The 266717-nt window shown below is 40.0% G+C and overlaps 4 protein-coding genes and 1 long non-coding RNA gene across 19 annotated transcripts; 3 read left to right on the forward strand and 2 right to left on the reverse strand.

Annotated features, from left to right (window-relative positions):
• Positions 1 to 19036: 19036 nt before the first annotated feature.
• LOC134861332 (plectin-like) lies at positions 19037 to 152291 on the reverse strand. Of its 15 annotated transcripts, none has more exons than XM_063878452.1 (36): positions 152104 to 152291; positions 149236 to 149432; positions 60832 to 60893; positions 57228 to 57242; positions 55701 to 55790; positions 53754 to 53831; positions 53564 to 53656; positions 51847 to 52013; positions 48991 to 49106; positions 48788 to 48891; positions 47207 to 47326; positions 45904 to 45999; positions 45681 to 45808; positions 44094 to 44187; positions 43584 to 43738; positions 42865 to 43186; positions 42694 to 42771; positions 42443 to 42604; positions 42171 to 42275; positions 41459 to 41554; positions 41244 to 41369; positions 40955 to 41107; positions 40698 to 40852; positions 39968 to 40094; positions 39355 to 39538; positions 37577 to 37734; positions 36236 to 36414; positions 36011 to 36149; positions 35447 to 35803; positions 35256 to 35339; positions 35043 to 35147; positions 34092 to 34190; positions 29071 to 32424; positions 20292 to 27325; positions 19968 to 20081; positions 19037 to 19824 (listed from the first exon to the last, which is right to left on the reverse strand). In XM_063878452.1, the coding sequence occupies exons 2-34, from the start codon at positions 149423 to 149425 to the stop codon at positions 21164 to 21166; spliced, it is 13653 nt and encodes a 4550-aa protein (XP_063734522.1). In that variant the 5' UTR covers positions 149426 to 149432; positions 152104 to 152291; the 3' UTR covers positions 19037 to 19824; positions 19968 to 20081; positions 20292 to 21163. The 15 variants fall into 15 exon arrangements, with proteins under 15 accessions (XP_063734522.1, XP_063734521.1, XP_063734525.1 ...); XM_063878451.1 differs by having other exon boundaries at positions 53552 to 53656; XM_063878455.1 differs by lacking the exon at positions 57228 to 57242.
• LOC134861336 (uncharacterized) lies at positions 83426 to 91550 on the forward strand. The gene is made up of 3 exons (XR_010165392.1): positions 83426 to 83540; positions 90216 to 90421; positions 90896 to 91550. It is a non-coding gene; the product is annotated as an uncharacterized LOC134861336 (long non-coding RNA).
• A 32875-nt stretch (positions 152292 to 185166) lies between the features above and the next one.
• Positions 185167 to 186020, forward strand: LOC134860960 (hepcidin-like). The gene is made up of 3 exons (XM_063877879.1): positions 185167 to 185368; positions 185474 to 185551; positions 185709 to 186020. The coding sequence occupies exons 1-3, from the start codon at positions 185282 to 185284 to the stop codon at positions 185811 to 185813; spliced, it is 270 nt and encodes an 89-aa protein (XP_063733949.1). The 5' UTR covers positions 185167 to 185281; the 3' UTR covers positions 185814 to 186020.
• Positions 186021 to 187697: 1677 nt separating this feature from the next.
• On the forward strand, positions 187698 to 188526 carry LOC134860965 (hepcidin-like). The gene is made up of 3 exons (XM_063877889.1): positions 187698 to 188117; positions 188210 to 188287; positions 188405 to 188526. Exons 1-3 carry the CDS (start codon positions 188037 to 188039, stop codon positions 188507 to 188509), a joined length of 264 nt encoding a protein of 87 aa, XP_063733959.1. The 5' UTR covers positions 187698 to 188036; the 3' UTR covers positions 188510 to 188526.
• A 21615-nt stretch (positions 188527 to 210141) lies between these two features.
• rspo2 (R-spondin 2) lies at positions 210142 to 263186 on the reverse strand. Its single transcript, XM_063878663.1, has 6 exons — positions 262792 to 263186; positions 262253 to 262585; positions 241853 to 242041; positions 233547 to 233690; positions 232883 to 233071; positions 210142 to 211569 (listed from the first exon to the last, which is right to left on the reverse strand). Exons 2-6 carry the CDS (start codon positions 262350 to 262352, stop codon positions 211454 to 211456), a joined length of 738 nt encoding a protein of 245 aa, XP_063734733.1. The 5' UTR covers positions 262353 to 262585; positions 262792 to 263186; the 3' UTR covers positions 210142 to 211453.
• Between the last annotated feature and the right edge of the window lie 3531 nt (positions 263187 to 266717).

Here is a 266717-nt window from a genome sequence, read left to right on the forward strand (position 1 = left end):
AATGAAAGTACTGTCTGCAAAAGATTCCAGGTAAAACTTGATTAACTTTAACGTTGAAAAGAGGGAAAACGATAAGGGGTAAAACATACCCTCCATCTATCCAGGCTGGAATCTTGGTCTGAGCTTGAGTGTCCATCACTTTGGAGCTACAAAATAAACACAGCATGTTCAGCATGTTGTTGAGATTCATAAAGTCACAGGAACCACCATGATGTCATAAATTCAATTTATTTTCGTCTAATGATAGAGTCTAGATGGGAAAAGGATAGAAAGTTCACATGAGAACGGGAAAGGATGATATGGAAGACAGATGAGATTTGTCTTGTTTGAAAGTTGGAGATGTTATCAACCTCTGCAAGTTCCTCTGCGACACCGTTCAGGACCCTAACAGTTCTGGTGACAATGGGGTCCCCTCCCTTATCTCCAGAGGGATATTCTACCACTTCCACAATTTCCGTAACGGTCGTCTCCACCACCTCTGTCACCTCTGTGACTTCACGTGATGCCCGAGCCTTCCAGGACCACGGGCTTCCTTCTCTAGAGTCTCTCCTCTGGAAGCTGGCCCTTCTCTCTGCAGAGTTTAAGTCTGGGTTAGCCAAGGGGGATCTGGTAAACTCTGGAGGCACTGTTATTCTTGTAAGAGTCCCATTTCGGGATGTTTTTATAGGAGAAGGGCTGTTGTGCCAGTCCAGTGTACTGGTGCTTCTGATTGTGGAGGCGGGGGAGCTGCGGAGGGGTTTGTCTGAAACGGGAGTATGAGTCCCCTCTTCCCTCTTATGATCAATGGTTTGTAACTCCTGTTCTCTCTCCACCTCTGCTTCCTTGTTTGCATCCTCCCTTGCTTTGTCTTTGACTTGTATTGACACTTCTGGTTTGACCTCGCCATGTTGCTCCTGGGGCTGCCACTCTCTTCGTCGTTGGTAACATTCCTTCAGGAAGGCCTCGTCTGACCTCACATGCTTGGATTTCTGGCCCAGGCAGCTGGGTCTGCTGATGAGGTTACCCATAATCCTTCAGCCCAGAGGCTAGTGAGGTAAAAGGTGAGGTAAGGCCCCTCGGCCATGCATACGGAAGATCCTTCAGCTACCTATAATAAGACAAGGGGGCTCTGGGTCATCATGCAGTGAACACATGTTCATTATGTAAATCAACAAAAATTATATAAAACAGACCTTTTTTTAAAAAAGCACAAATTCTTAGCTTTGAAGACGAAATGCACCAATACTGATGTTTAATATCAGTCCGATACTGATTCAACTAGCTGGTTTTTTTATTGGTGACAACGCCCCAATGTGGTATCAGATACAACTATTTTCCTCTTTTTACTATTCAGTTCACTTCATTTGTTTATAGAATCTGCTTATTAAAATGCTTTTAAATCAAACACTGGTATTGGATTTGTACCCAATGGTTTGATACCCATGTATCATTATTTTGGATGAAACCATTGCCTCCTAAAATCCCTTATAAGACAAAATGAAACCAGTCCCTCACATATTTAATTTGCTAAATCTCTGTGCCATTGTTGCCCTTTTTTTGGCACTGAAAGACCGGAGGAAACTACAGCAGAGACACTTGGCCTTGATATTCCTTGTCCCTTTGTCTGCCTTCCGACCACATACACACATGCCCCCCATCGAACTCACATCACCAACTGAAATATTCTGGGCTTGGAAATCGGTGTGACAGGCTTGTCGAGGATCCCACTATTGAGCCTGGCACGCAGAAGCGGTGGCAGACAGCCAGCTCTTTCTCTCACTCAGCCGGGACTAGGCCCTGGGAAACCCGCTAAGAATCTGATCAAATATGACAGCCATAAAAACGCAGACACAGCCTCATTTCTCAGGGGTGTTAATACGAAGGGAGAAGGATCAAACAGTGGCATGGGGGCAGTGGGGAGTAGTTAGGACAACCACAGCAATAGACAGTAAAGTGTGTGGTATTAAATGATGTTTTCATGGACAAAAAGGCTAAACTGAATGCTTTTCCATTATGATTCTCAAGTGTATATTATAGAATACAGGGCTTTTTTTTCCTACTACATTATTAAATGAGATTATTGAATCAAATAATGATGTCATCAACGTATTGTTTGACAAATATTAGTATATTTCTGAAAAGACTCAATGACAACTTCAAACTGTGTCTGCCCATCTGCTTCCCCCGTCAGCTCAGTGCTTTCATTGTTTTGACAGAAGGTTAAAGGTGAATGCAATTATCTTGGTCTAGAGGAGCTGAGGTGAGCCCATCAGGATAACACAGGGAGGGTTCCTATCAAAGTGGAATCCTCACTCTGAGGCAGGTTGGACTGGTCCACAATTATACAGGTCACCTTAGGTCATGCTTGGTGAATAAAGACCTGTGGGGGGGCCAATACGGGTCAATAATGGGGAAATTGGGAGGTTGGCTCCTTAAGCTAAGGGTTTTTTGGTGGTTTGAATAAGCAGAAGAGGCAGATGAACGCTGCTTTATGGGCACCAATGCATGTTAGTCCTGCTGTAGGCAGACACAAATAATGCTGAATGCAGTTCTCTTATCTTTGCCAGAGGTTAGACACAAAGACAGCCAGCAGCTAAGGAGAACTTTACTACTGTCAATATCAACAACATATTTGAATCAAATCTCATCATAATTTAGATATGCAGCTTTTAGGTAATTGAGAATGACCTAGTTTGATACGATGGCTCTATGTGCATTAGGCTAGTAATTACCTACATCATGCACGTCTCTGTAGAGTAGATGATGCAGTCAACGGATCCACAGGGGAGAACACTGTCAGATCAGAAAGTGGTGCCCAGACAAAGCCCCAGCCCCAAGATCAATGATTATTCAGTTAGCTCAGATCACTGCCCAGCGGTCTCCTGAGGAGGGCAGAGAGAGTGTCTGTGGCCGTGTTCGTATGGGTTAACAATTCAAGAGAGAGGGTGTGCCGTGTCTAGTTACTGCAGCGCATGTGTGGTCGTTTACTAAATTACACAGTGATCTCACAGCAATGTATGTGAGGATATGCTGAGTAGTATTATTAGAGAGCACATGGCGAACTACCAAGAATATGTCCTTCCCCAGGTCGTATCGAAATAAGTATGTTAGTATAATTTTTAGTCTACGAGACTGGGCCATTCAGATGCTGTACTCATATTTAGAGAAGGGTTTATTAATATCAAAGACATTTTAGCCATACTGTAGCCCACATACATTAAATGCCACTACCAAATAATTATCCTTCAATCAAAGTAAACCATCGAAACATTCACAAAATGTCTTAAGCCTAATATCTGATATGCACCACCACTTTCTAGCATGATGATACTAGAGGGCTAACCAAGAAACCACTCCACTTTTCAACTCGTATTGCTCGTGACCTGCCCATCCCATTACTTAACCTATTTTGAAATGGCCCTTAATTCAGACCAGCCCTTTCTCTGCTCTCAACACTGATTTATGATACGTAACCGCAGTCCATTCCCTGATAATTACAGTGGTATAGGGTCTTCTCCGTACAAAATAAATATGGAAAAAAATCATACTATAATCACAGGGCGATACTTGAATTCAATATTTTATTCATAACCTTATCTTGATTCCAATATGGGAGGCACAAGCATGCATTTTAAATGTTTTGATTCCGTTATATGTCATCATTCTAATGAAAAGCTCTAACGTCTTACGTATTGCATCAATTGACCTACTTAATATAGGAAGCGTAGTATGGGTGGGTTTTTAATTAGTAGCAGAACAATAATCATCAATCACAACAGTAGAGCCCCATAATGTTGTGTCGCTGCTGTGTGTCTGCCTCTGTTAAGGGAGGTCCTGAAGTAGTAATAATGGTAGTGGTCCCTAATCAAGGAAGGCAGCTGTGCATCCACCCATGAGACCCATAACATTTCAGGGTGGATATTGTACAAGGTCACACGTTTCTCTCTACGACAGGCTAAACTCAGGCAAAACAAAGCTACATTGTAGAATAAAATGTCAGCATGGTTTTGGGAAAAGAGTTGCTGAAAACGGCCTACTGAGGTATTTTGATCTAAATCTTTTTTTTAATCCAAGCAACTAGAAGACTATTGAAAACAAACTGTTGAACAGAATAAAATACTTACATCCAAATGATTTGTTCACTATTGTCAACTCTACTGGAACATTTCATTGATTTTCCACAATGTATGTTTAATATGGTTTTAAAAAAGTGAAGAAAATCCAATTCAAATCAGAACTCACATGGCTCCAAAGTCCAAAACCAGACTCTCTAGATCCAACCCTGTGTTAGTGGCAGTTTTGGCGGTTTGAAGCTTACGTGAACCACACTTACCCTGAAGCACAGTTGAGCCAAACAGCATGAGTAAAGGAATCCAGCCGGTCCTCAATCACCATTCAAAAAGGGGGATAAAGGGGTGAAAAAAAATCCAGCTTTGTTTGAGCATCCTTTGAACGGCCTCCCAGCTCCAACATCCCAAACATGAACGCTCCTCACACACACACATACTCTCCCAAACTCACACTCAATGAAGTCCACTCATTCATACATGCCCACATACAAACACACCTACTAAACACACTCACACATGCCCTGATAACTCATGCTTTTCCGTTGCCCACAGTCACAGGCAAACAATGTCCTCCTCTCCCCTCTCAGTGCACCCCTCCCCTCCCCTCACTTCAATTCTCCTCCCACCAGCTCTGCTCCTCTCCCTTTCTTCTTTGTTGTGGGAGCTGTGATAGAGGAATTCCTTCCTTGTTAACGCCGCCGATGGGATAGTGCGCCCAGATGGAGACAATGTATTCCAACGGCTCAGTTGAACTCCCACAGTTCCCAGCCAACAGCAGTTTTCATATAAAGGTCAGATTGAGCCGGTTCCATGTAACGACAAGGCGCCGGTGGCATTCTCACCGGCACTTCTGCTGCTCAGGTTGCTCCTGTACCAGGCAGCGAGGCGGCAAAGTGCCCCTTTTACCTTCCCCAGGCTTTTTCTCACTCTCTGTCCCCCTTCTCATCCAACAAAGCCCCTCCTCTGGGCCCAACTTCGGCTCAGAAACTCCATGCTGCTTCTGCTTGAAAAATGGGATGGGTGGGGGGCAAAAAAGGAGAGTTTTCTAAAGACCCCTGGGCCGCCCTTGGAACATTCACATGTTAAGTGACAGCTGCCTCGGTCCATTCCCTCTCACGATGGCGAGCGAGAGAAGTGCAGGCTACAAAAGAAGGGACCAACACCCACCCTGCCCTGCCACCCACCCACTCACACATTCAACCCCAACCCCCTTGCAGACCCCCCTTCCCCATTCAGAGTCAGTGCAGCAGTCTCCACAGCAGCAACAAAGACGCCTAATTACTGTAAAACATCTCAGATTACTTTTCAACTCAGTTCCAGCCATTGCTAGCCCGTCCCATAAACAAAGAGGCTGGAAGGAAACACACAAGAGAAAAAATAGAGAGCAACGGGAAGATAATACAGAGTGTTTTTGGCATGGGAAAGCAAAGGAAGGACCCCTATGGTGAAATTCTATCATGCCCCATTTCAATAAGTCACAACATTTGCCTTAGAAATGGAGAACACCAAGCATACTGTATGCAAACACAATTACAGCAGCGTTTTCTTGTAGTGTTTATTTCTGTTAAATGGTGTTTATTCAGATATGAACTACACCATATTTAATAGGTCAAACTTGCTTCATGTCTTTGCAAATGACGTAATGTGCAGGTGCACTGAGACCCAACAAAGGCATGCATACAGGTAAAAGTCTAACAAAGAGTGTTCACGCCCCAAATCCTGTCCTTTCCCTCTGTCTTTCTCCGGCCAACCAAATAATCAACCAATCGACTGATCCACCAAATATGGCATGCATGTACAGTACATAGACCCACCCACATACTGTAGACCAGTGCTATTCAACTTCATTAGCAAGTGGGCTAAATAGGAAAATCGCAGGGGGTTTGTGGACCACACAATACTTTGTCAAAGAATCACTACAAATAACTCTTACTTACAGTAGTGTTAATAGATACTAATACATTAAATTAACTACTACAACATGTGCATCCCTTTTTTTCACTTTAATTGTATCACCATAAATCATTGCAGAAAGCAACCAGTCCATAAAAAAGAAGTAGGAAAGCTATGGTTACAAGGCTCGACACAAAAGTGCACAATGTTGCATCTTTACAACTATCAACACATGAGGTTCCATGTCCACTAATGTACAAAACAAGGTGATCACAATAAAACGGTATTCATCACATTAACAGTAAGTAGCCCTGTTTATAATATCCTCAACACTTCCAAGCATACATAAGGTGCTTTGAAAACAACACAAATCCATAAAATGTAATGCTAAATGCAAATTGAACATAGGAAAACAATAGCCATCAGACTCACAATAACATTCATGTCTTGGAAACATTTTTACAGTTTGCAAAACAGTGAGTAGCTTGTTTGAATGACCATAACATGAATGACCATAAAAACAGATCCGCATACCACAGACTTCTGTCATGTTTAGCCTGCTTGAGTCAGTGAGAGAAATTACACTGCCTTGATTTAGCTATTTCAGCATAGTTTGGGTCATAAGTGGTAAGAGCAACCATGCAACTTCTCATTGGTCATGGAGCAACGTGCCCTTGTTTGATGGCATTCATATGAGAAAAGCTAGACTCACAAGTATAGGTACATCTAGGGGTGGGCGATATGAGGTACAATTCATATCACGATATTTTTCACTGTCCAGACGATATCGATATTATATCACGATGGGGGGAAATCTGAATCACATTTGAATAGCCCCTTAGTTAAATGACATTAGTTGAGGCAAAATATGTATTTTAACATCATAAATCGACTTGGCTTACTTCGCCGTAACTCTCTCCCGACATTCCAAGTAAAGTTGAGGCAGGCATTTCTGGCTGAAGTACTTGCGGCTCGGGATCTCATACCTTGGGTCCAGAGTTTGAAGTAACTTTTTGAAACCCACTTTCTCCACAGTTTGGATAGGTACCATGTCCTTCGCAATGTGATGGGTTTATAGCCTCCGTGATGTCTCTCCATTTCTTGCTTGTCCGCTCATAGCGAGTACCGGCAGCGAATGATGTTTGTAGTGATTGCTGAAGCGATTGAGTGGAAGTCTGGCTTGTCTTTGGTCGAGCTCCTGGGCTGATTGCTTCTCGCATTTTGATGCAATCTGCATATTCTCGTACATGCATCGTTTTAAGGTGATTTAATAAATTGGTGGTGTTTCCACCTTTCGCTAAAACAGCACGGCGACACAATTTACATAAGATATTTTTTTGTTCGAGGTCGGAGATCTTAAAACCGAACCAGTTCCACACGGCAGAGGTGCCCCCTTTCTTTTTCACCAATTCGTCATCCTGCACCTGGGTATTCTTTTCTGATTGTTGACTTATCTTTAATTTTCAATGTCTTCTTTTTCTTCAATGTCTTCTTCTTGTCGTCGTCGTCGTCGTCTCGTCTTCTTCTTCGTCGTCTTCGTCTTCTTCTTGTTTTGGATCCACTATTGCTAGCACTACTTCCGCGCAGCAAAAATGCTTGCAACGTCCGCTCATAAAAATAGGTCTACACCGTAAATCCTCAAATTGTGGCCAAGTGCTTTTATTTACTTAGGCTGCACATCGCCCTGGCCTTTATTTGGGGCAGGCTTGTATATGGACCAGGCCTTTATTTCTTGCTTACCTTCTGTTGTATTGTATTACTTAAATCAAATAATGGGCATAATTACAGTGGGCTAATATCATTCACTGCATATGCATTTAGCGTTGTGCGTCTCCTCACTGAAAAACCATTCCGCTCAAGCCAGCCCCTGCTTGCTAGGAGTTACGAAATCAGTCACGGGGGAAAAGATTTCCAAAACTTTGTTCTAAACACGCTATTATGCTTATCACGGACTAAACAATTCCGTTTCACATCTACATTCATGATTCTACTAGACATCGTGATGTCCTAAAATAATGTCATGATTTTGATCGTTTAAAGTTGCTTTCGCGTTGCCTGTGGAGTCTGGATTGTTCACACGTCTTGCATGCCCTTATAAGGAGCTCGTGGAGCGTTTTTGTATGGAAATTAGGTGCACGAGAACTCTGTGCACAGCTGTTTTAGGAACAGACAGGCTGTTTAGGAACACGTCCAGGCATTCATTAATCCAGCGGAGATCTGTTGTTAGGTTAATTTTCCGAAGCCCGTTTGAATATACTTCAGAAGACAAAGAATGTTCGACAATGCGACCCAATATGAACGCCAATTTATGAATACCGCGGTATCAACGATATCTCAAAATTCACATCATGGCGCAGCACAATACCAGTTTTTACTATCATACCGGTATATCGCCCACCCCTAGGTAGATCCAAACATTGTCAGTATAAACAAGGCCACCTTCCTCATTGTGGGGTACTGATACTGGCTAACATGTTTAGACCAAAAGTGTACCACACCCTCAGACTGCAGGAGCTGTTTTAAAGCAAAGGAGACTGCACATCAACCAGCTCCATCTGAAAGAGGCTCTCATCAATGCAAGACAGTACCTCTTTTACTTTTACACAGAAGTCTGCATTAAGCTTGATGCAAAATGGGTCACGAGCAAACTGCAATACTTGAATTGGAATGCCTTGGAATCTGTCAGTAAAGTTTTCAGTCAATTGTGTGATGAGGTCTGTCATGACTGGTGTTATGTTTGCCCAAATGCATGGAGTTGTGGGAAATGCAGCAGTTTTGTTGTCATTAGGTCTGTTTTGAAGATCGTTAGATTTGTGTTGAAGGCACAAAGTCTTTCAACCAAATCAGCGATAGACTTTTTGCGGCCCTGCAGTTCCCAATTCAAAGTGTTCAAGTGTCTAAAAATGTCACACAGAAGTCAATAACCACTTAATCAATGACAGCAACCATGCACTCGTTAACGGTCTCTGCGTCGGTAAAGGGCCTCTTCTATCTGGCTAGTGTCCAGGCTACTCACAGGGATGCTATCGTAGCTCTCTCTTGTTCCATGCAAAAGTGACTAAAAGCCACTTGACTCCGTTCAAACGATGCTAGCAGTCCCTGTACTTTCCTTCTCCGTTCCTCTGAGCCCGCGGGAAAACTGGCAGAAAACGAGCCGTGATTTGAGTTATAGTGTCGCTTTTGTATTCTTTCATCACGGATATACATTCGTTGCACAATAAACACAACGGTTTATTACTTGTTCCAGCTGGCAAAGTAAATAAATATTTGTCAGTCCATTCATTCTGGAATTGGCGATTCTCCGAATCAACTCTACGTTTCTTTGGCTTGGAGAGAGACATCTTGAAGCTGTTAGTTCAAGTACTGCCTCTGTGGCCCGCGAATCTTCCAGACGCATTTGATGAGGCCCGTTATTTTGCCCGCTGCGCTCTAAGCCGCAGGCAAAACAAGCTGAGTTTTGCATGAGGACTGTAATTTCAGAGCGCAGCAGGCAAAACAATGGGCCTGATTGAAATGAATGGAGAAACCTGCGTTTTCGCCGCATCGCCGGATCTAGTGTGATTCAAACATTAGTTCTATTTATGCTATTACACATATGCCATTTCGATTTGCAGGCAACCTCTTGTGGGTCAGAGAAAAGTTCAGAAGGGCCGGATTCGGCCCGCGAGCCGAGAGTTGAATAGGCCTGCTGTAGACTCTCTCACACAGTCTTGCCAATTTACACACGTGTGCAGAACCTGCCACTTAGACTCCACCCTAATCCATACATATATTTGTCTTTTTCTGTGTATAATCTCTCAGCCAGAGCAGTCACAGATGATAATATCTTCTATGGGAAGGAGTAATGTTCATGTGCCCTAGTGCTTGCATTCCCCTGTGCAAGTACATATATGACATCATAAAATATCACAAAATCAATAGCACTCGCTCCGGTTTAAAGTGCCTTCTGTGATATGTGAGGGGAAATGTCTTTAGAACCTGTCAATGCAAACTTGGTTTATTCAGTGTGAGATGTGTGCGGAGTCCTGATTTATTCAGTCTGGGCCACAGGATCATCCTGTTACTTCATACAACTAGACGACAAGTCTACGGCCATGCCAGTGGACCTGTGAGGCTCTTGTCGATCACAGTGGTGATTTGAGCTATGGTAAAATGCAGTTCTTCAGCATCTATTAAACTATGTTCACTCAGTCAACCCGTAGTAAGCATGCTACCTTTGTAGGTACTGAACGTTATTTGATACTAAACCAAGGCATTGGTAAAATTAGATTTTGGCTACATAAGGCATTAAAATATTTTCTGGAGAAACCTAAAATGCTCCTAGGCTATTGGTATTTTGTCCTCTGCATACAGGGCATAAAAAGACCATTCTCCCGAACTGCCATATTATTAGCATGTGCAAGAAGCCTATAAAGACAAATATTTACATTTATTTGCAAATGGTATCTCTAGTTAACCTAGTAATTATTATGAAACAACATTTCCAGTAATGCTGCAACTTTGCTAAAACAGTCTACCATGTTGTATGGTTAGGGCCCATTCATTCCGAAAACGTCAATGAAAAACAGGCTGTTTAGTTCTGCTTTGAAGCTGCTTCAGGTTAGCCCATTACATATCTGTCCCATTTATGACCCCACACTCTCCTCAAGCATTAATTTATGCAAAAAGTTATAAAAAAAATACAAAGGCGATGAGAAAAAAAAGAATGAAAATGCTGTCACTGTGGCCAACCTGTGAACAGAGAAAACTGAAAAGAATGCAGGGTCAAGTTATTTAACCCCAAAGTACTTTAGTGCTGATGAAAGAGTTCCCACTCTCTCCTGAATCTACCTCACATGTACAGTAGTTTAGAAAAACCGGTAATCATAATGAACACCACACTCACACATTGCTGCTTGGGTCACTTGGAGAGCTAATGTCTTAAGCTGTTTAATGAGCAAGTAAGGCCCACATCCCCCATCCCCTCTTTCTTAATCTGAAAGGAGCTGGCAGTGACGAGGCACCACTTTTCCAGGAAGACATTGTTGTCAAATCACGACACCTGATCCCAGCATTCAGCAGTCTCCAGTCCCCTCTGAACTAATTAAATGATTTAGCCAAAAACCTCTCTTCTCCATTTCACGGTAGGTGCACATAGAGCCTGCACACAGTTTCTTAAAATGTGAAGAGCTGATGTGGTTAAAGAGCAGCTGGCTCCCTAAGCTATGCAGTGAAGCAATAAGCCGCTACAGGCAAGAAGAAAAAATTTATATGGACACAGGTTGGGAGATGTAATAAAGTGAGTTTCCAAAATGAATGTGTTTTCCAAACCCAATTGGGACCTAAATTTGATAACATATCCTATGTACAAAAGGAAAAAATAGAGGCCTGTTTCCCCCTCCACTGTTATTTCAACCTCTCTGATGCTTTTAAATTAAATAAGACCTCAATGGCTCCTCTACAGAACATGGTAATTACCCCTCTTCGTGAGAAATGTAAAAAAAGAGGGGGTCTCTTAAAGGGTCAAACCAGAAGCACCATTCAGCACACACACTGTCATTTATCACCAAAAGAGGCTGCTTTAAGAAAAGTGGATGAAAGGTTCATGGGCTTCCCTACTGGGCTGCCTGGATGCTGGAAATCACAGTCATGTGTGTGACGAGGATTTAGCCGATTGGGGATAGAAAAGCTCAACTCATCCTTATCATCAGGTTTGATCCAACTGAGGATTTACAATTCACATTTTCAATTGCGCACAGGAAGGCCACGGCATTAAAGTTAGAGGCCCCACATGGCCATTAACCCTGATAAAGTGTGTGAATCAAATAATCTATTATAGGAAAAGTTACTTTAAGTACTATAGATGAAAATGTATTTGACACGGTAAGTTATGGAAAAACAATGGATGCAACATTTAATCTTAACGTCAGTCCATAGATTAAACATGTTTACTTCACTGCCATCATCAGTATATATTTGTCTCATAAGGGACTCACAGAGACTAAACCAAGCCCCCTTCTTCCCTAAAGGCTATGACAGCATCAGAGAGCAGTGGATGCTGTTTGCTGGCTGTCGGAAACATAGAGGAGAGCACAATAGGATGTCATCCCTCACCCCTCTTCCTGGGCCTGTTTGTAACTTGTGTGTACACAGAGTATATGGGATGCAGCGTTTGCCACAAACCCAGGGAGACCAGAGACCTTTAAGACACAGAGAGCCTTTATGAAGAAGAGCCTCACCAGCACGGGGGCAGGGAAGCAGGAAGGGAACTTTTGACCTCTACATGACAGTGACAGGGAAGAGATGTCATGTTTGACTTGTGAGTGTCTTGATTTTCTGATAAGACATCCATTTCTATGGAACTGGATACTATCCTAACCATTTTGGATGTCCCAGGAGAGGATAGTGCTCCACAGAGGACCTTAGATTGCAAACCTTTCAATTATATTAGCAATCGATTTTTGCTTAACATGGAAAAACCCAGTTATATTTCATGCTTAAGAGCTGCCATTCAGAATTTGACTTAAAGACGCCCTATTCTGCATTTTTCCCTTTCCTGTAGTATGCTATATAGATTTGTGTGCATGTACATGGTCTGCAAAGGCTAAAATCTCAAAGTTCATGCAAGAGGGAGTTTATCCCCACCCACTCACCCCCTACCTGAAATGTCTCCATTGTACACATTTGTTTACTTCCCTAACAAGTTGACATCACTATGTAATTCTGGCTGGCGCTCTGATAGCTTAGGGTCGGTATATCTCTAAGTGGTTGACCAATCATAACAGAGCCGGCCAGCTAACCAATCAGTTTCAGAGGGTGAAAGGAGGTGCTGCAGCACAGGCAGTATGAGAAAAAACAAAGACATTTTTAAATATTAAAACATGGAAACATGTCACAATAGAGGCACGAACTACACATATGAACCTGAAAATAATATGTCCTCTTTTTCGCTTAATACTTAAATGATGTATCCCTGCCTGGACTATATCTGCTGACTCTAAGCTTCCTCACTTACCATGAGCCCCCTGGGATACAAATACTGTACCTTCCTTTTTAATAATATATGATTATATACTATTTATGTGATAAGTTTAATTAACATACAGATTGCGTAATTAGCATTTTTCCCAGTGGAGCCATCGCCATGACAATAAATCTGGTACGGCATCTAAGAACACCCTCTAATAATTGAATTACACAATTTTGTCCACCACCGGTATTAATCTAATGATATTGCATCCATAAAGTAGGGATTAAAATCCTGGCATGGGAAACAGCAGTTGACAAAAGATTCTCACTACAAAGTCCATTCAGAAGCTTTTTTCAGGCTTTTGATTACATCACACGATCTTCCTTTACTAAGCACTTCTTTAAATAAATCCTTCAAGGGCAACTCCATCTGCTCAAGAGCTGCTACTGAATCGACCTTATTGAAGCCTTACTCTGATATCAGATTATACATATCATCCAAGCCTGATCAGATGTAGTGTATTTTAAAGTGTTGCTATTAAAATCTTACCTCATCGATTTGTGGCAAATTATGCAAACATGCACAATTATAATACTGATGATTTCTCGTTTGAGTCCTTGATCAATTAATATATTTGTTCCTGGTCCTTGTGGTACTAATTCACAAATGTCCTAGTATGAACTTTATAATAACTGTGCATGCTCGACAACGTCCAATTTGTGTCTCATTTTTATCCTTATGTTCATGGGAAAAACAGGTCAAGATGTGCCAGTGCATGCCTTGTTAAGGAGCAGGTGGATCTCTCTCCTGTGTATTGTAGAGGGGAAGGGTCTGTATATTGGGGGGGCTGCTGAAGGATTTCCTTATTCATGCAGCTAACTAACGAGTCCCTCAGGCCCAGACTGCAACCAGCAGTGCGGCAGACTAACAGCATTACCATGACAAAGGTCTGTGGTCGGATGCAGTATGATGAAGCCATGGTATGGAAAAAAAGGAACCCCCATTTCACACACTCTCACTGGGGGTGAGACTAAAGCTCTCCAAAGCATTTGAGCTTTCACACCAGGATAAGACATGCCTGTGCATCTTACATATATGTCCCCAGGGAGACAGCGGCTATATTCATACAGAGAAAAAACATGAAACATGGAGAAATTATTTAAAACCAAGAACAACGCCTCCTGTGGAAGAATGTTTTCCTAAATGGTAATCGGTAAGTTTTCTTCAAAGGTCAAACAGGTTCAAACACAGATTCTATTTGGTCTCTTGGCCCTTTCTAAGCATACAATCAGTTAATGGTTTGAAACATTCAGTCAGGACAATGGACCACAACTACTTGAATGCACTATATAACTAAATCAACCAAAACCAATGTTTACTACAACAATAAAAACTTCAAACTGCCTCAACCCTTTTGTGTAATTGATTCATAGCTCATTGAAGAAGGTGCACTCACCCCTCAGTAAGGATTTTTTAAATAAATGATTACATCACCATGTGTTTTCACTACAGAGCTGTAGCATGTTCATGTTTTATGTTAGAATCACTTTCAGTTGATGTTATATAAAATATGAAGCTTAAAGTTTCTAAACAAAGGCTGGATAACCATATCTAACAGAGCTGCTTTAAATCTGAACGTAATCTGATTGGTACAGTTGGACCTGATGACAGCAACCTTAGCACACCAGGTTTAATGGCAAATTAAAAAACGTATATAGTGTTAGCAATGACAACACAAACACCGCTAGTCGACACCAGTGCTAAGGTTAACTTGTTTGCTGACTTTTCCTTAATAAAAAAATATTATACATGTCTTACTATTAAGATTAATTTCTTTCTTTGCCTTTCAAACTTGTAATTTGAATGCCCGTTTGGTTAAAATTAGGCGTGAAAGCCCTGCCTAATTTTAACCAAACTGGAAACTAATTTTCTGGTACCAGCTTTGACTTCCTAATCTTTGTACACATATTGGTACATCTTGGTGACAACATGTACAGTTGGTGTTCAATAAATGCCTGCATAGTCAGACCTGAGTGCTCTTACCATACAGATTCTTTTTTCTGCCTCCTTGCCCCTTCCTCCCATCTGAGTCTAATGTCTTTTCAGGGTGTGCGCTCATGTGTGCGGAGGGCCCCCAGTGCCAAGCACTTCTTTAGCCTGTCCAGGCCAGGCACAATGGAGCCTGATTGCCCAGCTCCCCTGTCCCCCGATGGCCTAAAGAAGTCCCCCAGCAGGACCACCTCAGCGTCCATCTGAGTAAGTCTGTAACTTCCACAAGCATTTCCTCATTCTCGTAATGCTCAATTAACTTAGTTTACTCACTAGCAAGACTCTTTGGATCATTTTCCTCTTTTTTTGGTATCTACAAATTCTTTGATATAAATGACAGGTGCCAGTTTTACTACCGTCAGAATAAGATCTCGGGCGTTGCAGTAGATAATTAACATGTTATTACAGGGAATATGTGCGGCAAAAGCCATTTAAAGCCACCATTGAAATTCCTAATAGGCAGCATTTTCCTCATGATAATGGATTTCCCAAACATCTCTGTTACGCATGCTTGCCCTGCACCATGGGGACGGTGGATAAATGAAAGAGGCTGAACACAACTTACTGACTTTGTTTGAAGTCAGATTTCTCACAATCCACACAATTACTGTTAAACCATTATTTGGTAGTGCACGTTATTTTCTCTTTGCAAGATTCAAGCTCTTTTGAACTGAGTCGTTGTAACTTATAGAAGAGCTAAACACGCCATGAAAACTTTTGTTCCCTCTCACAACATAATGGGCTATTGTAATTCCTCTCATATTTTTGGCTAGCTTACCATTTGTAATATTGGTTGTTAGTCCACCACTTAGGTCCAAATGATAATATCTAAACAGCTAGAGGAGTATTTGCCTTGAAATTTGGTACAGATATCAACGGTCACTAGTGAATAAGCCCTTCAATTTCTGTGATCTCGTCTATCAATTTCCTCCACCAAGAGGTCTACATTTACAGTACAGAGAGCAATGTCTCAAACAACATAATGCCATGATAGACTGCAGAGTCACCTATATTCTGTAAAGGATAAACCTTTATTTCAGAATCATCTTTAAGTAAGGGTTTGGTTTATAATCAGATACCTACGAATCCAATTCTTGCAAACCATTCCCATCAGCTTCAGCTGTACTTCATATTTCAAGCTAACCACCAAATATAAGTATGCAAACCAAACCTCGATGTTGAACATAGTAGTCTGAAACAACACCGGCTTAGCATTAGCATGATAGTATAGTGTTTTGAAAGTATTAGCATGCTGAAGTTTTGCATTTAGTTTGAAGAACAGAGAAAGGAGAAGAGCGTTGATGCAATGTTGTTGCAATGTTCCCAGCGTGATGATCACATAGGGCCCCACAAGTGTATTTTTAGCCTTGAGAAGCAGTTGGCACACTAGACAATGAGGGACAGAGAAAGAGAAAGAGAAAGAGAAAGAGTGGGGACATGACAGATGGATTCTTTTCACTATACTTTGGCAGGATGCCCTCTGTATGAGAAGTTCTGTCAAATAAGTTAAAATGATAAAAACTGAAAAAAACAGATTGATTGTATATAACAGAGCACATGCTAAACTGTTTTTCTGATTTCTACGTGGGATATGAAGAGTGAAAAAGGTTGAAAGACAACAGAAGGCAGACAGGCAGTAAACCCAACCAACCCTTGGGTCCAGAGGAAGCAGCCTCATCTCCATGCTCTTCAGCCACTGTCTCAGTGCTATGATTTGACCCCTGAACTCGCATTGCCATTGACCCAAGTCCTCCATGTCTCTCCTAAAGCAGAAAGGAGAAATACACAGGGTAAGATAATATGTTTCAATTAAATATCTCAAACATCTGGAACCCATGCACTTAAAGGATTATTCAGATTAAGCTGAACAAATAACAATCACTTTATTATCAATTTGACATAGAAACACATTGGTAATATGTTATGGAATATCATTAACTTTTTTGTGCCGTCACAAGGTTTTGGTTGTTTTGTGTCATCATATAAAGAGCCAAATACATTTATACACAGTTCATTTGTGTAATAACTGTAAGGCTCAGAGTGCAATACATGCCTACATTTATTTGCTATGATTGGTAGAAGGCCGCATATTGGGAACATAGTCACAAAAGCTAAATTGTGACCTGGACTGAAGCAGAAAGAGCTACAAGGCCTTCAACAAGTATTATTCTGAACAAAAGATAATACAACCCAGGTTTAAAAAAATATCTCATTAGGGAGGCAGATGCTGTCTTTCTGTCTGTTGGACTAGAACCTCAGTTTTTCTGTTTCATTATTGTCCAATTAGATTTTTACACTGTGTCCTCACTTCCCAATTCAAAGCTCTGCCTTTGTGTCGTGGGCAGACTCACCGGTCTACATAGCTGATACAATTGAGCAACTGTGGACACAGGCCATGTGTTTTCTTTTGAACTTGACTGTTGGTGGCCACTTCAAATCAAGCAGGTTCGTACTTGGATCACAGTATTTGATCCAAATAAAAATCCATTTCAAAGGAACTACCTTGAGTCGTTATATTGAACACAATCTGAGACTCGTTTAACATTTTTTAACGAGTTGAGTGTCAAATAATCAAGGACACAGGTTGGGTCTCGAAGAACAAATAGCATTTTTATACATAAGCATACCCATATCTCTGATCCTGTGAGGTAGGTGTTGATGATTCAAATAAAGCACTTCCTTTATCCTGCAAAAGATCATTGGAAAAACAAAACAACAGAATAATCATTTCGATCTTCAGTTGTGATAACTTTTACAGTATTGGACTGATGACTTAGGTGTTTGAACATTATTTTTTTCTGCGTTCTTACCTCCCTGTCTCCAGCCTCTGATATAGGAAGAGCCGGGAGGGAAAAGGTCAGATCAGAGTAGTCAAGGGAACTGAGAGAAGAATTCTGGGAGGTGAATACCCCATTTCTTCTGTTGGCAGGGTCCTCCATCAAACCCAGCGACTAATGTTGGCACACAAAATATGTATACATCTGGTGTGAAGGAATGGGGATGTATATCCACATGCATACCAGTATGTCCAATGAGTGATTTCAAATGATGGGCTAAATGGTGATTCGGATATTTTAAAACCTATGCAGAACATTTTTCCGCGGATATTTTATGGGCAGCTAAAACTGGTAATATATAGGTCAGGCCATCAATAATCCTCCAAATCGTTATAACAGAGATGGACCTCGTGGGTTCATTACGTTATCACTTAAAGGATCAGGTGTTGGACTAAGCATGTGTTTAACCTGAGTTGCCCTCTTTCTTGGGGATGATTGTAGGGTAACACCGCCCTCTTGTGGCCAAATACTGGTTTCTGCAGATAAAAAATGAAGACAAAGAAAGCCACTAGGTTGACTTTGAATTATTTTATCAACAGAGACCTTTTCCCAGAACATTAATGCAACAGCACTTTGGTTTAATTTTGATCAAATTAAATTGACTCTCTGTGCAGTGGTATGGAAGGGTTAGAAGCGAAAAAGGCGAATAGAAGAAACCCTTAACTGTCACACAGAGGGGAACTTTACATTCTGCATTCGACCCATCCTAATGTTAGGAGCAGTGTGCTGCCATATGTATGGCGCCGAGAGAGCAGTTTCGGAACCTTGCTCAGGGACTCCTCGGTAGCAGTTGGTCTTTCGGGTTCCATACGGACTTCACCACCACCGCCCCAGGGGTTAGTATATTGCAGTTGCACCCTCTTAACACATATATCATTTTTGTTTAAATCTGTGTTAGCATAAAACTGGCTGCTTTATAATGGTTTTGCTCCAACAATGTTGTGCTTTAGGTATAAACCAAAGATATTATGTGAATTTCGCATTTAGTTTTCTAGTTTAGCATTAAGGGATGTCAAAATAATTCTTTGTAAATTAATATTTGCATCTCGTCTCTTTTTTTATAAAATATATTTGTGCTCAACATTTTAGGGAGGTGAAGAGAGATGGTACTAATATGATATCAACATTTAATTTTTTTAATCGCTATTGCTGTCAATATGTCACTTGAGACATAATTGAGGCAGCACCACAAAATATATTCTGCTCGTAATAAAAATTGCTTCCGATGCGTGGGTAGTGATGCATGAATGACAAAATGGTCTCTTCAGAGCATATTTATTTACAACAAAGTGTTAATGTTCAAAACTTACAACAGAATCCACTCACCACATCATTCAAATCAAAATATACCCCATAAGAAAAAAACAAACCAGTTAAATTGTTAAAGTGATATACTGTTAAAAGTTTCTAATCATGACAGTTAAATCTGCTGTTCTCCTTATTTTACATTAACATTTTTTCCCAAAAATCCTTTGTGAGGTTAATGAAACATGCAAGGCAAATTCATGATATATATCAAAACTTTTTGAAAACCAAATAAAAAGATTTACAAAGGCAAAACACTTCAGAGATACATAACAGAAATGCAGAAAACTAACAAAGCAAAATGAAGCAAAATGAATCTTGAAGCCCTTTGTTTTGTTTGCAAAGAACATATAAGGCAGAATGTCAACTGAAATAAGTACATTTAATATAATACATTCATTCATGCAATGTGGTGGTGTATCAACCATGTCAATTCTCCAAATATATCCTTTTAGCACTTTGGTAGGGCTGAATTTACAGAGAGATAATAAAAAAATATACCAAGAAGACATAAAATCCAAATTTAAGTACAATAATAAACATGCAGATGTGTTTATGATTTGGGAGTGTTCTCTAAAACATCAGTATATGACAGCAAATATATAACTATTAGTATTTAAGTAATAAATATCTGAAAAATGAAGGTGTTCCAAGAAAGTTATCCCAAGATGGTGTCAGGTTGCCTCAGCTTTCTTCAAATGTGATGTGCAATGGAGAAGAATGGACATACTCAATGGCAGATCTAGAATTTAAAAGAAAAAAAAAACTATGATATAACATAAACTGAATCATGCAGCGAGAAAAACAATATCACTTAAATCAAATTTGAAAACAAATGTTGATTGAACTTATGCAAATGAGATGATGTTAAAGAAAAAGTTGTACCTGTGTGACTGCATGAGGATGTGGATTCACAAATCCATCCAAGTTGATGGGATTGTATGCTTCGGCCAAATGAGTATCTGTGCTCCTATGTTGGATTCTGAGGGACTGAGGCAACTGTCACAAACAAGATGAAAAAAAAACATCAGTCAGAAGGAATGAGAATTTTCAAACAAAATAGTTCACTAGTTACATGTGAATAGTATGTGTGGGTTGGGAGAAATAGCATATATTAATGGGCTAATCTAGGCTCTGAAATGTGATCGAAATCAACTGAAAATATCAGACAACAACACCAACAAAAAGGAAAACAACAAATCAACTTACAAGGAAAAAAAACAACAGGATGCAGGTGTGTATGGGAGAGCAGGATCAACTCTGACATCATCTCGGGATTAACCAGGAACACTTGACTGATGGTACATATAAAGAAACTAAAACTTGGAGTGTTTAAAATAATGGTGTAATAAACAACAAGGTTGCAAAAGTCGACTAAATATAAGAGAATAAGTACAAAATAATCACATTTGTGAAACTTTTTTCTGAATGGCCTGCAATTTGTTTAATTCTGGAATCTTATAAGGGTTGTATTAGTTTAGTGTCTTATTTTGTAGTGTCTCATAGGTGTATTCTACTGGGTATATTCTTATATTACCCAGGTGACATTAAACATAACATCTATACAAACATTCAGAAATGTGAAGGCATCTAGGATTTCTTAGAATCTGTTTAAAACATTATAACTAAGTTGACAAGCAGTATCTCATAAAGTAGGACTGCCAAAAAAGATAAAAAATAGACAAATATCCTTGATTTTCAAAGGAAAACTGGAAAAATATTTCAGTTTGACATACAGTATATATTAGTTTCAAAAAGCACTAGTTTACAACTTTTTGTAGAAGTGTGTAAAATCAACTATACGGTCACTTAAAAATCTGGAACCTAAAAAATATAAACTGACTTGGTAATTGGTACTAGAGAAAAAATATATTTATATATCTAGCAATGCTTGGTAGTTTCTCAATATATGAGGCACATGTTTAGACATCGGTTGAATATGAAAAAATTAATAGCCTCTGCAATTCTTGTTGTGACCACATGCAGGGCAGAATAAATAAACTATATTTTCTTTGTTACTGTAACTATTTTTTTTCCTCTTTAAATGCATCTGTAAAGTGCATTACTACGGGTGGATCTTATCAGAATCTGCGGCTGTAGCCAGTTGAGGAGGATGTGTAGGAAGAAGATGAGAAGCTCATGCTGAGGCCAGAGCCAGCATCGATGCTGCCCCTCCTGGAGCCTGTTCGTGATCCGGTTCTTGAGCCAGTTCGGGAGCCATATGCTGATCCAGGGCCACTGGCATTGTAGGGACTGTAGAGGCCTTTGCTGGATTGTGAGGAGGCCTCCAGAAGTCTTAGGCTGGTTCCTTCCTCAATCATACTTTTGTCCATGGCATCTTTGAAGGATATTTTCAGTTTGGTTTTTGGACATGTTAGATATTTAGAATAAGTACCCACATCTCTCAGTTTCTGGGCAGTGCGGGCATCGATTGAGCCCTTCTTGAGGGATTCATCAAGTGATACTCTGCCCTCGACTTCAGGCTCAATAAGTCCACCAGTAAGATATTGGACTTCAAGGAAGCGCTGCCCAGCCTCATAATACAACCAGCCTTTCTTAAGAGCCTGGGAGGCAGACATCTTTACTTTAGTTCTGGGGTCTTCAAATCCATTGAACGCTTTTTGAGCCAGGTTGAGGCGATCAACCATGATTTTATCCACAAGGCCTTTTTCTGTAGCATCGGTGACTGAGAATCTCTCTCCAGTTGTTGGGTCAATTATTCCTCCTGTGCACGCTTGGGCTTCCAACAGTCTTTGGCCACTAATGTTGTCAAGCAGGCTTCTGTGTATGGCCTCAGTGATAGAGACCTTCTCCAGTGTGTCTATGTCCAATATTCCAGCTACGGGACAAGTCTCCTCTGATGGGTCATTCCATATGATTGCAGGTGGTTTAATTGAGGGTATGGGGCTCATGGGAGAAGAGTAGGTGGACCCAGAAGTGGAACCAAAGGAAGAAGAGCGTGAACGCATGCCTCCAATGTTTCCAGAAAGCATGTCAGCAAATTCTGTGATGGACAGGTTTCCAGATCGGTATGTTTCAAGGGCATTCTGGTCAATGAGGCCACGTGAAAGAGCATCTTCGACATCATACTGTCTCCCCGACCTCCTGTCAATGATAATGGACTTGACAGTACCATCAGAGGAGGTCATTGTGATCTCTTCCCATTCACACTCCTGCTCAGCAAGCTCCAGATAGGTTTGGTGGTCAATGAGCCCCTTCCTGTAGGCCTCATAAACAGTCATTTCTTTGCCAGTCTCAGGGTCTACAATGACAACTCTGCGTTTACGAACTGAAGATTTGGAAGAGGTCTTACTTTCCCGCTTCTTTTCCTTCAAGGGCAGGAGAACCAGGCCAGTGTCGGGATCAGTGACGCACCTCTCCATGAGCTGGAGGTAGGTTAGATTTTCCTCAGTGTTAGGATCAAAGAACCCTTTAGTGTCATCAGATGGATCTGTCAAGATCTCATTCATTTCCTCATCGAAGAAACCACGTTTGTATGCCACCTCAACTGGCAGACGATGACTTTTCTCTGGGTCAATGATTCCACCAGTGGCAATCTGGGCTTCCAGGAGACGGATACCGTGATCTTTCAAAATGAGCCCCTTTTTCATGGCCTGGAACAGGGAGATTGTCTTGCCTGAATAAGGATCTCTATATCCTGTCACTGCACGTTCAGCAGAGAGGAGTTTGTCTTTGAATTCAGGTCCTACAATCCCCATTCTCACTGCTTCAATGACAGTCAGTTTGAGGTTTTTGATTGGGTCAACGACATATCCTGTGGCTGCCTGTGCCTCAAGGAGTTCAAATGCTGTGCCTGGCCTAATCATGTTCTTTTTCATGGCCTGGTAAATTGATAGACGATCCTTTGAGGACTCCAAAAACACACCAGCAATACAGCTTGTGCCCACAAGGTACCTTGATAGTCTAGAGCTAACTTCTTCTACTGTAATCCTTCCTTCATTCAGTGCAGTGACCGTCTCCTCGTCAATGATTTCTGAGCGGATCAGCTCCTCAATTGTAATCTGTTGCCTTATACCACCCAACGTCAGCCTCTTGTCTCCCAGAGAAAGTAGGCGCAACCCACCATCCAACTTGCATCTCTTGAGCAGCTGACCATATGACAATTTTTCGTCAGTGACAGGGTCAACAAATCCTTTAACACTGTCAGTCAGTCTCTCGTTGGTTTCTCTGTTGATATAACCCCTTTGCATGGCAATGTCTGCTGGCAGGTGGAACTGGAATTCAGGGTCAATAATACCACCAGTGGCGGTTTGTGCCTCGAGCATTTTCATTGCATAATCCTCTGGAACAAGATCCTTTTTCATGGCCTGGAAAAGAGAAATGATTTTTCCACTGTACGGATCTTTGTATCCTGTCACTGCTCTCTCAGCTGACAGAAGTTTATCATGTAATTCAGGGCCAACAACACCCTTACGAACAGCTTCATCCACTGTAAGCGTTTCATTCTTAACTGGATCGACAATGAATCCTGTAGCTGCTTGTGCTTCTAGGAGGCTGAGGGCTAGTTCTGGTTTGAGGAATTCTCTCTTCATTGCTTGGTATAAACTTATCTTGGAGCTTGATTCAGTTGTGACACCAGCAACACACCCAGTGCCATACAGATACTGTTTGACATGTGTCAACTCCATTATGTCACGGATGTCCCTCTTACCCTGTTTCAGTAGATTGTATGTCTCTAAGTCAATGATGCGGGCATTGTAGAGCTCCTCAATCGTTATTCTTCGCCTTATTGTCTTGCAAGACAGTGGACCATCATTTCTGATGATCTCTCTCTGCTCCATGATTTCAATGATAATGATGATCATCCGCTCTTTAGTGATTTCACCAGAGCGATATTTATCCATGAGCTTCTGCTTTTCGCTCTCTGGAAGCAAATTTGAGTTCATGATTTCCCAGAGATTCATTGGTTTATCAGCAATACCCTCAATTGGAATGTCAATCTGCGTGCTGGTCAGGTCACTCTGTGTTTGTTCCTCTGTGTATAGGTATGTCTTCTCCACAACAGTAGGAGACTGAGGCTTGGAAAGTGGAAGAATGTTAAGGCCTGTCTCTGGATCTTTGCGGCACTTCTCTTTAAGCTGTCTGTAGGTAGCATTCTCATTGGTTTCTGGGTCTGTGAAAGCCTTGTTTTCTTCAGATGGTTCAGATAAAGTCTTTTCAATTTCTTTGCTGAAGATGTTCTTCTGATATGCAACATCAGTTGGGACACGGTGGCTGTTTACAGGGTCAATGATTCCTCCACTAACCATCTGTGCCTCTATCAGTGGCATGGAATGCTCTTTCGGGATGAGATCTTTTTGCACCGCTTCAAAGAGTGAGATCTTGTTGCCTGTGTATGGATCTTTATAGCCAGTAACAGCCTTTTCTGCAGAGAGAAGTTTTTCATGCAACTCCGGACCAACAAGACCAGCCTTTACTGCCTCATCAACAGTCAGGAACTGATTCTTTACGGGATCTACAATGAAACCAGTGGCAGCCTGGGCCTCAAGAAGAGAAAGACCTGTGTTTTGTCTGAGTAGCTTTTTCTTCATAGCCTGATAAATGCTTATTTTCTCCTGGGTTGGCTCAAGGTAGATTCCAGCAATGCTATCAGAGCCCTGGAGGTATTTATTGACATTGGGATTCTCACTGACTTTTTTAGGTGTGGTTTTGCCTTGTTGTAGGAGGTCAAAGGTTGGTTTGTCAAGGATTTTGGAGTCATACAGAGTGCTAGCTTGGACTGGAGCTCTGAGTCCCTTGAAGGTGGACTGTTCTTGTTTCTTGGACTCTTTCTGCTCTACAATTGTAATGACAATCTTGATTATCTTCTCAATTGTAAGCTTTCCTGACCTAAATTGTCTGAGCAGGTCAAGCCTTTGTTCCTCTGTGAGATATTCAGAGTGGATTATTTCCCAAATTGTCATCTTCCTGCCCTTAAATGGTCCATAATCAAGCTCCACAGTTGCCTGAGTCATAGCCTCCTTTGTCTGGGTATCAGTGTATGTCGACTCATCCTTTGCATTAATTGCTTCGTCAGAAAGAGGCAGAAGCTGGAAACCAGTTTTCTTGTCAGTGACACATCTCTTGAAGAGCTGTGAGTATGTGACATTTTCTTTTTTGTTGGGGTCAAAGAAGCACTTTGTTTCATCAGTAGGGCTGTTGAGAATTTGTTTCATTTCATCATCAAAATAATTTCTCTTGCAGGCCACATCATGAGGAATGTGATGGCTCTTTACTGGATCAATTATGCCACCGGTGGTCATTTGGGCATCGAGCAGTCTGATTCCTTGTTCTTTAGGAATTAAATCTTTTTTCATTGCTTGGAACAAAGATATAGTCTTGCCAGTATAAGGATCTTTGTAACCTGTAACAGCACGTTCAGCAGACAGGAGTTTTTCGTGCAGCTCCGGACCAACGACACCTGCTTTGACAGCTTCATCCACAGTGTACTTCTGATTATTCACAGGGTCAACTACATAGCCTGTTCCCGCTTGGGCTTCAAGCATATTCAAGGCAGGCCCTGCCCTCATCATGTCTTTCTTCATAGCTTGATAGAAGGACATTGTCTCCTTGGATGAGTCAATAACTACACCTGCAATGCAGTTTGTACCCTTCAGTGCTTTGTGGACGGGCTCCATTTCCGACACCTCTTTGACTGTTTTATTGCCCTTGTGCAACTTGTTGAAGAGGTCTTTATCAAGGATTTTAGAGTCCAGGAGATCAGTTGCAGGAACAGGTGCTCTCAGACCATCAAAGTTAATCTCATTCTTCTTCTCTTTTTCCTCTGCCACAGTAATCACAATCTTTATGATTTTTTCGATTGTGATTTTGCCTGTCTTGTACTGACGGAGAAGGTCCTTCTTCTGATCCTCAGTGAAGTACTCAGAATTGATAATTTCCCAAATGGTGACAGTCTTTCCCTTGAATCGACCAAATGGCATGGACACAGTTGTTTTGCTGAACATATCCTTGGTCTCCTCCTCAGTGTATATACTCGAGCATTGAGCAGCTTTGTCTGTGATTGGCAGGAATAGCAAACCGGTGTCAGGGTCAGTGGTGCATCTCGTCATCAGCTCAGAATATGTCAAAGGTTCCTGAGTGCTGGGGTCAAAGTATCCCTTTGTGTCATCTGAAGGATTTGCCATAATCTTGTTCATTTCATCATCATATTGTCCCTGTTTGTAGGCTGTTTGGTTGGGTACACGGTGACTATTTATAGGGTCGACAATGCCACCGGTTGCAAGCTGAGCCTCAAGGACTCTGATAGCATGATCATGTTCTAGCAAACCCTTCTTCATAGCTTCAAAGACAGAGATCTTTCCACCGGTGTATGGATCTTTGTAACCAACAACTGCCCTCTCAGCAGAAAGCATTTTGTTGTGCAGTTCAGGGCCAATCAACCCTTCCTTGACAGCCTCATTGACAGAAAGTTTCTGGTTCTTAATAGGGTCTAACATGTAGCCTGTGGCTGCTTGGGCTTCAAGAAGGATCATCGCTGTGCCTGGAGTAATCTTCTTCTCTTGTGATGCTTGATAGATGGACATTTTTTGATTAGATGGTGTCAGAACTCCGGCAATACAGTCCTTTCCTTTAAGAATTAGTTTGAGTTTTTCAGTCTGACCAAGCTCTTGCACAGTGGCTTTGCCTTTTTTTAGCTTGTCAAACTCCTTCTTGGATAAAAGTCCGACATCAAGAAGTCTGCTTGCAGGTACTTTATCACGGATGCCATCAAAAGACAGGGGATCTGGTTTCTTCTCCACACTGTCTACTACATCGCCTGCATTTTGGCCATTGTAAACATTCTTTGTTGTCACAACTGTTGTTGCACTGATGACTTCAGTGATTTTGTCTTTCTGTGCTTCCTCAAGCTGCTGCAGCTGGTCGCGCAATTTTTTGTTCTCTTCTGCAAGAATCTTTTCCTGCTCTAGTCTCTTCTTCTCCAGTTCTTGCATTTCTTTTTGCTTATTGAGCATCTCTCTTTCAGCCTCTTTTTGTTTACTGAGGGCCTCATCCATGGTAGCATGGAGTTTCTTCTTCTCCTCATCCATAAGTTTCCTCTGGCGTTCCTGTTCATCTTCAAGAGCTTTGGCCTTTTTGGCTTCTTCTTCATACTGGCTCTCCAGCCTCTTTTTCTCATCTTCAATAAGCTTCTCTTTCTTCAAAAGCATCTCCTTTTCTGTCAGGAATGTCTGCTGGAGCACTGTCTTCTCGTGTTCGATTTGTTTCTGCTGTGCATCAGCCATCTGATAAAATAAAAAGTAGAAAACACAAGTTACAACAGGTATATAGGTGAGACAAATATTCTGGTATATTTTCTTTACCTACATTTTTTATTATGTGTATGTAATTTGTAATGCATACAATATTACACTGCACTCTGCTTATGCATATTGAGATCAAAATAATTCCTGAGGGATGTAATATTTATGTTTTTTCTTCGGTTTTTCTATGGAATGTAGTCAAAATTAGATTGTGCTTTTTTCGGGTGTACTTTTCTCTTGCATCCTTGATTCTGGAAAATTAGGGATAAGCAATGTTGTTTCGGTTTTGTCTTTTTTGTATTAGGCAAACAATATGTAAATACATCTAAGAGAATGACTTTTTCCAACTAACTAACCAAAAATAAAGGGTCACAATCCATTTACTAAAAATCCCTTTGAATTGAATGGCTTGCCTATAATACAAAAAGTCTGCATGGACACCATTTGGAAATTATAAAAACCATGATTTAGTTGATTTGCTACTACTTGAAGTGGACATTGTAAAGTCTTTTAATGTATCTGCAAAAAGTATCTGTTCAAAATAATATTTTTCTATTTGTGTGTTGGTGGCCGTGGTTATCAAGAGGTCAAACTTGCTGAAATACATCAATGCAGTGCATATAAAAAGAAACAAGCAACGTATTCATTTATTTAGTTGAAACCATAATTTAAACAATTTGAGATGTATTATCGTCAATTTATTTTAATAGGCAGGCTAATAATAAGTTAAAGTCTAAAACTATGTTAGCATTAATAGCTACATCACACAATCACAAATTAGAATAACATTTAAAAAGATGTGAATGAATTTTAACTTGTTTTTAACCTCCACTGATGGATTGCCAACTTCAATAACTTCATAAGCCACCCCAAGTGTGTCCCAAGCACTTTTTAATGTCATACGTGAGTTTGGTGTTTTCTATATTTGGACTTTACTATATATATATTTTTTTGTTGGGAAAAAAGTGAACATTTGTTCCTAATATGCTTTTGTTAGCATATTAGGAATATCAATAATGCTATAGTTGTAGTATTAAAATATAAAAAAAAAAATATGAAAATATCTTTTAATTTTGGTAACAATGAATCTGCATTTGGCTGGTTCTCAACCTTTGGAATGTATTTGATTTGATTGATTTGATGTATTGCATCAGTATACATTTAGTTGCACTTGACGGCAAGTGAAAACTGCTAAAGGGTGTGTTTAAATGTTTTTCTTTTTAATTCAAGATTTGTCAACCATCTGTAATACATGCAGTTCAACATTCTTTCCAAACTCATCGATCACTGGCATAAATCTTCCTAGATGTCGGGGGGTTCTAGTAAATAGTTTGGTGTGTCTTTCAATGCAAGGCTAGCTTTAAAATCACGCTTCCGTAGACATTTTCTACTAAATTGTTCATGGGAAATCATAATTTTAGTCTTTACAATCTGACTTCAAATGTTCTCATTTATTTCGGAATTGGGTTTCGAAACTGAAAGTAATAACATGGAACATGTCTCAAAAAATGAGGAAACATGCCGGGATATGAGGGGACATTCAGAATGTGATTTGCATGAGCACAGTGCACTGTAAACAAATATAAATCATATTTATAATCAAAGGTTTCATGATTAGTATGATCGGAGAAAGGTATAGAGGAAATTAAAAGAAAGAAGTGTGTTAGTTTTAAGATAGAGTTAACAATGACATAAGCTGCTCTGTTATGCCATTTTTGACACAATACCTCTTTAGATTTATTTTGAAGTTCTTCTGCCTCCTTTTTCAGTCTAGCCTTCTCCGTCTCTAGGTTTGCGATTGCGTTGCGTAAATCGGCAGCCTCTTTGCTGGTATTAAGTCTCTCTACTTCGAGTTGTGCCACTACGGTCGTTTTGTCTTTGGTGGCTATCTCAGTCTCATGAAGACGAGTAGCAATGTTATCAGCTTGTTTCTTGAATTTCTTAGCCTCCTCTTCAGCTTTGGCCTGAGCTACGCTGAGCTGAGAAACCTGAAGTTTGAGTTTTTCGGCCTCTGCTACGATCTCCAGTTGCCGTTTTCTCTCTGCTTCAAGGGACTTCTGGTATTCCTCCATTTCCTCATCCAGACGCTTTTGCATGAGTTGCTTATCCTCCAGCAGCTTTTGTGCCTGCTCCTGAGCCAAGTCCTTTTGTCTTTGGAGCAGCTCTGCCTCAGCTTTAAGTCTAGATGCCTCCTGTATGGCCTGCATTTTCTCTTTGAGCATTTTATCGGCAAGAGCTCGTTGCTGAACAAGGTCCTCCTCTGCAACCTGTCTCAAGCGAGCAGCCTCTTGGGATTCTATGCTAAGCCTAGCAGCATCCTTTGCGAGCCTTTTCATATTTTCAGCCTCCTCGGCAAGTAATTGCTGTGCCTTATCTTTGTCTTTCTTGATGAGGAGTTGATTTTCCTTCTCTATCTTGAGTTTCACTTTGAGAAGCTCCTCCATCTGAACCTTGACTTTGAACAGCTCCTCCTCCACCTGGCCCCTTTGTTTGACGGCATCGTCAACCTCATCCTTCAAGCGCTGCAGCTCATCATCCAGGAGATCTTTCTGTTTGTCAGTATCGTCAAGCTTGAGTTTAACCTTTGTGAGCTCTTGCTCCACTTGGAACTTCTGTTTCAGTGTTTGCTCTGCAAGTTTTTTGTGCTTTGCCATTTCCGCATCGGCTTTCTTCTTCTGCTCAAGTGCTGAATTTTCAGCTTGTGCACGTTTCGCAGCTTCAAATTCAGCCTCCTTTCTTAACCTCTCTGCATCCTCTTGAGCTTTGGCTTGGATAGCAGCTTCTTTCTCAGCTGCTGCCTTTTGAGATTCTGCTTCCTCTGCTTGTTTGCGGAGGAGAGCTGCCTCCCTTTCTGCCTTCTCCTTAGCAGCCTCTGCCTCTTTGGCAAGCTTCTTGGCTTTTTCGTACTCTTCCTGGAGTTTCTTATGCATCATGCTATCCTCCTTCTGTTGGGCAAGGACACTTTGCACTTGTTGTTCAGCTGTACTGCATTTCAGTGCTGCTTGTTGGGCAGCAACAATCTGTATTTCAGCTTCAGAGTCGGCCTGGTCTTTCTGCTTTCTGGCTTCTTCAGCCTTCTTCTTCAGACGATCAAGCTCATCTTGGGCGATTTTGCGTTGTCGGGCAGCCTCTTCCTCTGCGGCTGTGATCTTCTTAACCTTTTCCTCCGCTTCCCTTCGCCGCTTCTCCTCTTCCATGGCAAGCTTCCTTTGTTTCTCTGCCTCCTCCTCTGCTCTTAGTTTGCTTTGTTGAGTTTCCTCTGCGATGTTCTTCAGTTTATTCAGTTCTAGTTCCAGATCAAGTTTTCCAGATGAAGCCTTCTCAAAATTGAGCTTGAGAATTCTGATTTCTTCTTCGACGATGCGTCTCTGTTTCAGTGTGTCATCCACCATTGCCTTTTGTCTTTCCATTTCAGCCTGAGATGATTTTTTGAGTTGGATGATCTTTTCTTCAATCTCTTTCTTGTGCTGGTTGGCCTCGTCTTCGAGAGCTTTCCTCTGGTAAGCCTCATCCTCAGCTGCCCGCCGGAGTCTCTCATTTTCTGCTTCCTTTTCTTTCAAGGCAATTTCAGCTTCCGTCTTCAAACGAGTGGCATCGCTGATTGCAGCAAGCTTCTCTTTGAGAATCCTCTCAGCCTCTGCTCTCTGACGGGCTGCCTCTTCCTCAGCAATTTGCCTCTGATGCTTGGCTTCTTCTGCAATGGCCCTTAGCTTGCCTGCTTCCTCAGCAACGTCCCTCATTTTGGAGGCTTCGGCATCAAGAAGTAACTTGCTCTTCTCCGTGTTGGACATGGTTTCCTTTTCAGCCTTGGACTTAAGCTGAATGAGTATTTCCATTTCACTCCTCATTTTGGCAAGTTCATCCTCCAGCTGTTTTCTTTGTTGTTGCGCTGCAATTACTTCATTCTTCAGGCGATAAAGTTCATCTTCAAGAAGCGATCTCTGCTGTTCTGCATTGTCAAATTCGGCCCTAAGGCGAATCAGTTCCTGTTCGGCAGTGAGTTTCTGCTGAGCTGTGCTGTCTGCAACCTTCCTCTGCCTCTCAAGCTCTTTCTCGGCCATCTCTTTTTGCTTAAGGGCTGATTCTTCAGCTTTGGCTCTCTTTTTTGCCTCACGTTCAGCCTCCTCCTTTTGTTTCTCAGCCTCTTCCTGAGCAAGGCTCTTTTTGTGAGCTTCTTCCTCAGCCTGCAGCCTTAGACGGAGGGCCTCGTTAGCTTTTTGCCTCCACTTATCAAGCTCTTTTTCTGCCTCTTCTCTGGCTTTTAATGCATCTTCCTGTTGTTTCTTGAGATGTGCCGCTTCTTGTTGCAGCATCAGGACAGCGCCATGCTCTTGTTTGAGCGATTCTTCCAGCTTCGAGGTCTTTTCCACAAAGGATTTTTGTGTGCTCTGGAGTTCTGCTGATGCACTCTTCTCCGCTGCCACGTGAGCAATCTTGATTTGTCTCTCTTTCTCAATCTGGGCTTGCTTCACTTTCCGTTCAGCCTCTTCTGCCTGCATCTTGAGGTTTTCAAGGTCTTCCAGAGCTTTTTGCTTTTGCTTAGCAGCTTCTTTTTCTGCCTCAGATTTGCGTTTGAGTTCTTCCTCTGCCGTGTGCTTTTTCTGCGTCTCTTCAATGACTTGTTTGTGGAGTTTCTCAGCTTCTTCCTGAGCAGCCTTTCTGAGTCTCTCAGCTTCGGCTGCTTTTTCACGAAGCTGCTTGAGCTCAGATTCTGCTGTAGACTTTTGTTTTACAGTTGTCTCAAGTTGAATCCTGATAATGTGGATTTCCTCCTCGATCTTGGTCCTGCTTTGAAGAGCATCATCCACAAGTTGACTTTTGTCCTTGATCTGCTGCTCTGAGAGGTTTTTCAGCTCAAGAAGTTCCAGCTCGATGTTTTTCTTTTGGTTTTCTGCATCTAAGGCAGCAACCTCTCTCTTGCTAACCTCTTGCTTCATCTGGTGCTTTAGTTCATCAGCTTCTTTCTCAGCTTTGGCAATGGCCTTTGCGTGAGCTTCGGCTAACTTCTTCTGTTTGTCTAACTCGGCCTGCAGATCGGCCATTTTTTTCTGCTCTTCCGCTTTGAGTTTCTTTGCAGCTTTCTGCATTAGTGGAAGCAAATGGTAAAGAAAGGATTACAATCAAGCATGACATGTTACAAGGTAGCACTTTACATTAACTAGCTCAAAGCAGTGTGGATTCAAGTTGTGATTAATACAGTAATCACAGCCTAATCACACTGGAATATGAGCAATTTAATGCACTGTATTACCCTGGCAATGTTAATGTTAATGTTAGCTCAAACATCATTCAAAGATCAATCAATAGAGTCAAATTAGATGCACATTCATCAAGGTAATGTTAAATTCACGATGCGATCAAAATAATTCATGACAAGACAATTTGGGAAAAGGATGGATGATGAGAATGATTCAATTAATGTATGGGAACAAAATATCACTTCACAACACAGCAAGAAAATCATATGGCATGCAACTGTAGCTGTAGCACTAACTTTGAATAACTGCCTCAAATTTGATATTCCAATAAAATCTTATATGTCTACAATTTACCTATAATATAATCAAACTGATTAAAGAAATATGTTTTTGTATATTCAAATATTCATCATTTAAGAGTCTCAAATAGTCTTATTTGTATGTTCACACATGTCCTGTATGAATCATGATCATCCCATGCACTGGGGGTTCTTTAAATCACTTTTACCATGAAAATGAATGGAAAAGAATGTGTAGGACAACAAGCTCAGGTGTCACTTTAAAGGGGAAACCAGAGGTGAAAGAAGCACAGTAAGGTGCGGTGAAGAGAATATGACTACATAGTTTAGGTAAGGAAGTGCATATTATAAAAGAAATGATTTATACTTTGCAGTGGAAGCAGAAATAACCAATACGACAAGAAAGCCAAAATGCAGTTTGAAAGAGACACAGAGGTTAGGATGAAAGGAAATGAAGACTACACGCTACGGTAGAAACACTTTGAATAATTTACCTTTTTAATGCTCAAACAACTTAAGCATTCATCATGGCAAAGCACTGGCAAGCAGTTAAGAGAAGCAAAAAAACAAACAATAACATTAGGGTTAGAAAGAAAGGTAAAACTTAAAACTTGTGTTAATTTGGAGGAAAAAGGAGAGCTGAAGGTCATGATAACCAGGCTGAAATATAGAGTCACTTTTATTCTAACTTCAGGAAATGAAGTAGCCAGAGGGAGAGGAAAAAGAGAAAAATGAAGTGAAAGAAATAACCCCTAATTTTAAATCTACAATTTAACAAAACACAATGAATGGAGATGCAGTATGAACTAGAAACACACAGTGTGCTGTAGATATTTTCTAGGTTTAGAATGTAATAGCTCCCAGTTGAATATGTTTTATATTGTTTTCACTTTAATGTAAACACACTCCAACCTTACGCTCAAACTTTTTTGCAGTTCATTTTTTAAACTAATTTCTTAACCCTTGGTTTTGATTTAACTTCTGAAGAAAAGAGTTCTTCTCTCGCCCTAGATCAGCTACAGTATGCCAATATTTCAAGCGTAACCAGTGCAAAGGAACCATTTGTCACCCGTACATCAATATCTTGTGTGTGTGTGGGTAATGTGTGCGCGTGACACACAGTGCGTGCATGCAGGCAGTACGGGTGATCGGCGGGTAATCGCGTTTGTCGGTTGGTTGATTATTTGTTTGGTTGGTTAGATTAATGTTAGAATTTAGTTTGTTTGGGATCCTCAGCCAGTTGTCACGCACCTCCTCATCCTCCAGGCGGCGCTGCGTGTCGGTGATGAACTTGATGTACTGACTAGTCAGCGTCATCAGCTCACTGTACCGGGTCCTCAGGGTTACATACTGATAGAGGGAGAAAATAAACAAAACGTTTACAATTTCAGGTCAATGCAAATGTCTTTCACAGTGAATTCAGTGCATAGCAAAGTTGCTCTTATCCGATGGTTTATTATTTTCCACCTAAAAACGTAGGTTGTTTTGGTACGGTTACCTCATCACTTCTTGGAAAGATTTACAAAAGTGTAACCTAAAAATGTCTTGTCCTCAAGATTAAACCTAAAATGTACCTAAAGCCTGATTGTAACCTCAGGAGGACTTTTTTTGTGGGATTTAGGAATATACATTTAAATCCTTACCCCTGCACATGTTGTAACCAAGGCTAGATTTCCCTGCAGATTTACTACCATATTGCTAAAAGGGATTGAGAATTACATGGACAAAATTATTTCTGATTAAAAGAATGGGGGGGGGGGTACTGTATTCTTATATCAGTGTATTATCTTCCAGCCCAAACTGGCTTACAAGGCAGACTATTGATTTTGGGCAAGACCAACTATAGAAGTTATACGGAAACATGAATAGTATATTCTGTATGCTTTTTTACTTGACATCCACTCAAACTGATTGATCATGTTTATGTGTATTATTCAACTAGTTTGCCGGATTTTTTAGCTTTAGAAATAAGCCTTAATTTTACCATTCAATCAAACTTCTGATCTCTTATCAAATCAAAATAGTTTGTGATGGTTTTTTCTGCACTTTCTACACGCTATCACATAGGCCTAAAGTAGCTAATAACTCATTTATTCAACATCTCCCAGGTCAAAGAACAAGCTCCCAGCAGGGACACTGCTACGTCCTACCACCTGAGGGACATACCAAGATGTATCCAACATTGGTTCTAAAGACACCAACCTCCTGAATGATGTTGTCAGAAGCAGAATCCATTTTGGTTTTCTTCAGGGGAGATGCATGGGGATCCGCTTGAGCATTGTAGGCGACCAGCTGGAGTTCATAGTCCTATTGGAACATTTTCCATACATCAGTTAGTCAACAAACACTATTTCAAATGCTCCAAATTAAAGTCTTTACAATATTTAATGCAAAATAGTGTTGTTCCAAGCTTACCTTAATAGAATTGATGTATGCTTTGGCATATTTCTGACACTCATCAACGTTTTCCTTGTTGTTCTCAATCTCCTCCAGCAGTTTCTGTGTTGAGTAAAAGTTTGTTTTGGAGTTCAGTTCCCTAGTTTCATAGTAAGAAAATACATAATAGTGCTAAAAAAAAAGGAACTCTTGTAATATCAAGCGGGTACCTTCTCCTGCGACAGTTGTTCTTTCAGAGTCTTGCTGTCGGTGATGGTCACAGCTTGGATCTTCTCCTGCCTTTCCTTGGCGTCAGTGATCCAGCGGATCAGCCAATCGTAGCTCTCGTGATAGTAGCCGACCTGGCGGCCGAGCAGCTCCAGCTCCCTCTGGCGAATTTCCATCTGGCTGAACACGGCCTTCCAGCGGTCCTGTAGACCAGACAGGTGCTGGCGGTAGTGATCCAGCTCGATGTCACGCTCGCTGTGCACACGAGACATCTTTTCGCTCACTGTGGTGGCCTTCTGCAGCTCTTCTTCCAGAGAGTCAAACACTGGCTGTTTGCCCTCAGCCTCAGTTCGCATTTTCTGCAGATTTCATACAAAAAAGAAAAGCGAGTCAGCAGTGAGCAACATTTAAAGCTTCATTTGAAAACCTCAATATCAAATGTGAAAAAATAAAATACTTTAGATACAGCCCTTGAAAATATACAATCACTGAAAGAAATGTCGGCCTCTTACAGATGTTGTATTTCTGAACCAAGAGAAATGGTAAAATAATAGTATGCTGTCTACCTTGAGCTTTGCTCTGTAACTCTCTACTTCCTTGACGTCGCTGGGCACGGTGTGGACCTCGCGCAGACAGTCCTCGTACGTCTTGAGCACTCCCTCAGCACCCTGCGTGTTACGGATCACCATTTCAACAGTCTTCAGCCTGGGGGAAAGAGACAATAAGTAAATAGTAGTAAGGCATAGTCTCTGGTGCATTCTCTGAAGAGAAGCTGGCTGGTGTGGACTCACTTCTCCAGATAAACGGAGGAGAGCATGTGGGCGTGATCCATCTTCTGCACGGTGAGGTCGAGCTCTGAGCGTAGGACGGGAGCTGAGGCAGACTTCTGAGGGGAGGCCAGCACCTCTTCTGTCTTCACTGAGACATTATCAAGGTCCTTCTTGAGGCTCTCGAGCTTCACCTGGCATTTCTGCACAACAGAAGACAACAAGAATTAGCAAGACCTAAAGTCTTCAAACACGTTAAACACCAACTGACAAAGAGAAAACAAAAAGCCTGTTATGAGGAATAGATTGTTTAAAAAAGCTGCTATTTGGCACCTATAAAATGTCCATCAAATTATGCTGGATTTCTCTTTGCAGGAGTTGGCCAGATGTGCTGCACAACATTTTAACTTTCTCAGATCAGCAGGGACCTGAGCAACTGTACAATCTCTCTGAACTACATACAAATAGTGTGCACTGTACCTAAGAAAGAGATTATGAACATCTTTTCTTCTTTCAACCAATGCTGCCTATTATTTCGCTCTATTATTATCATTGTACCATTTTACTTGACCTTAGTGTTGAAGATATTGGCCTATCAGACTTATATGAAAGTTAACGACGATGCAGAAATGACTGTGCTCACAAATTGTCATAAGGGTCAGGCATATAGGGACATTTGCTCCTGACAAATACCCATCATTCAGATATACTACTGTATGTTGAAATCTTTCTCTACACTAAGACTTGTGGAATTTTGTATAGAGGATAATACTATGCATTAGAGAAAAGTCAAACCAATGCTGAACTGCCTTAAACTTGCATTATTTCAAATGACCAGCAGGGGGCGACTCTACTGGTTGCAAAAAGAAGATAAGATTGTATTGAAGTCTACTCGAAAATGACCCAACTTATCACTTCATTTATACTTCACTGTAATGTTGCAGTCTTCTATTGTCTCCTAATGTCCTATTAATATGCTAATGTGGTGTAATGAAATTGGAACTTCTTTGCAGAGAACTATCCACATACTTCAAATGTGTCCTACTTCATTGAGAATAACTGTATGCATTATAGACAATGTAAAAAGCTGAAACAAATGCAAAGCTATTCTTTTAAACGACAAGCAGGGTTTGTCTCCACTGTTTGCAAAAATAAGTCCAATTGTATAGAAGTCTATGAGGAAAATACCCTAACTCTTACTTAGTTCATTGTCAACTGAGCAGTTGTAGTGGAAGTCTACAAAGAAATATTCCTAATTCTCACTAGATGTATTGCCCAGTTTACAGTCTCCTAACAGTCTGCTAGTCCTATTAATGAATATGTCATGCAGTGTGATGAATATGGTCACAACACTATATACAGTACCTTCTGGTCTGTTGTCTTCTGGTTACATTCCTTCAGAGGTTCCTTCTCCACAGGTTTACGTATGCGGGCCAAAGTGGAAGTCTCGCAGTCCTCTATACGCACCCGCAGATCCTTGATCTCAGAGATGTAGTTCTTGCACAGAGTCTCATTCTGCTGACCTGTGAAGCATCAGATGTGTTATTTCAGATCAGCAGTATAACGTTTGTAGTTCCAGTGTTGGACTCTAATGAAGTACTTAGGTACTTAGTAGTAGTAACTTAGGGAAGTTTGGTTCCTTTTATACTATTCTAAAGTTGTACTTCACTACATTTTGGAAGCTAAAATGTAACTTTTTACTTCACAACATTACATGACAGATTTAAAGAACGATAAGCTAGTAAAAAAAGTATAAATATACTAATAAATAGGATAAAATATTAAGCAGCAGTATACAAAGTAATTCAAATAGGCACTATCATTTCCATCTGTGGTTAACCTAATAATAGTATACTATATTTCTATCTGAAATAGCCCACTACACTTTACTTTAAATGTTGGTACTAGTAAATATTGTGATGCTAATCATGTTTGTACTTTGAATTAAGTTAAATTATGAATGCAGGACTTTTACTTGCAAAAAAGCATATTTAACATTTTTAAAAGTATGCGAATTTAGTTCTTCCAGCAGTTCTTAGACCACGTTTGCCTAAATGGCACAGTAAGATGTGGCATGTTTCTACCAAATATTAGCTGTGCACAGAAGCACAATCATACATGCAGCATTTAATGTGTTCTGAAATATAAACACTCCATATACACACCACAGTCATAGCATAAAGAATGTGCAATTATTTTGTGCCTACATTATCACACACAAGTGGATATATCTGTATATCAAAAAGCATAGGCAGCCTAAACATTAAGTTGTGCAGAGCTGCTGAAAGAAAAGGCAACGTGGGAACCCAAACAACATGCAGTCCATCAGAACTCTACTGGAACACTTATGGTAGTACTTCTACCTCTCATTCAAAGCATGTACACACACTAACTTGGTGAGTTTTGACCGAGGTTGATCACTCACCTTTGAGCTTAATAACCATTACTCCTAAAAGGTGAATGAAAATGATACACTGTAAAGCTGCTATTCAGTGAAGGTATATTACCTTTGTTAAACCATGGAAGCCTATAGAGGACTTCATTATAATGATACATTCATTTAATTAAAATACATCTTCAAACACTCGTAGGGGCATCCCAATCCCATCATATTAAAATGAATTTAATATTCAAAGTTGTATTTTATAGAGTGGACAATATTCAAATGTTCATTCAAATTAATATACAATTTTAACAATGTTATTTTCTAATCTGTGTGGTAAATATTTATGTAAAAGTTAGGAAACATAATTCACATTTCCAAGGCTGTTTTTTTGATTTGACAAATATATTGCATGCATACATTTAAATTCAGGTAACATTGTTCAAATTGCATTTTAGTAAAAAAATAAATAATAATAATAACATTTGCATATTGGACACTGTAGAGTGGGGCATGACTTTGAATAAATAAAAGCACAAATAGCTTTCCTATATTTTCTTTGCTGTGGTCATAGAGTACCCATAAGAGCATGTGCAAATTAAAAAGCTAATTGTACTTTTGCTACATATGTGGAAAATGATAATGCTATCAGGGCCCGACATTTCTATTTTTAAGTTTATACCATGTTTAATAAAATCCCCTTTGGGCTTCCATATATATAGATGAACATTGAACAAAATAAGAGAACATTTAATTTAACCTTTCTCCATGGAGCGCAGCAGGCTTTCGAAATGCTGGGTGGAGTTGGTGTAGTCTCCCTCCACCTGCATGCGGTCGTCGGGGCCGAAGAGCTGCGAGTCCTGGCTGTCGCGCATGTAGTCCTGGTAGTGGAGCTCCAGGTTCCTCATCATCAGACGGTACTCCTCAGGCTTCATGGACTTTAACTGCACAGGTGGAGAAGAAAAGGGGGGAGGGATTCTTGATGAAGCAAACTTCAGTAGAATTCTGGTGCATATTTAGTTTGGTTGAATTAAGTACTCTTAGTTTGGAGTCTGTTTTATTTCGTGGAGTAAAATACACAGAATCCTTAAAGCACAAACAGAACTGCTTTGTTGTTAATTGTATCACTATGCCACTTTTTTCAGACATGCCATAATTAAATGTGACTTCAAACAGCACTTCTTTTTAGTTAGAAGCCACAGTTTAACCTCCCTAAGCACATTTTACTGAAACATTTATATTTTTTGAAATCAAATACTATTTTTTTTGTGTTGTTCTTTCATTTTCCAACACCAACAACCAACATTTACGCTTATTTTGGAACATATCGCCTATCAAAGGCATTTTTTTGCATAAAGGTGGTTCATGCTCACCATGGTGATGTTCCAGGAGCGTATCAGTTTGAAGTCTCTCATCAGATACTGCCATGACAGCAAGCTCTTCATGTCTATGTGGAGCGTCTGCCACATGGTAACAATCTGCTGATAACCTGTATCCAGACTGGAGAGGAACAAAGAGAGTGCAGCAAATTAGGAAACATTTGGCACTTCTGAGGTGATACCTTGCCATTTATTTTGTGTGATATATCTAAGGAAAAAAAATGCAGAAATGACTGTCTTTAAAGGAATGTGTGACCCAACAGATTAATATTTGTATATCAATTGCTAAACCTGTGTTACCATGAAATCCACAATAAGAAAATATTAGAAATGTAGTGAGCCTGGATAAATTACACATTTGCTGTTGTAAATCTTTGCTTTGATCTACTTCAATGCATCAGAAATTGTATCCGTTTTTTCTCCTTCTTAATAGAGGAATGCGGGAAAAGCAACGTTATCATCATTAATTAAAAGGTAATACGTTGGTGAGTAACTGATCTACCAACAATGTCATTTTGTGGGTGAGGTATCCATTTAAATCAATTATCAGTTAAAGGTTATCTCTAGCGTTACATGTTTCCTAAAAAAGAAACACATTTTCCACAAACCCTGCTGTTTCAGGACTATACGAAACAAATAGTTTGAATGATGGTCACTATCTTCTTGTTGTATTACAAAAGCTACAGGGGAGTTCAAGGCTCTTTCTGTTTCGCTGTGTTCTCACCTGGACACGCTGTCCACCGCCTCCTTGTTGACCGGAGGCACCATGAAGCAGACGGAGGGCACCACCGCCTCGTCTCCTGAGCGGTTCAGCACCTTCCACTTGAAGGGCTGCGAGTTGTTGAGGAGCGCGCACTCGTCTCCTTTGTGCACAGTGATCTGAAACACACCCAACAATCGATACATTAAATGCAAAAATAGGACATGCTAAGGTTGTGTGATTAGTCTGAGGACTCTGCTGGGAAATAACACTTTACTGACCTCCTGTTGCTTGAAGTCACACACAGCCTGGATGGGCAGTTTGCCTTTGATGGAGGTGGTGGGGTTGCGTGGCTTCAGCTGGATGATGGACTTGGCTCTCTTGTTCAGACTGGTCGCAAGAGTCTTGTATTCATTCAGCTGTTCCTTCTCCTCCTGATGAAACACGGGTAAACAGGAAATAGATTAGGAAAAAATCTTTCTAGGTTTGCAATGGTTCCTGTAAAATCTTTTTAAGATCCGGCATCATCATGTGCATGTACAGCTTTTTAGAGCGTTCATCATCACTCACCACAGCATCCTGCAGCAGGTCCTCCAGGCGTGTGGCTGTGGTGGTGCGATCACAGCTGTACTTCTTCTTCATGTTCTCTTGCATCTTCTTCATCTTGTCCTGAGCCTCTTTCACATCGGTAAAGAACTGTGTGGAGAGAGGGGGACTAAACACTTGAATCTTTGCTCTGAGTGGAATTCGAGAGACTGATTTATAATAAAATCAGAGTTCCATACCTGGTAGTATGCTGTGTTTTCTTTGAGATGAGCCTCAATACAGCAGCACAACTGAAGGATCCAGCTCCACTGAGTCTGCAGGGCGGCGGTGAAGGCCTGCAAGAGACGTGAAGACAATGTATAAGTCAAGGCAGCCTTATTAAGGGAAGAAGCTTTTGTACAGCATGTGGAGTTTTAAAGGGGCCCTATTTTGCTAATTGCCATATTTGTATTGTGTGCCTCTACTGTGACATGGTAACATGCTCTAATGTTATAAATTATTATACTGCCTGTGCTGCAGCACTTCTTTTTGCCCTCTGTCTGAAACCAGAGCCCAGTCTGATCTGATTGGTTAGCTGGCCGGCTCTGTTGTGATTGGTCAACCACTTAGAGATTTCCTGCCCCTTAGCCTATCATGTAAAAAGTATTGGAACGCTAGCCAATAGAACCACAAGTGTCACATAGTGATGTCACTCTGTCACAGAAGTAATCAAAAGAGTCAAATGGGCGCGTTTCAGGCAGGGGGGGGGGGGGGGGAGTGTGTGGGAGAGAAACTCCCTCGGGAGGGACTTGAGGATTTTAGCCTTTGTGGACCATTTATATGCACACAAACCAATACAATACACTACAGGGAAGGGAAAATCCCCCAAAAAGAATAATAGGGCCTCTTTAATGTCCAAGTTGATCTATTATAACCCATTTATATACTAAGCCTTGTTATAACAGTAATTACCTCAACAGTCTGCTTGCCAGGATGTCGATCCCTGACAAGTCTCTCTCCAATGGCCTGCAGATCGTTGACTTTCTTCTCCCTTAGCTCCAGCTCTCGCATTAGACCCTGAACAATGAAAAATAAATCTGTAAATGATCGCAATCTTGGGGGAAAAATCATGTGGATTAATTGAAATAATTCATCCAAATATCTTCCACTGTCCACTTCAGTTTCTCCTGCGTTGGGAAAAATAAAATGTTTCTGATTCAAAAACAAACTCTTTGATAACACACCGAGTAGTTGTCTTTCTTGGCCGTCATATTAGGGTTCTTGTCGCTCCAGTCGAAGTTGACCTCCTCCTCTTCCTTGTCGTTCAACCACATCAGTTCTTTCGTGGAAGCGCTGATAAAGACGTGGAGCGAATCCAAGTTCCTCAGACGGGACTTGGAAGAGTTCTGAAAGAAAAATAAACAGCCTTCAGATACTAAGAACTACAACTTATAGCCTTTCCATTCAGTGCGGGTTGATACATGAAAATATTTACCTGAAGTTTGGCATACTGAAGATCCAGTTTACCCATGTACTCTCTGTATGCGCCCCTGCTGACTGGAGAAATCTGGCTCTGCAGAAGATAGAGGAATGGTTTACTTTAAAAATCAACAGCACAGCATCATCAGCATAACATCACAGTGATTAATCCCTTCCGATGAGCTACCTCGTCAGCCCTCGCCCGTTCAATCTTGGCGCGGAAGTCCTCTATGGTCTGGTGCAGGCCTCTGTGGCTGCCCAACTGGGACTCCACCGAGGGCAGATCAGTGCCCCACTCGGCCTCGTCGATGCGAATCTGGTTCTCCTCCACCCAGATCAGGAGGTCTTTGAGATAGTGAAGGGTCACATCGTCCTTATCAGGCCGCACCTTCAAGGGGATCTGCTTGACGGTATTGGGCTTGATGACCTGGGTAATGGTAGTGGAGGACTTCAGGCGGAGGTTGTAGTCGGTGCGCAAGTTCACCAGGCGCTCATGGATGCGGTAAACCCTGTGGAGACGAGAGAATTACATACTTTTCCTATTCCTGCGACTTACTTGATCAGTTTTGTCTATAGAGTGGTGCAGGAATAAGCCCTAAAACCCTGGAATGGTTTACCCTGGAAATATCATAAATATGTATTTTTCAAAGGTTGTGTTTTCTGCAATATTTCAAGAGTCAATGGAAACATCCCAATATAATTCTGGGGCAACCCTAAAAAAAATACCTCATCATTGTATGAATGTATTGCAATGTTTTATGTCTTTTGATTTGGGTTAAGTATCTGGCACAAGGACACTTTGACATGTTGGGATCAAACTGATGATCCTCTGATTTGCAGTTGCCTATTTTACCCCTCTGCGTATAATGTTAAAATGAATTTGAATGCAGCACATTTTGCACCCACCTGCGGTACATCGTCTCGGCCTGAGGGTGGCGCTCGTCCTTAAGAACCTGCACATCGTTGAAGAGAAGGTGGATCTGGTTCTCAGCCTTGTCCAGCTCCTTCTCTATCTCTGCTGTGTGCTGAGCTGGTTTCCCTGCATTCAGCAGACGGATGTCCTGAAGGGATAGAAGCAAGAAAGCAGAAAATCCATCTCCTTTATTCAAATGTCAACTAAATGAATTTAATAAATATTGTGACAGGGATTGACACATACACATTAGCCCATGTATTGCTTGGAGGATATAGAGATTCCATTTTTGTTTTTCATTTGGAGCTTGGCACTTCATATTTGACAAATAACCTTCATAAAGTTTAGGTTGAATATTTTCTGAAATATATGATTCAACAGAAATTAATAGTAAGTATGAAATAAACCAAAGCCACATTGGTTCAAATGATGTTATTCTGGATTATTTTCTCCTTGAACAAACATAGAAGTTGTGTATTTCTAATATTAGTCTAAGGACTCACCGTCTGCAGCAGGGCCTCCAAGTGGCTGAGTTGGGTATCGCAAGACCCTGACTCCATCTGGACTTTAGTGACAATCCTCTGCAGCCTCTCAAGTCTGGATATGATCAAAAAAACAAATTAGGATCAATACAACTAATTACATTTGTCCCTGTCCCAACTTCACAGTATTAATCCCCCCTTTGCAATTCTAGGACAAAATCCCAAATCAGACAACCATGTTGCATTCAGACTACCAGAAGCTAAAGATCACTTACGGCCATGAACGGTGCAGCAAATACTCCAGTTTATGAGGGTCACCCACAAATGCCATTCCTCAACGCTTTCATAAAGACTACAGTTCCAGCTCCGAGGACCTCAGTCCTTCTCACTCTCCTATTGTCTCTATTGGAAAAAACTCTGCTGCGTCTCTGTCTCTGTCTGCTTTCTGACAAAAACATTTAGTCTGCTCATTCCACATCTCTGAATCATACACAAGGCCACTAGCCTTCGAGATGACCGGGCAATCTTGTGAAACCAAACTATCCCATTTTCCAGGCATGAAGCAACGCTCCTCTAAATACACAAGAGCATTTATAATCTGTCTCATTCTATTATATTTCAATTTAATTATATATGTTTGGGTCCTATTATGCTGAACACATCTTCTTGTGTTGATAGAATCCAAATTGATAATGACAGGAATGTTTGGCAAAACATGTTTGGCAGGAAACTGATGCCATAAATCTGCGACTAAAACATATGTGATGGTGATAAGCATTCCTAGTTGTTTGTTCAAGACACAACTTTAGTCAAAAGTCAACCAAAATGTCCACCAGTCGCAGTTTATATCCATTTCTGTCAAAAGTGTCATTGCTACATAATTTTTTGTTATATTGCCATGATTAGCGAATGCTTCCTTGAGTAATAGCCAACATGCGTTTGTGAAGTCAGAGAGACTTTAGAGCACAACAATTTAATAATTTCATCTTTGAATCCCAGTAAATGAATCAATTTTGTGGCCAATGTGAACACCTTTACTGACTGCATAGTATGATAGTATTTCATCTGTTTGCATGTTTGTCTGTTCCTATTTATTGTTATGTTGTTGCAGTTGCTCTTGTCTTTTTGTGGTTATTTGAACATCTTGCCAAAGGACTACAGTTGAAAATTAGCCTGCTGGTTAATACTGGCAGGTTTACAGAAATGTTGATCAACGTGCACTGTCCTTTAAATAAATAAATAAATGAAAGTTAATTTTAAAGAAATACCCTTTAGGTGTTTCTTAGATATTGCGTTCACACAAAAAAGTGGACGAACAAAAGACGGACAGACAACCTTGACCACATTTTGATGGCACTGAGGACTACTAAATAAATAATTGGCAATGATATATTTTTGCTAAACCTTCTTGAGCATATCTTTGTTGATGTTGGAAGTGTTGCAGGATAGCTAGCTAGCTACTAGATGTCTTTTACTTAGCAGCTTAATATTAGATGTCTTATTTATAATAAAGTATGTGCTGTAAACACAACACTCCTTGCTTAGACAAGTAGAATACAAATGTCAATCATAAATATATAAATATAGGCTTGTATTGCATATGCTAACCTCTCAAACTCTATCCTGAGCAGCCGTTCTCTTTCCAGGATGGCCATGTGAAGTCGACCCCATTCTTTCTCCACATCAAGGGGATGGTAGCCTGGAGGGACCTTCACCTGACCAGCCTGCACGGCACTCTGTGGGCAAGTGGAAAGGAGAATGCATAAGCCATAACTCAAAAGAACAGTGTAAAACAAAACACACAAGAATAGAACATTATTGGTTAGCTTGCCTCAAAGGACTGGTAGATGTGTTTAGACCGGTTCTTGTCGGTCTCTTTCACTGGCAGCTCGGTCTCCTTGAACTTTGAAAACTGGCGCCAAAGAAGCTAAAGAAAACAAAGACACAAAAATAAAATTATAATTATGTTTCTAACATGGTAGTTAGGTTTTATTCATTTAAACAATTTACATTTTAGCCCCTCAAAAATGTGCTTTTGTTCCCGAACAAAAATACTCTTCCTTTTGAGAACAAATCCTGACACCTTGACTTAAATTGTGTTACATGACACAATGTTGTACTTGTGTGAAAATGACCTTGGAATCCTAATTTTGTAAACAGAATGATCACATTAACACATCACGCTACGGTGAGTTCACAGTGACTTGCTGTCCTCCATTTGTTCCTTCACATGACTGGTGTTAACTGAGTTTGAATTTGTAGTCAAATAACTTCAATATCTGTATTATTTAAGTAAAATGTTTCTTACTCTCTAACCAGACAGAACTGTGTTAAAGCAGGACAAAATCGCTACTTTTGAGATGCTTTGTGGAAGACTATTTGACTTCAAAAGAGAATCAAACCAAAGGGTTGCACTATGCTTTTATTTGCAGCAGACACAGGGAGTGGCACAGTTGTCATTCTCCTTGGGATTATGCTATTATCTGCCTTTTGGCTGCATTTTCCCAGCACTGCCCCACCCACTTTACGGCACAACAACTGCAAATACAGATGCCTTTATCTGCTTAGATAGACATTATATAAATGTGTTTTTTGATCTAACAATATAAATATATTATTTTTTACAATAATAACACATTCACTTCATTACTTTGATATAACTTTACATGACATACTTCACTTTAAGCAGCCAAACCCTTTTAAACTGTGCAATTCAGCATTAATATTGTAATATAAGTATTGCACAACTGTATATATTGTAATATACTGTACATGTTATACTGTAGGACAATGTTCACAATTTTACTTCTTTTGTTTATAAATATTAAACATGTTTGTTACTTCAACTTGTTATGCTTATATTATTATATGTACTTTTTATTTTTACTGCAGATTTTAACTTTAGCTTCAGTTTTTTTTCAGATTTTTTACTGGTTTCTTTTATTCATCTGTAAATGTATTCAAATCGAGCAACTGTCACAAAATCATATTTCCCCAGAATAAACAATACATTCTGATTCTGAAAGATTTTCACAAAGAGCATTAAGGAAATATATTTTGCTCTTCATTATTGGTTGACTACAAAAATAACCAAGACAAATCTCAAGCCGAGTAAAACCAGCATATCATCTCACCTCGATCTCCTCATAGCTGGCAGGGAACTTCCTCTCCCCGAAGATTGTGACATGGTGGCGGATCCACTGGAGCAGAACAGTCACCAGCTCGTAGTATTCCTGCCAGCGCAGCTCCAGCTCCTGCAGCCGACACAGCAGAAAAACACAGTTGGGGGGTTTAACAACAACAGACAGGAGGGAACTTATTCTCCTGCGTCGCCATGTTCGATCACTCTAGCTAAACTCAATTAGGTACGGAACAATCCATGTCTTGTGTGAGTGGAAAAGGAAGCAGATTCGTGGAGAAGGGGTTAATAAAAACAGGGACAGAGGTGGAGGAGACAATGCTGAGAGACAGACGGACAGCAGGATATTTATTCAGCTCTCCCAAAGTTCCAAAACTGTGTGCAGTAATGAGAAAAAATAAGAAAATTCAAGTTAAAAACATTTGTTTCGCTAAGAACATTTTGGGCTTTTAGATGTATTTATTGTTTTTGCTATTTTGTTGCACATTTTGGAATTTCTTTCAAACAAAATTTCCACTCAGCTGATATAATACGTAAATAATTACTGCATCTAAAATACAGATGCTCAGACACTTAAGACAGAGATGCAAATTACGTATTTTATAGTATTTCACTCTAAATCCTAAATTCAAAATTGTAGTTTTATTATTATTATTATTTTAAGATTTGTTATTTTTTTTAACAAAGAACAATGGCATTACATAAACAAAATATTTCAAGGGTTTAAAATTGTAAAAAGGCTGGTTATGAACAGAACTGGGAAAGTGGAAAATACTTTCATTATTTAACATTTTAATGGCGTCTTCTATTAAGCATTATTAGTTGATTAGATTTTTGGGAACATAGTAATACATACATTTTTAAAGGGAGGTAAGGGTTAAAATTAGGACTTGAAATCCAACAAGAAATGAAACGCCCCAGCATATCATTATCGGCGTGAATACACCACCACAGCCATAGTTTGTGTAAACAGATAATACGTGATATAGGAGCATAACCCCTTTGGCTTATGCAGTGTTAAAACCACAGGTTGCTAATTTACCATTTATACAATTTCACAACTCTACTCTATTTATATGTTTGCTTTTCTGGGAGCATTATAAAACAGGGCGAACAAAAGCTTTCTTATAAGCAGAGTCACAAGCCTCTTCAGGTTGGATTAAATCTGATCAAGCAATCAAAAGAAAAAAAATGATAGCAAACATTTTTGTATTTTAAACTTGCATTAAGTTTTTAGCTTAAAGGGACAGTTCGACCCAACATTTTACTACACCCATCAACAAGTAAAAAATAACCTTTCGCTACAATTAGATGCAGTTGGCGTATGTTGTTCAGTAGAAAGAATAAAGTCCTTACAGTACATGAACCGGCTCACAACGTGTTCTGTAAATTATCTTGCATAACAGGATTAGGATTTGTAGGAGATATTGCCCTTGAGTTTTTAAAATGCATGTTTTTGCTGTTTTGAGCGCAGAAAGCCAAGTGCCATATATGTTTTTATTTATTTCGAAGTGAATTTTCACTTTTTAAATTAGGCATAAACTATGACTCGCTGGATGGAATAAGTTTTGCTCACGCTAGATCTGGCGCCATCATGCACATCCATCCTAGGCATGACATCATACAGGGATGAAACGTAAGTGATGATGGACTTCTCGTCAGGGTGTGGGACATCCACGTCTGAAAGTAGAAAAAAAATGTCAGTATCTTAAAGTATTATCACAGCAGAGCACATCAATAACTGGTATTTCAGATGAATCGACTTTGGCCCAGTATTACCCTCTGGGTCCAGGAGGCGGGTCACTCCCAGGTCTCTCTCCGCCACACTAAAGGCTTGCTCCAGGTTCTCTTGGTTGGACTGTTGGTACACTCTGCCCATGTCAATGAGTCTGGGACTGTGGGAACACAACAATAAACAATTGATTACCAACTGGGTACATGAAGGTGTCTTCGTTATAGTTATATTCTAATATAGTTCCCATTGCAACAGTTCCATTGTAAATTTGATCGCATGTATAAGTGTTCAAGTCTGTGCATATGTAGTGTTGTATTTCGGCCTCAGAAATACAGATTTACTCTAGGGAAATGAAAAAACTGTCTTCTAAAAGGATACAATTCTGAAAAATTGGGACTGAAGATCTGGACTGAAGTTGGGCAAAAATATGAATACACAACATATTTTGATAGATTCTTTGACTTCAATTCATCTTTACTGGTGTACTTTCTCAAGGTAGGGTATGGTATAACACAAACAGCAGTGGCTATGCTTTTTAAGACCTTCTGCCAATGGTTGCATGCTATTTAAAAGCCCACTTATTATCTCTCTGATGGACCGGTACGAGCACCTCCCTTTTTTGCCTCTGGGTGTTTAAAATTCTCTGGCAGATGTCATCTAAAGGTCAAATGAAATGTAGAGAGAAGCTAACGTAATCATGATGACATATGTGAATTAGGTACTCGCCCACAATTTGAATGCGTGAACAGACAAAAGGTCACGCATTGCAGAAACTCATCTTTAAGGCATGCATATTTGTCTTGAACAGAGCTTTCATAAACATTATTAAATTCACAAATTCAAATATGCAATGCATATCCTGGCAGTACTGATTTTGCCATTTACTAAGCAAATACAATATGTTGACAAAAAAAGCTTCATACGCCTCTCTGATGCATAAAGTGGAACGTCCTGCATTACATCCATGAACCGGAGAAGCCTCCACATGGCGGGTTTCTCGGACAAAGTAATGCTTTGTTGGCCTAGAGGACAACTTCTGTCCCTCTTTTACATGAAAGCTGTTGGACCTCCATCCGTGGCCCAGTTTGTCGCTGCCAGAGCGGGCCTCAGAGCTTTGGAAGCCCAACCCTGAGTCCAAGGAGGATCCTTCTGACGGGATATCCTCACACAACATGACAACCCGGTTATCGACATGGCTGCCGGATCCTGACCTGCCCCCGATGAAGCCCAGCCTTCCCTTCTTCTTTTTAGACTTCTTTTTTAAACTGAGCATCGTAAAAATCTACCAGATGATCCAAGTAAATACGTTAGGGGTTGGCCTTTCAGCTTCAGCTAACTCATCCTTCTTGAATCTTGAATCTTGAATCTTTAAAGGCTTGATGGTTCCACGTAAATCGATCCAATGCGTAGTCAAAGGTGTCCATAGTAATTTGAAAATCCCCTTAATCCTTCTGAAACAGCCTCCTATGTGTACAACCTATTCCGAGTTTGCTACATGCGCTCTAAACTTAAATGTAGCTTTGGAAATCAGTATACCGTCGATCTTAAAACCCTCGACACTCATTTTCCGCACCAGGATGCCCTTAACTTTTCCTCAACACAAAGTAATGCCAGAGTTTGCATGCAGCAGCCACAGAGTGCTACAGTTACGCCCACACACCGCACCCATGACTGCTTTGAAATACAGCACTAATCCAGCCCCAGGTGTCTCCAAAAAGGGAAACAAGTTTCAGTTCAAGGAAACCTGCCCTTGCAGGCATCTCTTTCTTTAAATGCATAATGGGTCCAAATAATCATGCTCAGCATTTAACTTTCTCTTAATGCCACTTTGATTTCTGGACTCCTCTGCATGAATCCCAAACAATTATGTTGTGTTGACATATCTTCCTGAGAAAGAAATGCATATTGGTTTCCCAGGATGCTCCCACACAAAGCAATCCTTAACCACTAATTTAGCTATAAAGACACACAACAGTTTAAGTGGGATTATGATGGTTTGTTTTTTCAATAGCAAATAGCAAGCATATTTACTTTTTATTCCCAAACACTCGAACGAATCATGTTTAATAAAGGATTTATAATCTTAAAGTGGTACAGGATTACTCATCTCCAACGCCTAACTTTGGTATGTCTAGCCTAAATGCTAGTAATGTTTAGAGGTATTCAGTTTTTGGCTTTTATTAAAGCAGTAGTGCTGTCATGTACAGAAAAGTAAATACTAATTTGGCTAAAGCTAGCAAATGATTTTGACGAAACATTTTGATCTCGTGATTTAGATATCTGCTTTTTACTGTGGGCCTAGGATTAGCTTTTTTGCTAATTATATCATGATTAATGGGATCACACAAAACGTTTTAATAACTTCATAAGACACAAACTGCAACAAAACAAGCGTATCCCAGCCGTGTGCGTCACTTGACAGTGTCCACTGTCGTGTTACCTCCTTGTTTATATACCTGATTAAACAGACACGCATGCATGTTATTTATTGAAGTCCTAATGCAACAACATGGAGGTTATGCCTTTAATCTATACAGCAATACCTTTCCATTAAATGTAATCAGATACAAAACAGTGAAGAATCAGAGCAATGCGTTGGTTATCAGGTGTATAATTTAGACGTGAGCTCTTGTCAATAATGAGAGTGGAATTTAATTACAGAACTTGTGATTTTACTTTTTGAAGCGTGCCCAGATCTCACTCCTGCTTCACTGCACTCACCATTGAACAAAACCCATAGGTGGTAGCAAGTACAGACAACATGGAAATTGCTGTTGTAATACAAAAGCCCTGCACTTTGAAAAAATGTTTAAATTTGACATTTTACTGCTGACTATTATACTCTACATGCTACTACTAATTGCATTGCTGCTGATCCCGGAAATAAAGCCCCCACTCACTGGTGTTTGTGGATGACAGCGTTGAAGAGCTTGCCATCCCTCCAGCTGGTGGTGAAGTTGTCGCAGCGGATGTTCTGGTAGCCGTCCGTCATCCTCTGGGACCAGAGCAGCAGCTTCTCCTTGGCGGTCATGTCGTCTGACAGGCCATTGATCTGAATATCTGAGATCTAAAATAAATAGAGAAATACATTGTCAGGAGGGTGGATAACTTGTAAATAATCCATATTGGAGTAATGTGGAGGAAATTAGTCATTAGTGGAAACCATAAGAACATATTCACCAGACACCCATTGTTAATTTTCAACAATGTTAATGTCATCATTAGCCTGAATTTAAACCTGTATAAGATAACTTTATATTTGTAATTGCAAGTGTTAGGGTTAGGGGTAGGGTTTTTTATTATTAATTTGTATTTATTTATTTATCGCCATTCAAATTCTCCTCCTCCACACATATTTTTTTCAATTACGAATAATCTTTAAAAAAATATCTTAGTTAGCACTTTCTATGTAACCAAGTCTGTAACGCTTAATAAACATAGTTATATGTCATGTTAGTATTATTAGTGATGTATTATGCATAATAATGAGATCATTTTTATTATGTAGAAATGTCTAGTTTTTAGTAAAGTAAAAAAAAAGAGAGTAATTATTACACACTATGACAAAGGTCAGTATGTGATCAGCAGTTATGAATTATTATTACATTTGTGATAACATGCTTTATAATGGATGGCGATTATTGTTATAAAGCATCAAGAATATATATGACTACTTAGCTAAAATGACACATCACTATATGCTGATTATAACACATTAATATAACTTTTATAAGGAATAATAGAGAAGCGATTTAGAAAGTGCTATGTCATATATTCCTGAGGTTTTGTTTTTTTGTTTACCAGCATCAAAACGCATGTCAGCTATATACAATATGTCTACCAACTAAAAAGTATTAGAGTTACTCTTTCATTGCAAATCTTCCTTCACTTCTGTTTACCTCGGATCGTACTAAATCCTATCCTCTCTCTAAATTAAATTCTCTGAAGATAATCACATTTAAAACTACGTTGCAAGATAAAAGGGGAATTTTCCTCTCCCTTTTGATCTCTATGACTCACCATAGCCAACACCCAGCTATTTTCCTCTTGATTCTATCAACGGATAAAGACTCAGGGAACATTGTTCATAATGTAACACAATGGCACCTTCACCAAAGCATCCCTCACCACCCTCTTTCCACCAATGCCTATTTTATTTCCCATGATAAAGGCAATCAGAATCATCTGATATAATAAGGTGTGGTCCAGAGTATTATAGGCTGATGCCAGGGGAATACTGCTTGGCATACACAGGAAAAGGCCTGGTTATATGACATGGGTTTTGGATTACAGCATGAAATCAAGTACACTCCTGACACACCCTCCTCTCAGGATTTAGCAGAAAAGTGACTCATGCTAACACACCCTGATGGTGTTTTATTACTTTACACTGATGCCAATTTCCTGAATACTTGACTTATACTAGTTGTAAACGATTGGATAAACATGGTAATTATACTCTTTCGATTGGAGGATTTCACTTTTAAGAGAAATTTCGAAGAGCAGACTCCATTCTGATTGGTTCCCGGTAGATGAGGAAACAGCAGCTGACAGGCGTAGATCCCAGAGAGAGAGAGGGATAATAAAATAAAACACAACACTGACAGAAGAGGAGACCTGGAAGTGGAGAATGATGGTCCATATCAGGCCCAGGGTCAGCTTGGGGTTCCCATCTGCTATGTCGTCATTTCTGATGTTAACCAGCTTCACCTGAGAAAGGAAAAAACAAGGTGATACTCAAGTGAAAACATAATGAGTCGTCTTGTGACATGCTATTGGAAGTGTTTGGTCAATTTATGTGTCATACCTGTCTGTGTTTGAGGAAGTCCAATGCTATCTGTACATTCTGCAGTTTGTGGAATCGCATGCGGCCTTTTTCCCTGGGCTGACAGAAGAGACAAAATAATTGAATAGTTAGTCACATGAGTTTAACCACTTGGTTAAAGTAGAAATAAATGGGAAGGAAAACTGAAAATAAGATGGAAAGACATTTAACAGGAAGGATAAATGTAGTTACAATCAGTGAATCTTGGAAAATTCTTCTAAAAACCTCATTCTAGTGTGTCAAAGTTGTGATTTAATCAAACAATTATGCATTTTATTCTATTTGAACTGATATTGGGTTTAACAAAGATAGGGGAAAAACAAGTATAATGGACTTTTAAACCCTTTCGAAATATGTATTACAGTGGCATAATTACAGCTTCCACTGATTCATAGACATCTGACAATAAGCTTTTATTAGCTTTTTTTCCTTTGAACTTTGAATATAAATCAGGAAAGTAATGCTAGTTATCAGAGCAAAGTCCATAGACAAATACACACACATCAAATACTGCTAAGCAAAACAAAGTATTGTTTTTTATCCAGCTGCTACATGCTAAACCCAAGCCTGTGAATGACAGAAGGCAACAAAACAGTTGAATCGGCATGGAGGAGGTCCAGATATCATGCACAGCCAGATCACTGAGAAAGCGTGGATGAGTTTTAATAATAATAAGAAACAAACAGGATGTCTACTATAAGTTATCAACCCACTCACCAACCGAGCGCTCCTGCCCACGTCTTTCTCCCTCGGCTAGCCCCATCAAGAGCAGTGCAAAGAGAAGAGGCCAGGCGGCAAAGATCAGCGCACACAGAGGAAAGTTATAAGAAGGAAAAAAGGAAAGGAGGAAGAGAAGGAGTAGAGAAGGAGCATCAGATAGAAATATAGTTCACACACAAGCACAGGCCAAGGTGGAGTTAATATGTCAAGGTTATGGATGCGTTCAGAAGATGAGCAGAGGCGGTGGACGCAGCAATGATGACTTCAGCAAAGAAGCTTCGGTACAAATATGATCCCTAGGGTAATCAAATTAATAAAGTATCCAGTGAGACTTGTGTGTAAGTCTTAAGATTTTAGTCATGAACTCCCTTTCCACTGCATGGTACTTCTCAACTCAACTCAACTCAACTCAACTCAACTCACAATTTCTGGTTTTAAATAACCTAAAATTCTGATGTTAAATGGAATGCGGGAACACTAGATTGCAGATTTGTAACACTGCAGCCCACTGATTGGTCAGAAAGAGCAGTCATTATTGTGACATATCACATCTGCTAGCACCCGAATAAAAAGCAACCTCAATTTCTCTATTCATTGGAACCAAAGTATAAAATATAGCAGCAGGCAAAAAATATACCAGACAATTGATCAAGTGCAGACAGGTTTGGTCTGTTTGGTTGACAATGAAATGTGTCAGCGACCTGTTCAAGTACCGTTGAGGCATTGTAACAGCACATTCATGACATAACATTACATCAAAAAATGTATCATCCCACCTACAATGAAGGGTTCTATCAACAGTGGAAAACTACCATAAATGAAAAGAACCAGGTGCCAAAAATGTGTTGAGTCAAGTAGAGCTAAACCATGTAGTGTTAATGGAGCAATACAACTATTGGGTCAAACAACTGAACAGAAAATCTAACTGTTAAGGTAGACTCAAGAGCTGCTTTCAGTAAGGAAAGTCTTTGCTCTGGTGGGATCAGTTTGGGGTTAAGCCTTTGAGTGACAACTTGGCTGCGATTGGTTATAATTTGTTGCCACAGGGATGATATTCCAGGTTGGCTGCACACAGGTACTCTTTATGTAATTAGTCTGGATTAGGTGTTGCTTGGAGGATGGTTGAGGTTAAAGAAGCAGCCAAGCTTCAGTGTCTTTGTTGCTAATACTAGCCAAGGTCAAAATGCAGACATCATGGCGGATACTCACCAGCGTTTCCCCGGAGAGGACCTCCAACAGGGAGATCAGGTTATGTCCATCTCGAAGGTCTTCATACAGGTCCGTCACATGACGCTGCGACTGCAGGGAAAGTAAAACAAGTGTCACAAGGATTCAAGATGCAAACAATAAGAAATACCCGGATTACCCATATCGTTTAAAAGGGAAAGCTTTTCAGGAATACCAGCTGGTACAATTGTTTAAATACTGAATGGAGACAAACACAACATGAGCACTTCATTTATTTAGATGTTCTTCCATTGAATCAACATTCTGTTTTTTTTTACAAAGATAGTTGTTGATGGCCAAACGGAGAAAAAAGCTAATTTACTTTAAAGAATTAATGAATAAAAACACTTTTGGGGTAGTTTTTAGTGAGAGCTAATTAAGTGTCAAATAGAATGGAAGAAATACATTTAAAGTCTTACTTCATCCCGATAAAGACCATTATTGTATCTATACGTCACCCCTGGGTACCTTGAATTTGTCATTCCTCCCCGGTGAACGATGGTTAAAAACTGATTCTTGATGATTGAAGTAAGGGAACCCTACAATCCAATTCTCACTTATCAGATTTCATGCTAAATACTTCTAAAGTTTCCCTAAAACCAAACTTCCACATAAACACTTGGGCAAGCGCGCTACTTGTGCAAGTCTGTGCAGGTTTTGAATAGTAAGGTTTTAGTGGAAATTCATTTGTTTGGGAAAAAGGGAACATATGAAGAAAGAGTTGGTAAATTGATCATTTAAAGAGGTTTGCTGGTGTTAAACATCTGCCCCATTCAATTCAATTTTCAATTTTAATTCAATTCAAAGAGGCTTTATTGGAATGAAAGTTAAAAGGAACAATGTTGCCAAAGCATCAAAATACACACTAATTACACAACATTCACATACATTCCAAATTGTTACATATTAATTAATTAATTAATCAATCAATGTATCAAGTTTTGGGATTTATCCTTTACAGAGGAACCATGTGAGAAAATAACTTTTATTTTATTTAAGGAAACACAGGGTGAGTAATTGATACCAAATGATAATTTTGTGGATGCAGTTTTAAGTTGTTAACAATTTCAGATATAAGTGCTTTATATTGATTCTAAAAGGGTTACCCAGCTGTGTAATATAAGTTGTATGCAGTGCTCAGAGTGTTCTCTCCACTAGTACAGTTCTACACAGGTCAGGAATGCATAGCCCTGAGCAGCCAGTCCTGACTACTACTGCCAATGCTAAATGTCAGCCGTCATCCCTGAAAAGTGATTGATGGGTATGTGTAAAACATTGTTTTTTAAAGTGCACTGGTGGCAATCAAATCAACTTAAACACAAAGAAGACAACCAAAAATAATTCAATTATGCATTCACTGTTCATAGAACTAAGGTGTGGTGTACTTGCAACCAGAAAACTGATTTGAATAAAGGAGAGGCTTGGGAAAACATGTTAAGTTGGTCTCCATGCAAAGTCCCCATGATCAGACATATAAAACACTCCAGGCACAACCATGCCAGTACCTACCTCTGCCCTCTGATGCTTGGTGAAGAGGACAACAGATGGATGAGCAATGGAGAAAGGGACAGAATTGAAACAAAGGAGGAGAGAAAAGGAGAAGAAATAAATGACAATGAAATAACGAGCATTTGTTTGGAGGAAATGGGAATTTAGTTGATTAAGATGATGATATTAGACAGGAAAATGTATCACTTTGCATCAGTTCTACTGTACGACCAGATTGAGTTTGGCCTCTGTAATGCGGGTGCGCATGGTCATGTGCGCGAAGAAGGCGTCGGCGCTCAAATGGAATGAAAGCACATTTCTCATGCAAGTTTCAACAGTGTCTAATTTCTGTTGGCAACAGTTTCAACACAGTTATCCAAAACCTTACATATGCTCCTGCTTTTTGTGAAGGTAACCAACACTGCCACCACTAGGGTTCACTGTCTACACATTCAAAACATTCTCAAGATGCGGTTTGAGCCGCTTGAATACTGAACTGAAATAAAAATGTAAACTAATGTAAAGGTGTGTTCTTTACTAACTTTGTCAATGTATGCCTCCTCAATGTGGCACAAGTTAGCATCAGATAATGCATTATTTGAATATTTTGACATGGAATTTCAGAAAACTTGAACCACAAAACGTTGTCCTAATGGGGGTGTATACATGGGGACATTTCTTTCAGTTAAAGATGTTGACACTATTCACCAGTGTGCCGTGCAAAGTGGAATATAACAATACTTTTTCAAGGTGATACATATAAGTTCTATACGTGTTTTACTCTCTAGTGCCACCCCTTCATTGCCTCTATATAAACTGATCATTACCTTGTAGTGTACCTCCTTAGTGTGTGTACTCAAGAGTCATCTATCGTCACACCTCAATTACTTGAGCCCCTGCTCCATGTGACCCGCCCCACTGTTACAGCTGAAAAGAAGGTGTTGCGCTACAAATTGCCCTGTCATAGTCAAAATGAGCTGTCCTGTAAACTTCCTGATAATCATTAGCGTCATTGACGTCATCTTGTGCAACCCCTCTAAACTCTTCAAAATGATCCAATGAAAGCCAAGTACATGTTAGATTCTGTTTGAAAACCAAGTTTTGTTCTGCCACTGGTGTGACGTCACACAGTATAAACAGATTTACAGAGTAAGGGAAACCGCTCAATGGCCCTTTATGGCTGCACCCCACCTACAGTTATGCCCCTGTCAAGCCAACCATAAAGCCATTAAATCAGTTTAACCTCAGAGGAGCAGCGGTTCATGTTCAACCAAAGAGTTAACACTTTCCCAACCAAACATGAGCCTTTCTCCTGAAATGAAAGCGGTGATGTTCTTTTATGTTGATATCTGTTGCACTTCTTAGCAAAAAGCATGTTTGACAAGAATCTTGATGTGAAAAACCTTTGGAAAAACAAGCACTTGTCTGCTCATGTAATATGGATTATTATTATTTAAATGAAAGCAACAATATTGATTTTAATACTTGATCAACTTCCCTCGATCAATCAATAGAGCTGCAATGTTAACTTGAAATAATCACCAATTATTCTGAAGGAATAATGTTATTTTTATGCAAAAAAGGTAAAACATATGTTTCCAGTCTCTCAGCAATTACATTTCTTTTCCCCATCTAAAACTGAATGCATTTTAGTTTTGGATTTACATTTAAAGACATCACCTTGGACTTTGATAAACTTGTTTTGGCCTACTTTTTTTTTTTACTATTTTATGAATTGGCAAACTACTTTCAGCCCTATTTCCCACGCTTCAATGCATGTCTGCCATTTAAGGCCGGGCATTACGCAGGTAGCAAACCAGACACAGAAGTCTGCACAGCACATGTGCTACCGTTGGCCTTAACCACCACTGGCGCCGGGCCAAGACCAGAATTTGCCTTTACAGTAAAAGCTAAGTGGGTCCAGATGGCGGTGACTCACCCTCCAAAATTCACAGATAATAGAAAAAAAAGAGTGGAGTAACAACTACAGTGTGATCTCAAACTGGTAGCTGAACAAAAATAGCACTGCACACTCATGGAAAGGAAAACACTCTTTGTGATTATTTTTCCCTATTCAAAACAAATAATGAATGGCCCTGTGTCTGTAATACACAAATAATGTGGAAGCACTTAATGTCACAGGGCTGTTAATGCATTGCTGCCAACAGGAGTTTCCTGGACGAAAAGTGGCAAAAGTGGGGATATTTTTACTTCTCTGTGGGAGGGGTATTGTGTTACGGGGGGTAATTTTTCACTCCTAATGAGAAACCTCAGAGTGAGGAATACGGCCTGTTTGACTTTACCCCCATCCTGACCTGTTTACTTCCATGAAAGGTTGATGAATTGGAGGGCTTTCAGGTCTAGTTATAAACTACAGAGTGAGGTAGGTGAGAGTGGACGACCACTGATGGACGGTTTACACAGTTGGTCAGATGGTGACAGACTGGACTTCTGGTAAGCCTCCCCATCACAGCGCACTATAGAACCCTAGTGTGAGACGACATATGACTAGCTAATGTGTGTTGATGTGAGAGGTGGCTGAGGTGTTGGAAATAACTTCCACTGTTTTTTAAGATTTCAAGGTGAGAGATGGATTGCATTTTAGATAATTATGGCCTGTCACTTAATTTACACCACAACATAACATTGTATTCTGGTAATTGAATGAGACTCCTACGCTAGCCATCGGTGGTCAGTGACCGTGTTTTTTCCTTCTTTTTATTTTCTGTCTACCATTTTTCTACATCTGATTAAAATAGTTTTCTTTGCTGTGTTGATGACTTAAGAACAGGTGTTTGTCTGAAACATATTTTGCCAGGATCTTAATTTTAAATATATTCTTTTTGTTTGTGAAGCAGGTGGGAAACAAAGTTGTATATATAGAAATGCATCAGTTTTTCATAATAAAAAAAATCTGGTTAAATTCAACATATTTTGGCAAGGATATGTTGTATCTGTTTGTTGTTGTAATACTCATGTTGTCTATAGGAGTCTGAAGAGCACCACTACAACATGTTCAAAATAAGATTCAAATGATGTTTGTTAGTTTTACTTTATAAAAATGATTTATATAATGGGCGTTATCAAGAAATACAACATTGTTGTTATGTCTTCTTTTGGACACAAAAATAATGTTATATATATTTTTCTTCAGTTATCTTTGCTGAAAAAAGAGAATCGTTTTGCATTATTCTTCAACAAAAAACTTTTTTCACCTTTTTACCCAAGTTTAAACTCAATCATCCCAAAAAATAGATGTTGCCTATAATGACTTCTGACCACACCGATAACTGAAGTGATAAAAAGTAATTGGAAAAAAATGTTGTTCTTTTAGAGGTTATCAGGTCCTTTTACTGTACCAGAACTCTTGCCAATTTTGAAGGAATGTTGTTGGGCCAATGAAGAACCCAATGGGGAACATTTATGGGCGGATCTGAATCACAGAGCGTATAAGCTAAATGTTTCCCTTTTGGCAATATTGGAAGATACGGCATTTGTGGCGAAGGTCTACAGTACGTTTCCCTTCCTGTGTTGTGCTTAGTGTGACTTATCTGCGAATACACAACATGACATTGTAGGCCTTAACAAACCATAAGAAACAGTGAAAGTCAAGTACAGGTCTTACCTTTATCAAGTGCTTGTTGACCCATTTTGTGAAGGTCTTTTTCTGTACTCGATCTCGTTCATCTGCAAAATAGAGAGACCAGAGTTAATCATCAGACATTTTAAGAAAACATCTAAAAACATGTGGCTTTATTGAAACCAGAAGACAACTCATGTATTTGACATTGCATCAGCAAAGTAAATCCCCAGAATCCCAGACACGTTTGATAGCTCTAGGACAAAAGGATTCATCACTCGGTGAAAATATGTCTCCTGACTGTGCATGCCTGATACTGAGTCAGATTGCATCAAAGAACATTCATTGTGGGAAGATGAGCCACTATTGTCAAGAAAACCTCATAAGGGCGAGGTTGTGTCTCGCTTTATGAAACCACTACTGGCTGTGCTCTTGGGCCGAAAACTTCATTAAAGGATTCCATCGTATGGGCCAAAATGTTGAAGATGATGATCTCTGCACAATGATCACAAGACACGGCATAACTATTAGAGTGCAATTTTACAACAAGAAACAACAAGACCTTGGCAAGGAGCACACCTACTAAGAAAACAAACCTGCACACGCCCATGTTCCCATTGGAGATCAGTCCAAAACCACAAGGTGTGGCATCACTTATTATGAACATATTGGATGGCTTAATCTGTTTTCAGCCATGCAAACTCAATCTGCAATGGTTTAATAGACACATAATAATAAAATTCACCCTCTTTTCTGATAATCAATTAAAATTGGCAGAAATGCTGCTTTCAGCGTTTCAAACATTTTGATTTCCTGCTCTTTTTATGTTTTATTTATGAGTTTTGGATTCACAAAACAAGACATCAAATTGGACTGTCTAAACCTTGGACCAAATTTTTGACTACTTTCTGACATTCTGCAAACAGAACAATAAATCAATTATTCTGAAAGAGATTATCTGTTGCTTCCCTAATGTATTATTACTGATACATCCACCTTGTCACATAATTATTTCATCCACATCCGGCCATAAAAAGTATGGACGCCCACACAAAGTCCTCTGTCTTATCAGTCTTAAAGGAGTGATTTAACTCAGAGACACACCTTGCAATGAAAAGCAAAGAGCTGTGATTCAACCAAATCAGCGCCCAGAGGCTACGTTTGCTTTCTCAGGAGGGTGTTAGTAACAACTTCTGCAAATGTGTTATGGAACTACATTGCCATGGAAACCATACATAGACCTCGCAGACCTTTAACCTCCTCATTTATCATTCAAACCAATATGGGCGGGGGTGCTTCACTATGTGGTCCTACTTCCTGCCAAAGGGTAAAATGTTACCCAGACTGGAAGTGTGATGATTGGCAACACACACTACAAGCAGGCCGAAGACCAAGTGGTTTCCCAGAGGAGTTGCTCCTTGACCGGTTGCGTCCCTGCAGTCTGTTCACACCATGTTACCTAATCCTGTTCTGTTTGTGGACTTTTTGTAAGTGAAGGCTACACAAGGTTATAGAGGCCGGGTGATCTTTATGTATCAAATGTCACCACACACAAACAGGTTTCACTGAGGTGTGGGGTTTATATTCCAAACCAGCAAAAAAGGTCAACAGCAGTAGTGGAAAGTACTGTAACTTGGTACATTTATTAAAATACTGCACTGAAGAACAGTTTAAGGTACTTGGGTATTTCCATTTTATGCTACTATAATTATATTAAAGAGAATTATTTTTAAGAATTTTACTTTGTTTCAGTAACAAGGTACTTTGTGGATTAACATTTTATAAGTAAAATACAAGATTAACCTATAATACAATATGATCAAATATTAGCAATAACATAAAACAGTTATGCATTATTAATAGTATTTTAATAGTTGAGAATATAACACAACACATTTCCTCTGAACGACGATTACTATTAGATACATTTAGGGGATAATGCTTAATTCTTTTTAGTAAGGATTTGAATTATTGACTTCATAGCAAAGTATTCTTATATTGTTTACTTTTTACAAAAACCTGATTCCAGACCCTTTTAACCATTTGTCAAATGTATTTTTAGGCTCATTCTAAGTGTGTTGAAGACGGTATACAGTACCAATGCATGGTAAAACAAGACATTAATGGGGGAAAAAAAGAGGAACAGACAAACACGAAAAAAGGAAGATACCATTCAGTCTTAGACACCAGTCATCCTGGCTACATCAAAACTAGAGCAAATAGACTGTATAGCTTTGGTGACTCAATCAACCCAAAACACATGTACTGTATGCTACACAACAACAATTGTGAATGGGCATTGCTGACCAATCTGAAAAGAGGAAGCTGCTGATGCCTTAGAGAAGGGGAGTATCCTTAAGTCACAGAGTGGAGAAAGACTGGACAGTACAGTCCGATCAGAAAATAAACTCATGTCTGTCATGGTATGTTTTAGATTACTACAGAATATCTAAAACCATCCAAACACACTTGTGACATCACCAAACCAACCATTGCATTTCAAATCTGACCAATAGACTTAGTATACATTATAGACTGCATTATACAAATCAATAACCAATCAGAACTTATATTGAAGTCTTCAAGCTCTTCAAGCTTTTCCAACGCTTTAATTACATTAAACTCTCTTCATTCCTCTTTGTGGAAAACCCCTTAATTTGTGCCCAGCGGCATCCCGCACATCTATCAAATGAATCAGGATCAAGACTTTGAGTCAAGCTTTTTCCATTAACCACTATTACCTTTTCTGCCGTCCATTGCCTTCAGCATCCCCTGGTAATACCCTTCCTCTGAGGGCGTCCTCTCTCTGCCCATGCCATCAGAGGAGAAATTCCTGTACCTCTGCTGCTGAGAGTTCATTGTGACCGTTTGTCAGAATAAAAATCCCCAAAAATAAAAATATCCTTGGCGAAGTTTCCCCCCTTGATATCAACTTCTGCTTCTCTTGCGTCTATCTGTCCCTCTGGGTCGTCAGAGCAATCCTGTGGCCACAATCCACTCCCACAAACCTATGATTTCCCTCGCCTTCAAACTCCCCACTCCCTCTTTGGGTTTGCCAGTCTATTTCCTCCTTATGTTTTCTTTCTCCCTCCCTCTCCTCCTTTCTTTTCTCCCTCTCACTCTATTCCTTTCCTAGGATATGGTGCCTGTGGGCTATGAAGTCTGGGCCTGTCCTTGTGTGTGATGAGCGAGTGTGTATTTAGTGGCGCTAGTGTTCTGAGGACAGGGTGGGCGGGGCTCGGAACACACCCCTTCCTTTTGCAGTGCTTCGCAGAGAGGCGAGGTGTTGTAACCTGCATGTGCTATCACATAATCTCACCATTTGTGCAAGAAAATCCACACATAGGCTGGGATTGTAAAAAAAAACAAAACATTTGTGTGCTGATGTGTTCTCTACTTATATTACACTGAACTGAACTGTAATGAGCAATATACAATGTATGCCCAAAGGTAGATTCAAGATTCAAGATGCTTTATTTATCCCGAGGGAAATTAAGGAGGTTATAAAAGGTTTCGACCATTTATAGTAAAAAGCTCACAAACACACTTCCTGATAGTTTATTGTTACCTATTCACAGCATTCCTCTGACATTTCAAATTAGTTACTCACTGTGACGAAAACAGGAAGAGATAAAATAGGGAAGAGATAAATTGGGAAGGGCTGCTAGTGATGAATGACCACACCCTGGACACGAAGGATTTTCTGAGATATATATCAGTTTATAACTCTGTTTGAGCATGACCTTCTACAAAATCAACACACCCATTGAAGCACCCTGACTGTGATTCATTGTTACGATGCATTTCTCACTTTTCATTCAAGCATTATGTCTAGTTTATAAAATCAGTTGCCCTTTGATGACCGTTTTTGACCAACTTTAATTACCGTTTCGGTAACCATTTTTTTTCGAACTTCACTTCCTGGGTCTCTAATCCTACCAAATTGGAAAACATCAAGTGCATCACTTCCTGTTATCCATTAGATTTTGCCAAGAAAGTGCAAAGCAGATGGTGTTCAGAAAGACAAATACAACACAACACGCATTACTTATACACACAGATGCTTTCTCAATGAAAAAGCATATTTTTAAGATCACACCCTTGACACAATATTCCCACGAGTGAAATATTTGAATCAACAAGAAATACTGTAGAAGTTTTGACTACTTAATATGTTGTTGAATCCAAATGACAAGTAGGAATTTTGGCAGTTTCATCAGCCAATTTCTGTTGAAGCAACAAGTGTCTTTGTTAAACAGAGCATCTGTGGCAACAAGCTAAAAATGTAGCATATGAGAAGCACAAGTAAAACAGTATGTAAAATGACTCTAATTTAAAATCTAATTTAAGTTATCTTAAATTAGCTAAGATTTGCCACCAAAAGCTTAAAGCTCATGCAAGACTAAGAGTGGCTGTAATAGCATTGTACATTTTCATTGCTAATGACTTTAACTTGTCTTTTGTAAAAGAAGATTGTGTTATTTTAGAAGATATTCATCTACAGTACACTTTCGCAACAGTTTGGGGCCTATTTACGCTGAGTCTCTTCATAATGGTCCACTGTATGACTAGTATAGTATACTATGTTGACAGCTAGGCTTTAGGGCAAGGTGTGTTCTATCCCTGCCAAACACTGCCCCCCACCACTAGTGATATCATTTCACCTGGCATCCAAAACCATTTACTTCCAGTGGCTGGGTGTTGAACATTACCTGTATGAACATGAAGGTACTTAATGTGTCAGTGTAAGTGTGTCCGTGTGGGTGTATGAGAGTGTTGACTCATATCAAGCCACGTTCGCACATTTTGAAGACACACCTTTATAGTTCCATTCAATGTCTAGGCAAGCTAAGGAATTAAGGAGTGGTATGTGGGGAGGCAATTAATTCAGAGAAAGTCAGAGCAAATATAGAACATATTGTTAAGAAAAGGAAAGCTTCAATTTATCCCTACATCCTGAATTTATACATGGAGCAATTTGATCCAAAAAGTTGTAGCATATCAGGATATAAAGAATGAGAATGGTAAAAGGACTGAAGAGATTCTCTAACAAGTTGTTGATTACACAGTGTAAACAAGGCTATCGTGTAATTGAATCAAACAGAACACCAATGGTTCTCCAGGTTACCTGAAATGTAGAAGTAACAGTACACAGTAACTGAGAACTCAGTGACGTATGGGCGGTTGAACATGTACTTACACCTACAAGAGCTGGATTTCTAAACTTCATGGGAAACACTAGCAGGGGACCCAAGTTGGACGGATGCAGAAAGTGTGGAATATCTTAGTCATGAGATCTTTGCAGCCAAAAGGAGACATATCATTAAGGTCTCAACATGCTTATTACACTGCCCTCCTCATCTGGCTTCATCAAAACCAGATGGGGCTTTTTATATGAGCAGAAAGAGAGAGCTTAGTGAAAGTAAGAGGAAACCTTTTTTCATTTTTTTTCTTAATCACAAGTTCAAGCTTTGAACATATTTCATGATGGAAGTGAAAGGGACATTGGGTTTCTTGATTTTGCAATACTTTGTACACATGTTGACTGATACAATGAACTGCATTTGCACAAGTGCATTACTGCTAAATGGGAGTGTTCAGAGGAAGGTCGGGTTTGGGAACTTGTAGCGTCGTTTTATAAAGCCTTATTGTGCACATTTCCTATTCTATAGACAGCTTGGTTTGTCTGTTCATACTTGATGTCGGTTGGTTGCTAGATCAATCCAAGAGTCTAACAACTGTACATACTTTTTCTTTTAGTTTTCTTAAACTATATCAGTCCGATACTCTGGTTTAATACAGAATATATATACAAAGTGTATGCCTTGACTTCACCCATTTGTTTGTGGACTATGGGTATTTTTTTGCCAGAAAAAAAAAAAACACTAAGCAAAGAGGGTGGAGCAACCGGAAGCAGAACAAGAAAATGTTGTAAGGTTAACAAGATGTTGCAATAATTGTATGAACTTTAAAATAAACACTTTGTGAAAAAAAAGTTCTAAAAGGCCAAAACAATGGACAAAACACTAACTCGACAACACTGTGGTAGCATCTTGTAAATCACAAGGTAACCACACACTATGTTAGTCTATATGAAAGCATTATTTACAAACTTAACCTTGTGCTGTATTGAGGAGCAACTTAAATTAAGGATTGATTCCACAAAGTTGTCAGGAAAATGTTTACTAAGAAAATAAATCAAGGGAGAAGTAGGTTCATTTTCTCATAGACTTCCATACAATCAGAGTTCTTTTTGCAGTGGAATAGGAATCTGCTAACTTTTAGAGACAATTTCTAATACCTGCACAGCTAAAGACACTTACATCAGCTGTACTTACTGTTTACTAGCACATGCTAACACACTTAACTGACACTAAGATGCATGGTCGACAGAGCAAACCATGTGTTAGCATTCTGTTTGTGAGCATGTTATGTTAATGATGTTAGCATCCAACTCAGTGCACTCCTCTCTATAAACCCAACCTCACCAAGCCAGTAGCGTAGCTGTAGACATTTTAATCGTGTTACCAAACAAACACTGTATCATTGTTAGAATGGTTTGGTATAATTTCTATAAACAAATCTGACCACCAACATAATGGGTTGGTTCCATCCAACACCACCAGCACTTGTGGCTCAGAAAAACACATTCCCAATGAACACTTTTGCCTCCACCATTTTCTTTTTCTTTCAAACAGAGGATCTATACTAGTGTCTTAAATAAATCTGATACATTAAATGTGTATTTTTAATCACAAATTGTTGCTAATGACATGATTTCCACCAATTTGTTTATCACAATTATTCTATTAAAAGTACAGTAGAAGAAATCCCCTCTTTTACAAATCTAACATCAAATAGCTTTAACTCTTTAATTCTATCCTTTGGCATCAATGTGTTTAAAGCAAACCACAGCGGAAAAAAGCCCACTGAGATGTGCAACAGCATGCCGTTAATATCTACAAACACATGGTTGAGCTTGCAGCCATTTAGGGCTGGAACCACATGCATCTAGGCACTCGGGAGTCTATTCGCACACAAAGCAAACCGATTACAGGACAAAAGAATTCCGAGCATATGTCATTATGGTTTTTGAGAATGCTGAAATGAGACGCAATTTCAAGAGTTTACACAGAGGGAGGATGAACAACACCGCCCATTGTCGAGGATGATAAAGAATATTTGCTCTCCCCATCTTCTTCATTTTCCCATCCCTCTCTTAAACCCCTTAGTCTCTCAAATTTACTTCAGGTAGAAGTGGAAACATTTTACTGCAATAAGGAGCAGCCACACCCCACAAGGGGAAAGGAATGTTGATAATATCAGGAGCAGTTTCAACACACCCTGAATTTAAACTTTAGTGGTTCAGTAAAGTGAAGGAGGAGGAGATGGAGGGGGAGGAGAAGGAGGCAAGGCTGGATAGCTGCCACCTTCACGGCTTATGGAGGATCAGATTTCAGCTTAGCATACAAAGCCAGCCAAGCAAATAAAAACACAGCCTTAAAACATGTAGGGAGAGATCCTTGACTTGTACTTCTGAAGAAGATTACAAGTAGCATTATGTGCTCACTATATGACTTAAACATTGTGGCATGCCATGCACCAATCTTTAATCTTTGGGATGCACCAAATTATTTTGTCACGCCAAATTGCTATAACCGATAGGGAACATATTGTATCAATTCAATTGGACAAGCATGCTTATATGCTGTTGAAGTTTTTTAAATGTATAACTAACAATCATATTTTATAACCTCTTCATATGGTTGTTTGCACAAATCGTATTTTTTTTAATTAAGTACTAACTAAACCTGTCAGATAGATGTACAGTGGTGAAGTAAACGTGCATAAAATATGTAAACATGTTTTTCTCTGAAAGGTAGGGCAGAAATTACCTCAAAATAGTACTTAATTAAGTACTTTGTTGCATTCCACCACTGCTGTACCATTGATACTCTCATAACTTCAAAAAGTAGTTATTACAAAAGTCTGAAATGTAGATGTTTTAACTATTTCTCTTATCCTTTACATCTGATGTTAACATTTTTTAGATAAAACATGACACGATGATGATGTTTACATCCTGCGCTTGAAGTTGTTCATAAAGATAATGCCGCCCATAATGAACACGTAATATCTTCTTTAGTTACTCATTTACAAAGAGACAAAAACATGGGGTTAAAACTTCAAACTAACCGGTAGGTATCTGCTGCTCATGGCTGATAATAACAAATTGACTGCATTTTTTAAGTTACAACTACGTTTTAAACCTGTAGTTTTTGCACAACAGAGGTTAAGAAAGGTTAAGATGGAGAGAGAAAAGATGGATGATTCCTTATTCCATAGTTCTGACCAATTCAAGACTCACATTTTTCTGAAAACCCTGCTAAAAAAAACAGCGCTGACTATTCAAATGTCCAAGAATTTTCTTGCATAGTACATGAAAACAACTTTTTCAATACTAAAATTAAACCATCAAAGGCAATGCTATAACATATAATTGTGTTAAATTAGCCGTTAACTATGTTTAATAAACCAGATAAGTTCATCTTCTGAAGAGGGAAAAGAAGAACACTCTTGGTCATTTGCATCTGACATATTTATAATTCTAAAATGTTGATATTCAGGTTATTCATGTAGACGTATGCTTATCATGCTGACACAAAAGTCCCTAAACATCTATTCAAAGCAATGAGTGAGTCATATCTTTGCCATGATGCATGCTCCAGTTTTAATCCAAAATGATCTCCGGCCTGTCAGCAGACTTCAGATAATGTTGTCAGAATTAGATCCAATGATGAAGCTGCAGACCCAGTTTAACCTAGACTCAACAGGCCTCAGGATTAGATCCGCGGCAGCTGAGATTTAAAAATAGATGCGCTCTGAGCTTCAGAAAAGTCCGCGGAAAGCACATCTGTTATAGAGTCGTTGCTATTGTTTAAATTGGGGAATTCAGATGCAACAGGGCAATTGGGAAATAGCTGATGTGGTTGTAGTTTTAATGGCACAGAGGATACAATTAAAACGGCATGTAGCTCCCTCTGCAGGTCACTTGGGTTAAAACAGAGATTACAGTCAATTTCACTTTAATATGCCCAAAGGGGATAATGGGTGAGTCATTTGAAAGAGTAAACGTTTTTTGAGTAAGGGCAGAAGTTGTTACAAAATCGTAGCATTCACAAACTGGACTGCCTGAATAAAGTGTCAGTACGCAAATGGATGTTTTAAAACCATATCACAGTGAGTTTTCACAGTGAGATGATACAATAAATCAAATGCTACACTTCATAGTGAAAACTACAGACAAAACAATTAAAATATCAATGCTTAGTTGCTATCATCACTCTTTCCCTCCTCTACCCACAAGTAATAAGCCTCACCTTCATAAAAACAATACATATCCTTCATATATGAATGTTTTAGACTCAAAACAATGATCAAACTATTAACAATATAGTTGCAAAAACTGTAATTTACTCATCAATAACTCAAGGTTTCTAGCTCCAAACCAAACAAAATGAATCAATAATACAATTTATCATTGATTTATTGATTCATTTTGTGTGTCACTCAATGTTGACACTGATTTTAAGAAGATAAATAATCAGTTTTGTTTACAAGTGAACATTGTGCTGCTTCAAATCCTTTATAACTGATGGAGTGAATTGCCTCAAACAGGTAGAAAACACTATCAGTAATATAAACCCTTATGATTAACTGTTATTGTATGTTCCTCTTTTCTTCTATTAATCAGCAATTATGTCATGTGGTATTCCAAGTAACCATCTAAATGTGGAAAAAGAGGACCTTGAGGGATGTTTCCATGACAACCGCTTTAGAAACATTCAAAAGCATGTGCGGTGGTAGCTGTGACTGACTCTTACTCATGGCTGTATTTCTAGAACCGCAGACAGATGAGTCTCCCCATAACTGAGTGATTTGAGATGGAAAGGAAAACTCCGTCGTCCAGCCAACAGATCACTCTACCAATATCAGAAAGGAATACACGCTTCCACCACTAGATGGCATCCAATCATAACCACTCCCAAACTTGTTCCCTGTTACATTTCTGCAACTTTAGAGCTATAAAATATGAACAGATGCTCTATAAATAAAACTCATACATTGAAAATAAATATTAAAAAGTCAGGATATTCAGTTAAATGTACCTAAAGATACTCAATGCAGAAACATCTTCACATTGCATAAACTGGTAACATATTTAATACATTGAAATGGACAGTATGCTTTTGGGTGGTTTGATGAAATACACTTACATACGATTTGGTACATTATTTTGTACACAAACCCCTGTAAAGTAACTAATGACTAAAGCTGTCAGCTAAAATGAGTGGAGTAAAAATTACATCATTTTCATTCTGAAAATCTTTTTTAGTAAATTATTTAAATCTTGCAAACAAAGTAAAGTTATTGGTTACATTCCCCCACTGCTATTCCACTGATACTATCATGACTTAACATAGCTAGTTTTAACACACTGATATCAGTCTTTATGTAAACATTTTACAATTCTGACATACAGATGGTTTAATATTTCTCCTATCTTATCCCCATCCTAACATTTCTGAGATAAAACTGGCCACTCTCAGTGTTGACATCCTGCTTTTAAACTAGCCTAGTCCATAAAGACAATGCTGCTATTCAAGACCCTTACCTATCTGTTTTAGTTGTTCATTTACAACAAGACAAAAACACGAGGTTTGTCACGAAACTATGCAGTCTTGTAAGCATTAAACATCACAGCTGTATTGCAACCTGTAGATTATCTAAAGGAATGAATTCCTTGGGAAATACTCACACTTATTATTATCTCTTGACATGTTACCACTCCTCAGAGCTTGACAGTTCTGATAGTTATGTTGCCTCCCCCATCATAACTCAAGAGAACCAAAGTGCTAACTCATGGTTGTGATGGACGCATTGCATGATATTTTTCTTCACTTTCCTCTGATGTTACTGTGGAATGTTGTTTTTACAGCAGCAGCTTGAGGCACATTTCTTGTGCATTTCTTCTCTATTATAACACTTTCAAAGAACAAACGCCCTGTGGATCTTATTTTCACTTAAAATCCAACCACAAAAAACAGAACCCTCTATGTTATTCAGACATTTGTATAATATTGTGAAGGAAAAAAAAATCCCACATTGTTATAACATGGCAAATGATTTATACCGTGAGCCTTGCATAAAACAAAGCAGACATTTATTGCACATTCCTGCCCAGATATTTATTTTTATCAAAACAGATACATGTGATACTGTGCATATTTTGAAATGTATGTATATTTTTTCCTTGTCTATTTAATAGTACTTGTCTATGCATCAAAAGCAAATTCCTTATATGTGATTGCGATTTTGATGAGTTGCGTTTTATAGGAAATGAGCGCCTCCTTCGTGAATGCCAAACCCTGTAATTTGTGCAATTCAGCATTAATATCTTATTTATATTAATATACCACTGTGTTTATTGCAATATACATGTTATATTTTGTAGTATAATGTGCAAATGTTTAAAAAGCACATTAACTATATGTATTTATATGTGATGTTGAGTGTATTTAGTGTCTTCAGTCTTCTTTGTCACTGCCTTTCTTAATCAATGTCTTTAATAATAATTAGTTTACTGAAATACTAGAATAACATAAAGTACATTCACAAAAAAGCTGCTAAGTTTCTCTGTGCAGTTCTCTGGGAGTAAGCACCATTTGGTGTCCTTAAACTGATATATCAAGGTCAACCTTTATTAATCGAAATATCTGCTTCTTTCTCCATATGAGCCCATCTTGTACATATAATTCCCAATACTGCCATTGTGAGCAGGACCACCCAGTAGTCCCCTGTGATCGAAACATAGGCTACCGCTCCAGCTGGTGTGAGGGGAGTTAAAAAGGAAACAGGAAGCACTTTCTGAAAAATAACAGCCTTACTGGAGGCCCCTCTTTGACGGGCAAAACAAAAGAGAAAAGACAGTTTATTCAACATTATCTTCATGTCATATTTGCCTATATCCTCTTCCTGTTTCTACATTGCTTGTAAAAAAAATAAAAGGAATGTGTTTGAGTCCAATAAAACCACAAATTAATAAACCCTGCCTGTGTTAAGATCACCAAGTAATTATTTTATGTGTGGTCAAAGTAGCAGTGTTCTCGTGGTGGCACATTCTGTCGCCAGTCAACTTGAGCATGTGACAATTTACAACAGGGCACAGCTGAGCTCTTCGTCGGTCGCTTTTGAAAAAGAAAGTGACCTAAATATGATGTGGACACTGACCTTTGACATAGGACTGTATCGGATGCTCTCTGATCTTTTTGCATGTTGCAATGACCACCATCACTCACTGAGCAGCATTTTAAGATACAATTAAAAGAAGTAATAAATGACTACTTTGACATTTAGGAAATCAGGTATTTGCTTTTCTTTGGGAGAGCCAGATAAGAAGAGTGATAAGACTCTCTGTCCGGTCAATAGGAATCGACGGCCAGCAAGCTGTTAGCTTAAATGAGCTTAGCATAATACAGGGCATAACAGCTAGCCTTAACTCCCAAGTTAACAAAACCAGCATTTCTACAGCTCATATTTATTTAGAATCCATCCTGCGTTTTACAGAGGAACACGTGCAGGTACATTAATTGGCTAGGCACAAAAAATGCAAGCCACGTTTTTTCTTTTTTTTTATATGGAAAGAGCAAGGCTGGCTGTTTCAGCTTATTCCAGTCTGTATGCTAACCTAAGCTAACCTGCTGTAGCTTCATGTTGAACTGACAGATATGAGTGGTATAACACTTTTGTTATCTCCCTCTTAGCAAGAAAGTGAATCAGTACATTTCCCAAAATGTCAAACGATTGCTTTAACTTGAGATACATGTTTTTCAATGTTTGTACCACAACTCTACTGAAGTCAGAAATCTGTGCCAGGAATAACTGAACAGAAGTAACAAATTGTTCCTAAAGGAAAACTGAACAGAGGCAGAGCCTGAAGAAATACTGAGTCATGAACAATTACTGAGGAAACTTTAAACATGCAATCACACTTTGTTTATTTGACTATAACTAATTTTTTTCTGTACTACATTTATTACTATAACTGCAAACAGGGACCCCCGTCATAAAGTGTCAAAAAGATACATCAGCATCTTTAGGTAAACTAAATGATGCATGGAGAGCTGGGGAAGTCCCTGATTGAGGTCACAAGGGGTATAAATAAACTATACAGTCCCAATAATGCCGGTAAATAAAGCTCCAAATGAACGTCCCGTATGTGCTCCATGTGTCTTTTTGTCTCATCAGGGTCTGTTAACTACTCCCTTAGGACACATGACGTGTATCAACAGCCCCTTTGGGTTTCTACAAACCCCTGAGACATAAGGTCCCTGTTTATGTTATGACTCATGCCCACTCGTTCTCCAGCGGCAGTCACGCGCGTGCGCGCACGTGTGCGCACGTGTACACACACACACACACACACACACACACACACACACACACACACACACACACACACACACACACACACACACACACACACACACACACACACACACACACACACACACACACACACACTGGTGTTGCTCAATTGCTCCAGAGTAGGAGTTATGACTGTTTCCAGGAAGAATGCCTGCTTTTCCACAAACCAGGCCAATGGCAGTGGCAGAGCTCAACCACCACGGCCCACACAGCTCAGTGTGCCACTTACATTCATCTATACAATAGTTTGTTTGGCAATGTGATTGAATGGCACTTGTTCCCCAGCATGTCTTATATAACCTTACACTTAAAAAGCAATGTAACAAATGAGTTCACACCTTCTCAACCTTCAGCTCCTGTATAAGAGAAAATAAATGTGAGTCGACTTTAAACTACCGTGACATGTGGAAGATACTGGTAATGGCCTTTCATGCTTTTAATATATCAGGCCTTTCCTACACCAAGGACATGGTTGAACCATACACTCAAACATGTGCACATTGCCCTGCATCAGCCTACTACTCCCTCACGAGTGTGACCCAGGATGCGCCTCAAAAAAAAAAAAAAAAAACTTCTCACAACTTAGAAAGGTTTGGCTTAATTAAAGCAAATGCAGTAGACCTTAAAATGGTTTGTCTCATTAAAAGCTAATATACTTACAGGTCTTTCTGAGTTTTTATCATTATAGTTGAATGTACTTATTCTAACTCGCTTTGGAAAAAAGCATCAGGTAAAACAATCTGAATGTAATATAATGTGATTACAAATGTAAACAATGCTAGCATCCACTCCCTGATTCGTTTTTTCACAACATTCTGTTGGGCTGTTCATTGGTCCATGGTACAAATTCACCAAGTAGCATTGAGTCCGGGAAAATAGTTTTTAGTTTTTCTAATGACAAACAAACCAACCAACCAACCAAACGTCCTTGGCGGATGTGATAAATGAGTGACCTGTTCAAACCTGTTATGCTGAATACTGGTTATGAACAATTTCATCTGACTAATTATGCAAATCAGTGTGCCGCCCCATTAATAGCTTGGGAAGAGTCCTAAAGCATCCTTTCCTTAAGAAGTTAAGTCAGATAGGATGGCGCTGCAACACTACAATTTGCAAGTGTGACCTATGCTTTGGTATGTCCCACCGGCGCAGTCTGAGGATAGGAAAACAAACATATAGGAAGGGTCAAAGTTCGGCAAGTGAATGCCAAGTGTTGTACCTTGTGGTTGTAACAGTATTTACAGTCAACGTCAGCCATGCCCCCTTCCTCATGACCTGCCAGCTGACCTCATTCTAACATGGTCAGAGATGCCTGTTCCCACCTTTTGCACGCAAAGCACAGTGTGGGGGGCATCTGACGAGAAACTGAAGCAACACTAGGGTGGTAACAGCTAGCTAAACTGGGTAGCTAACTAGAGGACAGAGTTGTTTTAATCCAGCAGAATGGATGCCAATGAAAAAGGGGACAGTTAAGAACATAGAGCCCCATGACAAGCCTCCACTAAAAAACATGGATCATCAAAGACGGCAGCTGCATTTAAACCTTCAGTACTCAGGACGATTAAACATTTGCAGATAGAACATAATGTCAGGGTCATGCTAAAAACAGTAAATAAGCAAATTGGCTGATAGTGATAGGTCATTGGTATATCAAGAGGAATCAATATTGACATTTTAAGAAAACTGTATCACAACGCCATGTCAAAATGAATATATAGTAATAGCTTCCAATCCTTAATCAGCCCGGATCATATGATTGCCTTGACCTTTAACCGACAAACTGTCAAATAAGAATAGCTTCATTGTTGTTACTCCAACATTTTAACAAGATTGAAGCTGCGTTACACATCAACTATGTCCAGATTCCCCCTACTCTTATCATAGATAAGATTATACCAACACTTTATCTGGGTAGCACTCTCTCTCTTTTGATACAAGCGACTATAAATAAATGCTAACAGGTACAATGCTAATTCAAATAAAACACTCTAAAAATGTTAAAGCATAAACATATGCATATTTAACATCTAAGTTCAAGGTGATGGCATTTGCTAATTAGCAAAGAAAATGGATAAGAGCTAATGGAAATGTAATAACTCTAGCAGGATGACATGAGGAAAGATAAGGGGATCACCAACGTCGGTAGAATTCCTCCTCTTATGACCAAGACTGTCTGATAGTTATTAAGATGTATGAGTCAAGATCTGGCAGTAGAATGACCAGTAAACAGAGTAACAGCCACAATGCTAGCATGGCTAACCACTAAAAATGTGTCATTGAGTGGCTAAAGAGTGACACTTCAAACTATGTTGATAAAGTCATCAAAGTGCTATTGAACAGACACATTGATACATGTATTTTGCAAGAATGACAGTTCCATGGCGTGGAACCTCCAATTCTGGCTGAGCTTAATGAGGGCTATTTTCTTCGCAAGTAAGGACGGACAGAAAATAAGTAAGAGATTAATCAAACACTCCTCTACCATCCATCTACTTTGAGAATTTGATGTCATTCATCACATTTCAGACCTTCACAATACAACCTTGCTTTCGATAACTGCCTACTACAATTACCTTGCCTCTTGGGTTTTCTCAAGCGCCAGAATACAAAAAGGGTAACTAAGTGCACCAAAACCACCAAGGCGGGAAAAGTAGGTCCTGAGTGGCTTGAAAGCATTTTTTTGGGACAGATAGAGAGGGATAAGGTAGAGGGGGATGAGAGGACAGGCCCAGGCTGTGATGACAGGTGGGCCTATACTGGGAGGGGGCAGGGAGGAGAGAGTGTGCTGGGGCTGTATGGGTGTGGCAGAGACATCTAAAAAAGAAAGGACGCCCCAAGAAAGAATTTGTGCACCACCCTGAAGCTGTTACTGGTCTTCTTCTGTCTGCTCTGCTCCTGATTATTTCAGCTGCTGGGCTGACTGATGTATCTTAATAATCAGCTACTTGTCACACTCCCTGTATATATAGTTTGTCTACAGCTGTTATTCTATTTTTTTGTCTTGTTTTATTATTGCTTAATCCCTTTTTTTTCTTTGAGTCTCTGGTCTTTTAGTATTATTTTCACACCGTTAGGTCAATTAAGATCTGATCCTATCTTATCAAAAGAGCAAACTACCTTCTCCTAATTTCTCAATTTAAGTTTTGCTGTTAATTCATGTTATAGATATCTCAATCTATTTGATTTGACGCTAACCTGTTTCAAAGAAGGAAAATAACTAACCTATACTCCGCCACTCTTGCTTATCAGATGCACTTTTGTGGCCCAATTGATCTTAGTGATAGAATAACTTCATGCTATAACGCAGAATGGGCTTATCTGCATTCTTGGCAGATAACACATTTCAGTTGAAACTGTTAAACCCAGTGAAGCAATGCCAAGCAACAATATCCTTGAGTGAGTGACACTTGCTCAATAAAGAGTATTTTTGTTTAGGTTACATAAAAAAACACAACGTGATAGGTTACTCTTAAAAAGGCAGGAACTACAAATGTAACATACTTCTGTTGATGCATTGGGATCATCCAGTACAACAACAGGTGGACTTGTTTTTTAGAACAATCCGGGATAACCAGAAGAGCACAAATTTGTTTCTTACACGCAGACAAAAAGTTTCGGATATGGAAGTCTTCCCTGCTTGTTTACGTCCATCAGATGTCATGATTGACAGGATAGAAGTGGTGGGGGGTAGCATTTCTCTCCTCAACCCCTGCCCTCACACACGTCTATCGGCATACCAATCAAATAAAGGAAAATATTGAAGGCAGCCAACATTGCGCAAGAATCAAGTCAGTCACACTGTAGACAGGTTTAAATATGGAACACAATCCATAGCTGAAGGTTGTGTCTGTCGCGTTCGAGCACCCATCGGGAACACAACAAGACTTCACACGGTGCGATTGCCAGAAACTCAGTAGCTACACAGACACGCAGTTAGAAACAGACAGACAAACCTGTGGACCTACCAGGTATGATCTTCATCTAAGAGACGGTGTGGGGCAGGAAACGGAGGACGAGAGGTTTAGAGAGGGGGAATGAAGAGAACGGGAGAGGCTCCTATATGTTTGCTCTGAACTGCCTTGTTTCTCCCTTGTGTTCAATTTTGACAGGCTGTGCCTTCTGCTAGGATCTGTCAGCCTGCTCTCCCGTGGCCAGGGGAGGAGGGACAACGCGCCATGGTAGGGGAAGGGGGCAGGAGCGAGGGGACTGAGGGGGGTGGGTGGCCAGGGGGAGAGGGTTATAAATATCCTCCAGAGCCAAATGATCAGAGAGTGTCATAGTTAGAAACTGATGGAAGAGCTCAGGCAGGACACTTGGCTAAGCTCAACCCTAGCGACAACCTCCACAAACACAAGCCTCCCTGGCCCCTCCCTCCCTCCTACCTTTCCTAGTGCTCTCTTTGATGATGATCATGGCAGGTTTATTGTGTAATATAGAGTCACAGTGCTCAGCCAGAAAAACAAATGTCAACATAAGCTAGAGGCATCATTAGGATATTAAATTGTTGACACATACAAAAGTAGAGTCATCACTTTATACGACAAGAAGCATTTATGCCATAGATGGTTTACTTGATGATGATACGACTAAATATGATATGCAATGTGATACAGTAATAAACTCTAATAATTCCATTTATAATTATAAAGTAACTTTGGTGCTTACATTACTAATGATTGGTGATCAAGTTGTACTGTTTTTATCATGGTGCTTAACTTATGGAAAGAGTGTTTATTCAATGGTTGACATTTAAACTGGAAATGAGATGGGTTGCACTGGTTATTGTAAGTGCCACTTTGGGAAAAAGCACTGGCAATAACACAAAATGGATGGATATAGCCACAAAGCCAGAAAATATGAAAACTGAGAGCTAGGACTGATGGACTATTTATTTAATTTAGTCTGGTATCACCAACTGGCGTTGTTGTGTTTGTTATCATTCACATATTCAGATTTTAACATGTCATTTCATCAATATTAAATGGTCAAAGCAAGTGTTTCAAATGACGTAGTAAAGAGAAACGTAGAGAGGAGGACAGAGTGATTGGGTGGGTGAAACAAACCCATTACTTCTCCCCAATAGACTTCCATTGACCGAAAGTCAACTGTTAACTCATTATTTACAAAAAACAAATCTATTTTAGCCACATTACGTTCCCTTAAGCAAACCTTACTTAACATACTATATTAACCATGTGTTAGAAAACAGCATCTGTGTATCTTAGTCACGGTTTATTTGGTCTGCTTCACTTAAGTTTGAAACATAATATTAATTCCTTTTTAAACCTCACCATGTTTATTCGTACATGATGAGTTGATAATGTGAAAAGACGGCAAACGCTTTGACCTTTGTGGACATGTCACAAATGTCTTTAAGTTTCTGTGTTGTTGGCACCTTCCCAAGGGATCATGTTGTTAAATGATATAGCCACACACAGAGTTTAGGGATGGACAGTTCGTACGAGAGATTAGCTCTAGGCTTCATTCTCCATTGCTTTTGGGATTGCTGCAATGCACAACATTCTCTAAATATAGTTGCTTCTAATATATGCGAATGGCTTGGGCAATCACAGTGTTGACAACTGGCTCTATTTCTCCGTAAAAGCAATTCCAGCCAGTATCTGGAGAGCAGAGCTGGGATTGTGTCATGAAACGTGGACACTGTAGATGGAAGCCCTGTGTGAAAGGAAAACTATACTGAGAAACCATGTGGGGGCTTTACAAAGGATCGCAGGGAATTCCTGACTTCCTCATGTGCCTTCACAAACTGAGCCTCATGCTAATAGTACTCATGGTTAGACACATAGCCGAAAGGTATTCAAAGCTCTTGTCCAGAGGGAATACCTCGTATCTCAATCTTCACCAATATGCTGCGGGAGCTTCACTTTGTAAACTCTCTTAATTAAAAATCAATCTTGACCAGCCATGTAGTGAGTTTCTCTCCTGAGAAAATACTTCATAAAGTAAGGGTCAAAACAGAAAGGTCATATTTTACAAACGTGTGAAAGAAAAACCCTACAGAATACTGACACATGTAGAAGAAACACAACCTACAGCTTTTTCAAATGACTCACAGAACTGAACTAAGCCCCTGTCCAATATTCACCCTGGGAAATGACTAACGTCACAACCATCTTGGCCAAACCCTCAATATATTCCACATGTTATCAACCCCTCTGTTTTTGGGGTTTTGGTTCACAGTTAGCTAAATGTTTTATTGCTATAACAGATTTCTGATTCTGCATCACGACCCAGACTCTACCCATGATGTTGCAATGGGCTGGTGTTAGGTTTGACATTTGGTGTTTGCCAACGCGGTACTTTGAAATTCTCATGGGACAGTATTATGCTTTGGTTTCTCATTACACTGTTACGTCATTTCTGGCTGCCTTACATAATGTGCTTCTTCCAAAAAGTTTTAAACTATTTATATTACTATTACAGAGGTATTAACGTTTGATTCTTATTTTATATTTGAATTGAATAAATACAAATGATTCAGCAGCTTTGGAGGACTACTCGGATGCTCTGGTTTCATTCCGACTTCATATTTTAAACCTGGGACAGACTATGGTATCAACAGTATCTCTTCATTGTCAAAATTTTAGCTTGGGCTGCTTTGAGTATCAATTTTTATAAGGTTGGCTGATATGTTCTGACACTTATGAGTGCAGTAAAATATTCAAAATGATTTCACAGGTGGAGCAGTTAGACACGGCAGCTAAGGTCAATTACTTTGTTTTGAGCACAACATTGATGGTGGTCAACAGCAGCAGCAGATTTTACTTTAGCTGCCAACTCACAACACAGGCTTTGATAGATAGTGTGGGACTGAACAGTCATTTTGTCCCCCCACTTTCTTTTTTTTTCTAACTCGAAAAAGGTCAGGATAATAACTCAATCTTTCAGATTTGAGAAGAGGTCCGGGTGAGTCATAACATCAAAATCCTGTGCCACCATAATGAGAGGCACAAAACTGCAGCATGCTGTAGATCTTCATTTAAAGAATGCATTGGGCATGATTTCAGAGAGAGAGAAAAAAGCACGAAGGCCCTCAGTGCCATGTCTGGGATGTGATTTACACTAATTGCTCCTGGTGCCATGTGTGGGCAGAGTTTAAAACTGCCTCTCAAGCGTGTCCATTTCATACAAATCCCATACAGTGCCCTTCATTCAAAAAAATTCAAAGTGCTTCAAAAAATGCTTTCACTTGAAATCCAAACCAGCTTAAGAATCTGCTGTTTTGAAAGCAACATTTTTGTGGCATAAGTCAGTTTTTGCAAATATGTTCCTTCTTCCTGGTTTCACTGATTCAATACGGGAGAGAAAATGTTGAAAGACAACAGCACACATACCTTGCTGACACTAAATACTAGGGTGTAACTGAGTCTGCTGATAACTAAATCATCAGCTAACATACCAAGAATGCCATACTCTAGGAAAACAGTACTATAAACGTATCTGGGGTAAAAGCTGAAGGAAACTGCTTTTCAGTGCACTGAACTTGCTTGACAAACAAAGAGAAACAAAAAGGTGGTCCACACACATTTATTTCAGAAGACGATATGCTACTATGTCTATATTTGTAGCATTTGATCTATGTGACACATTAAAATGGTTGGTAATGGACAGCAGATGTCAGCAGTGGGTCACCAAACACTGTGGTCATCTGATAAAATGGCCCTGCTGTGTCCATATATGATGGTTTCAAAGAACTCAAGCACAAATCATTAATTACAATCACGACTTCTCAAACTATCAGTGCTGGAGTTCATTTTGTCAAAGGGTTAATGCAATGAATGTATTTTACTTCTGTTAATGATAAGTTGCATGTGTTGTTTAAATAACATTTTCTCATAACTCAAAAGGGACTTATTATCCAGATGAGTACCACAGATTGAATAAAAGATCCAGGCGGATAATTGAATCCAGATCTGGTGTCACGTGTGGAACCAAACAAACACACCCTGTGAGCAGTGAGCACACTATTCCAACTTCCTGACTCTTTTTGTCCGTTGCTCACACCCACAAAAGACAACGCCCATGTGAAGTCCTTACACACGCCCTATGATGGCTATACATTTTTGTCAAAATAGCACGTGAAATATTGTGAAATATTAGAAATCATGCCCAATCCAAAGTCACATGAATGTGCTTCAGCATTATGATTCATCAGTTTCACTTCAGCAGTACACACCACAGCTTCAAAGTCAAACAGGTATTTTTCCTCTTTTTCCAAATCCAGACAAAGAGGCCAACATATGGTACTGTTATCACGTTGCATACATAATTCCCACATCTTTTACACATACTATTACATGCAGGTATGCAAGGGGGCATACTTATCTCCTATACAAGACATGCTGAAAAGGGAGCTGAGAAACCAGAGGCAAGAACACAGTCTTACTGGAGCAAAGAGGAAAAAATGCTCCCAAAAGCACCACACCTCCCCTCTCTGGCTTTAACTCACGCACAACTGTCTCTGTGGGGAACAGGCGAGGCTGGATCTCAGCAAACAGCCCCACCTTGTTGGAATGACTGCAGGTCTGCATAATCTCATTTGGAAAACACTCAGATAGCTCCAGAGATTACATGTTCTCACTGACACATGTGCAGACTTCAATTTATCACCAAACAATGGAATTCCCCATCCGAAAAAACAGTGTGATAAGTAAGTCATAGGTAAAGTATACTTGAAGCATAGTGTTATTATTAAAGTACTACTTTCGTGTATTCTGTCTTGAATACAACACAGGGTGTGCTATGACAGTGTTACTGACACTAATCTATTTTAACACACAGATAATTAAATCACAGCCTCATCTCAACTGACTCTCACCAGCTCACTGAAACTATTCCTAAAGAGAGACTGTCTCTCGTCCACATCACAAGGAGAGGCTGGACTCTGTAATATGTCACTTTAAGCCATACACTGTAATGAAATCACCCTAAATAATACTTTGAAAGAGAAGCCAGAGACAGACAATTGCAGTATGGGAGTGTTTTTTTTTACTGAGGATTACTTTAAGTGCATGACAATGTGGAGGTTCATAAACAGAAAGACCTTGAAAAACCCTACCTAAGACCTCCCATGTTTCAAAAAAGAAAAAAGTGGGAGCCTAAATCCAGCAGCAATTACATCACATGCAGAGCGAGAGGGGATCGGAAGTAGAAGTTAATTGGCAGAGATTCAAACAAACCTTCGATGAAGTGAGGCCATGTCTTCTCCTCCGGCTCGTCCAACGAGTGGTCCCATTCTTCATCAGGTGAGGCTCCTTGAACGCTGGCCCCGGGTCCCCCTGCCAAAAGTGACCGCTTAATGGCGATTGCTTCCAGAACATCCAGGTCCAGTTCCTCCCCTTCCTCCACAGGTTGTACAGTTGGTGGCGGTGATTGATGCCCGCTTGCCTCAGGACTAACAACCTGTTTCACTTCAACTATCTCCTCAACTACTACAATTTTCCTCTTCATGTCGGCCTCTTCTGTTTCGGGGTTTTTAGGCTTGCAGGTGTCCCCCAGGTGAAGCTGGTCAGTTTGGGCAGCGGCGGGTGTGTCAATGGCAGAGGGTGTGTCCTCCTTTGAGTCAATCTTCTTCTCTTCCTCCTGCTTTAGGGCCTGAGAAGCAGAGAGCCTTTTCTCTGTGCAGCGCTCTGCTGCCTGACTGGCTGAATGTTGTGCAACTCTGGGAGGCTCCTCTTCCTTGTGGAGGGGGCTGGCCTGTGTAGGAGCTACAGCTGCCTGTGCTGTTACTGCTGGTGCTGCTGACGCTAATTCTCCGGCTTCGGGTGCTTCCTTCGCAGTGGAGGATGTTTTTGGTTTCGGAACCTCCCGCTTGACTTTTTCTGCAGAGAGCGGGACTGGCTCCACCTCCTCTTTGTCTGCCGGGGCCTCACACAGCACAGCTGCTGCCCGCCTGGTTTCCTCACTGCACATTCTTTCAGGAGTCATCTTTGAAGAAACATTTAGTTCTGTCAGTCCGGAGGTCATGACACGGCTGGCTGTAACTGTGCCCTTGGGCAATGATGTATTTTCAGTGGACGCCAATGTTTCTGCTTCAGGCAAAGAGACCTGTTTTGTGTTTGTGGAGTCAGATAGTGTTGCCTGAGCCTGCCTTTTCCCTTTCCCTTTCTTCTTTCCCTTTGAAGATTCCTCTGCAGCTTTTTCTGTGCTTATTAGGGATTTAGTCTCAACTGTGAGTTTTTGAGATTCTGGTGCAGGGTTATGACCTGCTTGTATAAGCTCCATTTGAGTTTTTTTCTGCACAGTCACTGTTTCCACTTTAGTGACAGTTAAATCCTCAGTTTTCATTGGCTCCATGTGGGGCAGGTTTGTATTTGCCTTGTCCTTGGAGTATAATGATTCATGTGTTATTTTGCTGACACTGCTTTTCTCAAATTTCTGTTTTTGTTGTGCATCGACTGAAAGCTCCACTGGGGGCACTGCTGGGATCTGATCTACTGGCAGTATTGCTGCTTTAGAAATACTCTGTACCACAGTTTGTTGCTTTTCATTAAGTTGTTTGGGAAGTTCCTTTATTTTCCCCTCATTGACACCTATTTTAGCCTGTGTATTATTTTCCTCTACAGATCCCTCAGTCTTGATGCTGGTACACACGGTCAGTGTTTCTGAGGTCATCATTGTTTCGGGTTTAAGGGTATTTTCAGTGACCACCTCAGGGGTTTTTTCCTTGTCCCACTTGGAGTCAGGAAGTTCCACAGCATCGAAACTCTTGGATTTCTCACCTGGAGATTTCTTTTTCTTTCTTTTTGATTTAGAGTTTCCTTCAACAACCTGTAGTGTTTCTATTGCAACTTCCATGGTAGCAACATTTTGACTGAGCTGAGGTGAACAAGAATCTTTTTTTCCTAATGTGACCCCCTTTACTGAGACTTGGAGTACTTCTTCTGGCACTATTTTTACATCTTTCTTGACCTTAGGAGTCTCTTTCACATCTGTGTTATCCTCTTTTGTGATAATCTCTGTTACTGTAGCATTTCCCTTGCCAGGTTTTGTAGCTTGAGGACTAGCAGTAGTTGAAGAGAGATTTATTGTATTTTTAACCTCATGTATTGACTTTGTCACAATAGTAGTTTGCTGGTGTGACTCCTCAGTCTTGGTCACTTTAGTATCAATGGGCTCTTGTATCACTTTAACTTTAGAGATCTCCTTCCCTGCACTTGCCGTAGTGTCCGGTGGGGGTTTGGCGGTCTCTTGAGTGACTGTAACTTTGGCAGATATCTTGGCCTTCTCTTGATCTGTTTTGCATTCAACTGCGGTCACTTCTGCAGGTTTGATTGGTTCCTTATCAACCTTTGCTCCCTTAGGCTTTTCTTTCTTGACATCTATATTGACAGGGGTGAGCTTGGAAGTTTCCTGAGCAGCAGACATTGTGATTACTACCTGGGCCTTTTTGTTATGAGTTGTTTGTTCAGCTGTAGCCTTGACATCTACAGGTTTAAGTGGTTCCACAAACACATTTTTGGTCTTTTTTTCCTTGACATCTGTATTGGCAGGTTTTGTGATGAAAGGAGGAGCAGTTTCAGTGAGATAACTGGTGGTTTCCTTAGTGTCAGCCATTGTATCAACGGCTTGGGGCTCTACTTCATCCTCGGCCATTTCAACTGTGGGCTTTACCTGTGCAGATTGAACTGGTTTCACAAACACCTTTTCGGTCTTCTCCTCTGTTTCTTGAAGTGTTGTGATAGCCCAACTGCTTGTCACCATTTTACTTGTCATCGTGGAAGCTTTTTCATCTGCAATCCTCTCTTTATTTGTTTTGGGATTAGATTCAGCTGGAAGCTTTGATGTTGCAGCACCTGTAGCCACAGCAACAGCAGCCACAGATAATGGCAGGGCTGGTTTGAAGGCTGCTGATGGCACAGTGGTCTCTGGCACATCCTGTTTCAAAACTGCTCTTTGATTCTGAATGAAAATTGGTGCCATCTTCTTTTCAGGCTCTCTTCTCTCCTGTGGTGTTGTTGCAACCTTCTCAATGCTCACATTAGCTTGTTGACGAGAGACTCTTTTTACCCTGCTCTCCTCCATCACTGCTTCCTCATTCCTGAAGCCGTCCCCCCTTCTATACAGAGGCTGAGGCTGGTCCTCCACTTCCCATGAGGCTTTAGGCCTGACCGGTTCTGCAGCCATTGGACGACCCCTAAACCTGGGGGTCCTATCAGAGTAGGTTTCTTTTTCTCCAGGACCCATCATCCTATGGCGGTAGCCTTGACGCTCAGATTGAGACTCTTGGCTCTCTACCTCACCCCTGCGTCCAGGCTTAGGGACATAAGATGTAGGACCTTCAACAGTTTGGACCCGTGCAGCCCGTTGAGTAAAGGCCATGGTGGCAGCCGGCTTCCTGATCCTCTGCAGGGATGCAGGAACAATCTCAGGGGGCAGGCGGAGGTAGTCACGCAGGTAAACAATGCCCTCATTGGTCAGGTACCAGTAAAAATGTCTCCAGGCAAATGTCTCCTTCACATAGCCCCGAGACTTAAGAGACCCCATTGCACGGATGACTTGTAGGTTACTAACACTTTCAATCTCAGGGTGTTTGATCTGAGGCCTCTTGTCCTTCTTGGCCACCATAACACCATCTTTAAACAGCACCTCATAGATGGCCCTCAGTTCCCGCAAGGGCATCAACATTCCAGCAACCATTGTGCTTTTGTGTCAGTATGCTCTTTCAAAGTAAAACTGAAAAATACAATATGAAAAGCAAGTTAAATAAGACAATATCACGTCTTGTTGTGTGAAAGAATCCAGTGGCAATACCGGCTGTCACGTGCTTCTCAATTCAATCAGAAAAAAATAGAAGTAGAAATCCTGGTAAACTTTTTTTCTTACTTTCTTTCCCTCTTGTTCTTGCTGATCCTTTAGATATCGTGAAGAAAAAGAGTATTCCAATGTGAAAAGTGAACTAAATAAAGTCAAAAGTGGGCTGTCCTCCCCTGCTTTTTTGCGAGGCTGGGAATGAACAGTCTCCGTACTGCCGAGATGGCAATGACAGAATGGAAGAGAGGCAGCGTGTGTGAGAGAGTTGCGCGAGAGAGGAAAGAGAGTGAGACACACTCCTCAGTCGGCTCCTCCTACCTTCTCTCTGTATTTCTTAGGAAAAAAATGGCATGGAAAAAAAGTTTCACTTAAGTAAATAGTAGAGCAGGAAGTAGGACAGCAAAGAAAAGAATAAACATATACGATCAATTGATCAAAATAAAGAAATGAATGGAGCCACACACGTATGGAGTGTGTTTGAGCACATGTTCTGTAGCTCTGAGTCTCTCCAGGAGACGCCCACCCACACACGAAAGCACATGCCTCCTATAATGTACACACACACCTACGCAAACTGCAACGGGCTGACACAAACCCTTTGGCGTGTCACACACACACTGGCTCAGCTAATGGGCTGTTCTAAACAGGGATTAGTTTAGAAGGAGAGTCAACCAGTTGGCATACATCTATCCTGCCCTGGGGATGTATGTGAGGTTATCTAGTACAAGGTGTCTAGTTTTACACATTTCCTGATCAAGTATCACTGAGGAGCCTTTACTTTAGGTGTGGCATTCAGATAAAATGTCACACAGTCTTTTGGATGTGAAAGGGTAATATTTGAAGGGAAACTGCCCACCAGAGGTAGAGACACATAAAGTTATATTCTATTTATGTCTGTGTTTGTTGGAGGGTAACCAAGTCACCCAATGAAGGAAATGACATCGAGTCATTAGTGTTTCCCATTGCAGCTCATTAAAGTGATGCAACAGGCTGTAAAGCACCCTAACATTGTGTTGCTGCTCCAGACCGCTACCATTCGGGCTGGTTTTAGCTTGCAACCAAGAGTCTGTCTTGCACAACTATATAAAGAACTGAGCATTATAGCTAACCTTTTCTGCACTCTCAGTAACATGAGATCAGATTTCTATCGCTTCTCCGCTTCTGTACATCTGTCTCCAGTTTGTCTCTCTGTGTCACTGAGTGTCCACTCATGACCAAGCCATACAGGAAAGAAAGCTGACCATTGTTGGATACAGCAGAGTATACCATATAAAAAAAGAAGGATTTATTGAAAAGCAGCGGAAGCCCAAGATACGGTGCTGGAGCACAGTGATCTAGTTGCGAAATAATAGTGGCGTAGAAATTATGCTTTCCTCCTGCTGTTTGAAACCACACAAACTGTTACACATCCAAACACTGTGGGAACACTGTTTTTATTTTATTTGCCATGGTAACAGTCAACTGAAGGGAGCCAGTTATGACAATGGAACATATCCATTTTCAGTGCTGAAGCAGAGCAGAAGGCTATACATCTGTTATTGTGGGAAGCTGGACTACACTGCCATTTATCAGAAGTGCGTTTGCAAAGTTACATAAACAATCAAGAACAATTCAAGAAGAAATTTGAGCACATACTGACACCCTTGGGTGAATAAAACCACAGACAAACTTTTAAAAGGAACATGTTAAAATAGTTTTTGGCATTTGTCTTTACCAATGCTGTCATGAAAACAATTACTGCCACACAACAGGTCTTTGACATCTAAAGTCAGACTAAGAGGTGATGCCCCAGGGCTTGTCTGAACTCCACCTATAGCAGAAACGCTTAAACCATTGCCTCACAAGTTAATGATTCACAATGAAGGCTGGGAGGAGATTTTTAAGTGAAGGAAGAAATAAATCCTAAATTCATTGTACAAGAAAGGCATTCCTCTATATTACGAAACAAATGTTTTATCTTTGACATGTTACAGTTTGCCTGACATTGATGGCAGTGGAAGGGTCAACTGGTTTAAACTGGTTGTTCAAGTGTGAAGCTGCAAGCATGGGCCTAAGGAAGTGCATATCGGCACATTTTTCAAATTTTCTGTCATTTATTATGCCTACGAGGGCTGCTTCTAAGGAGGTTAGGTGAGATGGTATAAATAATTAAAAATATAATTGATACATTTTTCTTATTGATGCTTTGAAAACAGATTTCTCTACGGTGATCAATATAGTAGGTTTGTCTTATCTTATCTTAAAGTCTGAGTAGAAAGGAGGTTGGGGGAGATGCATGGATAAAAAAACCAGACACGACAAAGAGTCTCTTGGGTGACATTCCTGTGTAAAGCTAAACGTTGTTGACGTTGCCTTGTTTTAATTTACTTATGTTACATGAAAAACATTGTGTAACCAAATCCACACTCTATTCCTAAACCTTACTATGAAGTCTGGTTGCCCCAGCATGCGAGCATATTATACACACCCTTTTCGAGGAGATGTTGTCTTGGCATATTATTGAATTTCTAGTGGTCAGCTAAGAGGACACAGTTAACCACCAATCGTAAAACTTTTGCAAACTTTTAAACATATAAACATTTATATTTTTAAAGTCAGCACCAATTACTCTATACACCAGTCAATAATGTGTTAAAATGTTGAGTTTGGAGCTATCTCATTTGGGGTAATTGGCATCGCCATGCATGGTGCTTTGCTCTGTTGGCCCCATATCAGTGTGATTTCATGCACTGTTTATGCACAACGTGTTCAGTGAACTTCAAACTTCCCTAGGTGACCCTAGACTTCGTCCCAGTCCCTTTTCAACCATCGGAATATGAAATATGCCTGCTTCAGGAGAAATACTCTATTGTCTTCGGGCAACCCTAACCCTAAGCCTTACAAACCCCTGGTTTTTACAGCAACTCAGTGGTTAAAATAGCTGCTCAAGGTTTGAGGAGGCAATCGAAAATGACCTAATGCTCAGAAATAAACTACCAGAGGGGAGTACTTACTATAGAAGTAATGGCGTCTAATGTCCTGTCTATAAACAGATACTGCAGCAGCACAAATCTGGAAATGGAAACATGATTTGATTGATTGAAGCAGATAAAGGAGTAACAAGACTTAAGGAGAGCGTATCTGAATAGTTTCCTGGTTATGAGTCCACTTCTGCTTCTGTGTTTCAGACCTCCGCAAGTCCCAGAATAGACTTGTCACCACCTGCTGATGGTGGCTGGCGACTGGCCCACTGCAAAGGGCTGCTCCGGGATCTCTTGGCCTGGCACACGTGCCCCAATTCTGATATCAGATCCAAGCCACTAGACACACTTCCAGAGAAAGCAAAGGTCAGATGAGCCTTCCTTACCACTAATGTATCTGGCCATTACAAGAAGTAAGTGTGAAGACAAATCTATGTTGAAACTACAGACATGTCAGTGTCATATTTAAAGTTATTGTAACAGTTCTGACAGTTGATACGTAGTACAACGCCATTTATTTTCTTAGAGAAAGCAATCTGATCAGATTTTAAATCAATACAATCATATGTTGAGTCAAATTAGGAAATAGCTGTGTAGTAAGCAGTAATATATGTCACTTTTTGAAAGGAATCCCATTCAGGAATATACTGTATACGAACACTAGCTTTTATTGAGCTCAACTCAACTGAGTGGATTGTTCTAACTAAAAACAGAAACGTTGATTTGTGATGTGATTTTAAGATCTTTATTGGAAGGCAAGGAGAAAGGGTGGTTCTTAGTCTAACCCCAATCAGGACTCGCACTGTTGTACCCTTTCGTACAAATCATTCTGCAAAGCATGAGAGCCCCAACTTTACCAACAACAATATGCTCATTTTCATTTGAAGGGATACCCCTGGATTGGTATACTTGGTGGGTGACCCCTCCGCAAGGACAGCTGTGCCCACTGACAGCTTTGCATGTTGGATCAGAAACACTTCTAACCCGGGAACCTGCTAAAGTTCAAGAGTTGTAAACAGCTTCATATGGAGGTTGGGCAGCCACTGCAGTAATTATAGTTTTCTAAGCAGTCAGTTTTAATAGATTAATGATTAATTATTTGAAGTTCACTGGTGCAATAAAAACTTGAGTAAATGAGGAGAGAAAAGGCTATGTGACTGAAAGAGCTCTATGGAAAATCTGCGTTTACATACATATACATGCACAACTCAAGTTGTTAAAACGAAAGTTGTATGACACACTGTAGCACTTTTCTGGAGCTGATATTATACCGGACAACACAATTATCATATTTGGACCATATTTGATGTGCATTCTGTAACATCTTTTTGAAATGTACACTACCTGAAATAGCAAAACAGATATTGTCTTTTTTTTAACCAGTGATATAGCGCCGGAAAAACATCAGGAAAACACTCCAATGTTTTCTTGACTCTCAATCTCTACATGTGTGGCAGCCATTCCAGTATGCTATGAATTCCAACACAGAGAAATGTTGTCAGTAGTTTATAGAATGCAATAAAAAATCATGTATCTCAGAGACATACCTACCAGAGAAACTGATAATGCTGCAGTGGTCTCTTAATTTTTTCTATAGCTGTATGTCATGGGTCATGGGTTTTGACCAGTTGGTTGTTCAGCCACTTTTGGTCCAAACTCAAATTTGTCAACAACAATTGTCTTGATTTTGTAAAGAAATGCATGGTCCTCTTTTGACTTCATTTTGTCTTTGGTGCTACCAGGACTTTTTGTCTATTGCCAACATAATTTCCCACCAGAGTCAGCTGCTGAAACACTAAATCCTTCACACAAGCAGTGCTGTAGATTATTAAATGCATGTCCAATCGAAACAGGCCAATCAACAGGACCTGTCTAATCTTCTTACAACCTTTTCACATTATGATTTTGTATTTATAGTTGTCCTAAAGATTTAAGGTGAAGCATTTTGTACAAATTCTAAAGCTCTCTGGGTCAGGTTTGCAATTTTGGGCTATATATAAACTTGACTTGTTGACTTTTGTACCATGCTGATTGAAAGCATGTGAGGCAATAATTCCACCCCTCAGACAACCTTGACTGATATTTGTATGAGACATCATGAACAACAGTGTCAATAAAGGGTTGCAGAGGGAGAAAGTAGCCTTTGGAATTCGAGACGGACGAAACTAAGAGGATTAACCCCTGGCACTAACTGGTCCCTGGCCATTCTGAGCCTAATTGGGGTGATCTAGTGGGGTTAAACATTGATGACTTGAAGGAAGCTGTCAATTCCATGTACAGCCAAAAGGACTAAAGATACTTTAAGGGGATGCCAATACAAAAAACTCTATATACTGTCCCACCAAACACAGACCCACAGAAGTGTGTTAAACCACGGAATGGTTTTAGACAAAGAAGTACTGTGTAAGGGGCTGGTGAGCAGGGTAGGAGACTGAGAGGTGTCTTTGGCATTCCTCCCACTGCTGCAAAAATAAATAATCAACTGTTCTTGAAAGACTGCGGTAAAAACAAAGAGGCAAATTACAGAAGAGGGAGGAACATTATTTGCCATGTTCAGAGCTAAGGGGCAAGAACAATAGACACAGAAATGGTCTGAAATCAATCGAGACTCTATAGGAACTGTTCCTGCTGCTCAGCCAAAACAAACCTATACATAGCTAGGCTATTAAAAGCAGCTGTGGAGTTAGAAGTCTTTGTTTTATAAAATAAAGCCTGTGTAACTGTTTTAGAAAAGTAAAAGTGAAAGAAAATGTCACTGCTACTTTTCTGGGCAGTCAAGCAACATAAAACCATATGTACGTCACAAGTAGAATAGCCTACTGTGAGGAGAGGATTTGGGTTTTTTTGTATCGCATAAATCCACATGGAAAATCTATAAACTCATGTGTGTTTGAGAAAAAAAAAAGAAAAAAAAAAAAGAAAAGACAGACCCTGCTTGTGTTCTCAATTCCACGTGTCACAAATCCCACCAACTTCTCCTTTTCCAGAGTGGAAAGAAGTGAAGTCACAGATTATGCTTCGCGTTACCGTCTTCACAGACCAAAAATAACCAGGAGCACCCAAAAAGCCTGCCAAGTCCCTTTCATTCTAACTCCCTCCAACAAGCTGTCTGTCATGTGTTAGTGGTGGGGTCTGTATGTGTCCAGCCTTACAACGCCCCCTGCAGCAACTTAGACTTGGACAAGAGCCCTCCCATGAGGGGGGGTAAACGAGGACGGATTGAAAGCAGGAGCAGTGACTTGACAGATTTGCCATGTCCATCTCTAGCAACAGCACTTACAATCGATATAAATGGATAATATCCCAATGTTCTATGCAAAGGGCGGCAAAGTATTTCTCACTTTGACATCTTACATGTTTTTTCTATTACATTGGGAAAGAGGTATATTCCAACTAGAGTGAAAGAAGTATAGTGTGTTTCCTGCAGTTCTGACATGAGCAATAGATATTAACTTTTGATGGGAATTATGACTACAAAAATACTTTTGTCTTGTAAACATGTTCCAGCAGTGAGATCTGGACAGATAATCTAAACCAGCCCTCGATTCTCTCTTGTTCTTTCTTCAATGAGAGCCAGCTCAGCTAAATTGTGGCCAGGGATCAGAATCAGCATGCATGAGATGTATTACACCATTCAGGAACAAGACAAGGCTTAACTAACGTTTCGCAAGAGGGATCCATGAAGTGCGCAAAATCCATATTCCAAATTGTGAAAATGACTATGTGGCCACACCTTTTTAGGACATAAACGTTCATCCAACCAATGCCGACAATCATCAAGCCTTGTTTTTCCTCATATTATATCCGATCTATGTTTGCCACTTACCTTTCTTGGGGCTGAGCCAGAACCGATCACCAAGAGGATCCCCTCTGTCCATGCTGCTTTGACCTGACATATCACACAGAGGCCTCAAAATGCACTCAACTACTTCTTTCTGCTTTTACCACCAAGACAAGACTACACTGCTACTCCTTCTTGTGGGACCCACTGCCCGTCCAGCGCAACAACATTACATGCAAGATGGGTCTAAAAGAGAGAAGGAATGGGAGTGGAGGGGTACATTCAGGGTAAGGGAGGGTGTTTGTGAGAAAAAGAACAAGGGAATCTTTTCATCTGTTGCCCATAAATGCAGAGGAACATCTACACCATAAATCTGAGGGCCTTGCCAGCTTGGACACATCCTCTCTGGTTCCCCGGATACCCTGCACCATGTCCCATACATCCCACACTTTATTCCTACAACAGCTAACTGGAAGATACACACAGGGTGCATTGTTCGAGAAACCTCGCAAATTGCCGCCACAGAGATTAAGATGAAGGAAGGAAAAAGGGTGGACAAGAAAACTAGATGGAGAAAGACAGAAGAGAAAGAACTGGTCTGCAAAAGGCACTACCAAGGCATCCAAAAGAAAGCCAACAACAACAACTCTGGCTTTGTATCTTGCATAGTTCTTCCTTGGTTTATAGCGAGCAATTAAGCTCTTTGTGAGTCGTTAAAGAAAAGTGAGTTAATCGTAGAACTGGAGACAAGTATATGAGAGTCAAAGAAAACAGTCCCACAAAAGAGCGCAATGCAAATTTCCATTCAATGTGCAACCGGTGCAACCATACTTAGAGAGCTGTGAGACTGAAGGTAAAACCATCAAGTTGTTATCAGTTCTGGCTTATTTCCAATGAGTGCTGATAACCCTGAAGGGTACGACAAAGAGATAAAGTTAACACGGACCTTTACAGCCATACACTGCAGTGCTTTGTTCAGACTTATTTGAAGGGAGCTTAACTTGTCAAAACATTATCCTCCTTTCAATACATTTTGATTGTCATGTCAAAATGACACGGTTGCCCGTTCGTTATCCTTGACTAAAGGAGTCTTGACATACATGACAAGATAATTAAGAGAGGATTTTCAACAAGGTGGCTTAACGTCACACATACCAATGTAAAGGAAACATTAAAGAAGACTTAATACAATACTTGCATGACAAATGAACATTAGGGTTAACAAGTTTGTAATTATTAAACCTTGTGTTCATCTTGGCCATAAAGAGATTAGTTTAATGTAATTCCCCAAAATTGTACTTTCTATTTTTACCCTGCAATGTCAATGCTTTCATCAACAGTTACTTACAGCTCCGGAAAAAATTAAGAGACCACTCCAAATTGTTCTTAAATCTTTATCTCTACATGTATGGCAGCCAGTCCAGTGTCTGTTGAATTCCAACAAAGATAAAAATTGTCAGTAGTTTATAGAATACAACAAAAATAATAATAATTTAACCGAAACACAGGTCTATAAATAATAAAATAAGAGAAAATGATAATGCTGAAGTAGTCTTTTATTTTTTGCCGCGGCTGTATTTCATTACTCAATCCCATTCACTGTCCAGGAGGTGGATACATTTTGCACTCAAAGACTTGGGATACAAACTTTATTTGTTTGACTTACTTGTTGTCCGTTTAATTTGCATAAAATGGAAATGTGTCTTTGGTTCCAGCATATATGACAGCAGTCACATTACAAAATACAGAAACTACAATGCATCGAATAAATAAAAAAATGGAAATAGTATTTTAGGCCAAGGACTTTTATTAAGAGATAAAACTAATCTTATTTTCATACAGGTAGACTAGTATTTTATTATTTTTTTAACAGGTACCTGTGATTGGATATCACACTTAAGGGAAAGTTGACTCTCACAAAATGGAGCTGGCGGGTGGTTAGTGAGGAGGGTATAAAATGGCTGGAGCAACAAGTCTGGCAGTGCCAACACAGATCAGCCTGTTTGTGCCACCCACAGACACAGACATATACCACAGGCTGATGGCAGGCTTTTTCATTCAAACACAACAGAGGAAGTATCTGTGTAAATACGAAAACATGTCCCAGACAATGCAACCACGTCCCATTTTAACAACTAAAGGACAAAAAAAAAGAATTTGAATATTTGCTTGATGAGTCAGTGTCTGCACACTACACATGGGTGTGGCCATGCTGGGCTTTTGTTGCTGTAGCAACGCAGCCCACAGGTTAGGCAAATACCATGTGCTCGTCCACGGTTGAGGTCTCGTGGCCTCACTCCTGCTGCTGCCACGGCAACCAGCTTTCAAACAACAAAACTTGACACAGGATACGGGCATGCTTTCCTGACTGGCTGCCACAATGTGCGGATTTGCATCGTAACCTGAAGAGCCTGTGCTTTATTTTTAGATAGGCCACCGGATCAGCCTCTAAAAGCATAAACACACACGCACACGCACACACACACACACACACACACACACACACACACACACACACACACACACACACACACACACACACACACACACACAGGTGATTTATTATTCTTTCTCTCATAAAACCCCACCTGCAGAGAAAGAGTTTGTTGCATTCTTCAGAGTAGAGAGAAAACAAAAATCTGCATGAGCTGCTTCTTTCACAAAAGAAAGACTTGTAGTAAACTTATTTAGTGTGTTTGTGGCTGAGGAAAGAGAAGGCCTATTCTCCCACAGCTGTAGAGTCCAGTTTCAGACAGCGATGACTCACTGAGTCATTATGATCTCTGGAACATTCAGCTTTCACCAAGAAACACCGCCCACAAGAGGGCCCTTGCAACTCCACTAATTCAGAGAGAAACACAACAGCCGTGGCATTTTAAATTAACCCTGACTTTTCTTTTAAAATGTAAGGTATTCTGTTTGCAACGAAGTATAAAGACTATAAAAGAAAATATTTACTTCACTTCCTGAAATCCTATCATGCCATGCCATGCCCTGGGGCGAGGACACAGCACCGCCCGAGCAGCATAGTAGACAGGTAGGAAGATAACAATAATGCCTGCATACAGACACATAAAGGAATGTGGCCAACAGTTCTGCAAAAATGACACTTGATAAGTTAATAAATGTCCTGTGTGTGATCTTATCTTAGAGCATGAAGTTCAGGAATGCTCTGGTTGTCAGAAACATGGCCCATGAGTATTAGAGTATAATTACAAGATCATTGAAAGCACTATAAAATGTACCCAATGTGTCCTTTCATGCAACGGTGTGATGAAAATATGCACAGCCTGTCATCTACAAAACAACTTATGTGGTGTGATTTTGAGTCTCTGCTTTGGAATCAACCACAATAACATCAGTTTATATTGCAGGTACAGAGCTTCACCCAGTGGGTGGAGTGGGATGGAATACTTCATTAATAAGGCCGTTTTTTTTCACACAACCTTGTCCTTGAGACTGGAGAAAGTTCGATGAACCAAGGCTAGGGAAAAATATGCCACACCTAGAGTTGTAAAAATAAAATATCAGAGGTTTATTGTCATTGTGCAGCTTCAAAGTACACTACACTGGAAGCCATAATAAAACATATACGCATTTTCAATGGACTTAGCATGTATATTATCAGTCTATCTTTTATAGTGTTGGTTATTTATGTGCCACATCCTACTTTTTTTAGTGTCCTTGCTGATGAAATAGATGGCATTCGACTTTCCTTTTCACTTTTTTTTTTCATCAGCAAAGCTGGACCGGCTTCACATCCTGTTTTTCCACTGTGATACCTATGACTACAACTCCTGCCTTACAGACAGAATAACAGTCTAAACAATGGGTCGCTTCCCTTTCCAGATTGTAATAAAAACCAGGCATGGCGAACCGTTCCAACTTTCAACAATACAGTGGAGCCATTTACCACCACTGGCACAAAACAAAGGAATGGAGAGGCTTTTTTAACAGTTTGTCCTTCAGGCTGTGTTGACCCCGTGGGGACTAAACAGCAGATCAAGTTACAACCCTTTCAACTCTGCTAAATGCTATATGTTTTACCAACCTTCCTCTTACATTCTGGAGTTTTTAAAGACTTTACACCGTAAAGTTTATGGTAACATATCCATGAATGAATGTACTGACAAAAGTTATGGAGCCAGCTGTGTTTCTGGCACACACATATACAATTGCACAACAGAAAGTGGCACTCTTGTGGCAATAATGAAGCCACTGGTTCCTTAAAATACATGCTGCAAAGGGATTAAATATGAATGAGTATCATATGAATTTAATAGTGGCAAGCCTTTGAAGTAAAAGCAAACCAGTTGGATGACTTTCAACAATGATATAGTATACCTCACTTTATAAAGCTCTCCCATGAGGTGTGACATGGCCACGGATGAGTAATTACTCTGCCTCAGGTAGAGAAATGAGAACCGGTGTGCACTGGAGGCCAAGAGAAGAATACTTTTGTACTGTGTGATATATTTCATTCAAATAGCCCAAAGCGACTGCCTAGACAAGATCAGATAAAAATAAGGTGAAATTTAGAGAAAGAAAAGAGTGTGTTTTTATAAGACGTAAGAGATGGGATGTTCCATAGTTAAGGGCCTTTTAAACAATGAGATGCACCAGATGTATTGCAGGACACACATATGAAGGAGCTAGATTATGAAAGGCATATAGATTTAAGCTACAGAATAGGGAGATTGATTGCTACTGTACTGACTTGCGCCACCTGCACACACACATATGTTCTTGGCATTTTTTGCTGTATGAGTAAAGTTCCGAGTAACTGAGATAGCATTGTCCGACCCCACCCCACCCTTCAATCACACACCCACACATTCATTTCATCTACATTTGATGGTAATGCACTTTCCACTAAGCAAATATGGACACCAACATCAATAGAGTCTCACTGACACTGACAGAAAACAAACTCTTCCATTCAATGGGGCAGCCACTGTTTCTCTAGAATTTCTACGAGTTTGGCACATAAAGCAAAACAGTGAAGTGACCTGCTTTTTTATTGGGGCCAGGTGACACATACGTGTTAAAACCCATCCTCTGGCTTATCAAACTTGGTGTGAAGAGTTCCAGATGTTCTTCTGAGGAAAACAATGACCTATGAGGGTAAGTCTTGACCCAACCCAACCTCTTCAGATTCCCAAGAACTCTTTCAACACAGCAACAAGTAGTGCTGAAAGAGTGCTTTAGTTGTGTAATACAGAATATCCATCACAAAAATAGTTATGCAACAAGGTGTCCAAGAACAATGTGAATCTCAAGCATCCATCATCTGCCTCTTTCATAAAGGTTTTAATTCATGCAGTACTTATTGGTTCAGATGATCAGGACAATCCTCTGACAACAATGAAACCACAGAAGAAGAGGGACTCACCTGAAAAAGAGACAGAAAGACAAAGCATTAGTCAAATACAAAATAAAAACAAAAAGAAGTGCTCATAGAAGATCAGCTCCATTTTAATCATCAGGGTTACATTACAGAGAACAACTAAATTGGTCTTCAAGTGTGTTGCATTAGCAGAGAAGACAGAATGAATAAGGGCCGCAAATATTTCAGTCAGATGCATGCATTTTTCTCCATATGCTGAAACACTCTTTGTTTAATAGCTTTGCTACGAAGAGCCGAGTTACAAATTCATCTTCTCGCCTTAACTTTCGATGAAGTGTATGTCAAACAAGGGAGGAGATATAGATTGTGTAAACCCTGTTGCACTGAGGATTAAGAAAGGTTATATTATTATATGTTCAGGAGGCAAATTCAAGTTACCTAGCTAATATCACCATCTACTGGAGAAAAAACCAAAAGGTGAGTTGGGGTTTCAAAGTATGATAGAAAAGTATTAATACTAAGAGGGTAATCCTTCACTTTAAGCTATTTCAAATCCCTCCCCACATATTAGGGTGGATACTACCAGTGAATAGGGAAACATTGAATTATCTAATATGCACCACCATGAGACTCCTCCAGGTTGTTTACTTACATATGTCCCTAAGTTCTGAAGTTGCTGCTCATCATTTTTTTAGCCATGGATGTGTACGTACTGCCCTATTTTATTCTAGTATAACTAATGTTTTTCTTCTATATACTTATATGTTAGCTTATTCTGTGTTATTGCATGCCTTGTTTTATGCTATAACAAATATTTCCCTGCTATGGGACCAATAAAGGATTCCTGATTCTGATTGTGATTCTTACATTAAGACCTTTGTTGTATTACAAGTTTTCTGAAATGCTGCACTACCAGAACAGAAATGTAAACATTAGATGAAGCAATGTTATTTTGTTTAGGTTTGTTGACATAGTTTGTAAAGGTTGATTCAAGCCTTTTTTGTAATGCTAATCATATTTATTAGGGTTCAGGAGAAACATGAAAAAATAAACTAATACTTATCAAACAACTATTCCCCGGGTTATTATTTTTTGCATTCAATTTTTTTCTGAAACTGTACAGGTAAATGGAAACGTTAGGAATTATCCTAATAAATATACAAACGTGCATACATTTCCAATACATTATTGAAATTGGAGAAAGCCATGTTCTTGATTCATTTTGTTAACATAATAGAATCAAAAGGAAATTGTTGAAATCTCTTTGTATAACTCCATTAATATGAAAAACAAAATATTCTATACTTATTTATCTCAGATCATGAATGATATCTCTTACCGTCTGATAAAACCTTCAATACATAGGAATGAAAATGAAAAATGTGGTGTGTGCAAGTGCTACTAAAGTGGAGACTGACTTTAAAGATCTGTTTTGTAATATTCCACTTTTTCTGGAGGTTACTACATGTGGATCATGAAGCAACATCTGATGCTAACTTAAAGAGAATTTAATAGAAAACTACAGACGCACTTAGACCAAAAAGAAAACAGTGCTAATAACACCAAATACGCATTTTGGAGTTTCTTTCCGCTAATCTGAAAGATATGTTTATGGAAGCAAAATAAAGCCCAATATTACAAGTAGATGAAAAACAATGCTGTGGCATGTTGTGTCAGGAAACATTCCTCCTGGATCACAACCTGTGAATGAATACATTCTAGAAGTTGCCATATTTGCTTTTCAATATACAGACAAGCTACACTTTTTTTTGGAACAATTCTCAATACCAAATAGAGCACTTGGCTTACACGGGGGTCATTCCCCTCTGCCCCCGGCCATTACCACCCACAGTGCCCTACTACTGTGTAGGACATACTCCACATACTGTTAACACTGGTACGGTTTCCTGTGCATGTGAGTCACATATGCCACCAACCATCAGGCCTGATAGTGTTTCTTATTGGTAACCAACACGGTGTTAAATCATCAGCTTGTGACATTGGTGAAATATCCTGATCTAAAAAAGGACCCCTGTAACAGCTGACTGTCCAAGAGTTTATGGTAAACACTTATGGCAAAATATGGTAGATCAATTAAAAGCTTACGGCCAGGATGAAGTTTTTAGCGGGGTGCTTGAGGTTTTATAGATTTACATTATTTGTTCCCACATTGACGAATAAATGGTCATGTCTCAGGGTTTTATAACTTAATAAACTAAAATCCTATTTCCAGTAAAAACAGTAAGAAAAAAAACAACATAAAAAAATGAAAAATAAAAATAGGGTATGAATATAGATATGTTTAAGACAAAATATAAAAGCTTTACATTATAGCCAATGAAAAGTATTTATCCAATAGTTTTATCAAAATAAATGTCTAAATTACCTATCAGGAGGCATCATTTCTAGGTCCTATTAAATTCTTGCCATTTGATGATAACTGACATGTGATGAAAAGTGCTGCCAGAATCACACGTCATCTTTAAATGTGTTAACTCATGAAATAAAATACCACTCAGCCGCTCCTCTGGTTCATCACATCGCCATTAATACTGGATGGACTGTCTGCTTCCGGATAGTGACAGCATTGAAACATTAGTATATCACAGACATCATCATTTCCTAAGGAAGCAATATTAAATTAAGAGAGGGACTGTCTAATAGCCAGAGATTTGTCATGGAGTTGCATCTGGCCAGTGTCAAAGTAAAAATTGATGTGTCATTCATAGAATTTAATATGATATGTTCTTAGGCCTTTTTCCATTTCAGAAGGAGACTATTGAGACTACTTCTCCATAAATCAGACAACATCTAATATCTCTAAACCGATATCCATATAAATGCAGAATTTGTGGGCAACAAAGGCAACGTTTTGATGTTAGAAGCGTTCTGGTATTTGTTGAGGGTCTATGCAGTATTGATCAGTCGTGTCGAGTGAACAGTCCTTGGAAAGCAACATAAATGCCTGCATTCCCCAAGATGCAATCTCGGAAAACATTGGATATCATCTGAAGTGAATGTGTGTTTTTGTGGTTTCCTTTAGTACATGTATGGTCTGGCACCTGGTTGCAACATTTTTGTAGAACCATGTAAATAAATGATCAAACCCTGCAAGTTGGTAAAGCAGGCCCCTTCTGTCCCACATATAAGAGAATGATAGCACCACTGTGGCAAACACAAATATGCATATGAACAACCATGAACCACTGATCACACCAAGTGAATGGGTTTTGAACTTTAAACTAGGGGGTAAAATTAAAAGAAAAGGTGAAATCAAGGCAGTGGGAGGGGTTTCTGCAGAGACAGGCAACGACACACATGACAGTGGCTTATATGTGATGATTCAGAGGAATGTTTTGAGAGGATACATTGTTCGGAAAATAAGCAATGAGAGCGAATCATAGCAAATCTTTTTTTGTTTTTGTCTTTTCATAGGAAATTATGGAGTGATGTTGGCACCTACTACACTCTGGTTGTCCACTAGGGGGTGGAGACTGCTACAGTATATGCCACTGTCAAACAACCTAATCTAACACACATTCCACCAGTGAATACAGACTCAAAAATCTGCCTTTGGCGTTTCCTCTCAGTTTTGCTGCAGTCAGCAACACTTGTCGCTGCCAGACAGACAAACGCCCCTCAGCCAGACACTTGGACAGTAACTCCTTGTACAGTAATTCTTCTCACCCTGTGGGAGGTCTTTGAATAGTGCTGCGGCCTGTTGGAAGCTCAGTAGGAAATTCTTCCACAGTAATCCCAGAGAGTGTGACAGCAAAAGTCCTTTTGAGTGATAGACAAATCCCTTCCCTTTGGGCTCTGGACTGAGAGTCAGCAGCATGGCACCGTCGCATTCAGCAGAGCGCACACAGGGTAATATACTGTACTGCTCAGGGTGCTGAAGCAGGGGCATAAACTGGCGTATTAGGGAGCCACTAGTGAAGAATAGACAGTAAATCTCTGTACGCCACAGTCAGCATCATTCCCCACCGAGTTCCACCTCCAAATGTTTAGTCCATCTTTTAAGTCGAATTATGAGATCAGAGGCTAATGCAGACCAGTATATTAAAAGGGCTGTGGTGCAGTATTTAGTACGAGACTGACAAAAGACCACTTATCCGTAAAACAGTAAATACTATAGCCTCATTGTGTTGATACTTTCTCATTTTCCATTCTCAAAAAGTCTAAAATAGATCAACCGTATTGTTTTTGTTGCGTATGGGACAGTTCAAACGATATACTGTATATACAGTATTATAGAGTATACAACTGTCTACATACTGGATAGGGTTTCAGAAAACCTGGTAACATAATAATGCATGTGTAAAAGTGTTTTTAGACACCTTAAAACGGGGCCTCTGAATGCTTTGTCTAGCTTTAGTTTAGCAACAATAGTGTATGGATTTCCTTGAGTCTACAAAGATACAAGACACTTGGAAAATGCTGCACAGGAATTCTGGAAAGTTGTTTGAATTGTTCTGCTGTCTTAGCTGAGGCTTTCGTCATAGTATGTTTACACTGATGACCATCATAATATAACTGGGACCATTGAGACCATAGTGAGGGGACTACTGCATATAAATAGTGTTTGTGGGTTACCTATATCTATAAGATTTGGTTTCTATACAACGTCACCTCTTCTCAAAATAGAACCACAAACCCCAGCGATTCCAGGAAAATAACATGTTGAGGTACAAGGGCAGTAAACCTACAATGTGCCATTCTCCAGCAAAAACAATCATTAGCAGCCTGAAAGCATGTTTTCTTGCGATCCCTACAGGTACAGACAGAGAAAAGCAAATAGTCCACAAAATATGGATGTCACACAGCAGCAGTGACAAACACAGAAGATAATGTTGTCCAGGCACAATGGAGAAAAGGTAGGTCGCTTCAAAATGAAATACACATGCTACTCCATTACCGTGGACCTAGAGCCAATAACTCTACAGTATTTCACTGCAATGGCTATTATATTGTTCTACTTTACCTTTTTTACCAATGATTTTGAAGGATCTACCCACCCATGTTGCACCCAGATAAGGTGTGAAGGTTTAGCTAAATGTGCACTACATTTACTGATTGATTGTTGGTGAATACAGTTGCATTAAGGATGCAAGTTACACTTATTTTTATTGTTATTTATTCATAATTTAATCATGTTTTTGTCAAACAATAAAAAAGGAAATGATTAGTTCCTAGAGCCCAAGATGAAATTGTTGTTTTATGCCAACAGTTTAAAGAACCATGTTATTCATTCATCACATTAAATACAATTAAACCAGCAAATCATTTCCCTTTATTCATACTTAAACAATTATTCCATAATTAACATAGTGGATGATAATCAAATATTCTTTTCAGCATTAACTAGACACGCTTTTAACAATTCTCGTTTTTACTGCCCCAGTATTCCATTAGACTGAACAGCAGAACACTTATAAGCATCCCCCCCAGGCTCGTCACTACTCAGCTGTATTATAATGCGTTCATTGTCCTATAATGTCAGAGCTGCTGGATGATTTACCATAACAGTAATAAATTGTAACATTCTCTCCAACAATATAAATCCCCCTCTGACAGTGACTGTCAATCATCAAATGGTCTACTGAAATATTCTCCATAACATGCACTGTACCATACAAATGTATTTTCCCCCTTTACGCTGTCATTCTTTACAGTTTATTTGTTTGTTTGTCTGCAATATTACAGCAAAACTACTGGTCAGACTTTTATGAATCTTGGTCGTCGTGGAGATCGGAATGGATCCAATTTACCAATTTAATTGCAAGATAGGACATTGCCTTAGCGGAGGTACACACCCTCAGATTGCTGTTCTAGTTATTCTAGTTATTTCTGACCTTTATAAACTGTATAAGTCATGTAAGCTCATATTATCAAAACACTGTAAATCAGGATATAGCACAGAAGTTTAATAAAGCATCAATGATAGATAAAACAACCAAATGGGCATGTCTGTTTTAGGTATGTCCGGAAACAATAATGCAAGACACGCGGTCAAGGTACTGCCCCAAATAAATCTGCACTGTATATCCAATGTTGCCATAAACCAGTCCAGCTTATTAATTTGCAACATGATATGGTTCAATACAACTAAATGGAGACATTTGAGGGTCTTCAATGGGTTACAGTTAGCAGAATAACTTCATATCGCCCAACCTAGGGTTAGGGGTAGGGTTAAGGTTTGACAGAATCAGACAGACACCTGTTATGTGTTTGCTGCCGCTTTAAAGTCGACCCATGTGTAGTCCCACCCACAGACCCAGAATTCTTTCACTGTCTGCTCTCCACCTGTATCACTTTACGTCCTGGCGTTGCTACCTGTCTCCTTTTCTTTTCCTATTATTCTTTTCCATACAGTACACACAACAGCAAGGCTTACCTTTGCTCGAGCAGAAGGACTCCATGCTGAACAGTTACAGTCAAGAACTTTGGAACTACAAGGGCTACTGCGCCAGCCCCCCCCCCCCTCGACAGCTTTCTTTCACAGCTAAATCCTTCAGTTCTTTTTGATCTTGGTGTGTCACACCGGATCTTTGACTTTCTCTCACTAACTATGTTCTTCCTCTGCTCACTCTTTCAAGCACTTCCCACTGTGTATATCAACAGAATGGGAGTCCCCCCCACCCCACCTCCTCCTTCACAGTTCAGAGCCGCCCTCCATAATAATACCTCTGTCCGTGTGTGTGTGTGTGTAGCACTGAGGTGTTTGAAAAAGAGCTAAAATTTCAGAGCTGTAACAAAGGCAAACAAGGGCGTAAAGTTCAACGGGGCAAAGAACATGAGTGAAAGAATGAAAATAAATCTGGCACAAGCACTGTGTTCCTGATGGACTAACAGATGTATAGTTCAATAATTACAGCGAAATTACGAGCTTTCAGGAGGATAAACACAAGGTTTCCATGCATCTTTGTTTTGGGACAAGAAGCATTTTCACCATCCAATGTATCGTGTCAAATTATCTTGCTTTGCAGTCATGCAGGGATAAAAGTTTCCTTTGTCATTAGAGGGACAACAGCGTTACAGATTACAGCAGACACAGGGGGCTGCAGAATCTAAATGCTCTGGACCAGTGCCACATACTGAAGACTCAGTGACATGGCTTTGAGCCAACACTGTACTGTACATGCATTGTGTAATATACTGTAAAGAAGGGGTGTGTCTGCATGAGGGTCAAAGTTATATATACTGTAGTATGTGTGTGCAACAGGCCATCTTACTAGGTCTACTTAAATTCAGGTGTGCCGTTTTATGCTAATGGAAACAAAAGATTTACTCAACCTTGAGGAAAAAACATTTCTTGCATACCTTCACAAAGAAAGGAAAATCCAAAAACAGATGACGAGTGTTAATGAATGCAAGTAAATAATGGCCTTGTTTTTTAGAGAATATGCATTCTAATCAGAATACTTTATTCATCCCGGAGGACGTTGGGTTTTGTGACAGTTTAGAATGCAATAAATAAAAAGGTACATTTAAAAACAATTGAGGAAATTATGTATATAAAAACAGAAGTTCAGGTAATCAGAAATGTATACAAACATTAATTATACAGCGGTTTGAATAGTGTTTTAAATTGTAAGTTTTTCAAACTTTTGTTTTACTTCAATTCATTTATGGAGTCTTTGTTCACCATGGAGGCATGCAGAGAGTCTTTTCAAGACTTCAAGCTAACACAGGGTGAGTAATTGATTTAGAAATAGTATTGTTGTGTGTGAAGTATTACTTTAAAGCTTTTGCAGGTGGATGCATAACGGTCACTGAAAGGTCAACAACACTAAAAGATTGTGTTCCTGCATGAAGTGTAAATAGCAGCCATAGGAGTAAATGGCTGTGTGGTCAAGCAGGTGTTAAATGGAATGTGTTCTCTGCACAGGGTTAATGATTAATGCGGATTATTAAATTGCAGCAAAGCACGACACACATTAACCCAACCTGGCAATATCAGAGAGAGAACTGTGAATGAAGCCTAAGGACAACGTTTCAGTTACTAGTGACAACTGAGTCTCTTTGGTCATAACAATACCTGGATTGATGTTTTTTTTCTCTTTTTAAAATGGTAGCTACTTTATTATTAGTTGTCTGGTCATTTCACATGAATGTTTAGTTCTGAAAGGATGAAGCCTGTCTTTGATCAGTTCCAGAGAAAACTTACAGAACAGAGTAATCCTCCACTGAAAGCATAAAGGTAATGAGTGCTGAGCCCTGTTCCTTGCAGGACACCAATGGCACCAAAGCTAAAACCCTCATTTCTAATGCCTTTTTCTTCAACATTAGTCATGTATATACACTAGTGTTACATGTTTGCTTGTTTTGTATTGCAAGGCCTGTTGCAAAGCAATTGAAACACATATGACATTAATCTTAGTTTGAATACGCGGAGTAAATGTTTATATCCATTTTACACATTAGCTCAAGGCCCTTAGGTTCAACACCATCAGGTGTCTTTTACATTCCTGCATGTTGGTCATTTAAATTGACTAGTTAAATGCTGACTGTCAAACCCATTGCCTCAGGTGAAAGCAAGAGTGTGTATGAAAACTACACCAAAGTGCAGACAGACCAAGTTAGCAACAAGCTTGAAACTAAAAGATAATGATAAAGAATTGTTATTACACCATCAGGTCCAGAGGAACATGACTAGACAGAACATTCAATTGTTGCTATGTATCGACTGGATAAGTAAAGGTAAAAGAAACAGCAATTTAACTATATATTCCAATTTAGCTTTACTGATAATGTGCTACAGGAAATTGTGTTTCCACACAACCCACTTGCATGTCCCGTAGCTAAAAGCTCACACACAGTTTTCACTTTTTCAGCGTTCCATAAGGGAGACACCAAGTCATAGCACAGCTGTTGTTCAGCATGACTGTACTATAAGGTCTTTCCCCTGGGTCTTCTTATCACCAAAAATAGCTCAACAACAGAGAGGGGAAACTACCCATGATGCATTTCCTAGCAGGGATGCAGGGATGTCAGGAATGTCTTTAATTGTGTAGAAAAATGGCTTTAGGGATTGAGGAGTGTGAAAGCAGAGTCAGTAGAGGATATAAGTATTTGATCCCCTGCCAATTTAGTTGAACCACTTACAAAGAAAAGAACAGTCTGTAATTGTTATGGTACGTTTATTGTTACATTGAGAGACAGAATATCAAAAAATGTAAATAAAAAAAAGATATAAATTGATTTGTATTTAATTGTGGGAAATAAGTATTTGATCCCCTTGAAACCAATCAAAATTCTGGCTCCCACGGACCGGTTAAACAAGTCCTCTCGCTTTAAGAAAGTACTCCTGATGTCAACTAGTTACCTGGATAACAGACACCTGTCCACAGTCAAAAAATCACAACCTCTCCACAATGGGAAGACCAAAGACATCTTGTGATCATGGTGGAACTAATGTCTAAGGACATCAGGGACCAGATTGTACACTTGCACAAGGCTGGAATAGAAGACAAGACCAGCAGCAAGCAGCTTTGTGAGAAAGAGACAACTGGTTTGATTATTAGAAAATGGAAGAAGCACAAAATGACCATCAATTGCCCTCAGTCTGGGGCTCCACAATCAATAGTCATGATAAAGGTGAGGGATCAGCCAAGAAGCTACACAGGAGGGACTTGTTAATGATCTGAAGGCAGCTGGGACCACAGTCACCAAGAAAACTATTGGTAACACACTGCGCCTTCAGAGAAGGCTTATGAGAAGGTGATGTGGTTGTATGAGGCCAACATTAAGATCTTAGGCATCAACTCCACATATCGTGTTTGGAGGAAGAGAAACGCTGCCTATGACCCCAAGACAACCATCCCCAGCGTCAAGCATGGAGGTGGAAACATTATGCTTTGGGGGGGGTTTCTCTGCTAAGGGGACAGGGCATTTCACCACATCGAGAGGCTGATGGAGGGGGCCATGTACCATAAAATATTGGCTGATAACCTCCTTCCCCTAAGGCATGTTTTGGGGGGATCAAATATATAAATAAATCAAATACTTATTTACTCCACTGTACATAAAGAGCCTCCAGGTAATAGAAGTTAGGATTACAATGTGGACATTATCCATTTAAAGGAATGTATCAGAATGTAACTCCTGGTACAGTTTCAGAACAAAGGGCTGTTTTAGCACAGCTGTAACGTGCTGGATAAAGCCTGACACATGGAAAACAGCAGAAGAATTTGATGCAATCCCATGGGGTGGACTACTAGGAAAGATTGGCAGAAGAACTATTCCACAAGTCAACAGTAACAGGATTCATACAATCCATTGTCCTGCCCTTAGAATATTGACCACACAGAAGCCACTGCAGTTTATAGTTGTAAAATGTTATACTTTACTCCCCTGTGTATGATGAATGGTGTATTCTCACTGGATATGTGTAAATATTTTGATGGGGTTGGGAAAAAGTTCAAATCAGTCAAAGTTTGCGTATTACATCCCAAACTTAATGACCACTTTCTTTGTACCAAAATGTTATTTTTCACAATATTGCTGCTGTAGAAACTAACCTTTGTTAATTAGGCTGTTACCATGTAAAATTCCTGTTTCATTTTTGATCATGTTTGTGTCGTTACAAAAATGTCCATTCCAGTTTCTTAAATTCAAAGGTTATGTCTTCAAATGTATTGTTTTTCTCAGTGCAAAACTAAAATGAGCAACCCAAGAAATATGTATCTTATTAAAGCATAATAACTTTACTTCAGAATGTGATCGGTCAGTATGAGTAACTCACTGGTGGTCAAAGCGGACAACAGATTTCATGTCATTTGTCATTTGTTGATTGTTTATTATTTTTGGTAAGGAAACTCAAATATATATGATATGATATATGACTCACTGAGATTGGTCAGCCAGTCATTTCCTGTCTGAACTAAAAGCTGGTTTAGTTTAAGACTTCTTGTCCTCTGCTACCAGCCAATCGTGGGAAAAACAAACACAAGGATGCACACTAAGGAAAAGCACACACCCACCCTTTATTATGACTTATCTCCACACTTAAAGTTCAAAGGGCATAGGTTGATCTTTCCTTTAAGTTCAGAGTCAAAGTGTCAAGTGTCCTCCCAAATTATTGTATTCTCATTTCCCTTCGTTTCATTCCATTCCTCTGACATGCAACTTTTGTCATACAGTTTGTTGCCTTTTTTGGTATTTTTGGCAGCTGGTTGTCTCTGTGATCAAACACTAAATGTCTTTGGCCATCATGTCTTACTTTAGAACTGCAGCCATGTCCTGACTACTGTAATACTGAATAAGCAAACATCAATTTCAACACAGATAAGAAAGAGCAGAAATTACAGAAGAGCATTTTATTAAGTTAGTATTAAGTATCTAAAGGTTTGCATTACTTAGTTAATTTATAAACTCAGACTGGTCATACAAACTTTAATCAATGAATATACTTTTATGCACCATGATGAAATAAACTACCCGGTATATTAACAAATTACTTCCACTCTTAACAGCTGCAACCGTAATGTACTCATTCTGAAAGGAACCATTCTGCACAATAAATACTTGATGATGCAAATACTTTTTTACTTTTACTAGTGAGTACTCTTTCACCACTGCAAAGGAGCACAGCTTCAGAGACAGGGCAAGTAAAACATTTTGAATCCTATCAACAGTCTCCATTCAAGGAGCTTCAACTTCCTGAGTCTTCAAAAGCCACTTACAACTTTTCTTCCTTTCTTTGTGCTTTCTTATTCTTCAGATCAATGTGGAGAAAGATCCAAAATAGCAACACTTATGAGTAACCATTTCTAGTAAAGCGAGTAAACTGAACACCAGATTTCACAACAGTAACAGTTAGCCTATTGGATCTCAATCTGAAGTGAGGCAAGAAACAGAACCATCAGACAATCATATGAAAAATAACAGCAGGCATTTACACAAACCCCCTGTCTCTCACACACAGACACAAACACACACCTGTCACGGTGCTATAAAAGGCCAAGGTGCAAGGTAAAATCACACAGAGAACATAGTGCCTCTCACTCTGTTGTCAAATCAGTACGCATTCATCATTATCCCATGCTGTGGCGCCTCCTCATGTCTGACAGTTAACACAGGCCTGAAACTGTTCTGAATGCAAACAGTGTTCTCTGTAATCAGCAAACCGGGGATAACGTGAGCGGCCAGTTTGTTACTGGAACTGCTTGTCGTTCTGACGGTGGCACAGAGAGGCACTTCAAAGAGTGTCCCCACAGACCAATAAATTCTTACACGACACCATGTGATTATGGGAAAAATCATATCATTAAAGTCCACTGATGACAACTTGTGTTCTGCGTTCCCTACAACATGTTTGTATTTTGAGGTAAACAACTAGAGGAAGGATTGTAGAACCCCCAATGCAAGTTGTGTTTATCAAGCTTAGCAGGGTGTTATCTGCAATGTTTCTACTGATACCTATGACAAGTAATACACCACTATTATTATGTAACCCATGTTATTCTGAGCCAGGACGTGAAGTGCCACCTCTTTGGAAGTCATTTCACCTAAACGTACACGTAGGGAAGCGGTCTGGGAGGGGGGAGAGTACATTTGACACTATGACTGTTTACTGGCCCAGTTTATAAGGCCTTAGCTTTGGGCTACCTATAGAACATACCGTCTTTTTATCTATCAGACATGACAGACGGTTCAGAGCATCACCTTTGCCTCAGATTGTTCTGGTCAGGAAACAGAGGTGCTGTAAAGTTTAACAGAATGAAACAGAGTCTACGTAAGCATGCCCTACAAATTGGAAATGGGGACGCAGTCTGCGAGGAAGGTCAGTGGCTGACATTTTTTTGGCACAGAAACGGGAAAGTAGATAGGAACTCGCCGAATGCCAGGTCAGGGAATTCCCTCTGCCTGATTAGTGTGTATAGTACAAAGAATGCTGAATGCCTACGATGGCAAAGAATTCCAGGAATACTCAAGGTCTTGCCAAATAATTATTTTCCTCAGGCCTCCATATCCTCTCAAAGGAATTCCTCAATGTTGGACTATGATGCGTTATTTTTACTATGCAAGCTGGTTTATTAGCATCAGCATGCTAAATGAAGTTTCATCACATACGCCAGCAAAAACTAAAGTTAGAGATGAGCAATATGTCAGTACCCTGCAGTAATAGAATCTTGTCCCCAGGTTAAAATAGCTTAACGCAAATGGTTTTCCAACGATAAAATATCAATGTTTAAAGTAAAATAAACTGTAAGCGTTTCTACAATTATATTCACGATGATTGGCCATATGGTACACTAAAGAGAAGATGTAGGAGCTTTAAAAACAGACCTGCTTTCCACATAAGGTCCTTGTCCATCTTTTGCACAGTAGTGAGATGTAATAAATAGTTTCCCATTAGCCTAGACGTGTGAGGATTCACACACAACGTCTAAGGAAGTGTCAGACAGTGACACGGCTGTAATAACATCACGATTTATTACGGGACACTTATGAGACCTCAGAAGCTTGCTTAACACAATCACTTGGGATGTTTTAATCACTCTCTGTCTTATTCCAAGGATAATTAATTATACATGTTGGGATTCAATATCAAAATTATATTGAGAACACATCCTAGATTAAATAAAACAAGTGAATGGGTGACAGCTGGGGTCTATGTGTTAAGTCAGCATTCATTTATCATCAGGAAATCAATATGACTCCTTCTGTCCTCCACCATTATTTCACCCCGATAGCCACCACCCTCACTACAGCTCTAAGGGCTGGGGAGTGGCATCATATCATCAGATCACATTACATAGCTTTGGATCCGATCGGTATATGCATTAAAACCTAAAAAATTTGGATCTTGCATACCCTAAAACATTTCTCAAATAAGACATTGGGAAATTATTTTTTTTAAAATGGCCTAAACTTTTTCTGCTCTTTTGTCATTTTTCCTCTCTCTGTCTGCCTTTTGCCGGCTTGTATCCACTACTTGTTACAATAGGCCTACCAGCAAATACAAGTTCCACCTCTGACACTATACTACGCCTTGCCTTCATTACCAATCCTATCTTATCTGTGTGGTCATCATGTTACCGATCACCCTTAGCATCAGTGTAACAAAGCACCATCCCATTCACAGTGTCGGTTAGTGATACAAAATTCTTAGCATTTCACTGTTAGACAAAGAGTGGAGCAAGACCGGGGCATAACTCGTTCTTAGAGCTAAAACCTGACGGGTCACATGTTAAAAAAATATGTTACCATGGTAACATGCAGAGTGATGAAGCAAGAAAAAGAGGCAAAAGTGCAAATATCCACTATCCCATGGTTCATGTAATGGTGAACAAAATACTACATCTCGCTGCTTTTTAACACACATGCTAACATAGACATACAAATGAGTAACAGCAAGGCTTTCAATTCATCAAGTGACATCCTCACTGCTAATTTTAGGTGAGGCAAGACAATGTTTAAATTTGCATGGCGGGTTTTGCATGGCAAATGTGAGTGTACGTCATCCATACGACAGCGTGTCTTTGATATTCGTCTGTTGACACTCTTCATTTTGTAACAGCAAAAAAGGTAGCCAACATAAACTAAACACACCAGGCTAACAAAGGCAAGAAAAGCCTATTGTCTTTTACTATATATCCTCACCTAAATTCAGTTTTCCTGCTTAAAAAATAAAAAAAAGCTGTCTGAGCTGGGGGGATATTACTGGCTTCCACCACCTTTCAAACAATGCCTGTGTCGGACACTCCTCCCTGTCTGCTTCCCTATAGAGAACAAATAAAATGTCCGTCTTATTCTCAGCAGTTAAGCATGTTGATTTTAGGTCAATCCCACAGCGAAATGTCTCATTCTGATGCGAAAAATGTAAATACCTTTGAGAGAATTTATCTCATTTTGGATAGACCTGGGGGTGGTCATTGTCACTTCTGTCTGGCCTCCTTGAGAAGAAAGGTGACAGGTAATGTTGATGTTGAAGCTTCAAAAAGATTTGCCTCCTTCCTTTCCAGCTGAAGAATGGCCGCCTTGTCTAAGTAGATTCCTGCGTCTCAAGTGTACTGCCAAGACTTTTCTGTCTCTCTTTGGCCACTTTCCTCCTCTGCTGCCAGGGGCTCTGCTCTGTTTTGGTTCCTGTGATACACCATGTGCACACACCCACACACACACAAACATTGTGTGTGTGCATACATCAGCACAGTGAAAAGCTCCTCCCTCTGCCCCTCCTACACCACCTCTTTCACCTAAAACTGGCCTTTCAGTCCAATACTGCAACACAAACACAGTCGCTCACTGAAGACAAACAGCTTCCTGCTTTGCCGCAAACCAGCCAATCATGAAATACAGTGGATGACCTAGGTATCACTAAACTCCATATAACAGGATGGCAATAGAACAAGAATCAGGCTTATGCTAAGTAGGTCTCATGTTCGGAGAAATTACTTCTGTGTACTGACACAAATATATACAAATACTATCAAATATTTACAATATATTAATCAAAGTTAATGCTGTATAAAAAAGAGGACCAAAATAAAAAAAAGATATAAAATATCAGTTTTAAACTGAAAGACTTAGAAGAACATTAAAATAAAGATATGAAAACAAATATTTGACTAATATAAAAAATAAATATGATAAAACATACTGTAATTAATTAAATTACAATACAAATATTATACACAACACTATATCGTACTTTTATATATATATATATATATATATATATATATATACAATATATCATAAGTAAAATTGCAAAACCTGTTCAGCTTTTTCAAAATGGTCATTTTTCTTAAATGCACAAATTGTCCAAGGAATGTGCAATGGTTCACATTATGAATTATCAAGTTGCTAAAAAGTTATGCTTAAACAATACAACAAAAGATACAGAATAGAATAATACAGTGCGAGTGCGAGTGTGTGTTGCCACACCCAGATCCCTGCAGGTAATATAAGCCAATGTACCAGTTACGCATCTGTTACTGACATAAGATTTACAATAACATTTGATATCGTTTTGTTCTGTCTCATTTTTTGACTATATTTTGGTTGCTGTACATTCTAATGTATTACAGATCCTAACATCTCTTTTGGGTACCACCTTTTGCACCAAAAACAGAAATAATTCAACAAAGAACATACAGTGGGGCAAAAAAGTATTTAGTCAGCCACCAATTGTGCAAGTTCTCCCATTTAAAAAGATGAGAGAGGCCTGTAATTTTTATCATAGGTATACTTCAACTATGAGAGACAGAATGAGAAAAAAAAATCCAGGAAATCACATTGTAGGATTTTTAATGAATTAATTGGTAAATTCCTCGGTAAAATAAGTATTTGGTCACCTACAAACAAGCAAGATTTCTGGCTCTCACAGACCTGTAACTTCTTCTTTAAGAGGCTCCTCTGTCCTCCACTCGTTACCTGTATTAATGGCACCTTTTTGAACTCGTTATCAGTATAAAAGACACCTGTCCACAACCTCAAACAGTCATACTCCAAACTCCACTATGGCCAAGACCAAAGAGCTGTCAAAGGAGACCAGAGACAAAATTGTAGACCTGCACCAGGCTGGGAAAACTGAATCTGCAATAGGTAAGCAGCTTGGTGTGAAGAAATCAACTGTGGGAGCAATTATTAGAAAATGGAAGACATACAAGACCACTGCTAATCTCCCTCGATCTGGGGCTCCACGCAAGATCTCACCCCGTGGGGTCAAAATGATCACCAGAACGGTGAGCAAAAATCCCAGAACCACACGGGGGGACCTAGTGAATGACCTGCAGAGAGCTGGGACCAAAGTAACAGAGGCTACCATCAGTAACACACTACGCCGCCAGGGACTTAAATCCTGCAGTTCCAGACGTGTCCCCCTGCTTAAGGCAGTACATGTCCAGGCCCGTCTGAAGTTTGCTAGAGGGCATTTGGATGATCCAGAAGAGGATTGGGAGAATGTCATATGGTCAGATGAAACCAAAATAGAACTTTTTGGTAAAAACTCAACTCGTCGTGTTCGGAGGAGAAAGAATGCAGAGTTGCATCCAAAGAACACCATACCTACTGTGAAGCATGGGGGTGGAAACATCATGCTTTGGGGCTGTTTTTCTGCAAAGGGACCAGGACGACTGATCCGTGTAAAGGAAAGAATGAATGGGGCCATGTATCGTGAGATTTTGAGTGAAAACCTCCTTCCATCAGCAAGGGCACTGAAGATGAAGCGTGGCTGGGTCTTTCAGCATGACAATGATCCCAAACACACCGCCAGTGCAACGAAGGAGTGGCTTCGTAAGAAGCATTTCAAGGTCCTGGAGTTGCCTAGCCAGTCTCCAGATCTCAACCCCATAGAAAATCTTTGGAGGGAGTTGAAGGTCCGTGTTGCCCAGTGACAGCCCCAAAACATCACTGCTTTAGAGGAGATCTGCATGGAGGAATGGGCCAAAATACCAGCAACAGTGTGTGAAAACCTTGTGAAGACTTACAGAAAACGTTTGACCTCTGTCATTGCCAACAAAGGGTATATAACAAAGTATTGAGATGAACTTTTGTTATTGACCAAATACTTATTTTCCACAATCATTTGAAAATAAATTCTTTAAAAATCCTACAATGTGATTTTCTGGATTTGTTTTCTCATTCTGTCTCTCATAGTTGAGGTATACCTATGATCAAAATTACAGGCCTCTCTCATCTTTTTAAATGGGAGAACTTGCACAATTGGTGGCTGACTAAATACTTTTTTGCCCCACTGTATATTGCTAACCTAATATTGTTCAAAGTAAATATGTTGGGATTTGTAAAGCTGAACCGTAGCAATTACCAAGTTCTATTATATACTGATACCTTTTCACTGTAAACTGTTTGTTGATAATCGGATACCATAAAACATAACTGTTGAATAAAGGAGAAGCTCATTCAATATATATACTAACCTGGCATTTCTGACTTGCTTGTTCAATAATACATAATACAAAGGCCTTTTGTGATCAATTCCTGGACCAAAGGACAGGACATGATAAAGGATTTGTTCATTTTCATATCTGCAGGTATGCTAAAAATGCATAAAAGAATGTATCGAATGGCCATTGCTGCATTCACATGCCCAATGGTAGGTATCATTTCTCGAGTTGGGGCCTCGTTCTTCTGATGTTGGTGCATTCATGAGCTTAGAGTCGTAATGTGTAAACAACATGCACTTTTATTTTTGATATTAAATCTTCATAAAAGTTTCAATCCTTTGCAGGCTTCTGATTTATTGTTCCATCATGAAATATTGTCTTAGTAAGAAAACTCAATTACACGCTAAGACGCTATATGAATGTAGCAAAAAGCTTATTTCTTTGGAAGTAAAAAGAAATGAGAAGCAATGCATCTACATAAATCTGATCGGCTTTTCAAAATGTATTGGGGTTTTCCTTGGCTCCTTCTACTCAAGTTTCATGAAAATTTAGCTAGTAGTTTTTCCTTAATTCTTTTTAGATGTAGGAAAAACAAAAGTAAATATGAGTTCCTTTGCGGAGGAATTCATATTACACCATTAGTCTTGGAGTAGTCCACCAATTGATTGTGTTCAAAGAGAAAATGAAAAAACACAGATGACCAGACGACTAAAAATCACTTCAATCTGAAGCTTGATGGCACAATTTCAAATCTACAGAGGTTCCAGGACTCATAATATGATTCACTGAAAGCATTAATTATTTCATAAAATCTGCGGGAAAGCTTTTAATGCCAGTGGAATTCCAATGAGAGAAAGACTTGGCTGTGTCAATAAACAATCTGTGCTTTTGTATTAAAAACACAAAAGTACGTCCTACTTAGTATCTCTGTTAACATTAGCATAAACCAATAATCATCACCAATGAAGCCCTGCATTCAAAGCTACAAGAAATTGATCAGATTGTCTTAAATCTAAATCAATCCATCCTCTAACAACGGGTTACTCTCAGCCTAAATTCAGACAGCAGGCAGCCTTGATGCAGAACTGTTTAATCTAGCTTAAATGGCCCCATGTACATAATAAATTTCATCTAGAGGAAAGGACTGACACATCTTTGGCAGCAGTGAAAATTAAAGTCTAGCTGTTCTGCACAGTCAAGGACAATTCTATCGTGTGAGCAAGCTTGTGGCAGCAGAGTCCTTCCTAAGGAGTTGTTACGTAACAGACATAGCTGTGCGTGTTTAACTGTTTGTCTGCTTGCTTTGGCTACATCAGCAGTACCTTTGCCCGTCTCTCTTTCAATGCCAAGCTCTTGTCAGTGTGACAAGTTGCATTAAAGACGGCCAGACAATGCAACCAAGCAAATGTATATTTAATCAGCTATTAATGATTGACATGACAGGCAATATATAAAAAAACTGCTCCGGGAAGCAGAACAAGTGGTAATCATGTTCCCTTTCTTAAAGCCAATTAAAACTGCTTGAAAATATAGACATTTCTAACGGGTTATCTTTCAAGTTATTTGGCTGAGTTTTCTGGTTATGGTGTTGTTTAGCTTGTCAGTGTGGCTAGATGTTGAATGGTAAATCGTACAAAAATCAAGGTTGTTTCAACATTCAACAAAGAAAATAGGCTTTTACATTAATCAAATCAAAATTTGCTCAAATTGAATAAAATATGAAGCAAACTAAACCTATCTAGCTAGTTACCATAAAAATTGTAATCTTTTTGACGTCTACAGCTTCAAGATCAACAAACCGGTCTCCATCACTGTTCGGAGCGCTGTTGACAGTCCTATAATTGTTTATGGTCTACAGAGGAGGTCACCACTAGGTGGCAATATTCTTTTGACAATTCATACACAAAATAATTGATCTACCATGTATAATGTAAACTAATGGAACATTTATTCTAAAATATAAAAAAGTGACTAATGAAAACTACACTGGTAGCCAACGTTTACTCGTATGGATGATAAAAAACTAAATGATAATAGGAAAACAATAATGGAAATATGAATCTAAAGTTAACCAGCTCTTGGAAGGAAGATGCAACAGCTTTAGATACTACATTTATTCACAATGCCACTGTGAATTAAACAAAAATGACACCAAAAACAATTCCTTAAAATTAGTGCCAATTGACACTGCATAGAATACAAATCTAAAACATATACATATATAATCAGCTCACAGCAGGTATTTTTGATACTGATAATCAGTAAACAAGTATGTAGATCTTTTATTCAAAAGCTTTACAATTTTCAACAAAAAAAGTCTGAAAGGGAAAAGACACTCTCTTATCGAATCAGGAAACATGAGTTTGTGTGTCTCACTTGCCGACATGTTTTGTGTGCATTCGTTTGGTAATTGAGTGATTCTGCCATGCCGTGGCAGACTTTCCAACAACATACTCATTTATTCATTGCACGCAGCTGGATATTCAATTACAGATAATACCTCTAATGGCAGGTGTAAATGGCAATAAAGGAAATCTAATAGTGTGATGCAATAAAAAAAACTCTGAGTAAGCTGTGTGTAGTGTAGAGCCAGAAGGAAGTGTGGTTACAGAATTTCCTCATATATCTTCGAATTCCCACATGTTTTGCATGTGTATTACATAATTTTTATAACAGACTTGTCTCAAGGAATTCTGAGTTTCAAATAACACTAAGCTAACTGATTCACTTTTACTAATATTGTTTATTATATAACATGTCCTTAAATGCCTGTGCTTGACATTTGTATTGTGCCGACACTGTCCTTTGTCATCCTTTCCGAATGTTTTACAGAGATGTAAACCACTGGCCTGCTTATGCTCACATAGCTACATACCGTAACAAACAAAGCGTACAATATCAAACATTGACTCCTCCGCCTGCTCAAGGTTACAGGCATGAATCTTTCATCCACTAGCGGTGTTTGGAGACTGGGTTTTGTGAGGAATGAGAGTTATGGGGAGCAGGAGCTTTTGTCATGCTAGCCCGGGCTTAGCTGTGTCTATTTGCTTCTGTGCAGTTTGTAAGTCCAGGGCAGACTTATAGAGGGAAACTGCCAATCTATACAGAAGTTTATGGGCAGCCTGTAAATTGCTAGGGTTTAATGTTTATGTTAAGCCCTGCTTTGGGAATCTTCTCTTACCCGCTCACTTACATTCAAAAGTTGGCGCACAGCAGCTAGGTTACTAGAATCCTGCCTGTGCTTCAATTTACTAGCATACGCAGAAGAGCCAGAGAAACAGAGCCAAAATGTGTGGAGATCTTGACTTCATGTTTTATATTTACCAGAAAATATATAACACTTACAGACAAAACAGACAGTTATACCATCGCCTGTTGTCATGTGCCTGAAAGTACGCACTTGAGTTTTGACCAATAGCAGAACTATAGAGCAATGTTTATTAGTGGCCATCTTTGCACACACACACACACACACACACACACACACACACACACACACACACACACACACACACACACACACACACACACACACACACACACACACACACACACACACACACACACACACACACACACACACACACACACACACACACACACACACACACACACACACACACACACTACATAGTCTTGCTAATGGTTTCACACTAATCCACTGATCAACAGTTGGTGGCAGTAAGGTGCCAAGAAATGCAACAAAGGCAATTAAGAATAGGACTGTAATTCTTTTGAGATAGATGTCATATCAGTATTGTGACAAAATGATATATTGTCATAGATTTTGGAATAAAATTAAAAAACATTATTAGAAATAAAATGCAATTTGCCGTTACTTTTTAAACCATTTTCTTGATGCTATTACTGTATGTAGCATTTGCTAAAAAAATGCCATTATTATTTAAGAGTACTATTTGTGCATTGATGTGAAACAGTTATGGTGGCGTCTTCACCAGTACTACTGTTCATAAAACATGCTCATAACAGTGACAAAACAATAGACTGATTCTAAATAAAACCCATATTTAAAGGTACACACATCATGGAGCATGAGAATCTTGATGTTCGTTGGACACCAACAGCTTGCTCAGTTTTTAAATCAGTAATTAGATTGCAACCTTGTGGCGGTGTAATTAAAACCAAATTGGTGATGACTCTAGCCAAAGAGCAAACACCTGGAAACACCTACTTAAAAAGTTTTGATTGATAATTACCAAATACGACATCAAACCCACATAAAGTAGACAAGTTTTGTTGTTCATTGTAGGGGTAAAGCAGTACTTCTCTTGTGAATGTGGATACAGAACGTATATAATTTTCTCTGTGGCAAATCTTTAACTTTTCATCCCACATTGGCAGTTTCTTGCTTACTAGCTTATATTTGCAAAAAGATACAAACTGGTTTAAATGGGTTTGAAACATTTCCAATGATTCTAGTTAACCATTTATTTAGATGTAAGGTACTATTTTTCTCCTAATTACTACAATACTAACCCTTTTATTTGACACTCTTCACCTACTAGTGTTTCATATTCCTGCTGGCTTACGAACCCTGCTCCGTCTACATCAGACTGGTAGCCCTGCTGTGGACATCCAGACAAAACATTCCATCTGACTGAGGTCACCCAGCCACTCAAATCTCCGGTCCAATGTTTAGCGGCTTACAGCCCTGGGCAGCAGTCAGCAGGAGACCGTCCTCCGTGCCGAGAGAGATAGCCTCTGTGAGCCCATGAAAGAATAATTAAGCCAAAGGATTGAATGCAGCAGATCACAGCTTGTCAATCGGGGACGTGGTTTACTGTGAGGGGAGAGTTCAGCAAAGTCATTGTTTTGGATAGAATTGAATGTACAAAAAAATATCTCAAAGTTTATTAAATAATTTATTTTCTGTCCAATTTGAGCTGTTCAATGTGGTGTGATAAAGAAGTGTCCGTATTGACAGGAAAACATGCAGCTGTTAAAACCTCGAAAGGATTTTCCTACCATGCTGATACACTGAAGACTGATGAGGAATTTGAGATTGAGGGTAAACAAGGCATGGAGCAAATGACCGCTGCAGGTTTCCTCCCATGCCCCACCCTTAAAGACCTAAGATCTGGTCCCATGGGGGCCTTGAAGTTGTGTGAGGTCCCTCCCTAAAAGAAGAGACTCCCCTGATGGCTAAATTACAACAGAGAGGCGGACACTGGAAGGTTCTGCTCTAAGTCATGTCCTATATGCAGAAGGGAGAGAAGAATGTTGTGATTTAGAGTGTTTTGCAGTGGAAAGGGAGCAAGCTAGGGTCCCAAAGGTCCCCCGCCCACACCCTGACTCATGGGCTAACCAGAATCAGTTGGTTGGAGCTGGATCAAGATGCACACGAGAGAGATACTGTCATGTCATCTTTATTTATACTCAGATACTGAGAAAATCAACATTTTGATTGAAAAATTATCACAAATCCCCCAAATTAAATAAAACCAACTTCAAAAGTTACATGGCAAAAGCGGAATATGATAGTCATCTAATTCAGCTCCCATTTTAGCAATCCATTTCCTTGAAATCATATCACAAATGTATATCCTCGAGGGTTTTCCTTAAAAGTCCATTCCTCTGCTTTTTTGATTGTCAGGTCTGTTGTTATGAGTAAAATGAACCACTAGGGGCTGTGCTTACCCTTTAAAGACCTAATAAGCTCAACAGGCATTAGGAGAAGTAGGACACAACATGTTAGGATCCTTTCTGTACTTTCCCAACATAGATTGGAGAAGATAATGTACAAAAATGCTTAATTATGTCTTATTTAAATTGCCTTACCCTAAAAAGCCAAAGGCAGGAGTAAGGGTAGTACACTTACAAAGGAAAATCCATCAATTATGAATAGTACATTAAGTAATATGCATATTTAATAAAAAGAGCACGCTTCCTTTAATCATACACTGTGTAAACCCGCAGTACTTCTGCATGGAGAGGTAGATCTCTCAAGAGAACTGAAAGCTGGATGCTGACATAAAGCTGGAAACACTGTCTTGCAAGTAAGGCCTCCCTTGGGCGAAAGAGAAAGTACATGGAGCTGGCTGTGTGTGTGTGTGTGTGTGTGTGTGTGTGTGTGTGTGTGTGTGTGTGTGTGTGTGTGTGTGTGTGTGTGTGTGTGTGTGTGTGTGTGTGTGTGTGTGTGTGTGTGTGTGTGTGTGTTAAACAAATCCAACAGTTGGTTGGAAAGTGTGACACTGCTGTGGGCTCTCATTACCATTCATATCAGTCAGATTTTACTGCTGGTGCACGCCACTTGTGTTTAGTTTACTGTTGTAAGCACAGCAGGGACAATTAACTCAGAGGCAGATATTTTAACTTGTCATTCCGTTGCTGGGAAGAAACCCAAATTAGGAGTTAAGAATGACATCTTTTATAAAATTGAAAGTGAATCAAATGATGGATAAAAGCAACGTTATTTTAATTGTATCAAACATTTTAATAAATAAAATTCTAACATTTTCAGATTCTAATTAAAGCAAATGAGTGATATGTTAGTTAAACCAAAGTGCGTATCTGACTTGTCTTACAGTTGACAGCTGCAACAATTAAATATATTAAAACACTGAAAGACCATTATGCTGCTTATCATATTTTTTCATTTTGTGCTTAAAAAATACATGGATTATAAATTGATGATCCAAATGATTAACAGCAGAGAATTGCCAACCATCTTCAAGAAGTCAAGGGGCAGAACAGGCCTCCCATCCCACCTTACACAATTCCCTCTAGTGAAACAAACTGCTGCTGAGCGTGAAATCAGCCACAAATCTGATCCCAATGGGTGATTCATTTTCCTTCATGCCCTGCTTTTTCTTCCTCTTAATTTCTGATTGGAATCTCTTACTACTTAGGGTTAGGGTCTGTCTCCCTACTTCCTGTCTTCCTTCTCTCCCACACTCTCTGAGTGCTTCATCATCTTTTTCTGTCCCTGCTATGCATGACGGGGAGTTTCTGTGGGAGGCGCCCCTCTGGCTACTGCTCAGTATGCTCTGCTCCCATGGATGGTGATGCCCTGACAGAGTTAAATTGATTCTTCCAGAGACCAACTTTCCCAGAATGGACACTGATGCGTCTCTCTATTTCAATTCTGACTCTTGCAGTCAACTGCCTCCTAACAGGGTATCAGTACTCAATACCAAAATCATGCAGTAACGAGTGGTACCAAAAACTCTCTAGCCAAAGATACCTGCACTTGATCTTTTCTGTACCCCTATTTGTATGATTTTGCAAGACAATCAAGGCAGTTCTTCGAGCAACAACACATAAAATCTGTGGTGAACTGAAGTAGAACCTGCACCACGCTCAAACAGAATACAACCATTTACACGTTATGTTCAGGTTATCGGGATAAAAGTTTAAAAAACAGATATTAAATGAAGAACTTTAACGACACCATACAGACACAAATGATAGCAAAAGGACAATGACATTGGTGGGACACCGATAATGGTGAGCGCTACAGATAGAAGGCTTATTTGCATTTAGTGATGGTGTCCGACTGTGTTATGTGGGTTGGGAGGGATTTCAAGAGTCTGGGAGCATTGCAACTGAAAGCACCCATACTGACGAAGTGTAAGATGGGGACTGTTAGCAGGCCAGTTAACAGAGTTGAGACACTGAATACATTTACTGTGTCTTTAAAAATCACTATAGTACTGTACATCCATCAGAACTTTCTGTAACATAACCTAGACTCACAGCTAGAGGACAAATAAAAAATTGTAACCGTCCCTTGGCTTAAGGTTTAGCAAGTCTGCCACTTTTTACTCGTTTAAACTACTGTTCAAACACATAAAATATGCTTTGTAATAAACTTTTCAAAGTATAAGTTATTAGCATGCATTCTTTGTATTTTAAGCTGTTTTGTCTACAAGGAAACTCTAGAATATTGCAAATCTCTATCTCCTACAAGCAACATATACTGTATAGTTGGAAATGATTGTAGTAGTTGTGAAGCATTGCAATACTGGCCTTGGTTCAACTTTTAGTCAAGCCTGCACAAAACTGAGAAAGTAGATGTACCATCATATTATATTCATGACCATCACTCCTGGCCTTCAGTTGAAAATTCATAGAATGAATGTTGAGCTTTAAAGATGAATGATGTATACGGGAGGTCATGGCATTCCATCCGCCCTCCTTAAAGCTTTCACGGTTCTGCTACACATCAAGTTCATATGTGCTGCCTTAACTGTGACAACAGCTGTAATAACTTAGTGAGAGAAAGGTAAAATATTACACACTGGTTTCATTCCTTGCAAATGCCCCTTTCAAACACAACACTGACCAGATGAAAGGTTGCTGGAGGGCGGTCCTGCTTTATTTCCTGACACAACAGAGTCAAAGTGCAGCTACAGCACTACAGGAAAAGCAGAATTAGCAGTGATTTGAACTTTGAGATAAGGAGACAAACACGCATTTATTTTTTTCCAGGGTTGTCATTTGACCTATAGTTGGAGCAGGAACCGGCACACCCCTCAGGGTCCCAGTGGTCAATTGACACACGAACACACAAGAGGTTCTGTTTCATTTTATCATCTCAGAAGCTTTTATGTACGAAACAAGCCCTTTTATGTAATGCCAAGCGAACCCCTTTTTGGCGAAGCCAGCCCAACCATTTAGGGTAGTTTTTACTAACCCCGTCTTCTGTCAAAGCCGAAGAGAATACATTCGTTGGAAGGTATTTAGGATCTGCTAACAAGCTTTACTCCTCCGTCTTTGGTATCTCAGACAGAAAGAGATTGGCTAACAGAGTAGAATGTACCAAGTTATTCCTCGGGCATGTTTGTAGTCCCAGAGGATAAGTGTGTGTGCGTGTGGAAAGAGTGGTGAGAAATTGATGTAGAATGTTTTTGCGTGTGTGCGCGTGGGGAACATTCCCCCTGTTGTCAGCTGTGTGGGTGACCTGCTGTGACATTCCCAGCCTGCGTGGTGACTGTCACACCGGCTCCAGTTGCCCTGAATACCAATGACCAGCAATAAACTCATTGCCATGTCACTGTCAGGAAAAACATCACTGCCTAAGAAATAGGCTGACACTCTCATACATCATTACCTGGTAATACACATAACCATGCATCTGATAATTTGCCAAGGGGCTTTCCATTATTACTCACTTTGAATGTAATAACCCTTAAGTCTATTTGTGTCCCATTGGCAATAAAACAGAAATGTTTCCACTTGCTCTGGCTTCCAGAATCTGGACAGTATTCAATGTGAATAAAATTACTCCAGCTATCAAAAACTTCTTGTCCTCCCTAAACAAAGTGCTCCTTCACGGTGGACACAGAGATTTCTATTAATTTGAGCCCCAGTGGAACAGATGGTACTTCAATTACCGTAAGTCTGTCAGCTTTCACAGAAATATTTCCCCATTAGTCTGCTTTCTCTCAAACTGTGAATGAAAATGAGTTGGTGTTTACAGCGGGGAGGCAATTTAACCTCTTTCTGTTTAAAAAATCTCACACGAATTCCTATATAAGGACATGGGTTAAAGCTAGACCCAAGTTTTCCTTTGAATAAATAAAATATTGGTAAATCAGCTTTTCTGTCAGTTCAAACCTGCCTCTACAATCCCCGTTTCAAAAATTCAACAGGGGCAGTCCCAGGAAAAAAGGCCAAACACCTGTCAGTGAGTGGTGAAAATAACACGTCCAGTGACTACTGTAGGTTCAATACATTCCAATATTTAAATTTAGAATTAAGGATTATTTTAGGTCTTTTTTGTAAAGACAAAACAGAACTATATGTATTGCTTGGGAAATTGCTGTAGCAGCAGTTGTGGTACAAAGTATTGGTACAAATAACCCATAAAAAAATCAAGAAGGTGCGAAAACCAAATGTACACAATGGCAGATATGAAGACAGGCACTTCAGTCCAGTTTAAGAGATAATTTGAGAGGGGAGGGTTGGGAAATGAGGGGGAGGGAATGCTCTCTAGGCTTTGGAGGTTATGAATCCCTAGCTTTTTGAAAGACGGTTCCATCTATAGTATGAGATACCAATGGTATGCATGTAAAATAGTGTGTGTGTGTGTGTGTGTGTGTGTGTGTGTGTGTGTGTGTGTGTGTGTGTGTGTGTGTGTGTGTGTGTGTGTGTCTGTCTGTTTCAGGGGATGTTTTTGCTTTCCTTATTAACTTTTTCATAGCTCATTGGAGTCCTTGAAGCTACAATTCCAGACAAACACTCGACTTAATAAAATAAACTACAAAGCAGTGGAGACACAGAGAGTCTTTGTGTGAGACACAACCCAGGTGTGAGAAGAACCTCAGTATTTTCCACACAAATGTGTTTTCCACCTTCTTTTTTTCCATCTCAGGACAGAAAGCCATGTGTTTCAGGCCTTGTTAATTCAGGGGAAACTCCACTGGGCTCCTGGTTTGTGTTAAAAAAGCAGCAAAAATGCTCAACGCAATTCCAACCCTAGCAAAGGGCTGATGCATGGGGGTAAAATGAACCCAATGCTGCCACTCAATCGGCTAGTTAAGCAGTTCTCTTGCAGTTCCAAAGCAAACAAGATGTCAGATTAAATGGGATCATTGGCCCTGTCGGTAGCAGACATCATCATCCACTGGACTGCTGTGTCGCTTCACTCAGTGAGACAGCAGATAGACATTCTGTCTGACTCAGCAATTCATATGTTCAGGCAGGAGCATGACTGCAAGGTGAAGTCAGAGTTTAAATGGGTTTAAACTGTATGTTAGAGGTCTGTATTAATAAACATTATTAGCCTTTGGAGGTTGTAGGTGCAGGTGAAGGAGAATCATAGTAAGTGTGCCTGCATTTTTCATGTTATATATCCTTGAGAAAAACCGTCCAAAAATCAGTTTGAACAAATACAATCCTGTACATGTTATGACATTAGGATAAGGCTGGTTAGGACGAATGTTATTTTTTATCCATAAAGCAAAGATTTCAGTTGAGTTTGGTTTCTTTTAGTTTTGGCCATCATTATCTATTGTTAAAAGGTTCAAACCTTTTACAATGCAAAAAACAAAAGCCAAGATGGTGGAAAGTGTGCTCATTCAACCTCAGCTGGTACAGGATCAAAAAAAAGCATGCAAAAGAAAAAGAAAGCTTGTCGGCACACATTTTCAAGCTGCCAAAATGTGAAAATAATGCAACTGTTTGACATAAAGTTGTCATGCCTCATCAGGTCTTCCTTTTTTCATTTCCTTTTCCAATAAAAAAAACGGTCGAATGATCAGAAAGGTTAGAAACAAGCCAGTATGTATGCTTATTTATCTACACCTCAGAAATTGAAGGACGAACAAAAAATGAAAAAAAAAAAAAACACACACTAAAAACCTACTATTACAGTAAGGTAGGACAAAGTTTACCAAGGATTTAGGTTTATGGGTGACTGGATGTTTACAAGAGACAGTTAAGGTAATTATTTTACTGTTTGTCTTCTCCACTTTTATTTTTTTAAACCTGTATGATAGTATTTCTGCTCATTTTTCTATCAATTTTTTTTCAGCGGCTTTGCTGTGTTGCCAGGTTACTGCATTGAATTTGTTGTGTCGAATGTTTATTGTATACACAGGGGTCCTTAAGAGAAAATTGCAAAAGTTGTGGGAGAGGAGGATTACACTTTCCCTTGCTTAGGTCATTAACTGGAATTGAATCATTAAGGTTAGGGTCAAGTTAAGTGACATGGCATCCTTGTATAAATTGTTTATGTATCACGGCAAGTTTTCAGCACAAAGTGCATCTTACAGCATCCAGCTGTAAGATGTAAACACATCTATCCCTTCCTTTTATTCACCTCCTCTGTCTCTCCCTTTCCCTTTCAAACATTCCTCAGCTTGCACACTAACAGTCATAAAGCACCAGCGATTCAGGCATAAAAGAACTGCAGCTTCTGTTCTGTAAAATTCTTGAGCGTTTGAAAGGAAGGCCGACAGATTGTGGGAGCATCCCTCCGGAGCTTCACTCTCTCCCATAAAAGGCTCTGAAGGAATCCCAGCACAGTCGTTGCTTATCACTTATCAAGCCCTGCCCCACAAAAACCTTTGACACGAGCAGTGTGTCAGCGCTGATCTATCCCAGGCAGCAGGATGCTGACACAAGTAAAAAACTAAAAAAGGGGCAGAAAAAAACAAACAAAACAGGAACAACCCACTGTCTTTTCAGCTCCATGGCTAAAAGGACATATCTAAGCACTTTCTCACTTTTTAAAGACACACCCCGTACAAGCCTAATGTGCCGTTGATATCTGTTGGTATATCTAACGGAAATACAGTAGCGAAACTTTTCCATTACAGAGATGTTCCTGTTTGTTTTGCATGGTGGTTATAGTGTACCATTTGGCTGCACCGAAATTAGGTGAAATTACCTAATCTGTCATGCAACTATATAAAGACAAACTGAAGCCAAATCCACAGTTTTTACCAACGGCCTACTTTCCACGAGAGTCTCACCTGGCACTGACGTCCGTGTTTAGCTGACCTCAATATGAATTCAGCTCTTTGTGTTTGTTGTAGTAGTGGCTAGTGTCAGTTCCAGCAAAGGAACTGACACTGGCGAAGACGGAAAATAAACTGAACCCGTTTAACAGATTAAAATTTAGCAAGCAAATTTCTATTTAGCATTTATCACAAAGTATGGCAGAGGCTATTGGAAATGTCATTGGCTTTCAAGGTTAAGGTCATAATAGTGTATTGAACCAAATAAACCTGTTGACCCTATGATGGGGCTGGATGATAAGTCAGGAGATCTTCAACATTAAGGTCTGTTTCAAATTAAGGCAATACATACAATAGTTATTGAGATTGTTCAATCTGAACCACAGATTTCAACAGTTTGCGCTAAGCCTGTATCATTTTAGCTGTATTAGCTAAAACATTTATATGTTGGTCGGACTATCTAATAACCTCATTAACCTGAAAGCTAGTGGAGATGTAAATCCACCGTACAGTAGTAGCCAGAGATAACTCTCCTTACTTTTCAGGTGGAGGGCATAGACCCAACACTAATGGATTAATTTGACCCTGTTCCATTCTTCTCTTCCAATGGTCTGCATTTAATATCTCAGGTGCCATCTAATGAAGGGATTTTAAGTGCAACAGAGGATGTGCAATTTCTGTTTGACATCACACTGAGAGAAAAACATTTTTCTTTTTGTGAGTAATACGGCAAAACATCCCGGCAATAACATGAGTGCCTTCACCTCTACTTGTTGCAGGTTGAGTGCTTTCCTCGAGGGTGCTCAGCTCTCTCCAACCGTTTGTATTGACACTTTTCAACAGGAAGGCAGCATACAAGGTGGAGGACTCTGAAAAACATGCGAAAAGATGGCCGGAGAAAAGATCCACAGTTCTGCCACCATTAAAAAGATACAACTTTCCGAATTGATATTGTTTTTCTCAGCAACAAAATTAAAAGAGTTTACATAGGTTTTAAAATATATATATTACTTAAGAATGCACACACACATACTGTACATGCTCAATTTCCTCATGGCTTTTTATAGCATTCATTCATTAAAATAAGTAAGACGAGTCAGTTCCCAAACAGCTTCTTACTCAATGACACGGACTGTAGATACAATCTCATTCATAAAGATAGTTTGGCACTATCAGGCTAGATGATATGGTGATGATATCAGCCTTTCAAATTATTAATACAGTTATCATCACTTATGTGGCTAAAATAAATGTGATCAGTTTATTTTATGCACATCAAAGCTATACTTAGTCATTCACAAATGTTAAGATTTGTTTTCGAAACAAGAAGAAATTTAAGTTATCCTTCGCAGACAATCAAACTAGCCAAAAATAGCTGTTTAATTGGCCAGCTGAAAATGGCCACGTCTATATTTAGGGGTTATTTTAAGCCCTTCTCGGGGCAAAGGACAGGGCCTTGCAGGACAGGCTGAGGGAAAATATGGATTCCATCCGTGTCTGTGCACCCTCAGCAGTCCACCCGACATGACCGGGACAATCCCCCCAGATATGCCACCCAGCAACATCACCATCAGCTGCTAGCACAAATTGTATTAGAGGTCACAGTAAGCCATTCTTAATACCATCCAGCCTGCTACAATTTAGAGCAGACAATGAGACAGCAGTTACTAACATTAAAAAGAAAGACTGACCGAATATACATTTCATTTTATCATTTATAATCATTTTTCCATAGCAAACATTATATTTATAGAAGTTGTTGCTCCTTAAACGTCTCTAAATTGTTATAAATCATTTATAATTCTATTCACACTTTGAAATGACCACTACCTAAACTACCATAACCAATTTGACCTTTAGACATTGAAAGATGCAACGTCTGTTCAGTGCGCAAAGCATGACTTTGAGCTAAATGCTAATATTAGCAGGCTAATATGCTACAAATGACAATGCTAACCTTGTGATGTTTAGCAAGCTGAATGTGGCCCATGTTCATTACTTTAGTATACATGTTAGCATGCTAACTTCTATTTAATCAGGGGATCTTCAAAATCAATTTCAAATTATCATGGTATATGAACCACCTAATGTTGGCACTGGAAAGAAAAGTCCAGGGATCCTCAAGTATGTGGCAATCGACTATTAGCCACGCCACTTTAGCAAAAACTTGTATTGATAGAATAATTGAAAGGGATGAAATCACACTGTGCCAGTAAAGAGGAATGTGGACAAGTACTATCATGCTCTTAGCTATGGTTCATCAATGCCATTAAAAATAAATCATATATGAACACTTTTTGTGCCAATAAAGTAACAGTCACTTGCCCAACAAGTTACAACAGGCTAACAGCGCCCTAGGGCAAAAATCCACATGCTGTGTCTAGAAGGCATCAGTGATTATATAAGCAAATTATTTCTTTGCATGGCAGCATGTTAATGATATGATGAGACAGCTATCTAACGTCAGGTAAAGGTTTTACATAATATCAGTTTGTAGTTAAAGCCTCTCGAGTTGCTGTAGCTATCGGAAGTTTTTGGTTAGCAAAAAGGGAGTGTGCATTACCTCCACCAAGAACCTATGTTCTGGTTTGTTTGTCAGCAGGATTACGATTACGATTTTCATCAAACATCTTGGTAGGGTATAGCATGGGCAAAGGAAGAACCTATTAAACTCTGGAACAGATTAGAACCATTGGGAAGATACAAATAGTATTTGTAACACTGTCTAACAATGTGTTCACATTGAGAAAGAGGGCATTTGGCCTTGGTGGAGGTCGGGGCTCACTATATGCCCTTCACTGCAGCAAAATGGATTGCTCCCAGCCTCAAGCTGCAAAAAATAATATTTCTGAGCTTGATTGTAGGACATAAAATGCTTCAACAAAACGGATGTTTGTAAATGATGGACTGATCGGCCTTTGTCCTTTTTCTTTCCTCCACCAAGGAGGTTAAGTCAAGTCTAGCAAGGGCCAAGGAAGAACCCATTACATTTTGGATTGAATCCGAGTTACAGGGCCAATACACCCATTATTTTTCACTTATGGAAACATCTATGGCCGAGGTCTGCCCTCTTTCAAGACTAAACTACTGCAGTATGTGGATAATATTGGCAAGGACAGGTATTTAGGACAGTGTGGTTCTATTAGACAAGGATTAAGATGTGCCTTGACATGATGCTTACGTACCAAATACTTTCCATAATGAAGCGTCAGTAGGGTATATCCACACACACACGAAATGTTTTATGATTTAAAGTAAGTCCATCAGAGTCCCAAGAGAAAGAAAAAGGTTCACAGGTTTACAAATCTTCCTATAGTGTCATATGTTCAACATAAATGTAACTGATTTAGAGGGATTCTGTATTAAAAGCCAAACAAAAAACATATATGAGTATTATATTTCTAAGAATGAGAATGTTGCAAATGTAAGCTTTTGATTGGCTGGGTCATCAATGTGCCTTAATAAGGAGAGCGGGACCTCAGTGGAGAAGACACTGTCGAAAAAAGAAAACACAGAAGAACGTCTGGAACATAAACACCTGCCACAAAGCCAGCTCCTGCTTCCCATTACATCCTCGGGCCAGAAACAGCACTACCAACACAGAGATCCGACACGCACACACTCACAAACAGAACCATGAGCACCTCTGGGAAAGCATACTGATGTTATATTGATAGCATAATTGGCCACACTAGTCAAATTCAAGAGAGTATTTCCCATGAACTCAGTTGCAAAATGCCCAACTCAAGAGTACATCTTGGAAATCAGTTCGCTATCAGACTATCACTCTTTCAACAGCACGATTGCCAGAAATCCTCAAACCGCTATTTGCACTTGATAACAGCAACTTTCTCTTGCTTTGTGTCACTAGGCACTCTACCCCTTGTCCCGGGAGTTTCCTATCAAATCCAACCCAGTAACACACAATGCAGGGGCCAGCAGAGGGTTACTTTTTGGCAATATCGCGGTTTGTTTACAGTAATTAAACCGAAAGTCGATGAACTATTGATGTTCTGTAGCAGCATTGATAAAAAGAAAGGTATGAGATGTCCACACAAATAGCACCACTGAGCCAATAAACAGGAAAATTAGCAACAGTGATTCAGCACGAGGCCAGTCGCCAGATTCACACGAAAGGGGGGGAAATGAAAACTGGGGCAATATTTATAGAGGAGCTCTCCCTGCTCTTGATGATCTGTTGAAATGGAATAGATGAAACATTCAGAGGGAAAAGGGAGAAAACATTAATACCTGAGATATTTACAGGGATGAAAACTCTGAAATGAAAGCACCTAGAAGATGCCGCGAGCAAGAGATGTGTTGGGATATACTGTATGTGATTTGCCTTGAACCTGTAAGAACTACCCTATCATCCACCATTGCCATCGTTCTCTTTCACTTCTAAAGATTTCCAAATAAAGTAAAATATGTAAGGTAATCCAGCAAAAGCATTCCGTGCTGCGCACTTAAGCAGATAAAGGGATAAAGGGATAATATGAGATGAACATTTGGGAAGAAATACTGAGCTCATTAATGAATTTCCCTGTTGCTCGGCAGCACCTGTTAACGTCCTCTGTTGCGATTGGATAAAGGGTCAACAATCAGGCAGAGCGCTCAGACTGAAACTCTTAGTCTCGCCAAGGTCATAGGTCAGTTTGTCGCTACGGTCACATATCAAAGTAAAGCACTCCTGTAAATCCGACGGACTCTTGCAGCACACACTGAGAGACGCAGTGTGGAAGAGTGACAGCGAACATGTGCTCGATCAATAAAACACTCAGCAGTCCAGAGATGCAGCACGCACGGCTCTAACACAACAGCCGGCAAGATCAAGGTATGCAAACAATCACATGTTTGCACTTGTGCAGAGTCAATAACAGCAGAAAAAAAAAGACTGATGAATGAAACTCTACCCCTTAAAGACCTGCAAAGACACTTCTTCCATCATCACGTCATAACAGAGCTGTTCCTCACCTTTATACTTCTCTCTGACGTTCTCATAAGCCTGGATGAAGTCCTGCTCCTCGGCGTTCGGAGGCAGGAAGGCAGGTTCGTAGTACATTGCCATGCTTGGGCTCTTCTTCTCCTTCCTCCTCCTCCTCTCAGCTTCTTCTTCCTCTTCCTTCTAGGTCAGCTCTGTGTTTCGGTGCAGTTTTTGGATGTGTGTGAGGCAGCCTGCGCTGTCCTCTTTCTGCTCTCACTCAGCTGTGTGTGAACCCTTCACAGCTCCCAACTTCATTCCACCGCCCGACGTCCCCCCCCTCTCCTCCCCTCCACAGCCTTGCTCAGAAACACTAATATAAATGTCAGGCCCCTCCTCTTAAAGACACACAGACAGGAACAGCAGGCAGCACCACACTTACAGCCCTCGCTGCTTGCCAAGCACAAACACAGCAGCATGGAGAGCAGAGAGGCAGCATAAAAGCTCTCTGGAAACACTACAACTGAATTAGACTGTGATGGATGGCACGCGGATTGTAGTAGACTTCCGAAGCACAGATACTCTCCTATCCCTGTCAGACCAATGTCACACATTCTTTTCTCCAGGGTTGCGCACTTTTTTAAAGTATATGTATATAAAAGCAAATAAATCACATTTAGTGACAGCAAATCAGCATCACCAATAGAAATAACAATCCAAGCATTCAGACCTGAAACACTCAAGATCAATGCTTTACTGATCAGTTTGGAAATCGAGTGGCTTATTAATAAAAACGTTCCAATCCTGTACCACCACAATTTCTTTTGACTAAAATTTTGTCAAGACAGCAGTCATTTTCATTAGATTTTGCTCTAATAAAACAGCGTAATTTGCCATGTGGTGTGTCTCATTTCCATAGTACATTTTAAAGATACTTATATCCCGAACGAGCTGGCTTCTGTTCTCTTAACTTGTGTAGGCGGGCAATCATTAATACCTAAGGAACTTCTTTGTCAAGTTATCGTCATTTGTTTGTTAACTTCTGCCCTTGTAATCTTGCATAGTACATAGACTCATATGAGATCATGCAGTGATTAAAATGTAATGGTGACTGGTTATCGTCGTTGCTGTGACAGTAGTTATGGAGCTGGAGTGTATTTCCTGATTAAAAGAAGGGTAAAGAACCAAGGGTGTTTTTCTTTAAACATATAATTTGGCTCTTCTGCCCACTAGCTTATGCAAAAATTGACAGGTGCTTTATCTGATCACCTGCCAAGGACTTTTTAAAAGTGCATGCCCACATAGCATAGCACCACGTAATGATAGTGCTATGCTGCCCATAAAAGGAATATGGCAATTAATTCCTCACTTCCTGTACAGATCTACAAATGTATATCAAACAGTAGCTTGTGAGTTGTTGGGGGACATTTAGGATGAGTTGTCATTTACAAATTTAGATCTTAACTTTCATTTATCGAGTTCCCAGCAATTTTCTTTATTTCTAACAAGTGAAAAGATCCATTTATGTAAAAGCCATTGTTACAATAGGTTGATTTTGCCCTTCAGCTGTGTGTAGTTTCAATGAGAAACCTGACTGTTGGTCTAGGGGGGGTGGCTTTTACTTATCATTAGGGTTGTACGAAGGACGGGTGTTGTGGTAAGCTGTAACGGGTGTAAAGACCCCTTGAGGCAACACCAAACTCAAAAAAGTCAAAAGTCCACTTTATTGTCAAAGTTTCCACATGTGTTATACATACAGAAAATTGAAATACCGTTTCTGGCAGTCCCACAGTGCAAATGTAAACAAGAACATATAACCTAAAAAGATAAGAGCGTAGAAAAAAAGGGGGGGTAACACCACATTGTTTCAGTCAAAATAATGTCACCACGGTTGCTTTAAAACCATCATAAGTGCCATTAAATTACAGTAAATACATTCCTAAGCAAATCAAACACATTAAGGCTGCATGGGTTATTGTTCTATAATACCTTCTTTTGAGCGCATTTGAAAAGAAAGCAGCCAGTTGCTTATCTCATAAGAAGATGTCCACCCTTGTTCCGCAGTGACACACTCCAGCTGGATTAACTGCTTTGTTTAAGGCCAGCCACAGAGAAAGCGGCCTGCAGCGCGATGAATACAATTATAGTGCTGATATGCCCTTGACATCCAGTGGGAACATCAACTGTTGCGGTAACCACTGAATATTCAACACTTGCCCTGACCACCCAAGCTGATGACAGTCCAGACAACATAAATGATGGGTAAATAAACAAGACAACTTCCTATCAGCTACACAGCAAGCCTTCATCGGTCATTGTAATTACATTTAGCTGCTTGACTGTTACATGACTAACATGCAAGGTATTTTAATTCATTTCAATGCAATTTGTGGCAATAAAAAGGATGAATAACAGTGATGTATGGCACATGGCAGAGCTACACCATGTTGTAATCTAACAAGGGAGTATTATGACAGACGCCTCATAAAAATGATAAGGAAAGTAAAGACTGTATCACTCTTCACAATTTCCATGCTGGTTTGCATAGGAGTCTGTTGTAGAACAAAACTTGAGAGGTGATGTAGGAAAAGGAAAATCCCGGCAACCAGACAATCAGACGTTTTTCTGGCCAAGGCCGAAACTGACATCAGCCAGGACTCTTTCCTGAGAGGAAACGTGATAACTCCACTCCAAACTCTCCGCTGCTGCAGAAGTTAGAGTGTGTGTGTACTCAATAAAACCATTGAGTTATGGCCACATTCAGTACGAATTCTGACTTCATTGTGAGATGAAAGTCAGAAGTCCAATTTTAAACTCAGAACTCAAATATATGGCACACAAAATGCTAAATAAACTATATTGCTCATATGAATTTCATTGTTTTTTTATAGTTGATGTTAAAAAAATGTGTTAAAGCTAAGAAACAGCATTCAGCATCCAAACAAGGTATATTTTTGAAAATGGATGTTAAGAATTATTAAGAGCATATGATAATAAAAAAAGAAGTCACAGTACATGTCACAGCATATTAAAGGGTGGGTGGAAAATAAGCACCATTAAAACAAAATGAGGCATAATACTGTAGATCGATAAATATACAGCCAACATCAGCTCAATTCTGACCCATCCATGGAAATAGGGAGAGGCACCACATGTAAGTGACATTACTGCCTTCTGAAGGATACAACTACACATAACTATAAAGAGAAGCCAGTAATACAATTCTGTCATAATCTGTAACCAGAACATGGTTAAGTGTAATGTCAACATTGAGTACATACTGATACGTGTCATCATTACGTATTCACATGAGGACATATGCACACTTCCTGGTGTCCAAATTACATCATTGTTTAACTGCTGCCTAATAAAAACTAAACGTTTAGCACCTCAACCTCTTAACACACACTGACACTAAATCTCCTTGACACACATAGTGGTGACACTTAGGAGATACTTATATTTCCTACCGATTACTTACAAGATAATTCTAGCTTGGTGTCTACTCTGAAATAGAGTTTCCAAATGTGGCTCCCGGACATCTGTTTATTTAGTTAAGCTGCCACTTTAAAGGGCTGGTGATCTCGTGATACAAAGAAGAGTATGTTTAAACGTGTGTTTGTGTTCATGTTCGTGTGTTTGAAGCCTCAGGTTTGTTTCCCAGATCTTGTTCAACAATACTGAACAGGTGCATGCAGGGGCTCAAGACTGGCTAGAATTCTTTAGCTTGCTCACACAAACTTTCCACATTACAAGATCTGATCAGTGAGTGCATATCCGACTGTGTGAACCCCCAAACATGTAGGCATGTGCCCTCTTGTCTCATATGTACATACAGTATTATTTCTTGTCATACTCTTCGTGTGAATGGTCTCATGGGATGATTGAAACATGACAGGCAAAGCTAACAGGCTAACATTGTATTAACCTTGACACGATCATGCAGATAATTGGGCTAATGTTACTTTATATGTACTGTATGTTTCTTTTCTTGTACCTGTTATACTGTAAACTACATCAGTGTTAACCGGGATAAATTTCAGCAGCAAACGTCATAAAATTCATGATTTATTATTGACTGTAGAGTTTGGCCTAGATCGTGTTGGTTTTTACTAGACAATGTTTTCTGGTATCATTTATTATGCTAAACTAAACCTTATTATAATTTGGCAATAGAATTTGCTAATTCAGCTAAAAGCTAACATTAGCGACACCAATACTATCTACACCAACTTCCTCCAAGAATGACTCCTTCTGTCATTATCGTTGTATTTGTGAGTTTATACTGTATGTTAGGCAGTGGAACTGACTGGCAGACCATAAAAAGCCTGCTTTTGTTTGCCCCCAATCTGACTGGTTATAAGCTTGCAAGAATCATGCTCATAACAGGCCGACACATAGTGCAGGCAAGATAGAAAAGTATGAACATAGAGGTTAAAAGAGGCCAGGAGTTTACTGGAAAGGTGGCAAGACCAACCACAAAACATATATGCATATAAATATATGTTGAAAAGGGAATCCCTAATTATCTTCCCATGGTGAAAATACAATTGAGCACATATTTTCTCATAACTAGTGTTGTACATGCCTTTTAGGGTGGTAACATATGAATCTACTATTTATCTATTAAATATGAATCTACTACTGATTTGATAAATACTGTATACCACTTTTTTAAATCCATAAACATGTCTATTTCACAACATTCAGACCATTTATTGTAATAACCAGTGGTTCAGGATCTACACTGCGCAGCTGGACTGTAAACAGTCCGTCTTTCTGTTTGTTTCAAGGTGTGTTTCTTGTGTTTGATATTCCAGTGGGGCTGACTCGCAAGACAAGCAAGACACATCATGAACAGTATTAATGTTTTTTTTTTTTTACAACGTTAGAAAAAGACAATAAGAATGAGATACCAGTGTTCACAAATCACAGCACATTTATACTTGACTGCCATGAGGATTACTGAAGCAGAGCTCACCACTGATGGAAAAAGCATAACACAGACACACACAGACACACACAGACACACAGAGACACACAGACACACACACACAGAGACACACAGAGACACACACACACAAACACACACACACACACACACACACACACACACACACACACACACACACACACACACACACACAGGCCAACAGCTAGACTGCTAGACAAACATCTAAATTACTGTGACGGCTGGTATTAGGGGAGAATTTATGGCAGGCTTTAACTAACAAAGACTCATCCTCTGCTGGATTGAGATGGAAAGGAAATTATGGAGACATGGTCTGAAAGTCAAAGTAACCTCTATGTGATTATTTACTACCTTGTTTTTTTTCTTTTTGACAGTCAATAATTGAATAATTTGAAATTATTGGGAATTTTGCCTTTTACCAAGCAGCCTATTAAAAGGGCATTATTACGGCATGAAGTCCAGAACAACTACGATGATTTGTATTGCTAGTAAAAAGGGTTGTAGCACTGAAAAGACACAATCAAACACATCTCCCTGTCTACTTCATTCTTCTGTCAGAGAATGATCATCACCAGTGTGGAGGCTTAAAGCACTTCGCTGTCAGTTAGTCAAGGCTGACTGGATACTGCTCTAACTTAGCGCAATAATGTTGCAATGTTACTGTAATACCAGTAAAAGAACAAAAAGACACGCATAGAAACAGACCTGGCTCCCTCTTCTGGATATGAACACAAGATGCCATGACAAGTTATTGTATGCTTTTCCTCTCTTTTGTATGGATCATTCGTTACGGCTCATTTAGTGAATTTCAAACTGATGGTGAGGTTTAACATTCCTTCCCTGATGCAGCATGTAATGGGGAAAGGCATAAAGGTCAAATCTGTAAAAATGGAGGGAAAAAAAGCCATTCTGTCTATGTTTTTGTCCATTGAAATACGACAGAGCACAAGGAATACCCTGTGCTATTTGAGACGGCTGTGGGAAATGAGACAGATTTTCCAGAAGCTGTGATGACTCTTCAGGATGAACACTTTTGGCCTCTTTAAGAGAAAGTGCCACCTTGTGGGAAACTAGTTTATTGCGGATTGAAGGTGAACTTATAGATGTGTTCACTTCCCAGCATAAAGATTTATCTATGATAAGGTGGCAAATAGCTATTGTGGTTCAACTGCAGCTAAGATTTCATAATAGATGGGGGCCAAGAACATTGTTTTTTTCATGCACCTCATTTTTTGGTTTTTGTTTTGCAGAGAAAACAAATCTAAAATACACATGGTGTTTATTGTAGATGTTCTACTAAATTATCCAAAAGTTAGCTTAAGACAGCACCTCATTTACATTTTTAAGCAATATATACATGTTTTGTATATAAGTCATAAGCAGCGGAAGGCCAATGGTGGCGTCTTATCCTCCAAAACCTTTACACTTTTTTTTTAATTGATTAATGTTCTGGAAAAGTATGAAAATTAGAACATATTTATTAAGATAATGTTTTATTTGCATATTAAAATGTACCATTTAAAAAAAAATTGTTATACAAAAGAAAAATCATAATGTAGATCAATCGCTGAAGTCTCTTTGTAATATCTATTTGTTCATTCTTTGACCCTAATCCCATTAAACCTGCTGAATATGTTTAGAAATACAAGAAATATGCTCAAATAAGATCATTAGAGCAAAACTGCACAGCATAATATGATTAAATGTCAAACTATCCAGCTCAAATGCTTCTATTAAATGTGTTTTATTGCTCTAATATAAAAGCGGTAAGAGGGCAAGAGTCTTAGTAAGAATCTAACTGCACAACCACTGCATTAGTGTGGAAAAAGATTTACGCCTTTAAAGCTTCATCTCTTTTTCTCTGCTCTGACACAGCACATATTGAATGACATAATACCCCCTACAGCCTGTAATACAGGAGCTACATCGTGCGGCTGAGATACTTTGGTCTGTGTGCATCTCCACTGATCATTTCCACAGTAAATATCTACCACCTAGAATGTGTGTGAGAGAGAGAGCCTGTGTAGTGGTTCTCAGTGTCTGATCATTGCCTCCTCATGATGAATAATTGAGGAGTACTTTGCGACGCTGGGAATTTAAGTACAGCTTAGATTCTCTAGGCCAACACTGTAACACACAATGACAGGGAAAGGGAAATGTTTTTGAAACAAAATAAGTGTAAACCAAATATTAAATTAATACCACTATAAACCAAAAAGGTATCGCTTTAGATTTAGCATTTCCTTTACAACAGCATTTTAAAATGTAACGACTAATGCTAACTACAGTACTGTCATCTGCAAAGAATTTTCTGGTGCTGCAGCAGCTGTACTAAATGCTAACAATTTCACAATCACCACACTGTATATTAGAATGGCAGCTTTTGTGATTTATGTTAAAAAATTGTTATCTCTACTCAAAAAAATCCCAATCTATACAGTGGGGAGAACAAGTATTTGACACACTGCCGATTTTGCATGTATTCCCACTTACAAAGCATGTACAAGTCTGTCATTTTTATCATAGGTACTCTTCAACTGTGAGAGACGGAATCTAAAACAAAAATCCAGAAAATCACATTGTATGATTTTTAAGTAATTAATTTGCATTTTACATAAGTATTTCATACATCAGAAAAACAGAACTTAATATTTGGTACAGAAACCTTTGTTTGCAATTACAGAGATCAGACGTTTCCTGTAGTTCTTGACCAGGTTTGCACACACTGCAGCAGGGATTTTGGTCCACTCCTCCATACAGATATTCTCCAGATCCTTCAGGTTTCGGGGCTGTCACTGGGCAATACAGACTTTCAGCTCCTTCCAAAGAATTTCTATTGTGTTCAGGTCTGGAGACTGGCTAGGCCACTCCAGGACCTTGAGATACTTCTCACGGAGCCACTCCTAAGTTGCCCTGGCTGTGTGTTTCGGGTTGTTGTCATGCTGAAAGACCGAGCCACGACCCATCTTCAATGCTCTTACTGGGTGAAGGAGGTTGTTGGCCAAGATCTTGCGATACATGGCCCCATCCATCCTCCCCTCAATGCAGTGCAGTCGTCCTGTCCCCTTTGCAGAAAAGCATCCCCAAAGAATGATGTTTCCACCTCCATGCTTCACGGGTGGGATGCCGTTCTTGGGGTTGTACTCATCCTTCTTCTTCCTCCAAACACGGCGAGTGGAGTTTAGACCAAAAAGCTCTATTTTTGTCTCGTCAGACCACATGACCTTCTCCCATTCCTCCTCTGGATCATCCAGATGGCCATTGGCAAACTTCAGACGGGCCAGGACATGCGCTGGCTTGAGCAGGGGGACCTTGCGTGTGCTGCAGGATTTTAATCCATGAAGGTGTAGTGTGTTACTAATGGTTTTCCTTGAGACTGTGGTCCCAGCTCTCTTCAGGTCATTGACCAGGTCCTGCCGTGTAGTTCTGGGCTGATCCCTCACCTTCCTCATGATCATTGATGCCCCACGAGGTGAGATCTTGCATGGAGCCCCAGACCGAGGGAGATTGACCGTCATCTTGAACTTCTTCCATTTTCTAATAACTGTGCCAACAGTTGTTGCCTTCTCACCAAGCTGCTTGCCTGCTGTCCTGTAGCCCATCCCAGCCTTGTGCAGGTCTACAATATTATCCCTGATGTCCTTACACAGCACTCTGGTCTTGGCCATTGTGGAGAGGTTGGAATCTGTTTGATTGAGTGTGTGGACAGGTGTCTTTTATACAGGTAACGAGTTCAAACAGGTGCAGTTAATACAGGTAATGAGTGGAGAACAGGAGGGCTTCTTAAAGAAACACTAACAGGTCTGTGAGAGCCGGAATTCTTACTGGTTGGTTGGTAGGTGATCAAATACTTATGTCATGCAATAAAATGCAAATTAATTATTTAAAAATCATACAATGTGATTTTCTGGATTTTTTAAAAAACCTGCAAAATCGGCAGTGTATCAAATACTTGTTCTCCCCACTGTATATCGTACTTTTTACGAGTCAAACTAGTTGTATTGTTCTCCATATAAATGATAAAAGTGTAATACAATATGGATTGACATGCTGCCATCCATGGAGGACCTCTACACCCAGCAGTGTAGGAAGAAGGCCGGTAGGATATTAAAGGACCCCCATCACCCCAGCAACAATCTGTTCTGTCTGCTGCCGTCTGGCAGACGGTACCGCAGCATCCGGAAAAAGACCACCAGACTCAGAGACAGTTTTATACCACAGGCTATAAGACTGCTTAACTCCTGAACACTGTGAATGTCTACTCACATCTGTTTATAGTACACACATACATATATATATACATTATACACATCTGCCATACATATCTGTTTATAGTACACATATCTATATATTATACATCTGCCATATACATCTGTTATACATAATATATGCATCTGTCCATACCTCCTCATTCAACAGTGTAAAGTATTTAAATACTCTCAATGTATTCTACGTATATATTTCACATCCTCAAATCTTTATTGTTGTTATTGTAAATATTTTTCTCTCTTTTTGCACTATTTTATTTATCTTATTTGCACCATGTATGTTGAGTTGTTGGAGGAGCATGGGACATAAGATTTTCATTGCCAACATATACGTTGTATATGCTGTGCATATGACCATAAAACCTTGAAACCTTGAAAGCCTGGTCATTGATCATAAATTCCCATATCTAAAACCTATAATAAATTAACTAGGACAATAAATTAAAATAATCAAGTTTTCATCGTATATGTTTGTTTTCAGCATCTGATAGTATGAATCATCCATCCATCTTATTCCGCTTCTCCGTTAGGGTCGTGTAGGTAACAGCTCAGAGAGCCCCAAACGTTCCTTTCCCTGGCCACATCAACCAGCTCTGACTGGGGGATTCCAAGGCGCTCCCAGGCCAGCGAAGAGATATAATCCCTCCACCTGGTCCTAGGTCTACCTCTCGGTCTCTTCCCAGCTGGACGTGCCTGGAACATCTCCCTAGGGAGGCGCCCAGGTGGCATCATTACTAGGGGCCCAAACCACCTCAACTGGCTCCTTTCAACGCGAAGGAGCAGCGGTTCTACTCCAAGTCCCTCCCAGATGACTGAACTTCTCACCTTATCCCTAAGGGAGATGCCAGCCACCCTGCGGAGAAATCCCATTTCGGCCGCTTGTATCCGGGATCTCGTTCTTTCGGTCATGAATCAATCAATGTGGGGAAAATCCATTGACCTCCATTGTGTTTTGGTGGCAGCAAATGCCGGAGGAGACCGCAACAACAATGGTTAACACAATACAAATTACTAAGATAACTATACAACAAGAGTAACATAGAAACTGTTGTAAAATGTGATAAACAGCTGAAGATGTGTCCAAAGAATGGTTTGGCGCCCCCTATTAAAACAGTTAATCAACAGTTGTTTTAAGAGAGAATGCAGATATTCCGATATGTGAAGTACATCAGTGGAGTATTGAGTGTTTAATGAAACAGACTTTTATGTCGTCACATTTGATGGGCTTGTGTCACGCTCATATCAATCGTAATGGTGTCTCCTAATTCGTATTTACCACTTCCAAACGTCCCTGCTACATATTAAGATCTGATGGTATGTCATCAAGTGTTGAACCAGGTCACAACAAACTTTCCATCTCTGTAAAACCCTTTTTTTTAGTCTTTATGCTATGTTGACCATCTGCAGGCTTTAGTTTGATATAGTAGGGGCAAAATGAGAGTTGTGTCTTCTTATCTAACTTAAGGCAATAGAGCGTTTTTCCCAGTGTGATTCCTTAACCCTAATATCTGGAGCCTTTATAAGCAGACTTTTCATAATCCTTAGAGCCAAGACATCCATCAATGCCCTTCAAAATGGCCTATGTTGCAATGTTGGAAGTGAAGAATAATTTCTGTTTTTTCCCCCAAATCCAATTGGCTTGAATCTATAATTGGTAATTCAGTGGTCCATGCTACACACTTCCACCAACTCCATGAAAAATCGTACTGTTTCAATAATCCCACTGACAAACAAACAGAAAAAAAAATGTAACCTCCTTGTCATGGTAATTATCTGTGAATTAGGTTACTATTGATGTAACGTGTTCCTTGAATTTGCAAGATGGCAGCTAGAACAAAGAAACACAGCCTTCTGATACTCGTCTAGCACATACTCATCTATATACAGCCAGGGACACTCAGTCAGCAGAGTCCACAACAAAAGCTCAGCCTCGCCCACGGGTGCTGACACAGCCTGACTTGGCCTTCTGATGGATAGAGGAAGAGCAGTACAGGATGTGGATGCAGGCCTATTGTAGGTGCTGAAGGTATCCAAACTTCCTGTTAGCCCGGAGCATTCCAAAACAAACTCCATCAAAGACTTATTGTGCACGAATTGGCACATTGAACATTTGCACGTTACAAATAAAGGGGAGTACTGTACATCTAATTTCTGCACTACAATGCCGAAAACACCATACAAATACACATGTATTAAGGCTTTTCTTACTGTTTGTCTCAATTACGGATGATCTTTGATTCTTTTACCCTATCTACACCGACTGTTGAGTCAATAATAGCAACACCATTTGGAAGTCTTTTAAAAATAACCAAACAAATGTTGTTTAGATTCTTCTTGCATATATGCCAATGCATATACCAATATATATGTGACAGGCTGCACCACAAGGGGTTAACCATGTGACTCACTGACAATAACCCGGACTGCACATAAAGCCTGCACTCTTGCACTTTTGCACAATAACTTTGACCTGCACTCTCTTTCTGAACACATACTGTACATGTGTATATTTTTAACAATACTCTCGTTAGTTTTTATTTTTTTTATTTTAAATTTGTGTTTCATATCCCCGTGTGAACCTGTACTGTTTTTTCCTCTTCTCTGTTGCTGCTTAAACACTCCAATTTCCCCACGGGGATTAATAAAGGTACATTTTATCTTATCTTATGAGAGTTTGTTTGAGGACAAAAGTTAACCTACAGTATACTGTGTTAGAGGCAATGCATCGCAATGTGATGAGCTAATGGTCATTACACAGACAGTTATAATCATGACACGATCCTAAGCGTAATATCACTCAGGGGCGATTTCAGAAATCAAATGGCTAGTGAAGTGTTGTCTTACTGATACGTGATGTTATAGAGGTATAGTAGATAATTACATATAATGAGGAATGTTTATGACTTGGCATGTCTATTGACTTTGATCAAGTGCTGCAGTCAGAGGTATTCACTGACTATGAACTGTGTAAATGTATTTAACACTGGGCCTCAAGCTAGCAGCACTTCAGAGCAATGGCACTGCTTACCCACAGCGAAAATAAATAATGTGTTTCCAGCATGGATCCCAGCCTATTGTTTTAGGAGAAAAGATCCACGCCTCACACTTGGCAAACCACTAGCTACTTCTTGTCGCTGCCCTTGCTTTAATGTATAAAATGTATATCCTGTTCAGCTGGCAAAACCCATTTGAATTCTGCAGGGGAAACACATACCTTACATTTTCATTTTGGTTTCCTTTTCCTTACAGTATGACTACTGCTCCTTAGTGACCAGACATTTAAAGTTGCACTAGATAGGTCAAGGCAGTTTAAAATATATAGTTGGGCAACAATGGGAAAGAGCATTGTCCAAGCCTACCACCGTCAGACAAAGATTGCAAAGAAGTTCATGACTTGTCATTTTCCATTTCAACCGATTTGCAATACTTCAGTCCAAAAAATGTAGTTACACCTGGCTGCTGTGTAAAGACACAGAAAACCCTGATTACACTAAAAAAGATATACATACAAATACAAACTTGTGACAATGGAATTTATTGGTCTGTGCCTCAAACTGAGCTCTTTGACAATTGATATAATGTAACCTGGCAAGTCCTACCCAGATGGCCTTGACAAAATCTCAGGGTTTCGTTAGCCGGTAATTAACGGTTTATAGCTAGTAAAATGTATTTAAAAAACGATAAATTCAAAACCTGCCGGTCAAAATGTCCAGTAATAATGCTCGTACAACACTTGGATAACGTAGGCTACATTACTGGTGCTACGTCGCGTCAGTGATCGTGTTGCTTTTGTCATACGAAGCCAGATTGAATTAAATAACTACTTTTCAAACCTTATCCTTTTCTCCACAGTGCCGTGGTTCATTGTTTATTAATGTGGTTCAGCGGCATTTACCGCCCGCTGCAGTGCTGCTCATTCACCGGCGTTTAGTCTGCCGTTAGCTCACTGCAACGGCCGCTGGAAAGTATTCACTGCCTGACTGTCACACGAGCAACTGATGCATACCCCCCATCCCCATCAGTGTATGTGGTTCAGTCTGAATTGACTGTTTGGCATTACAACGCTGTTATGAAAGTTTGTCTGGTATAAGAAGGGTGATTAGCATAGCAGCCGAAGCTAATCTCACTACCTTGACTACTTGTTGCTATTTTATTGTGGCATACACAACAGCGGCATATTTTACCCGTGCAGAACCAGAGCTTAATCAGGCTCTAGCCTTTCGGGAAGCGGGGGAAAAAAGCTTGTTAACGTAATAGTTGCTTTTGTAACATCTGTTATTGAAACAGGACAGGCAAGTTTCGAATTTGTCCAGTAAAATAAATTATTTCCGGACATTTGACCGGCAAGAAAAAATCCTAGCGGAAACCCTGACCTATTCATGCCACATTATTCCTGTATAGTGACTTTTTTTCCAAAAAACAATTGCTCACATTTCCCAACTCACTTAAAACCAAGGTCACAATAGTCTGATTCACAGGATGTAGACTGCATATAAACCTGCCGTTGTCCCCCTATTTCAGATGGAATTCCCCTCAACTTTCACAATATGCGTATTTCCGTTTTGCAAGCGCACCATCCCAGGATCCTGGGCTTGGATGACAAACAAGATTGTGAATGTCAGGGTTGGGGAACCAACAGGACCCAAGTGCAGTAAATCAAGGGGAAGCAGGTAAAAGTCAAAAACAAAAGGCGAGCTTTATTCAAAAGTTGTTGACGAAAGCACAGGCAAGGGGAACACAGGACATGAAAAACACTTAGCTTCAGACATGAAGGGCGACAGGAACAGGCAGGTATCTTGGACAAGATCAGGGAAGAAATGACGACCACCGAACAACAGACAAAAGGGAAACTGGGACTAAATACACAAGGGTAATCACAAGACGAGAGACAGCTGGAAGGGGGAGGAGAAACACAGGGGCAACAGGTGAACACAATGACACAATCAGGCACAGGAGGGAAACGCAGACAGGAAGTGAAGCCTAACGAGTGACACAAGAGGGGAAAACATTTCAAAATAAAACAACACAAGGTCATGACAGACACGAAACAAGGAACATGACAGTGAATGGTTAAGGAAATACAAACAACCCAGAGCATTTGTTTCCTGGAGTGCAGGGTTCAAGTGAAATGTGGAGATACTCTAAGTCTCACCATGGAATGGTATGGTTTCAACAACTTCTTCTAGGTTAAAGTTTCAAGTCTGTTGAAAAGGTGACTGCACACAGAAGAGTGCTATTGATCACGTCGTTGACCAATAGCAAGTGAGAGTGCCAATCTTTGGAGAGGAATGGAGAGAAGGGAGACTTTCTTCATTCATTATCCTGTTTGCAACTTATGTTGAGTTTGGTATTCACAATCAGAAATCATTTATACGTCCGGCAGCGAACATTTGGCTATACTCAGCTTCGCCCTCTCAAAACATTTCTAGTTTAGGGTTAAGGTAACAACCAAGAACTTGACAAGATTCAAAGATAGCAACCGATAAACACCAAACGAACCGATGGATGGCGTCAGTGACTAATACCACTTGATATAGGCCTATATAGTTTATCCCTGCAAATAGTACCAATGTCACCGGGCCCAAGTCTCACAGAGTAAAGGTAAAAAGTGTATCACACATGTAAGATTAACACAGCAGTTGTTATAGTAAATCCCACCTGCAATGCGGATGACAGCCCTCTCTGCTGGATCCAGGACTTCCCCTGTGGAAGACTTTGAGCGCTTGACCCTCTGGTGCTTGGACAGGTTCCAGGGCAGGGTGTCCCCAGGACAGGGGACACTGCTCCTCTCTCCATGGTTTTCCTCTCCTGGGGTTTGATCCCTGCGTCTGTCTTTACGGGTCGCCATCACCTAACTTTGGAAAGATTAAAAGACAAGAGTTTGAGAAAAGATTGAGAAGGTCTTCTCCTGGTTATCATATAATACACAGTTGTTTTACTCATCAAAAGCTGTCAAAGGCCTCACAAACTTGGTTAACACTGAACAAGTTGAAATTATCTTGCCAACTGTCAGTGTAATCATTTACTGACACTTTGATCAAAAAGATACATACCGAGGTGTAAAAGACAGACAGGCAGGTTTTTTCTAAAGCAGCCATTGACATAGGCTTTCTGCTGTGTAACCTCATTCTTCTAATATTTAAATGCCATTGAAATGTAAGACAAGATAAAACTCAAAATACTTCACCTTACAGTGCCATAAAATGCAAAATGCAAGGGCTAGACACACCATGTACTGTGAAATATCATCCGTGGTGTGCAGATGCCTGTGGGTCACATTCAATGAATATGATAACAACACTGTATGGACCTTCACCTCCACCCGCCCATGCAAAATACATACATTGCACCTCTATGGCTTATTGACGTGGACTTTGGTCATAAGATGAGAGTTTAGAAGAGTAAAACATTCCCAGAAAGGATTACTACAGAACTGGAGATGTATTCTTTTTTATTCCAGATGTTCGCCACAAAAACATGGCATGCACATTACCCACAATGCAATTCAACCTAGCTAAGCTAACTGCTTTCCATCTCAAGATTGACTTTATGTGCATGACATTTGGCGTGTATTTTCAAAGCACAATTACTATTACGAAAGACCATAAATGAACACACAAAAGATAATGAATGTATAACAATCTCGAGACCAAATAAGTGCTGGCTTGAGTGACATCACCTGATGACATTTCACACAACTCCCTCTTGACCACAAAGGCTTATAACGTTTTTTTTCACATATATGCAGTAGTAATCTCCTGACAGTGAAGATCACCTTTAAGTAATCACACTGTTTGACATCACTGAAAATCACTAAATACGGTGTAGTTTTGGCTATATGCTCAAACTCTGAACTTTGCTTTTCCGGGTTAAACATTTACCAGTATTGTGCACCATCAGTTACTGAAGGCTATAATGACACAACTGAATGGGAAGCCTCTGTGTCACTGTTAAATAGCACAACTCATGACATCATACTTATCGTACTCAACTAATGTCTTGCAAAGCACATTGCATGTAGTGCTTAGCGTAAAACATCTGCAACAAATGTGTCTTATTTGCTGCTGAAACCCAACATAGCTTCATATCAAGAGAAGTTTATATGACAAAGAAATGTTAAAGGTATGAACATAGAGCATGGAGAAGCCAGGCCTATCACAGCTCAGGATAATACACAAATAAAACATGTTTTGAGAAAGTACAACCTACACTGATAAAGCTGCACTAGTCAACACAGAGGAATTACCTGAGTCATTGCCAGCACTCATAAACACCGTCTGTATACCTGCCAAGTAAAGTGAAGGATTGTTTCCTGAACAGCTCTCTTAAGGTGACACCTTACACCCAACACAAACTCTTGAGAGACACTACAGAAAATAATATCATAATTTTCATTCACTGGGCAAATTAAGGAAGTTGCACTATTTTGGTTCCATAGGATGACTTCTTTCAGGATAGGCATTTATTTTAATAAACGTTTTTCTTATGTAGATTTCTCTTAAATGTGCCAAATGCATTACTGTAGATAAAACTTCATTGCATTTTTAAACATATATTTTTAGAAAACTTGTTGTGCAAAAAATAATCACCTTGATGTTAGTAAACAACTGGGAACATTTTCTGTTAATATCTATACATTTGAATTATGCTATTCCCTGAAGTGTGGTCCCCACCCAGTACAACAGCAGCTTGGATAAACATGTGGAATGTAATAATTTGAGTAAAGAATATGTATTAATATAAGCCAATGTTTTGTCAGTGAGAAACCAACTGTAAGATATAAGCCTATGACAGTAGGGGATAGTACTACTGTAACATGCCTTAATGTTGACACAGCTATTGTGCTGTACATGTAAATCATTGGAAGTCCAGCTAGCATTGGGTCATGAATGATCATCACATGATCATCACCTTCTCAGGCACATACTGTATGGGCAGCTCATGGCTCGATACAGAACAAGCCTAGCTGTTACTGTTAGCCGTAGAAACACTGCTTGAACCTTTTTGTGTCAGCAGGACCCTCACCAAAAAAATGTTATCAGAGGAAGAAAGTTTACTAATTGGCTTATCATTTTTGTAATATCATGATTATAGTAGATCTGCTGGCCCTCAACTATGACCAGCAATCTAGATGATAAGAGCTGTCCCAATGTGTTTAATGTGATGTTGTGGACAGTATAAAACTGAATGAATTGTAAAAGGAGGGGCACAACAATTTGATTAGAACAGGTTATTCTTGCAGCGAGACAATTGATGACAATTAATCCAGGGCTATGGTGCAATTAAATTATGCATGCATGCCTTTGCTGGGCACCTTCAAGACTCCATACACCTGCACTACTAGTATGCACCTGCAACAAACTGATCCCAAACGCACAGTGCCAACATATGACGAATGGGGATGAGTCAGTAAGGCAAGTTAACACTAGACCACTCCTGTCTCTTTAACCTACCACTCTTGTTGAAGTGCTCACTAAAAGCCCATGCGCACACACACAACGAATAGCAGTTAGGAAATGTTCTTACCTTACTGCTGTGCTGGATCAGAGCGTAAAAAGCGTGTCAAACAGCCATGAATGCCAGAGCTTCAGGATGTGTCGTGCAGGTTATCGCCAGCCATAACAAATAAAAGTGGACGCATTGCATGTGAGTACCGGTAAGGTTGAGATAGCCACTCCTTTCACAGGAGGCAGGGCTGCTAGAGAGACTACCCGCCGTGCAGAATCCGCAGTCATCTGTGGTGTTTTCCTTGCTCCGTGTATCCCTGCTCACCTGACATCCCTACCCTTGGAATTTTAAGGTCGCATTCATGCATTTGTTAACTGACAACCCCCGAAGCTACAAGACGTTGCTTTTAGTGTTAATATTTTCAGAGATACGTCCTTGGCGGGAAGCTTAGTCCAACGAGATCCTGCTGTGGAGCTACTGTTCCCGATCGACAGCAATTAACGGCGGTTCGCCACCAGCAGGGTCTGCTACTGCTGCGGGGAAAAGCTGCATGACTCACTGTTCGATTAGTTTGCCTGGATGTCCCGGCTCAGCCTTCTCTTTAGCTGATGGGTCTGCATTACAGCTCTCAGGGGGAAAAGGAAGAGAAGATGAAGGTTTTAGGGGATATAGGGTTTAGTAAAAATGTCCAATGGATTAAAATTAAAAAGATATGAAGCTAAAGTAAAAATGTGCAATGCAGAATAAATGAAAAAATGTAAATTGTTTATATTATGTTAATATAAACAATTTACATTTTTTTAATCCATTGGACATTTCAAATGAGCATAATATATTAAACTAAATTTTAAAACCAATGTGTATATGATGTAAAATAAAATGTGCACATTGTACACAATGATGTGACAATAAAAAATAATTGTACTATCTTTTTGTACTATCACATTATTTGTAGCCATTTTTCTAGGAGCTTTGATGCAGCTATCTTCTTCTCTTTATGCAACCAGAAGTGAACAGCTCCTGTCATGTGAAAATGTACACTAAACATGTGACAGTGCACATATTTCATTGAAACCCTTTATTAATCCAATATTTGCTGGAAATAAATGTGTATCATTCAGTAACATTTTTAGACCCTTATTGATTAAAACATTTTTTTGCGGTCACTATTGTGACCAATGGGATTAAATCCTGAAATAAATATGCTGTCAGAAAAAATGCAAACATATTTGACTTCATGCATGCGGGCACTGTTCACCATTACTGGATATTGGGTAACATAATGCAAACCAAAATGGAAACAATGTGTAAATCTTTTAAAGAAAATAAACACAACATTTAAAATTAATGATTACAGCTGCAATTATTAAATGATAAATTGATCAAAAGAAAATATTGGCAATTGTTAATATGATACATACAGTGTTAAAGTCCTTTTTTATACAAATGCATGGCAGAAAATGCATCCTTTTTTTTGCCTTTCCAATATGGAGACTTCAAGAAAACAACACATTTATGGATTAGTTTAGATTATACTTAGGATATTAAATTAAAATATTTATTAGTTGTAGCCACAGTTATGACCTCCATGGCACATGGGATTTTGACAGCACTGAGTCAGCATTTCCCTGCTTTTTACTGTCTAATATTCATATACTAGTGCCCAGCCAATCAAACTCCTCATGACACATTCTATAGGCCAACAACGTAGATATTGCTAAACAGGTTTTAACAATATAGTGGTATAATAAATTCAAGTGATGTGATAAAATGTCAAGGGATGTACAGTAATATTAAAGAAGCTTACCAACGTCAGTAGCACTTTGGTTTTACTTTTAGTAATGAAAGGTGCTTTACAAATCACATTTGTTATTAAAAATGTATCATAGTTTCACAGATTTATATTTTTGGATGAGACAGAACATCCTCATGCCTCTACGTAATCTACAAGTGAAAAAAAATCATAGAAGGAATAATCTAATTGTATTTGTTCCACTGATCACGTAATTCCTATATATTATACCATAGGCCCTAAATGAAATTACGTATATGCCCTGCTAGTATATATTGTGCAATATATGAAGAAATAAGTATCTGTTAGACGAGCTTTGAGTAGTTATTATTCTGCAGTTAGCTACATTCAATTGGAATTTACTTCCAATATATTATACCTATCCTATTAAAGTTATTTGCATAAATAGGGATATAAATGATTAATTTCTGTAATGCTAAGCTAAGGACTGTACATTTAGGCACTTAAATTGTTGCAACCACTGGACATCCTACGCACATAATAGTACACTACATTGCAGGGTCATTAGTGCAGCCTGATGGAAAAAGCACTGAGAAGTCTAGACGTAATCAAACCTCAGTGCACAGATCAGGCAATTTATCCATTCAGTAAATCTAGTTTCTGACATGTTCACACAGAGCCTAATTGAACAAATGCGTTTAGGGAATGGCTGCTTTAAAAATGTGTCCGTCCAAAGAATAAATCTTTGTGAAACATTTTCAATAAGCCAAAAAGTCCACTTAAACACATGTCAAACCCAGTGGCGGTGCGTCAATAGTGGGCGCTTGGGCGCCGCCCACCCTGACTTTTTGAGTTAAAAAACGTTATATATACAACATAATTGAAATAAGAAATGTACCGTGTTTATGGGTTAAATGTGTATGGGAGACCACTGTCAAGAACCGCTAAAATGTGTCCGGTCATAATATATTGCCATTCGCCTTTTCTGAGAATAGGCAGGTCGGCTACCGTCCGTGGGCGCCGATAACATGGGAGTCTATAGGAGAGCTTATACTTTTCTCAGTCATTTTAGCAAGGATAGCTTTTCATTGGGGGATGAAACTTAGATCTGTGGGCGCAAATCTTTGCGCCCACAGCCAATGGCATTGTTTCTTAGTTCAATGTGACATTCTTAGATACGCGATTGGACTATTTCGGCGAATCAGCATTGTTATCATTCCCTAACCACAAGCGTAAAGAGCAGCACCGTAGCTAGCTGAAACTTAGATTGAGTGAATATGGCGACATCGATGGCTGAGAACTCCGTCCAAGCTCTACTTAAAACACCGTTTCATCGACTATCAGATGTCGAAAAGAAGAAATTGAAAGACTTGGGACCCGAGCGTCCGGATTTAAACATTCAACAGACGACCACTGATCGCGGGAGAACCTACACTCGGACTTTCTCCTCAAACTTGTATGCTAAGCGGAATTGGTTAGCTGGTTGTACAGTGAGCAATGCCTTTTTTTGTTTCCCTTGTCTGTTATTTCAAAGTCCTGGGACTGAAACACTTTGGACTCCAACCGGGATGAAGGATCTAAAGCACTTCACACAAAAATGTAAGAAGCACGAATGTGGCCGCATCCACCTAACCAACTGTCTTAAGCTAAACCTCTAAAAAAGTGCTATTTAAACCGTGCCGCCCAACTGCGCCCCCCCCAAAAAAAATGTTCACCAGCCGCCACTGGTCAAACCCCTCAAAAGGGAAATCATATCTCACTGTGCCTTTGCAGTATTTAAACTGAAAGAGGGGAACATATGAAGATATACTGTATACTGTCCACAATTACATATATTGCTGTATTCTATTTTACCTGAGATAACATTTGTTTGGGGCCTCCAATTCCACGTTTGTGTGAAGGTTTTGAAATATTGACCTTCTCTGGTTCTAGAAAACAAAAGAAACACACTGTATTAACAAAATCCACTTAAAGACTACATATAATGTTCATGTTTGAGGTTCATATTTGTATTTCTACCTCTACTGTGACATGTTTCCATGCTTTAATGTTCAAAAAGCTCTTTATTTTTCTCATACTGCCTGTGTTGCAGCACCTCTTTTTAACCCTCTGTCTGAAACCAGAGCCCGGTCTGCTCTGATTGGTTACCTTGCTGGCTATGTTGTTATTGGTCAACTGCTTAGAGATGTCCCGCCCCTTAGCAACTTACAATCTGTTGGAGCACTAGCCAATGGAAGCGCGAGTGTTACATCGTGATAAAGTATACATTGAAGTCCAATATAGGGCTTTTCAGGCAGGGGGGGAGTGTGGGGGAGAGAAACTCCCTCTGGAGGGAACTTTGGGATTTGAGCCCTTGCCGACCATTTACATGCGCAAAAACCTATATAATACACTACAGGAAAAAAACCCAAAACAACAATAGGGCCCCTTTAAATGTCTATGAACTGTTGGTAGTTCCACCATGTATATTGCTCTCTTAATACACTGCCCCGCCAAAAACAAGGTCACAAGCCTGTGGGGGGCAGTGCTATGATCTGGGGTTGCTGCAGTTGGTCTGGTCTAGGTTCAGCAACGTTATGTGCCCAATGAATGTGTCATGATCCTGGTTTCGTGTATGTCATGTGTTTGTGTTGTGTGTTTTATTTTGAAAGGTTTCCCCTCTTGTGTCAGGTTAAGTTTCACTCCCTGTCTTTAGTTTCCCTCTTTCCCCTGATCGTGTCATTGTGTTCACCTGTTGCCCCTGTGTTTCTCCTCCCCTCTCCAGCTGTGTGTTGTTTGGTGATAGTGTATTTAGTATTGGTTCCCCTTTTGTCTCTTGTTCAGTCGTCGTCATTTCTTCCCTGATGTTGTACATGTTACCTGCCTGCTCCTGCCCGTCCGTCTGTCTGCTCCTGTTCCCAGTGTCCGTGTATCCCCTGGTTAGTGTTGGTGTGGTTATTTTTAGGTTGACCGTACAGCTTTAATTTAAATAAAGCTCGCCTTTTGTTTGGACCCATACCTGCCTCCCGTTCATTTTACTGCACTTGGGTCCTGTTTCCCCAAACCCTGACAGAATGAGGTCAGCTGACTACCTGAATATACTGAATGACCAGATTATTCCATCAATGGATTTGTTCTTCTTTTCTTCTTGTGAAAGAGTGGTTCAGGGAGCACGAGACATAATTTTCACACATGGATTGGCCACCATAGAGTCCAGACCTGAACCCGATCAGGTCTGGACCTGAATCAGCACCGGTTCACCCAATACGCACACTACGCACGTTGCGTAGGGCCCGGTAAACTCATAGAGGCCCCGTGGGGGAAAAAAAAAACAAAAACGTGACGACGTGACCGTCTGTCGCGCTGCTCGCGCACGTCAGATTGCCAGTAAAAAAGAAAGTGCATGAAAATGAACAGCAGCAACAGCAGTCAGGTAACTCTCCTCTCCGGGTGGGAGAGTGGGAGGGACGGGGCTAGTCCGTGTTTGACCTACATAACAGGGCGGTGATTCCTGGGTGAACCCTGGACGGTCTCCGTGTGCGTCTTGCTAGCTTCTGTAATTGAAGTGTTATATCAATCGCTCTGAGTGTAGTTACAACTGCACTTATACAAAATGGAAAGTATTGGATAAATATTTACTAAGATTGAATTTTGTTTGCTTGGATAGCCCACAGGCAAATATAGATGCAGATATATTAGTGAATAAATAAAACTCGTGAAATATTATGACAATGGTGCTAAATAGGCTAAATAATAATCTAAATCACCTACATTTTAAGTATATGAAGGTAAAACAAGTGCAGTCAATTTGATGGAGCTGAATTAATGGTAGCCTGATCTTTATTTTACAGGTGCTATGCTTAAGTTCCTAACAAGCAGCACAGAGTCCAGTCAGTCAGCCAGTGGAGGGACAGACCCAGATAAGACAGGCCCAGATGAGCCACCTTCAACCAGCAGCAGCACAGGTCCAGTACAGCCACTGTTAAGTACCTGTGTACAGCAAGCATCAGAAGCTAGCTCAGACCCTAAAGCAACAGTCTCTGCTCCACCAAATGATCCAGCAGACTGGCCCCCAGTCTTAACGGACTGTATGCGGACTGAGTTAGTGCGCAGAGGTCCATTCAAGCCAGGAGTGGATTTTTCTTACCCCAAAGACAAGTCCAGAAGAGGGTTCCATCCAGGATTATTAAAGAGACGGCTGTCAAATGGTGAAAAGATTACCAGGAGCTGGCTTTCATACTCAGTGAAAAACAACGCTGTGTATTGTTTTTGCTGTAAACTCTTTTCCACAAAAAACACAAAATAATAGGAGAAGGTGTTAATGACTGTTCAAATATCAACGCCATTCTGAAGCAGCATGAGGGTAGTCCTGAACACACAAGCAATATGATTAAGTGGAGAGAACTTGATCTGCGCTTAAGTCGTGGAAAAACACTTGACCACATAGAAATGACAGCTTTGGAGGCTGAAAGAAAGAGATGGCGAGACGTCCTTACACGCCTCATAAGTATCACACAGTCTCTAGCTGAAAGAAACCTTGCATTCAGAGGTTCATCAGATAAGCTCTTCCAACCAGATAATGGAAACTTTCTAGAAGAGGTTGAATTATTATCTAAATTTGACCCTGTTTTGGAAAATCATGTCAGCAGAATTAAAGACGGAGAGACGCATGCTCATTACCTTAGTAAGGACATACAGAATGAGCTGATACAGCTTGTGAGTGACAGGATTCTCACAACTATTGTGACTCAAGTGAGAGACTCAAAATACTTCTCCATTATCTTAGACTGTACACCTGACATTAGTCACCAGGAGCAGATGTCCATTATCCTCAGAAGTTTGGCTTTAAAGGGACAGCCAGAGATAAAGGAGCACTTCCTCGGCTTTGTGAATGTTGAGGCTACAACTGGCTTAAGTCTGTCTACAGTCATCTTGGACAAGCTGACTGATCTGAAAATTCCATTTGACAATTGCAGAGGGCAAGCCTATGACAATGGGGCCAATATGAAAGGTAAACACCAAGGAGTACAAGCCAGACTGTTGAGAATGAATCCCAGAGCTGTGTTTGTTCCATGTGGTGCACACACATTAAACCTCGTCATTGCAGATGCTGCCAAATCCTCCAAAGATGCTGTTGTTTTTTTTGGCTATGTACAAAAGCTGTTCACCTTTTTTTCTGCTGGCACACAAAGGTGGAATATCTTGAAACAACATGTGAACATAACAGTGAAGTCATGGACTGACACAAGATGGGAGAGCAGGCTTCAAAGTGTCCATGCAGTCAGGTATCAGGCCTCTGAGATTCGAGAAGCCTTACTGGAAGCCAGACAGAAGATTAATGATCCTGTGGCGAAAGTGGAGGCACAGTCACTTGCACAGGAAGATGGTTCTTACCGTTTCTTAATTTGCTGTGTAGTGTGGTGTGAGATACTGTCAAGAACAAATACAGTGAACAAGCTCCTCCAATCTGCTTCAATGCAGCTTGACGTAGCTGTGCAGTTAATCTCAAATGCAAAAGCCTCTCTCACTCAATACCGGGACACTGGATTCTCAGATGCCCAGACAACAGCCAGAAGCATTTGTGAAGAAATGAATGTAGAAGCTGTTTTGAAGGACAAGAGGCTGAGAACCAGCCAAAAGCATTTTAGCTACGAAGCACCTGATGAGCCAGTGGCTGATGCACTGTGGAATCTTGAGGTCAACTTCTTCAACATTGTGGTTGACTCCACAATAGCATCCATTGATGAACGATTTGAAACTCTGAACCAGGTGAAGACTAAATATGGAGTAGTGCTGAACTTCAGCACTGCATGTCAGATGTCCAGTGACTCCTTAAAGGCTCAGTATATGGAACTGGAGAAAACTCTGACCTTCAACCAAGACTGTGACATCAGTGGAGTTGATCTGGCAAACGAAATCAAGAATGTACCTGACCTACCATCAGCTAATATGACTGCCTTTGAGCTGCTTTCTTTCCTTTGTGAGAAAAATCTGGAGGAACTCTATCCTAACCTTTGGATAGCCCTGATAATTGCTGTCACTCTGCCTGTGACAGTCCCCTCAGCTGAGAGGAGCTTCAGCAAGTTAAAAATGATCAAAAACTATCTGAGATCTTCCATGTCCCAGGAACGTCTGAGTGGTTTGGCCATCATGAGCATCAACCATGATGTGGGGAAGCAAATATCATATGATGACATTATTGATGATTTTGCATCCAGAAAGTGCAGAAAGGGACACTTTTAATGGTGAGTAATTTGTTACACATTTACTTCGATTTGATTTGGTCTGATTTGGTCTGTATTTATTTTGAGTTAGACGAACAGGTGGCGACACTAGTGCAATATGTTTTAAGGGGGGATGAGTGGAAGCACTGGGTGTCAGGTGCGACTGTTCAGTTAAGAGGGCCCCTTAGCAGAATTTTACCTAGGGCCCCATGGAGGTCTAAACCGGCTCTGACCTGAATCTTTGGGATGTGCTGGAGAAGACTTTGCGCAGTGGTCCGATTCTCCCATCATCAATATGATCTTGGCAGAAATGAATGCAACTCTGGACAGAAATAAATGTTGTGACATTGCAGAAGCTTGGGTAAATGATGCCACAGTGAATGTGTTCCATAATCAAAGCTAAAGGCGGTCCAACGAATATTAGAGTGTGTGTGACCTTTTTTTTGGCAAGGCAGTGTAGTTTTTTACATGGTTTATAAAATGGTACATTTGATAAAAAATAGTTGTTTAAGACCCAAATTATCAAGAACATTTGTTGATACTACTTCTGCCCTCTTACTTGAGTATTTTACATTATTATATTGGACTTTTACTCAAGGAAAGGATCTTAACACTTCTTCCTCCCCTGCCGCTCTCCAGAGACAATTGTCCATGTACCCGTTCACCTCTGCCTGCCAGGGAGAACTCAATTATTGTGTCAGTGAAAAATGTCTCACTGTCAGACATTGAGTATAGTACTGTACATGCACCAGACATTCAGTCACTTGGAAAGGAAATTGGTCCTATTGCCTTCAGCTTTCAGATAATTTAAAACTACATCATTTATGGGAGACTATGAAAAATAATATGATCAAAAAGTACAGGGCAGACTTTAAACACTGAACAATTAAGAGATGAAAAGGTTTTTCCTATCTTCAAAATGTGTCCTTGCCTTGCTCACAGGCATACTAACATTTTCTATTTGACTTCTTATCTCAAATATTACAGAGCTAAAGGCACAAGGGATATTCCCATTGTTATACAAAGAGGCTAACCTTGCTTGACAAGCTGAGATAGGTGAGGTGCTGCCAGTGTAACAGTTGTTGCATCAGAAAAATGTGGCAAGATGACTTCTTATGTAAAGTTACAGCTGGCTTCATCAGAGTTTACTTCATTTCAAAGCTCCAAATCTGGTAAACTACAGATACTCAGCTGATCACAATAAATGAAGGCCGTTAGTATCTTAAATATTAATAAGGATTAGTACAACTATAAATCAAGGTGCACACATTTAAGTAACTACATGTAATACACTTTATTTATATGCTTTATGTCACTTTTAATGATCATCTTTCTAATAGGTTTGGGTGTGTTACTATTGGTAACAGTTTTGATTATGGGATGCAATATGCAGCACAATTCTTTAAGTCAAATTACATATACATAGGAACATTTTGGAGTTAGTGAATAATGAGAAAAATGTAATTCATACAGTAATATCTACCAAGCTAGATGGTTTGGTGTGTGTAATGAGTTCTGTAGCGCCACTCTGCTGTGAAATAGATGATAACAGAAGGTGGATAGCCAAACAAAGGTCCGATTCACTTTGTAACAAAGAACAGTCCATTTGAAGACTATTTAGGTACATACTGTAAGCCTTTATCCTATGTGTTACCATATATGTTGTAAATAAAGCCCAAAGCACAGTTGCAAAAGGAAAATGTGAACGTTCAAACTCTATTGCCAAAACCAGCTTTACAAATCATCCCTTCAGCATAAACAGCTCCATGGAAGACATCACATTGATTGGGAGAGTTGGTTTAAGACCTGTGTGTGTCGTTTATATCTTTCAAACCAAGACACATTTCTGAAAAAGGTTTAATCACCCGTTGGATAACAGTAGCAATGTTCTTTTACTAAGTGTTGCTGTGATTCACTAACATTTCTCTCTACCCTGTGAAGCGTTTCCTAGCTACCTGTTGGATCCCACCGCTCATTCTGTCCAGTTTGAAGTCTTAATTCAGTCTGTAACTATCACCTCTTGCCAAAACAGCAACAAAACTATTAGATGTTGCCTTCTACTGGTTCACTACTGCGTGTCTGAATCAATTAGTGAAATATTCACTGTTCTGTGTCTGTGTGCACTAAAGCTGGCCAGGATAGCATTTAAAGGCCAATGACCAAATTCACATACTTCTAACATACACTATAAACATCCTTTCATTTTTTTGTACACCAAACAATTTTGCATTTTTTCTAAAATGGAATTTATTTGCAGTTTAATTCCATCCATCTTCTCCCGCTTTTCCGTCAGGGTCGCGGAGGTAACAGCTCCAGCAGAGAGCCCCAAACTTTCCTTTCCCTGGCCACATCAACCAGCTCTGACTGGGAGATTCCAAGGCGCTCCCAGGCCAGCGAAGAGATATAATCCCTCCACCTGGTCCTAGGTCTACCCCTCGGTCTCTTCCCAGCTGGACGTGCCTGGAACACCTCCCTAGGGAGGCGCCCAGGTGGCATCCTTACTAGGTGGCCGAACCACCTCAACTGGTCCTTTCAACGCGAAGGAGCAGCGGTTCTACTCCGAGTCCCTCCCGGATGACTGAACTTCTCACCTTATCCCTAAGGGAGATGCCAGCCACCCTGCGGAGAAATCCCATTTCGGCCGCTTGTATCCGCGATCTCGTTCTTTCGGTCATGACCCACCCTTCATGACCATAGGCGAGGGTAGGAACGAAGATGGCCCGGTAGACAGAGAGCTTTGCCTTCTGGCTCAGCTCTCTTTTCGTCACAACGGTGCAGTAAAGCGACTGCAGTACCGCTCCCGCTGCTCCGATTCTCCGGCCCATCTCCAATCCATTGTTCCCTCACTCGAGAACAAGACCCCGAGATACTTGAACTCCTTCACTTGGGGTAAGGCTTCTTTCCCTACCTGGAGTGGACAGTCCATCGGTTTCCTGCTGAGAACCATGGCCTCAGATTTGGAGGTGCTGATCCTCATCCCAGCCGCTTCACACTCGGCCGCGAACCGATCCAGTGAGTGCTGAAGGTCACAGACCGATGAAGCCATTAGGACAACATCATCTGCAAAAAGCAGTGGTGCAATCCTTAGCCCACCGAACTGCAGACCCCCTCCCCCGCGACTACGCCTCGAAATCCTGTCCATGAATATCACAAATAGGATTGGTGACAAAGCGCAGCCCTGGCGGAGGCCAACCCTCACCGGAAATCGGTAAGACGTGCTACGGAGGACCCGGACACAGCTCTCGCTTTGAGAGTACAGAGATTGGATGGCCCTGAGTAGAGACCCCCTCACCCCATACTCCCGCAGCACCTCCCACAGTATCTCCCTGGTAACCCGGTCATACGCCTTCTCCAAATCCACAAAGCACATGTAGACCGGATGAGCGTACTCCCAGGCCCCCTACAGGATCCTTGCGAGAGTGAAAAGCTGGTCCGTCGTTCCACGACGAAAACCGCATTGTTCCTCTTCAATCTGAGGTTCGACAATCGGCCGGACCCTCCTTTCCAGCACCTGAGAGTAAACTTTCCCGGGGAGGCTGAGTAATGTGATGCCTCTGTAATTGGCACACACCCTCTGATCCCCCTTTTTAAAAAGAGGAACCACCACCCCGGTCTGCCACTCCTACGGTACTGTTTCCGACTTCCACCAATGTTGATGAGACATGTCAACCATGACAGTCCCTCAACACCCAGAGCCTTCAGCATTTCTGGGCAGATCTCATCCACCCCCGGGGCTTTGCCACTGTGGAGCTGTTTAACTACCTCAGTGACTTCCCCCCGTCAGATTGGAGTTGATCCCCCTTCATACTCCAGCTCCGCCGCTAACATAGAGGGCGGAGTTGTCGGATTCAGGAGTTCCTCAAAGTGTTCCATCCACCGCCCTAACACACTATCAGTGGAGGTCAACAGCGTCCCATCCTTACTGTACACAGCTTGGATGGTTCCCTGCTTCCCCCTTCTGAGGTGTTGGACAGTATTCCAGAACAACTTTGGTGCCGACTGAAAGTCCTTCTCCATTGCTTCTCCAAACTTCTCCCACACCTGCTGCTTTGCCTCGGCCCTGGCTGAGGCTGCTGCCCTTCGGGCCCGTCGATACCTTGCAACTACGTCAGGAGTACCCAGGGATAACATATCCCGGAAGGCCTCCTTCTTCAGTCGGACGGCTTCCCTGACCACCGGTGTCCACCAGGAGGTTCGAGGGTTACCGCCCCTTGAAGCACCTAAGACCTTGAGACCACAGCTCCCCGCCGCAGCTTCGGCAATGGAGGCTTTGAACACCGCCCACTGTGGTTCAATGTCCCCAGCCTCCACAGGGATGCCTGAAAAGCTCAGCCGGAGGTGTGAGTTGAAGGCCTCCTGGACTTGAGATTCCTCCAGATGCTCCCAGTTCACCCGCACTACACGTTTGGGCTTACCAGGTCTGTCCAGAGGCTTCCCCTGCCACTCGACCCAACTGACCACCAGATGGTGATCAGTTGACAACTCCGCCCCTCTCTTCACCCGAGTGTCCAAAACATGCGGCCTCAGGTCCGATGATACGATAACAAAATCAATCATGGATCTTCTGCCTAGTGTGCTCTGGTACCACGTACACTTATGAGCATCCTTATGTTCGAACATGGTGTTTGTTATGGCCAATCCATGACTAGCACAGAAGTCCAGTAACAAACCACCACTCCGGTTCAGATCAGGGGGGCCGTTCCTCCCAATCACGCCCCCCCAAGTGTCTCCATCATTGCCCACGTTTGCGTTGAAGTCTACCAGCAAGAATAAGGAGTCCCCTTCAGGAGCCCCATACAGGACTGCTTTCAGGGTCTCCAAGAAGGCCGAATACTCTGAACTGCTGTTTGGTGCATAAGCACACACAACAGTCAGAGTTTTCCCCCCCATGACTCGCAGGCGTAGGGAGGCAACCCTCTCGTCCACTGGGGTAAACTCCAACAAAGCGGCACTCAACCGGGGGCTTGTGAGTATCCCCACACCCGCTCGGCGCCTCACACCTTGGGCAACTCCGGAGAAGAATAGAGTCCAACCCCTATCAGGAAGTAAGGTTCCAGAGCCGACGCTGTGCGTAGAGGTGAGCTCCACCAGATCCTTCCCCCCCAGAGAGGTGACATTCCACGTCCCCAAAGCCAGCTTCTGTTGCCTGAGTCTGGTCCGTTGAGACCCTCTGCTTTCCATCGCTGTTTCCCCTAGGTGGTGGTCCCGTGGGACGGGTAAGCGGAGGTATTGCCCACGTTGCTTTTCGGGCTGTGCCCGGCCGGGCTCTGTGGCAAGCCCGGCCACCAGACGCTCGTTGACGAGTCCTCCTTCTGGGCCTGGCTCCAGAAGGGGGCCCCAGGCTTTCACGTGTGTTTTTCATGAGGTCTTTTGAACCAATCTTAGTCTTTACCCTTACCTGAGACCAATTTGCTATGGGAGACCCTACCAGGAACACAAGGTTCCAGACAACACAGCCCCCAGGTTCATCGGGGCACACAAACCTCTCCACCACGATAAGGTGCTGGTTCCCTTGCCGCTGTTTTTGACTAATTTCCTCCTCCAAAAAAAACTACGTTTCTGAAAGATAATGCAACATGTTCAAAATATATTTTTATTTGATAAGCCAGGAAAAAAACTATCACTGAAAAACTTTGAAAAACAATTACTTTCAATTATTTCTAATGATTCTTTATAAAGTAAAGGAAGTGAACATTGAAGAAAACGTGGAACGTTTAACTATAATGGCCTGATGTATTTGTTTATAGCATGAGTGTGGACATACAGACCTACCCTTCTTTTTATTGTGTTTCCAATGACTTGCACATTCACCTGCAGTAGCTAGGAATTATTACTAAACCAACACTGCCCTCCAGTGGAGAAAAATGTCCTCAGTTTTATTAAAAAGTGTGATTCTGTTCAAGGCAGGTCATGCTTTTTTTGACCAATCCCTTATAGATTTATAAAAGCAATCGGAAAACTACTTTTTTGTTTCCACTCAGACATAAAACTTCCCGTACAGATCATCCTATCCCTTGAGCACTCAAACATTCGCCAGACATCTATTTCTCTTCCCAACGGAAATACCACCTTAGCCACTGATCCTTTTTCATCCTAAGGCATCATATTTTTTTTTTATCTCTTGCGTGATGGAAGGCACATATTTGAAGCCAGTGTTACGCCAATAAAGCCATAAAGTAATGACGGAAATCTGGATCACCATGGGAAACGTTATGTTCACTCTATACCATTTATATAAACAAGAAGTGGAAAAACTGAACGCTTCTCTCCGCAATGAGTCACTGCTGGGGCACACTGCATCATGGGAAATTGTGCACAGAACACTTTGAGATACTTTCTCTGTAACACATGTCTGTGTATCAACGGTATTAAAGTGGATTTATAATGTGATTATCACTAACAGTCCAACATTCTTCCACACACACACACACACACACACACACACACACACACACACACACACACACACACACACACACACACAGGCATGCAGGATGCAGCATTGGCCATATGCACACACACAAACACGCATAATCCACACACATGGCAGCACATACACACACAGATACACGAGTCGAGTGCAAAACCACATATACACACCCGCTCACCATAAACCACATTCATACACACACGCACGCTCCTGCAGCGCATACCTCGCCACCATTGGTGCAGACCCAGACACCGCATGCCAGTGCACCTCGCTCCCCCGAGCCGCAGGCCGCAGAAGAAGAAACAGATGGGTACCAGCTGTTTGGATGGGAGCCTCGGATACACAGCTACTGTATTGCTACCCACACACACACACACACACACACACACACACACACACACACATATGAACAGAGATCATTCAAATAGTTTTAGTATGCCCCGGCCTGTACTGCTTCTAGTTTTTACTCACACAGGTGATGCATTGTTAGTGCTTCGTTAAACAACTGAAGATGTGAGGGCATCGATTTACTCCAGTTAAAGGGGAGTCGGCCATGTTCCAAAGTGAACCATGTTATTGCGATGGTCTTAAGCACCAACTCTTCCGAAATACAGAAAAAGAATGTTACAACTAAAAAAAGAATCGGCTCAAAGATAGCAGGACCACACATGTTTTTTTATAACAACAGTGTCTCTGACCCTAACCATGTCCTGAACAGCTAATACAGGGTCCCACAATTTAATTAGACTGAAGCACTCTTTCGTACAGCAGACAATCCTTAAATGAAATGCAGAATTAAATCCCGGGTTAAATGTATGTTAAAGGGTTATGAACAGATTGTCTTCAGTGATTGTAAGAGTTTTTTCATCTTGTCTTAATGTATGTCCTTGTTAATGTGGCAGATGGAGCTGCTGTAATGGCAAAAAAAATTCAGACTTGACCTGAAAATAAATTATTATTGTCTTGTATCGTACCATATTGCATTATATTTCATCTTATCGCACTGTATCCTACCATACCGTATCCCATCGTATCCTACCGTACCATATCCTACCATTTTTTTTAGACTTACTTGTGTGGTTGCTGGCAATATGTTCCCACTGATTGAACTTTCTTACACATTGGAAATACTTATGATAAATTCAAAGGAAAGCTTTAATCCCAAAATAATAATGTGTAGATCAATTACCCACCCTGTGTTGCTTTGAATTCTTGCATGTTTTTTCTCAATGGAAAGAAAGATGGCAAAACTATCAAAACATGCGTTTAGAAAATGCTTATGTCTGGGAAGTAGTCAGCATATTGGATGAATGAGGCTTGGATTATACTGTATTGGTAAATGGATTATTACGATATACCCCAAGCAACTGCAATTTTCCCACATTTCTGGATATTTGTTCAATGTGCTGGCATGCTAGAAAACGATGTTTTTTTTTTCAAGAATTCGTGGTGAAGTAACATATCTTTTTTTTTTTAAGAACACTAACCAAGTACACTTTAAAATAAAAGGGTATAAATGAAACAGAAAAGAACATTTATCAATTGAATAACTATTCCACAAGCAAAAGTTCCAAAGTCAAGAAATGTGACACAGCACATTGAATTCAAAATAAAAAAGAATAACTGTGAGGTTAAAGTGCTGACTGTGTCCCCATTCACATTAAACTGTTTAGAAATGGTACAAGGCAAGCAAAGAGTTTTTTAGGCCAAAATGTCAAAAAGCTCTTTACTTGCCAAACCAGTAATACCTCTGAACATGTGTTTCACTTCCTGAAGAAAGGAAGGAATATCGGGACGAAGGACAAAGAATAGAACTCAACGTTCCTGCTAATATCTGTGGTTCTCAGAAATCAGTCACATAATTCGAAATTGAATATTGATGATGTTCCATTCAATATTTTTGAATATTTATAGAACATTTGGGAGAATAACTGCATATTATAAAGCAATTGCTGGTTGTGATTTAGTTACAGATTATACTGTAAGCCGAATTAAATGATTTAATATTATTAGCTGATTAAGATCAGTTTGGCCTGTGCCCGTATCCATTCATTTATATTCCTGAATTGTTGACCCATTACACAACTTTTCTGTGGTTTTCCCTCTGGTATCTGGCCCTATGTAGGACTCTGCAGTACATCACCAGGGTAACTTGGTTAGGGTTAGGAAAAAAATGTTTGGGTTATCATAAGTAGGCCTATGTATAACTCAAGTTAGGTTAGTACTTGAAGAGGACCTAATGTGCTTATCTTCAGGTTCATATTTATATTTTGTGCTTCTTCTGGAATATGTTTCCATGCTTTAATGTTCAAAACGCTCTTTATTTTTCTCATACTGCCTGTGCTGCAGCACCTCCTTTCACCCACTGCTCTGATTGGTTAGCTACCTAGGGTTGCCCGCCCCTTGGCCTATCACGTACAATGTGTTGGAGTTCTAGCCAATACAAGCACAACTGTTACGTAGTGATGTAACAATGTTTTCTTTGGGATTCAAGCCTTTTACATGCACACAAATGGCACACTACTGTAAATCTGGCGCTCTATTTAAGCTGTCATATCTGCCGACCTCTGCCTCGTTAATGCTGCTGCTACTACTGCTACTTCCACGCTGCTAAGGCGTTCACCTCGCTGCTGCTGCTGCTGCTTTCTAGTTGGCTATGCTTGTCTGCCCCACTACCACCCCAGTTTCCACCCCAGCTTCCACCTGTAAGCTCGACCCCAAACTCAAACTATATACTGCTTCTAATAAACATATTAATGAAACACCTGAGTTGTCTGACTGAAATCTACATTATATAACACATTACAGGAAAGGGAAAAACCCTAAAAAGCATGATAGGGCTTTTTAAAATATATGTATGTTTTATTAAATATTGCAACGCTTTGCCAGGGGAGGCCTCTGGACAGATCTCACCTATGGTCATGAAGGATGGGTGATGACCGAAAGAACGAGATCGCGGATACAAGCGGCCGAAATGAGATTTCTCCGCAGGGTGGCTGGCATCTCCCTTAGGGATAAGGTGAGAAGTTCAGTCATCCGGGAGGGACTCGGAGTATAACCGCTGCTCCTTCGCGTTGAAAGGAACCAGTTGAGGTGGTTCGGGCACCTAGTGAGGACACCACCTGGGCGCCTCCCTAGGGAGGTTTTCCAGGCACGTCCAGCTGGGATGAGGCCGAGGGGTAGATTTAGGACCAGCTGGAGGGATTATATCTCTTCGCTGGCCTGGGAGCGCCTTGGAATCCCCCAGTCAGAGCTGGTTGATGTGGCCATTGAAAGAGAAGTTTGGGGCTCTCTGCTGGAGCTGTTACCTCCGCGACTCTGACGGAAAAGCAGGAGAAGATGGATGGATGGCAACGCTTTGATTACAATTGGGACAGCGGTCTCCTCGGTAAAAATCTTGACTTCCAACTGTAATTCCTACAGCCACAATAGAAAGCTCTGCACTTACAAAACGGACAATAGAGGGGGTATGTGGAGTGCTTTAGTTTGACTCAAAGGGACACTAAACATCTTCCGTATTTGACAAGTTTGGAGTGAAAATAGGGTTGTCCGCAGGAAGTGTCAAAAAACGAACGTAATAAAAATGCATTGAGATGAATTCAATTGTTTTCATGTCCATCAAAATGAGTTGTGGTCCACTTCAATTGGAAGGGTATGCATTAAAAGGGACCACAATTCCCCATATAATTAATGTGACATAAACACCATGAAACTAAAGCTGGCACTTTGAAATTTACAATTAGCAACAGATCCAACACCACAAAAAGTGTGTCACTTTATCCATATGGCAATGTATCATTACTGTATGCTGTAAAGTATGTAAAATAGCCCAAGATGTATGTGTTATTGGTGATATTGGGCTCTACAAACAAAGATCTAACAATACATGAAGAGTTACATTGTATTTACACACACAAAAAGGATGAGAAAATGTTAGAAGGTTGTTTTCTTAACAACTGCAACCACTTACCCTTAAATAGATGTCAAGTTAACTGTCCACAATGTGGGCAGTGGATGCTCCAGGATACTCTTTGTTGCTTTGTGTTTCCTCCCAGAACCCAGCAATTTCTGATCCAACCTCATCTATCAACTTTCTTCCAATGAGTCAAGCGAGGTGGTGGCTGCTTCTTCAGCTCATTACAACATGACTTGTTGAAACCGAAAACTCTCCTTCTAATGCCCGCAATGCACGTTTCTTCTGTCTGATGCCATTAGTTACAGCCAGTGGTTGTTCCCTCTTATTAGACTCACTTTGAACACAATCTGTCTCATTAAATAAATCTGCATTGTGTGAAGTACTGTAAAAGTTAGGGTTTAATTCATCCGTATTTGAGGCTGCTGTGACAGTCCCTGCCACTACAAACGTGACATTAAACATCACAGAACGCCATGTGCGCAGCTTTCCCGGCATTAAGAGCAATGCTAACTATACTGTACCAGCTATTGAACACTGTGCAGGAAATAAATGACAAATGGAAATGGTATTTTATGCATGGTTGACCACGGCCGTCCTGTGATTTCCAGCTTGAGCGCTGATGTGGTCTGGCCAGTGTGGGTTTCGAGGGCAGACTGGAGCAACAGTGGGCTGGTTCGGGATCTTTTTCCCTCTCGAAGCCAACAGGATGTCTTTAATGAACCACAGTGTGTTTGAACTGTCACATCCCGCCATGCAGCAGTCCAAGCCTCAACATGAAAAGGAAGACGCAGTAAAATAAGAAACATGTTAAAAAATCCGAAGATGTATCAAATCCAAGAAAGCCGTCTCCGAGACAAAGACCACAATTCAAACGTTGGCCATAATCGAGGTGGGGAACGTCTTTGCATTGTGGATGTTTCAATTGACTGGTGACTTGTTGTGTCCAGGCAAGTGTTTTTCAGTTCCCTGCCGCAAACGTCTTCATGTCAGCTTCGATGCAACCTCAGAGTCAGATTGCAGCCAATGTTTTAGTGAAGACTAGTTGCTTCTTGATTTATCTCTGAGGGTTTTTAGGGAAACACTGTTGTTTACCACACGTTCCACTGCACTCAGATTGACCCTGCTTGATTTGTATTTGTTTCTGAGTAAGTTTGATTCTTATCACACTGGTCCTTATCCACTTTACTTTCAAAGGTCCCATTTTATGAAAAGTGAGATTTTTTATCATCATTTGATAAAACAGCACTGAAAAAACTGAAAATATCAAAATGTTTGATCCTCAAAGAAATACACATGGCCAATATATAGGAAAAGTAACAACTATATATTTGTTTGTGGAAAGTGCTGTGCAGAAATGTCCTGGCTGGAATGACGCTGCAAAGTAATGATGTCCTAAAATGTAAAATCCTATCTTTTTGGTGATTTTCAGCCAGAAAATGTAGGTTTGCATAGCTTACATCAACAAATGGGATATTGAATCACATCATTAAAATGAACAGGGATTTTTTTTTTTTTTGTAAATGTTAACTAATACACAATAAAGCTTTTTTTTTGTTAAGAACATTTAAGCATGTTAACATGTTCCAGTAGAAACCGTATTATCCCTATACATTGAAAAACGGAAACATTGACTTTAATTAAATGTATTATGTCAACAGATTTCACATAAGCAATAATATTAAGTTTAAGTAACACAGAGTGGGTTCAACTTAATATTATTGCTTTCAACTAACCTAATACAGCGTGAAAGTTGTTGACATAATACATTTAATTAAAGTCAGCTTTTCAGTGTATTTGTCTTAACATGTTCCTAAATGTCCCATCAAAGTGCCTTCTGCTTTGATGCTCCCTAACAGTGGAACTTTAGTTTAGTTTTGAATGTAAATGAAAGACTCGTCTTCTTAATCTTTTTTTAAATTGACTTTTACTTCCAACATTTCAATATTTTATTGTTGTAATTTTCAGCATCTTTTTATTTGTATGCCTGTTGTTTTAATCTTCCATGTAAAGAACGTTGGGCTGCATGTTTGTGTGAAAGGTGCTACATAAATAAAGTTGAGTTTTACCTGCTCTGTCCACAAGATGGTGTTACTGGTGTATCCCATAACCCAAGGACCTGCGGTGCCAGCTATTGTGGCAGCAAACAAAGAGAAAACAAGCTTGCATCATAATCACGATATCTGCAAACTGTGGTGATGGTTCAGTAACTGTGAGTGTTGATACGCTGCATATTGTTTCAATTACTCCAAACTGTTGTTCCAGACCATGCCATAGGAAAATGCTCAAAATACTCCATGTTTGATCTTGTGGGCTCTTGTGAAACTGGAAATGAACGGTGATTAACTATAATGATGATCATCATGGTGAAAGGTTTTGTGCCACAGGTTATTTGACTGTGTGAGCCAGTATACGTAGAGTAGGCCTCTAAAAGAAAAGCATCTCAAAACTATATGTTTGTGAGGAATTTAACATGTGGATCTAAAGCAATGACATAGATTATTGACAAGTCAAACTTGTAACACGTTTAATTGAACAAAGGAAAAAAGATGACACAAATTCTATAAACGTGTGACAAAGTTGTTTTCCTTTCCACGTTGCATGGCACTTGGAAACAAATGAGCTGCTTAGGTCTAGCTCAGTTTTATTTGTGTGTGTGCGTGTGGTGTTGTAGTGGGAGGCTTTGTAGTGTTGAGTGGGGAAAAAAAGGATATGGCTATGATTAAAGTAGGCACTAAAGCAAAGGTGGTAATTGAGATCATAAACACTCACTTTTCCATTTACCCTTCTAATGAAGCGCTCCTGTTTATTCTAAGCGGCCGATTCATCACAAAAAACGGCATCCACTTGTAGTTTGTCTCTGTTTAGCACAATTCATATCTGCTTATATTATGGGGGTGCGAGATGAAGGATTGCCACAAGTATGGAGTGTACAGGACACAAGTAAACAAGCATACCCATGTTATTTCCTGAGGGCGCTTCTATCTGATCTCAAGGTACAAGGTGTACAAATGCTCATCAGATGTCACTACAGTGTAGTTATGGCAATGCAAATCTTAGGTCCCGAGCTGATCCTACAATATATATATATTGCCACATATTAAAAATAGGACATATTAATTAAAATAATTAAATGAAAATAAGAAAATAGTGCAAAATGAAACAGCAGTTTAAATTACAGTAAAATAGTGCATGTATGTTGTTAGACCAGTCTATAAGTAGTGCGGATGAAGTATATACATGTCGGAAAAATAAATAAACACAATAAGCTAAATGATGCATGGAATGTTGAAAGTGATCAAAGATGCAGGATTCTATGTACATTTAAATAAAATGAAATATACAATAAAAGAATGTAAGATTAAATATTGTACAGGGAAGTAGAATTAAATACTGTTCGTTCTGCTCATAACTATTAAGATAACAAATTAAATCAATAGTGCAATGCAACCAGATAAATGTTTTTGCAACACTTGCATTTTATAAAAGAAGCTAAAAAAAAGTGTAAGCAGACACTGAAATGAAACGAAAATAATGCAGAGTTGGAGAGGAGCTAAAGACACGGCAGCCATTCACGGCACCATCTTTCCAGTATTCAAAGGAGGGTTTGAATGTTTTATATGAAAGAAGCACAAGAAATGAGAAAAGAAAAAGTACAAGTAATAAGAGTAATAATGTGAATTTTCCATCAAAAATTTCAGAAATGGAGGTTTTCATCCAGTACAGTTTCGGAAACATCAAATTTATGAAAATCATAAAGACTCAACTACAAGGCCACTCGTACCTCTGCCAAGGCTATTTCATAGATATTTCATGATTGGGTTCCACCCCAAAATTGTACAGCTCTTTCCGTGGCCCATGCTACACCCTTCCACCAATTTTCATGAACATAGTGATGGTAGTTTGTCTGTTATCCTGCTGAAAAAACAGACAAACAAACCAACAAACAAGTAGGGCACTACCGAGGCCATGCCTTATGTACAAATTTAAAAATAATTTGTAAAGCCGTCCTGTTATTTGGAACTGTTCAAACATTCAATGGGTTCTTCCTTGGCCTACCTTTTCACCAGGATTAAATTAAAGCAGGCCCATAGTTTTTCCAACACCTTACCTGCAAACAGAAAATCCAACCAACAAACAAACTGAACAAGTATACTTGGCGTAGTAATACTGTTTGTATGTTTTATGTATATATTTGAGGAAAGATTCAGCACTTCATCTGGTCAACAGAGATTTGGTGTTTTCGATCGCAGTTGAAATTAAATTCACATGCTTCATGTATGTCTTACATTATTTGCACTATGTTGCATTATATATAAAGTTCTGTGTGACAAAACAACCGGCAGAAACTTCAAAGAAAGTATTGGATTCAACAAGCCAATCAGATTTGAATCTGCTTGCTTACTTCCTTAGAAAATAAAGCCAGAGTATCTCCACCTACCTCTCTGGAATTACCTTTGCAAAGTTGTGCCATGCTTTTGTTGTAACCCAATCAGAGCAGACTGGATTTTTTTAGACAGGTGCCTTAAAGAGACAGGCACTAAAACAGAGCGTTCGAGTACCAAACAGGTATATTCAGAGAGGCTATAAACGAAACAATTATGTGTTTTTTAAACATTTAAGCACGCAAAGACGTTGTAGTAGAAACTCAAAATACAATTAGTCAATCTATAATGAGTATATTATGTCTAATAGTGTTGGATTCCATCCCTTCTCAATATTGAACATAGACTTTGGAATGTCACTTCAGATTAATGTCTCTTGTCTTCAGAGGTGGGTCATTTTCTTGGAACATGGCATATCCAATGCAGGTTCATTTACATATATGTATTTATGGGCTTTAAAGGAATCAAATTTAAACATTTCAAGTTCCAGAATACATAACTATTTTCTCTATTGCTGAGACTGAGTGGTTTTTGTGTTGCTCTTTTATTCTTCTGTCCAGCCATGTCGAGAATTACTGCTTACCCACTTCTCCCTTTGTTTATTCCAAATAAACAACCTGAAACATATATTCAGCTCTCTCAGGGGAGCTGCATGGGCAGAACAGCAAATACAAAATTGGTAAAGGGTGAGTCACTGTTATAGAAACTGGCAAAAGAAAAGGAAATTTAATCACAGGAACAATATTAAGGATAATTACTCTTTGGCAGGGTGCAGTCTGTTTTAATTGTTGGTTTTACAGACTGCCACCTCTTAAACTGTCAAACAAAACAATGGGGAAAAATCTAAACCTGAAAATACAACAAACTGATATATTGGTTTCTGCAAAAAACAATCACTCAGAGCAGTGTAAAGAGGTAGTGTTTTGGAAACTGCGTTCATAAAAGTATTTTATAGTGGCTTAGATAGAGGAAAGTAAAATGTAGGCCTCGGTTTGGGACAAGGCCAAACTTAATTCTTAGAGAAACTCATTTTTTATCTATTTTTCTGCAATTAACCTTGCAAATGTAATTCTGTCTTGTTGTGTATTTACAGAGGTTCTTATAAATAAAGAATAAAGGCTTGTTTTCTGTTGATCAACAGGTAGATACTGTAGATAAGTAAAGTATATGATTGCTCAATATCAGAGTGGTTGATCTAAAAATATTAATGTGATGGCAAAAGGTGTGGGGGGGGGGGGGGGCGTTGGGCGTTGGGACTTTAAGGGATGGCAGAATTATATAATTATATATGAAGATTTAAACTAAATCAATTATATGTATCAAACAACCATCTATCCATCTTCCAATGCTTATCAAGGGTCATGTCGCGGAGGAAGCCGTTGTATCAAGCATTTGTGCAGAAATTCCAACACGTTGCTCTACAACATTATAATATTGTGGAACATGATTAAAGCATTCAATAAAAATGACAGAAACAAAAGGCATTAGATATCAATATATATTTTTAAGCCTCAAATGTGCATAGGACAGATCATTAAATCACACACTTAATTATTTTATGATTTCTTGTTACATTAGACATAAGCCTTAAATGTTCTTATTCTTATTTTATTATATTCATGCTTTATTCATTCCTGTGTTGGTATTTTTTTTTATCACACATTTTTATGTTACTCTGGTTTTTACCTGGGAATGGGGAGTTTTTTTTACTTTGTTTATGTTTTTGGTCTTGTCACCTTTGTGTACTATAAGTGCTATATAAATAACATGTGTTAGGTAATTAAATCGCCACTTAAAGGAGCCCTATTATGACAGTTTTCAGGTTTTATACAAAAAAGGTGTGCTTCTTTGACCTGCTTTAATGTTCAAAAAGGTCTCTTATGATGGGTAGATGTCCCGCCCCTTAGCCTATCTCATACAATGTGTTGGAGCACTGGCCAATAGAAGCACAAGTGTTACATCGTGATGTCACTTTGTTACAGTATACAAAGTGGTCAAATCAAAGTGTTTCAGGCAGAGGGTGCGGGATGCGGATGGGAGACAAACTCCCTCTGACGTGAAATTTGGGATTTTAACCTTTGCAGACTATTTCAAAGCACAAAAAACCTATATAGCACACTACAGTAAAAAGGAAAACACCAAAAGCTTACATGTAATAGGGCCCCTTTAATTATTTGTCTATGTATTTCTGCATTGGACGAAATACTTAAAGGTGTTTAGAACAGATAATTAAATCACACACTTAGGATATTTAACATGTTTTTTTTTTAATTATGTCATTTAATTTGGCACTATTGGTACTAAGCTTTAATGTCCTGTTGTTCTGGTGCTGAAGAATGTGGCTTTTTATATCAGGCTCGGAGCAAGTGATATTATTTGTTGCACTGATGTAAAAATTGGACTTGTTGGACTGAAAACTCGACGTCTGTAGAATAACTACAGATATTGATAGCTGCAGGCAATAAGAAAACACTCAGTGAATATTTGGGTTTGATAAACATTTTCTTCATCCCCCTTGAAACAATTAATAACTAAGATAAGATAAGATAAGATAAGATGTACCTTTATTAATCCCTGTGGGGAAATTGGAGTGTTTAAGCAGCAACAGAGAAGAGGAAAAACAGTACAGGTTCACACAGGGATATGAAACACAAATTTAAAATACAATTTAAAAAATCTGAAATTCTAAAAACAAAAAGTATATACAGATAAGTAACAAGTATTGTTAAAAATATACACATGTATGGGTTCAGAAAGAGAGTCCAGGTCAAAGTTATTGTGCAAAAGTGCAAGAGTGCAGGCTTTATGTGCAGTCCGGGTTATTGTCAGTGAGTCACATGGTTAACCCCGTTGTTGTGCAGCCTGATGGCTACAGGCACAAAGGAGTTTGCCAGGTGCTTGTAGCAGTGCCGAGGTTGGATGAGTCTGTGGCTGAACATACTCCTCACCTTCACTAGCTCTGCATGGAGGGGGTGGGAGGGGTTATCCAGGATACTGTCCAGTTTCCTCCTCATCCTCCCCTCTGCCACCTCCTCCAGATTATCCAGTTTAACTCCAACAGAGCTAACCTTCCTCACGAGCTTGTTCAGCCTGTCAGCATCCCTTTTGTTGGTGTTTCCCCCCCAGCACACCACGGCAATGAAGAGCACACTGGCCACCAACTAGCTACTAAATAATACACAACTCAACTGAGCCAACCGCCAATGTTTCAGTTTCAGAGGATCGAGTTATCCCAAAGTCCACAAATCATAAGCAGCTCATCAACTGCAGTTGTGTTTTCACTTGTTTGACAGATGCTTTATTACGACTGGAAGTGTTTAACTTAATATTACTCCTGCCCTCTGGTTCGTTAGATTTAGATCTGTTTAACATTGCTCTCTTCCCCTTCAAAAAGCAACATATATCTATTAGGCCATTTGCGTTTCCAGTTCAACCCCACTTTTAAAATATGATTATTTTTGACTTTGCCGCTCACCCACGACCAGGAACGTTAATTTATTGTAATCCTTTGAAGAGGCGACCTAGAAGAAGCTCGCCCAGGCCGTGTGCTTCCCTCGCCGTCCCAAGTCCAAATTCTGTGTGGCATGTTTGACATTGCAAGTGAAAGTAATAACGCAGGTTGTCAGGTAGGAAAGAGCCAGGCTACGAGGCCACAGCAATCAGGAAAACTTGGTCCGGCACTAGGCATGACTTCAATAAAATACCTCCAGTCCTACTTTTAAAAGCATTAGTCGAGGGCAAATTAAAAAAGTAGAGTGCAATTAAAAGAAATCACTGTGTAAATGTTAGCATGTGGAAGTTTTTCTTTTCCTCCCCCCCTTTCCTCCTAGCTGAACAAAGAATGCCCCAAAGGCAGAGTTGCGCAGCTGCTGAATATTACTACAACCATGTGTTTTAAATAAGACCCCATTATAATCAAAATCATAAAAAAAAGGTAATGTGGCTCTCCTAAACATTTAAATTCAAGTTAAGCAATGTAGAGTTCAAGCCTTTGTGAGCATTTGTTTGTTGCTCCTAGTTTAATCTTTGGAAAAAAAAACCAGATTAAGCAACCATCAAAACAGTCACTATTTGTAACAGATATATTGTCTTATTGAATGTACTTAAAGAAACAGTACATGATTGCGTGTCACGTTGTGTTTCCAGTTTGACCTTATGATGATGCATCCAGAGAAATGCTTACGTTGTCAAGGGGAGGAAGAGTTTACAGAGCATATTGACTAATCAGCCGGAGTTCAATTGAAGTATGCGCAAAATTTACAAAAATTCTAAAACTACTCTCACTCTGCAGAAATTTGGTGTGTCCCAGTGGCCTTCAGACATTTTTTAACCAAAATGTTTAAAAGAATAGAGTTTGCAGTCTTCAATGCACAGAGATGTTGACAAAAAGTACTAGAATTTATATTTTCTACATCTGTATTACATCTGTTTTCTGTGTGATAGGCATTTTTATTTATTCTTTTTTTATTGTTGTGTTTACCTGCCCAGGGACTGCAGATTGAAATGAGCTTTTAGCTTTAATCTGGCATATAGCAACTATTCTCTTTTTGAGAATTATGTGTTTGTATGAATGGTCCCTGTTCAATAGAAATATACTGTATAATATTATAATGTCAAGACTATTTAAAATCAACTTATATGAAAAATAAATATATGAGCTACCGTATCTGCAGTTATTAGAGGTGGCGACCCCTGTAGTGGGGCTCAGTACCTGCTGCGGACCCAGGTTTCCATGCATTCCCTTTACGTCATCCCCTCCATCTCCCCTTTTTCAACACTTGCACTCTCCAATAAAGCCTAATGGTAAATGGACTGTACTTATACACTGCTTTATCCAGCCAGTTACTCAAGTAAGCTAATATTCATACAACACATTCACGCACCCTTGACCATGCCATCGGGAGCAACTTGGGGCTAGGTATCTTGTCCAAGGATACATCGACATGTTGACTGCAAGGTCTCAATCGAACCCACAACCATCCGATTGGAAGGGCGGGCCACAGTCGTCCACGCTTTGAATTTATATGAAGAGTTTATTTTATTCTATTATAATTATATCATATTTTATCATCTCTGTCAATCTCACAAAAAAAGCCCCAAAAGAATCTTCGAAAAATAATAATGTATTTTTATATTCCATTATAAACATTATTATGTTTTATATATCTGTTATGATATAATATTCAAAAAAATCCTTCTTGCTTCGGTGTTTATGCAAATGACACTCATCTTCCATTATTCTTGCCCTGGAAAGAGACAGCAAAAAAAAAAAAACACTGAGAAAAAATAGATCTTCAAAAAATACTTCCCCAAACCTAGATATGCCAATTTGCATTGAACTTATAGTTTAACATGCCCTTTTTTTGTCAAAATACTTTAGGTCATTGGCCGTGGAATTTTAGCTTGACAAATTACAGACATGTTGGATTTTCACGGGATTAAGATCACAGAGGACCTCTGCAATTATTACAAATTACTACAGGTCCACAAGTAATACTAGTCCTGTGTGAACAGGGCTTAAGACATTACAGGCAGTTGTTGACACGAGATCAGCTGTTGCTATACTTGAAGTGATGACCTTAAAAATGGAGAGCCTTCTTGGAAAGCATATCTAAAAATGTGATGTGCTTAGATGACCTGTAGTAGTCAGAGAAGATCATACAAATAGATTTCAAATGAATTTGTTTTTATAAGTAACTGAAGGAGCAAATTGTGGATACATTCTGTGGGGCCTACTGGTCTTTTGGTGCTCAACCCTCTAGTTAAATGTCACTGAGGGTGTCGCCTCACACCAGGACAGATGAGTTTCCATGGGAGGAACGAAGATGTCTGGCCAAATCCACTTTTCCCCCTTATTAAAATGGATATTTCCGAGCTGTCAGAGGGTGATGTCTGGGTTCTCAGACACTCTCACTGACTTCTTGCTGACAGTGGGCTTCCTTTTCCCCACAGGTTCGATATCTCCTGTGGCTCTGTCTCCCACTGTGCGGTATAGCGGGTTCCCTTTGGGTCCCAAGCCAGAACGACTCTGGAAAGCTGTTCACTTCACACTCAGAGGCACATGCTAATTTACTGAGGCTCTCCACTGTTTTGGGTCGGCGGTGCATTTCCCACGTTCCAGCTGAGAAAATATATCATTAGTCCCTCATCGTGTAATGCTTGCCACGTTACGTTATAAAAGCTGGGTGTAAAGCGACATGGATAAAACAGGAGCGATTTCCACTGTGCCTCATTTTGACCGCCTGCTTGGAATAAGTGTTCCTAATTTGAAAAATGGGGACAAGATGCGGTGTTGAAAAGGTCATTTTGCTTACTAAATACTCCTGGGTGGCTGGAAGACTAAGCATTTCCACTGCGAAGGTTTCCATAATGTATTGCAGCCATACAAGTCTTTTTACGAGCCTTCCTTGAAAGTTATATGGATTAATTAACTTTCCAGGCAAATTAAGATTCCATGCTAATTGTAGTCTAGGTACTTTTAATGAGATTTAAACAGAATATGCACACATAAGTTCCTCCCCCTACACATTTACTCTCTGCTCGATAAAAGAATAAAGTTTGTTTACAGCTCAAACAGAGGAGCGACTTCCGCTGAACTGTCACTGAGTGTGACCTATGGGCTGCTCTGTCATTACGCGCCTGAGAGTGAGCGAGACCCTTTTTTGGCACCAGACCACAGTTTTCTGGGTTCTTCACTTCACAAACATTTTTACAGGCGTGACACGCTGCGACCGAGCAGGCCGCAACAGACAGCTCTGTCACCTCAAAACAACCACCCCGCAGGGCCACACGAGACGGCTAAATATATCGCCTCCCAGGAAGCTGGGCAAAAGAAAAAGGAGAACCGTTCAGTCTGACTGGCTATCTTGTGGCTTAATTAACTAACACAGGACACAGGCGCGGCAAATTAGAGGCCAGTGGAAGCTCTTTGACTGGATGCTTTGTAGGCTTTACCACATGGCGACCACGATGCAAATGGCCTCTTATATCACTCATCGATGCCGTATTGTACACCCAGTCCACCCTTGTTACATGTTTACTAACTGGTAAGCATTTTAAGGGATCTCCTACCTCTCCGGATTTCTTGGAAACTATCTTCTACACCTCCATATCTCTTTTTCTTTAATCACAAGTGCGAAAGCCATTCATGTGGCAGTAATTTGGGCCAGCCGACACCCAGTGGTGAATGTGCCTGACCCCCTCTCTGCACCCCCCAACACCCTCTGGAAAGCCACATCTATCACAGGAGCCTTCAGGGCCTTTGCTGGCGGCCCAGGCCCATTAAAAAGCTGGGTTTTGTGTGTCTGCATCCATGAATTAGAGGTAGTACAGGTTACGAAATGTTGTTGCATGTATGTGACTTCATTCAGATGTACTGTATTAAACACAACAGTCACAAAATCCAATTTAAACAGCCTTCCTGCACCGTTTCAATGAAAGGCATACGCTTAATTAAAAGCAGTGTGCGTTTGTAGTGGTATCGGTTATTTATATCTTTTATCAGTATTGGTGGAAAAGAAAAAAAAAAGAGCTAAATTAAAGACAAACTTCATTGATGCATTTATTGCATCCTCATATCAGGAAATAGAGTACCAGTTTAACTCTGTTTTGCCTCGACGGTAGCAGAACTCAGGTTTTGTTAGTGCATGGGCTCCCGTTAATTTGTTTCATTGCCGCAGAAAAGCAGTGCCCCTTGACTCTGTGCAGAAGACATCATCCGCTTACAAGCTCCCACAATAAAACCCATGCGCGCTGTAATAAGCCCCGCTTTGTTTCAAATATATCCAAGTGAAAACATTTATTGGACTAATTATAATGGTCTCCCATTGGATTTTCACATGCGTTGGCAACGTTCCCAGTATTGTGTCTCACTAGTCATGACTGTGGCACTAACCGCCAAGCACAGGGAGGCAAGGAAGGAGGGAAAGCAGAACGGAAGCAAAATAGGAATAGTGGATTTGGTTTAATCCTAGAACAGAATTGTGGTGGAAAATGGGGGTAAGAACCTGGCAGAAATAAAATGTTCTGGGTCAGTGCCCTATTCCAGGTAAGACAGGTACTGTATATTGATCTATCCGAAAAGGTGAATGCTTTGCTTTGCCAGAAGCTTGGCAACAATGACAAGATATATGACGGCAAGCATGTAAACCAACAGGCCATATTTACAAAAGTATATTTCCCTTAATGTTGGGAACAAAAAGATGATTAAGTTTGAAAGAGCTCAGACCACCCCACTGACCATCATTTATTGGGTGTTTACACCAAAGACCTTTACCTTAACTATACCTCGTCTGTCCTTCAAAAACATTGCATCTCTTGCCAAAAAGCTCAATTAGTGTCTTTACTTCCTTTACTATCCAAAGTGAAAGAGAGCAAGAGCCTTGGCACCTTTCACCTAATAATAACTGAGGTCTTTTTGACCAACTGCTTTAACCACAGGACCCTGCAGCAAGTAGTAGATGTAACTTGGAAGATAACTCCCCACTTCTGTCTTTTGCCATCTGGGAGAAGATACCATACTGTTTGATCCTGATCCACCAGACTGGGTAACAGCTTTCTACAACAGACTGTGAGGACACTGAACTCTGTCTAATCTGACTCATAAAAGCCTGAACAGTAGCTTGTATAACATCACACAGCACCAGAATAAGACTCTCCTTACACAGAAATGTAAATGTCTACAACATAAACTCTTCTCTAAAAATTCTGTTTTTTTTTTTTCACGACTTGGATACACACATGGTTTTGAAATAAACATAATTAAGATGCTCTCAATTTCCTGTACATACAGTATTTCAGAATTGACAATAAGGTTAAGTAATGAAAATATTCAGGAGCACACAGACCAAACGAAAAAGTGTGGAAAATACAGGCCTACTCTGCCAATATTACTGCAGTAAGTGTGTTGTTATCGGACATCATGGAACAGTGTATACCATTTCTTAACTTGTACGAAATTTAAAATACATAAAACACAGGTGTCTAACAGACACCATCTTTCTTTTAAACCTTGAAGAAGTAGTTCTGTTGCCTAAACCTTACCAAGTAGTTTTGCTGCCTTTATCTAACCAAGTATTTATATATTGTAATGTACAATGTTAACCATGTTTTGAAACGGTGATCATAATAATAATAAAAAAAACATCTTTATCTCTAAGAATGCAGTTTTGTGTTTGGGAATGCAATTTTTTGGACATGGCATAGAAATGAAATATGTTCATGTTGACTGGAAATAATGCGCTATAGTGGTTGAAAGTTTGGAGAATTCTTCCGTTTTTACAGAATATGGGCCATATAAAGCCATTTGTATTTTATTGACGATCATGTTGTGGTCAACTGAAGCCTGCACATGCGCCAGCAGGGTTATCAAATAATGAAATAGTGTCAATAGGGGATTTGGATTATTGCAATGGATATTTGAAACCACATTGGTCTTCACAAATGGATCTAAATACATCACGTAACAGAAATATGGCTTTTTTGATAGAACTTTCCTCGCCTTTTTTTTGCTTTGCCTTTCCTCGAATGTTACATTTTATGTCAAGGTCATAAAATTGGATATATTTGGTTGAACTGAAGATCTTATGTATTCTGCAAGGACTTTATAAAGGAAGTGGACACAGTCACCTACACCCATTGGTTTTTGGACTAACCTTTTCAAACCTCGAATTTGGCATTTTGGTCCCCGCCATCTTGTTTCCTTGGAACCAGAAGTGTCACAAGAGTAGATCTAATAAGAAAACAAATTTAAAAAGGACTCAAACAAACAAAATAACTCAGTATATTTAAATTCATTAGTGGTTCTCTTACTCTGTAGAGTGAAGTCATACAGCATGGCATTTGAATCATGCTGGTTGTAGTGCAATGTCCACAGGGTTTTCAGTAATTGAAAAAGGGAAATAGGGGATTTAAATTATTGCACAAAAAGCAGTTTTTGGAACAGGAGTCATTTTGAAATGTTTCCTTTTTCTTATGTCGTGTCCAGCATTACAGTATCATGTACAAAAACTGTAAAAGTAATCTGTGGAAAAATATGTTTTACATCAACCTTTATTAAGAATGCAGTTTTATATTTTGGAATGCAATTTTTTGAAAATGGTGTTGAAATGACATGTGTTCATCTTTCATCATTTGTGGTTTAATGAAGTAATTCATTTATAGCTACATTTTTGTGTATAATGCTTTTGATATCTTATGTTTTTCATTGTTTAAGTGAAGTTATTTTTAAACCAAATCTTTTTTTTTTTTTCAGCCAATTTTATATTGTATATCCAATTATATATGTAAGAACATAAAAAGTATAACAATGCTTTTTCTAAACCAGGTATTTAGAAAATATAAAGATGACATTTTGGAACGGGCATATATTTGAACAATGGTGAATTTCTCAAGGTTCAGGAATTTCCACACCTCCAGAGAGGGGTGATGAGGCAACAGAGGTCTCAGTGAGTATAAATACCAGCAGATCTTACACCTAAACATCAGACAGCAGAAGAACTACAAAGAGCTGATAACAGTCACCAACAGATCTGAAGAAATCTAGTTGACTTAAAGCAGTCAAACGCTCCTAAGATGAAGACCTTCTGTGTTGCAGTTGCAGTGGCTGTCGTGCTCACCTTTATCTGTATTCAGGAGAGTGCTGCTGTCCCTGGACCTGAAGTAAGAATGTGATTCAAACTATTTTCATTCACCTATTTTCTATCTTTTTTTTGTCAAACTGCTAGAATGTGTCTCTTACTCTAAATGTTCACAATTCATCAACAGGTGCAGGAGCTTGACGAGCCGATGAGTAATGAAAGTCCAGTAACTGAACATGAGGAGACATCAGAAGACTCATGGAAGGTGTGTTATGCGAACAGAAATTTGGCTAAATACACTTAAGTTAATTCAAAAATAGATACGTGTGTTGTCCCATCAAAGTGTCCGGATGCTCGCCAATGATGAATACAGAATGAACAGTGAATAAGATTGCTCTTGTTTTTTTTTTCTTCTCTCACAGATGCCATACAATATCAGAGAGAAGCGTGGCATTAGATGTAAACTTTGCTGCAACTGCTGTACCCGCGGTGTCTGCGGATTGTGCTGCAAAAAGAGATTTGGATGATTCCTGCTCAAACAAGCACTGAATAGTCATTTGATCAGAACTTTTCTTAAATAAATTGTCTTAATTGCTTGCAAAACTTTGATGATGACTGGATTTGGTCATGCTGTTAATCAAAGATGCGTGTGATGTGATCATCCATGTATTTTGACAAATGTCTGTATAAACTAAAGTGTATGAACAATAAATGTTACTGTCACGAAAATACTATTTTTGGTTTGTTCACTAGGTTTTTTCGTCCATGTTCATTGTTCAAAATACTAACTACATTTTTATACAGTATAAATAAAAGAGATATAGCAACATGGCTAATTGTATGCCTTAAATCGAAAAAGCATTTATTTTACATATAGGAAAAAATATGATATTTAATATAATATCATATTATAGTATATTATGAAATCATACGTATATAAAAAGAAACATAATATTAACAATGAACAATAACAAATGAAAACAATGAATAATTCCAGTTAGATCAAAGCTGATCAAATAAAACGCGTCAATGACATAAGTGGGCTGAGGTCGACTGCAGTCAGCCTTTTGAAGCCTACACAGGTGCTCGCAAATAATAGTCATTAACGTATTGAAGCTCAACAGAACAACTCATCATATTAATACACTATATATCGCTTAACTCCAAATAAGCAGGACCAGCCCTATAAACTCAAGAGTTTGTCGCCACTTTAATGAATGAGCAATGAAGTAACATCATCAGCTTGTTAGGACTGATTGAGTTTTGCTCATTAGCCATTGCTTCAAAACGTCTTTTGCGGCCTGGTATTAGAGTGGTGCAGGTTTAAGTACTAAAACCTCGAAATGAGTCAGCATTTTAGCATTTCTGGTTGCTTCATCTCAAAGTCAACAGTTTTTTAAATGTGTTTTTGGTTAGACACCTCAAATTGAATGTTTGTTGAACACAAGCTTAAGAGATTTTCACATTTTGCTTTACAACATAAAATATGACAGTGAACACACCACTGGTAAATGTCCGATGCTATACTGTATGTGTCTTAAAAACGCAGATCGCTAACCAGTGATTAAATGAGACTTAACGTCGAAAGGCCAACCAAGAGTCCGCCGTTAGCTTAGCTGTGGTGACATGCAGCATTGGGACCTTGAGTTGTACAGCCTAACATTAGGTATTTACCTCTGGAGATTGCATTTACACTTCAACTATTATAAAAGTAGTCTTAATGTAAGGAGATCTTACTGAACAATACAAGTAAGTATCATTAGAATGTGTGGTTGTCACAGATCTTGTTTTTAGCAATTAAAAAATCCCAAATTAGTCAAACCCTTTCTCAAGGGTTTTAGTAAATGAATCAGTGAAGAAAGTAAATATAGTTATAGCACAACATACTATATTGGTTAAGACTGAGGTTATATTGACGGAGCTCACAAATATCCATTAAATGCTAATATGTTTCTTTCTTTTTCTTTATATTTATTGATAATTCCCAACCTGATGTGTTTACACTGACCGGTCATTGTGTTTTTGGTTATTAATTGATGGCCGATCTAAAATTAAACTTAAAATGTGTGTTCTTGTCTTATTTTATTATCTTACAATCATGACACAATTTTTAAGTGTCAAACATGTTTTGCTTAAATTATAGTTTCATTCATAATGTACAAAATACAGTAGAACATTTTTTAAAAATACAAATATAATGTATCTGATATTGAAGAGCAAACACTTGGGAATGGATTTTAAAGATGGTGAATTTCAAATTCTTAATGCTCGGGAATTTCCCACCTTAATTCCCAGCAAAGAGTTTTACTGTTTGCAGCTTCATGCTGGCAGTGATGAGGCAACAGAGGCCTCAGTGAGTATAAACACCAGCAGATCTTACACTTAACCATCAGACAGCAGAAGAACTACAAAGAGCTGATAACAGTCACCAACAGATCTGAAGAAATTTAGTTGACTTGAAGAAAAAGTCCAGAAGTGGCTCAGTCAGTAGGGGCTTGGACTGGGAATCGTAGGATCGCCGGTTCAAGTCCCCAAACAGACTTGAAATATGTAAAGTGGACTGCTACTTGGAGAGGTCCCAGTTCACCTCCTAGGCCCTGCTGTGGTGCCCTTGAGCAAGGCACCGGACACCTCCAATCCCCCCCTCCCCATTGCTCCTCGGGGGGTGCACAATAGTTGCCCACTGCTCCTAGTACTAGGATGGGTTAAATGCAGAGGACCATCCTCCGATTCTATCTATCTATTCTAAGATGAAGACCTTCTGTGTTGCAGTGGCTGTGGTGCTCACCTTTATCTGTATTCAGGAGAGCGCTGCTGTCCCAGGACCTGAAGTAAGAACTTGACTATTTTAATTTACTTATTAACTAACGATGTTTTCTCAAAATGCTAAAATGTGGCTCCTACTGTAATTTTTCATTAACAGGTGGAGGAGCTGGACGAGCCGATGAGCTATGACAATGCAGTTACCGAACATGAGGAGAGATCAGAGGACTTATGGAAGGTATTTTAAGCTAATTTAATAAAACAATAAACATTTGTGTTGTCCCAACAAATGGAGAATAGAGAATAAGGAGAATAAAGATGCAGCAAAACCTCATATTTCTTTTCTCTCACACAGATCCCGTACAACATCAGAGAGAAACGAGGAATTAAATGTAAATTTTGCTGCAACTGCTGCTCTCACAGTGTCTGTGGGTTGTGCTGCAGAAAAAGATTTGGATGATTCCCTCACCCAGAACCATAAATATTCATTTGATCCGATTTTCCCTTAAATCGATTGTATTAATTGCATGTAAAAGGTTGATGACTGGATTTTGTCATGCTGTACATTATAAATGCATGTGATGTGATGTGATGTGATCATCCATATATTTTTGACAAATGTCTGTACACAGTATGCTAAAGTGTATGGATAATAAATATTTACAAAGCTACAAAAAAAGTGTAGTATTGTGTTGTTTTAAAGGCATAGCACAGGATTTTCTGAAAATACTTACTTTTAATCACACTTGTGGCTGTTCAGTGAAGTTGTATACTGCAGCACCAAAGCACATATATACAAACACTATATTTGGTTTAAGTGCAACAAAGCAGGGCCAGTACTGGGAAGCCAATAGTCTGTCCTTGATTTAACTATTGAGATTGAGTAACACCAGGGGTGGGAGGAGTACTCAGATCTTGTTCTTGAGCAAAAGTAGAAGTACCAAAGTGTAGTAATATTGTGTTACAAGTAAAAGACCTTAGTTCAAAAGGTTACTCAAGTCAAAGTACAAAAGTATCAGCATCAAAATATAATTACATTTCCTAAGTACCTATCATGCAAATTGATCAATTTCAGAATACTATATATTTTATGTTTGGATTATAATTGTTGGTGCATTAAAGTGTTATCTTAGCTGGAAAAGGTGCAGCTAACTTTAATCACTTTGTATACTGCAGGCCAGGTAGCTTCTTTATTTTACTCCAGGTCTAACTTAAGTCTTACTTAGGTGTTGTTTATATTTGACATTAAAAATCAAAATGTGTAAAGTAACTAAAGATATTAATTAAATGCAATGGAGTAAAAGTACACAATTTACTTCTGAATTGCAGCGGAGTAGAAGTATAAAGTAGCATAAAATAGAAATACTCGAGTAAATTACAAGTATCTCAAAATAGTTCTTAAATAAAGCACTTTAGTAAATGTACTAACCTCTGAGTAAGACCATTGGTATGCTGAATGTTGGAGATCTACAGAATCAGCAAAAAGTAAAAAACTACAGAATGCTGTAACTGAACCAATGTCAACACCACTAAGCTAAAGGCAGCTAAGGTTTGGTGTGATGACGTTAAGTTCTCTAATTTAGTCACTTGTTAGCAACCGCCACCTTTATGACACTTAGAAACTTCGGACATTCACCAGTGGGGTATTTACTTTTTTTATGTTGTACAAATTAACGTAAAATCTTTTAAAACTTGTGTTTCCAAAGACCTTATTTCACGCATCTACCCTAAAACATAGACTTCGATAAAAGGGAGCCTGAAAGAGCTAGATGCTAACCCATTTCTGTTTTGAAACTTTTCATTTTAGACCTGAATACTTTTTAAGAAAGCTTTTACAAGCAATAGTATCAAATACTTTTGAAAGTTCTACACAACAACACTAAATGTAACGTAATAAGGGCCTTAGTTTGATTTTGCATGATCTTGATATGATGTGCCACAAATGTAGTTTTTTACAAAACAATGAAGCATTTTATTTAGTTAAATTAGAATTTCTCCCCTCACTCAGTATAGGGTGAGCAGCAAGCCCTGGGTCTCTAGATAAGCCTTTAACAGCATTGCATTAAGTCACTGCACTGTCATGTTTCTTCACACATTAGGCTACTTTATAGGGCACATAATGACGTTTTATCTGCAAAAATGGTATCCCAGATCTTTTGCCATTTTGATCAGGGTGGAGGAGTAGGTTGAAAATGTTACGCTTTTTTTGTCCTTTTTCGTTCCAGCGTTTCTTTTCTTAAACTGTCCAAATCAGAGGACAATTTATTCTTCACAATTATCATTTTTGATTTCAGCCAAATGAAAGGGCATGCAATAAAAGCGCAAAATTATTAAAAGAATGATTTGGGGCTTTGAAATAATCAGTCGGCGCTGACGACAAGATTTCACATTTTCATCCTGATAGCACCGGTTATGCTGCAATAATATGAAAATAATATGACCCACAGTTATTTATCAAATGCCTAAATGTTTCTATATATATATATATATCAATCGCAAACTTATGATTAAGGTAAGATAAACCTTTATTGATCCCCATAGAAAAAATCAGGTGTCTAATAACAGTAATAAAATAAAGAAGTGTAATTAGAAATGTGTAAAAAAATGTAACAGTATTAATTAAAAAAGTATTAATGCTGACCAATAGAAAATATCACTACATTCATCAATTACTCTTTTGTCGAAAGTTTGTCTCATTCTTAAGATATAGGGAACGACAAGTAATACATTTTCCACAACATTTAACATTTCCTTATGTTTTACAGATGACGTATGATCATAATTCTGAATGATTGAATACAAAAAAGCATCAAAGGTTTATTATCATTTTAGCGATATTGTTGAACAGACACTTGAATCTCCTATTCTCATATACTGGAATTTCCCACCTGCATTCCCAGCAAGGAGAGAGATGTAACCCATCCTGGAGGCAGCTCCGTGCTGTCAGTGATGAGGCAACAGAGGCCTCAGTGAGTATAAATACCAGCACTTTCTACTCTCAACCATCAGGCAGGACAAGAACTACAAAAACTGCTGACAACAGTCAGTAACAGATCTCAAGAAATCTAGTAGACCTAAAGTCAGTCCTACTAAAATGAAGACCTTCTGTGTTGCTGTTGCAGTGGCACTCATGCTCACCTTTATCTGTATTCAGGAGAGCTCTGCTGTCCCAGTAACTGATGTAAGTATTTTACTATGTGTATTAATTTATTAGCTATTGTCAAAATGCTAAAATGTGGCTCCTACTGTAAATGTTTATCAACAGGTGGAGGAGCTGGAAGAGCCGTTGATCTATGACACTCCACTTACTGAACACGAGGACACATCAGATGACTCATGGATGGTATGTTATGCTAACCAAATAATTTGAAATATAAAGCTAAATTAAATGTAATTACATGTGTGTGTTGTCCCAACAAAGTGCCCTGATGCTCCCAAATGAAGAATAGAGAATAAACAGTGAGTAAAGCTGCTACAGATGAACTCATTGCTCATGTTTTATCTCTCACACAGACGCCGTATACAAGAGCAAGGCGTCGCCGTCGCAAGTGTAGATTTTGCTGCGGCTGCTGCAACCCCGGCATCTGCCAAACGTGCTGTACAAAGGCATTCGGATGATTCCTGCACCAACAACTGTTGCACAATTCAGAAGTTCCTAGATTTCATCATGTGCTGAACCACTGATATTGCAGTGTGTTATACAATAAACTTGAATATGACTAAATGAAAGTGCGTGCAAGTTTTTCAAATTGAAGTATACCTTTCCCACAAAAACACACCTGTGACTTGCCACCATGACAAGCCAAAATGTCCGCAGTGAAAAAGGCCTATGGAGACATGATGGCCACCACACAACTAATTCAAATGTTGGCAATCCTTCTGCACACACTTTATTTTATTTATTTATTTTAAATAAATATACTGAGATTTTCTTCAGGGGGAAATATCAGCTCAAATATCAGCTCCTTTCACACATCACACTTAAACTAGTAATGTTAGCGGTGTATTAGCTTTCTTTGTAGTGCACATATTTAGTAAACTTGTGTACGGTCACATTGAGTTTACCTTAAGTCATTGTAGTCTCTAGTTCTTTGAGTTACCAGAGTTGATGATGCTGCTGGAGAGACCTCTTGGGAAAGAGAAGCAAAAGTAGACCCTCTAAAGCAGGGATTTAAATACAGGAAATGTTCAATTGGAATGTACCAAGTACTTCATTAAGGGGGGGGGGGGTTCTTGTTTTTGAGATTTTATTTCCTAACCCTCCTTATATAGATTTATTGCTGCTTTTGTTTTGTGAATTGATAACATACCTATGCTGATGGACTAAATGTCCCGTTTCTTTAGATTTGTAATGTTGGTATTTTTGTGTCACCCCTTTCTTTCAGCTTCAGTTATGTTTGTTTAAATTAGGTTAAGTTATCATTGTATGAGATATGTTAAAATCAGTTTTTATTCTCAAAAGGTTACAGCTGTGATTAAAAGGAGAACTGTAGATGTATTAAAATTACTTATATTTGAAATTAAATGAATATGCAAACAAAAGGGAATATTGCAAACTGAGATGATGTGTTTGAAAGGGTATCAAGTCACACATTATTTAGTCTACTCCCGGACTAGTGGGAACTGTGTTTTTGGGAACTGGAGAAAAAGGCAATTTTTATTTTATTTTATAAGACTGAATGATGCTTGTATTCAGTTTTATATTCACAATAGGACATTTAAAATAAACTTAAATACTGGATGCCAAGTTAGCCTAGTGATGCATGTAATAACAATATCTTGTATAACAAAAGTTACAACTTAATATTAGTTCAAACATAAATAAAAGATGGTTATATTGTAAAATAGTCTTTCCAGTAAATGTGGAGCCTTCCTGATACTGTTTGTTGACATTTTGAGTGTTGAATCAGGTCCGAAGCCTTATCAGTAAATAGGACAGAGTGGCAGAAAGAAGGGAATTCTAGTTATTGCTAAATACATTTCAAAAGACTTAAGTTACCAAAATCGTTAATATATAGTAACTGCACATTGCTAGCTTTATTTTGGCCTATTTATGTTTTTATTATGATTGTTTTACTACCAGACAATTTAAACAACAGAATTGATGTTTTGAATGATAGTTGGATATCACAGTTACGTTCATGTCTCAATCTTTTTTAATGTATTATATATGATGTTGTTTGCATAATCAGTAACAAATGCTAAGACATCAGGGTAACATTTGAAATACTCCAGCTCATGCACTTTGCTCAGCATCGGCCAATCACCTTGGAACTTACTATTGCAAGTGGGACCCAAATACCCATAAACACCTGTTGCTATCCTGGCCCCAAAATGGTGGAACGAGCTCCCCATTGGTATCAGGACAGCAGAGAGCTGACACATCCTCCGTCACAGCCTGAAAATTCACCTGAAGCACCTTTGTGGCCAAGCTGTCGCACCTTGGCCAATCCAAAATAAATACATCTCTCTCTTGTGTTTGTAGCACTTAGAAAGGTTTGGCTTTAGCAAGAAAACTATCCAAAATTAGCCAAGCACACAGGTAAACAGCTTTTCAGTACAAAGGTGAGTAAAGTCGGGAATTGTAGTTATTGCACAACATACTTTATTTGTTAAGAAGAAGGACATATTGATGAAAATAATATGTCCCTTAGTTATTTATAAAATGCCTAAATGTTTCTATTTATATAACAATCACAAACTTATGATTAAGAAAAGATAAACCTTGACTGATCCCTGTGGAACATATTTGGTGTCTTGGTGTCTTAGTAGCAACAGCAACAAGGGTGAAACACAGGATAGGACAGATTTTAATTCAGACAAATATAATAGTAATTATTAAAAAATATGATGAGAATAATAAAGTTAAGAAGTGTAATTACAAATGTGTGATAAAATATGTAAAACATGTAACAGTTTTAATTAAAATGAAAGGTTTTTAAACTTGGTTAGTTGTATCTTCAAATGTATTAATGCTGACCAAGAGAAAATATCACTACATTCATCAATTACGCTTTTGCAGAGAGTTTGTCTCATTTTAACATCCTTGCATTCATGTTACACTGTTTAACTTAAACTATAAACAAACACAAGTAATACATTTTCCACAACATTTAACATTTCCTTATGTTTTACAGATGACGTATGATCATAATTCTGAATGATTGAATACAAAAAAGCATCAAAGGTTTATTATCATTTTAGTGATATTGTTGAACAGACTCTTGAATTTCCTATTCTCATATACTGGAATTTCCCACCTGCATTCCCAGCAAGGAGAGAGATGTAACCCATCCTGTAGGCAGCTCCGTGCTGTCAGTGATGAGGCAACAGAGGCCTCAGTGAGTATAAATACCAGCACTTTCTACTCTCAACCATCAGGCAGGACAAGAACTACAAAAACTGCTGACAACAGTCAGTAACAGATCTCAAGAAATCTAGTAGACCTAAAATCAGTCCTACTAAAATGAAGACCTTCTGTGTTGCTGTTGCAGTGGCACTCATGCTCACCTTTATCTGTATTCAGGAGAGCTCTGCTGTCCCAGTAACTGATGTAAGAACTTGTCTTAAACTAATCTTATACATTTCTTGGCTATACAGTTTTTGTGAAAATGTTCAAATTCCCACCAATAATCAACAGGTGCAGGTGCTGGAGAATCCAATGAGCAATGAACGTGCTGAATGGGCGGTGAAATCAGAGGACAGGAAGGTATGTCAAGAAAACTGAAGGATTTTTCTCACTTTCTTCTGTTTTTGTTTCTGGCTTTAACAAGTCTTAATTTTTAGTTGAACCTGCGATAATGGATAACGTTTAAAAAGCTATCACAGATATATTCATTTAATTGTCCAGAGTTACATTTATTTAAAGGGGCCCTAATATGTTGATTTTCAGCTTAATATTTGTATTTGTGCCTCTACTGTGACATGTCTCCATGCTTTAATGTTAAAAAAGCTCTTTATTTTTCTCATACTGCCTTTGCTGCAGCATCTCGTTTCACCCTCTGTCTGAAACCAGAGCCAGTCTGCTCTGATTGGTTGGCTGGCCCGCTGTTGTGATTAGTCAACCACTTAAACATGTTCTGAACCTTCGCCTATCAAGTACAATATGTTGGAGTGCCAGCCAATAGATGCGCAAATGTTACATAGTGATGACATCGTGTCACGGAATTAAGCAAAGGATTCCAATTGAATCGCTTTCTTATGTTTTGTTGTGGCATATCAAGACACTTTTGTAGCTTTAACAAGTCTTTATTTTCAGTTGAACCTGCGATAATGGATAACGCTTAAAAAGCTATCACAATGTGTGGGAGACAAACTCCCTCTGGAGGGAACTGTTGGATTTTAGCCTTTGCAGACCATTAACATGCACAAATAACAAACACACACACTTCAAAAAGGGATACAATAGGGATTCTTCAACTCAAGAAATCACAAACTTTACTTTTTTGAGTGTAGCCAAATACATTGGCATTTTTAGGGGCCAGAAAGTTTGAGCTAATAAAATGTAAGTAAATGTGTGTAGACCTAACATAGTTTTCTGACACATCCGTTGAGAGAGCGTGAGCCAACAGACGAAATGCTGCAGATTAACAAATTGTCTCATGTTTCTGTCTCTCACACAGATGCTTTCCAACAACAGAAAGAAGCGTAGCGCTGAATGTAGGTTCTGCTGCGGCAACGGAATGTGCGGAGTGTGCTGCAGTTTTTGATTTGAAACTATGCAAAATTCTGATGTTCTTAGTTTCATAATGTGCTGAACAAATGATACTACAGAGAGTTATCAGAATAAACGTGAATCTTAATATGACATTGTGTTTTTTGGGGAAATTACTAAACTGACAGCTCTTCTGTTAATATACCACAGTTTTATATTCACAATAGGACATTTAAAATAAACTTAAATACATGATTAGCCTAGTGATACATGTAAAAACGATATATAACTAAAGTTACAACATAATATTAGTTTAAACGTAAATAAAAGATGGTTTTATTGTAAAATATAAACTTTATATATAATAAACATAACTTATATAATTTAAAAAAAAACTAGATTTTGAAAGGAAATGACTGAAGTGACAATTCTAAAGGACAATCTCTCGTGTTAAACTGAGGTTTGACATTTTATACTGTTTTGAGATTATTATTAAAAAAACATTTGAGTCCTTCTCTTTAAAAAATGTGTTCATTATTGAAAAGAAGGAAACCTCTAAGTGTGACTCTCTGAAGGTGATGCTTCATCATCATATTAAAAAAAGACTTAAGAAAACCAAACAAAAAAGGCGGCTTTCCAGTAAATGTGGAGCCTTCCTGATACTGTTTGTTGACATTTTGAGTGTTGAATCAGGTCCGAAGCCTTATCAGTAAATAGGACAGAGTGGCAGAAAGAAGGGAATTCTAGTTATTGCTAAATACATTTCAAAAGACTTAAGTTACCAAAATCGTTAATATATAGTAACTGCACATTGCTAGCTTTATTTTGGCCTATTTATGTTTTTATTATGATTGTTTTACTACCAGACAATTTAAACAACAGAATTGATGTTTTGAATGATAGTTGGATATCACAGTTACGTTCATGTCTCAATCTTTTTTAATGTATTATATATGATGTTGTTTGCATAATCAGTAACAAATGCTAAGACATCAGGGTAACATTTGAAATACTCCAGCTCATGCACTTTGCTCAGCATCGGCCAATCACCTTGGAACTTACTATTGCAAGTGGGACCCAAATACCCATAAACACCTGTTGCTATCCTGGCCCCAAAATGGTGGAACGAGCTCCCCATTGGTATCAGGACAGCAGAGAGCTGACACATCCTCCGTCACAGCCTGAAAATTCACCTGAAGCACCTTTGTGGCCAAGCTGTCGCACCTTGGCCAATCCAAAATCAATACATCTCTCTCTTGTGTTTGTAGCACTTAGAAAGGTTTGGCTTTAGCAAGAAAACTATCCAAAATTAGCCAAGCACACAGGTAAACAGCTTTTCAGTACAAAGGTGAGTAAAGTCGGGAATTGTAGTTATTGCACAACATACTTTATTTGTTAAGAAGAAGGACATATTGATGAAAATAATATGTCCCTTAGTTATTTATAAAATGCCTAAATGTTTCTATTTATATAACAATCACAAACTTATGATTAAGATAAGATAAACATTGACTGATCCCTGTGGAACATATCTGGTGTCTTGGTGTCTTAGTAGCAACAGCAACAAGGGTGAAACACAGGATAGGACAGATTTTAATTCAGACAAATATAATAGTAATTATTAAAAAATATGATGAGAATAATAAAGTTAAGAAGTGTAATTACAAATGTGTGATAAAATATGTAAAACATGTAACAGTTTTAATTAAAATGAAAGGTTTTTAAACTTGGTTAGTTGTATCTTCAAATGTATAAATGCTGACCAAGAGAAAATATCACTACATTCATCAATTACGCTTTTGCAGAGAGTTTGTCTCGTTTTAACATCCTTGCATTCATGTTACACTGTTTAACTTAAACTATAAACAAACACAAGTAATACATTTTCCACAACATTTAACATTTCCTTATGTTTTACAGATGACGTATGATCATAATTCTGAATGATTGAATACAAAAAAGCATCAAAGGTTTATTATCATTTTAGCGATATTGTTGAACAGACACTTGAATTTCCTATTCTCATATACTGGAATTTCCCACCTGCATTCCCAGCAAGGAGAGAGATGTAACCCATCCTGGAGGCAGCTCCGTGCTGTCAGTGATGAGGCAACAGAGGCCTCAGTGAGTATAAATACCAGCACTTTCTACTCTCAACCATCAGGAAGGACAAGAACTACAAAAACTGCTGACAACAGTCAGTAACAGATCTCAAGAAATCTAGTAGACCTAAAATCAGTCCTACTAAAATGAAGACCTTCTGTGTTGCTGTTGCAGTGGCCCTCGTGCTCACCTTTATCTGTATTCAGGAGAGCTCTGCTGTCCCAGTAACTGATGTAAGAACTTGTCTTAAACTAATCTTATACATTTCTTGGCTATACAGTTTTTGTGAAAATGTTCAAATTCCCACCAATAATCAACAGGTGCAGGTGCTGGAGAATCCAATGAGCAATGAACGTGCTGAATGGGCGGTGAAATCAGAGGACAGGAAGGTATGTCAAGAAAACTGAAGGATTTTTCTCACTTTCTTCTGTTTTTGTTTCTGGCTTTAACAAGTCTTAATTTTTAGTTGAACCTGCGATAATGGATAACGTTTAAAAAGCTATCACAGATATATTCATTTAATTGTCCAGAGTTACATTTATTTAAAGGGGCCCTAATATGTTGATTTTCAGCTTAATATTTGTATTTGTGCCTGTACTGGGACATGTCTCCATGCTTTAATGTTAAAAAAGCTCTTTATTTTTCTCATACTGCCTTTGCTGCAGCATCTCGTTTCACCCTCTGTCTGAAACCAGAGCCAGTCTGCTCTGATTGGTTGGCTGGCCCGCTGTTGTGATTAGTCAACCACTTAAACATGTTCTGAACCTTCGCCTATCAAGTACAATATGTTGGAGTGCCAGCCAATAGATGCGCAAATGTTACATAGTGATGACATCGTGTCACGGAATTAAGCAAAGGATTCCAATTGAATCGCTTTCTTATGTTTTGTTGTGGCATATCAAGACACTTTTGTAGCTTTAACAAGTCTTTATTTTCAGTTGAACCTGCGATAATGGATAACGCTTAAAAAGCTATCACAATGTGTGGGAGACAAACTCCCTCTGGAGGGAACTGTTGGATTTTAGCCTTTGCAGACCATTAACATGCACAAATAACAAACACACACACTTCAAAAAGGGATACAATAGGGATTCTTCAACTCAAGAAATCACAAACTTTACTTTTTTGAGTGTAGCCAAATACATCGGCATTTTTAGGGGCCAGAAAGTTTGAGCTAATAAAATGTAAGTAAATGTGTGTAGACCTAACATAGTTTTCTGACACATCCGTTGAGAGAGCGTGAGCCAACAGACGAAATGCTGCAGATTAACAAATTGTCTCATGTTTCTGTCTCTCACACAGATGCTTTCCAACAACAGAAAGAAGCGTAGCGCTGAATGTAGGTTCTGCTGCGGCAACGGAATGTGCGGAGTGTGCTGCAGTTTTTGATTTGAAACTATGCAAAATTCTGATGTTCTTAGTTTCATAATGTGCTGAACAAATGATACTACAGAGAGTTATCAGAATAAACGTGAATCTTAATATGACATTGTGTTTTTTGGGGAAATTACTAAACTGACAGCTCTTCTGTTAATATACCACAGTTTTATATTCACAATAGGACATTTAAAATAAACTTAAATACATGATTAGCCTAGTGATACATGTAAAAACGATATATAACTAAAGTTACAACATAATATTAGTTTAAACGTAAATAAAATATGGTTTTATTGTAAAATATAAACTTTATATATAATAAACATAACTTATATAATTTAAAAAAAACTAGATTTTGAAAGGAAATGACTGAAGTGACAATTCTAAAGGACAATCTCTTGTGTTAAACTGAGGTTTGACATTTTATACTGTTTTGAGATTATTATTAAAAAAACATTTGAGTCCTTCTCTTTAAAAAATTTGTTCATAATTGAAAAGAAGGAAACCTCTAAGTGTGACTCTCTGAAGGTGATGCTTCATCATCATATTAAAAAAAGACTTAAGAAAACCAAACAAAAAAGGCGGCTTTCCAGTAAATGTGGAGCCTTCCTGATACTGTTTGTTGACATTTTGAGTGTTGAATCAGGTCCGAAGCCTTATCAGTAAATAGGACAGAGTGGCAGAAAGAAGGGAATTCTAGTTATTGCTAAATACATTTCAAAAGACTTAAGTTACCAAAATCGTTAATATATAGTAACTGCACATTGCTAGCTTTATTTTGGCCTATTTATGTTTTTATTATGATTGTTTTACTACCAGACAATTTAAACAACAGAATTGATGTTTTGAATGATAGTTGGATATCACAGTTACGTTCATGTCTCAATCTTTTTTAATGTATTATATATGATGTTGTTTGCATAATCAGTAACGAATGCTAATACATCAGGGTAACTTTTGCAATACCAAACATGCCAAACAGCTTGGTACTCATCACTGCGAGTGGGATCCAAATACCCATAAACACCTTTTGCTATCCTGGCCCCAAAATGGTGGAACGAGCTCCCCATTGGTATCAGGACAGCAGAGACTCTACACATCTTCCATCATAGCCTGAAAACTGATGTGTAGCACCTTTGTGGCCAAGTTGTCGCACCTTGGCCAATAAAAAATGAATAAATCTTACTCTTCTGTTTGTAGTATTTACAAAAGTTTGGCTTTAAGTGAAGCTCATGCAGAAACACTAAATCTGGTTTGGTTTACAACTGGATTTTTGCTTTTGAGTTTGTTTCTACATGGTTGAATGCACTTATTGTAAGTTACTTTGGATAAAAGCATCAGGTAATTGAAATGTAATGTAATGCAATAATGCTAAATATTTGTCCTTTTGTTTACATGATTTCACATAATCAGCCTTTAGTATAAATGTAATCATAAACCTTACGTAAAGAAGGTGACTGTATGTCTTGATTAAGACATGTACTGTATATCAATTATCTAATTATTCACACACATGCACACAAGCACATAACAACTATTGCTACCATATAGTATATTTTTAAATATACAGCAACTTCATGTATGAAAGTTAGCTCTACATGTAGAAAATATTGTTCAAGGTTGATATTATAATGTGACAGACCCTGGGCTCTAACCCAGACCTTAACCTTTAGAATCTGAGAATATTAAAATTGTAGAACATCCCATTTCCATTCCTCTGGAATTTCCTTTAACCATTTCCAGCATCACCCAGGGAGAGATGCAAGCCCATTACTGGAGGCAAGTGTGTGCTGCCAGTGATGAAGCAACAGATGTTTTAAATAAATACCTGCATGTTTTATACACTGGGGGGAGCAACTCACTGAGCTGATAAAAGTCACAAAATATCTCCCCAAATTATTCTATTCGATTTACCTTTTAAATAGTTTAACAACCTAGAGAAGTGTTTGTTTTCCTCGATGATTAAAGACAGAACAAACCCAGGAGGCACAAGGGACAATGACAGCAACATGATGAATCAACCAGGGACGAGTACAGCCAGACTGAAACATCAGATAACAGAGACGTCAAACTGACTGAGAACACTGATGAAACATGTGTATACAAACAGGATTAATCACTTCAACAAGACACAGCTAGGGAGGGTAAAATGAAACTCAAGGACAACAGGGTGATAGACACAGGTGTATGGAATCGGGGCGGGGCAAACATTTACAAAAAGGCGTGAAAACACAAAGTTAGGAAGGGTGACCAGTGTTTTTACAAAATAAAAACAGGAAACTGATAAAACAAACACCAGGATCATTGCATCAAGACCCCCATTATGGTTTTAGTACCTCAGTTTGGCATTTTAACCATTGCCATCTTGCATTTTTTCGAGACCAGAAGTGACCTGACAGGGTGAGGCGTTCTACAACCAAAGGACCAGGACTTGCCTATTATCTATGAGTGAGCTAAGATGCTAAATGTTTGTCATTTCAAGAAGAGCTGGAAGAGTTTCAGTCATATGAAGACATTTTAAATAGTTGATATCAATGGATTAAGTCATGCTAGATCCTATTTGATTAGTCATCCACACATATTGGGTACTGCACCTGCAAATTGCATACTATCAGATTCAGTTCGTCAAGAATTATAATCAACATGAGAAGTTGAGAAGTCAACTGAAGGGGAGTTGACACAAATCACCTAAACTGGGAAGTCATTTTTCAGATTACTCCGAGGTATCACTAATGCAGCACAAATGCTCACAATGTTTATAAAAGTTCCTAACTTGTGATTTGGATTTGCTCCAATATTTAAAGGCTTCTTCCTTGAGCTAAGCTGTGCTTCTACTGTGTTTCATGAAACTTTGTTTGACCTGCTGAGAAATAAATACACAAACCATCAAACCAAAAACATAAAGTTATTGGCAGAGGTATAGCACATAACTTTGGCGAACAGGAAAAGAAAGTGTAATGGCATAACACTCAAAAGGGGGATGCTGATACTCCAACACTAAATGTCTGCCACCACACAGGCCAATTTGCTCAGGTATTAGGAAGTAACATCCTCCACTGGCCTCAAACAAACAACACTTACAGAGCCAACCTAATTTACCAAGGGTGGTCTGCTGTCCAAGTGCTAACTAGGCCCAGCTCAGCTCTGTGGTGCTTAGCTTGTTATCCAGTACAGTGAGGGGGGTATGGCAGCTAGCCATGGTGGTATGCATGCCATTGTGCTACTTTCAGCATGGATCGGGCCTCACAATTATAATGACCACAAAGGTCAAATAAATGGTCTGCTGTTAACTTAGTGCAAAAATGATTGGGAACACACAGGCTCAGATAGAGCTATGAATGGGGAAACAACATACAAAGAGGTCAACATATTGCAAGTGACAAGCAGAACAATGGCTAACCTGTGGTTGCTATTTAAGTCTATGTGATTACAATTTAATTACCTAGACACACAGAAGTGCATGCACACACATTTGCTCACAGTCACACACGCACAGCCTACCAGTCTGGAGCCTAGTGGACTCCTGCTCTGATCCCACCCTCATGCAGCCTTGCAGGGGGCTAAGCGGCATGCCAGGCCTGCCTCGCGCCCAGACAGATGCCCGTTGCACGCCCCCATACCAACAGAGCTGCTGCCAAACCACACAAGGAGATAGTAAATGAGAGCAGAGGGTTCTGTTCAGCTTCCGCACACACACACACACACACACACACACACACACACACACACACACACACACACACACACACACACACACACACACACACACACACACACACACACACACACACACACACACACACACACACACACCATGTGGTTTATTTTATCTGACTCACATACACTCACACAAAACACAATGCCGGCAGGCAGGCAGCAATTAGGGGCCTGTTCATCGGTGAGCTACAGTATACTAGCTCTATAAATCTTCAAGCTAGCATTTTTTTAAGTGCACAAAATACTCTAGTGGTAAGCTGAAGAATTCACAGGATGTTACTATGGTTGAGAAACAAAAGAATGGAAGCTTTCAAGAACAACGGGGAGTTTTCAGGATCTTTTTTCCCCTTATAGGTCAGCTAAAAGACTGATGAGAAGATGAACACATGTATCTACCTAATGTGCTGTTTAATTACTAAAAAAGACAAAAACACTTAAACCAGAAGCTCTGTCAGACTGTACTTAGGGAGAGCATTGGAGCTAAATGCTTATGCCAGGCTGCTCACCATAGACTTTGTACTATAAGATTGGATGCAGTGTTTGTAAGAATCACACATTTACCAGGAGGTTGGACCCAAAGGCAGAAACAAAAGGGAGGCAGAAATAAAGCACCCAAAGGGAGCTGATAACAACGAACTGCTCAACAAAACAAAACAAAAAAACAGAGAGAGCAGCCACGGTAATACAGGAAAAAAGGCAAAGTAGACTAAGTTAAATAAGGAACAAACCTGGTATTAACGAGGAACAAGGGCAGCAACACGAGGAATCAACCAGGAAAGACTACAGCCAGACTGAAAACATCAGGTAGCATAAACGTAAAACTGGCAATGAACACAACCATATATAGAAAGGATGAATCACTTCAACAAGACACAGCTGTAGAGGGCAGAAACAAAACACAACGGCAGCAGGATGTTAGACTCAGGTGGATAGAATCAGACAGGGGCAAACAATCACAAAAGGCGGGAAAACACAAACACAGGAAGTGTAACCAGACTTGAAACAAGGAATGTGTTTTTATAAAATAAAACAAAGGGAAACAGGTATAACAAAAACCTTAATAATTTTGAAGTCTCAGTTTGGGATTTTAGCATAAGTGACAAAACATGGTTGAGCAAAGTACAACCAAGCTCTGAACAATGTTATCCAACCTTAGTATTATTAACTAACATGAACTGAAAACACACTTTGAAAGGGGTCAAAGCTTTAGCAAAGTTCAATCACAAGCTAGCCATGCCTTAAAGCATACCCTGTTTTATCATCTATCATACTCTAAACGGGACCATAACTGCAAAATAAAAATTGTGCTGTAATGAAAAAGACTCAAACCCAGAAAGTGTGACTATAAAGTCATGAGAGTTGTTTTTTATTCACAAATCAAGTGAGAAGTAGGGTCATTTTCTTATAGACTTCTAAAATATATATTCATAACCTTACAACATTGCCTGTAATTTCTTATTTGACTGCAATTGTTTCAGACTCTTAACCGACAGATTAGTCATCACTTTCCACAGTTAATCACTTAAACAAGCAACAACAGAGAGCCAAGTGTGAACCAGAGGCTCCACCGCAGGTCACACTCCATGGCAAAGGCTGGGAGCCATTTACACACACACACAAAGTCAAGGCTGGGAACCACTGACATGAGGTCAAGACCTCCCCTACAGCTGAGTTGATTAAACACGTTTCTACAACCCACACACTGCCCAATAAAACACGTTGTGCTAAGGATGATTGTGTTGCACACACTGGGAGCATCACTGGCTCCAGCCTCCCCAGAGATCCGAGTGAGACTGAGGTACAACACCCGGCTGCAGCGGCTCCACTTCCACCTACCCGCTGTGCCTTGAGGGAACAATCAACCAAGGTTTTTATAAAGAGGATAATGCCTGCTTGTACGTGTGTATATGTATGAATGAATATTTCCTCCGCAGACCCTCCAAGTGGAGGCAAAGGTTGCTTCGGAACCATGGCGCTGCATAATCCGGCCTTGAATGAAGGCAAGGGGGGATAAACATTCCTTGACAATGAGACCCTCCTTTACCCCCTGCTGTGCTCATACCCACTTAAAGTCTGCTTACCCACTATGCAACCCTTGGCTCAAGTGACTAGCCCCCATGGAACCAACGCAGTGCCACTACAGAATAACACAGCCCCACTCCCAGAAGCCACAAGTGTCAGCTACGGGTCTGATACAATCCTTCTGGGCCCTCACTGAGCACATTAAATCCAATTCAACTGGTATTAATGTACTTTAATAAGACCTGTTTCCGATTAATTCTCCCTTGAAACCGGTAGTAACAGGGCTACTAGGCACATATAAAAATTGAATGAATAGAGTGAGGCTGCCAGAGAGTCAGATGGGGGGAAAATAGGAATCCTTGTGGATTTGTCCTCACCAGCTGGCTCTAGAGCCCAATATAATGGTGGTGCCCATGGCTCTCAGAGCACCAGTAAGAGGAAATATCTGCCCAGCCTGTAATATGTTTAAGGTGCGCAGTTTGATTGAGTTCAGGTCATAAAGCCCTTGCGTGCCACTTCCTGAGAGGAAGGACAGAGTTGCTCTGCTGTATTCCCCTCAAGTGAACAGGGACAATGGCTTTGTGTTGTGTTTGGATCCCAATGTAAAAGAAAAAACTGGGAATTTTAGAGGAATGTGGGGTTAATTAGTAAAAAAATATACTTAAGTTACCCATAGAAAAAAACCACACCGGGTGTTATACAAATCCCTGCCTATTCATGTAATGGATGGTGATAAAAAATCACATGCCCCCGGAGCACCTGCTAGCATGAGGCCTAACCAAAGAACCACTACCACAACAAGTGACTCATAAATATTCCCAAATGTGTCAAATCAAGCACAGCATGGTGTTATTAGAGCACAAGGTGAGCATTAGGAACATTCATCATTTTTACTTCCTTTCCAGCAGGTGACAGAGATGTGGAGGGGCAAGTGACTAAATGCCATGTACTGCACCGCTCAGGGTCTTACAGTCATCCCATTTCAAACTTCTCTGCAGAAAAGCAAATAACTGTCACAGACAATTAGCTTTTATTAAAGAACATATTTATTTTTGGGATTAACTTGTTACCCTAGCAACTCCCAAATCTGCCCTGACAGTTGACTTTGGATTGCATTTTCGCAATTAGGAGCGACTTTAGTAGTAAAATTCGACCATTATTGCCACCATTTAGCGGGTTTGTACACACCATGATGGCTAACATATGGCAAACTTGTTCAGAATATTAAACCCTGGTTGTGCTTTGACTGCACTATGTTCCTACTCGTTGCTGTATTGGCCTCTGCCAAACACCATTGCTAACCCACATGAAGATTAATGATTCCAGGATTTCCCTCAACTTTAAGGGCAAGCGATGGCTCATTATACAGTTATTAAAAACTGCAAATTATTGAAACATTTATTATCCCAGGCAATCATTTGCCCCACTAATGTCAAAGCTTCTATTTCTACCATCTGCGTTGGAACCAATGTGTCACATGAACCACAATGGCACACTCACAGTTGGCTACTATGAGGTCCCTGAGCCCCTGCTTTATCCTCTGACTCTTCTGAGGTACATTCACTGGTACCTATTCAATGTTTTTAAAATCACAAATAAGTATCAAGTCTTAAGCCAAGACCTAAATCAACATAGCCCAACTCCCAAGTCATAAACTTTGAATGTGATTAATTCCTTACTGTGTGTTAATCGCACACAGCTGCCGTGTCCTTACCAGAAGTGACAATCGTTGCCGTAAACTAGCTAGCTACAATCATTAGCCGTACCATATTATAACAAACTGCTCCACTAACCCTATACAATTAAAGGTGGCTTCTTTTTAACTTCAGTATAGTTGTGCCTAAATTAAACAGTGCAAAAAAAGCACATGTATACATTTACTGTATGTGCAAAGTGCTTTGTTTACGGGAGCAACCACATCCGGGTATTTTTCCATACTTAAGGTTGGGACTTACTTATGCACTCACCCAAATTAAATTGCAAAATGACACAAACTCCATAACTTTCTAAATTGTAGGCCAAGCAAATTACGTCTTCTTTTGATAAAAATTGTTTGTTTTTTTAATTGTGTTTAACTGAATTGTATCGACTTATGTTCGAGTAAAGTAATGCATTTTTAGGAAAAACACACTATTCGGACAGATTGCATGGAAAAGGTAAGTTTTCAAAATGAAAAACAGTATGTACATTAAGGCACAGCTCAAGTCATACATTCTACAAATGTAAAGCCATTTTTGGCAGTAAATAAATTGAAATAATGAATTAATTGGAATAGAGTAACTTTCATTTTATAATCAATTGTTCTGATGTGAAAGGCTCAAGTCCATGGAAATCACAAGCAATTTTGAACCCTTTATGTTTTTGTACAATGTCCCAAACACTAAGTCTTGGATACCTAAAATGTTTTTCACAATTCAATGTCATCATTATCCTTATACCTCTATGTAGTTTTAAGATTTTGCATTATACAATCAAATGCGCATAGGAAAAAAGGGAATCACAAAGTAACTGTTAAATAATCTATTCTTAGAGTAAAAATGTTGAGAATACTTTGATACCGATTTAACAAAAGTTTTCTTGTCTTGTTTCCTGAGACAGAAACAACTGTCCACCCTGAAAATATTAGTTTTTGTAGTCTGGTCTTTTTTGAGACATCTGTTGAGTTCAATTGGTGTCTTTTTTAAATAACAAAAAATAGTTGGAATTTAATAGTTCATGCATGAATAGTTCCAAGTCTAGCGTGAGTATTTTTCATTCCATCAAATTCCTGTGAAAGGCATAACATTTGTGACTCAAGTCTGACTCGAGTCCAAGTCATGTGACTGGAGCCCGAGCCTCCAGTGTGTAACCTACAGTTGATGCATATACGTACTATAACAACTTGCTTTTAAAGCACAGATTGCAATCACTGATCTATACAGTGCAAAGCTCTCTGGGTCATTTCCTGTTTGTGGTTTCACTTGTTTGTGTCTTTGAAGCAGGCTTTAATAATAGGACCCAACAGAACTAATGAAAATGCTGTCTGTCAGATTAAAAGGGAGCTTCAGTCTCAGCCACCTAACCACATTCAGCACAAACAGTAAAACATGGGCACACACAGAAGCAAGCGTGCACACACACAGTTTACAGAAGTGGTTTCCACAGGGAGGACCATTCCTTCTGATGTGTGGATGACTGCTTACGCTCTTAACAACACATAGAATACAGTCCTGTTTCTCACAGCAGTAGAAAAAAGCGATGTCAAAGCGGAAAGGTGAGGGGAAATAAAGAATGGCATTCCTTTAAAATGTACGATGTGATTCTCTTTATATCCCCTTTTTCCATTTGCAGACGCCGCAATGTGTGCTCTAGTGGTGGTCCTGTGCTTAATGAATCCACTTCAGTGCAGTTCCTCTCCGTAAGGCTTTAGGTTTAATCCCTCAGTCTGGAGCAGTGATAGTCTGGCCCAGGGGAGGACATCTGTGAATCGTTCATTAACTTGTAACCAGCAGCAGATGTCTTCAAAAACAACATCTATGGCTTATTCCTTTCACTGGAACTGCTTTGCTTCAAACATTGTGAGGCTCAAGCTGTTTACGGCAATATTTGAAAATAATATTACATTTTATGAGAACAGTGTAGGGAAATATGGTGTCCTGAAACTTACAAAATGTGGTTAAATGGTTTTGAGACAAGTCAAATAAATAACTGAACACAGTCCAATGATTTTTTTCGCTCTTTACCAACAAGCACTGGATTCAAAAAATAAAACTTAATTGATGTTTCTTTTCTGTAGCTTTTTAAACCCCCTTATTTATTGGTCTAGACACACATTTAGAAATTATTGTATTTAACTTATGCAACCTTTTTGCTTCTCATGTATTCATGTTTTACTTTTTGTGTTAATGAGATGGTCGAAATACAATAACGAATGTGCATGTGGACAAATATGTGAACAAGGCCGGGCTGAATAGGCTTAAGCCCTTATGTCCTTTTCGGAGGAGCAGTCTTTCAGGAAGAAAAGCATTACATGATATAATTACGTTTTTGCTGTTTTGGTTGCATAATTATGAGTAGCCAAAAAGTTCTAAACCAAATTAAATTGCGAAATGACACAAACTCCGTAACATTTCTAAATTGTAGGCGCAGCAAATGAAGTCTTCTTGTGATATAAATGCATTTTTTATTTTGTTTGCCTGAATTGTATCATAATAATGACATATGTTCGAGTAAAGTACTGCAATTTTAGGAAAAAAATACTATTCGGAAAGATTGCATGGAAAAAGTACGTTTTCAAAATGAACCTGGATTATTTTGGATAGGGGCTTTATCTATTTTATTTAAAACAACACTGAAAAATTGATTGGTAAGTTGAAATATTATTTAGGATGAATCCTATTACATGCTTGTCTAAAATTGCATGTTGTCAGTTTCGGGCCTCCACAGCGCTTATGTCACTCGGTAGAAGTGTGAAAATGAATAGCCTCTTGTTTAAATACGTTGTGCTTCTTTGAACACCTGTGATATTCAGGCACTTAAAACTGCCCTGTATTCGGCCTCAAGATGGACATGGAGCATATAAAGAGCTGGGTATTTCAACATGGAAATATAATGTGTGATTTCAGGGTGGGTTAAGCAAAGCAGGAAGACTGTGGTCCAAGTTTCCCAGGATGATGTGACAAAGCATGATGATTCATCTGCTACTGTGCATCCTTAAGCTCTCCGACAGACTCCGTTTTTATTTTTTTTAAATCTTCGGAACAATGATTATACAGTGTGGATCTCTGGCTAAATCATCCGTGACTTGCATTCATTTTTTAAAAATCTTTGTACCAAGACGATTTAGCCTAGAGAATACTTCTTTTTATTTGATGTTTTGCGGACCACAAAAGTGAATAAGTGCGGCACGCATCACATAAAGAGGTGATCGAATGTGTGTGCGTGATAAAAGGCAAGTACTGCAGCCAAATCCATGTTGTCAGGGTATGATGCTGGAAAATTATCGCACCACCAACAACTTGCACAGGTTTAGTGCCACTCACAAGGAGACGTCATAGTGAATTACAAACCCTTAACAGTGCCGTCATGCTGTTAAGGCCCAATCGAGCATATCCAATCCTTTGGCTGGAGGTCGCACTTGTGCCATGCAGTGCGACATGATGGATTTCACAAATGTTTTCGCGATTACATAATAGTACATATATCATAGCCATAGACAATAATGAAAGGCTTCATCATACAGTCACATGAAATGTATTTTAATAAAACACAATGTACACATATGCAGTCCTATGACCATACATTTTGCTGGATCCTAATCATTAAACCTAGAATACGTCAAAGCATAGTTTTGTCTTTTTTTCTTCTTTAAATCAGTAGATGAGATCAAAATGAATGTAATACAACACTTTGTGTGACATCAGACAAAAACCTTTTCCACGTTAAAGATATGCACTTGTTATAAGGAACTCAAAGAATATTTCAGCATATAAGAGTAACAGTATGAGGCAAAAGTTCTCAAAAATAGTACAAAATAGAATTAATAAATAAATCAAATATATACCATATAAATGAAATAGCTATGTGGCGGCTATGTTTATTATTTGTTTTTAATCATTTTAATCTGTAGCTTGGTATTACAACCTTTTTCTCTTTAAAACATTTAGAACGGTGAACGAGTCAATACTGAAAATACAGTAATAAGCTTTCATAATTAGATAAACTATGTACACATGAGTCTGTTGCCATGCTAGTCGAACAACTAAAATTTCTTCTTTTTTTATCCACACTATACAGTTAGAGCATAAAGCAGTCTGAACGTAAACAGTTTGTGCTGAGAATAAAATACTTTTGCAACTATGCATGGTAATTTCTTTTAATATTACTCTCAAAAATGTACATAACATAAAGGCCACACATGGAAACGCTCCGTCTCCATTTAGAGGGGAAGGTGAGGGTAGTTTTGACATAAATATATAGGAACGAAAAACAGTCTCTTTAAGTTCAAGATGCCATTTTCTTGTCCATCAGCATCGTTTGCTTCAGCCGAATCCCCTTCGTTCTTCATACTCACTTTTATTTTCCAACCCTCACCCCAACCCAACCTATTCCCCGAGCAGTTTAGCTTGCCAACTCCTTCACTACCTCTCCTATCCACCTCCCTTTTATCCGCTTTTCCCGCCTCCACAGTCTCTGGTTGCCCCTCTGTTTTCCATCAGCCTGCCTGGTTAATGACATTGTTAATGACGGGAAATTAGCTTGGTAATGTCAAATGTAAAAGGTCCACAATGCAAGGCAAGGGGTGGGGCTGAGTGTCACCTGGCTGGTGACTTCAACACGGACAGAGGAGAAGAAGTGAAAAGCGTGTGATGATACCGATATCGCATGTCAGGCATATATTTTTGGGACTAGTGAGTCATGGTTGTATCCTGGGGGGTGACGGAGGGGTCAGGCGGTGGATAGTCGTCTGTCAGAATATGGGTGCAGCAGCGGCTAGCAGCTTTGCGTTGGTTTTTTCTTTGTTCAATGGGAAGTCCGCAGTACAAGACATCACTGGCTGGTGCGCGAAGAGGCCAAGTGGTCGCTGTGCTGGTTCTGGGCCCGAAACCGCAGCCTCTGCTTGTTCTTCTTCTTTGGTTCTTTGGATCGCTGCTTCCCTGAGCCACCTGGATAGACAGAGAAAAAAAAAGAGAGATGTGTTTATCCCTTTAATCAGTTCTACCCCCAGTTGAAAGATTGTTAGTACCATTTATCATGTGTTTCATACAACATCATGTCAGTGTAATGAGATCTGATTCTTTAGCAAATGTTACATGACGGCACGTTTGAATTACAAGCCGAGCAAATCAGCCAACTTCCCTGGGATTCCAGACCCTAGGGGCACCTGGAGGCCAAAGGTTATCTTTGTGAGAATTACCTTGAATTGATTAATTGTAAATCAGCTTGAAACACAATAAAATGGTAAATGCTCGCAAAAAATGTTTGGGTAGGGTTAAGAGTAGGGTTAAGGGTGCTTCATGGATGCTTCCTTAACACAAAATACTTTAATACAGATACATGTAGACACAAAGCCCACAAGAAAACTCCAAGGAAATAGGTTTTTAAACACTTCAAATGTTTTTTTTATAATGCCGTCATCATGTTATACCTAAATAAGGTGGCCCTGTCTTATAGAGGGCCCCTGTGTCAAAATGTTGTCGAATCTCTTTATATATTTAGATGATATTGGGCCTACAATGTGCATATCTTTACACAATGGGGTTCTGCCAACAGCCGAACTTGAGCATGGTAATATTTCAATTTAGGTTGGTTTCTGGGCCAAATGGGTTCAGAGAAGCTCACCCTACTCATAATATAACAACCATCCTCTCCATTTTCTGTCTTTTGACAAAAGTTTGTGTTAGCTGACTCCTTATAAGGAGGATCCGAGGCCTCTATAAGATAAAACAACCATAAATATCAGCATTTATCAGGTATTTCTTTTGTGAAAAGACCCATGCAGTGTCTCACAGAAACAACAGTTAACCTCATTGACCTGGACTCACTATAAAGAGATTGTTGGCAACTTTTTCGTGCTGCACTAAGCATATTTGCTTTTACTGCACCATGGACAGGGCTGGTGTACTACTGAATGAACTCATCACTTGGACTTAAATGGGAATATTTTTGAATATTAACTTCATTGGGTAAGAATTGGCAAACAACCATGGATGACGCAACATATTGATGGGTGCAAGGGATAGCTTTTTTAGCAACACATTAATGACCTTTGAGCTCTACTTCTATTAATTTTACTGTAAAACAGTAGTGTGTAAAAGCAAAGTCTAGAAAAAGACTGCTGTGGAATGAATGAACTCAACCTGCTTATTTTGGGCTGGGGAGCTCCGGATATGGGGCTTAAGCTTGGATTTGATTACACTGTCGGAAAATGGGAAAAAGGTGACGGAATAGGAAGATAACCACTTGGAAAAATGTTGATTTTAACTGCAAGCTGCTAAAAATTCCAATTCAAAATCAAAGTGTACTTGGAATAATGATGCCTCGTAAAAATACCGAAAAGGCTTTTAAACCCTTACAAGTTCTCCAATTTTATCAATGAAAAAGGTAGGATTATATAAAGAAGTCAACCTAAATGACGGAATACATATATCAGGTCTTGGTTTGCTTCAACCCACAAGACTAAATCTCTGTTGCCTGTTCAGCGCAACACTTTTCAACTGTCACTGTTATAGAAAGAGAACATAAGTATGGGAAGTTGCATAGCTCTCTTTTCCAAGTTGGAAAGGTCCCCGAGCCCAAGGTTAATCCAACCCAGGTTTCGCTGGGAAGGGCAAAGCATGCTGGGAACTGACTTCCCGCTCTCATGGAAGCTTGTGTGGTGGAGCTTCTGCACCCACGGCTCTCTGTGACAGAGCAAACTCTGGCTACTGAACCGCAAGGCAACAATCCGGCTGCCAAGGCCACAAATAAGATAACGAGGTGTGTGTGCGAGATGTATGTGTGCAAGGGGGAGTGAGTGTGAGGGAATTTAAGGGAAAAGAAAATCTAATGGGGGGAAAAGTGGAGTAAGGCTTGGATGATGAGACGCTATCTGGATCCTGATCTAGAACAAAAAGAAACAAGCCACGCTATGGTTCGCTGAGGGGCGAAGCCCAGGAAAACGCTACAGAAAAACAAGTCCCGTTGTTTCTGTGAATGATTCTCGTCCTCATTACTACACTTGTTCAAGCTCTTCTCTCACGAAAAATAGGTAACAGTGTGTAAAATTAAGCCATTATCTCTAATTGCCTTCTCATATGTGCTGGCATTGCAGTGGCCTTTAAAGTGCCTTTACAAAAGACCTGTTTCTTATTCTCAGGGCTACGCTACGAGGTACATTTGAAAATATTCACTCATTTAAGCAGACACGCATGAGAACTCAAGATATTGCCTTGCTAATAGGGTCTCCCAATGAATAATACAGATGCATGCAAACATCAAACCATCTCAGAGCTATTTCCTGCAATTAATTTAATTTTGTTATTTCGAGTCCCGTTGCCAATCTGAGCCATGGTAATAAAGTTTCTTGCACACAGCTCCCCAGTTTACATCACCCTTTGAAAAACACTTTCAAAACTCTTCCATCAAAATCTCATGGCCTCCAATTGCAAAATACTACCCGAGGACTTTGTACACTTGCTTTACTGATGCCACTTTAGATGTGTTGCATGACTTATGGAATGATAATGTTCGTTAAAGTACTGTAAATCTGGAGCTGAAGGGCATTTGGCCTATAGGTCCGTTTTTCCTAATTGCTCTTTAAAGAGGTAATTTTCATTCAAAACAACGTTGCTAGGTGCCTGATAAACACGGCTTTCAATGCAATCAACTCAAGACAAATTACATTTGATGGCAATAAAGTGCATGGTGCAGCATTAAACTCCCTCTGAAACGGGTAAAGACTTGGTGGGCCATTTCTTGGACACAGGGCTGCATTTCAACTGAAGAAAAGGCCTGCATTTACAGCAATTGCTTGAAACACAAATACATACTGTATGTGAGTTAAGTTAAAAAGTCATTTTCCTGGCTAGTTCAGAATTGGGCGGGGGATCTGTAATCAAAAGGGTTTTACGCTTTCTGTAACAGCGCTTATAACACACGCAGGCACACACTTATCCACACAATAAACTGCAGGAAAGAAGCAAATTCAGCAGCAGTCCAAAATGTATATGATCTAGATATATTTCAGAGGTCGGCTTTCACTGAAAGGTTATCTTACATGTATAAGACAACCGTAAAACTTTGATATCAAAATGATCATTTCACTTCTCCCTCCCTTTCTTTTTTTGTCCATATTCATCACTTATGAGCTATATTTTGTACTATGTGAAAGTTGAGAAAAAAGCAGAAATGACACATTTTGTTGGTAGCTTTTTCATGCATTCAAACATAAAACGGAAGAGGACAGTATCTGTACTTTTTAAAGTTTGAGAAATGTGTAGTATATATACTTTAAAGCACAAACTTTTGTCTAAATGATAACAAACATAGTCTTTGCAACATTTTATAAGCAGTTTGGCAAACAGCCATCCTTTTTTTTCTCTGGCTGTTAACATTTTTTCATGGTTCCTATGATGTGGGATTGGTTGTAGCAAGTTGATGACAGCTGTCAAGACAGTTAGGCAAATCATCATTCTGCAGATGGGATATAGAAAAGAAAAGTAATGAAAGACTTTCCAGCAGGAACCAAATACACTTAGCTGATGTCTGCTGTTTTCCAGTCATCACTGTAAAATTGTACCATTATAAATCACCAGATTACGGATATGTATTATGGAGTCTTATGAAATCCACTGTACTGATGAGATAAACTTGTATTAATTTGTTTGTCAAGATAATGACAAGACTTTTTCTGGAGATACTGAAAAATCTCAATTAGACTTAATGCAAGCAAATATTGAAGTGTTTCAGCTCCAACTCTTTAAACTGACTGATGACACCTACATTAAAATACAAGACCATATTTTATAACCCAATCTCAATGCTGACAGCTAGAGGGCAACCAATCCCCATACAAGCCCCCTTCCCCCAGCAGCTGATACTAAAGATGGTTTATCATATCTACCCAAGAACTCCCATTTAGCCTTTCCCCCAGGGCAATGCGCATTCTGCACACTGAGCTTTCATCATCTCATATTTACAGCCGATGTAATCACTTAAGCCGATTACCAGGGTTCACAGAGGAAACAGTTTAATTTGCCTGGAAAGAAATTATTAAGTCATCTCGATTGCTTTCAAAACCAAGAAACAAATTCACAAATCTTAGAGCATGTAAAAATTATTTAGTCTTGGAAGGCATAGCATGCTTCAAATCATTTACTGTCTTTGTGTCGCGTCCTAACTGGGGATCAAATCAAGTTGTATGGCTTTTATCATAAAATGATAATCCTTCTTCTTTCCGGTTTGGATGCATTTGCTATCACTACAGCAAACCATAATTCAACCAATGTTTGGTTTAACTTCAAAGATACAATCGCCCTCTGCCAGTTTGACATTGTGTTTGAGTTAGTAATGAAAATTCAATCAAACCAACAAACACAAATCTGAAGAGCAAATCAAAATGTTTTGTATTTCTGAATCAGAAGCAGAGCCTGCGGTTGGATCGTTGTTTACCGCTGTCAAAAATGACCTTTGCGTAATCCTTTGATGTCCATGCATGTGTGCGAGCTTTTCTGAGTGATATACTTGCTCTTTATGCCTGTACATTAGGGATCTCAGGCTTCTATATCACCTATATGAGCTTGAGAAATACTCAGTGTCATTTCCAATATTCAGCTGCCAAACCAGGGAGCAAAGAAATATTAAACTTCTATGCACGCACTGTGGTGGACGTTCCTCTCAAATGCACTGCTTTTTCTTCCACATCATTCTCCTTCTCCCTCTTCCCCTCTCCATGTCCCTGCGAGTGCTATTGGAGGCTCTCAGCAATAATAGAGACGACTGCATGGTGAAGGTCCAACTAAGAGTTAAGCGCTATTAGACATATCATATTATTAGGGCTCGCACTCCAGAATAATATCTCCTTGCGGAACGGCAATGTGACTACTTGTCCAACTGATGCACTGAAAGATAATCAGTCAAATTCATATCCAGGGGGAAGGGAGCCAAAGCCAAAGCTCCCTTCATCTGTGTCAGAACTAATATCTGTGTTTTGGAAAAGGGGACCAAACTCAAGAACTTTACATCAGAGAAAGTCTGCATAAAGCAAAAGTGTTGTTTTCTCTGGCTTTTATTTACGTTTTTGTCACCGGCAAAGTTATGAATCTTTCTCTGCTTTGCTGTTCCTGAGGCTACAGCAGGGGTATGAGCATGGTACCCTATAATCACAGAGGCCATGACCAGCTTAAAAAGAGCAATGCACTGTCCGACTTCACAGGGCCAAGTGATTTCATCCTCTAAGGGCTCCGGCGGCAGTGCAGGAATCGAAGGACTAATCTTATCTCCATTGCTTGCGGTTTGAGAAAAATCGATGGCTGACCTCGAGAAGGCATTAAGACATACGGTAAATTGCATCCTATACTGCTGAAAACTCTCCTGTTACCCCATCCCTCCACTCAACGCAGACGGTCAATTAATAACTTTCGCAGGACAGGGAAGGGGGTGGACATAAAAAGAAAAAAACCCCAAACAATTTTGAAGAAGATTCAGAATGGCTTAAGGAAGGTAAAGCTGGATTTTTTGGCGGCTCATATTTTTCATAAACAGGCCAAAGCGGAGGCCATTATTTGTGAGGGAAGGAGAGAAGTACTGGCGCCAGTGAGATTTGATTTCAGTGGCAGAAATTGGATTAGCAGCCATTAAGGGCCTCCTCACACATACATTTATAATGCTGTGAGGGGGAAAGGTTCTGTAGCCAGCCAGTGCTCTCTGTGCTCACACAACGACAACTCCTCTGTCTGGGGAAAGGTTACTGATGTTCAAAGTGCGCTATTATGATGCTGAACTTTGCTTAAGATGGATTAAAGGTGGGACACAGTGGTGGGACCTCAAGTGGGAAATAGTTCATTAAGGCATAGGCGAGGAAACTTCAATTTCGTTTAGCTTTATGCTGTTTTCTACCCACATAATTTTGCCATTTGGAATAGAGAACATGATACAGATGACCATAATGTTAAAGTGTATATGTGTATGAAACCTACAATATTAGGGAGGGAAACTCCTAGGAAATACTGCGGCAAAGAACCAGACGTCAGATGTAGGAAAAAAGAAATCAGCCTTTTGACAAGAGAGGACAATCATTTACAAGAAGCTCATCTTGCCAACCAACTGACAAGAGGCTCTCTGCACAGCGTCACTGAGCCCTAACAAGGTTACTGTGGATCACACTCTTTCATTCACTCTTTCATTCTTTTGGATCCCCCCCCCACGCTCTGCTTACTATCACCACGCGGCGAGGCGAGAATGATTTAAAACATACGCATTCCGATTTAAAAAGCTAATGTTGGGATTAGGTTGGTCATTATTTTCTCATCTATGACCCAGTGGTGGATCTATGCAGAGATTAAAAAAAGCAGGTTGGCTCACCGCTCCGCTCTTTGATGCTTCGTTTCACTGACAGTAAGTTAAAGCGAAAACCCGGCTCAGAGATTAACGTTTCTAAGCGGAGAAGTCCCGGCAATACATGCATGACTGACACGCTGATTAATACGCCTGATGGTCAGTGCAGACAGCGTGTTTTTTCCCCCTCTGGAGAAGCTCACACCAGCGAGAAGCAGCCACAACCCAGAATGGCTAGAGAACAGATGATGACCCTGCACTTTAAAGTTCTTCTCCATCAGTCTAAATTCAAAGTCATGCTCTGGTGAATTTCCCAACAAGGGAACTGTTCCCTTGTTACCACCTCTGGCTCCCAAGGTAGGGTAGGAACCTTCGATGACAGATGTTAAATTAGGCCAACTTCCAAAAAGCTTAAAAACTAAGAACTGGTTTTCCAGAGCTATTTCCTCTATTACACCTTCACTTAAACACTTGTGCTGTCTTTGAGAAATGTTGGAAAGTTGGGAATTACTTCTTCCTACTGTAATAGGAAAAAATAAATGGCATAATCCCTTAGGTCAGATTTCCAATTCGGAAACCTCGGGCATGATTTCTTAGGTTTCAGAGGCGCACTTTGATGCTGGCATGTCAACATGGCACTGTAATCCTTGAAACACCCCTTAAACTGATATACAGCATTGCGCTCTAAGAATACATGACATCTCTTTAAACATCTGTGTTGCAAAAAGTCCCTAAACAACCCCAAAGCCTTTAAAACCGTGCATCACATCTTCCGAGGTATTCACTGACTATCAACAGCTAGCTGAGCCTTTGTGACTGCACATAGTGCTTAAGAATCCTTGTCCACACAGTGAAGCTCTCACTCCCACCAAATCTAAACAAAACCAAGGGGCTGAATGCAGGCTCACCAAAAATGGGCAAGTACTGTATTTACAGAATTTTGGCAGAATGGGACAAAAATGTATTCTCATTTTGTCCAAATTAATCTCTATTAACAGTTTTATATGCATGCACAGAAACTTTTTCATTTTAACATCACAACAAATTCTAAATGTGTGCCTTCTAAACTGCAACAACGGGCAACAAGAATGAACTTTCTTCATCTCAGTGGTAAAGCGGTTCAGCCATTCTTTCTAAATGTCTTGTGGGGATAACAGACACAGAAAAGAAGAAATTAGGTTTGAGGAGTTAAATCACATGACGTTATATGGTTTTTGGGCAATGAAACCCTGCCAACTGTTAAGGTTTACCAACTTCCGCTTGAAGCTGCCAAAACATAACAACTTGCCGTTGAAAGCAGAATTGTGTACGCACCATGTCGCCCCCTGCAGCAATGAGAGTTTGTTTGAATAGAAGCCTGATGTTTGTGACAAAGCCAAGACAAAACTTGGAAAATGTGTGAGCCAAGAGGTTTGATATTCTAACTTCATTATTCAGTTTTGAATTAAGGCATATAACATTATCGACTTTTTTTATGGTGTCAGTGGAGAAATGTCAGCAGTCAGGCAGGCATCACGAGCGACTCGCTCTGTCTGATGCGCCTTGAAACCACAGGACTTGGAGAGAAGTGAGCAGCCCTCGCTGCGGTCTACTATCTCCTGACTGACTCATCGACACATCTGGGTCTAAGTATATGCTCCGTGGGGCTCTCCTGCCCCACGGGCACTTTGGTAAATGAGGGATAATTAGCTTTAGTTGACTTTAATGAATGGCTTAATGTTGTGTTTCATTTCTGATGAGAAAAATATAAAGCTCTGCACTTATCAAAGGGAGGCCCCCGCGCCAATGCTCCTCAAGGCATGCCGCTGGTGTTTGCTTTTGCATTTGTTGTGTGCACGGGGGCGAGGCGGGCTGAGCTGAAGATAGCTGCAGCACACGAGGGAGTGGTTTTCAAATGTGACCGCCGAGCTGTAGATCGGGAAACCTGCTGGGTTATACAGTAGCAAATTCATCATTCTAGCAGGGAAGTTACCACAGATGTGGACTCTGTTTGTCTTTACTGAAAGCTAGAGAAGGGCCGAAGCACTCAAATTTGATTTCCACATCTTCTATATCAAGACGAGGCCTCCATAAAGGCTTTGATAATTCCCACATGCTTTGATATAAAGCAGGAAGTGTCTCCTAGAGTTATGATAGTCATTCATCTTGGTTTCCGATTAAGTGTATTGCATTGAGCTGATGAAATGAATTATTTTCAACAGGCACAAGATACCGCAGAGATTTATTTGTTCCATTCAATCTATGATTACAAGCTACTCTCAAGCTACTCTGGTATAACTGTCATCTACATTTCCATGTCTTTACACTGACAGACTATTACTGGTGGCTGCAGCTCAATGTAGTTCATTATCTTTGCAGTGCCATTAAGAAGTAAAAGCTTTAAAAAGGTGGACTTGGCAAAACAGTTTAGTACTTTTACACAACTCCTTTTCTTTTATACAGCAATCAAGCTTGGCATCTTTTGAGTAAGAGCATAAATACACACACTCCAGAGGATCTCACCAATCTCTGTGCAAAACAGCACCCAACCAGGATTAACTGTGCACTCCTTAAAAGCACTGACACTGGGTCAAGGAAGGAAAAGCACATCCTCATCCGAGGAGGTGAATCTGCATTTCCAGGATCTGTTGAGTCTGGGCCTTGGGTAACATAGGATTGGGGAGAGGGGTGGGTCAACCCCCAACAGAGGGCCCTGGCTTAGGGATTTACCTGGCTCAGCCCCCTCTCATGAGCCTCTAGGTCTTCACAAACAATCCCTCCGCACCTCACCCGACTTTATGAGAGGAATAAAATGTTAACTAAGCCATGTGGGGGCACGCAATAAGGTGCGCTAAGAATAGGGGGCTTTCTGCACCCTTATGGGGTTATAAGGTGGAGGAGGGATGTATGGATGAGGGTTTCAACAACAATTTGCAAACACTGTCTACTAGTAGTACATTCCTACAGTCAAAGATAGGGTGTAATTTGGTTATTTGGACTGCACCAACCATATATAAAAATAACGTCTCAATACAACTTAACTGCAATCTCAATTTGTAAGGATTTTCTCCTGGACAAGGCAGTTTCAAACACCATGGATAGCTTAAATTGATACAAAACTAAATTAACAGCAACAACACTTGGCTTGGTTAAGTTAAGTGAAACATCAGGGTTTGGCTTGGTAATGAAAAAAATGTCTCTGATCATGACCACGTACTTTGGTCTTTCCCCACGTGTAAACCAGTACTGTATGGTGTTGGAGATTACGGTGGTGTTAGGAGCTCTGTTCTGCTCATTATTGAATGAACTATAGGACTACATCTACACAGCGAATAACTACATTGTTTCTTTACACCAATGTCTTCCACATGGATCATGAACTTGATCTTAAAGTGTGAAGTGCTGACTCAAATTATTCTACATAATTACACTAAATGTATCTCGATTAGCTAGTAAAAACTTTAAAAGAACACCAATGGTAGATCTGCCATTGCTATCACTTTGCTTATGTAAGAGCAGAAAGCTAGGTGATGGGGTGATATTGACTATGTTGAGATAGAACAAGGTGACCATGTGTGATCCACAAAGTCTTCTTCTTTGTTATGCATGTGTACAACAGTGTGTTTGAGTTTCCTTTTTTTAAATCTGCCAAGAAGGTTCAACTTTGAAGCATGATCTAACGAAGAGCCTGTTTTGGAATGAATCCAAATTACAGAGAGATATACGCATTATTTTTCACTTATGGAAACAGCGTAAGTCTGCCCGCTCCGAGTTTCCTTTTAGTGAGTATGTGTGTTCATGTGCGTGCACACACTCTTCCTTCCATAATTCCAGCTGGTCTACATCCTCCTGGTCTCTGTGGGTCTGTAAGGGAACGGGGTAGGATATAGGAGGAAATTGTCCAGCATGAGTCCCTCTTTATATCTCATTTCTGCACAAGTCCTTTTATCCGCCTGCCTCTGTACTGGGAAACCCAAGGAGGAAATCCCTCACATGTTTGGACATGGAGCACAACTGTCCCAAAACATGGCCAGACCCTAACAAGCGAGGAGCCAAGCTAAATCAGAAGGGCTTAGACACTAAAACAAAGACAGGGGCCATCAGGATCATCGCGCAATCCCTGTGCAATGACCAGTGATGAGGGAATCAAGTCTGGCTGGGGCTTTTTGTTTTCTTTGATTGTTAGACTTACTCTAAAAAAGGCACTGTTGTTCTCGTCTCCTGTGATGATCTAACAGACGGCACAGATTTTTTGATAAAAATAGTTCATTAGTTCACAGCGAAAGAAAGGCGGGGGAGGGTGTGTTTGATGTGTTCGCCGAGCTCCTGTTGCACGGGGGAGAGAGGTAAAGCCAATTCAGGAAGAGCTTGATCCTCTCTAAGGCCTGTGCTGCATCAAACACTTGTCAAACACCGGGCAGACAGACAGCTGAGTGGCTCTGACAGATCTGATCACAGACACAGCCAATAAGAGTCACCCGCCGCTCAGCTCCTCTATCCAGGCACCTCTACCCCAGCTCTCCCACTCTTGTCAATAATCCCCCTTCAACTCCCTCAAACACAAACAGAGGGCTTTGAGGCATATGGCAGACATTTTCTTGTTGTTTTTAGCTGTGTATGATTACAGTGCAATTTCAACGGTCATTTCAAGGTCTCACCTCGCAGAGGAGAGGTTTGTGTACTCCAGAAGGCAGCAGCAGCATCTGTCAGAGATGCAGCAAGAGAAGGAGAAAGGAATCAAATCAAAGGGATGCTTAAGCTTCCACTAATCCGAAAGAAATGTCTCAAGGCCTGTTCGGGATCACGGTCCTGAACCTTGCCACCCTGCGGGAAGGAGCATTTACGTTTGAAGGGATTTGATATGGTACCTGGGAATGGGTTGAGTTTCATGACACAGACCACTCAATCATGTCTTGAGGTTTTCCTCAGAGAGCCATCATCCTACATTTACTCTCTTGCAGAGCATATCACTCCAAATACAGACATGAGGAAAGAATTTGCCAAATGTGAGTAGCCTTAATTAAGGAGGGGTCACCGACTGTAGAAAACGTATAGATTCAGATACATTTGTAGGTTTTTTACTGTGCATATTTGTATGACGTTGGGCAGAAACTGAATTTCAATTGCACTTACTGTAGGTAAGATTTTCTACAAATGTAGAATGCCAGTTAAATAGACACATATTTTAGGGTCAAAAATGACCTTGTCTTTAATTTATAGGATGACTGGCAGCACAGAGAACGTTTGCATTTTAAACGTAGGCGTTGCAGTCAAATGTGCTGCCACCATGTGAAGAAAAGAAAATCCATGCTTATTAAATTTATATTAATACCCATCTCCAAACAAACAGTTCATATTTACTGGCTCCAGACCAGTGAGTTGTCTTTACCTGTCTTAATAGCAGTTAATAACTGCAGGCAGGCCTGTGTCTCAGGCTGTTGGTTCTACTGGGGAAAAAGGGTTGGAAGAATACTTTACCCATAATGATCATTTGTACCTCAAGAATTGATCACCGTAGAAATACAACGTGTTCTAGAATATTAATATTATTTACATCATACAAAAATAAGAATCTAAGGTCCTACTGGTTCAGTGATAGTATCTTCTCTGTGAAGGTCAATTGCTAACCTGTGACATCACCTCAGTGTTTTTTTGTGTTGATGGGAGTGTAGTCCTCAACAACCTAGGTAAGTGAGCCCTGGCCTCTATTTACCACTATAATGGCTCTGCTTTTAGTCTGCATCTCCCCTGTATTTGTCACTGTTAATTCACAGACATTCACAGACGTATGTGCAGCTAAAAGGCCAGCAGGTATATACTTGCTGCTCTGTTGTGTCTGCATGTCTGTCCACGCTTACGGACATGAGTGGGTCAGAAGCCACAGCCTCACTCTGAATCACCCGCCGTAATTAAAAGCTGTGATGTCTCTATAAAGACGCCCACCAGAGATGGAGAAAAAGAGGAAAAGAGGGTGGGAAGAGGTGGAGAGGAGAGAAGAGGGGCTTCTGGTGGCTGAACCGGTGCAACTGTGCACCAGATGTTTTCAGGCTTCCTTCTTTTCTCCTGCACGAAGCATTGGTTTGAACGCTTTGCACCACTCATCCTCCATTGTAGCTTGTTGATATGTGATACATGAGCGAGAGAATGTCATTTGAGTGCTAGACAGGAAAAGAGGATGGAAACAGGGACACGGAAAAGAGTATATAATGTGGCGACTTGTTCTGCCTGTGAGGTCGGTTTTATTGTTTGGCGGTGTATGTTACGCTTTTTCTCACATTGGCGACGTTAACGTGTGTGTCTGTATGTGCATGTTCATCCTCATCTGCCCTGTGTGGCAGAGATGGGGAGATGAAATTCTTGCGGTCCAACACAGAGGTGGCGGCAGTGTCGGGCTGGAGGTTTGGCAGACAGACAAGGTGGGGGGGGGGGGGGGGGGGTTGGTGGTGTAGCACCATCAGAAATCTGACCAACATGGACTAAATGTGAGAAACATCAACACAAGAGCCTACTCCAATAGGGTCAGACACATACTGGATAAGACGTTTTTTTAACAGTACTGAAGCAGAAATAAGATTGTATTTTGTTTGTTCCATATGATAAAACTTCCCCAATTCTATCACTTCTAATAAAGTACAACATTTTCCAACAACTTTACGCCTGTCAGAGTTGAGAACCATTAAAACTACATTTGAATCATCAAACTCCAAATCCATACCAATGAAGTTTTTAAAAGCAGGGTAAGCAGGTTTAATTACAGGTTTTACAGAATGCCACCCCTGAAGCTGTTCTGTAAAGTCTTTTAACACATCAACGTATCAATTTCTCCGATCAGCCTTCCGAGGAAACGATTACAAACTGCGGTCAAGGGCAAACCTCCGTCAAATCACAAGTTGCTGTCTCTGGCTGGATTTTCTATAAAAGACCCCAAAAAACAGAAAGAGATATACGGGTCCAACCCTACTTCAAAGTTCTCATCACAAGCTGTTGCCATCCATCCCTGTAAAGACACAGACCGTGTCTCGTCTGCTGTAAAAAATCACAGGGTGTAACACTACAAACTCAAGGGAATGTTCGCTAAAGGCGTGCTTTACGGCCCTGACCGTATCATGGGTAATATCAGCCCGTATACTGCTCAGTGGGGGGAAATAGCTCCTGTTTGTGGGGCAGAAGAACAAGAAAACATTCCACTTCTGCACAGTATGTACCCCTTTCTCCACCTCCACCACCTCCTCCTCCTCCTCCTCCTCCTCCTCCTCCTCCTCCTCCTCCTCCTCCTCCTCCTCCTCCCCTCCAGTTTGCTGCCACTTTGTTTGTTTGTGTACGTCTGTTTTTGATGGGGCTGTTGATGTCGGCACATATGCCTCATTTCCTCTGCTAGAGGGATCACAACGGAAGCCTTGCAACCAACGCAGTGTTACGACTGTTTGACAAAGTCACGCAGAACACAATGTGCAAGGATTTACAAGGCTTACAAATTTCCCATTCAGGTCATAATTGTCATCTAGTCTTGGAGTATAAAACACCAACTTCTGGAGATGTATTCCTGTCAAATTGAAATTTACTTAACATCAAAGTGTTTTCGGGAAAGGTTTCTGTTAGATGTATTATCATCTCTGCCTATATTAAAGACTTGCTTTGTTTGTTTTAATACAGATTACTTAAAAAAGTTCCAGATTTTCATGAGCCTTGGTGAAAAGGTGTATCATGCCTCTAGAAGGAACCCATTACATTAGGGCAGGGCCTTGGCAGAGGTCTCTGCTTTTCGAGTGTTCTTCGAGTTGGAATAGCATTAATATAGCGAGTCAAACAAATAACAGGATTGCTGTATGGAGTGTGTATATCAAAAGGAAGTTCAACAAAACCACAACTGAACTGGGCCAAAGAGTGTGAAAAGAAAACTCTCAGATCACACTCCTCCTTGTTTCTGCATGGAAAAGACCAGATGACAATACTCTAGAGTGTGGAGCCCCAGTGAGCGCTGCTGACCCCTCCTCTTCCACCTCCCTCCTTCCATCCCTCCACCCCCTGGTCTTTGAAAGGCCTCCACATGTTTATGGCTCATGCCTGTGGTATGACGATGGATTCTCCATATAAAAGCCAGCAGGATCATGGGGTGTTCAAATATTGCTCTCTGAAGACAGTTGCTGACAAAATGACAGCAGCCATATTTATTTTGGTCAGAGAGCAGGGGTACTTAGTGGGAAGTTAATCAGAGACACCCCCTCCAACTCCTGCTAACCCCAGGCTTCCAGGATCATTCCCTCCTTCACCCCCCGGAACAAGGAATGTACCCAGGGCAAAAAAAGTCTTAAAGAATACTGGTAATGACTTTCTCCTCCGACATAAGATTTAACACGGCTAAACTGCAAATAAACCCCAAAAGATTGGTTTGAGAACATCAGCATAATGCAAGTATTGATTGCCAATCCAGATGAGCCTACTGATAATCAATTTTCATCTGGTTAGGATAAGATTTGAAACGCAAGCACAGACACGGCAGCGAAACACAGAATAATCTACGGCAGAGCTTTGCAAATATGTTATAGCAGAAACTGAACTTGTAATAATTTGAGACTGTGACCGCAGCGGTGACCATAACCGCCATTGGCATTGGGATGCTGGTGACCTGGCCAAATCAATGACAGGTTGATGAGTCTTTCCTCTTCACCCTATTCACTGCAGCACAGTGAAGAAATTTCAAGTTCCTCTCTGCTTTACAGATTCACAGTTGTGTGTACAGTACGAGGAAATCATTATTATGTTTCAATGTTTCTTCACTAGATATCTGCAGTATTTAATTAAATGAATGATCAAAGCAAACTAAGGGGGGAGGGGTTGTCTCAGTCGGACACCAAAGTCAGGCCTTGTGTGCGGAGTCAGGCCATCCATGCCGTCCAAGGGAGGCAGGCTACTTTTGAGGCCTTCCCACCAGCTACTGTGTCAGCCCCTATGGAGCGGCCTTATTAAATGAAGATTAAGCTGTGGCTCCCCCAGTCACAACAGGCTGCGGTGCGAGGCACACATAATCACTATGACAGGTCGGCTGCCAATTAGTGCTCTCCTTCTGTCCTGGGAAAACGCTCTTCACTCCGCTCCCGCTGGCGGGAAGAACTGATCCGGATTGTTTGTGATATTACCAAGGCCAGAGATCGCCGTTAATCACCAAACGTCATTCCAATGTGTCAGGATTCAGAGCTGGACTTGTCATCTGTGCACCAGCTCTCCCAACAGTCCTGACTTCCCGTAGAACACACCCGGAGAACATTAATTGGAATAATGAGATAAGTACATGAAGGAGCAGAAGTGCAAACCTCTGTTCTTTAGTGCTGTGACTTTAGAGCGCTGGGTCTGGCAGGCCATGAATGTTGTTTGGCTTGGACAGACTGCACTGTGAGCTCTTCTACTGAGAGGAAAAAGAACATGCTCCATCAATTGGGCTTAAGTTGAAAGCGTGCATCTGTTTAAAAAAAAAAAAAAAAAAAAAACTGGCCCAATGGTCGAAGGCAACACATCCAGAAATGTGTTTGCATGTGAGGTTTCCAAGCCAAACACAGGCCAGACTCAGATGTGATCACACTGACTGCGTAACTAAAACGCTCAGAAGTGAATGGTATCTTTCGCCAGAGCTTAAACCTCTTGGCTCGTCGAGTATAAACACCAAAATTGTGTTTCACACGCTCGTACGCACGCACGCACGCGAGTTAACTGCTTGCTCGTACGCAAAGGCTGCCAGTAACCGGAATTGTTTGGTGTCGCGTGCAGGGTGCGCTACAGACAAGGCGGTTAAGCTTCCTCCAGAGCGGATTTGAGGCAATCACCATTGCTCTGTGCATCGTTTTACAGGAGCAGAGGCTTTGGAGCAGATGGTTCGCAGACGGTGAGGACCAGGAGGTCCACAGCACGTCGGATTCACCGCAGAACCACACTGGCTTCAGACAGAACCTGGCTTACATCCCACCAGTCAACCAAATACCTCCTGGTCGATTCAAGGCGGATCTGGGTTCACTTTGGTCCTCTGTACCAGACTGTAGGTGCTTGCTTGGTAAATTAAACAACTGCCCGCCTGTATGACATGCCCATGGCCTTAAATACAGACTTGCAGGGCCTTCAGATGTCACACTGCGGAGGAGTGATGAGGTGATAGACTGTGTCTTGTCATCTCCTACACCCTAGCCACAGACTGTGCAACTTGTTTGTCCAGGGTTTCAAATTGATGGCAAGTGGAATAGACTGGGCATCATGGCTAGTTATCACAGTTACAGAACAAACACAGGCTGCACACAGAAGTTATGACAGACATTATTAGTGGAGGCTGGATTCGATCACTCAGATGACTGATGGAATGGATGGCTTGGCCTTGATAGAGCCCTAGATCATAAATGGTTTCTCCAGTTACATAAACTGTAGATCAATACTCCCACAAGGCCTGAAGCTCTCCAAGTACAGGTACATAATCAAAAGGCCAAAAATATCATTATATGCTGCTTCTTCCTAACTCTTCCTTTTTCTGGGTTTTTTTTCCCTTTAATTTCCATGAGGTCGCCAGGGTGACTGTGAGTCTTCACAGGCTCGTAGAAGCGTTTAGAGTGTAAGTCGAACCGTATTGTTCTGGAAAACCAGGTCTTTAATATCTTGCTGTTATCAGTTCCAAATTTTGCTAAGCTATAAATGTTTTACTGTTCCATAACTTTGTATTGTAAAACTTCTGTTCTTTTTTGGGTTAACTTTGTGCTTAGCTGCCTCCTTGCACTACAAATGCCCCCAACATGAATTTACTTTTACCTAGGACTCAAGCAAGCAGAGCTGAACAAATGTCACTCCAGACTTCTACTGTAAATGCATATATCCCGTCTGAGAATCTGAAAGCCGATTTGTAAAACTGTCGGAAATTAGCCCAAGTTGCAATGCTGCGTTTGTGTTGGACTTTAGTCCCTGTTAAATCCCAAATCAGGGATTACATTAAGCGTGGGCGTTTGGAGAGCTTTCACATTTTAACTTGTTTACACAAGATCTAATGTCACTGACATTGCAGAAGCAGCTGTTGTTTAAAGATTATAGTTGAACGGGTGGGCAGTAGTGGAAGAAAAGAGAATACCCCGATGGATTCATTACCATTGCTAAGGGCAGCAGAAAAAAAATAAGCAGAGAAAGAGAAATCAAACGTGTCATCCATGTCTGTTTGTGAACCAGTGAATCTGATGACAGGGGTTTCTGGGAAATCTGTAGGGAATTCCTTAATGGCATCAATGTGGAACACCCGGGCTGTGCAGTATTATCACTCCCCTCACCTTTCCTCTCCTCCCATCAGCTCACAAGACAGAGAGGGGGAGGGGAACGCTGTCTGTCAATGGTGATAGCACAGAGCAGCTATTAATAAAGTCTCTTTATTGTTTATAGCCTGTACAGAAAACCACTCCAGGGATCCGAAGGAAAGTAAAGTATTAACCGTCTAAACAACTTCCTTATTCCTCCAGAGAGACCTCACGCTGTTAGCGATATAAGAAGAAATGCCTTTGGGTTTTTTTCTTATCCATGATTTGCTCTTTTTTTTTCTTCAACTAATTTATTTCTGGGATTCATAAACACTTTTTACATTCAGGAGTGGTCCAGAGTGTTCTTAGAGTGTTCTAAGATAAGAAAAAAGGTGTTGTTTTTACACAGTTCTTAAAGTAAGAAAAAAGTCTTAAATATCCCTGTATATCATCATATTTAATAATTATATTACATTTTAGAGTAATTGATTGGTTTGTAATATTTTGGGACTTAAGAAATACTATTGGTCAATTGTTTCCAACAAAAAAATCCTTCGATCAAGATCCCATTGTGTTTTCAGCTTATGGATGGCTTATACACTGGTTTTGGATGTTATTTAATTTCCCTGTAAGCCCAGGACTGAAGCTCTTGGAAATCGTGTTTACTTTGTTTAAGTTTATTTATTTGTACCTCAATTTCCTTACTACTCATGTTCTTCTTCTTACAACTTTTTTTGGTTTTAAGGCAGGTCCCATGTTACATTTAAACACAACACCTGCCCTTTTTTAGGGGGAGTTTGCTTATGATAAACAAGTGTTGACATGCCACAAAGGTTGTGACCAAATGGATTCATCATAATGCACCCCTGTTGAAGAGTACATTTTAAGAACATTTGGTGTATTTTGAGTTGACTTCTCAAATTTTCTCTCAGCATCTGACTGAGATATTCAAGGGAATGTTCTCCTGTACCTTTTGTCATCAACGTTGTATATGAAAATCAAATATGGGATGAATTTAATAAAAGCTTTTCATCAACATGCACGGAAGGTTTTCTAATCAATTAATGTTTTGCTAAAGTAATGTGATTAATAGCAAGGGGGAACAGTTTTTCATAATAACTCTCACTGCCAAAAAAACAAACAAGCATGTCAAACCATTCAATATGGCTTTTTCGATGCTCCTTGCAACTTTGCTGTTGGAAACACACCAAATTTGATTTTTGCCAGACTTCAAAGGTTCGCTTGAAATTAACTTGACAGTTGGAAATCGCGCTTGAGACGGTGAACCACCACGGCACAGTTATATCTGTCCGTGCGCTCCACGCAATCTTTACTCCCAGCCATTTTGGGGACGGAGTGTCTTATCAGGACAATGATGCTTGGGCCAAACACCGACCGAGAACAGCAAATGAATCCCAGCAGCGCGAAATGATCTACGGTGTTTACACTTTGTACGGAACGCATCAGACACGGTTTACACAACTCGTCATGTTTGCTGTGAGTGCCTTGCCTCTTGACATTATCTGGGCTTGACTTTCTCTGTTTGTGTTTTACAGAGGGATTAGATTTTCGCCGACACAGAAAGGAAAAAAGAATATCACTCTTGTCGCTGTCCTTGTGCATCTCGGCTAAGCTGGGACACAGGGATCTGTCTATGACGTCCAGTGTAATTGAAATACGTAGATATGTAGAAATGCAAGCCTGGGTGATCAGATAAGCATTGCCATAAATAGTCTATATACCTACTTGCTGCATCCTCTTATTTCCTATGTCCGCTTAATCCACGGCATCATTACGGTCTGCAGTTATATAATGCTGTGCTTATCCTAAACATTGGTGTCTGGTGCCTTGCGAGAAAAGATGATAACAATGTTCATTTTCAGACTGTCTTCAGTGAAAAAGAGCTTCTTACAGTTACCTTTTGAAATAAAATCGAAACGATTATTCAATTACTCATATTGCAATGCTAACCCTGTTCTTTTAACAAGTATTTGGGTCCATTTTCTTGCAAAGAGGTTTAAATTGATTTTCATTTAAAAGTTCACATTGCAAGGTATTTCATGACGTTGCAAATCCCAACTATTTATTTCTGTTGCCTAAAAATACCCACGTAGCGCTTTTGCATAATTATTTGTCTTATGTGGTTTAACTCCAAAACGAAATAGAGAATGACTTTAAGTTAGGAAGGTTGCAGAAGGTAGCTTTTCCTCCCAATTGACTATGCTTTATTATCATTCACAGGAAGTGATTATTTTAAAATGTCAATCTCCCGCTCGATTCAGCAGGTTACATTTTCACATTGTATTTATTTGAACTGAAGAGTGTTGCATTTCACTGGCTTTTGCCAAGTGGGGATTTTTTACTAGTGGTTGAGCAGTGGGGAATTAACAACACATCCCTAAGTCTGAAATGTACCTTTATTAAACTGGCCAACGCAGCATTTCACACGCTTGAAGGTTCTTAAGATGCACACACAGTGACACGTTGACTGCACGGTGTTTGGGTTAGGAATTGTAATGAGTGTTTTGCAATGAACAGTAGCTTTAAGTGCGATCTAAAAGGGGAGTCTGCTGTCGTTTTCATAAAGGACTGAAGACAAATGGTTTTGCTATGCATTTAATTTAAACTTCACAACAACTTCCCATCACTGACTTCATGGTTGAGATAATTACCGGCAGTAACCATGCCCAACAATGCCACATTTTAATTAAAGAAGGTCATAAAGTTTGTCAGAAAAGGTCAAGCATCTACGGCAAAGTCTCAGAAAGAGGAGCATGGGGGTTGGGGAGAATTTCCCTGACAAACAGGCTTTAGGAGCTAAATGCGCGATGGAATCACAGTTTCCAACCCAGAGAGCAGCCACTGCCTTGCTAATGCTGAAATACGAGAAACTATTAGGGTGTATTTCAAGTTTATTTACTCTTTCACCACTTCACTAAAAGATCCTCCCGTCCAACACTCCAGGCCAAAAATGGAGAAAAATCCTCGAGGTTAGAATATTTCCCTCTTTCTGTTCGACAATGTTTTTTTTTTTTGACAGCCTGAGCGATATTTGCCACTCTAATTGCTTCCTTGTTTGGTGAATTAAATATTTACACTTGGCCTATCCTAATCCAAAGTTTATGAGAGACGAGAAAGCACATTAAGAGGGAAAATACATTTATTTTAAAAGCACTGCTAACTGATGCCATCACCCCAAATGGTGTGTTTGGACCGTCTTAGAAAGATGGTTTACTTTTTTAAAAAAAATAATTGACTTCTCATTTAATGGCCTGACATACATGCTGTGTGCACCGCAAATATCTGTCAGGCTGACGGGAGGAAACAGAGACAGCCATTGAGGAAACCTGCAGTTCTTACTTTGAAGAATTCCACTGAGGAGTGGAAAGGAGATGGGAGAGAGGGGGGGAAAATATACCTCAGAAAAGCTGGCCCGAACAAGGCCATGGAAAAATACTGATATTTAATGCACCAAAACGCCACCTCAAAAACATGGACTGCAAAAAAACAAGGCTGATTGGAAGGTACAAGGGTTACATGAAACAGGTGGAACTCTCAAGGAGAAATAAGTCTTCCAACGGGACAAGTAGGCTGTTTCTTTTTTCAGATTTATCAGAGTCGTGTAAACTTTGAAGTGAACATGGATTGAGTTTGGAGCCACTGACACAGTATCTTTCTCACAAAAATAAACACGGCTGCAAACTATCCTTACCTCTCCTGCAGTGCCTCATGGCCATTTTGCACATCCTGGACTCAGCGATGGTGGGACAGGGTATCGTGTCCTTGGGTGGTTTCTTTACAATGTGCCGCGTCCGGGTCTCCAGACCCCACTTATAGCCACAGGTTTTGTTTCTCCTGGTGCAGGCTCCCCATTCGCTCCACTGGCCCACCTCGCAGCCTTCTGCAGAGACAAGCAGAATCAGTTATTTGCAGAGAAACCACAGCAGAGTGCAGCTTAAAGGCAACTAAAAGACCCCAGGTCAAGGTTTAATACAGGGCCAAGGTTGTTTACGGGTATTTATAACCTCCTAGTGAGTGATCCCAGTTCAACTGTTTGTTTCTTAATCCAAACATTTTTTAGTTGGCAGCAAAAGGTTATTAGCAAACTAACATTTACAGTAGCATACAAACTAAAAAAGAATAGTGCAGAAAAGTGAAAGTAACAATTTTAACATTAGCAAATTATTACGGCTAGAAACTGTAATAATTTACTTTAAAGTACTTCCTTATATTACTTTACTTTATAATTTGCAGTTGTATCTAGAAAACTATTCAAATTTTAACAGTCAAAAATAGTCTGATGGAGAATGCAATGTTTTTTATTCTGATTTGATATTTCTTTAATATTTTGTACATATTTGTGTTGCTTTATGTACCTCCACACTCCATGGTTTCCTCCAGCGGGGCAAAGCCCTCGGGGCACTTCTCAAAGCAGCGCCCTTTGTGTAGGTAAAAGCCTGACTTGCACTTGGTGCAGAAGTCTTTGTTGAAGCAGGACTCACAGTTCTCTATCCTGCACCCTGGAGGAAGAAGGGGAAAAAGAGGAGAGTCATCAGGGTCTGAGAACCCTCATCTGGAGTTGATCGAAAGCTAAGGGGTTTGGGGATGGGGGTTCTTGAAAAGATTACGCTGTCTGTCCCACAAAAAAATAAATTAAAAAAAGATTGTTGATGCCCTGTGAATCATTTCTGTCCAGGGCTCAAGTGTATTTCAAAAAATGTGTTTCGCTTGACAGCTATTTTATTTTTCTTCTTCCTGTTCTTGTTCAGAATGTTGGAAAATGTGAAAAAACAACATCAGACAGTGAGGCATTATGTCATGCTGGGCTCTTTCAACATATTGCACCAACATCCAACAATCTGGAAACAAACACTCAAGCTCACATGTTTTCAACTAACAGTGTGCTGCAACAGGAAGAATACATCCCATTAGGTGTCCATAACATGCTATTTTATCACTGCACCCTGCTCCAATCCATGTCTGCGTCCATAACTGAGGATTATTGTGAAGTCAGGTTTTTATTATAGGGAGTATGAGGGCTCATCATCACGACGCTGGTCATCCGTGTGGATCCATTAAGTTCTGGCTACGATATGAAAGGTTAAAAGGTGAGTGAGGAAGGGGGATGCATGGGGAGGGGACACCATTTAGCTCTGCCTCGCCAAACAAATGCTGATGCATTAAGTCAGCAAAAACAACAGCATCCTCCCACGCCACACCCTGCCTGCTGCGCGAGACACGTAGCGGCGCGCTAGCAAAGAAAGGCATGGCAATGTGTCATCAAAATTTTACTCTGCAAATAGCACATCAGGCAGGGCCAAATTACAACAACCACACCAGCAGGGCGACGCGCAGGCCCACATGATTAGAAGGAGCCTCCCAGAGCTGGCTAATTTATGACGTTCCTGATGGGCTCTATGTGGTCCAATACGCTTCCAATGTCGGGAAACCACATTCTTTAACCTGCAACCACTGTCACCCTCTGCTTGCAGGTAGGGTGTCATTTGTCACTCATTGTGCCTCAAACAGAGACGCAACCACACATTAGCGCGTGCGCATTTCTCTGCACGTAAAACCTGCGTTACTGTGATTTTCCACATGTGAGAGCGGAGGCGAGTGCTGAGGGCTGCTCTTTTATCTGTGACCCTTGCAGGGCCCGGGGAAGGGAAGGTTCTCACAATCACACCCCTTAATTACACCATCTCCAGCTAACCATCAGGCCTCCTCTTCGACATTCCTCCAAAACGAGGGGGTCCCTCCCCGCTTTACTTTGAACCCTAAAGTATGGCCTCTGCCCACTCACTCTGGTCTCACGCTTTCCCGACCAGTCTAAACAAACCATGGATACACACACATAAGCACAAACACACACATACCAATCAGATATGGCTGGAGATAAACCCACTCTGCAAAGAAATGTACTAAAACGTCGACACACTGACCATAAATCGCTGAACCCTTCGGTAATTTCCTGTGTTCTCACAACACGGTATTAATTACATTTTTTGATTTGATCCTATCTAGGTATTACCTTTGCTCCATTTTATATTACATCACAACATATGTCTTGGATCTCCGGAGTTACGCGGTACAGTAGAAAGATTTTGGGCTGGAATGTGTACGTCAAACTTAGGTAAAGCGTTTTTCTTTCTTTTTTATAGCTCTCTGCCTCTTATCCACTTGCTCTGAATCAGTCAGCCTTAATACAAGACAAACCCAATACAAGAAGCAGGCTAATAAATCACAGACCTAATTGGAAAGCACTGTGCTGTCTTTTACCCTTCACACTTCCCAGGCCTGTCATCACCTGAGAGATGTTTAGCTCCCAAACAAAACAAAAAAAAAGACTAAGAGGGGGAAACAAGAACATCTGGCAATTTTTTAAAGCGCTGGGGTTGTTGTGCAATCCTCAGTTATTGACAGTAAATAGGAGCAACACAGATGTGTGAAATACTGTATGGTTGCTGCAGCAGTGCTACTTGACAAGTTTTTGATTAAAACATCACCGTAAGGCGATGCCACAAATGCCCGGAAATGTTCTAAATAGAAGATAAGTAATAATGTCTTCTCTGCAGGATTGATGAGGTGGTTGGTACATCAATGCGGCTCCATGGGAGTTAGAATGCAGGGAGGCAAAGCTGAAGGGTCAGAGGTCATCCGAGAGCGAGTAGGCAAGGATCGCAATGACAGACATTTATCCTTCTGTCCAGTTATCTGGCACAAAGGCTATCTGGGACAGTGTAGGCTATCTGTGACACTGGAGAAGCTCCCACACTGATCAATGGTCAGTTACGATAACTCGGCCAGCAGCTCCAGAAACTGATACAGGGGAGCGGTTTCACTCTCCCTGCAGGATTAACCTCTGGACCACCTTTAAAATCTTCGTATAGGTGCCTCAGGGAGACTAATGAGAAATAATGAGGTCATCAGATCCCATTGAAGGCCCTCTGTTCCCGGGACTTAAACGTATTATCATCATTATCTCCCAGCCTGGTTCTGGCTTGTGAGTTAAATCATGAACACAGGAGGGACAGCCGTTTGTTTCAGCTTTGAGAGGAATTTCAAAAGCTGAAGTGGCAGAGGGTTTCTGAAGGGTTGTCTACAAATTCCCTCATTGCCCTGTTTGCTGATACACTTTTTGTTTGTTTGGCTTTGTGCTTGAATTGTATGCGGTATGCATGTGAAGTGCATTTGAAGTTGAAAGATGATGTCACTTGTGATCTAATGGCGCATGCTTGGCAGTCCCTCAGCTGTGGTATTGGTAGGGAACCCACCATATTATCACGGACACTCAGAGCCTCAAGTCAGCTCTAGTCAACTGCTGTTCCTCTGACAGCACCATGTGAATCACTATGAAAGAAAAAGGCACTAGATCATTTTGTGAAGATGGATCATCTCTCATGTTCCAGAGAGGGGGTTTCACATTGTGTGAGCTCTAGGTGGGTTGGTGTCTCAGACTCCTCCACAAACCTAACCAGAACCGACGTGGCACAGCAGGAGTGTCTGTGTCATAAAGGACCTGGCAATGTAATGGGGGAAACAAACCCTATTTTTCCATCCTTTGCCTCCAAGCTGGGTCGAACAGCTCTGACCTACTCTCTAGGCCCCAGTCTTGGCTGACATGGAAGCTTTGGCTTGCTCGTTGCTACCCAGCCATGTTGTGCAGAGCTGCAGAATATCAGGAGCTCATGGCAAAGGCCAGAGCTGCCATGTTCTTCTCAACTGTCTCTGTGCAGTCATTTTTCCACCTGGGTGCTCTTCAGTGCCTCAATGTACAGCTAGGTGAAGCAGAGGTGGTGTTCCTGTCAATCGGTATCTCCCAGAGAGAGAACAGCAATGACAGAAGTGTCAGCAGTCTTCCTAGCTTCTCCACTCAAAGGAATACAGTCTGCTCCTGTATCTGTTTAGCATATACGCAGACAGCTCGATCTTCACACTGTGGTCAAGCACAGACAACCTTTCCATTCTCAATAAAGTACACACAATGGAGTTGTGAGAAATAACCCGATTCAACTCTGAGTCTGGCTGTGATTTTGTCGGTCCATTGTATTGTCTGGCAAATGAAAGAGCATTTAGTAAACGTGTGATGATTAAATGTCCCTCGATAAAGCTCATAGGCCAAAAGCAACTGGGTCTTTTTGTTGGTCAGACCATACAATGGAAATACCCAAAAGCTCAGAATTAGTGAGAACTTGAATTAAATAGATGGAAATAGGCTGCCAGCACCTCCAAATAAGGTTACAAAAACCCGTATTAGTTCCTTTTTACAGCCTCGGTACCAACATGGCTCTTTTCCACCTAAAATCCATCAAATTCCCAAGGTGTACATTAAAACTAAATTGATCTTGGAAAAGGCACATCCAATCACCTTCTACTTCCAGATGTAATTTGATGTGACAAATCAGTGAGAAGTACACCAATAGAATCTGATAATAAATGTTCTCAGTGTGGGCTATCCAGTAAAAAAATAAATCACAATTGGCAATCCAAAACAATTACTTCTGACAGAGAAGTCTCTAGCGGCACATTAGGCTGGCACTGTTGAGACTGTGATATTTAAACCATGCTTCCAGGACATTGGCAATCCAAGGCCTCGGTCTGACTGGCTGTTGGTTGGCAGCGAACACAGCTGGGGTTTTTGCATGTTTGAAAGCCTGCTGCAGTAGGATAAGGCAACTCGGTTGGTGGCTACACTGTGTATGTGTGTGTAGCAGTGGGGGGTCCTTAATATGCCCTGAGGGAGGAAGTTTTGAATGCAGCCTTGCTCCCATGCTGACCCTCTCAACACTTTCTCTTTTCTAAAAGACAGCTCCGATTCCCCTTTCAGCTCATAATTTTTCAGCCAGAGAGCTCGCATGTGATAGAAAATGACAGAATATGCTTTGGCCTGGGAATGTATGTTAAAAAAAAGCGAGGTATTATGAAATGTGGCTCAGGCGAGAGCATGACTGCACCTCATTCACACATATTTGGCTGTACATAAAGCAGCATACTGTGTGACCGTTGCTACAAATCTTCCATGCTGAGCGGTGGGTTGACACCCACAGACACTGGTGTGGGGCCTCTTCTGGGCGGCTGATAAGAACCCCTGTGGATAACATTGGAGGTACTGCATATGGTTTATGGCTCATATCAACCTATCCATTAGCTCCTGAAAGGAGTTCTTGTAAAGTAGGGACCCAAGAACATAATTTATGGACATACAGGAAGGTATTAAGCAACAAAAAGACAGCGCTAACGAACCGGCTACAGTTAAGTAATGGTTGTTAACATTGTAGCTCCCATGTTTGGGGCCACTCTTGAGTCCAGCTCAAGTGTAGGTTTAAATGGGCTTTTAGTCATGTTATGTCACAGAAAGTATAGTTAACATTGTTGTTGGCTGTAATTATAGAGTTCTTTTTTCTGCAGTGTAGGATAATCCCACCTAGAACGAAAGCCTTACATTTAAAATTCATCAAGTTAGGCACATTTCCTTAAGTAGTGCTGAGAGATTAGTTATTGTCATGGTAAAGCAATTACATTTCCATTCATAATAAAAAAGGCATTCATCATAACTTCTTTATGTTTTTCCAACACTGACATTTAAGAACATGAAATGAAATAAATGCTGATTTCTTTGCAATTTGCTTGATTGAAAATGCTTGATTGATTCAATTGTTCCCTCCTTTAGCTCTTTATTCAATAAAGTACAATATTCAATCATGTGTGTGGTTGAAAAGGCAATGTTGTGTGTACAGTCTGTATACAAATGCGACTCTTGCCTTTGCTTTTCTACTTTTCATATTTTTGTGTCTGACAAGTCGAGAGTTGGTGCCCTCTGGATGCTGTGACATTCTATAGCCCACACATGATGCTAAAAAGGAATACTAAAGAATGTATTTTAAATGCATTTTCAGAAGTTTTCCCTTCAAAAAAGACTTTAGATTGACATGATCAGAAATGGACAATTAGCAGTATTGCACTGGCCTTAAGCTCATTATCGCTAAAAGGTTCCTATCCTAGAATGAAACTGAGTGTTGCTATCTTACGGAGCATAAAAGTGTGAATGGCTCTGTCACATTCTTCAGGAGGCCCTTGAGCCCCAAAAAACTGAACACTAAGCCAGCGAGTGTATGAGTGTACAAGCCTCTTGCTTTTCTTGCTCTTTTTTTCCTTTATCCATTGCAGTCCACAAAAAAAAATCTTGAATGAGATAAGATCACACAGACAAACTCAGTTGTAATAATAAGCAGCTGCTCCCTGAGTGATTTCAGAGCCTGTGTTTAAAAAGCTCATGATAACAGAGACGTAATGCCACGTTCCAGGCCTCTTTGGAAACCAGGAGCACTGCACCGACAGAGAACCCGTCACCATCATTTGTTCACTTTGAGCTCATAGGTACCAGTTTCCTGTGTCAACTCACAAATAATATTCCCAGAGCTGACAATTAGCACCAACCCAAGAAAATATCCGCTTATGGAAGTTGGACCTGAACTGTTTAGTGAAATTGAGGAATAGGAAGGAAACAGGATTAGAGCCATGACTGAAAGAGCGATCACATCAAAGTGGTCCTCACTCTGAGATCTGATGCTACGTGACAATACAAGATGTTGTTCTATGAGCAGTATGTAAGAAGACGGATCCAGATTAATTTGGCCCACTCAGGATCAGTTGAAGTCAGAATTTACCCAACAAGGGGATACAGCGGTTAGGATAGCGGGTTTGAAGTAAAGAAAAAAGAAATTGACCAGAGAACAAGATCTCTTTCTGTTCCAATTCTCAGAGTCATGAAAAAAGGGGTTTAAACCGCTGTTACTGGTTAAAACTGCAGAACAAGACGATCTAAGCATAAATGACTAAGCTGCTGCGACATAGGAGGAGCTATCCCCATAGAAAAGACCATTTTTGGTTAAATGGAATTTTTATATTTGGTCAACTGAAATCTTTTCTATCAATAAGAACAAAAAGAAAACAATGTATCCGGGAAATGTCTTAATTGTGTCATTTGGCTTATTGTGTAATCAGAACACTAAAACAAATTGGAAAAGTTGGAAAAGTAACTTGAAACATTAAGTGCTTTTAAATAATGCCATATCTTCCCATTTTCTGTATTAGAAAATGAAAAATATCCTTTAACGTGTAGCTAATAGGTACTGTATTTAGGCATCATGACAATCAAGAGCTAGCTTTGCATGAGCATTTATGACATTGTTAGTTATAAGTACAATTAAATGTATGTTTACTTTTGGTTTCACACGTAAAGTACAGTGGCCCGGAGGGTAACATTTTGGGTGTTTGACCCATCCATCCAACCATAACCTCTTCCTAAAGAAGAATCACAGCATGTCCAGCTAAACACAAACGGGCTCCCACGTCAAACTGTAAGATTTATAGGTACTGAAGTTTTAATTTTCTCTTTTTTTCTTCCTGCGGTTGCTACATGTTTGCATTATTGGGCCTAAAGGTCCGGACACCCTCCTCTGGTGCTTTCGTCTGTCAGGATTTTGGCACTGGGAAACCAAACGAGTTCAAGTTTCTCTCTGTTTTCTTATGAAACACTCAGCCAACACCTAAGCTAAAAGGGCTCTGTCTCTCTCTCTCTCTCGACGAGCTTATTTAATTTTAAAATAAAGTTATGAGATCCGGGTGCTGCATAAGGAGGAGAGGGACACATTTCATTAATTGGATTTTAGAGTTATTCTTTAACGAGAATCATGAGGGCATATCACATTTTTCACTGTTATTGTCTGTTTTGTTTTTTTTACAGTAAAGCATAATTGAAAATGTGTGAGGCAGAAGGTGTCATCTACAGTATTTGCCACAACAACATGTGTCCAAAAATAGCATTTAATATTTTCATTCCAGGCCACATAAGTAACATGAGTGATATGAGACCATTAGCAAAATATCTAATGTGTTTTTATTGTTGAAACAATCATTTTAAAAAATAGCAAAGTTTAGAAATTAGATCATGTTTGCACCCTAAATGAATTCTAATCTTTTGGGCTTTGCTGCACTTAATGCTTTGTTTATTTAATCAAACTTCAATAAACACACAGTTGCTGTTGGAGGATCTGAACACTTTCTGTTCAAAGTTAAAAACGTCATTAGCTGCCAAGAAATTACATTGTCTAGTGAAAGTCTAAATCCACAAGCTCTTACAGGCGAGTTACAAAAGAGGTTAGTTTCATTCCTTAATGCGAATATCACAATCATCTTTTGTAGTTCAGATGATATTGAATGACATGGCCAAAAGTGCTTTTAATGTGGGCGTTTGAGTCTCTGGGGTAGGTTTGGCTGAATCTGTAGTGCATCTTGGTTGAATTTGCACCTGGATGTCATGCCTTCAAACATCCTCGTGACTGTAGGATGTTTGGTATTGTACGTCTAGAGGGAGTGTTAAAGAGAAATAAGAAACAGCGCTCATCCTTGCTGGAGTTCACCGACTAATCCTGAGGGAGACACTGCTTAGATGAGGCTTCACTACTTACATCCACCTCTGTGGACGAATGAGCCGTTAAAATTGCGTGGTATGTGTGTCTCCTATAGATAATTGACAATAAATCATGTGTTGTGAGAAAAGTTGGGGGACTGTGTATGTGTGTCAGGGGAAGATGTGGTGTTGTTGGGGGAAAGAAGGGGAAAGTCGGGGATGTTAGTGGTAGGGTTTGGAGTGCAAGGTTAAAAACTCAGAAGGACTTACTGGAACACATGTTGAGTTCAGGGCTGCGCATGCCGTAGTATCCGGCTGGACAGTCGTGAAGACACTCCCCGTACTGCCTCATCCTCTCTCTTCGCAAAAACAGGAAGAGTTTGGGCTGGCAGTTTACACAGCCGTTGTCCCTGGAGCACACGGAGCAGCCTTTACAGATGGGGTACGCTCCATAGCTAGCTGCAGGACAAACGGAGGAGTAAACAGTGAAGGTGATTAATACAATGGAGGTAAACCGTCAAACAATATCTGAAACACCCTCCCCACAAAAACAATGCTGTGATTCATCCAGCAAAGTTTGGATGTATCAGATTTATGAATTTTTATCTCAAGCCCTCATTTTCATTCCTTAAAATACTATGTAAATAAGTTCTCCTTCTAGTATGATTGGAAATAGTGTCCAAAGTAAATACAGTGATGTATATTTGATGATCATCATGTCTCATCAATCTATACCAAAGCTGAATTTTCACAGTCGTGTCTAGGGGGAAACCTTCGATTTTGCGTTGATATCAAATTAGGAAAGTTCCTCACTTTGCTAGTCTTCGAAAGTTTGGCAACTTGAGGGTTCCAAATTCTTACTGCTTCGAATGTTGTTCATTAAAAGCTTTTTAGACTTTTGCCTTCAGAACTGGTTTGTGTACAGCTAATATACACTTGTTCAGTTCAAGCATACTCCCACCTTTAGACCAAGCATTGATTCAAAATAACAAACGTTTCCCATAATCTATTCTATTGAAGATATCTGACTTAAAAACCTTGCAAGAGCCATGTATACATTAGCATAAATGCTTTGTAACTTCACTCCTAAAAAGAGTGAAGACCCCAAACTGTGTGGCCATTGCACAATGCTTGTATGTTGCACCTCATCACTTTGCCCAAAACTCAGCAAGTTTGCACAATGACCCAATGATTGTTCGAAAAGCATAAGGGCAATTCTTTACTGGTCTTCAGATTTCTACACGTCTTACTCTGAAGGAGGATTATTACCTGTGTTACTTATTTGAGTACAGTTATAATAGCTCTTACATCTCATCCTGTGTGGGCCTTAGAAAAAACAGCAGTGTTTCAATGTGCGGTCTACAATGAAAGATGACTTTAATATAGTGGTTTAGAACACTGTTTATTCTCCAGTAGTTACTGAAAAGCAGAACTCTTAGAGATCGTCATAGCATCCCTCATGTGTGGATGACCCTGTCTTCACCGGATGACAAGGACATGGTGAACTCAAGCAAACAGACTCAACTGTGGGAGGGCTGACCAGCAGAAAACAAGAATACAAACCAACGCAACCATAATAGATATATCAGCAGGATGTTCTGTAATTCGTAATGTCCAATTCTACAATTTTTCATTCATGAAAACTTTGGCTCCCCTTTTGCTGTTCGAACCCTGATTGGTTTTGAATGAAAATATTGCATTAATTCTGGTCAGAGCTGGCCCTCCGTACAGTGTCGAGACAGCCGACGAAAGCCCCCAAAACCGCAGTGGTTCTGCCCTCGGCTTGAGTTGCCTGCAGAAGACAAAGGGGCCAGTAACAAGACAGTCCATTCCAAAATAAGTGACTTGCAATGTAAACTCCTTAGCGTCACGTTTACAGGAAAATGTCCTAGGGCGGATCCAATCGCTCAAGTCGAAAGACACTTCAGTTGATCTAAGCCAAGTCTTAAATATCACAAACAGGGAGCTGGTAACAGCGCTGCTCAAACTGAGCGACCTACCACAACGTTCTATAAAAACACTGTACAGCAAACAGGACAATGCCTGAGAGACAGAGCAGAGCACGCCTGCCTTACTGGCCGTCGCTCCGCATATTATATTTCTCCGGTCAGATTCAACCAGACGAAAGTGTGCTCTAAGAGGGCCCTGTGCAAGCATCAGTTTATAATCGTTTGAAAGCAGTCAGCGAACATCAGACTCAACTTTCATCATTTCTTTTGTTGGTTTGCTGCCAAGCTACAATCATTCTTATGAAGCCGGGGTTGATGGAAGTGAGATTAAGTGCTAATCAGAAAGTGTCTCTGGTGGTCATTAGGGATGACATTTACAGCGACACTGCGTCGATCACAACAGAGCCAGGGTGTGCAGTCAGCACTCACTTGCTAAAACATAAAGGAGAAACCATAGATTTGTCCCTCTCAAATCTTGGATGAAACATTGTGTCTTATATCAGTTTCCAATGCTGTTGTTCTCTCAATTCAGCAGTCAGTAGCTAATTGGCTCTACTTTAGTGCACAGGTGATGTGATGATGCATTTTCTAATTGTCTCAATTACATTATTCAGCCTTTTTTTTTAAACCTTATGGACGTACTAAAGCTACTGTGAAGGCTTTTTATCCAGATAGTTTCACATATGTTAATGTCTATACACTTTTTAAGTTGAAATAATTAAATTAAAACGTGCCAAAATAAAATAAAAATGAAAAGTGTTGTAGCTGTTTCAAAAGTGTCTGGTAAGAACAAAACCAGAATATTCTTTAAAGTGTCTTGTACTTTATTCTGTCAACATTTCCATTCAGTAAAACTAACCTGAAGCATTAGACCGGCCCTCAGACTTACCATATATTTCTGTAGAGTATACAGTCAGGGTTGTGTTTACAGCAAGCTGACATTCACATTAACTAGCTCACATTGACTCTCTCTGCCCCTCGCCAAAGTCGAACACAACACCGTCAGGAAGGGATAGCCAACTTGGCAAAAGTAAAAAACTGTAAAGCTGGAAAGCTTATTTCTCTTATGACCAGGCTCAACTACAGTATATGGCTACTGACAGAGTGCTAACAATACTATCCTAGCAATTATAGAACCATTTGATCAGGGCCTGTGGTCATCTTAGATCACTGGCCAGTCAATCAGCAAAGAAATTAAAGCCACTTCAAAAGTTTCTACAGGACTCAAAGAACTCACTCTTTCATTTGTTTTGCTGGTTCCTATTCTCGCAATTCATGCTGATTAAGAACAATATAATCATTTGAATGCAGCAGATCCCAATTCCTGGAATTAGCGAACGATTCAGGGAGAAAAGGAAAGGCGGTATACGATGCAGAGAAACTCTTGTGGTGCTGATCTTGGAGATTAGCTTGGTGTGTGTGTGTCTGTGGAAAGGTTTGGAGGTTCAGGCCACAGGTATGTCAGGAAGGAGGCCACAATTCACAATGTCTGGAGCAGCGCTGTCCAACTCACGTCCTACACTACTGGTATAATGTCTCGCGCTTTACATCAGCCTTTCAATTGCCAAGCAAGTTTGAGCCAATCTTAAAGAAAACACTCATTTATATGAATCCGATTCTTGAGACTAAAATAAATATAAGAGAAGCTCTTTAACAGAAAAACCCCCAAAAAGTATTTGGAAGAGGCTTGTGAGTAAAAAATCTTTACCTAATTGTGATTTATTGGTATGACAATTAGTAACATTTGGCCAAAGCATGTAGCAGCCATGTTTTTAATTGGCGCTAAAGAAGAGAAAAACCAAAGGAAAGTGTCCATAGATCATGGGAGTTTAACCTAATTTGGCAGGAACATATTGTTTAATATGCTATGGGATTTCAATTTCATTTTTTTGCAAATTGTGTCTTTCCTGTTCTGAAACAAGAAGACGCATTTCAACACAATCCATGAGAACTGGGGCGCTTTCTAAATCATGCTCAACAGCCCTTTATGGCTGTATTTTTTCCCCCACAAAAATATGTTATACCTCAGATCTTTGAGCATTTCTTCTGTCATTCATGTTTCAGAAATGCCTCACAGAAAGTGGTCATTGAATGGATGCCTGGAGAGAAGTGTTTACACACCATTGGAAGTGCAGCTCCCTGCGTACGATTAACACGATGTCGTTTACGGTTTCAACCACAGAATACATACTATGTGAAACAAAACAAATCCATAGTTGCCACTTCTGACAGCCAAGTGAAGATCCCTCTAAGCCTCAAGAAGTGTATGTACAAAAAGCAGGGTCCATATGAAAATCACTGAAGAAACCGCTGCACGAACATTTTAACAAAGACTTAACAAGTGCCTCGATGTGTCATGTCTTCAAGCTATAAAGCTGCTGCTTTACATTAACCACATGAAAGAACCTTCATCTTCTTCCTCACACATCAACAATATATTGTGTCAGCTATACTGAGGATGACTGTGTGTAACACATTTTTAAAAAATCTCTTTGCTAATTTGCATCTAAAAGGGGAAATGCAAGTCATGTGGGTGCCTTTTTAAAAAAGAATACATTGACATGTCGTGACGTACACTATATGTGCTTTCTTCTGGAGAGCTGTATTAGAATATGTATGCATGTGAATATAAAGCTACAACCAGGATGCTGATAGTTTAGTTTAGCAAAAAAATCTGGAAACACGTTATTTTTTTAGAAAAAATACAGGGAAATGGCATCGCAGATTTCCATTGATAAGGTTGTTTCATTCATGCAAGACTTTCAGTCTCCAAACATGAAGAATGACGGCATGTTTGGAGGGTAGCACGTTTCTTCTACAGCCATAGGCTTGCTGGGAGGTTTGCTCTGAAGCAGCTCAAGAGCAATTAGGGACGCAGCGAGATCCAGCCGAAACCCAAACTCTGTCTCAGGTACAATTTTATGAGTCCAAAGCAAGCGTGACAGACTGCGCTCAAGGCTGCCAAAAACCTCTACATGTACAGGGGTTCCACCCACGGCAGCTTCACTTCCTGCCTTCCACTCACCTATCGTTACCCATGAAATAATTTACATTGACCCATTCCAACTTTCTGAAACCGAAGACCTTAACAGAGCAAATTGCAGATAATTGTTGTGTTTCTTTTAAAGCCCCAAACTTAACATTGAGAACAAGAAGGCAGTCTTACGTAGGGTTTCACTGATGTGGGCTCTTGTAAGCCAACTTTGGTAAAAAACATTTCAGGCTGCTGAAAACTGATACTTCGGAACCATTTTCAGCTCTTAAAATTTTCAATTTTATGATAATGCTAAAGAATAACATAAATAATGCAAGATAGTATGACAATTATAGTATAATATACTTGATCAAATTCTGAGGTAACCTATATGTACAGGATCATATCTGATTTTGAATAAAAGTTTAGAAGAATTTCCTTATGGTTCATATTTTATGGTCCAATGGGATAAGGTCATGCCGAGACATTCATATGAAGGATGTTTTGTGGTCTGCCATGTATGTAAATGGTTTTAAAAGAAGTTACATGCCTCTTTGTTAACCGTTCAGCCGCTAACACAGACTTTTTCTCTAATCTTGTACCACTACTTTATTACTAGGATTATTATTATAAGAAAACCCTTGGTTAAGCATTAGACCGAAACTGAAATGTATTCATACTAGCAGTTGATGATATTGGGCACAATAACACAATAATAATATCATAGCGCACTAGGGAATTCCAAACCCAGCAAAGGGAGGACAAGAGCTTATATTAAAAACACAACAGTTTCTATTCTCACAGTTCTCCTCCATCTCTCCATGGGCCCCTGGTATGTAAATCTAATAATACAGCATGTGAATGCAGCTAACCAGCAGCAACACTGTCCATTGTTTAGGAAGGGCACTTACAGTAAAGTCTATACGCGAAAATTCATCAAGTAACAAGACATAAAAGCACATTCACGACATCTAAACTTAATATAAATGTCATATGGTGAAGATGTAGCTATGGCAAACCACAAGCTTTTGGAGTTGCATAGCAGCAGCAGGTCAAGAAGATATGCGCTCTCATGTGGAAAGCATCACATCCACCAACAGAATTATACGCTTTCCTCGTGGCACTGAGACAATTATTGTTTATTGTCCACCTCCCCCTAAATGATGGTATAAACTTACTGCTGCTCCACTTTAAAGGAAAAAGAGAAAGCTTGGGAAGAGAGAAAGAGGGCAGATACGGGACAGAACAGCACTGTAAGAAGCAACAGGCGCTCTCTGGATCTCTTTTCTAACCACCTAACCATCCAGGCTTACACTGTGAACGCTGTTAAAGGCAGGAGAGCCAACGGTGTCAACCCTCACACTCAGAGTTCAACAGTAACTTCTCAACATTGTTCAAGCTTGTTAAAAGCTAGTACATGGAAAATGACAAACAGCCCGCGTTTCAAGCCTGTGACTTTATTTGTCATGGAACTGGAAGTTTCACTTAGCTCCAAAAGGGTGGAGAAAAAACAGAAGGGGTAAGAGGGGGGTACTTTGTGCCGCTGAAGGCACATTTCTGTTCCAATTTAGCAGAAAATATGTTGGACTTGCCTCCGACGCTTTTCCAGCTGGTAATAGTCAGGTTTTTAGGATCCACGTTTTTTCCCCCCAGTTTACTTTAACAGATCATACTGTAAGCACATGTTTATAATTTGGGACAGTCCTGCTGCTTATAATGATTTTGCAGCATGAGGCTGAGCAAACACATTTGCTGTCAGACATATTAGCTTGGCCAAAGTGTTCATGTGACACAGATCCACCGGGCGAGGCGGGCAGCGTGGAGATTTCAACCATCACTTGAAAGGATGGCGGTTTATGTAGAGAATGGTTAAAACAGGCAGCTGTGGTTCAAACAATTTAAAGCTGTGCTTAAAACAGAAGCTCAAGGTAATTTACTTTGGTGTGATTAAACAGGTTAAGACTTATTCACATGCAGGTGAGAAAACTACATTTGACTCATTGGATGAACACATTACCACTGTACAAAGTGCTTGTTATTAAAGTAATACTTCAACATTTTGGCCAACATGCTAATAAGCTCAGTTCTAGTTCAATGAGAAGATCAAGAACAGTCTCCAGAAAAAAACTTCCTGGAGTCTCTGGTGGAAAACTTTCCGTTCAGGCAAAGGTTTTTGTGCGATTAAACAAGCTAACCTTTCAATCAGTGTGGATCAGAGACGCAGCGGCATATGGATTTGTTCCTAATTTGCACAAAGTCACGCTAGCTGTTGTATCGTTTTCAGTCTTATGGAGCGCTAAGCTAACCAATCGGGTTTTGTTCTAACAATGATTAACCTTGGGGTATTCCAGGCCAGGACTTCCTGTTCTGGTTGTTGGTCAAATGTTAAGGAACTTGACACGTTACAATAGAGTCAGGGTTGAGCACTTCATCAGAAATCAGAGCACTTCCAATAACAAAATCTTGAGCGGTTGCCTATAGATTCTGCATTCATAAGCAGCCATCTAGAGATTAACCGTCTTCTCGGCCCAACTGTATATTGTGTCTGAGATTTGTATTGATCTTGTCATTCAACTTTCAGCAATATATAGACCTAAAAAAATATGACCATGTAAATTGCTGGTGCTGAAGTGAAATATGATGCTAAATGCTACATTACTGTGTAGCAATAGTAACTACCGTTAGCTGTAGCTAAATGGTTAAGCTATTAAGACATTAGCCAAACCATACAAAAAACACAAAGTTGTTGAAATGACTAAATTGTGTTTGTTTGAGCAACACTTTGTTAACATTAGCTGCAACACAGCAACCATGAGTAAAGCTGTGACAGCAGTACCCTTAAAGGTATTGAAATTGTAAAATAAATCTCTCAAAAGGTACACACTCTGTTAAAATGGAGGATTTTGCTAGTTATGATTAGAGTTGCTACCAATTCCTCTGTATTATTGTGAAAGAAAGCTGATTAAACCATATTAGCTATATGGAAAGAAAATGTAACCTGTACAGTGTGTACAAATAATCTCGGTCCTATTCTCTCAGAACCATCCAGTCAAATAGAGACACTGACAGTGTTTCAGTCAATCTGGAAATGCTCTCTGCAGTGTTTGGCCATCTGTGTAGCTGAACTCATTGAGGCTCTCACCCCTACACTCTTTATAACTCTATACGAAGACCCTTGGTTCCTTATTAACATCTTTATGGTGGATTATGACTTAAATCTCATGTCCTGGGTCAAATCCCACATCTGGATGTGAAACAGACCTCGTAATTCTTGTTTGAGAAAAATCTGAAGTAAAAGGTGACCTGGCTGACCTATTATCACGGTATGTGCCGCAGTCTTTTAACAAAGTGATGGAGTCCCATTGAATATGACCACCATGGAAAAGCTCCATGGTTGCACAGGGGGAAAAATCTGAGTGAATAACCTTGATGTGGTGGTCAAGAAACAGCATCGTCTCTCCACTGTGGGTTGCGGCCCCATAAAATGTTTTAAAGTTCGGTCGGGCCTTAAAAACAACGGAATAACTGTCAAATATAGTCGATGTCAACATAGCTTAAAAAACACACTAAAACAATGCAAACCTCTAATCATCTTAAACTTCTGTTCCAGTGGAGGAAAAATCCATTCTAAACCGTTTGACACTTTTAAAAATAACTACTGGTGATGTTGCGTTTATAGGTCTACAGCTTTGAAGTGGTGAAATAAAAAGAAGTTGTAAATTGCAACACTTTATCGCACTTTTATGCATGAACATTAGGAATTTAGCATGACTTCAGCTTAATATCTACACATGCTAAAAGACTTAAACCAAAAAGGTCTGTCTTATCTCTTATCTTTTTGTTCTTTTCTTTTTTAAATCAACCAGGCACTTCCTGCTGAGTGGCATCTGCCTTTGATTGTCTTGACGGTGAGATGGGCTTTATGCACCATGGTTGATCTGCGCAGGTGTGATGGACTTTATGACACAGAGGAATGGAAGCACTATTGGAGTTGACACCCGTGGATGGACTTTATCACTCTCTGGGCATAATCTGGAAGAAGAGCATGTGGTTTCTATTTCTTGCTAGCTCTTCCTCTAAATGCCTTCTTTATTTATTCACTATTGCAAAGAAGAAGGTTGAAGTTATTGTGAAATGCCCCAATAAGTTCTGAATCATCTTTACCATTTGGCAATTGCTGGGTTCCAAGGACTATAGGAACTATGGATAAACTTAGCACTTAGACTTTGCCGATTCAGTCAGCTGATTCATCAGACTTGAGAATTGTGTGAAAAGAAGTATGATGATAAATGCATTACATTTCTTATGAGTTCTAAAGATTGGACTTGATACATTTAAACTTACTTGACCATTAGCTGCAAAATTAGCTTACATATTTTTATACTTTTTAGGTGTGTAATTAAGGAGACGATGGACACCACATTTGGAAATGATTAGTTCAACTGTCCAGAGTGTGTGCAAAATAGAGAAGGTCGAAAAATACTCAATTATGTGCAACTGATGAAGAAAAAGAAAAATGTGTTTTGATGATAAGCATTCCTCACCCTGATTGGTCTATTTTGCTAGTGTGGGGCTTTAAGTTTTGTCATTGAACAAAGATTGAAATCTTGGTTGAAGAAATAGCTGTAGGAGAAATGTGTTTTCCCCCAACAGAAAGAAGAAAAAAAGGAAAAAGAGCAAAAAAGTGGGTGAAGGAAAAGGTGGAGTGGCTCCGATTAGCCCACATGTTGGTAATTTATCACACATAAACCTCACACCTAATTTTCACACCTGTAGCTCAATGTGCTGGAAGTCTAGTAATTCACTCACTCAGTCACACGCAGACACCCACACACCTCAGACACACACACACACACACACACACACACACACACACACACACACACACACACACACACACACACACACACACACACACACACACACACACACACACACACACACACACACTTCGGAAAGGGACCTGGCCATAGGTTTCCCCCGGTGCAGAAGGAAAACGAGGACATCACAGACGATGATCAGTAAAGTAAGCGGGCATGCTTGGAATATTTGCACCCCATGTAGCATTTCCGCCTCTCCCACTATAACCCGGGTTCACACTCCCTTCCCCATTTGTCATCACCTTGACTAAACTCATCCCGACTTCCAGCTCACACATATGAAAAACAGAGCTAGAGCTGGAGGTGGATTTTTCATACTTGCCAGAAAGCACAACCAACTGTAGCTACAAAGACGAAAAATAGATACTCCTCTTTTGTTGAAGTGTCACACAATAAAAGATTGTATACTAAAAGACTATCAAATGTCGATATAGAAAACAGTGTTTTATTACTTCCTATCACTGACCGAGAAACAAAATCTCTCACAAATCTGGATGGATCTTCATTTCAGTAAAGGTGAAAATCCTTAACCAATAGTATTAAATGTATTATAAGAATGTCAAATGTATCAGATAAGTTAAATCCAAATATGGAGCTCAGTTTCTCAGCTTAGCTTAGTTTAGCATAAACTTTTAAAGCAGGATGAAACAGCTAGCCTGCTTCTCCAAAACTCCATTTTGAATGTGTGCTAAACGTATCTAACTGGCCAAGAAAGTTGGATGCAATGCTCTGACATAAAGTTCAATAGTCATATCATTAGAATGTAAAGAAAAGCTAATTAGCATGAGCAAAAAAGGGCTTCTCAAACAAACTCAAGTTTCATCAACAGAATGGAGGAGAAGACACCATACTGTTTGATAGACATGTGATCTATTTGGAGAAAAAAGCTCTTAGCAATAAGGATGAAGCCAAAACAATCAAAAAGGAAACAAAAACCAACAACAAAAAGCCTATCCTGACTGACTGCCTCAATCTTTCGCCGTAGGCTATCTGCTACAGAGTTCTACCTCATGAACCCTTTAACTAGACCTTGCACCCCTCCTCGCCCTCTGAGCACAACAGGGAGATGTTAGGCAATGGCCAGGGTCAAAAGTGGAGTGCACCACGGGGGACAGATGGCAAAGACATGGTCTCACTTTCACACATGGTGCCTGCCACAAAAAAACAGCAAAACCTTAAACATCAAAGCTTTATTTTTCTACCCCCCTAAACAACTGGGCTAGATCCAATATCTACATTAGGTCTCTCATGGGAAAAAAAACACAATCTTGCTTGTTTTCTCACCTAATTCCACTTTTCCTTAAAGAGCAATGGCCATAATATTTGTTGATCATAACGCTGATATTTTTTTTATTGAAGCTGTCCCCTGCCAATATTTTGTTCCAGTTGTTTTTTAAAGTAAACATGCCTTGCACTTTTAACTATGATAAGTATCACTGTAAAGCACTATGGTACGTATATAACCCACAAAATCATGACCATGGACATTTGATATGGTATAATTGGCGATAAATCCCAGTAGGGGGGACATTGGGCTGGATGGTTAGGTCCAAAAAAGTTGAGACAGTTTGTGTAAAAGCAAAAGTTAATTTGGATACTCAAGTAACGTTTCTTTTGTATTTATTTTAAGTCAAACTACAACCATTACTGAACTTAACCGAACCGTTGTATGAAAAAATGTTGAAGAACTTGAGGGTTATTCAAGTACACTTTAGAAAGAAGTTCACCTCAGGTGTTTTACAGGCCTGTGATATATAGTTTGTGTTGTCGTATCCAGACAAGAGCGCCAGCTTATGCTCTAGCAGGTGTCTGGATAACATCTGGCCTCATGTTCTCACACCACCACAAAACTGCACCTGAATGGCTGGCACTGCCCAGCCTTCTTAACAGGAACCGGCTTGTGTTGGCTCTAAAAGGCCACACTCAGCCCTCAGGAGCACACATTTCTTCAGTGAGTATAAAATGGAATAAATGCTTTCATAAAGTATGAGTAGCCTCCACAGGCCAGCACATAACTGTGGTGCGAAGATAATTTCCTTTCAGTAAAAGTACTATGTGTGCTTCTGGGTGTGGAAATGTCATTTCATGCAAGAAAAAAGTAAGCTTTGGTATGCAGGTGAGATGGAAACTAAAGTTGGTGTTAGATGTTGCGATAAGAGGAACTTTTGGAGGAAGAAACAGAGACTTTCAAAGTACCTGGGTGGCATAGGTATCAATTCATGCTAGCAACAGATACATGGAGCTGTACCTGTCTTGTGCCTACATGCCACAGTGTTTACTGCAACAAAAGAGTGGCAAATTGCATTGTCTGCATCGGCTGCTCTTACAACAATGTTCCAAAGTGTCCGATGTACCAAAGAGCAATGCAATAACTCAACCACAGGAGTTGTTTCCTCTTCTACAAACAGTCAGAAAATATGTCTTTGATCCAATCTCTTATTCTACAAAAAACCCTTTAACCTTAAAAGTTGCGTAAGCTCTTTTTAATTATGAATATACTGTTCCGGCCACTCATATGCATATATGCATGTGACCTTCTGCTCGTTGGTGATGATGATAACCAGCCCCTAACTGTCTATTACACTTCACTCCTGCCCATTACTGCACCAAGGCAGTACCATCTCTAAAGCCATTAGCTAGTAAACATGTAAACTACATGTGACCTCTGTCTACAGATACCTATTAGTTATGACTCCTGCGGGTGACAGCTGTTTACACAGCTAAGGCCGCCGTTCCTGAGACCTGGCCCTCGTCCAAATAAAATAATATCCAGTTAAGGAGAAGTCAGCCAAGATGTAATACAAGTGCATAACTAGGTGGGGGGAAAAGAGAAAAGGAATCTCGGAAATGTTAATGGATTTCTTTTAAAGCGTCATACTTTTACTGTGTAGCAGTATTCTCTACCGCAGCTTTGGTTCATTTTCTGGACCCTAAAACTAGATTAGTAAGAAGCCCTCATGGAGACAGAAAAGTCAAACGCAGTCACCACAATGTTCTCTTTTGACACCACCGGTGTATCTTTGTGCTGAGCCTGAGCGTAGCTTGTGGCCAGAGCGAAGCACAAAAAACATACATGGGCTTCAGTCAACACAGACAACAATAAGACAAACAATGATTACAACCGCAGGACAAATGGCTCCAAAATGCAGTGTATTACAGACCTAGTGTCACTATAAGACACCTATATCAGCTTACGAATCTGGTTACAACTCAAATGCTTCACTGACAGGGGAACTGAAAGCATCATCATATATGTATGATTGAAATGTGGAAAAAAGTTTTAATTAGTTACCTTTTTAACCTCAAAAGAGAAAAATATGGTAAATAACTATAGATTGGGGGCTTTTTTTTACAACTAAAACACTAGAAAAATCAAAGCTTTTTGAAATTGCAACTCAGCTGCAATAACCAATGCTGTTATTGGATTGACAAGATGTCCAATCATAAAATATCTGGGCCAGGACTTACTATTGCTTGCTCGGTCATTGTTACAACTGTAACGACTAAAGTTTGAGTAAGAAATATGCAGTATATGGCTTATTGTGTCACAAGTAGCCTTTATGAGTGCTTATAAAATGATAAATAGTTGTCACATGACAGCTGATGGGTTCCAAGATTGCATTTAGGCTAATGTGCTTGCTTCTTTTAGGACCGTTTACCTGCAGGAAATGAAAAATGTTTCTAAAGCCCTAGTGGTTTGTCTGTTTTAGGCTACCGTTCAAAAATGATGGTGCAAAAAAGCAGACTCTGTGGAAGAGAAGGGCTTATTCCAAGCTAACAGAAACACGCTTCTTGATTCGATGTGATTATACAAAAATTAAATATTTCTGGAACATTACATTTCCGTCAACAAATGCCGCTAAATCCTACACATTTTTCATCTTAACTAAATAAGTAACTGAGTGCTAAGTTAACCCTATCAACTTTATGAGATGGTAATATGTCAATGTTGGGTTTATAACTTGTTTCTGCTGCCCCCATGTGGCCTAGAAATCAGCAATTCAGGTTCAACCGTTGCGTCTGTGTTACTGCTTGAATTCTGGGATTTTAGTTTTTTTTAGTTGTCTCTTTTATTCTAGCTCAAGATGAGCGTCAGTTATTGTGCTGTGAGATGGAACAATTCCCATGAAATAAATAAAACACTCTGCTACTTCGAGGTTAAATATTATGTTCTGAAGCTTCCATTACATAATTGATCTACAAATCTTATTGGTTTGCACTGATAACTGACAGATGTTTGTCTCCTTCAATCACTCCTCCACTGCTCTGTGCATCCTCTCATCCCATCACTCTGCTCCTTCTCTTCTGACCACATAAATCTTCAGCGGATGACCCTCAAAGACCTCTTTACATCTGACATGCACGCTATGTTGCCCTCTTTGTTTATCCCCCCTTCACTCCCTGTCTTCCTCTCTCTCCAAAGAGGGAGTCATAGAGACAATGAGCTCAACATCGCGGCCCAGTAATGAGTCCCAGCCTTGTGCCTGATTAAAAACACACAGGGTGCTTCTGCACTGCGCAGGCAGCCATGAGGCCTTCCTTTCCTCACACCACAGGGCTGTGAGTTAGGAGATAGAGGAAGAAGCCAGCCTCAACAAAGCTTCATGCCCAAAAAAACAAAACAAAATCCAGTGTAAGCCTTACTCACTGTAGGGAGTCGAAGCTCTTGTCCCAACTAGTCCAAGCCTAATTCCACAGGCAAGTCTTCTTTTAGTCTAAGGGTGCCCAATTACCATCATTAACCCCAACCTCAGCCAAAACCATAACAGAGGCTGCCTACAGTCCCTGGCTCTGGCACATCAAGTGTGGGGCAAAAAATGCTGTCACATATTTGCATGCCTTCAAAGTGTGTCGGGATATCTTTCACACTACTTCATCACCATATTGGCAGAACACTGTGAGGAAAAACCCACTAATGTTATCAAGTATTTGAGAACAGAAGAGTATCATTGCTACAGATTTGTTTCAACTCCAGAAATGGACACGTCAGGCAGTCAGCATGCGACTGGGGGCAGCTGCACCTTTACCTCTCCATGTCCATACTTGGGCCGCCAAATTACAGACAAGCTCCTCAGAGAGACCCTTTATTGAATCTGACCAGCTCACTTCCTCTCCATACCAAAGGCACTGCATGCTTAGGTGTATTTTGATGTGGCATGTAAGCATAATTAGAGGTCACATAAAAGTAAGAAAAAAAAGGAGGGGGGGGGAGTCTTGTCCATCTGTCGAAAGTTAGGGGTGGGCATGGGGGTAGCGATCACAGCCCCATGCCTTGCTGTTGTTAGGGCGGCAGCCATTCGAACAGGCATTGATGCTAACAAGCGCCTAACTAGAGTCAGTGTGTGTGTGTTTGTTTCTGCACAGTCCGGTGTATTTTCTCAAGGGGGCCTGCTTGCGTTTCAGATTTCCAGGCCTTGCAGATCAATGCAAAGTAAGTACACACACAGAGGAACAGAGTGACATGGCAAACAAGACCATACACAGTGTGGCCTTACAAACATTAGACATTAAGCATCCTTTCAAAGTCTCCTGGATTCCTAAATCGGTAATTTAGAGAAGGTGAATAATCAAATGCATGGCCTACTAAATAGGCTCAGTTACCAAACCTGTTGAGAGCCTGGATGGATATAAAGGCTAAGTTCCCCATCGGAAAAGACATTTTCACAGCCAAGTTAAGGTATATAAGAATACTTAACATACCTTTTTAATTATTTTCTTTTTTTTTAAGGTGGACTTTTATCTAAGATGGCTAAAACAATTGTTAATTCTGCCTCCGTCCACAGCATTATACTGCTATGCTATGCTGACTTCAATCTACTGCACATTGACTATGGATACGTTTCTCAAACCAAACCTCAGATAATTCAAACCACCCCTTTAAGTTTAAGTTTGATCGAGTTACTTTATTCTGTAATCAGAAAATGGGAAATTGGTTATTTTTTAGCAATTCCCCAAATGAAATTCACTGGGGAAAAAACACAATGGATGCTTATTGTACCCACGTCATTACCTCTAAACAGCTCTTCACTGAATTCACTTGGAGGTGTGTATTAGTAATGTGAGTGGTAAATACTCTGGAAGTGCATTTCAGTGGAAGCCTGAGGGGCTCCGTCTCCTGCTCTGGGCAGCTCTCCTACCTGTGAAGCCTTTGCATGAGTCATTTTTTTTAAATGCTCCTTTTGTCTTGTTGTTTTATGTGTGGCACTTCGAAATGATTCCCACATTAGATTTTTTTACGGCCCAATAAACTTGAGAGAATTGGCCCAAATTGGCTGGTCATATTTAGTAGCTTTATTAGGAAACGTATTAAGGTATAATTGCTTCGGGGCAATTGAGGGAACGGGCATAGGTGAGGGTTACAAAATCGCCCCTGCGCTCTGCGGGGACACTACCGTTTTTGTCTGCTGCTCAGGAGTTTCCAATCACTGTGAGGAAATATGGAGTGTATTAGATGATTTTGTATAATGCATTCATTTTATTTCACATTTCCGAAAAAAATGAAGTTTTACGGTGTGGTAAAATGTAGCCTAAAATAAAACCATCTGTTTGGCGCTACGCTTTGCCAGCATATGGGATGACAATGATTGAGGGTGGAACCCCATGTGTATTCCCCCCTAAAAAGAAATGCTCATAATGAATGTTTCTTTACCGTGATGGTAAGTGTGCAGAAGTGTTTCAAAAGAAGCTTTCTCATCCATGTGAAAAAAAGGGAAATATGAAGCAACACAGTTGAGAATATGAATCCCAACCCTGCACCTCATTCAAACTCACAAACCTTCTCCAAAAATTGTGGGATACAGGAATCGTTTAGGCAATTTGATTCATTAGAAATAACCAGATTTTGCGATATAGGACAGACTGAAGGAAAAATAATAAAAAGTCAAATGTATCATCAGTCACGTGGTACCCCAAAGAATCTCTCATTGTGTCTTTCTCACCAGCCGAAAGTTCATGCCACTGCATGTCTCTTCCTCTGCTGGGTTTTTTTTCGGCAGTGTAGCATGGCATGAGCGCACTGAGGGGCCTTTCACCGGATTCATCTGATACCGCTGTGACTCGGAGCAGGAGCTGCGCTACAGGCCGGGATCGACATGCATGGGTTAGTAGGTCAAACAAGGAGCTAGTCTTTCGACAGAGTTCGGAGGCTGGGTCAGACTAATGTGATTTATCAATACGGCACATAAGTGAATCATTGTCCTTAATGGCCATGATAATCCCAGAGACAGACCGTGGACGTGATTGGTCGATGAGCTGGGGGTGGGATGGGGTGTGTGTGTCAATGTCCTGGACTTGATGTCTTGATTAGAGCATCGGGAACATGCACCTGCTGGGTGTCTGTGTGTCTCTGTGTACTTTTTCTCACACACACACATACACACACACACACATTGAAATTTACACTTATGGAAGCCTGGGAGAGAAAGACAAGAGCTCTGTTCCTTGACGCCGGAGCTGAGGCTCAGGTCAAGACTCTGCTCGCTGTAATCCCTCTCAGGTGATGCTGTTCACATTCAGCCGTTTCCAGCTGATCTTCTTAAATATGCCATCCTCATCCCCCTAAAAAGCCCCCACCTCTCCTCAAACCGGCACAACCTCTTCCATGATGTCAAATCTCAGATCACTTTTCAGCATTGCCATTTAAGTGATGAATAAAATAAACAAACTCTTTCTGTTTAAAATGAGTTTTATAAAAAAAGAAAAGGGAGCTCACATCACCTGGATTAGAGTGGCATCATGTGAGAAAGCCTTGTTAAAAGAAGTGCCATCAGCAGGGCCTTTTTTTCACTTTTTCCAAAGGCAAGAGTGGCAATGCTGGCCTCCCTGTTAAGCACTTAATCAACGTATTATATTGCGCTGAAAGAAGCGGGTTCCAACATTAACACTTACACCCACAAACCTGGGACTTAATGTGAGCTTTCAGCACACTGAGGACTGATTTCCAGGGCTTGGAAAGAGAGGCCGCAACTTATCTGCGTCCAAAGATGCTCTAATTGAAACATTTATAAAGCCAAAGACTGATTTAAGATTGTCCAATGTCTTTTTTGTGCTTTTTTATCATAAACCACAATCACAAGTGTCTAAAAGTATCATGTTCCTGGATTCTTTGTTGAAATAAGAGCACATTCAGCCACAAATTGGGACTTTCTTCTGCATATTTTTGCATCAAAAAGTAACCACACACGCTCTTGTTGCCAAAGGTGCGAAATGTCATGACCTCACTGCCTCTGCTAGGCTGAATTAGTTTCATCTAATCACTTTTGTCCTTCAAAAACATCTGGGAACGGTGTTGAAGTGACAGATTACACAGGCAAACGTGATCCGAAACATGCTGCTGCCTGCTGGGAATTCAAATTTGGGGGCTTTCTTGGTAGATTCGGAAGGGGTTAATGGTATCACATGGCAACTTTTCACCACTCTCTGCTGCTATTACCTATTCATTACCTGTTTAAAACGTCTCAGGGCCCCACTGCGCGTCTCTGTTCCTCAAGGCAGCGCTGGTACTCAAGCTCTGATTTTATGTAGTCAGCAGGTGGCATCATTAGCCAGAGAATAAAAATGAAAAGTAATACCCTTGTGTCTCGCTATGATATCATAGAAAGGCTCATTGGCACCATTTCCTCCCTTCCAGTGGGGCCGGATAGGAGGTAAGGAGGTGTAAATTTAATATGTTCTGTCGTGTGTTCAACATGAAGAAAATGTATATGCACAATTACCACCGCCAAATGGGAGGTTGGGTCATGCTATGCAGTGAGACAAGATCAGCCCAGAAACCGCACAAAGATCCCAATCTCGCCTCATACATCCCAGCATGCTCCAGTCATACGCAATGACTCTTTTTCTCCTTGACATCCCCATAATTATCATGGCATTCTCCATCCCTTACACCTCCCTTGGTCATGTGGCTTGCACACACAATATATCAATGGCAAGAAATGTGTCTTTTGCATGCGTGTTAAAGTATGAAAAAAGACATAATGCAGGATGTGTTTTGTTACCCATAAAACAGCTATGCCTGGGGAGTGGAGTGTGCAGGGGCCAAATTGAGTTTCTAACAACGCGTCTGGGTCTCAACACTCCTGAACGGTTTGGATAGCTCCGGCGTGCATGCCAGACAGGCTGTGTATAAAGCTGTCACAGGAACCTTGAGGGCTCGAAAAATATTCAAGCATTGCTGGGCCTATTGAACGATGATCTCTTACACATGCTTCTTTCAATATAACCGTGATAAATAAAGGAAGGAAATACCGAAAAGTTGGACGGCTGCCAATGCAAGCTAGAAAGGCACTTTTGGCCCAGAAAAGTCATGCAAACACATACACACATACACACACACACACACACACACACACACACACACACACACACACACACACACACACACACACACACACACACACACACACACACACACACTTTCAACAAAACCGTGAGGGGGCCAAACCTGTACATATTTGCATGGGATTAGTTTGACAAGTGTAACATCCGTTTCTGATGGCTGGGGGGTGTAACAATGTGTAGCTTATAGTACTCAGCCTAAAGCTGTTTTGGAGGTCAAATGTGTAAGTTAACCTTTTGATCTCATTCCCATTGGTGACCCCCCCATTCTCCTTTTCTCTCTCTCCCACAGACAAACTCGTTTTGCTCCTTCACCATCCAAAATATCTTACAGATTTAAGCCAGTTCCTGGAAAATATATGGATCATACTAATAAAACTACATTCTGTCTCGTATGCTACACAGTTACACTGAGAAAGAAACACACAGAGGAGTTGAAAAACGTGTGTGTGCCAGTACCCCGCAGTGATTGCCTGATTATTTGCAGATGGGCAGTGGAGGGCTCGCAGAGTGTGGAGGTTCCCCCTGGCACGCAGCGCATATGATTAAATCTGTGATTGCCTTACAATTTACAAGAACCCCTTTCTCCTTCTGCTATGACTTTAAATGTTTCTACTGTACTGTATATACTTTGCTTTACTGTGCCCAAAAAGTCCGCTCCCCGTACGCAATTTGAAATTCTCTCACGGTCACCCTCGGAGTTATGTCACCGGTCTGAGCAGAGGGCTAGGCGGGGGCCACTTTTACTAATCCCACTGTCTCCTCATTCATTCAGAGTATGGAGTAGTATTTACAAAGGGGCTGATCCCCTCCTCAACTCCTGCGCCTCCGTTGAGCGATTGTTATGCCGGTTTCCTACCAACTGTTCAAAGTGGTTATGAGATCAATTAAAAGCAGCTTAAGGGGGCTGGAGTGGAGATGTGCAATTCATAAGTCAGAGGAAGGGGATTCCGTGTCTATTCATTAAACAACTCCAACAATACCTCCCCCTCCCCTTTTCCTGTTATAAGCCGCCAGCTTTCTCTATAGACCGATCCGCGCCAGCAGCTTTTTTAGCAGTTTCACATGTAAATAATATACGGAGCCCTTTGTTGGGGGCCACAGAATTGGGATTATAAATACAATTAGCCGATGCAATGACGCAACGTGTTTTTATATCCATTTTTAGAGAGCCACACGCGTTGCCAATTTTGCGCACATTTTACGCATTAGCTACCGGCTCTTTACTCGTTACATAATATGGAAAATCAGTTTTTAAGAGGTTGATAAATAATATCAGATGCTGCGAGACTAAATTGTTACTTAGAATATAGATTTTTTTTGAAGACTGAATTTCTAGAATGTTCCAATATTGGATAGGCAACTCTCACCTGTGCGTATTTACAGAGAAAGTCATCAATATTTGACTTTAAGCTTCCTTTTTGCGCACAAACGGATGTTTAAAAGAATATTTGAGCAGGACTGTTGCCTCCCGTGACCCGCACAAACTCCTCAGGCATCTGTTAAAGCCCCCCTCCCTCCCTCCTCTTACCTCTTTTGTTTCTCTTCCAGCGGTGCGACGGCGCCTGACAGTTGCTGTACTCCACACAGTTCAATACGATCAGCGCAAATGAGAAGAGTCGAAACTGCATCTGGACGGTGATCTGTTGTCCGGACTCCAGTAGAAAAAAAAGAAGATGCCAGCAGATGTGGCTCTGGACGAATTATTTGACTTTCTAATGTCCTCCTCCAGTTTTTTCTTTTAGTCGATCCTCAAATGTGTCAAACATCAGATGAGATGCGACATGTTATCGCGCCGCCGATTGGGATCATTTTTTGAAAGCGCGCTGATCCTCCAGTCAATAAAAGTCTCTGCTTTGTTGCGCTGCGGGGAGAATGACAAAGGAGGTTAACTGTGATAACACTGTAATGAAATCAACACCTTCCTAAACAATGATGCTTTGGGGGATAAGAGGGGAAGAAAATAACAGATCTTCTATGTGTTAATGTGAGTGCAAACGCCCCTTCCCCCAAAAAATAAGCGCAGCCGTGCGTAATAGTCGCTCCGTGGAATAACGTGTCGGTGTCTACCTTGCAGTGTGTAATTCCGCTCCGGTGCACTTTTTTTTATGTTCCCTCTGAGTGCAAGTGCGGCTCGGGAACATGCAGCATCCCTCTTTGTGTGAGAAACTTGTGAAGTGAAGTCCGAGAAAAAAGGAAAAAAGGTTGTCGTGTTAAAAAAAAGGAGGGGATTTCCTTTCCCCTTTTCTTTCCTCTCTGGGAAAAAAAAGCTTAGATTCCGTTTACCTGCGTTTCCTCACTCAAGTTATCCTCTCAATGTTCCTGTAGTAAGAGCAGCAGAAACTCACATGGGTTTGCTTTATTTAAAACGGGGAACGCAGAGCCGGTGAGCGCAGTGAGTGGCGGGGTTGCTGCTGAACTCCAGACTGGTCCTGATGCTTGCTGCCTTTTTGCTCATATAGCGCCGTGCTGCTGTCACGTGTGAAGATTTTCTAGTTTGTGTTTCTTCTTATTTCAGATGTTGGAGATGACATTTAGTGTAGTCAAACCCCCACCTCTACCCCCACCCCCCTGCGCGCACTCACCGCTCACCCAAAGTGCCCGGTACACGAGGTCGCCTCTGGGTCCTAGTGTGCGTAAAAAAGATGGAAACATCACACAGAAAAGAAAAAAAAGTTAGTAATTTAAAAAAAATAAAAGAAGTGGAAATGGGATTGCAGCCTGTCTGCAGCAGAGAAAGAACATCTAGGATATTTGATATTACATTATTTCAATGGCGATCCCAGTTTCTTATTAAAAAAGATTGTTTTTTTATATACAAATACATTTTAAATTCAAGTGTCTCAATTTGAGATAAACCAATTACACAGTTAATGTAGTTATCTCGGTTCTTTCGCTGACTACAGCCCTATTGAATAATTACAGGTTTAACCAAAAAAAAAGGCAATTATCTACATAATGTCCGTAATGATGGGGGCCCACAAGTCAACCATCTCGTCACGCTTGTTTTATCGCGCACACAGCAATACAACCCCCCCCCCCCCCCCCCACAACCTCCCATCTCCTCCTGCATGCCCCTTCCCCTGAAATTAATGGTAATCGTTGGGGAGGCTGAAATTGTGGGACATGAATAAATCATTCAATAATTTCAGCCTTTTTTCTTTTCCAGGGCCTCTCACAACACTGACCCACGCGACCTCATCAACATGTGAGGTGGGCAATGGCAGATTGTCCTTCAGTTAGAACTTACCTTGTGTTGGGGGGGCGCATTAGAGAGTGCTGGCAACCATCCATAACTCTCTCCTATGACATTCAAATGCTGGCTGTTCGTCACTTACAGATCAGAGATGATATGTGACAGTGGTGATAGTAAAGTGAGTCAGAGAGGGATCCTATATGAGAATAATTGCATTGTAGTTATGCAGAAATATATGTAAAAAAACAAAAATATTTACGGCATTATTTGTATCGCCCTCGAATTACTTATTCGAGAGGAAGTTGTGAATGCTCTACCCCCTTCTGCCACTAGGTGTGGCACTTAATCTGTTATTTATTTCAGGAAATGATTCACATGTGAGAGTTATATCGTCCATATGAGTGATTCTATGAGCCAAACTAATGTAAATCAAGCAAACAAACTTTGACTATCAATTATATAATGATGAAAGCAGTTTTTAAAAATTTTTATTTAAAGTGTTTTTTTATTTGGTGTCCTCACCTCCCATTTTAATGTCAAATATAATAATTGAAATACTAGTTCTGTTCTAGTTACCAGATAAACCAGAACAAGCACACGTTTCCATTTAAAACTGCTTTAAAAATATGTGTGTGTGTGTGTGGGGGGGGGGGGGGGGTTGACAATATGTAAAGAAAATAAAAGGATGAATCGTGGTTTCCTTGCCAAACACTACACTGACCTTTGTCCTGCCTTTGTTTATTTATTTATCCAGAGAGCAGCAACAGACATTGCGGTGAGCGGGGCTGTTAGCCGCAGGCAGTGCCTTGGGTTTGGGTTCCTCTCCTAAAACAACATGAGAGAGTGCACGGCTAAGGTGAACGTGATAATTTAGGCCTCGGGGCACTTTTATTTTCATGATGTGTCATGGAGAAGGGGGCCGGTAAACCAATCACTTTATCCCCTCCATCCCTCCTCCTCCCCTCCCTTCCCGTTGCAGTGCACATAAGTGGGGGTGACGTCAGCATTCGGATGGTCTGGCTCCGAGCCCTCAGTGCCATAACAGCAATGAGGGGAGCTGCCCTTACAGTCCCCCACCCCCCCCCCCTCCCCCCCCCGCCTCCGTCACACATCCAGACTTGAACGCTCTTTAGCGTGGGCTCTCGTCACAGTTTACTAGGTAAGAGGAAAAATGGTCCCAAGCCACAGTGGTCATCTCCAATCTCGAAAATGTCAAGGCAGAGGATGAGGCAAACTGGGAAAGTTCAAGTTATACTTAGAAACTCTATGATTGTGGCAAGAGGCAAACTTCAATGTCCAGGAATAATCTAGCATGACATTCACAAACAAAGCTGCTACGTTAAGCTGCCCTGAAATACAGTTTTATTGTTACCCTGAAATGTAGCTGACAAAACTGCCTTACCTCAAAGTCCTTTTAGTAGCTGAACAGGAGCTGGTTTTGAAAACGAATTGGGAAGAATGGAAACTTATAACATCTTTAATATAAAAAATGTCCATTTGTTGATGAAGATTATGTGATATGGTCAAAATCTATCTTTCAAATATGCAACTCAACCCCCGCAAGGCAGTGCAAATTGTATAATTCAATAAAATGCTAGGATATGAGATTGTAAACCCAGATGGTACTGTGTCATGTTGGGAAAGCTTTAAATAACATGTTGCATTTTATTGTTATGAGGGTTTGAACAACACGTTAATAATGGTTTCTGCGAATGTTTACAGTCGGGATCGAATTGTTACTGATTTTTCCAACACCACGGGAATGCAGCCAAAATGTCTAATAGTGATGTCTCTGAAAGTGAAATGTAATGATTTTAGTATTGTGATATGGTCAAAGTATCTTTTTCAGCCCCTGAAGGCAGTAAAAAACTGTGTTTCTGCTTTGTTTAAAGTCAACAGTTTGCCATGGATTTTAAAGTCCTCAAAATTCTAGAATAATATGAAGTTGTTTTCTCCCTTAGCGTCTCCTATAGATTATGGGACCCTATATGAACACAAACACGTTTTGGTTGTTTAATAACATGACTAGAGGGCATATCTAGTCCAACGCCTTCACAAGCTAGTTCCCAGTGTCGGGAAGTCTTCCGATGTTTGTTTGTTTGTGCTTTAAGTTGTAATTTTGCTGTGAATGCCAGTCAGGATCACATTTTAACAGATTATTCCAACACCACGTGAATGAATCCGAAATATCCTTTTCCCATGTCAATGAAAGTGAGATTTAGCGATTCAGATCTGCTCCAAAACCCTTCAACCAAGTTGGGCTTGTTGTTTTTCCTTTCGACAAAACAAGAGCCAAAAACATTACCTCCTTGGCTAACAAGGAATCCCAGCAATGATACAGACAAGTGTAAGATCCTTTACCAGATCCTTAACAGTTTTCCTGGGTTTTAAGCCAATATGATAATCTGATTCCTTTATTTTATGTTTTATTTCTAAAATAACATTTAGTGTGCTCCACCATCCAGACACGTTGCAGTTACCACCTTGAAGCACTGCGGTTGGCGGCCGGGACTTATTATAGGTCAAAACAAAGCCAATGGAAAGGAAAACAGAGTGGGGCTGAATGACTGGAGCTTCATGCTCTCGTGGATCGGGACTAGGTGCGTAAACCACCTGCCTGTTGCAGTGTTGACTGACGTAAAGCATTGCAGCTTCATTCCCTCTTAAAAGACGTTTTATGGCCACAGTTTGAACGTTTTCTTTGGTAATGATTTAAGTGGTAGGGCTGAAAACCTGTCCTTTTTACTTCTTCTTTTCTGACCAAACATTCCTTGTTAAAGACTAATTTCATGTAGAGATG

Source organism: Eleginops maclovinus, chromosome 3, assembly GCF_036324505.1.
Source record: "Eleginops maclovinus isolate JMC-PN-2008 ecotype Puerto Natales chromosome 3, JC_Emac_rtc_rv5, whole genome shotgun sequence".
In the NCBI taxonomy this organism is placed as follows: Eukaryota; Metazoa; Chordata; class Actinopteri; order Perciformes; family Eleginopidae; genus Eleginops; species Eleginops maclovinus.

What these genes read in the sequence shown, in the direction of transcription:
- rspo2 (XM_063878663.1), bottom strand. Translation starts at nt 262,352, where the DNA reads ATGCAGTTTCGACTCTTCTCATTTGCGCTGATCGTATTGAACTGTGTG. An exon ending in TGAACTCAACATGTGTTCCA is followed by an intron (nt 233,691 to 241,852) that starts GTAAGTCCTTCT and finishes TTCTTCCTCCAG; the next exon opens with GGTGCAGGATAGAGAACTGT. An exon ending in GGAAACCATGGAGTGTGGAG is followed by an intron (nt 233,072 to 233,546) that starts GTACATAAAGCA and finishes TTGTCTCTGCAG; the next exon opens with AAGGCTGCGAGGTGGGCCAG.
- LOC134860965 (XM_063877889.1), top strand. Translation starts at nt 188,037, where the DNA reads ATGAAGACCTTCTGTGTTGCAGTGGCTGTGGTGCTCACCTTTATCTGT. An exon ending in CTGCTGTCCCAGGACCTGAA is followed by an intron (nt 188,118 to 188,209) that starts GTAAGAACTTGA and finishes TTTCATTAACAG; the next exon opens with GTGGAGGAGCTGGACGAGCC. An exon ending in GATCAGAGGACTTATGGAAG is followed by an intron (nt 188,288 to 188,404) that starts GTATTTTAAGCT and finishes TCTCTCACACAG; the next exon opens with ATCCCGTACAACATCAGAGA.
- LOC134861332 (XM_063878447.1), bottom strand. Translation starts at nt 86,934, where the DNA reads ATGGTTGCTGGAATGTTGATGCCCTTGCGGGAACTGAGGGCCATCTAT. An exon ending in CTCAGGATAGAGTTTGAGAG is followed by an intron (nt 44,188 to 45,680) that starts GTTAGCATATGC and finishes GATCATATCCAG; the next exon opens with ACTTGAGAGGCTGCAGAGGA. An exon ending in GCGGTGGACAGCGTGTCCAG is followed by an intron (nt 40,095 to 40,697) that starts GTGAGAACACAG and finishes GTTCCTCTCCAG; the next exon opens with TCTGGATACAGGTTATCAGC.
- LOC134860960 (XM_063877879.1), top strand. Translation starts at nt 185,282, where the DNA reads ATGAAGACCTTCTGTGTTGCAGTTGCAGTGGCTGTCGTGCTCACCTTT. An exon ending in CTGCTGTCCCTGGACCTGAA is followed by an intron (nt 185,369 to 185,473) that starts GTAAGAATGTGA and finishes ATTCATCAACAG; the next exon opens with GTGCAGGAGCTTGACGAGCC. An exon ending in CATCAGAAGACTCATGGAAG is followed by an intron (nt 185,552 to 185,708) that starts GTGTGTTATGCG and finishes CTTCTCTCACAG; the next exon opens with ATGCCATACAATATCAGAGA.